General features: G+C 43.5%; 4 protein-coding genes and 1 non-coding gene across 7 annotated transcripts; 4 read left to right on the top strand and 1 right to left on the bottom strand.

Moving 5' to 3' along the window:
• The first annotated feature begins 32279 nt into the window (after window positions 1–32279).
• RPS10 (ribosomal protein S10) lies at window positions 32280–38503 on the top strand. Its single transcript, XM_041724003.1, has 6 exons — window positions 32280–32430; window positions 33254–33403; window positions 33631–33802; window positions 35581–35658; window positions 37571–37626; window positions 38412–38503. The coding sequence occupies exons 2-6, from the start codon at window positions 33254–33256 to the stop codon at window positions 38451–38453; spliced, it is 498 nt and encodes a 165-aa protein (XP_041579937.1). The 5' UTR covers window positions 32280–32430; the 3' UTR covers window positions 38454–38503.
• Window positions 38504–61557: 23054 nt separating this feature from the next.
• On the top strand, window positions 61558–188081 carry NUDT3 (nudix hydrolase 3). Its single transcript, XM_041723994.1, has 5 exons — window positions 61558–61939; window positions 125013–125123; window positions 171199–171243; window positions 176039–176123; window positions 179687–188081. Exons 1-5 carry the CDS (start codon window positions 61841–61843, stop codon window positions 179863–179865), a joined length of 519 nt encoding a protein of 172 aa, XP_041579928.1. The 5' UTR covers window positions 61558–61840; the 3' UTR covers window positions 179866–188081.
• A 10419-nt stretch (window positions 188082–198500) lies between these two features.
• Window positions 198501–198602, top strand: LOC121474771. The gene has a single exon (XR_005983521.1). It is a non-coding gene; the product is annotated as a U6 spliceosomal RNA (small nuclear RNA).
• A 9367-nt stretch (window positions 198603–207969) lies between these two features.
• SMIM29 (small integral membrane protein 29) lies at window positions 207970–210575 on the top strand. 2 transcript variants are annotated; one of them, XM_041724023.1, is made up of 5 exons: window positions 207970–208049; window positions 209129–209312; window positions 209511–209536; window positions 209874–209979; window positions 210136–210575. In XM_041724023.1, exons 2-5 carry the CDS (start codon window positions 209202–209204, stop codon window positions 210199–210201), a joined length of 309 nt encoding a protein of 102 aa, XP_041579957.1. In that variant the 5' UTR covers window positions 207970–208049; window positions 209129–209201; the 3' UTR covers window positions 210202–210575. The 2 variants fall into 2 exon arrangements, with proteins under 2 accessions (XP_041579957.1, XP_041579947.1); XM_041724013.1 differs by lacking the exon at window positions 207970–208049 and adding an exon at window positions 208056–208325.
• Window positions 210576–210750: 175 nt separating this feature from the next.
• Window positions 210751–220226, bottom strand: HMGA1 (high mobility group AT-hook 1). Of its 2 annotated transcripts, none has more exons than XM_041725303.1 (6): window positions 220068–220226; window positions 219709–219822; window positions 215962–216140; window positions 214171–214254; window positions 213517–213567; window positions 210751–212134 (listed from the first exon to the last, which is right to left on the bottom strand). In XM_041725303.1, exons 3-6 carry the CDS (start codon window positions 216094–216096, stop codon window positions 212081–212083), a joined length of 324 nt encoding a protein of 107 aa, XP_041581237.1. In that variant the 5' UTR covers window positions 216097–216140; window positions 219709–219822; window positions 220068–220226; the 3' UTR covers window positions 210751–212080. The 2 variants fall into 2 exon arrangements, with proteins under 2 accessions (XP_041581237.1, XP_041581244.1); XM_041725310.1 differs by having other exon boundaries at window positions 215995–216140; window positions 220068–220225.
• Window positions 220227–226498: the final 6272 nt, after the last annotated feature.

Genomic DNA, 226498 nt, shown 5'->3' on the forward strand with positions numbered 1-226498 from the left:
TAGCTGTGTGACAACTTACTACAGTGATCTATGCCTCAATTCCCTCATTTGGAAAAAGAGACAACCACAGCACCTGTCCCACAGGTCATGTGAATGTTACACAAGACAATAAAGATGAATTGCTTAGCACTTAAGTACTCAGAGAATTTTGTTGTTTTTATCATCATGATAATGACACTTGCTCCACAGAGTTTTTGGAATTAGACAAAGGGTTTAAGGCACCTAGCCTACTGCCTGGAACATAATAGGTATGTAATAAATCATATATATTATTATCATTAACTATACATACCCCCACATCTCTCCCCTTTGGGTCTCCATGGCGCTGCAAAATTCCCGTTAGAATTTTCTCAGTGTGTGGGCAGCCCGGGTGGCTCAGTGGTTTAGCACTAACTTCAGCCCAGGGCCTGATCCTGGAGACCTGGGATCGGGTCTCATGTCAGGCTCCCTCATGGAGCCTGCTTCTCCCTCTGCCTGTGTCTCTGCCTCTCTCTCTCTCTCTCTCTCTCTCTCTCTCTGTATGTGAGTACAGTGTGTGTCTTGTGAATAAATAAATAAAATCTTAAAAAAAAAGAAAAGAATTTTCTCAATGTGAAGAGGCTAATTCCCCATGAGCTGTTTAAGCACACTCTAGGATGGCTAGACTACAATACCTGCCCCTCCCCTACATCCGCCTACCCAGTGCATCATCAGAGCCTTGGTGTAGATGCCCAGGACTGGCATGTTATGAAAACGTAGCGAAGGGCAGCCCCGGTGGCTCAGCGGTTTAGCGCCGCTTTCAGCCCAGGGCCTGATCCAGGAGACCCAGGATCAAGTCCCACGTCAGGCTCCCTGCATGGAGCCTGCTTCTCCCTCTGCCTGTGTCTCTGACTCTCTCTTGCTCTCTCTGTGTCTCTCATGAATAAATAAATAAATAAATAAATAAATAAATAAATAAATAATCTTTAAAAAAAAATGAAAACGTAGTGAAGTCCAGAGCACAGGACACTGGCTAATCAAAGATGCTCAGTTTCCCTTGGCAGCCTTGGTGGAGGATGGCAAGAATGGGAAGAGTACAGGCACCCCCAGGGGGTGGGGGTCATAATACAGAGGATAAGAAAGGCTGGGGGGCTGGAGGTTGATAGAAACTGGACCCAGTTAGGGCAGTTGTGGGAGAAGAATAGGGAAACAGACCTGATTAGGCAGGTGATGGAGGGAAGTGAGGAAGTTGACAGGCTGGGCTTACTCCCTTTGGAGTAGAGGTGTGCCCAGGATAGAATTAAGACCCTGGCAAGCCCCAGCTCTGGAAAAAAAAAAAAAAAAAGAGTAGAAAACACACACACATGCACATGCACACACACCTGTCCATGTGTAAACCCAAATAAAATGTTATTTTTGAAATTGACACAGAACTTCTTTAAGTTGAACTAGTTTCCTTCTCAATTTTCTAATTGCAAAACTTACGCTCACCAAAGCTGACCACCCCATCTCTCCCTCTCTCTCGTATTCTGTGCCCCATCCAGAGAGTAAGTTTATCTGTTTTACTCCTCAAGGCACTTTTAACATCTCTTCTTTCCCCAACAATTCACTTTTCTCAGTCCCATTAAGTTCCAACCTATCTGGGATTCAATGGGACTGTCCTCCCTCCCACTGAGAGCCCCAAGCCATGCCTTGGTCATACTACAACTCCTCTGCTGGAATCTACATGCCAGTCAGAGCAAGGAGACCCTCCTCAGATGAGTTTTCAATGCAGACAAGACAAAAAGGACACGTAGATAGGAGGACAGACCAGCACTGAGAAGCCTGTGGCATCAACCGGTGAGCAAAATTGATTAGTGATCAATATCACCTTTCTCCTGGGAGAGGTGGGGGGGATGGGAATGACTCAGAGTCCCTTTTGCTCCATTTAGTATGGAAGCCTTCAAGGGGGAGGTGAAGTTTTGAGGAGTTTCTCTACACTCACCACATCTCTAGTTGGAAAGGAAGAACAGGGAGTGTGTCCCAATTTTGGCAGAGCAGGACTCTGAAGCCCAGAGAGGAAAAGTGACTCGTCAAGGTCACACAGCACATTGGTAACAGAGCTGGGCTAAAAACAGATCTCTTGACTCCTGGTCAGGTGCTGTCATCACCAGATGCCTCTGCCTCCCCCGCAAGGTTGCATGGAGATGGGGCAGGACCTGACGGGGAAAGCCATTGGCCCAGTAGCCCATGGTGTTTCATTTTCTGAGCTGCCTCCCAACAGCATGCATGGAGGTGAGCAAGAAAGCCCAGAGGGACAAAAGTACTTTAAAAACAGCCTCACAGCCCCCTTCTGCCCAATCCTTATCTTCTCACCAGCTGGCTTCACACTTGCAAATTGGTTTCCGTCACCTGCCTGGTGGACAGAGGCTGTTTGTTGCCAGCTGCGCCCTAAATCCAGAGACCAGGGTGTCGGGAGTTTTGGAATTGTAGCTTTCTCTGTCCATGACTCATGCCTTGAAGACCTTTTGTCTTGACAAGGTACTCAATCTTGGGAGGTGCCCAAATTGAAGACCTAGACTATGCATGAGAGAGGGTTCTCCCTAGGACATATGTAGACAGTGGCAAACTCAGAGCACTCTTCTTGGACCAGGCGCTTTCTAAGCATTTTAAGCATATGAACTATGGATATGACTACTAGCCCCATTTACAGACAGGGAAAATGAAGGCCCAGAGAGGTTAGGTAACTTGCCCAAGGCCACACAGCTGGTAAGTAACAGAGCTGGGATTCAAACCCAGGCAGTCTGGTTCTAAAAGCCGGGTTCATGTCACTTAGCTAGGAAAGAAGCAAACACTTACTGAAGGTCTTTCTGTGCACAGGAGGATTTTACGTGAACTCATCTAGTGCTAGTATCCCCATTATACAGATGAGGAAACAGGCCGAGCCCGGTCCTTCAGTGAGACCTCTCTAACTTTTTTTTTTTTTTTTTTTTTTTTTTTTTTTTTTTTTTGAGACCTCTCTAACTTTAAAAAAGAACTTCCCAGATGGTCCGTGGGGTTTGTGCTCAGAGCACACCGCAGTGGTCTGGACACCATCGCCACCTAGTGGCACTATACCTTCAATGCAGGTAGACTGTCTAAGCAGATGCTGGGTATCAAGTTCAACACCCCACAAAGATTTTGTGTTGTGGTTTTTATTTATTTATTTTTAAAGATTTTGTTTATTTATTTGAGAGAGAGAAAGTGAACACAAGCAGGAGGAGCAGCAGGCAGAGGGAGAGGAAGAAGCAGGCTCCCCGTAGAACAGAGAGCCCGACATGGGCCTTGATCTAAGAACCCTGGGATCATGGCCCTAGCCGAAGGCACTTAACCAACTGAGCCACCCAGGTGCCCCTTGGCTATGATTTTTAATTTCTGTGTCCTGAACAACAGAGAGATGTGGCTCACTAATAATCTTTTACATTGAAGATGTGGTAATGGGCAGAGTTCACCTTTTTTTTTTTTTTTTTTTTTTTTATTCATGAGAGACACAGAGAGAGAGAGGCAGAGACACAGGCAGAGGGAGAAGCAGGCTCCCCTCAGGGATCCTGACGTGAGACTCGATCCCGAGTCTCCAGGACCACACCCTGGGCTGAAGGTGGCGCTAAATCGCTGAGCCACCCCCCCACCCCCCCACCCCCGGCTGCCCGAGTTCACCATTTCTAATACTAGCCTCAAAATGAATACCTAGGGGAGAGGAATTTAAGCAGTGTGTTGATTTTTTAATTTTCCAAGAGCTGTCATATAGATTATCTCATTCGACTCTTACCACATCTGGTAATTTTAATGAGGGAATGAGACCAGTCAAAGGTGCCTTGACTGAGCCTCCAACACTGAGTTGGTGTTGGAACCTATTCCCAGTGGCTCCAGAACCTGGATCTTGTTACTGGAGAGGTCCCAATAGGTCAAGCTCCCAACTCCCAGGCCCAGGGAGGCTAGGTGACTGGCCCAAGGATCCCATGAGTCAGTGACAGGCCTGGGTCTTGATCCCAGGTCGCCTGAATTATAGGACTGGGTTCCTCTCCACCAGGGGACTGTGTTCCAGCTTCTACTTCCTCCAAAGCAAACCCTACCTGAAGGAACAACAAGGCGCATGTAAGGGCTCTGCCATGAGGCTCGCTGCTGCAACACACCCCCTGCAGCCCATGATCTCTGCTTGGCTGCTTTCCACTCTGAGGTCTGGGGTTTTCCATCCAACTGGTTCTCTTTCAGCATGCAGCCAGTGTTAGGCCAAGGAAGAGAAAAAGACCACACTGATGGATTTGCCTATGCACCACCCCCATGCTCCAGCCACCTGTCCCCTTCTATGCTGCCCACCGCCTTTTCCTCCCACCCCGATCCCAGAACCAGGAGGCCCAAGCCAAGATGAGATGAGAGTGCAGAGCCAGGGGACTGGAAGCTGATCTGGTTCTGCCACCACCTGGCCTTGGGGCCTTGGCAGGGGACGTGCATTTTGCCTCTCAAACCTTGGTCTCCTCACCAACACAAGGAATATGGATTACAGCACAGTGCGTTAGAGCTAACTACTGCAAACCAGCAAAGTGCCCTTCTGCAAGGAGTGTATTAGAAGCACCATTGTACAACCACACAATGAAATGGATTTTTTCTTTTTTTTTTTAAGTAGGCTTCATGTCCAACGTGGGGCTTGAACTCACGACCCCGAGATCAAGACTTGCGTGCTTGGGAACCTGGGTAGCTCAGTCAGTGAGCTTCCAACTCTTGGGTTTCACTCAGGTCATGATCTCAGGGTCGTGAGATTGGGGACTGCGATGGGCCTCAGGTCAGCTCCACGCTCAGCATGGAGTCCGCTTGTAATTCTTTCCCCCTCCCTTTCCATCCCCCTTTGCTCCTACGCCTGCTCTCTCTCTCGCTCTCTCTCTAAAAGAATTTTTAAAAAGAAAAAAAATGGTGGTGGAAGACTATATACCCATGTTTGCTTATAAAATGCAGAGGGTATTTTGGTAGGACACAGGACCTGGAAAGAGTGGCTGCCTCCTTGAGAAGAAAAGCAGGTGGCTGGATACCAGGCAGGGAGACTCGGCTCTGTGGACTCACATATTCCTTTTTGATGTATGAACTATTTCAGCATATCACCTATTTAAAAAATAAATTGCAGGGATACCTGCAGTTGGGCATCTGCCTTCGGCTCAGGGCGTGATCCCAGGATGCCTGGATCAAGTCCCACATCAGGCTCTCTGCATGGACCCTGCTTCTCCTCCCTCTTCCTATGTCTCCACCTCTCTCTGTGTCTCTCATGAATAAGTAAATAAAAATCTAAAAAAAAAATCCTTAAAAAATAAATAATTAAATTACATATCTTAAAGATAGAAATAAATACAGTGGGGGAGTAATAATCATCATCCCACTCACGTGGGCTTGCTTTCTCTTTGGCACTATTCCAAGTGCCCACAGCTAATACCTCTCTTATTTCTCACAATGAAGCTATGAAGCGAGGCATCCTTATTACCCATTTTGCAGATGAGGAAACCAAGGCTTAGAGAGGTGAAAGAGTTTTCCTAAGTCATCTTGGAAGAGCAGTGCTCTGGCCTTCGCTGCTGTACTGTCTCCCATGCGCTGTGGTCCACATCCCCCACAGAAATCGTGATGGGCGTGGCCACGCAAGCTCTTTGAAGAGTAGAGAGTGCTCTGCTAAAGTGGGAAACTTCTGTTTATCTTGGCAGAGCCCCACCTCAATGCTTTCCGAGGCTGTGACAGAGTGTATTTCCCAAAGATGGCCCCAATGGCACTTCCCACCCACGTGCCCTTCCGCATGTCTCTCCAGGAAGAGATGGGGTCTGTTTCTCCACCAGCCTTCAATCCAGGTGCCCAGTGACTACTTGGACCAATATAATGTGGCAGGAGTGATGCTGTGTTAGTTCCCAGCATAGCCCTTCACCGACCTGCATCTTCTGATCCCTGCTACATGAAGGTGTTCCAGCCAACAGCGTTGGCTGACAGCCAGCACCACCCAGCAGCTGTGAGAGAGAAAGCCATCCTGGACTTCCAGATCAGTCAGGCCTTCAGATGACTCCAACCCTAGAGCAATCTGACTGCAAACACCCAAAAGATCTCAAGTGAGTAAACCACCCAGCTGAGCTGAGTCAACCCACACACAGAGTCGGGAGAGAGAATAACACACTGTCGTTTGAAGCCACTAAGGCTTGGGAAGTGGTGGTTCATTACACAGCAATGAATAACCAGAATGGAGGCCCTAAGGGGAGCCTACTCGTTGTGGAGCCCAGTTCTTGACTGTGGTTCGGTTGCCCCATAGTGTTCAGTTGGCAGAATGGAGGAAGAGAGGCAAAGACCCTGGCCAGGCTCCTCGGTGACAACCTCCAGTGACAATAGCCATCACAAGATGTAGGCTCAGCTGCTGTCAAAGCTGCTGTCAAAGCTCCACCTCCTTGTCTCTCCTTTTGCCCTGATGGTCTGGCTAGCATGAGGGCAAAAGAGGGGGAAAGCACCATTTCCAGTCGTGCTGACACATGCCTTGCTGCCCCTAAGCCATAAGTCACCACTTGTAGTAACAGTAAATCAAACAGTGGAGCAGAGACTGCTTTGTTGGTTATCTGTCTCCCTAGCAAAATTGGAAGCTCCTTGGAACTTAGCTCATCCTCAGTAGAGTAGGATGGCTTGGCCGCATCACTGGGGCCTGGGTCCCTTCTCAGTCCTGCATTGTTTCTCTCTTACCCTCTGCCTCTTTGTCTCCAAAGGTTCCCCATGGTTTTACTCATGGGTTATGAGACAAATACAGACCAGCAGTGTTCTGTCCAAGCCATACTTCATTACTTCATTCATTCCAAGTATTGAGGGCCCTCTGTGTCCCAGGCACTGTTCTGTGTGCTGGGAATATAGCCGTGAACAAGTCGGGCAAAATCCTTGCCCTCATGAGGCTTGCAGCCCTGTGGGGAGAGAGATAATAAGCAGATAAATAAGTATACAATCATGTCAGGTGGTGATAATGCTACGAAGAATAACGAGACTCAAGAGAGTAACAGGGGATAGGGATAGTCTTTACGAGGGAGATCAATGAACATTCCCAAGAAGTCATCAAAATAACATAAAAATGACTCAAAGAAAGAAGCAGAACTTCTTGACAAAACTCATATCTGTAAAATCTGATCAGGGAAGTAATACTTGATAGAAATATGAGCACAAAGAAAACTCACAATCTTAGGAGCTCTAGACAGTAAAACTTGATATGTACTTTCCCTCCACAAGTCAATAAATCACATGGGATTTTTTAAAATTATTAGTGAAGAATTGATCCCAGTGACAAAAATCTCAATAAGGTAAAAACTAAAATGGGCAAAATTTTACCATATATTTTAGAAAATTGGTCAAGGAATTATCTTCATATCATTCACTCCAGAAAACATTTTCTCAGTGAAAATTGATAATGGGAAAAATATGATTTAAATGTTATATTAAACATTGGAGTCCATAAGCGAATTCATGCAGACAAAAATTAGATTAGTGGTTGCCATAGGATGAGGAGAGAGATGAATGGAGAATGACAGCTAATGAGTGCTGGACTTCTTTTTGGGGTGTTGGAGATGTTCTGGAACTAGATAGTGTGATGGTTGCACAACATTCTGAATATACACAATGCTACTGAATTGTGTGCTTTAAAATAGTGAATTTTATGTTCTGTAAATTATTTCATATCATTCATTATATCATGTGAATTACATATCAGTAACAAAATTTAAAAAACAGAATGAGACTTTTCACTGGTCTCTTGATAAAGTCCTTTGATGTACACAATCTTTAATTTTTATGAAGTCCAATTTGTCCATTTTTTCTTTTGTTGTCTGTGTTCTAGGTGTTATGTCCAAGAGATCTTGCCAAATCCAATGTTGTGAAGTTTCCCCAATATTTTCTTCTAAGAGTTTTCTAGTTTTAGTTCTTATGTTTAGATATTTGATCCATTTTGAGCTAATTTGTGTACATGGTGTGAGGTAGGGATCCAGCTTCATATGTTTGCATGTGGCTGTCCAGTTTTCCCAACACCATTTATTGAAGAGAGTGTCCTTTCTCCATTGAGTAGTCTTAGTACCCTTGTCAAAACTCATTTAGCCATACGCATAAGGATTTATTTCTAGGCTCTCTATTCTGTTGTATTGATCTGTCTTTTTGCCATTACCACACCATCTTGATTACTGTTTCTTTGCAGTATGCTTTATTTTTTAAGATTTTATTTATTTATTAGAGAGAGAGAGAGAAAGAAAGCAGGGGGAGCATCAGAGGGAGAGAGAGAAGCAGGCTCCCCGCTGAGCAGGGAGCCTGATGTGGGGCTCAATCCCAGGACCCTGGGATCATAACCCAAGCCAAAGGCAGACTGAGCCATCTAGGTGCCTCGCTTTGCAGTAAGTTTTTTTAAAATATTTTATTTATTTATTCATGAGAGACACAGGGAGAGAGAGGTAGAGACACAGGCAGAGAGAGAAGCAGGCTCCATGCAGGGAGCCCGATGTGGGACTTGATCCCAAGACCCCAGGATCACGCCCTGGGCCAAATGCAGATGCTCTACCACTGAGACACCCAGGCGTCCCTGCAGTATGTTTTAAAATCAGAAAATGTGAGATCTCCAACTGTGTTCTTTTTAAATTTTTTTAAGATTTTATTTTTAATTAATCTCTACACCCAACATGGGGCTTGAACTTAAAACCCCAAGACCAAGAATCACATGCTGTACTAACTGAGCCAGCCCAGCACTCCCAACTTTGTTCTTTTTTAAAGAGTGCTTTATCTAACAAGTGACCCTATCTATTTAGGGTCATTTGAATTTGATGATGAGTTTTTCTATTTCTGTAAAAAAAAGGCTATTGGGCTCCTCATAGGAATTGCCCTGAATCTGTTCATTACTTTTCTTACTTCTGAGGCCACCTGGCCTGCCCAGGGAAAGCCTGCAGAGCCTTGGGCCCAGGCATTCTAGAGGCCTGACCCAGGCTCTGCCACTTGCTGGCTATGTAAGAGTGAGGCTGGGCCCAGGCTGAACCCTTGGGCTCACCTTTCCCATCTACAACATGGAGCAAACAGTGATCACTTTGGAATTGTTGTCAGAGAGACTACCAATAATGTGAGGACGTGGTGGTGCTCCATGAAGGGATTGGGGAGACTACTCCACTAATGGCATAGCGTGTCCACTTCTTGAAGGGAAGGATTTTTTCTCCTGGAAAATCTGGATCTTGACTGAGAAAAAGAGTTTGGCACTTTTTCCAGAAAGGAGACCCTTCATTCTTCTCCTGCTCCTCTTTGGCTCTGGGTCCCCGTCCCAGAGAACTGAATCTGCATTTGTCCTGACAGGAGAAAGCTGCGCAGGCCACATCAGCTCTGAGCCCCCTCTATCCCCACCACCCCACTCTGTCCCCTTCGCTCTGCCGGCAGTGGAGCAGGCCAAGGCAGGAGCTGAGGACCAGGGCTGCCTGTGAGCACACCCTGCCCCTGCCCACACGCCATGAACTCCATGAAGGAAGAAGGAAGAAGAGAGGCATGGTGACTGCGAGATGCTCATCCATGAGCAGAATCTCTGTCCCATCCCCCAAAGCTGCAACCTTTACTCAAATTACAATACATCCCAACACCCCAAGCCTCCCAAGCCCTGCCACAGAGCCTAGCTAGCATCCGGCCGCAGAGACAACACAGGGCCATGGACTGAGCCCCACACCCACCAGACCCCAGAGACCAAGCATGCCTCTGTGCCTTTCCACTTCCTTCATTCTGGAATTGGGCCTCCTCATTCCTCACCCTGCACCAGGCTCCCTGGAGGGACCTCAGTGTATGCACATCCTTCAGCAAACTCATGCAACAGACACTGCCTGGCATCTTCACTGAATGCAGCCCCCTTGTTTTATAGTCTCTGTCATTATGCCCATTTCACACATGAGGACACTGGGACTGAGACAGTAGAACACCTTGTCCAGAATCACACAGCTAGTTGGTAACGACCTGAGATCAGAAGATAATAATGATCACCCACCTCACCCCTCCTTTCTGCTGATCTCTGTGCAGTAGGCAGAAAGGTGGCCACTTCTCCCAAAGAAGTCTACATCTAAATCCTCAGAACCTGTGAATACGTTACCTTTTGTGGCAAAAGGGACTTTCCAGAAGTTACTAAATTAAGGCTGTTGAGATGGAGAGATTATTCTAGATTATTTGGGTGGACACAATGTAATCACAAGGGTCTTTCTAAGAGGGAGAGACTTCTGACTACAGAAGAGAGGAAGGCAGTGGGATGACAGAAGTAGAGGCTGGGGTGAGGTGGCCTGTGGCCAAGGAACGCAGGCAGCCTCTAGAAGCTACAAGAGATAAAAAATAGATTCTTTCTGGGGCACCTGGGTGGATCAGTCAGGTATCTGCCTTCTGCTCAGGTCATGACCCTGGGATCCTGGGATGGAGCCCCTCATTGGGCTCCCTGCTCAGTGGGGAGTCTAGTCTGCTTCTCCCTCTCCCACTACCCCTCGCCCCACTCATGCATGCACTATCTCTCAAATAAATAAGTAATTTTATTTACTTAAAAATCTTAAAAAAAAAAAAAAAAAGAATAGATTCTCTCCTGGAGCCTCCAGAAGAAATCAGCAGTGCAGTCATGTCTTTAGCTCCATAAGATTCATTTTGGATTTCTAAGCCACTAAATTTGTGTTAATGGCAGCCACAAGAAATGAACACGCTCCACTTGGCCCTCACTCTTATATCAGCCTTACAGGATAAAGATCGTTATTGCCATCTGACAGATGGAGAAACTGAGTCTCAGAGAAACTAGGACGTTCCTAAGGCCATGCAGCCAATAAGAAACATAGCTGGGACTTGGACATGGTCTACTTCAACAGACCCCACTGGCCCACTTCATGGAGCGAAGTGGGACCCAGACCCAGGGCTCTGTAACCACCCAGGCTACTTCCACTTTAACTGTGTATCTCGGGATGAGTTAGGTAAACGCTTGTATGTCTGTTTCATCATCTATAAACTGGGATCATAATCATAACAGAGCTAGGCACACAGTAAACAGGCAACCCATTTTCTCTGTCATCGTTTTTAGTGTTCTTTTTAAAAAAGGTTTTATTTATTTATTTGAGAGATGGAGTGAGAGCATGAGCAGGGTGGAGAGGGAGAAGCAGACTCCCTGCTGAGCAGGGAGCCCAATGCATGGGACTTGACCCCAGGATCTGGATATCAATACCTGAGCCAAAGGCAGACATTTAACCAACTGAGCCCCTTAGGGACCCTCACTGTTCTTACTGTTCTACCAAGCGGCCATTAAGTTGCATTTGCTGGTGTGGTCACATAAGACCAGGAACCCTCCCAAGATGCTGTGCTGTCCCATCCCCTGAAGCCAGGGAGTCAGACACAGAAAGCCCAGACATTGATAATAGGGGCCCACTGCTTCATGCCAGCCCACCCACAGCACGCCAACCATGTGTCCATGCTTGTCTAAAACAAGCTCTCACTCTATCTGCCAGGGACATGGAACAGTGTGGGCTCACCTTGGAGGCATTCTGGGGAAACACAGTGGTGTTCGAGAAAGGGCTGAGTTCCTCTCTAGTCTGAGTGTAGTGATCAATCTAGTCTCCTGGCCAAGCCCTCAGGGACTGAGATACAGGACAGCACATCTGGCAGGTGAACGTGTTCGGTGACTTGAGAGCTGGCCCTACGTTGAGGACTAAGCTCAGACAAGGCCTCTTCCTTCTCTAGACCTCACATCCACTTGGACAAAAGGAGGTGCTTGGCAGTCATATGTCCATGTCAAATGCTTTGTGACGGTTAACTAATTTAATTCTTACAGCACTCCTATCTGTGAGTAGGTGTCATTATCATTCCCATCATACAGATGAGAAAACTAAGGCACTGAGAACACAAGTTTTTTTTCTAGGGTCACTTTAGTTGCCAGGCAGTTTAGTTTCAGCACCTGTTTTCCTAATCATGTTATCTAAGACAAGAAAAGGTACTGGGTTTAAAAATTACCTGAGGACTGGGGCGCCTGGTTGGCTCAGTCAGTTAAGCGTCTGACTCTTGGTTTGGGCTCAGGTCATGATCTCAGGGCTGTGAGGTGGAACCCCACGTTTGGCTCTACTCTCAAAGCAAAATCTGCTTGAAATTCTCTCGCCCTCTACCTCTCCTCTGCTTTTGCATGTGTGCATATGTGTGTGTGTTTGGGCACTTGCACACTCTCTCTCTCTCTCTCTCGATAAATAAAATAAGATCTTAAAAAAAAAAAAAAAAAAAAAGAATTACCTGAGGGCTGCTTAAAAAGCAGCTTCCCGGGCGGCCCTAGTGGCACATGGACAGCCCCGGTGGCACAGCGGTTTAGCGCCACCTGCAGCCCAGGGTGTGATCTGGAGACCCTGGATCGAGTCCCACGTCAGGCTTTCTTCATGGAGCCTGCTTCTCCCTCTGCCTGTGTCTCTGCCTCTCTCTCTCTCTGCATCTCTATGAATAAATAAATAAAATCTTTAAAAAAAAAAGCAGCTTCCCACAAAAAAGGAGGCAAAAAGAAAGGCAACTTTCTTTTTTTATTATTTATTTATTCATGAGAGACACAGGGAGAGAGAGAGAGAGAGAGGCGCAGAGGCACAGGCAGAGGGAGAAGCAGGCTCCATGCAGGGAGCCTAATGTGGGACTTGATCCCAGGATTCCAGAATCACGCCCTGGGCCGAAGGCAGGCGCTCAACCGCTGAGCCACCCAGGGATCCCTGAAAGGCAGTTTTCTGAGCTTCTTCTGTAAGCATTCTGATTCCAGAGGTCTGGCAAAGCCCAGGAAACTGCATTTTAAAAAATTGTTTGCATTTGCAAATGAAAATGAGTCCATTTTTTTTTTTTAATTGTTGTTTAAAAAGAAAACATGTAGGAGTGCCTGACTGGATCAGTTGGTTGAGTGTCCAACTCTTGATTTTGGCTCAGGTCATGATCTCAGGGTCATGGGAACAAGACCCGACATGGGTTCCATGCTTCATGGAAGTCTACTTGGGATACTTTCTCTCCTTCTTCCCAAGTCTACTTGGGATACTTTCTCTCCTTCTCCCTCTACCCACCCCCACAACCTTGGTTCCCAAGAGTTTTCTCTCTCTCTCTCTCTCTCTCTCAAATAAATGAACAAAACTTTTTTAAAAAAACACACAAAATGTTACATTTTCTACCTTAATTGGGGCACCTGGCTGGCTCAATCAGTGAAGTATGCAACTACTGATCTCAGGGTGGTAAGTTCAAGCCCACATTGGGTGTAGAGATTGCTTAAAAACAAAATCTTAGAAGAAAATTCCATCTTAACTACTTTTAAGTGCACAGTTCACTAGTGTTAAGTATATATATATATATATTTTTTTTAAGATTTATTGATTTATCTTTAGAGAGAGGCGGAGAGAGAGTATGGGGGGTTACAGTGCAGAGGAAGAGGGAGAGAGAGAATCTCAAGCAGACTCTCCACCCAGCATGGAGTCTGACCTGGGTCTCGATCTCATAACCCAGAGATCATAACCTGAGCCAAAATCAAGAGTTAGATGCTTAACCAACTAAGCCACTCAGGTGCCCCAAGTATATTTAAATTATTGTACCATAGATGTCTAGAACTTTTTCACCTTGTAAAACTCTATATCTATTAAACACTAATTTTCCCTTCCCCTTCTCACAACCCTTGGCAACCATCTATTTCCTGTATAATATTTTTTAAAGATTTTATTTATTTATTCACGAGAGACACAACAGGGAGAGGCAGAGACACAGGCAGAGGGAGAAACAGGCTCCCCTCAGGGAACCCTATGCGTGATTCAATCCCAGGACCCCAGAATCAGGACCCTAGTCAAGGGCAGACGCTCAACCGCTGAGCCACCCAGGCGTCCTTGTTTCTATAATTTTGACTACTTCAGGTACTTCATACCAGTGCAATCATAAAATATTTGTCCTCTTTTGACTGTTTTATTTAGCTTGGCATAATGTCCTTGAGTTTCATCCATGTTGTAGTGTGGGACAGGATTGCCTTCTTCTTTCAGGCCATGTACTATCCCTTGTGTGTGCATATGCCACATCTTCTCCACCTCTTCATCGAGCCATGGACATTTGAGTCACTTCTGCCTCTTGGCCACTGTGAACAATGCCTACAATGAACACAGCATGCGCAAATGTCTCTTGGAGACTTGGCTTTCAGTTCTTTTGGTTTTATACCCGGAAGCGGGATTGCTGAACCTGCTTAGTTTAACAATTCTTTGAATTTTTTGAGGAAACTCCATAGCACCATTTTCCATTTCTGCCAACAGTGCACAGGGTTCCAATTTACCCATGTCCTTGCCAAGATATGTTGTTCTCTGGGGCTTTTGATAGTAGCCATTCTAATGTCTGTAAGGCTTTATTTCATTCCCCTTTGATTTGGATCCTGACATTTTCTAAAGCTCCTCAAGAGACTCCCACGTGGAACCCGGGCTACACTTTGAGAATCAGAGCACTGAGATGTTTCCTGATGACACCAAATACGGGGCGGGGGCGGGGGGTGCAACCTACACCAGGACATGACAGTAGCAGGGGGCTCCACACCCAGCCTGGCTCATTTTGGCCCCCTCTGGTCCTCCTGACACCAGAGCTCACCGTTAGCCCCACAGCAAAGATAAGTGGGGCGTTCTGGTGGGTAAGACTCCCTGTCTCTGATTCTTAAGGAAGAAAGGGTCAGTCTGTAGAATCTGATGTGAGGCAGAAAGTCAAATCTTCCCCTGAAAGGGAAGAGCCAGGCACGGGAAGCAGCTGGAACATGGCTCGGGGCCTGCTCTCCAATTTGCAAAAACCTACTCGTATTGCTGAGGAAGTGGAACTGCCATATGGCATCAGCCTTGCTGGCACTCCCAGGCAGCCCCAGAACAAAAGTTGAAGCATCAGAGAGTAAAATGCCCTGCCCTCTCCTCCCTCAGAATGCCAGGGCTCCCGGCGGTGGCTTGTCTTCACGTTCAGCCAGGAGGCTCAGTCCCACGCACAGAGGAGCAGCAAGGCAGGAACAAAATGATGACTTTGGGGGGGTGGCCCTGACCTGTAACATTATCCGCCCTCCCCTTCAGCTGTCCTCGCCCTGCAGGCTGCAAGGAGCTATTGTGCCAGGCTTCTCCACATGCAGTCTGAGGCCAGAGGTGCTTCCAGGATACTGCAGAACCGCGCAATGGGCCTGCAGAGCAGCCACGACGCCCAGGACTGTTATTTATGGTGCTGGCCATGCTGGCTGGTCGATGCCTTCCTCCCGTTCCATCTGGTCCTTCCTGGCAGGGCTCCCAGCTTAACTTACTACCGGCAGGGCCATATGTCCTGCCAGCCCTCAGAGGGCCTATGAGTGCCAGGGGCGGGGAGGAGAGATGAGAGCTAATTTCTTCGCTTCTCACAGTGCTGGTCCCTGGAGACGGAGGGCTCACCCATCCTGGTACCTCCCCAGAGCCCCGGGTGGAAACTCCAAACTAGTTGGAGTATGGTGGAGTTAGGTGGGACACCAAGATTCCCTTCTGGAACTGGAGGCCAGGAGCCCCCTTGCCCCAACCCTTCCCTTCTTGCCTTACCCTTTAGTGACAGTGACTGGCACAGGCTTCTGTGGGCCCCAGGGTTGGGGATGGTGCTTGCTTGGGCTCAGGGTCAGACAAGCTAGAATTGGGATCTCCAAAGATGGCCCAGTCCATCCCCTTCAGGGTAAACCTGCTGCTCCTCCTTTCAGAAGGTGGCATCTGTTTCCCTCTCCTTGCATCTGAGCGGGACTTGTGACCCACAGAATGCAGTTGGGGTGACCTTGAGGAGACCTAGCAGCTTTTTGCTTATGCCGATTGAGGGTTTTTTGGACCTTCCAACCTAACCCAGCCACCAGCTGAGTGAGTGACCCTAAGCTGTCACCAAAAGCCACAGACAAGGTTTACAACACAAGTGGTGACAAGCTGTCTCCACGGAGCCTAAAATGCAAGTGGATGAGGACAAATTGCAGACGGCTGCAAGACTCGCATCTGTGGGGGAAGAAGCAGAGTGAAGCAATCGGGGTAGCATCTGGTGACCTGAAAACAGGAGAACCCCAAAATAAGCAACAGATATTCATGGAAAGCACAGCATCCAATTTGAGAAGAGCAGCTGACATTAGAGTGTGACCAGATGCAAGGTGCTTGAAGGGGCTGGGAGGTGCAACTCCCATAAACTCTTGGAGAGATTAGCCAAGGCTCCCTACCCACGGGACGGGACCCCCACACTAGCGAGACACTGCTGGTCATGAAATTAAATTGAGCCACGGGACAGGGACATAGAAATGAAGGAAAGAGAAGGGCCAGGAAAAAGAATGAGTGTGCCTATTATTAATTTATTTGCCTCCCAGCAACAATACCATCCTTCTTCTCCATATCAGATGAGATCCCAAGGGATTATATAGATTTTTCTAGTCCATCCACCAAAAAGACTAGAAGCAGTGACCAACTCAACAGCAATGAACTTCCTGAAAGCCCAGATTGTGGTCCTGAAATATCATTTCCCAAGAACATAAATCAAGCTTCTTGGAGAAATGCCTGGTTTCGAGTCTGGAGCAGGAAGGTACTAGATGCAAGGTACACAACAAGCCTTGATGCAGCAGCTAGTAGGAAGCTCTCGAAGACTAACAGGATCATGTCAAAAAGACTCAGGAGCCAGTCTGAAGAGGCTCCCACTGGATCCTGAGAGCTTCAATAAGGATAAGAAATGCAATGGATTCAAATCAATCAAATATGCTTAAATCTACGGGCTCACAAATAATTGGCCATGCCCCAAATCTTGGAACGACCTGACCTTGCAGATCTCCAGCCAGTTTGGGAAACTCCAAAACTATGCTGTTCCATTTCTCTTGAAAGTTCACGCCAAAGAGGGGTTGGGTTTTTGCCATTTACAGGGTTGGGACACAAAATAACTGAGTGGCAACAGCTCTGGGAATAAAAATGGAGTGCCCCCCCCTAAAAAAATAATTGGCCACCTGGATAGGGAATCAATTTATTGTCTTGGAAATTGGTAAATAAAAGAAATGACTCAACCATTTATACTGCCTTCCCTATATGAACTATGCCACTGGATAACCAAGTAATAGATGAAGGAAAGAATCTCTTTATAAAAGTGTTGCAACCAATAAGTTCAATAGTAAAAATAGAACATCATCTTTTCACCACACCCTGTGAATTAACTGATGTAGGCATCGTCAATGACTGCTAACATCACAAAGAGAGACAGCCAGACATCATGTGCCTCCTGAGGGAATATCACATTGCCACCAAATGTTGCCAAAGGGATCTGACCTGAGTCTGGTCAATCCTCTGAGTCCAGTTACCAGTTTGCCAGAAATACAGGAGACAGAAGAATATGTTGAACTGCACTGTGTGTGAAATCAGAATATCTAGACCGAAGTGAGCCTGGGTGGCTCAGTCGGTTGAAGGTCTAACTCTTGGTTTTGGCTCAGATCATGATCTCAGATCGAGCCCCGCCATCAGGCTTCATGCTCAGCAGAGTCTGTTTGAAATTCTCTCCCTCTGCTCCTCCCCCTACTCATGCACACTCTGTTTCAAATAAATAAATAAATAAATAAATAAATAAATAAATAAATAATTTTGTGAAAAGAAGGAAAATCTAGACTAGGAAACTCTACAGTAACAGCCCAGTACCTTAACAAATTAACTCAAGAAAAAAGTGGGTGCAGGGATGCCTGGGTGGCTCAGGGGTTGAGTGTCTGCCTTCAGCTCAGGGTGTGATCCCAGGTCCAGGGATCGAGTCCCACATTGGACTCCCTGTGAGGAGCCTGGTTCTTCCTCTGTCTATGTCTCTGCCTCTTTTTCTGTGTCTCTCATGAATAAATAAATAAAATCTTTAAAAAAAGAAAAGAAAAAAGTGGGTGGAGAGTGTGATGCACATATCCTAAGTGACTCCCCTACAAGTCATGTCCTTGAACAATCCCTTCCTTGTGAGTGCAAATGTGACCTGTGACTTGCCCCAAGCCAAGAGAATATGGCAAAGATGATGGGCTGTCACTACCATGGCTGTTTTGTTATGTAAGACTCCATCTACACAAGAAGTAGAAATTCTCTTATTCATTTGGAATAAGAAAACAGCCATGTTATGAACAGCCTATCGAGAGGGTCACATGCCAAGAAATTTGGGGCAGCTCTTAGAACCTAAAGGCAGCCTCACTCAATAGGCAGCAAACAGCTGGGGCTCTCAGTTATGCAACCGGAAGGAAATGAGTTCTGTCAACAACCTGAATGAGCTTAAACATGGATTCTTCCCTAATTGGACAACCAGACAAGAATGCAGCCTGGCCAACACATTAATTGCAGCCTATGAGACCCTGAGCAGAGGACCCAATGCAGTCATGCCCAGACCTTTGACCCACGAAAGCTGTAAGATAATAAACGTGTGTTCAAATTAAAATCACAATGGGAGGCTGCCTGGGTGGCTCAGAGCATGATCTTGGGGTCCTGAGATCGAGACCCACATTGGGCTTCCTGCTCAGCGGGGAGCCTGATTCTCCCTCTGCCCCTCCCCCCACTTGTGCGCTATGCTCTCTCCCGCTCTCTTTCTCTCTCTCACACGCTCTCACTCTCTTTCTCAAATAAATAAATAAAATTTTAAAAAGAAAGAAAGAAAAACACAATGAGATTTCACACCTGTCAGAATGGCTAAAATCAAAAACACAAGACATAACAAGTGTTGGCAAGCATGTGGAGAAAAAGAAAGCCTCTTGCACTGTTGGTGGGAATGCAAATTGGTGCAGCCATTCTGGAAGACAATATGGAGGTTCCTCAAAAAATGAGAAATAGGGGCAGCCCGGGTGGCTCAGCAGTTTGGCGCCTACCTTCGGCCCAGGGTGTGATCCTGGAGACCCAGGATCGAGTCCCACATCGGGCTCCCTGCATGGAGCCTGCTTCTCCCTCTGCCTGTGTCTCTGCCTCTCTGTGAATCTCTCATGAATAAATAAAGAAAATCTTTTAAAAAATGAGAAATAGAAATATCATATGATGCAGTAATCAGACTACTGGTATTTACCCAAAGAAAACAAAAACAGTAATTTGAAAAGATTTATGCACCCCTATGTTTATTGCAGGATTATTTACAATAGCCAAGATATGGGGGCAACCCAAGTATCCTTCCATAATGAATAGATAAAGACTTGGTATCTATATATGATGGAATATTATGCAGCCACCAAAATAATGAAATCTTGACATTAGCAACAACATGGATGGACCTAAATAGTATAACGCTGGGGATCCCTGGATGGCTCAGAGATTTAGCGCCTGCTTTCAGCCTAATGTGGTCCTGGAGGCCTGGGATCAAATCCCATATCAGGCTCCCTGCGTGGAGCCTGCTTCTCCCTCTGCCTGTGTCTCTGCTTCTCTCTCTCTCTCTGTCTCTCATGAATAAATAAATAAAATCTTTTTTTTTTAATAAATAAAATCTTAAAAAAAAAAAAGAGTATAACGCTAAGTGAAATAAGTCCATCAGAGAAAGCCAAATACCATATGATATCACTTCTACATGGAATTTAAGAAATAAAACAATTGAGCAAAGGAAGAAAAAACAGAGAGACAAACCAAGACACAAACTGATGTTACTAGAGTCAGTGGGGGAATGAGGGAAATAGGGGATGGGGCCTACGGAGCGCACTTGTGATAAAAAACAGTACGCTTGTCCTGATGAGCACTGAAAAATGCGCAGAATTGTTGAATCATTGTATTGTACACCTGAAAGTAATTCAACGCTGTATATTAATTATGTGTCAATTAAAAACATCTTTTTTATGATTTACTTATTTATTTGAGAGAGGGTGTACATGAGTGAGTAGGAGGGGCAAAGGGAAGGATGTCTGGGTGGCTGGATGTCTGGGTGGCTCAGGTTTAATGCCTGCCTTCAGCCCAGGGTGTGATCTTGGGGACCCAGGATTGAGTCCCAAATCGGGCTCCCTGCATGAAGCCTACTTCTCCCTCTGCCTGTGTCTCTGCCTCTCTCTCTGTGTCTCTCATGAATAAATAAATAAAATCTTTAAAAAAAAAGAAAAGAAGGGGCAAACGGAGAGAAGATCTCAAGCAGTCTCCCTGCAGACTGTGGAACCTGATATGGGACTCAATCCCACAATCCTGAGATCATGACCTGAGTTGAAATTGAGAGTCAGACATTTAACCAACTGAGCCACCTAGGTGCCCCCAAAACACAGTCTAAAATAATAGTAATTTTTAAAAAATGTACACTGTTTTAACCCACTAAATTTGTGATAATTCATTATACAGCATAGAAAAATGAATACACTGGGAAAACCTATAGATTAAAAGACAGTTTAGGGGCTCCTGGGTGGCTTAGTCGCTTAAGCAACTGCCTTTGGCTCAGGTCATGATCCCAGGGTCCTGGGATTGGGGCCTGAGTTGGGGGGTCCCTGCTCAGCAGGAAGCCTGCTTCTCTTTTCTCCCTCTGTCCTCTCCCCCCATGCTCTCTCTCTCGAGTGCTCCATTTCAAAGAAATAAATAAAGCTCTAAAGATAAAATAAAATAAAAGAGAGCTAAAAGACATCAATTTTTTTCTTTCTCATTCTTTTTATTTGTGTCTGTTGTGTGTGTGTGCTACAACACAGATAAATATTGAGGACATTATGCTAAGTGAAATAAACCAGTCACAGGAAGACAAATACGGTGATTCCACTTATTTTAGATACTTAGAGTAGTCAAAACATAGAGACAGAAAATGAATGGTTGTTGCCAGAGGCTTGATGGAGGGGGCAATGGGAAATTATTGTTTAACGGGTATAGAGTTTCAGTTTTGCAAGATGAGAAGAGTTTTGGAGACGGATGGTGGAGATGGTTGCACAACAATGTGAATGTACTTAATGCCATTGAACTGTACACTTCAAAATGGTGAGGATGATAAATTTTATGTTATCTGTATTATACCACAACAAAAAAGTTGGGAGAAAAACATCTACCCCCAAAAGTCATATCCGGTTTTTTTCCTATCTCATCCTTTTTTATTTGCACCTTTTTCTCTTTTTTCAAAGATTGTATTTATTCATTTGAGACAAAGAGATACAGAGAGAGCATGAGCAGGGAGAGAGACAGAGGCAGAGGAAGAAGCAGGCTCCCCACTGAGCTGGGAGCCCAATGTGGGACTCCAGGATCATGACCCTCATGAACTGAAGGCAGATGCTTAACCATCTGAGCCACCCGGGCACTCCTCTTTTTTTCTTTTTTAATAGACCTTATTTTTTAGAGCAGTTTTTTTTTTTTAAGATGTTATTTTTAAATAATCTCTACACCCAACCTGGGGCTCGAACTCACAATCCCGAAATCAGGAGTCACACGTTCCTTTGACTGAGCCAGTCAGGCGCCCCAGAGCCGTTTTAGATTTACAGCAAAATCGCACAGAAAGTATAGTCCTCATGTAGCCCCTGCCCCTCCCCAGCCAGATTGGTACAGCTGTTACAATCAGTGTCCGTACATTTAAACAATCTTTTTTTAAAAAATATTTTATCTATTTATTCATGAGACACAGAAAGAGGCAGAGACATAGGCAGGAGGAGAAGCAGGCTCCTTGCAGGAAGCCCAATGTGGGACTCGATCCTGGGACCCCAGTATCAGGCCCTAAGCCAAAGGCAGATGCTCAACCACTGAGCCACCCAGGGGTCCCTAAAAATCCTTTTATTCTGAGCTAATTTGAGACCTGGAGAAAAGTTGTAAGAGTAGTACCAAGAGTTGTCCTATAGCCTCCACTTTCTTCTCTTGGTGTTAATACCTTATCACCAAGGATAGGAAGGTAACACAGGTACAACACAAATTAAACCACAGATCCGACTTTAATTTCATGAATTTTGTACTAATATCCCTTTTTGTTTCCAGAGTCTGATCCAGGATCCCACACCGCATTTAGTTGTTATTTCTCCTTATTCTCCTTCAATCTTTACATTTTTCCTTTTCTTTATGATGCTTATCAAAAAAACTTTTTTTTAATGAGCAAACCAAAACAAATTAAAAAAAAAAAAAGAACAAAGTTAGAAATCTTGAAGTATCTGATTTCAAGACTTTCTGTAAAGCAACAGCATCGAGGAAGTATGGTGCTGGTGTCAGGAAGAACCACAAAACAGTGGAAAAGAAAAGAGTCCAGAAGCAGATCCACAAATTTATGGTCTATTGATTTTCGACAAAGGTGCCAAAATTGTTCAATATAGAAAGAATAGTCTTTTTAACAAATACACTGGAAGAACTAGATGTCCATTGGAAACAAAAAGAATCTCAATCCTTATACCACACACAAAATTCAATTTGAAATGGATCATAGATATAAGCATAAAAGTTAAAACGATGTATAAAAGTAAGATTTTATTTATTTATTCATGAGAGACACACACACAGAGGCAGAGACACAGGGAGAGGGAGAAGCAGGCTTCATGTAGGGAGCCGGATGTGGGACTCGATTCCGGGTCTCCAGGATCACGCCCTGGGCGGAAGGTGGCGCTAAACCGCTGAACCACCCGGGCTGCCCCTTTTCTTTCTTTCTTTCTTTCTTTCTTTGAAAGAGAGAAAGCAAGAACAAGGAGAGGATCAGATGGAGAGGGAGAAACAGACTCCCAGATGAGCAGGAAGCCTGACTCAGGCTCCATCCCAGGACCCTGAGATCATGACCTGAGCTGAAAGTAGATGCTAACTAACCTGAGTCACCCAGGTGCCCCCACGACAAAACTTCTAAAGGAAAACATAGAAGGCTATCCTTGTGCCCTTCAGGTGGACAAAGATTTCTTAGATGGGAAACAAAAAGCATAGCTGTTAAAAAATTAATAAATTAGGGACGCCTGGGTGGCTCAGTGGTTGAGAGTCTGCCTTTGGCTCAGGATGTGATCCCAGGTCTGGGGATCAAGTCCCACAACAGGCTCCCTGCGAGGAGCCTGTTTCTCCCTCTGCCTACATCTCTGCCTCTCACTCTGTGTCTTTCATGAATAAATAAATAATATCTTTTTAAAAATTAATAAATCAGACTATTAATAATTGATTAATTAATTTAAAACTTCTGGTCTTCAAAAGACATTGTTGTTTTTTTGTTGTTTAAAGATTTATTTATTTATTCAGAGAGAGCGAAAGAGAGGCAGAGACAGAGAGAAAGAAGCAGGCTCCACGCAGGGGAGCCCGACGCGGGACTGGATTCCGGGTCTCCAGGATCACACCCCGGGGCTGCAGGCGGCGCTAAACCGCTGCGCCACCGGGGCTACCTTTCAAAAGACATTGTTAAGAAAATGAAAAGACGGGATCCCTGGGTGGCTCAGTGGTTTGGCGCCTGCCTTTGGCCTGGGGCTGATCCTGGAGTCATGGGATTGAGTCCCGCGTCGGGCTCCTGCATGGAGCCTGCTTTTCCCTCTGCCTCTCTCCCTTTGGGTCTCTCATGAATAAATAAATAAATAAAATCTTAAAAAAAAAAAAAAAAGAAAGAAAATGAAAAGACATGCCATAGAGTAGCAGAAAAATATTCATAATACATATATCTGAAAAAAGTACTGCCATCCAGATTATATAAATAACTCCTACAATTCAATAATAAGAGGAAAAGTGATCCAGGTTTAGAAATAGGTAAAAGACTGCCCATATACTTAAAAAGTAGTTAAAATAGTAAGGTTTTTTTTGTATAAATTTTATTTATTTATTGGAGAGAGATGCACAGAGAGAGAGGCAGACACACAGGCAGAGAGAGAAACAGGCTCCACGCAGGGAGCCCGACATGGGACTCGATCCTAGGTATCCAGGATCATGCCCTGGGCTGAAGGCGGCGCTAAACCGCTGAGCCACCGGGGCTGCCCCTAAAATAGTAAGTTTTATGGGATATGCATCCCATAAAGTATGCATCCATAAAGTATGCACTTTACTGCAAAAAGAAGGGGTTAAAAAAACCAAATGATTTTATATTTTTAAAGATTTTATTAATTAATTAATTGATTGATTGATTTGAAAAGAGAAACAGAGTGAGTGTACCAGCCTGAGGGTGGGGGGCAGGGGAGAGAGAGGCAGAGGGAGAGGGAGAAGCAGGCTCCCCACTGAGCAGAGAGCCCACAACACTGGGCTCCCAGGACCCGGGGATCATGACCTGAGCTGAAGGCAGCTGCTTGAGCAACTGAGACACCCAGGCGCCCTTCATATAAATTTTAACACAGCTCTTTTATTTATGTAACCTACCAATCCCACTCCTGGGTGTTTACCCAAGAGAACAAAGGCATATATCCATACAAAAACCTGTATACTAATGTTCACAGCAGCTTTATTCATGATAGCCAAAAATTGCTAACAACCCAGATTTCCATCAAAAGCGGAGTGTAGGGGCAGCCCCGGTGGCCCAATGGTTTAGCATGGCCTTCGGCCCTGGGGTGTGATCCTAGAGACCCTGGATCGAGTCCCACCTCGGGGTCCCTGTGTGGAGCCTGCTTCTCCCTCTGCCTGTGTCTCTGCCTCTCTCTCTGTGTCTGTCATGAATAAATAAATAAAATCTTTAAAAAAAAGGAAACACAAAAGCGGAGTGTATAAACATCCAATATATTTGTTCAATGGAATACTACATAGCAGCAATAGGAATAAAATACTGAAACAGGCTAGAGTGTGAATAAATTTTAAAACCATTATGCTGAGTGAAAGAAGCTATTCATTAAAAAAGAATATACCATATGATTTCATTTATACAGAAGTTTAGAAAAGGGAAATTTAATCTGTAGTGACAAACCAGAGCAGTAGGGACTCCTGGGTGGCTCAGCGCTTGAGCACCTGCCTTTGGCCCAAGGGCCTGAATCCTGGAGTCCTGGGATCGAGTCCCACATCGGGCTCCCTGCATGGAGTCTGCTTCTCCCTCTGCCTATGTCTCTGCCTCTCTCTGTGTGTTTCTCATGAATGAATAAATAAATAAAATCTTAAAACAAAAGCAAAGCAGAGCAGTAGTTGCCTGGACTCAGGAGTAAGGGAGGAGGGTGGAGTGTAAAGGAACACAAGGGAATTTTTTTAGGTGATACAAATGTTCTTATATCATGATTGGTGGTTACATGACTGTATATATTCAGTCAAAACTCATCAAACTGTACACTTAAAATTGGTGAACATTCTTGCATATAAATTATACCCCCATAAAGTTAATTTTTAACCTGGGCGAGACTGAACTACAGTGTCTAGAGATGCACACGTAGGTGATAAAACTCCATGGAAGTGAATACTATGAGCCAGGCTGGTGGTCACTGTGGGAGAAAGCCAGGAGCTGTACCTGGGATGGGGTGGTGAGGAGGGGCTGCTGGTTACAACAAAGTTCTGATTCTTGACATGGATGGTGGTTACAAGTGCATTTGCCTTATAAAAATTCACGAAGCTATACTTTTATTTTCTGTAATAATAAACAATTAAAATAATGATAAATATTAAATAATAAATAAGTACAGTTAATAAAAATAAAATATAAATTTTTAATTTAAGTTTTTTAAAAGATTTTATTTATTTATTTACGAGAGAGAGAGAGACAGAGACACAGGCAGAGGGAGAAGCAGGTTCCGTGCAGGGAGCCCGATATGGGACTGGATCCTAGAACTCTGGGATCATGCCCTGGACTGAAGGCCAACACTCAACTGCTGAGCCATCCAGGCATCCCAAAATACGATTTTTTTAAAAAGATTTTATTTCTTTGAGAGAGAATTTGCACAAGCAGGGGGAGGGGTAGAGAGAGAGGGAGAAGCAGACCCCTGCTGAGCAGAGAGCCCCACTCAGAGCTCCATCCCAGGACCCTGAGGTCACAACCCAAGCTGAAGGCAGATGCTTAACCAACTGAGCCACCCAGATGCCCCTGTTTGATTTTATTTTATAATGAAATAGTAAAATATAAATTGAAAACTTTTAAAATGACACTAACATTTCTTGAGTGCTTCTCATGTGCAAGGCACTGCTCCAAATGCATCTCTTGTATGAACTCTTAGAATCCTTCCCACAATTCCACAAGGTTGGTACTATTATTATTTCCAGAAGACAAATAAGGAAACTGAGGCATAGAGAAGCTAAGAGATAGGACCAAGGCGCCACAGTGATAATGGGAGCACTGGGATTTGCAACAGGCTGAGTAGGAGTCTGTGCTCTCAATTGCAGAGGTAGAGAGAGGCTCCAATGGGGGCCAGAGAGGAACTCTCCAGATAGGGGCATGGCTATCTTGCTTGTCCTGGTGGCCTGTGCTGAGGAAGGAAGCTCATTAGGGAGAGGATATAGAGCTGGGAGTTTCAAAACCAAGATGCATCACCAGCTTCATTTGTTAAGAAATCTTTACCGAGCCCCTCATGTGTGCCAGGCACTGTCCCCGGCTGCTGGGATACGCGCTCACCAGCTTCACTTACCGCTGGCAGAAATCCCTGCCCTCGCAAGCGTCAGTTTGTCCACCTGTAAACAGGTACCCAAAGATGTAATTAGTCAGCTAAAAAGAAAAGGAAGTATGAAAAGTGCTCAGAGGTTTATGGGTGATGGGGGATGAATCAGACCTTGACAGCAAGGTAAGATCATCTCTGCAGCAGCAACAAGAGCAGGGATGCAAGGCAACAGATCCAACAGGCTGAAAAGTGGCAATCCTTGAACTCTGTCTACTGTTTTCGCCTCAACACTGATCATTATCAAATAAATTGGGGAGGGGCGCCTAGGTGGCTCAGTCAGTTAAGCTTCTGCCTTTAGCTCAGGTAATGGTTCCTGAGATCAAGCCCCACATCGGGCTCCCTGCTCAGTGGGGAGCCTGCTTCTCCCTCTCCCTGTGCCCCTTTCTCTCTCTTTGTCAAATAAGTAAAATCTTTTTAAAAAAATTTTTAGGGTTGCCTGGGTGGCTCAATGGTTGGGTGCCTTCGGCCCAGGGCATGATGCTGGAGTCCCAGGATCAAGTCCTACACTGGGCTCCCTGCATGGAGCCTGTTTCTCCCGCTGCCTGTGTCTCTGTGTCTCTCTCTCTCTCTGTGTGTGTCTCTCATGAATAAATAAATAAAATCTTTAAAAAAAAAACCTAAAACTAAAAAGAATTTTTTTAAATGAAACAAATAATTTGGAGAAATAATCATGGCCGCTCCAGGCAGGTGAGGTCCGTGGAGCTGCTCCAAACAATGACAGGCAATAAGGTGATAGTCACTGAGGGAGAGGTTTCCATAATACAGTTCGCCCATGTGGAGGAGATGGTCAGGTTCCACTTAGAGGAGAAATTCCACCGTCAGCCCCATGGCACCAAATGTGGGTGACTCGTGCATGCATGCATGCATGCATGCATGTATGCATGCGTGTGTGTGTGTGTGCACGAATGTATGTGTGCATGCATGTGTGTGTGTGTGTCCAGGAATGTATCAGCAGCCATTTACCTACATATCACAAACTCACATATGTTGTGGGAGCTATAAATGAAAAGTCACAGCACAGATGGCTCTTTTGAGGAGGTTTCTTCAGGAGTGGGAGGAAGTAACAGGCTACAGGATTAGAAAGCTATTCTAGACGTGGTAAAGGGAGATGTGGGGAAATGGTGAGGCCCACGGTGTCTGCTGGGGAGGTGTGATTCTCTGCTGTTACAGCCAGTGCCTCACCCTACCTGGGCCATGAAAGGGCATGTCTGCCCTGTTCCCCTATACTCAGAAATAGAGGCCACCATGCTGGCCATAGAGGGCACTGCTCCCCAATCTCCCTCCATCCTTAGAGCGACACAGATTCTGCTAAAAACTCCAGCACCTCAAAAGGAAAGGAACTGCAACTAGATAATCTTTACAAGCCATAGTTTACTTATTTCCAACGTGCAGCTCCCAGGGGGCCCCAAGGCCCCAACCCTGACTTCTGCAAGAGTACTCAGGAGTTTAGAGATTCCTCAAAGTTGGCGGTTCTCAAGGCTGGCTGCTTCAGAAACTGCTGCTGCCCCACACCCATGTCCACCAGAACATTCTCGGCAGTTTTACTTACAGTGGCCAAACACTGGAAACAACTTAGATGTCCATCAACTGATAAGTGAGTAGGCAAATTGTCATATAACTATACAGTGGAACATCACTCAGTAACAAAAAGGAACAAACTGCTGATGCCTGTGATATGGCTTCTCACAGACTTAATGAGTCACAAGAGGAGGGGTAGCCAGACACAAGCAGATACATCGTTGTGCTATCAGGTCAGAATAGGTGGCCCTGGGAGTGGACATGGTAAGTTGACTGGAAACTTCTGGGGTCTGGTCACATTCCATCTCTTGATCTGGATGGTAGTTCATGTGGATATATCTACATTTATCTACATTTATCTTCGCACACACATTGAAATACATTGAGCTGGAAGCTTGAGAGTTGTGCATTTTACATCTATTACACATCAAGAAAAATGGAAAAATAAAATACTGACCCCTGGGTTCCACCCCCGGGGCAACTGACTAAATTGGTCTAGGGTGAAGCCTGGGTGAATGGATTTTTTAAAACCTGCCAAGGGATTCTAACAGGCCACAGGGGTGAGCCCCAATCCCAGGAAGGCCAGAGTCCTTCCTCTCACTGCGCTGAGTTCTCCACTCCCTGCCTCTGCCCTTGGCCCCAGCAAAAAGTCCCCATTGCAGAGAGGCAGCCTAAGGCAGCAGTCAGACTCCAGTTCTATCACCTCTTACCTCTGTAACCTAGCAAGAAATATCTATTTCTCTAAGCCTCAGATTCAGGTTTTTGGTTCTTTAGGGTTTCTGCATCTTTAGCATGTGGCAAGAGATAAGCTTATACCTTATGCACAAAATTGCATGGGAGTAGTCAAAACGGTATAGATCTTTATAAAGTTAATCTCCTTAAAACATACATCTGATCCTGTCACTACTTTTTAAGATTTTATTTTTATTTTTAAGTCATCTCTACCCTCAATGTGGAGCTTGAACTTAAAACCTTGAGATTGAGAGTCACATGCTCTACTGTCACAACTGTCACAACTTCTTGAAACCTGTGGCTTTTTCATTACACTTTAAATAAACTGCAAACTCCTTTCTGAGGCCACTTTAGCCTGTCGGGGTGTGCCTTGTTCACCATGTCCTAGCCACGCTGGCTGCCTTTCAATTCAAGCACTTCTCTGCAGTACAGCCTTTCATAGGAGGAGCCTGTCCCCAGCCTGTTCTCAACTCAAGCTCAACTCCTCCACAGGTTTCAACCTCCTCACTCCCCATTACCTTCTGTCATCACACCCTGGTCATTTTCTTCATAGCTCCCAGCACATAATAGAGGTTGTGTTGCTTGGTGTGGGACTCGTGTGTGCTCTTGCCCCCAGTGCTTCCCTACCATCTGGCCCAGCACCAGGTGCTCCGTGCCTAACTGCTGAATGGAATTCAAGTGAACCCAAAGATGTACTGTCATCAGAGAAGTCTTCTGTGAAGTCAGAGAGTATTACTGTTCGTCCTCCTTCCCTACTCTAATCTCTAACCTCTAATCTCTTCTGCTCCCCATGAGGTTGCTGTTTATTCTGGAAACATTTATTAAGTATACCTAACATGTGAGACATTGTGCTCACTGCTATAGAGGACAGAGAGAGAAAAGCATGGTCCCCGCCCATCAGCAGGCCCTATCCAGGGAAGGAGACACCCACAGGAATACCGTCTACCGGTATTCCCAGCTCATCAAAGGGTGAGCTGGGAAGTTCTGTAAGGTCCCTCCTCACCCTCTTCTCATTCCACACCCTCTCTAGATGTTCTCATATCCTTACACGTTCAGTTGATTCCCTCACCTAATCTAACCCAGCTCTGTCCCACAGGACAAATTCTGAACTCTTTATCTAAAATTATACTGGGGTTGGATCACTATACTGCACATCTGAAACTAATATAATACTGTAGATTGGGGATCCCTGGGTGGCTCAGCAGTTTAGTGCCTGCCTTCAGCCCAGGGAGTGATTCTGGAGTCCCAGGATCGAGTCCGCATCAGGCTCTGGGCATGGAGCCTGCTTCTCCCTCTGCCTGTGCCTCTACCGCTCTCTCTCTCTGTGTCTCTCATGAATAAATGAATAAATAAAATCTTTTTAAAAAGTTAACTATAGGTTAACTAACTGGAAATAAAATTTTAACTTTAAAAATAAAAAAAATAATACTGGTATTTTCACCAGTGTGTCTCATAGGCACTAATGCAACAAATTCTAAAACTGAATTCATCTCTCATAAACAATTTACTGGTATTTTATAGAAATAGAAGCTTAGGGCAGCCCGGGTGGCTCAGCGGTTTAGCCCGGCCTCCGGCCCAGGGTGTGATCCTGGGGATCCCCGATTGAGTCCCGCATCAGGCTCCCTGCATGGAGCCTGTTTCTCCCTCTGCCTGTGTCTCTGCCTCTCTATGCGTCTCTCATGAATAAATAAAAAATCTTAAAAAAAAAAAAAAAGAAATAGAAGCTTAGCTTATTGAGGAAATGATGTTGAGATAGCAGTTAACATTCAGAGGGAAAAAATTTTACATCAGAAAACACTCTAGGAAGATAAAAGATCTAAACATAATTAAGTCACAAAAAAGACTATTTTTGAAAGTGAACAAGGGAGTCATTGGAGGTTTTAAGCAGGGGAATGACATGGTCTGATATTGTAGAGGGATCACTCTAGCTATTATAAGGGAAGAGACTTGAGAGATTCAATTTCAATCGAGGGCATTCCATTATTGCTGCTAGGAAGAAAGAAATCCTGTCTTTTGCTTTTTAGATCTTCTCTTTATTTTATTGCTGTTTTTCGATATGCTGCAATTTCATTATGATGTTTAGGCATAAAGTTATATATATATTATTTTTATGTTATTTGGCAGTTTTTTCTTTGTGGGGATGGATATGTTTTTATGTAATCCAACTTGGATTTGGTGAGCTCAGTGAATCTGAAATGTGCTGTTTTCCAGTAATTCTGGAAAATATTCTGAGGGTCTCTCTTACATTCTATATTACTTACATTCTCTATTATTTCACTATGAGACTTCACTTAGACATACAGGAGACTTTCTCTATCATTCGTATCTCTTACCCTTTCTTTCAGATATTCTATCTCTTTTCTTTTTAAAGATATTATTTATTTACTTGACAGAGAGAGAACCCATAAGCAGGAGGAGCAGCAGGCAGAGGGAGAAGCAGGCTCTCAGCTGAGCAGGGAGCCTCACATGAACTGGATCCCATGACCCTGGGAATCTGACCTGCCCTGGAGGCAGACGCCCAACCATCTGAGGCACCCAGGAACCCCCAAATATTTATTTCTATATAGTAAGACCACAAGAATATTCGAAGAAACTAGGTTAATATTTACATAATCTTGAGATGGGTTAAGTGACTTTTTAAGCATTGTACCAAAGTCTGAAGCCATAAAGATTTGGATATGAAGGAATGTGAAACTTCTACTTCAAAATACCATGAAAATCAAGACAAATGAAAAAATAGGGGAAATTTTTGGAAAAGTATGTGACAAAGGATTAATAGCTTTCATATGTAAAGAGTGATTTCAAATCAACAGGAAAAAACTTTCAATAGGAAAACTGATCGTGGAAATGAACGATTTATTAAAGAAGGAAAACAAATGCCTAAAAAGAAAAATGTTGAGCCACAGATGTAATCAAAACAAGTAAATTAAAAGAGCAATGAAATTAGTATTTCTTATTTATCAGACTGGCAAATATGAATAAGAACATTATCCAATCCCAGCAGGGTTAAAAGGGAAGTGAGCCTTGTTAATAACTGCTGACTAGAATGAAATGGATGATGCCTTCTTGGAAGTCAATGCGGAGTGTGTAAAAAATGTAAAAATGTGTGCTTTGTTACTCAACAATTACAGCTTGCAGGAATGCATCCTAAGGAAAATATACTGGGACAGTTGTGCAAATATGTGTGTAGTATTGTCACCTATGATAGTGAAGGGTTTTAAAATATGTATCCAGTCATAGTGTTGATTAAACTATCCACCAGTGGACTCCTGTCATTACAACCGTAGGTATTAACACGAAAAGAGATTCCTGAGGTATCGGGAAGCGGAAAAGCAAAGGTCACCAACCACACCTTACAGAACGTACGCGCGGAACAGCCCGGCTTTGTTAAATACGCACAGGTTTTTGCGCGGGTGCATTTGCGTTTGGAAGAGCAGATACCAAAATGTTAAGAGCCATTACATTTGGCCCATAGGATTCTGTTTTCATTCTTTTATTATTGTTATTGTTTTGTCTGTCCTGTCTCCGTTCAAAGAACATCTATCACTTCCATAATAATAGGTTATCGGCGGGAGGTAAAGGAGCCGCGCGTTTCCGAGGCGCCAGGCCCAGCACGAAGGTAACCGCCTTCCGCCCGGCCCCAGGCTCACAGGTGCCAGCGTCCGCTCCACGTACGCGTGCCGCGGGAGCGCTCAGGTGCGCGGCGGCCTGTCAGGCACCGCCGAGGCCACCCCAGGCAGCCCGCGGGTCCTCGCGGGGGGGCGGGGCACGCCAGCCCGGAAGAGACGCCGCGCCGCGCCGCGCATGCCCCTTCCTTTCCAGCCCCGGTCCGGGACGTAGCGGCCGCCAAGGTGAGTTTCTCCGTGGTCCGGCTCCCATCGGCGTCCATCCTGGCTCTCCGGCCGTCGCAGTCGCTGCTCCTCCCCGGGGACGGGGCGGGGGGCCGCTCTCCCGCTCCTAGCACGCCCGTTTTTGAGTCGTGAGGGGGCCGGGGGTGCCCGTCGAGGGGGTAGTGGGGCTCTCGTAGGAGAGGATTGGCGTCCCGTCGGCGGAGGCCGAGGAGGGGAGGTGTGAAGCCCTTGTGTCGCGTCCAGCCTCAGGCGAGGTGAGGGGAACTGCGCCTCTTTTGCCCGCTCGCCGCGGGCCGCCTCCTTGCCCGGCCCTGGAGCTCTAGTTTGAGGGAAGAATGGAAGGGGGTGAAGGTGCGGAGGCCTCGGCTCTTTGCTTTTGGGTCCGCGGCCTGCCACGGACGGAGGGCCCTCCAGACCCTCCCTGCGTCCCCGAAACGTGCTGCGCGCCGCGTACAGTTGCTGTTCCTCCCCAAGTGCCCCGGGGTGCGGGGTTTGCGCCCGCGCCCCCCTGGCCCGTTACTCTTCCGTGGGTCTGGAGTTACCGCTCCGAGGTCTGGAGCGGACGGGAGCCCTGCCCCTGTTTCTGCTCCAGTGTCACGGCAACTGTCTTCTCAGCGTCTCTGGGGAGTGGAGGAGGGTCACCGGCGGCGTTCCGTTCTGCAGGGTTTCAAGATCTCCCTGCAAGTTTTCTGTGGTGTGGTTTGACGTCTCAGCCCGTTGGACGGGGTTCGGGGTGGTCGTGCTGGGGTCTGGCACTTAGTTCACCCCGCTGGCCCCTAGCTGCACTGCTTAGAAACGCTCCGGATGATTTGCTTCATTCCAGATGTTGATGCCCAAGAAGAACCGAATCGCCATTTATGAACTCCTTTTCAAGGAGGGGGTGATGGTGGCAAAGAAGGACGTCCACATGCCCAAACACCCTGAACTGGCCGACAAGAATGTGCCCAACCTTCACGTCATGAAGGCCATGCAGGTAGCCTGGGGGCTGCTGGAGTGGGGTGCAGATGGAGGGATTTTCCACTAAACTAGAGGCAGATTCCAAGGAGAGGTCAGGACAGCCAAGCAGCTTGCTGCCTCCAAGGGCACTGAGGTAGATACACCGTGAAAACTTGTCTATGCAACGTAGCTTCCTTTTGCACTGAGTTGCTAGATTGAAGTCTCTGCTTGTGTCTTGACGGTGGTTTTCTTTCTGTCTTAAAGTCTCTCAAATCCCGAGGCTACGTAAAGGAACAGTTTGCCTGGAGACATTTCTACTGGTACCTTACCAACGAGGGTATCCAGTATCTCCGTGATTACCTCCACCTACCCCCTGAGATTGTGCCTGCCACTCTGCGCCGCAGCAGACCTGAGACTGGCAGGCCACGGCCCAAAGGTATGTTGCCCGAATAAAGACCTGCTCTGCAACTGCTCTTTCTCAGGAAGGGTATATGTGGAACTGTGGAGGGCAAAGGAGGCCTTAGGATACACCATTGGGGTCGGCGTTAGAGGAGCCCTGCATGCAGGACCTAGGCCTCGTCCTGGAGCCTCTGTCCCCCTGACATGGGACTTAGACTTGTAATGGAACTGCAGTCAGGTCAGGTCTTCAAACCATCCCAGGAGATCCCATTAAACACAGAATATAGTCTGTGTCCAGGCACATGTGATAGAGTATTGAGTAACTGGCAGGACGGAGCAAAGCTGTTTGCCACATGTGAGAGAAATGGAATGGAGAATTTTCTAGAATTTCTTGGCGATGGGAGCAAAAATAATCAGAAGTCAAATAGGGGAAAACGGATGTGTGTATGATAGTGTGAAAGGATGTGCTTGTGGGGGGGTGGTGGATTACTTTCTGGCTCAAGACCATTGCTGGCTCACAATTGTGTTTTCTCAAGGTTATGGTTCTCTTTCCCTAGGTTCTGAAAGAACTTGTTACAGGAGCTTGGTAGGAGGAGGAGTATGTGGGCTTGGGTGATGAGGTGCAGAGATTCCTAAAAACAGATGATCACCAAGACTGTCTGGGTCCCGTAGGGAGAAGCTTGGTAGCTCAGGAATCTGTATTTTTTTATGAATTCTCCTTAGGGGATTCAGTTGGTTAGGTGGTGGGGTTATGTATCTATCTGTAGAGCAGAGGTTCTCTGCTGCATCTTGGAGTCTCTAGGGCAGTGGGATACCATTGTCTGTGCCCCTACAGATTCTGATTTTGTTGGCATAGATGGAACCTGGCATTTATTTTATGTTCAATCTTAACTTCTTGGGCTGAAAAATAATAACATAATTGACCTTTGAAACAGCTCAGGGCCTGGGACACCTGTGTCGTCGTCCGTCTCCCCCAACCCTACCCTCATAGTCCAAAATCCATGTATAACTTGATTCTCTGAAAACTACTAACAACTTGCTATTGACCAGAAGTCAGTCTGATAACAAATAGTGGATTAGCGTACAGTTTGTACATCTGTTACATACCCTATCCTTATAATAGAGAAGATAACATTATTAAGAAGATCATGAGGAAAATAGATTCATTGTACTACTATAATCTTGTTGATCAAAAAGATCATGAACCCATGCATTTCAAACCTGTCTTGTTCAAGATCGACTACAGTTTATGTTCTAATCATGTGGACTCGAAAGTAAAGTTGGCAAGTTTGCAGGGTAACTAGGAAAAATACCAGATTAAATGTCTGACTTCATATATATCCACACCCTAGTGAGGTGTGTGGAGAAGCCCAGGGCAACTGGAGGATTCTTGGTGGCCTCTGTATTTATACACTGACTACTGGAGTTGGGGCTTTGCTGTTTGCACAAGAGATTTTCCACTTCAGAGTTGAGTCAGGTTCAAAATTTGGGCTATTTAGATGTTTGTGGAAGTGGTTGGATTGCTTAATTTGCCAAGTAATTGGAAAGGGTGTGTATGGTGAGAAACAGTAGAAAAAAGACAGTCCTTTTGCAGATGGATGGCATTTTCATTATGAATGTCCTCGACCTTTGAGGAGCTAGGGACAGTGATTGACATTTCTAGCAGACAGCTCAGGATCTAAGAGTTGTGTCCCTTTAACCCATCATAACTAAGTTGCTGCCAGTGAGCATAAGGAGAGCAATTCCACTTTTCTTGGCCTGAAGGCAACAGAGTTCCCACATCGCCTTACATTCACAGTGTGGTTTAATTTATAGGTCTGGAGGGAGAGCGACCTGCAAGACTGACACGAGGGGAAGCTGACAGAGACACCTACAGACGAAGCGCTGTGCCCCGTGAGTAAAGCATCTCTCTCGGGGGCTTTGGGGGAGAATCTCTGGGTTCTCGGTCACCCTGGCTGGGGTTCAGCCCTTGGAAATGCCAAGGTGACCAGGAAGGATTCGTAGTCTCCAGGCCATCTTCAGCTGGAGTCCTCTATGTCTCTTACCTGGTGCAGGTATTTGATGGATGGGATTAAGAGACAAGCCCCTCACTGGGGATACCAAAGGCTTGAGTTAAAGACCTTTAACTAGAGCAGCACTGAAAACTCAGGAGAACAACATGCTTTTCTTTGTTTTCTGGTTGTAATCCTGTGTCCCAAGCTCGTTGAGGGCAGGGCCCCTTTACGTTACCTTTGTTGTTTTCTTTCTTTCTTTCTTTCTTTCTTTCTTTCTTTCTTTCTTTCTTTCTTTCTTTCTCCTTCCTTCCTTCCTTCCTTCCTTCCTTCCTTCCTTCCTTCCTTCTTTTCTTTTCTTTTCTTTTCTTTTCTTTTCTTTTCTTTTCTTTTCTTTTCTTTTCTTTTCTTTTCTTTTTTCCTTTTCATTTATTTATTTATTTATCAATCACAAGAGACACAGAGAGGCAGGCAGAGGGAGAAGCAGGCACCTCGCAGGAAACCCGATGTGGGACTCGATCCCGGAACTCCAAGATCACACCCTGGGCTGAAGGCAGGTGCCAAACCGCTGAGCCACCCAGGCATCCCTATCTTTGTTTTCTTAATGCGAAAATAGTTAAAAATCTTGTTCTTAAGTAGCACGTGTTTGTATTGACTTGGAATAACAGATGTTTGTTCTTCAGTCAATACCTACTCTCTGACTTTCCAGGTTGTGTTCTAGGGGCTGGAAAGGCAGTAGTGTGCATAACAGACAAAAGACCTTTCTCGTTGAAATTGTAATTTAGTGGTAGGAAACTGGTAAGCAAAAATGAGTATATACTATGTCCATGGTGTGGGTGCTCCAGGGAAAAATTCAAGTGCAGATGGTGCAATTTTCAGTGGGGTTTTCAGGGAAAGCCACAGAAATGTGATTTAACCACCTGAAGGAAGGAGTCAGCCAGTGGCACCTGGCTTGTTAAACCAGAAGGCAGCAGGAGAGCAGATGGAGATACAGGTCCCTAGCTCCGTGGGCAGACTTGGGATTTTAGAGTCTGTGTCTTTGTTGAGAAGCAGTTAACTGTGTTAAGAAAGCAAGGTGTAAAATAAAAGTGAGCACTTGACTATGTTACTGGGTAGTGAGAACAAATTTCTCCAACGATCAGACTAACTTGAGAGAAGGTTAACGGTGGCTCTTACTAGAAGTCCCACATGGGAGTTAGAGAGTGGTTCTCCAGAGAATGTAAGATTGGACCTGAGCCTCAAAGTTCTAAAATGTTATTTCAGTATGTAATCTGTAAATACTAAGATACTTCCCATCCTCTGAAGTCTTGAAATGTTAGATTTATTTTTCACACACCTCAGTTTGGACTCTTGCCTGCCATACAGGTCAGGGCAGCACTGGGTCTTTTCATCTTACTTGTTCTCTGCTGTGGTCACCACAGGGTTGCTTTTGGCTTCTGTGGGCCTTTTTGTCCTTTATCTCTTCCCCTGTCAGCTAGATGCTTATCTGAAGCATGTAAGCATGGAAGTGAGGGTCTTCTTGGGCCACATAGAAGGGCATATAATCTAGGCTTTGTGGTCTGGGCAGCCTTCCTGGAGGTGAAGGTTTACGGGTGAGTCTTGAAGGATGACTTAAGGGAAGCTGCCGGGGGGTGGGGGGGTGGGGCAGAAGTGGTTCATGGGGTGTTTCCCACCCCTGGGTGTAAGTTACTTGTACTTCATGCAGTGTATTTGCTGACATGGCTTTTTCTGCAGAATTAGGCCAGAGGCTTATCTTCGCTTGGTCTGTAATAGATGATATCATATGATGACTGAATTGGTATTTCTCCTTCCAGCTGGTGCCGACAAGAAAGCTGAGGCTGGGGCTGGGTCAGCAACTGAGTTCCAGTTTGTGAGTATCCCTATTTGCTCTCCATAGGTGGTCACTGTTCTGGTCTCAGCCCTGGGGTCTGCAAGTTCTAGGGGCATGGTACGGTGTGTGGATCCCACCCCTCCCCCAAAAAACCCCATGTTTCAAGAGCTTTTACATTAAGATACAGTATGCAAACTTTTATAAATACATAAGTTACTAAAATGAGTCCCCCACATCAATACTACACGTGGCATAGTGGTAGCTGCTTCATTAATGAGCATCATAATTGTAACTCTTAATTTCATGAACTAAAAATTAGGGTTATGCACGATAAGCTGGAAATTGAGTGAGCTCTAGGTCCAGGATGGTGTGGGGCCAGGTCCTTCATCTTCTTCAGGGCTCAGCCCCTTCGTGCTGCAGTTTCCTCATCCTGATCGTGGTAGCTCTCTTGAGAACTTGTGAGATTAATTATATAGGGTGAGGCATATCACTGTTGCAGCAACACCTGTCCTATGGCAGGTTTCAGAGCACACCAGTGTTGTCTGAGGCCTCATTTGTGAAAAGATGTGTGTGGCAGACGGGGTCTCGTCCTGTGCTGGGGGTACGTGAGTGTGTATATAAACACTCTTGAGTGGGTATCTATATTCCCATTTTACAAATGTGGAAACCGGCCTAGAAAGTGAATGTAGCCTCGTAGCCAGTAAGAGGCAGGACTAGGATTTATGGCCTGAACTCATGAGCCCCTATATTCAGGGCCATGTCCTGTGAGAGAGAGGCCTGCTGCCTGGCATGCTGCTAATGTTGATGTATGTTTTCTCTTGCAGAGAGGCGGATTTGGTCGTGGACGTGGTCAGCCACCTCAGTAAAATTGGAGATTGTTTTGTGTTGAATAAATCTATAGCCAGAAAAACATTAATCTTGTGTGTCCTGTTTGGTTTGCATTTTGTGGCCTGAACAGGAGTAAGGATCAGAATGTAAATGGGGCAAGATTGGATCCATTTAAGGAGTTGCCTTCATCCAGGGTGGCATCACTTGGCCACTGTGAGAGCTGCAGGACTTGGCTCAGACGCGGGCCCTCTGTTCCAGCACATGCTGCCCTGTTGAGTCTGATCCAGTGTGCTTACCATCTGGGGGGGTGATTGGGGAGAGCAGGGCATCCTCCACTAGGCAGACCTCACTTGTCCAGTGTTCCTGGAGGCTTTTTAAGTGGGAGCCCTGCATGTGACATTAAATGGATGAGCAGTGACATTCCCCAGGGGGGGCCAAGTGCTCCCAAGGGCTTTGCTGGGACTGTGCTGGCCCTGCACCACAACAAGCCTGACATGGTGTCTGGAAGTGGCCCTATGGGTGTAGCCCTTGAGAATTTCAGGGACACCATCCCACAGGTTTCCTGGGTCAGATGATGGCTTTGGCTTGCAGATCAAACCACAGTTGGTGATGGTTACAGTAAATACACAGGACAGGGTCAGCATATGAGGCAGTGGCTCTAGGCCAACTAGTAATGGGGCATTTCTGCCAAGTAAGGTTTTTTTTTTTCAGCAAAACTGGTAACTGGATATTAAGGGGATGCAGGGCTTGGGAGTCCTATTTATGGGTTACTTCAGTCCAAGCATTGTGCAGATAAGTAGCCAAGTGAGGTTCATAACATTAGAATAGCAACAGGTGGTTTTGTGCTGGTAGCAACCATGATCCTAGAGTCCTGGGTTTGATAGTTGTGATTTGGACCACAAGGTGGCAGCCGACAGCAACTCCCAAGTGTGCACTTCATACTTCGTTTTGGGAGATGAGCTTTGTATTCTGAGCCACCAGTAAGTAGAAGCTTGCTTTGGCAGAAAGGTGGTGTTTGGGGAAGCTGTTTCAGTGCGGCCTTGGCTGCCTTGTCAAAGATTGCTTTTTATCCAATTTTTCTGCTGGCTCAAGTGATGTCAAGTGGTTTGCCCGTGTTCACACGCCTTGTGATTGTTTAACCTGGATTCCACTGTGAAATGTTAGTAGCTTCTGGCCTTTCTGTTTCCCACCGAAGCCAGCAAGCAAGCAGATGGGTTTCCTCTGTAGCCTTGCTGATTTTTCTGGCCCGTAAATGTCACTTTTTTGGCTAAGGCTTCCTTGCCAGCCCTTTCCTTCGTGATTTAAGTTAGTTCCAGGAGGTATTCTCCAAAATCCCATGGACTCTGGGAAAACCCAAGGAATATACAAGGTAGAGTCATCGCCTGTGGATGCAAGCCAATGGAGGCTGCTCTTCTGCCCACCAGTCCCCTGTCCTACCTGGGCAGATTGAAAGGCCACTGCCAATCAATAACCATGGATTAGTTGTTCAGGGATCAGTGCTAATATGTGCTCTGGGAAACTGAAGCCTCAAGATCTGCCTTAAAAGACTTCACAGTCTAAGGAAAAAAAAAATAATGCTACACAGTAAAGTTCTTGCCAGGAGCACAGGCTGGTTCAGTCTAGAGCATGTGACTATCTTGGGTCATGAGTTAAAGCCCCATGTTGGGTGTAGAGCTTTTTAAAATTCATATGCCAAATACTATATAAGTGATAAATATGTCCAAAATTAATTTTTTTTAAGATAGTTACTTGAGAGGGGTGCCTGGGTGGCTCAGTTAAGCATCTGCCTTCAGCTTGGATCATGATCCTAGAGTCCTGGGTTTGAGCCCCAGATTGTGCTCCCTGCTCAGCGGTGATTCTGCTTCTCTCTCTCCATCTGCTGTTGCTCCCCCTGCCTGTGCTCCCTCGCTCTCAAATAAAACTATTATTATTATTAAAAGATTTTATTCATGAGAGACAGCGAGACAGGCAGAGACAGGCAGAGGGAGAAGCAGGCTCCATGCAGGGAGCCTGATGTGGGACTCGATCCCTGGTCTCCAGGATCAGGCCCTGGGCTGAAGGTGGTGCTAAACCGCTGAGTCAGCCAGGCTGCCCAAAATTAATTATTTTAGAGAATGAGTAGGGGGAAGGGGCAAAATGAGAAAAATTAAGGGTTTGGGGGATGAAGGTGGATGTTGACTATTATAAGCACCCGGGAATGTTACCCAGTGGCTGGCTACAAGGGGCAGTGAGAGGCCTGCATGAGCACAGCCATCAATGGGTGAAAACTTTGGGACAGTTCATCTCTGATTCCCTAAAAGTCCCAACTGTAGATCTTTAAGAAGCTGCTACCATATGCCTATGTTAGGTGCTGGGAGACAATGTTGAGAAGGATGCATCCTCTAGCCCTGAACACGAGGGCCCCCTGGAACACTGCTTACATGGTGCCTGGCATGGGCCTCCAGCAGGGCAGCATGGGCTCATCTGGCTAGAATCCCCCATCTCTTGTTTCCAGAAGCCAGGCCAGTTGAGAACTAAAATGCCCACTATGCTCAAACTGTTCTCCAAGGTTTGGGAATACAGCCAGTAGCAGCCCCATAGCATTACTGGGGTCATGAGCTCCTACTGCTGCTGTATTGCTGAACCCTTAGAATAGATTTATCCTTTTCCTTCCTAGACCTTGGAGAAAGATGGGGAAAAGGAGTCGTATTGATAGCACTAATTAGGACATTCGTTTCAAAGCCCACGGGGTGAGGGAGATCCTGATTTGATCACTGTCTTGGGGACAAGGTTTATCTATTTCCAATGAGTGTGAAGCACTCTTGGCTCTCAGAGGAAGTATCAATGACTGGTGAGAGCCTTTTTTGGTTAAGCTTTCAGGACAAGGACTTGGTCTTAGGATGCTGTGGAAGGAAGCTGATGGTCTACTGGCCAGTAGGTGGCTGGGCCCAAGTTGAGAGCAGAAGTGTAACAGATCCTCCAGTTTCAAGAACTTCCCTCCCTGCCCTTGCCTCAGGCAGCTGATAACTTCCCCAGAACCACTGCAATCCTTTCCTAAGAGGTTTCCTGTCCCCCGCTTTGCCCTGTCATTTTTTAGAAACACAAATGTGACCAAGATATTCCCCAGCTTAAAATCTTTCAAAAGTTCTATGTTGCCTTCTAGAGTCTTCTAGAATCTAAACTAATGCCGAACTCCTTGTGTGGCCAGTCAGGTCCCTCACAACTTCTCATCTGCCTACCAGAACAAGGCTCCAAATTTCAGAATCCAGCTAACGCAGTTCACTCTCTTGGCTCTTTGCATGCTGTGGTCCATTTATACCTGGAAGCTCTCCCACCCCAACCCACTCAGGGCTCTTCTTCATTCTTCATTCTTCAGATTAAATGTCACCTCTGGGAAGCTGTTCCTGACAGAACTCACTCCTACTTCAAGTTAGGATCTCCTTGTTAGAGCCTGCAGTATCTCTGGCTTGCGCAGGCTGTGCTGGAATGCTTGAACAATTGCTCATTTCCTCTCTGATGCTGAGCCTTGCTCTAGGGGCCTCGTTTAGTGCCTTGTATGCAGTGGCTCCTTTTTAATTGTCAGCTGCGTGAATGATGTCCTTAAGGAGTCATCTCTGAGATGCTGTCCCCTTCTGTGGAAAAGAACACTTGTAAAATTAAAAGAAAAAAAAATCCCTTCAAACCTACATTGGGCCTATGAAAGTAACCGAAACACATCCTTACTACCGAAGCTAAGCTCTGCCAGCGTAAGGGCAGGCAGACCTGGAAATACATACTAGATGGTAAGTGGCCTAGTGGTTATGGGTAGTTGTCTTGGTGGCTTTCTTCAGGGAGGAGGGAGCAATCAGCTCTCCAAGAGAAGGCTAGTGGATCTTTGTGACCAGTGGCTCACCATGACCATCTGCACTAAACCTTCAAGTCTGGACTTGTTTTAGTCCAAACTCAAAACAGCATGAGGCAATAATGTGCCTGGCCCAGGCGGTCCCCGTATCAGAGTATCAGAGAGTATCTCAGAAGGCTGGGGCTTCCTTGGCCAAGTCTAGGAATTGTCTTATTTTCCATTCTTTTCTTTTTCAGCTTTATTGAGGTGTCATTGACATAGACTAAGGTGCATGTATTTAGACATACAATCTGATCAATTTTTACATATGTATGTGCTCATGAAATCAAGACACTAAACATATCCATCACCCCAAAAGTCTCCTGTTAGTTTGTAATCCCTCACCCTCCTCCACGCTCATCTCCAGGCAAACAGCAATCTGCTTTTTGTGATACAGAAAAGTTTGCGTTTTCTAGAGTTTTCTAAAAATGGCATAAGAAATCCATTCTTTTGTAGTCTGGGTTCTCTTACTTAACATCACTGTTTTGAGATTCCTTGGTGTTATTCCTTGCCTCAGGAGTTCTTTATTGCTGCGTGTATTCTGCTGTGTGGATATACCACACATTTTTAAGGAATGAAGGTGCTGGGTCATGTGGTAATTCTGCGACTAACATTTTGAGGACTCGCCAAACCGTTTTTCCAGGGTGGCCGCACCATCATCTCACCTTTCCCATCAGCAGTGGACTACTTTTCAGTTGCTTCTCATTTTTACCAGTACTGGGTCTGCTCAGTCTTTTTATTGTAGCCATTCTAGTAGTAAATGCGAAGAGCTTGGTTTTTATCCCGGGAGTGCTGATTAACAATATAAAGGTGAGGATTGATGCGACCAGGAGTGCTGGCTGCTTGGGAAATACTTGAACCCCCGCAGCAGGAAATAGTAGGCTGAATCTGGGTCTGCACAGTGACCACACTGGGGCACTGAGTGGTCATGGGTAAATCACTCAGTCAATAGTGACCACAATACACATTCAGCCTGCTAACGGGAAAAGGAGGGGGCAAATCCATCATTTAATTGCTCAGTTTTAGAAAGGGAAACTAGGACAGAATGAGGGCATTAAGGGGGAGAAATGAAAGGAATTGTTTAAAAAGTTACAGCCCATAGAAAGCCTGGAGCCTATTTCTTTTTAAAAGTGCTTTATTGGTAGCCCGTGATAAATGCATGGCACAAATCCAAAAGAACAGCCACTTGAAAAATAAGCCCTGCATGGTTTACTGACCTATCAAAGAGGCCATTGTGAGGGAAAGGGCATCTTTAAAAATAAATAAATATTAAGTGGGAGAAGATACCCAAGCGCAGGGAATAAGGAGAACTTGGGAAAAAAAATAATTGTAGAACCTAAGAATCAAATGGCATTAAAATTTTTTGAGGCATACCAGCAAAAAATGTCAAAGCAAATAGCTCTAGCTTATTTAAGTGCATGAAAAGGAGGAAGTCAGTTTGAGACTCCAGGGGCATTGGTTCATTAATGTGCAAAAAGCATCCTGGGGGAATGAGCAGTCAACTGACTCTGTGACATCTCTGCCTCCATCACACAATTTCCCTTTCTATCCAAATTAACAACAACTTTTTATTATGGAAAATTTCAAACACATATAAACGTAAGAGAACAGACCACCATATACCAACCACCAAGTTTCAGCGGTCCCCAGCATTCTGCCTCTCTTGTCATATCCAACCATACACCCACTCCCCACTCATCCCTAACTCAGTTATGTTTTTTTTTTAAGACTTTATTTATTCATTCATGAGAGACAGAGAGAGGCACAGACACAGGGAGAGGGAGAAGCAGGCTCCATGCAGGGAGCCCAATGCGGGACTCGATCCCAAGACCCCAGGATCCCACCCTGGGCTGAAGGCAGGCGCTAAACCGCTGAGCCACCCAGGCATCCCTCAGTTATGTTTTTAAAGTCAGGCTTATTGAGAGGTGCCTGGGTGGCGCAGTCGGTTAAGCATCTGACTCTTGATTTCAGCTCAGGTCAATGATCTCAGGGTCATGAGATGGAGCACTGTGTCAGGCTCCGTGCTCACCACAGAGTCTGCTTGAGATTCTCTCTCCTTCTGCCTGACCCCACCCCACCAAATAAGTAAAAAAATTTTTTAAATGAAAAATAAAGTCAGACCTATTGAGGTATAATTTACATGCAATAAAATTCATCCTTTATATGGATACAGTTTTGAGTTTTGATAAACAAGCATAGTTGTATATCCTACACAGTTGTGCTATCCTGTATTGGGGGGGGGGGGCAGTGCAATCGCAAGGGTCCTTATAAGGAAGGAGGGAGACGGGAGAGTTAGAGATGTGATGGCAGAAGCAGAGAGCAGAGAGAGAGAAGTGGCCAGGAGTGCTGGTGACGTGGTAAATACATGAACCCCTGCAGGAAATAATAGACTGAATTTAGATCTGCACGGTGACCACACTGCCACAGTGTGGAAGACTTGCCATCACCTTAAAGAGATCCCCTGTGCTGCCTCACTGTGGTCCACACCTTGGCAACCACTGTTTTCATCTCTATTATTTTGCCTTTTCCAGAATACTAGATAAATAAATGGAACTATTTATAGTTTTCTGTCTGGCTTCCTTTGCTCAGCATCATGTTTTGAGATTCATCCATAATGTTGCATGTATCAGTAGTTTGTTTTATTTTTGAGTATTCCATTGAGTGGATATATTGCAGTTGGTTTAGTCATTGTGGTGTTTGTTTGTTTGTTTGTTTGTTTTTTTAAGTAAACTCTATGCCCAATGTGGGGCTTGAACTCATGACACTGAGATCAGAAGTCACATGCTCTGCTGACCGAGCCGGCCAGCTGCCCCAGTCATCTTAATTTTCTTTTTTATGCAGGCATGTTTAGGTAAAGTTGAAACATACAAATTTTAACTCCATCCTTTTTTTCTTTTTCTTTTTTTTTTTTAAGAGAGAGAGAGAGCGCAAGTGGGGGTAGGGGCAGAGGGAGAGAGAATTTCTTTTTTTTTTTTTTAAGATTTTATTTATTTATTCATGAGAGACACACAGAGAGAGAGAGAGAGAGAGAGGCAGAGACACAGGCAGAGGGAGAAGCAGGCTCCATGCAGGGGGCCCGACGTGGGACTCAATCCCGGGACTCCAGGATCAAACCCTCGGCCAAAGGCGGCGCTAAACTGCTGAGCCACCTGGGCTGCCCAGGAGAGAGAATTTCAAGCAGATACTCCACTGTGTGCAGAGCCTGATAGGGGCTCAATCCCACAACCTGAGATCATGACCAGAACTAAAATCAAGAGCCAGATTCCCAATTTAATGAGCCACTCAGACACCTTCCCATTCTTTTTTTTTTTTTTTTAAATTCATGAGAGACACAGAGAGAGAGAGAGAGGCAGAGACACAGGCAGAGGGAGAAGCAGTCTCCATGCAGGGAGCCCAGCGGGGACTCGATCCCGGGTCTCCAGGATCATGCCCCGGGTTGCAGGCAGCGCTAAACTGCTGAGCCACCCGGGCTGCCCTGTTTTTTTTTGTTTTTTTTAAGATTTTATTTATTTATTCATGAGACACAGAGAGAGAAATGGAGACATAGGCAGAGGGAGAAGCAGGCTCCCTGCAGGGAGCCCAATGTGCGACTTGGTCCCAGGACTCCAGGATTATACCCTGAGTCAAAGGCAGACGCTCAACTGCTGAGCCACCCAGGCATCCCACACCTCCCCATTCTTTTGATAAATGGGTATAACCATATAACTCACACCCCTAAGAAAGAGAAAAACAGCCCCTGACATCCAGGAACTGACCTCACCCTTACAGGTAGGTCTTAGTGTGTTTGAAATTGGCCTGGGAGATACCTGGGTGACTCAGCAGTTGAGTGCCTGCCTTTGGCCCAGGGAGTGATCCCATGGTCCTCGGATTGAGTCCTGCATCGGGCTACCTGCATGGAGCCTGCTTCTCTCTCTGCTTGTGTCTCTGCTTCTCTCTGTGTGTGTCTTTCATGTATAAATAAATAAAATCTTTTAAAAAAAAAGAAGAAGAAGAAGAAGAAGAAGAAGAAGAAGAAGGAGAAGAAGAAGAAGAAGAAGAAGAAGAAGAAGAAGAAGAAGAAGAAGAAGAAGAAGAAGAAGAAGAAGAAGAAGAAGAAGAAGAAGAAGAAGAAGAAGAAGAAGAAGAAGAAGAAAAGAAGAAGAAAAGAAGAAGAAGAAGAAGAAGAAGAAGAAGAAGAAGAAGAAGAAGAAGAAGAAGAAGAAGAAGAAGAAGAAGAAGAAGAAGAAGAAGAAGAAGAAGAAGAAAGAAAGAAAGAAAGAAAGAAAGAAAGAAAGAAAGAAAGAAAGAAAAGAAAGAAAGGAAAGAAAGAAAGAAAGAAAGAAAGAAAGAAAGAAAGAAAGAAAGAAAGAAAGAAAGGAAAGAAAGAAAGAAAGAAAGAAAAGAAAGAAATTGGCCTGGCACTCATAGTGAGGCCTCGCCATTTTCCTCTTGGACATAAACAATGCCATCAAACAATAACACCAGACAAGGTCACTTTATGACTCTGATGATGTATACAAAAAAATCAAGACTTATTTTTTTAAGATTTGAGAGAGAGCACACATACGGAGGGGTCAGAGGGAAAGAGAGAACCCTCAAGCAGTCTCCATGCTGAGCACAGAGCCCAACACAGGGCTCGATCCCAGGACCCTGAGATCATGACCTGAGCCAAAATCAAGAGTTGGTCACTTAACTGACTGAGCCACCCAGGTGCCCCAAGACTATTTTATAATCTTATCTAAGAACATAAAAACAAGTTCATTGTGAAAACCACCAAAATACCAAAGATCCTCTCTCCCAGCTCATAGGAATAGACTGCTTCTTCTCTACCAGTTATAAGTTAAACCATGTTCATTCCAGACTCCTTCTAGGTAAGATTTTTTTTTAAAGATTTTATTTATTTATTCATGAGATACAGAGAGAGAGAGAGAGAGAGAGAGAGAGAGAGAGAGAGGCAGAGAGGCAGAGACACAGGCAGAGGGAGAAGCAGGCTCCATGCAGGGAGCCCGATGTGGGACTGGATCCCAGGACACCGGGATCATGCCCTGGGCCAAAGGCAGGCACTAAACCGCTGAGCCACCCAGGGATCCCCATGGCCATTCTAATAGACATGTATAAGATGAGAAATTACTCAGAATCAAGACATAATTATACAAATTCAAAATAGACATACTAAGGAGTGCCTGGGTGGCTCAGTCAGTTGAACATCTGCCTTCCTCTCAGGTCATGATCCTGTGGTTCTGGGATTGAGCCCAGCGTTGGATTCCTTGCTCAGCGGGGAACCCAACTTCTCCCTCTCCCTCTGCCTGCCTCTCCCCTTGCTTGTGCATTCTTGTTCTCATTCTGTCTCTGTCAAACAAACAAATAAAATGGCAGGAATTCTTCACATATGCTAGATACAAGCTCTTTGTCAGTAATATTTTTGTTAATATTGTTACTATCGATAATAAAATGTGAATATTTTCTCATATCTGTGGCTTGGCTATTTTCTTTCTTTCTTTCTTTCTTTCTTTCTTTCTTTCTTTCTTTCTTTCTTTCTTTCTTTCTTTCTTTCTTTCTTTCTTTCTTTCTTTCTTTCTTTCTTTCTTTCTTTCTATTTCTTTCATAAACTGTACCCTCAACATGGGGCTTGCACTCATAACCCTGAAATCAAGAGTTGTATTCTCTACCGATTGGGCCAGCCAGGCAACCCACGGCTATCCATTTTCTGATTAGCAGAACATTAAAATTTTGATGAAGTCTAATTTATCATATTTTTTTATTGTTATTGCTTTCTGGGTCCTACTCAGAAATCTTCATTTAACCTCAGCCCCTGAAAATATTCCCTATGATGTCTTCTGAAAGTTTTAGGGTTTTAACTTTTACATTTAGCTTTATGATCTACCCCTTTTTTTTTTGATCCACCTTTTTTTTTTTATTTTTTAAAGATTTTATTTATTTATTAGAGAGGGACAGAGGGGGAGGAAGAGGGAGAAGCAGACTCCTCATGGAGCAGGGAGCCCAACACGAGGCTTGATCCCAGGACCCTGAGATCATGACCTGAGCTGAAGGCAGATGCTTAACCAACTGAGCCACTCAGGTGCCCCCTTTATGATCCATCTTGAATTAATTGTTGTGGATAGTGTCAGGTAGGTATCATTATTTTTCATGCAAATATCCAGTTATTCTAGGACTATTAGTTGAAATATTTCCCATTTCATTGAAATCAGTTGATTGTATAAGTGTGAGTCGATTTCTGGACTCTATTCTATAAAATTTCATGTCTATCCTCATCAAAATCACAGTCTTGATTACTATGGCTTCAGGGTGTTAGATAAGTCCCCCATCATTTTTCTTTTTCAAGATTGTACTGACATTTTATTTTATTTTTTAAAGATTTTATTTATTTATTCATGAGAGACACACACAGAGAGAGAGGCAGAGACATAGGCAGAGGGAGAAGCAGAGGAATTCAATCCTGGGACTCCCGGGATCACGCCCTGAGCCAAAGGAGCCTGCGTCTTGGGCAGGCTGAGTGGGCAGCCTGGCTTGGGGCTTGATTCCAGGACCCAGGGATCATGACTCCAGCAGAAAGCAGATGCTCAACCGATTGAGCCATCCAGGCTCCCTGAGAAGTGACTTCTTAACATTGTCAAGCCTCTTAATCCATTCACATGGCATATCTCTGCATTTATTTAGATCTTCAATCTCAACAAAATTTTATAATTTTTAAAAAAGATTTAATTAATTTATCTGAGAGAGAGTGAGCATGAACAGGGGAAGAAGCAGAGGAAGAAAGAATCTTAGACTCCACACTGAGTGCAGAGTCCCAGTGTGGGGCTCGATTTCACAACCCTGGGAACATGACCTGAACCGAAACCAAGAGTCGGATGCTTAACTGACTGAGCCACACAGGCGCCGCCCCCCCAATTTTGTAATTTTTAGGGCAAAGTCTTTTGCTAAATTTATTCCTGAGTCTCTTTGTGATATCTTAAATGGAATTGTTTTATTTTATTTTCCAATTGTTTTTTGCTAGGATAGTAAAAGTGATTGACTTTTAGATCTTTTAATTAAGATGTAATAAACATACAATAAAATGTACAGATCTTAGATATTCAGTACAATGAGTCTGACAATTGCTCACACCTGTTGAAATACTTCATAAAATGAGAGATACATTTTCAACCCCCTGGAATGTTTTCTTTTGTCTTTTTCCAGCCAATTCCTTCTCCAACCACCCTACAACTCCTATCAGATTTCTTTTTTTTTTTTTTTAAGATTTTATTTATTTATTCATGAGAGACACACACACCCAGAGACGCAGAGACACAGGCCGAGGGAGAAGCAGGCTCCGTGCAGGGAGCCAGATGTGGGACTCCATCCTGGGTCTCCAGGACGACGCCCTGGGCTGAAGGCGATGCTAAACTGCTGAGCCACCCGGGCTGCCCTCAGATTTCTTTTACCACTTATTAGTTTGATCTGGATTTAGATTTTATACAAATGGAATTATGTAGTATATATATTTTTTAAATGGTTGGCTTCTTTCAGTTAATGTAGTATTTGGGGAATTCATCTGTATTGTTGCACGTATTCATATTTATTTGTTTATATTGAAGTATAGTCGACATACAATATTATATTAGTTTCGGGGGTACAACACAGTGATTTGACATTTATATACATTGTCAAATGATCACCACAGTAAATCTAGTTACTATCTGTCACCAGACAAAATTATTACAATATTATCGACTATATTCTCTATGCTGTATCTTACATCCTCATGACTCATTTTAAAATTGGAAGTCTGGGGTGGCAGGATGGGGTAACTGAATGATGGGATTAAGGACACATGATGTGATGAGCACTGGGTGTTATATACAACTGATGAGTTACTGAACTCTACATCTGAACCTAATGATGTCCTATATCTCTATATCTTGGCTAATTGAATTTAAATTTAAAAAAAAATTGGAAGTCCGTACCTCTTAATCCCATCCCCTTCACCTATTTCTTTTCCCTCTCTCTCTTCTTCTGAGATCCCTATAATTCAATTATTGGTACTCTTGATGTTTATTGTCCCCGAGGTCCCTTCTAATATCCTCATGTTTTAAAATTCTTTTTTTCTTTTTGCTCTTCAACTTGAGTGATTTCTTCTACCCTGCCTTCCAGATCCCTGATCCATTCTTCTCCACCCTATAATCCTCTGTTGATCTCCCACTCTATCAGATGGATTGCTTATCTTTTTTTTTTTTTTTTTTGGATTGCTTATCTTCATTTCATTTAGTTCTGAGATTTTTGCCTTGTTCTTCTATTTGGAGTGTTTTGTTTTTTTTTTTAATATTTTATTTATTTATTCATGAGAGACACAGAGAGGCAGAGACACAGGCAGAGGGAGAAGCAGGCTCCCTCTAGGGAGCCTGATGTGGGACTCAATCCCAGGACCCGGGGATCACAGCCTGAGCTGAAGGCAGACGCTCAACCACTGAGCCACCCAGGCGCCCTCTGTGTTTGTTTCTATATATTAGGTAAATCAGCTATGTCTCTTGATCTTGAAGAAGTGGCCTTATATAGAAGATTTCCTGTGGGGCTCAGAAGTTCAGTCCTTCCTGGTTACCAGAACCTGGTACCCCTAATAAATAGTCAATCCCTTGTTGTGGCTGGGCTGCAACTGCTGCGGGTGCTCTGGTTTGTGAGACTGGCCCCCAGCTGGCTGGCTGTGATGCTTGGATGCAGGTGTTAGAGTGCACTGGTGGGAGACTGGCCCCCCATCCCTTCATGGGAGCCAGTCCAGGCTGAGGCTGTCCTCTGGCTGCAGCAGAGTGGAAGCCATTTTGAAGGGGCATCTGCTGGGGTGGGCAGGTTGGGTAGGACAGGTCTGCAGTGGAATACCTGGCAGGGTGCTAGCAAGGTAGATGGAGAGTGTCAAAAATTATGCCCACCAATGCCAAGCCTGCTAGGTAGAAAGAGGATGAGATTAACAGTGCCTGCTAATGCTTTTATTCCCACAGAAAGTTCCTACAGATCCTTGCCCCTCTGGCACATACCCTAAAATTAGTGAATAAATTTCCTTCTTATATGGCCCAGATGCTTTTTAAATGGCTGTCTCTGTGCTGGATTCAGAGCAAGTAAGTTTGTGCAAGTGCCCTTTAAGAGCAGAGTCTTGGCTTCTTATGGCCCTCTGCTTTCCCAGAGTCAAGCCCTGCTGTTATTTCTGAATCAGGTATTTTGTGGCCTCATCTTTCTGGTGGAGATCTTCAGGGCAGAGGTGCCTGATGTGGGACATGAACTCTTCACTCTTCAGGGAGGCCCTCTGCATTTGTGATGATATCACTCCTGTTTGTGGGTCACTGCGCTGAGGCTGTGGGTCTCGACCAGACCACATCTCTGCCCCTCCTCCCTTTCCATGTGTCTTTTTCTTTGTATCTTTAGCTGTGGAAGAGTTGTTCTGCTAGTCTTTGGGTCATTCTCAGAAAGAGTTGCTCTACATGTAGCTGTAGGCTTTATCCTGTCTGTGGGAGGATGTGAGCTCAGTACTCCATCATCCTGCTCCTTCTCCTCTCTAGTTCATTTTATTTTATTGTTGAGTAGAATTCCATTGAATAAATACACCTCAATTTTTCCATTCTCCTACTGATGCACAGTTGGGCTATTTCCAGTTTGAGGCTGTTACAAATAGGGCTGCTACAAGCATCCCTACTCAAGTTTTTTAATAAGCATTTGTCTTCATTCTGTTGGGTAAATACCTAGGACTAAGCATGTTTTTAACTTGCTTAGAATGTTCTAAATAGTTCTTCACAGGACACCTGGGTGGCTCAGTAGTTGAGCGTCTGCCTTCGGCTCAAGTCCTGATCCTGGAGACCCGGGATCGAGTCCCACATCGGGCTCTCTGCATGGAGCCCGCTTCTCCCTCTGCCTGTGTCTCTGCCTCTCTGTGTGTATGTCTCATGAATAAATAAGGTCTTTAAAAAAAATAGTTCTTCAGTGTGGTTGCTTCATTGTACAACCACTATGCAACAATAGTGTGACTGTCTTAGTTGCTCCATATCCTAGCTAGTCAGTATTTGCTGTTGTCTTTTTTATTTTACTCGTTCTAGTGTGAACTTGTGTTTTATTGTAGTTTTAGTTTACAGTTACCCAATAACTAATGATCTTAAGCACTTTTTTTTTTTTTTTTTTTTTTGATCTTAAGCACTTTTTAAAAAAAGATTTTTATTAGGGTGCCTGGGTGGCTCAGTGGTTGAGCGTCTGCCTTTGGCTCAGGATGTGGTCCTGGAGTTATGGGACCGAGTCCCACATCAGGCTCCCTGCATGGAGCCTGCTTCTCCCTCTGCCTATGTCTCTGCCTCTATTTATAAATAAATAAATAAATAAATAAATAAATAAATAAATAAATAAATAAATCTTTAAAAAATTTTATGTACAGGTTTTCAAGAAAACATAAATCTTCATTTCTCTAGGATAAGTCCTAGGAGTATAATTGCTGGGTTGTATGATTGTTGCATGTTTAGTTTTTTTAAGAAACTGTCAGGTTGTTTTCCAGAGAATTTGGTAAAATGTATAAAATTACATTTCCAGGGGATCCCTGGGTGGCGCAGCAGTTTGGCGCCTGCCTTTGGCCCAGGGGGCGATCCTGGAGACCTGGGATCGAATCCCACATCGGGCTCCTGGTGCATGGAGCCTGCTTCTCCCTCTGCCTGTGTCTCTGCCTCTCTCTCTCTCTCCCTGTGACTATCATAAATAAATAAAAATTAAAAAAAAATTAAAACAAAAAAACAAAAAAAACAAATTACATTTCCATCAGCAGCATATGAGTGTTTCAGTTTCTTTGCATCTTTGCCAGCATTTACTATTAATCCCTATTTTTAATTTTAGCCATTCTCAGAGGGATGGAGTGAGATTTCATATGGTTTTAATATACATTTCCCTAATGGCTAATGATGCTGAACATCTTTTCATGCACTTATTTGCCATTTGTATATTCTCTTTGGTGAAATGCCTATTCATGTCTTTTCCCCATTTTCTAATCAAAGTGTGTGTGTTTTTTAACCAGTGTGTTTTGAGAACTCTATTATAAATACTAGTTCTCTGTCATATATGTGATTTGTAAATATTTTCTTCCAGTCTGTAGCTTGTCTTTTCATTCTCTTCCAGGGTCTTTCACAAAGAAAAGTATCTAAATTTTAATGAAGTCTGACTTATTATTTTTTTTAATTTTATAGAGCATTTTTAAATATTTTATTTATTCATGAGAGATACAGAGAGAGAGAGACAGAGAGACAGAGACACAGGCAGAGGGAGAAGCAGGCTCCATGCAGGGAGCCCGACATGGGACTTGATCCTGGGACTCTAGGACCACGCCTGGAGCCAAAGGCAGATGGTCAACCCCTGAGCCACCCAGATGTCCCTAAAATTAAAAAGTATTAAAATTAAAATATGAATCCCCTAATTCTGTTCTTAAAGACTTTTTTGGCTGTTCTATACCCTTTTCATTTCCATGTATATTTTAGAATCACTGTGCCTACTTCTTCCAAATAATCTGATGACTTTTTTTAAATAGAAATTTCATTGAATATGTGTATGAACCTAGGGAGGATGGATTCTTTTCAATACTGAGGTTCTTCATCCACAAACATGGTATATGTTTACATTTATTTAGGTCTTCTTTAATTTCTCTCAGCAATATTTGTTTTCAGTATACAAGTCTTGTGCAATTTTTCTTAGGTTTGTTCCTAGATATTTGACATTTTTTGATATTATCATAAATTATATTTTGTTTAAATTTCATTTTCCAATTATTCATTGATGGTTATACAAATATACCTGATTTTTATGTATTGACCTTGATTCCTTTCACCTTGCTAATTTCATTTATTAGTTCTAGTATGTATTAGTATTTGGGTGTAGCCTTTTTTTGGATTTTTTTACATATACAATCATGTTGTCTACGAGTAGTGATGGTTTTACTTCCTTCCCAATCTTATGCCTTGTATTTATTTTTCATGTTTTATTTCACTAAGTTCTCTAATATAATATTTACTAGTAGTGGTGGTGAGATAGTCTTGCCCTGTTTCTGATCTTAGTGGAGAAGCATTTATTCTTTTACCTTTAGGTATAATGTCAGCTGTTGTTCAGAGATATCCTTTATCAAGCTGAAAAAATTCATTTTTCAAAAAGATTTCACTTATTTATTTGAGAGTGAGAGAGAGTACAAGTAAACGGTAGGGCAGAGGGAGAGGGAGATATAGGCTTCCCTGCTGAGAAGAGAGCCAACATGGGTCTTAATCCCAGGACTCTGGGATCATGACTGAGGCAAAGGGAGATGCTTAACTGACTGAGCCACCCAGGTGCCCCTTACTTTTTTTTTGAGATTTTTTTTTTTAAGTAATCTCTATACCCAATATGGGGCTTGAACTCATGACTCCAAGGTCAAGAGTCACATGCTCCACTGACTGAGCCAGCCAGGTACCCCAAAAATGTTCACTTTTATTCCCAGTTTGCTAATAGTTTTTATTATGAAATAATAATTTATTAAACATTTTTCATCAAATCCTTTTCCTGGATCAAGACGATCATACAGTTGTTTTCTTGTATTATGTTCAGGAGGTTCATGTTATTGTTTGATTTTTGTAAAGTTAAACTCACCTTACATTCTTTTTTTTTTTTTCCCAAAGATTTTATTTATTTATTCATGCTAGACATAGAGAGAGAGAGAGAGGCAGAGACACAGGCAGAGGGAGAAGCAGGCTCTATGCCGGCAGCCTGACATGGGACTCCATCCCGGGACCCCAGGATCGCGCCCTGGGCCAAAGGCAGGCGCTAAACAGCTGAGCTACCCAGAGATCCCCTAACCTTACATTCCTGTATTAAACTTCTTTGGTCATGATATATTTCACTGTATATGTAGATGGATTCTATTTACTGATTTTTTGTTCAGGAGCTTTTTTGTATGTATCTATATTATGAGGAATATAGGTTTGTAATTCTTTTCTTGTAATGTCTTTATCAGATTTTGTAATCAGGGTTATTTTTGCCTTATAATGCAAGTTGGGAAGTAGTCTTTTCTCTTCTATGTCCTGGAAGTTTGTGTAGGATTGGTATTACTTCTTCTTTGGATATTTAATGGATTTCACCAAAAATACCCCAGACACTAGAGTTTTCATTGTAGGAAGGCTTTTAATTTTTTATTAATTTATTATTTTTAATAGACTTTTTATTTTATTTTATTTTATTTTTTATTTTTTATTTTTTTATTTTATTTTATGATAGTCACGGAGAGAGAGAGAGAGACAGAGACGGAGACAGAGACATAGGCAGAGGGAGAAGCAGGCTCCATGCACCGGGAGCCCGACGTGGGATTCGATCCCGGGTCTCCAGGATCGCGCCCTGGACCAAAGGCAGGCGCCAAACCGCTGCGCCACCCAGGGATCCCGACTTTTTATTTTAGAATAGTTTTAAAGGTGCATGGGTGGCTCAGTCAGTTAAGTCCAACTCTTGATTTCAGCTCAGGTCATGATCTCAGGGTCCTGGGACTGGACCTACACTGGGCTCCTCAATGGGCTGGGCATGAAGCCTGCTTGTGATTCTCTCTCTCTCCCTCTCCCTTTACCCTTCACCTCATTCTCTTTCTTTTTTATCAAAAAATAAAATAGTATAAAAAATTTAAAAAAGAATAGTTTTAGATCTACAGAAAAGTTGTAGGGGTAACAGTCACTATGTAAACCCACTGTTTCTCTTATTGTTGGCATCTTACATTAATATGGTACTCTTGTTGGGTCACCTGGATGGCTCAGTTGGGTGTCTGCCTTCAGCTCTGGTCATGATCCCAGGGTCCTGGGATTGAGCCCCATGTTGGGCTCTCTGCTCGGAGGAGAGCCTACTTCTTCCTCTTCCCCCTGCTCCTGCTATCTCTCTCTCTTAAATCAATAATATTAAATATATATATGGTACCCTTGTCACAACCAATATCAATACATTGTTATTAACTAAAGTTGTGAGAAGGCTTTAAGCACATTCAATTTGTTACATAGATAAGGATGTTCCAACTTTCTATTTGGTTATTTTTGGTAAACTGTTTTTCTAGGAATTTGTCTAATTCCCCTGAAATTGTTGAATTTGTTAAAGTTTTTCATGATATTCTCTTATTACTCTTTTGATGTCTATAAGATCTGTAATGGCATCTCTTTTTTCATTGCTAATATTGGTAATTTGTTTTTCCTCTTTTCCTTTGTATCAGTCTTCCTTATGATACGAACTTTATCAGTATTTTCAAAGAACTAACTTGGTGTTGTTAATTTTCTCTTTTGTTTCTTTTTTATTTCATTGATTGAATCTCTATATCTTCTAATTAAATTGAGTTTAATTTACTTGGTTTTTTTCTAGCTTCTTAAAGTGGGAACTTCGATAATTGATTTTTGTCTTCTTTTCTAATATATGTGTTTAAAGGTATATATTTACTTTTAAGCACTGCTCTAGTTGAACTCCACAAATTTTGATATCATTCAGTAATCTCTACCCCCCAATGTGGAAGTCAAACTCATGAGGTCAAGACTGGCACACTCCACCAAATGAGCCAGGTAGGTGCCCCAGTATCATTCATTTAGAGATACCTTATAATTTTTTCCTGTGATTTCCTCTTTGTTTTATGGGTTATTTAGGAATAGAATGTTTAATTTACAAATATTTGGAGTTTTAAAGATATCTTAGTTATTCTTCAAGTCTTTTTTTCCAAAAAAACATATTCTGTAAGATTTTGACGTTTTTCCCAAAGATTTTATTTATCTATTTGACACAGAGACAGAGATAGCACAGAGAGAGAGAGAAGCAGGCTCCTGGCTGAGCCTGAGCAGGGAGCCTGATGGAGGGCTCCATCCCAGGACTGTAGAATCATGACCTCAGCTAAAGGCAGACACTTAACCAACTGAGGCACCCAGGCACCTCAGATTTTGATGTTTCAAAATTTATTGAGTATTGTTTTACACCAAGCATGTGGTCCATCTTGGTGCATGTTCTATGTATACTTCAGTTTTTTATTTTATTTTATTCTTTTAAATTTATTTATTTATTTATTTTTTATTTATTTTAAAGATTTTATTTATTTACTCATGAGGCACAGAGAGAGAGAGAGAGAGAGAGGCAGAGACGCAGGCAGAGGGAGAAGCAGGCCCCATGCAGGGAGCCCGACGTGGGACTCGATCCCGGGTCTCCAGGATCACACCCTGGGCAGAAGGCGGCGCTAAACCGCTGAGCCACCCAGGCTGCCCGAGCCACCCAGGCTGCCCTGCTGTTTGTTTTTTAAGTAATCTATACTTGATGTGGGGCTTGAACTCACAACCCTGAGATCAAGAGTTGCACTCCATCAACTGAGCCACCCAGGCACCCCAGTTCATGTATTTTGAAGCTGTTTCATATATATAACTGTTAGATTTTCCTTAAATGTTTCTCTTTATCTCTGATGGTATTCTACTTTTGAATCAGACAGGGAAAAAAGCTTGGTCAGGTGAGATGAGCTACAATCATATAGTGATAAATATAGTGGCATCAAAATAGATGGAAAGCATGGGCCAAAATTTGACTGTCCCTATGGAAAGGATGAGTAAATATGGTCAATTTTGTAATCCTATTAAAAATTTTCCCTAGACTTGCCCTGGGACTTGAAATGTTATTTACTAGATCTTTACCTACAAGACTTTTGGAAAATTGAACATTTTTAGAATTATGTATTTGTTAATTTATTTGAGGGGTGCCTGGCTGGCTCAGTTGGTGGAGCATGTGACTCTTGGTCTCAGGGTTGTGGATTTAGGCCCTACATTGGGTGTAGAGATTGCTTAAAAATAAAATCCTTTCTAAAAAAAGATTATTTAAATCTATTACCACCACCATCCTTGGAAGGGTAGCCTATTCTCAAGAATTATCTCTTATCTCCTTCTCCTCTGTTAGGTACACTGCCTGGGATATATGGGCAATGAATGAATGAATGAACTAGAGACCAGGTAAATTTTATGTGAGGTGTGACAGGCAGCTTTAACTATGGACCGCAGTGATCTTTTTTTCTTTCTTTCTTTTTTTGAAGATTTTATTTATTCATGAGAGAGAGAGAGGCAGAGACATAGGCAGAGGGAGAAGCAGGCTCCCTGCAAGGAGCCCAATGCGGGACTCGATCCCAGATCCTGGGATGAGGACCTGAGCTGAAAGCAGACACTCAACCACTGAGCCATCCAGGTGTCCCGACCCCAGTGATCCTTGCCTTCTGGTATAAGGTATAATCTTCTCCCACACTAAGTCAGGCTGACTAATGTGGTCAATAGAAAGCTGTGGTACTAACAAAGTGTGACTTTCAAGGCCAGGTCATAAAAGGCATTGCAATTCATTCAGTTTTGGAGTCTTGTATTGTTTGCTTTTAGAGGAATCTGAACACCATGTTGTGAGGATGCTCAGGTAGCCCTACGAAGAAGTTCACATTAAAGGGCACAGAGCCTCTTCTACCTGCCAGCCATGTGAGAGAGCCCCCCTGGACGCGGGTCCTGCAGCTCGTCAAGTCTTCAGATGACAGTGGGACCAGCCAACACCAGCTTGCTCACCTTATAAGGGACACAGAGCAGGACTGCTCAGTCAAGCCACTCCAGGATTCTTAACCCACAGAAATCGTGAGAAATAATAACTGATTCATGTTCTAAGCCATTAAGCTTTGAGGAGATGTGTTATGCATTAATAGGTAACTTGTACAAGAGCAAAGATCAGACCCAGTAGGTGCTCCTGGGGGACTTGATGGGATGGACAAGGTAGTCCTGGGAGGGAGGAGAGAAAGGCATGTTAAAGGAACAAGACAGAGTAAGGCACCTGTGAAAACCAATTTTCTGTATTTTGTTTAACATTTTACCTTAGATCACACTAAAAGTCATTACAGATGATTTCTGACATGTTGGGCCAGGATAATGTTATGTGATCTTCATTCAGAGGACCAGATTTTAGGTGTGTCGTGTGGGGTGTTCCTGTGGACAAGTGATTAAGCTTTATACTCAAGATCAGGTTCTGGAAGGGCAGTAGTTGTTCTTTCACTAATAAAATGTTTTCAAGGTTGATTCTGTTAGGTCCTGGGAAAATTGCTGAATGAAATAAGCAAGGATGAGTGAGACACAGACTCTGACTTCAATACATTTGAAATATGAGATTGGCAAAAAAGAAACAGTGACAATGCCATGTGACAACGTGATAAAGCAGGACAAACTCAGGCCAGTAGGAAGCATAGAGGCAGTTATGCAGTCAGGAGGAGGGAACTTTTGAGTTTTATTTATTTATTTTTTTAAAGATTTATTTATTTATTTATTTATTTATTTATTTATTTATTTATTTATTATAGACATAGAGAGAGAGAGAGAGAGAGAGAGAGAGAGAGGCAGAGACACAGGAGGAGGGAGAAGCAGGCTCCATGCCGGGAGCCCGACGCAGGACTCGATCCCGAGACTCCAGGATCGCGCCTTGGGCCAAAGGCAGGCGCTAAACCGCTGAGCCACCCGGGGATCCCCAACTTTTGAGTTTTAAAGGATAAATATAATTTGGCTTCTTCTCTGGGTACGTGGAGAGGGATTATGGAATAGGTGAGGGTATTGGAAGAAGAGCCTAGAGCCTTCTGGACACCAGGGAAGCATGTTCAAAGGCTTACTCTGGTATACTGAGACCTGGAATACCATTTGCAGTTCTGCTCTCAACCCTAAGAAAGTGGCAGATAGTACCATGTAGCTGTCTAGCTGCTGGAATGATTGTACTCAGACAACTTTTCTGGGAAGGCTTTGGCAAGAGGTAGCAAGAGCCATAAATATGTTCCTACCCCCTTGATCTGCCTCCAGGAATTCATCTTAAGGAATATCTGAAATAGGGACAAGGATTTATATACAGGGACATTCATTACTGTTCTAATGAAACAGAGGACACCATCTAAATTTCTAACAATGAGGATAATATAAAATAATTGATGGTCATCCCTATGATGGGCTATCAGATAGTAATTAGAAAGGTTTTTTTTTTTTAAAAAAAAGATAGCATACGGGGAAAGACGGGGTGGGGGCGGCGGCAGGCTACAGATCTCTACAGAATGTGCTCAAAGATACATGATTTAGTTTTTTATGTCCTCTGTATTTTTCAAATTTTTGACAATGATCATGTTACAGGATTTCTACAGCCAGAACTTTTTTTTTCTTTCCTTTCAGAGACCTAATGGCAGAAGAGAAAGTTAGAAAAGCAACCAAAATGACCAAGATTTTGGGAATTCTATTGCATGAAGATTGACCCAAATTAACTGAACTTCCACATTTTATGTGGCTAGGATTAGGTGAAATGCCATTGATATTATTTGCAATGTATTAAGTGACTAATTGCCAGACAAAAAATAGAAGCAAATAAAACATGTAACTGAGATTCCAACAAAGGTTTGGTTTCAAAACCTGATTTTTATGTGCTAAATACAAGCAAATTAAAGAAGGGCAATAAGCAACTCACAGACAAATCCCGCACAGGTTTTACACCACGTTCAAGGAATGGGCATGGTATTATGTTTGGTCTGGGCTGCTGGGAATATTCACAGGTTATATTTCATTTTTCCTTGCTCCTGCGTCTTGCTATATATTTTCTCTGGAGAATCTGACGTCCACACTATAAAGTCCTCGTTTATTGCCAGAAACAAGGATGTTTTACAATTTGCATTGTGTGTGTAGAGCACATACATATGTATCTTCCTTGTCTGGCCCTCCTGTTTACCTTAACAGGAAGCATCTGTCTTTGCACCCGTCAAGGGCTGCGGGATAAATATGTGGGTGCCCCGTCCTCAAGACTCCCAGAGCTCCGGAGGTCCATGCACTGCGCACGACGCCCCTCCCTCCAGCCTCCTCTCGCCCGGGGCCGCGCAGTGCCGGATCCTGGCTAAATCAGGTGGCGCGCTCCACAGCGTTTAACCGCATCCGGCTTTCTCCTCCAAACCTTCCCCTTCCCCGCTCCCAGAGAACCGGCGAGGCCAAGCGGGCGGCCTGACCTTGGGCAAGTCCCCGCTTCCCCCTCCGCGACCCCGTGGCTAGGCAGGCACCTCTCGGCGGCCCCGGGCGACCCCGCGCCCGCACCCCGCCCTCCCCCGACTTCCTCCGCGCGCGCCCCGCCTTCCCCGCCCCTCCGCTCCCGGCGTGGCGGCCGCCTCCATCCGCACGGCCCTTTCATTCCAGACGCTCGTTTACGCCGCGCGGACTGGGAGGGTGCGATTCCCGGACGCCGCCTGCGCCGCGAGCGCGCGGCCGTCCCGCAGGCCCGCGCGGCCTTACGCTGCTGACGCAGCGCGCCCAAGATGGCGGCGCGGTCGTCGTCGGGGGTGGCGGCGGCAGAGGGGGCGGCGGCCGTGGCGGTAGCAGCGACGGCAGCCGTGACGGCGGCGGCGGCGCGGGGCCTGGGCCGGGGGGAATGAGGCAGCCGTGGCGGGCCAGCGGCCGAGCCGTGTAGCGGAGAAGCGGCTCCCCCTCCCTGCTTCCCTCGGCCGAGCCGGGGACGCGCGCGCGCGCCGCCGTCCGGAGCGGGCTCCCCACCCTCGACTCCCGCGACCCGCACCGCACCCCCACCCGGGCCCGGAGGATGATGAAGCTCAAGTCGAACCAGACCCGCACCTATGACGGCGACGGCTACAAGAAGCGGGCCGCGTGCCTGTGTTTCCGTAGCGAGAGCGAGGAGGAGGTGAGGCTCCGGCCGGGAGGGCCGGGGGTCGCGGGAGTCGGCCGAGGTGCGGGGGGCGCGGCCGCGGGCCGGGGGTGTGCCGGGCCCCGGGCAGGGCTGCCCGCCCCCGGCCCGAAGGAAGTGCCGCCGGAATTCCTTGAGCCAGAGCGGAGGAGGGAGGAAAAGGACGGACGGTGGGCGGAGGGGCAGCGGGTCCGAGCGTGGCCCCGCGCGGCACGGGTCAGGCCGGGGGAGCGCGAGAGCCGACCGCCTGTCACAGGGGCCGGGGGCCGCCGAGAGAAGGCGGTGGGTGCGGGACAGCGCGTGGCCTCGGGGCCAGGCCTCCAGCGTCGGCTCCAGGAAGGGCGGCCCCGCACTTGTCAGCCCGCACATGTGTGCAGAGGCCGCCGTGCACGAGGCGCAGGCCGGCCCTTTGTGCCAGAGAAATAGTCCACTACCGAGGCAGGTTTGGGGGTTGCCGAGGGATTACGTGTGTCCGTGAGCCCATGGGGGGTGGTTGGGGAGACTTAGGGCGTTGTACAGACGCCAGAGCCAGTTGTTTATTTTACGATGCGCTGGGTAGCCTTTCTGGTGTAGCTGAGAAGAAAGGACGTTCGATACGAGAATCTTTATGACCTGAAACCACTTCATTTTAATTGGGAAGCCCAAAAGCCGTGTTTAAGATCTGTGCCCTGACATTGCCCTATCGGAAACGCTTAAGGATTGAATTTGCTAGCAAAATGGACATGCTTAGAATCAGTTTCTTTTTTGCATGGAGTACCTAAAAAAAAAAAGAAAGAAAGAAAGAAAGAAAGAAAGAAAGAAAGAAAGAAAGAAAAGAAAAAATCTCAGCTTGCCAGAGCCGTTTTTCTGGTGATAAAGGGAATTTAGAGAAGGCAAACGTTTTTGTAAATCCACAAAGAGTAGCTGCTTTGGAAATTCATAAGATGCCTGTGGGAAAGCGTTTCTCTCCTGTGCATGGTGGTAAAATGGCAGTTAAACTGGAAACAATGAAGGACAGTGAAATTCAATATGCTATATTCTGGCATTCAGCAGCGGGCTATAGTGGCAGGGCTGCAAGTACAGTGCATCGTGTTGAAATGGGGGGAAAGGAACTTGACCCGTTAGTTATGAAAAGAAGCTGTGATGAAAGAGACAGATGGATTGCCAAGAGTTGCTGTCCAGAGATGTTTAGGAGGAAGTGGGACTTTAAATTATTGCCTGAAAAAAAATTAGTAAAGCAGTAATTGTGCTGTTGAGGGACTATGTGTGTGTGTGTTCCCTTTCAGCAAAACAGAAGGAAAGGGAATTTGGAAATGTATACTTTGTGTTCTATCATATATTGTAAAAGTCCCCAAAACGGATGCATTGTAATGGGGTGCTAAGCAGGGCCATGCTGTGAATGATGCAGTTTTGGAATATATACTTGAGTAAAGTAAAATTTTTGGTGGTGTTTACTGCTCCAGAGGCTTTGTTCTTTTCATTATCATATCATATTACAGGAAATCAGATGGGATCACAGTCTGTTTTAACTGGAGGGAAAATTAATTAGCATAATAACATGTCTTACTACAGTACTGTGGTTAAGTCTGTGAGCACCCCAATTATAAGTAGAAGGGTGTATAATTTAGTTGTATGAATGATGCAAGACTATTTGTTTAAAAAAATCATTCTGAAATTGAGAACATGTGAGTATTTTGGATAAATTGGAAACTTCATAGATCATAAGCAAACTAAGACTTGATTTTCTATTTTTTCTTAGTTTTGTTATTTACTAACATTAACAGACTTAATGTTAAGACATTTGGCTGATTGTGGAGTTTTCTCTGTTGAACTTCTTTTTGAACATTGGTTAATGAGCAGAAGATTCATGCAAATTTTTAAATTTATTTTTATTTATTATTTATTTTTTTCATGCAAATTTTTAAAAAATAATCTGAATTTTATTTTTTTATTTTTTATGATAGTCACACACAGAGAGAGAGAGGCAGAGAAATAGGCAGAAGGAGAAGCAGGCTCCATGCACTGGGAGCCCGACGTGGGACTCGATTCCTGGTCCTCAGGATCGTGCCCTGGGCCAAAGGCAGGCGCCAAACCGCTGCGCCACCCAGGGATGCCTCATGCAAATTTTTAATTACAGATTCGGTGGATGTTACAGCTAAAGCCCAGAAAGGACAAGAAAATTAATGAAATGCACCCATTTTAGACTTGTTCAGTTCAATTAAACAAGTATGTGTTAAGAGCCTACTATGGGTGCAGCACTCTATAATGTGAGATTTAAAGATAAATATCCCTTTCTGCCCAAAAAAGTTGAGTACTTTTTGATGGGATCCCTTAATTGAGAGGGATTTTGGACCACAAAATAATCTCTAGGGTGCCGTTCAGCTCTCAGATTACATAATTGTGTTAGAAGGGAAGTAATTTGTTAGTTCCGGGAGAACTTTTATGTTCTCAATAGAAGTGCCAGAAACTGGAAGTATTAGCTGCCACACATTGTGGGAATGTGAAATTCAAATTCAATAGGACATTCAACCCAATTTTATTTTTTAATGGGAAGCAATGGCTTTAATCAAGATAGAATAGCTTACAGAATACTGTTAGCATGAATACAATAGTAATGTAAGAATAAAGAGACCCTGGTTAATAAACTTAACCAGTGTCAGGAAACATACATACAATGTAAAGAGAAAGAGATAGAAAATATTAGAATCAAACCTTCGAACATTCTGTTTTTTCAGCCCCAGAAGATTTTATATGCCAGCAGTGACAGTTGAAACATTGATCCAGGTTAGGATGTGTGAACATATTTGGCAAGTTGGCAAGTTTACAGAGCAAGTTTATTGAGATACTGTTACATATAGGGAGTTTAGAGTCTAGAGGGAGCGACAGAAGAACAGGCCCAACAGCATGAACAGAGTGTGTTTCCTTTCCGTCAGACCTTGGACTGCTTTTCCTGTGAGTAAACAAGAATCCATAGCAGGAAACTCCCCCCACTTCAAAGTTTTACTAATTGTTATCAACATTTTGATAAATTAAAACCTTTAGGTTTAGGGCATTCATGATAACATATTTATTACTGTACTTTGAACCTACTGATACACAGTAGACAGTCTCTTACCCAACCTCCATTTAAACCAGCTCGGTATACTGAATACTCTTGTTATTCTGTGAGCCACTGGGTCTCATATACACCCCCAACCCAATCAGTCCTGTGCTTACATAGAATCAGTTGTATTTACTCCTGTATTTGTGTATGTTCATCTTACTTGTTATTGTAATTATGTAGTGTAATTAAATATATAAGCATGTGAGATTTGAGTTCAAAAATAATGGTTTTGTGAGTATTCTAAATTCTTTGGAATGACTCAATAATTTCAAGTCATTAAAAGAAATTACTGCTCAATTATATGGATAAGCAAACTGAGAAGGATGGAGAAGAGTCTTAAAAGTCTAAAAGGACTCTGCACATAGATCATTTCATGAATGTTTTCAGGTTTTCGTTTTTCTTTATGGAAACCTGGACCAGAGGGGCACCTGGGTGGTTCATTCAGTTGAGCGTTTGATTCTTGGTTTTGGCTCAGGTCATCTCAGGGTTGTGGGATCAAGCCCCATGTCTGGCTGAGCAGGGTGTCTGCTGGAGATTTGCCCCCCTCCCCCCATGTCCCCCCCATCCCCTGCATGTGTGCATGTACACGCTCTTGCTCTCTCTCATATAAATGAATAAATCTTAAAAAAAAAAAACAAAAAAAACCCTAAAAACCTGAACTGGAAAACAGGTCATGCATGATGGGTGTGGTATATGAAAGACAACTCAGCCGTCCAATGATAGATTCAAGACAAGATCTTAGACCTACAAAGATTAGCAAGAAAGTATACATTTGTATTTTTAATCTGCCTTATCTTCCCAGTTAATGTTTTATCATAAGCAGTATACAAGACTGAAACTGGCTTCTTGAGTAAGATTTTATTGTTCTGGACTGGGTGACAATAACACTCAACTTTGTCATATTGTTTGTCTTTGGTTCTCTGAAAGCACTTCCGGTTGAGATTTTTCCCTTATCCCTCTTTTTTTGAGGCTCTGTGATGACAGGAAGTGAGGGACACTAGAGGTGGGCTTGCTTGTGTTCTTGTACCCTCCCCAGAGTGGAGTGGGGGAGTGAAACAGGCATTTTAGACAGTTGAAATATCTAGCAGTGTGAAATACCCTCCTAGAAAGGCCAGTGACACAGTCTGGACACCAGATGATGTCACAGTGCTTGGGAAAGTTAAAGCTGCGCCTAAGGGTCTATTTTTACTCAAGGTAAAACACGAGTACTGATAGGATCATCTTAGATTTCTCTGTGTATTAAAACTGCTTTTAAAAGGAAAGGACAGATATGCCAGGGTAGCTCAGCTGTTGAGCATCTGCCTTTAGGCTCAGGGTGTGATTCCGGGTCTGGGCTCACACTGGGCTCTCTGTGAGGAGCCTGCTTCTCTGTCTTTCTGTGTCTCTGCCTCTTTCTGTATGTGTCTCATGAATAAATAAATAAATACATCTTTAAAAAATAAAAAATAATAGGTCAGAACTGTCCTTAAGGGTCTTAGGTTTGCTTGTTGAACTTTTCCATCTCTTGGCAAGGGACTGCTGCTTCGCACTTTCTCTGAGCTCACGAGGGTGGGTGGGGAGATGACTGACATTGAAGATCCTCAGTGGGCAGGGACTCTGGTGGCCTGAGTGTTTGTTAGTAAGAATGTCCCAGAGGAGCAGGTGGACGTCATGGCAGACCACACCTTCTCCTGGGCTCTAGAGAGGGGAGTAAAGCACAGGCAGCAATCCCAGAGGCAATAACCATGACAAAGCTTTCAGTAGATCCCAGGCTGGTTGGAGAGTCTTTTTGTAATATATCTCTGGTCATTGTCCAGTTACATTGTTCTAGGATCATGATGAGTGCATTGATCCAGTCATCTGATTGGACATTACTGATGCTCATTTCTCTCATTCTTTTCCTGGAGGCTTCTTGTGTGTGGGCTCTCTCGTGCTTACGTAGTAATACTGATTAGTCAGTTAAACATTTTTCCCATTACCTCCTTTTCTACTTCCTGAGTTGTGAATTCTGGCCTGAAATCATACTGTAATCTCCATTCTTCTTTTCTATTCTTTGCCTTAACCTTTTTTGCTCCTGAGTGATTCTCATTTCTCAGTAAATATCAGGTTGCATATCTACTTTGTATGAAGCAATCTCTCATTTTCTTCATAGCCTAGTCCAAAAAGGAAGGGCCCTTGTTCAAGAATACATTAGTTTACTCATTTTTTGAGGGCCCTATTGTGGACTAGTCTCTGTGCAAGATCCTGCAGTGTATCTTTACACTGGTAAATAAGTCTATGGTCCCTCATAAAGTCAGCTTTTCTGTCTGCTATGTATTTGTGCCCATCCCCTCCTGCCAGCCCAGCAGCCTCACTCCTATGGGTGTCCTGTCTTTCCTGCTTCATTACCAAATTCTTCTCTACTTTATCATTCCCAGCTGAGTAGGGTAAAGTATTTTCCATCTTAAAAGAAATGCTCCCTTACGCCATGCCATGTTCCCTCCAGCTACCATCCCATTTCCTTCTTCCAGTTCCCAGCAAAACTTTTTTGTATTCCCTGTCTCCACTTTCCGACTTCCCATTTCTCTTGAACTCATTCCAGTCAGGCACTCTTTTTTATGATTCTGCTGGAATCAGTCTTCAAGATAACAAGTTAACAAAACCAGTGGCCAGTTCTGAATCCTTGCTACCTCATCATTCCTTTCTTCTTGAAATACTTTCTTTACCTTGCTTCTAGGGCATCTTTCTAGTTCTTCCCCTTCTTATTGGTTGTTCCTTCTTAGTGTATTCCTTCTCATTTTCCTGAATTCTTTTATTGTAGTGCACAAGGACACAATCTTTGAACCGGTTCCACTCCCCATACTTCCTACACATGCTCATATAGTAGGTGATCTCATCCAGTCCCATCTTTAACTACTGTATTTATACTGATAACTTTCAACTGTATTTTTAGTCAAGACTTTTGACTATCCTGCAAGCTATTTGGTGTTTCCATTTGGATATCTTCTCAGCATCTCAAACTTAGAATACCCAAACTGAATTCTTGATTCCATCCACCAAAAACCAAACAGCAACAGAAACCTGCTTCTTCTAATTAGTTGTGCCTCTTTCAGTAAAGGAAATATCCATGCTCCAGGTTAGAAACCTTAGAGCCATCCTTGACTTCTCCCTTTCTCCTAAACTATATCTAATCTTACAGCAGATCCTGCCTAACCTTCTCTCTTCCACCTCCACTGTGCTATTCTAGTCTAACCCATTATTGCCTCTTGCCTGGACTACAGCTGAATCTTCTTAACTGGTTTTCCTGCTTCTCTCTCACTCTTCTAGTCTCGTCTACCATAGCTGCTGTAGTGATTCTTCCAACATAGATGTCAGATCATGTCACTTCTCTGCCCCAGTGGTATTCTGCTCAGTGAATCCAGTGTCTTAATCATGACCTCTAAGGTTCTGGATGTTTGGGTCCCCTGCCATGTCTCTGACCTCATCTCTTATTACTCTCCCTCTTACTCATCCCATTCTTGCAACCACATTGGCCACTGTGCTGTTTCTCTGTCATATTATCGGTCCCCTTTCTTTGCTTGGTTTTCACCTCATCAGACAAGTCTTTAATGATCATGTTATAGAAAATAATACCAGTCCATTGTCACTGTATCTCCTAGGCTTCTTTCTTTCTGTGCAGCACATATCATGAAGACATATTCCCATTTGTTTGTTCTCTTGTTTTCTCTCACTAGAATACAAGTTAGTTTATGAGGATAGAGATTTTTGTCTCTTATGCACTCCTGTATCCTTGGTGATGAGAACATAGTATATGCTTAATATTATTTCTTGACTATGTGAATGAATGAATGAACACATTGTCCCTGAAGAAGTTTATAGTCTAGGGATACCTGGATGGCTCATTGGTTGAGCGTCTACCTTGAGCTCAGGGCATGATCTCAGGGTTGTGGGGTCTTTACAGCTAGTAGAGGAATTGAAAATACCCCCAATACACTGAATGCTAGTGCCTACCAGTAATGTGTTTCAGGGAAGTCTTCTAGCTCTTATTTCCAGTGTCTTAGTGACAGGGTGTTTGATAATAATGTTGAGTATCAGCCCAGTGGGAGTGTATGTGTATTCAGTTGTAAATCTTTTGAGTCTCAATGGATCCTTTTTCATAATAGGACACTTAGGATTTCTTTTACATGTTGAACTTGTGAGCCTGTGCCATCTTGCAGGATTTGTGTTGGGTAGTTGATAAAATGTACTGATCCTTAACCGTTAGTGATGCAATATCTGAGGATAAAGGATTTTCATTTTGCTGATAGCCTTTTACTAGTAGATAAGTAAATACATCAACAAACTACCATCAAGTAGTAGATACTGTTTTAATGACTTGTCAGTAGTGGTTGTAGCCAACCAACAATGTATATCAAATCTGGATTCCAAAGTTTAGTTAGTAGTAATCAATTTGCAAATGAAGGTTGATAAGGATGGTCATAAAAATGTTTTCGTCATCATTTTATTCTTTATCTAGGTCAAAGTGAAAGAGACACGATGTCAAGTTTGTGAGTATGGAGTCTTGAAGCATTTGATTTATGGTGGTTAATGTATGAAATGGAACAAATGATCCATCATAGGCGAAGAAGATAATATATAAATAAAAGAAGAATAAGGAATTGAATTTAGAAAAAAAGTCCCCAAACTTAAAGTTTAGTAATAAAACATATGCATCCAAAGTCAACTTGCTGAATAACACCTTCCGAATATCCAAGAAAACTTCTTGAATCTAGTTTGAGAATTTCTGTCCTAAAATAACATGGAAGCTCAAGGATGTCAACAGTTTTTTTCCAGTCTTCTTGAAATCTTTGCTTCCTAGCTTACTAAGCCTTTGAGTGAGGAAAACTCTTCATTTTTTTTTTTTTAATTTTTATTTATTTATGATAGTCACAGAGAGAGAGAGAGAGAGAGAGAGGCAGAGATACAGGCAGAGGGAGAAGCAGGCTCCATGCACCGGGAGCCTGACGTGGGATTCGATCCCGGGTCTCCAGGATCGCGCCCTGGGCCAAAGGCAGGCGCCAAACCGCTGCGCCACCCAGGGATCCCCAAACTCTTCATTTTTTAAAAGGTTTTATTTATTGTGAGAGAGAGCATGTGTGCACATGTACAAACAATGGGAGGGGCAGAGGCAGAGGGAGAGAGAATCTTAAGCAGGCTCCATGTAGGGCTAGACCCCATGACCCTGAGATCATGACCTGAGCCAAAATCAAGAGTTGGATGCTTAACTGATTGAGATACCCAGGTGCTCTGAAAAATGTTCATTCTTATAGTCATTCATTCATTTACTCATTGGTTGTACAAACTTTTATCGAGTACCTGCTTCTAGGCCACATGCTGTTTTCGGAATGCAGTGGTGAACAAGACAGGATGGAAGCTCTTGCTCTTGTGAAGCTTCTGATATCAGATGCAGGGAGATGGTAAATGAGCAAAAATATTAGTGAACTTGATTTTAGGCAGTGGTGATACTGGGCAGGAAACAAATATGTGATGGGACTGAGACTGGGGGTGGGGGTGTTGGCAAATTGGGGTCCAGTAGTCTCTGAAAAGCAAGGCAGAGGGAAGAGGCCCCTAGTGGGAATGAATTTGGCAAGGAGGAAAAGCAGGAAGCTGGCCAGAGTGGCTGAAGGCCAAGTGGAGGAGAGTGGTGGGAGATGTTGCAGAGGTAGGAGGCTACCATTTCCTGTGGAGGTTTGTTACTCTTCTAGTTTTCCTGGTTCTCCTTTACTCTGCCACCTACAGCAACCCAGCAAACAAACCAGTAATACCCATGAAACCACCTTCTTTCCCTTGTATGTGAGGAATAGAAGTGATGGTGACAGGATGGCAATAGAATAGTAAGAGTTGATTAGAAAAAAACTTGTGCTTAAGAAATGTACAAGTGGAGATAAAAGTATTGTTCTGTAATATTTTAAAGAAATAAATCTGAAAGGACCCAAAGAAAAATCCCTAAAGTTTCTTTACACTTTATTAGGGTAGTTAGTCAGAAAGGCTACTTTGAATAGGTAGTATATGCACACAGTACAAAATTCAAAAGGTACAAAGGATATGGAACAAAAGATTCAGGTAGTTGTTAGCTTATAAAAGATATATTGCAGGGCATTACAAGTGAAAGATTGGGTGTTATTTTTGTTTAATAGAGATTTTTGCCAGTTTTTCCTAGAAATATATATATTTTTAATGGCAAATTTTTAACTATCATCTTTATTAGAAATATATTTTTTTAAAGATTTTATTTATTTATTCATGAGAGAGAGAGAGAGAGAGGCAGGCAGAAACATAGGCAGAGGGAGAAGCAGGCTCCCCACAAGGAGCTTGATGCAGGACTTGATCCTGGATCCCGCCCTGAGCTGAAGGCAGATGCTCAACTGCTGAGACATCCAGGCATCCCTAGAAATGTGTTTGAACCCAGGCCATTTAAGCACTATAGTTTTTGAGCACTTACCTAATTTTATTGAAGTTTTCTTCCCCTAAGTGCTGGGGATCCTTCTGGAATGCAGAACTGCTAGGAATGGAGTGGTCTGCATGTGTGCATTAGAATCAGTGTTGGCAGTGGCCTGTGTGTATCAGGAAAGTGCTATGATGTGGAAGCTACTTGTCTGACTGGCCTTCAAGTCCCTGAAAAGCAGCTTAGCAGTTGTCTGGGTCAAACTGGGCTTGCTGATTTCTAAACTCTTGCTGTTTACACTACGCAGAGTCGACCTTTCTTTTCTTTCTTTTTTTTTTTTTTTTTTAAGAAGTTTATTTTTTTTAAATTTTTCTTTATTTATTATAGGCACACAGTGAGAGAGAGAGAGAGAGAGAGGCAGAGACATAGGCAGAGGGAGAAGCAGGCTCCAAGCACCGGGAGCCCGACGTGGGATTCGATCCCGGGTCTCCAGGATCGCGCCCTGGGCCAAAGGCAGGCGCCAAACCGCTGCGCCACCCAAGGATCCCTAGAGTCGACCTTTCAAGCCAAAGTACCTTCCTAGTAGTAGTAGGAAACAGTTCACTTTTAGCCATATGCTTTTGTCCCAGCTGTGGAATGAGAAGGAGGTAGAATTCTGAGTGGAATGGTGACTTTTCAGCTCTTCCTGAGAGTCTGTGAGGTTATAGAAGGCATGTATTGGTCTCTGCCCCTGGTTCCTGGCACAGAGCTCCTAATATTCTCACTATGTCAGAAGTGATAAGAACACGAGAGCATCTCTTGTTCTAATATTGGTCTTTGACCTCTATTCCTGACACAGGGCTCCTGATGTAATTTCCTGGATGATAGGAGTGTCTTTTGTTCCAGTGAGGCAACTCTGGGTGGGTTCCTGGATGGCTCCCGGATGAAGGCCAGTCACTAGAAAGGCCAAGCCATGATTAGCAGCTTGGAATTTTGAGCCCTGCCCCCCATTGCCTTGAGAAGGGAGAAGGGCTGAAAATGGAGTTAATGACCCATCATGCCTACGTGATGAATCCTCCATAAAAATCCCAATAGTACAGGGTTTGGAGAATTTCCAAGTTGGTGAACACATTCATACTGGGAGGATGACACACTTCACCTCCATGGAGCCAGAAGTTCCTTGCCCTATGTAGCTCTTGATCTGGCTGTTCATCTGTATCCTTTATCATATTATTTAATAAATTGGCAAACATGAAGTGTTTCTTTCAGTTTTGTAAGCCACTGGCAAATTCATTGAGCCCACAGAGGGGGCTGTTGGAACCTCTCATTTGTAGCCAATTAGTCAGAAGCATTGGTAGTAATGGGGGCTTGGGACTGGCATTGGGAAGGGTGGTGGTGGACTTGTGGGACTGAGCTCTTAACCTGTGTGATCTGATTCTATCTCTGAGTAGAGAGATGGCACCCAGAGATAGCATCAGGATGGAGTAAAATTGTAGGACACCCAGCTGGTTTTGCAGAGACCTGTTTGGTGTAGGGGGAACCCCACACATTCCATGACCAGAAGTATCAAAAGTGATGTGTGCTTTGTGAGTAGTGATGGAGGCTCTCAAGAAGGAAGAAAACGAAGATTTTTCCTTCTCCCAGCCTGTGCCTTAACCTTCTTTTCTATCTCCTTGCATCAGTCCCCCAAAATGCCATCCCAGAGCTGGGTATGGGAAACTTGATTGAAGAAGATCATCACAGTGCAACCTCCTTATTTATGAAATAGAAAAGAATTACTAGAATGATACAACCATATTCAAATGTGAGCACGAAAAGTATTTGCAAAGCAAACATGAGTGGGTTGTTTTTTTTCTGCTTCTTGACATTTTATCATGCATGTTGTGTGTGCTGCTGCCTGCTGCTTTCTTAGTGCAGTTAACCAGAAGTGGGCTGTGTGCAAATCTGGTTACATATCTGAGGCAGGTAAGATCATATCTTTTGTGTGCTTTATCCAAATATACTTTTAAAAATTCCTAGGCAGTTTAGGACAGTTTTTAATTCTTTTTCAAAACGGGAAATTAGTAACTTGAGTAGCATAAAACATTATCTTACGTCTGTGTTTTGTGAGCATTTCCGAAAGGAGATAAAGCAGGTGAATTTCAACTCCATGTAAAGAAAATTATTATAAGGGACGCCTGGGTGGGCTCAGTGGTTGAGCATCTGCCTTCAGCTCAGGTCGAGATCCTGGGGTGCTGAGATCGAGTGCCCTATCAAGCTCCCCACGGGAAGCCTCCTTCTCCTCCACCTATGTCTCTCTCTCTCCCTCTCTCTCTCTGTCTCTTATGAAAAAAGAAAATCTTTTTTTAAAAAAAGAAAATTATTACAAAAACAACAAAAACTTAAATCTAAAGCAAGCGGAAACAAATCTGTACAGAAAAGACTAAAAAGAAATGGTCCTTTAAATAGACTTTCTTTGTGTACACTTAGTTGTTCTCTTTGTTCATAGAACAGTAAAGTCTTTTTTTTTTTTTTAATTTTTTTTTATTTATTTATGATAGTCACAGAGAGAGAGAGAGAGAGGCAGAGACACAGGCAGAGGGAGAAGCAGGCTCCATGCACCGGGAGCCTGACGTTTGATTCGATCCTGGGTCTCCAGGATTGCGCCCTGGGCCAGAGGCAGGCGCCAAACCGCTGCGCCACCCAGGGATCCCAAGTCTTTTTTTTTTTAATTTATTTTTAGGGGATCCCTGGGTGGCGCAGCGGTTTGGCGCCTGCCTTTGGCCCAGGGCACGATCCTGAGGACCCGGGATCGAGTCCCACGTCAGGCTCCCGGTGCATGGAGCCTGCTTCTCCGAACTCTGCCTGTGTCTCTGCCTCTCTCTCTCTCTCTGTGTGTGACTATCATAAATAAATAAAAATTAAAAAAAAAATAGTGAAAAATGAACCCATCTAAAAAAAGTTAAGAAATAATTGGCTAAATACGTCAAGATGTGTCTAATTAATATGATATATAACCATTAAATCATATTTAAAAAATAAAATTTATTTTTATTTTTAAAAGATTTTATTTATTTGTGAGAGACATACAGGCAGAGACATAGGCAGAAGGAGATGCAGACTCCCCACAAGGAGCTTGATGTGGGACTTGATCCTAGGACTCTGGGACCATGCCCTGAGCCGAAGGCAGAGGCTCAATCACTGAGCTACCCAGGCACCCCACAGTAAAATCCTTTTAAAGAACTGCCTGAAGGGGTACCTGGCTGGCTCAGCAGTAGAACATTCTACTCCTGATCTTGGGGTCGTGAGCTTAAGCCCCCCATTAGGTGTAGAGATAACTTAAAAAAAAAAAAAAGAAAGAGTAATGAAAGGATAATGATTTTTCTTCAAATATTCAGGAATTCTAGTGAACTTCTTTAAGCAAAATACCTGCTTTTATAAAACACTTTGTAAATGTGAGTAGCTTGAATTAATATGTTTTGAATAATTGGAATTTTAATTAATGTTTCATTTTCTTCCTCTTTCGAATGACTTGGTTGTTAGACTTAAAACAATTTAGTAAGTTAGTGCTTACTAAATGTGCTGCGCCCTGATTCAGGGCTTTTGCACCTCTCACTGCAGTGCTGATTTTTTTCCCGGGAGGTTTTGCAGTTTAGGTAGACTGCTTTTAATAATAATGAGATGAAACTTTTAGATTTTATTGGTAAAATGAGTCAGAAAAAATAATCCAGAGAGTTTCTGGATTAATTATTAATTATACTTCTATGGTGTTTTCAAAGGTTCAACAACTATTTAATAAGGACATAGTTTGGGGTCATCCTTCTGCCAGATACTAGAGTGATTTTTTTTTTCAAAAAGGAATTTTTAAAAAAAATTACAGAAGTAGTGTGTCTCTAAAGAATACTCCAAACTGAGGAGGTTAAGATGTATGGAATAGGATGTGAGCTCCTGAGGAGCTGTGAGCTGTTGGCAGGATACAGTGTAGAATGTAAAATGCAAGCTAATTAAAGAGGCGATGGAGAGGAGTGTTTAGGAGTATTTGGAGGAGTCTGTGAAAATGAACTGGAGTGTCGGAATCGTTTTAGGGAGTTTGTAGGGCCACACCTAGATGTCTTGGTTAGATTTGGGTAGCTGACAAAACTGTATTCTAGATGGAGGACTTTGGGCCAGGTAGGTGACCTCATGGAAAGTCAGAGGCCTTTGGAACCCTGTTTGCCTTGAAGTTTTGTGTGAGGACCACATGCTGATGGCTCATGGCTGTGTTTGGGATGAAAGATGATAAAAAGCAATTTAAAAAAAATTAGTTGCCAGCATTTAAAATTTTTTTTTTTTTATTTTTTTATTTATGAGAGTCATACAGAAAGAGAGAGAGAGAGAGGCAGAGACATAGGTAGAGGGAGAAGCAGGCTCCATGCACTGGGAGCCTGACGTGGGATTCGATCCCGGGTCTCCAGGATCGCGCCCTGGGCCAAAGGCAGGCGCCAAACCGCTGCGCCACCCAGGGATCCCAGTTGCCAGCATTTTAATTTGAAAATTTTTGAATAAGGAATCTGGTCTTTAGTGTTTTTCTTGAAAAACCAGAGGATCTGGCCTCATTACACCAGCTTCCCTATGTGAGGACTGAGGCCAGAGCTGATTGGTGGCCATCCTTATGGACTGCCCACCCCTCTTCAGTGGGCCACAGTCCTTACCATTCCCTGTGGTCCCCTAGATAGAGAGGCCCAGTGACCGCTAACATTTATTGGGGTGGCTGAGGTGTTACCGCCTTCTCAAGGTAGAGTTAAGAGTAAGGTCAGAGATTTCTTGTACCCATGTAAATTTCAAGAAAAATGGGGAGAGTGCATATTTCTTTGTGGAGATGGAAATGTTCCTACCTCTTTAGACGAGTCAGTGTCAGAGATTCCGACTGATTTCACACTCTTCTGCACCCTGCCCAGGTCCCATAAAGTGGCGTTCGAGTCTCCATGTCTGTAGTGTTGAAGAGCTTAGGCCCTAGAGTCAGACATACCTGGATTGGATCCCTGGCTGTCACACTCACTAGTCTTGTGATCTTGAGCAAATTACTTTACATCTCTTTGCCTCATTTTCTCACTTTTAACAATAATAGTACCTCTCTATTTTATTGTTGTTGGAGGACAAGTGAAATCACTTAATTATAGAACATTTAGTCCAGTGCCTGGCACAAGTTAACATTCGGTGTCAGCTATGTAAATATAAAGCTAAGGAAAAGACAATTTCTAACTTCATTACAACCTGGGCTTGTAGCAAATTGTGGTAGGAAGAAAGTTATGGGAATTTGTTTGTTAATTAAATCAGTTTGTATCTCTTGAGCAGTGGGTTCTGTGCTGCATTACAGTGAATGAGGTGAACACAGCCCCTGCTTTCACGTTACTTACGATCTGTGGTGGAGACAGATAACTAAGCCAGCAGTTGCAGTACAGTGTGATATTTGAAGTAGAAGGCCTTAGAGGACTTAAGTCATTCTCTGTTTTCATCTTTTATGACAATTATAGTGTTAGGAGGGGTGCCAGACAGGGCAGAGTACTTGGTGATGGTGGGCCCTGTTTGTAAGAGCATGGCACTGTTAAGTGGTCCACCATCTTTCCTTCCCCTTTCTTCAGATCATCATTTATGGAGCATCTACCATGATTTGGGCAAATGTCCAAGCCTGACAGAGAAAACAGAAAGAGAAGCCTTTCTCTGGATAAAGAAAGCTCTTATCCTCAGCTTGCCTCCCCCTCACACTGCCCCAGATCTGTACTTGGAGAAAGAGAAATTAAGAGGGTCCAACCCACCCAGTGTCTGGGAGAGGAATAAAGACACTTCTCATCCTCAAAGACTTGAAAACAAGAGGCTCAACAGAGAACCCTACCAGTTTGAAACCTTGGAGCTGCCACTGGAACCAGGAAAATCCTTCAGAATTGAACTTACTTTTTATTTCATGATATTAATACTTTGTACCATTAAAAAGTCGTACTTTATAGCATGTCTAAGAATTTTTTTTTTTTTTTTAAGATTTTATTTGTTCATGAGAGACACAGAGAGGCCGAGACACACGCAGAGGGAGAAGCAGGCTCCATGCAGGGAGCCAGATGTGGGACTCGATCTGGGGACTCCAGGATCATGACCTGAGCCAAAGGCAGACGCTCAAAAAAAAAAAAAAAAAAAAAAAAAGGCAGACGCTCAACTGCTGAGCCACCCAGGCATCCCTAAGAAAATATTTTAAATGCATAAAAGAAAAGTGATTTATTTTAACACCTTGAATTTTACTTAAAATAATCCCTGTAGCTTGATTTTGTAATAAAACTTAAAAATTTTTTAAACTAGAAATATAGTGCTGTGGGATAAAGAAGTGGGGAGATGAATTCTTTGGCTTAGTAAGGTGCATGTCTGGGAAGGACTTGGCATAGGACCTGGTCAAGGGACCTGGGGGAGGATCTGCTGTGGTCAGATGGGATAGAAGATGGGCAGCTGAGGCAGTGGCATACACATTAGAGTCTCTGGAGAACAGTTTGTGGGCTATGGTGTAGGGATGTAGAGTCTACCAAATGATTGATTTTTCTGGCAGAAAATCAGGGCATAGAATGTTTGTGGAGTCATTCTGTGAGTGACTTTGCAAGTGGGTGCATATCTGTGCGAGGGATAACTGCTTTTGATTTCTAGGGTCTCTGGTCAGCACCTCTCCTCAGAGCATTCTTCTTCTATTTTTGGAGAAATCCTCCTTTGGAGAGGAGGAAGGGCCCACCCTAGCATCCCAAGAACTGAATGGGCCAATTCTCTGGTGTGCCAGTGTGGATGCAGGACTCAGGCTCCATTAGTTGGTGGCTCAGTGCTTCGAGTCTGGGTCCTGAGGACACTGAAGGGAGAACAGGGGAAAGACAGCGGCTGTATGCTAACCAGATGTTTGTGTCTTAGTTTCAGGCTGTGGCTTTTGTTGCCAGCCCTGGCTTGCCATGATGTGGGCCCATCTTCCAACCCTGGCCTTCCTGTCCCTGCCACTCCAATTCTCTGAGCCTTTGATGTTTCTTTCAGTACATCCCCTTTGGCTACACATGGCCAGTCTTGGTTTCTTTTGCTTGTAGTCCAAGAACCCTGTCTACTGCACCCCCTAGGTAGTTTTTAAGGTAACCTCCTCACTAATGCACTGTGCTAGAAGGAATGTATATGTGTGGAGTCCCAAATTTTTTTTTTTAAGATTTTATTTATTTATTCATGAGAGACACAGAGAGAGAGAGAGAGAGAGGCATAGGCAGAGGGAGAAGCAGGCTCCATGCAGGGAGCCCGATGTGGGACTCCATCTTGGGACTCCAGGATCATGCCCTGAGCCAATGTCAGGCGCTAAACTGCTGAGCCACCCAGGGATCCCTGTATTTAAAAAATTTTTAAGTAATCTCTGCGCCCAACATGGGGCTTAAACTCCTGACCCCTAGATCAAGAGTTGCATACTACAGCGACTGAGCAGCCATTATCCCCCAAAATGTTTTTTTTTTTTTTTAATTTTTATTTATTTATGATAGTCACAGAGAGAGAGAGAGAGAGAGAGGCAGAGACACAGGCAGAGGGAGAAGCAGGCTCCATGCACCGGGAGCCCGATGTGGGATTCGATCCCGGGTCTCCAGGATCGCGCCCTGGGCCAAAGGCAAGCGCCAAACCACTGCGCCACCCAGGGATCCCCCCAAAATGTTTTTTAATGATGCAAGTTTATGAAAACCGCAGGATGCTTCTTGAAATACACATTATAGTCTCCTATAAGAATTTATTGAGTCCTTACCTATATAAAGTACTATTCTAGGTGCAGTGGTGATTTTTAAAATGGGATGTGTTCCCTGGTCTCCAGGAAGAATGCTTTTCTAAATTGCTTAATTTGGGATCCCTGGATGGCGCAGCGGTTTGGCGCCTGCCTGTGGCCCAGGGCGCGATCCTGGAGACCTGGGATCGAGTCCCACATCGGGCTCCCGGTGCATGGAGCCTGCTTCTCCCTCTGCCTGTGTCTCTGCCTCTCTCTCTCTCTCTCTCTGTGACTATCATAAATAAATCTAAAAAATAAATAAATAAATAAATAAATAAATTGCTTAATTTAATTTCCTTTAGCCATTTCAGTGCAGTTGAACAAGCAACTCTTATGTGTCTTATGTGGGGGCAGATAGAAAAATGGAAGAAACAGGACTTGAAGTACATGGAGCAATTAGAGAAAGTGTAGAGAGACTGTACTTTGGAGGGACTTCGTGTTGGAGACAAAACACTGAAGTAGTCAGTCTTGGGTTTTAGGAAAGGATAGGATTTAGGTAGGTGGGAAGGAGGGGAATGGGTATGTGTAGAAGGGGATCCAGCATGGATTTGGGTTGATTAGGATAGGTTTTTAGGAAAGAAGTACATTTTCATCTGAGATTAGAGTGTGGATAAAATAAAAAAACGTAGAGCTTGAGTTATATTGATGTGAATTTGAGAAAACTTCTAGGTGGCACCATCTTTCTGAGAAGTAAAATGTATATACTGACTGGTCATAGGAGTTTCAGAGGCAAGAAAAAGTCTGGCAGACTGGTGGGGTTGGGATCAAAAGGATAGTTTTATAATGTTGGAGGTCGAATGGTGTGTATCCTCACAGACAGTTGTGGGCCTGCTTGTGTGTAGAGCCCTACAGAGGATATACTCTAAGCAGGAAAGTGTTTTATTTTTTTTTAATATTTTAATTTATATTTTATTAGCAAGATAAACTCAAAGCAATTCATAAATCATCTAAGTTTCTTTCCTTTTTTTTTAAAGATTATTTATTTATTTATTTATTTATTCATGAGATACACACACAGAGAGAGAGAGAGAGGCAGAGACACAGGCAGAGGGAGAAGCAGACTCCAGGGAGCCCGACGTGGGACTCGATCCCGGGTCTCCAGGATCAGGCCCTGGGCTGAAGGCGGCTCTAAACCGCTGAGCACCCAGGCTGCCAGGAAAGTGTTTTAGAATTCTGGAAACTTAAATTCCATCTTCAAGAGAGAGGATAGAATTTATAGTGTTTACATTTTCTGTATTTCCCTATTGCTTTGCATGTAGGAGCTGGAGAGGAAACGAAACAGGAATGTTTCAAGGTTGGGGACTGATTCAGGAGCTATAATGCTTATATGATTATAAGGTCAGGGGAGTAGGAAATTGACCAAGAGTCCGTTTTTTCAGCTGTAAAGTGGGAATAAATGGTACCTAATTTATGAAATTCTGTGAAACTTGTATGAGGAAAGATAGCCCTTCCCAGGTACATATTGAGTACTCAAGAATTGTTAGCCATTGTTACTAAGACGGGAACCACTGAAGGAATCCCAGTGGTCAACAGCTAATTACGATGCAGTGAGAGAAGTGTTATAAAAGAACCTGGTACAGAATGCTTAATGAACGAGGTGACTAATGCTGAATCGGAAAGTTGGAAATAGTGGGAAAGGAGTAAATCTGGGTGTTGATGCATGAGTAGAAGTTTACTAGCCACTGCATTAATACAGATTGTGCAAACCTTAAAAAAAAAATCAAATCCTGCTCATAAGGGCCTATTACAGCTGCACAAAGATAGACTTCAGTGTGGCATGTGATCCAAAAACCTAGGAAGTGGGAAAGAAAGAATTTAATGGAATAAACTTTAAAAAGGATTTAAATGCAGTAAATGGACCTGTGTGAGTGTACTTTGAAAGGGCGTTATGGAGGGAGGTAAGACCTAAGGTTATAGAATCTTGAAATTTGTAAACCTGGAAGTAACCTTAGGCAGAACCTATCCAACCACTTCAATGAGATAAGGGAACTGAAACCAAAAGGGCATCCAAATCTGACTACTGTGCTATTTCTGGTGAAATGCGTACAAAGGTAGAAAAGAACACAGGTTTTTTTTTTTGTTGTTGTTTTTTTTGGGTTTTTTTTCCCTGGCAGATCTATAAGAAGGAGTTAAATAAGTGGAAAGGAAGAAATTTGAATAAAAATACATTTCTAAAGCTGACTCCCCGCACCAGCATTCAAAACAAAATAAAACAAAGGTGGATTGAGAGGCTGTGATACAATTATAGAAACATAATCTATACTGACTTTAGCAGCATCCATTGCTTATTGTCACCGTTGGCTGCAGCTGATCACGCATCACAGAGCCAGCACATATGTGTTGTGGGAAGAAAACTGAATTTATCAGAAACATGGATATTTTTGGCAAATTTTGAATGCCAGAGACATTTTTTTGAAGGCAGTTTTATTAGTCTTCTTTTCATTATAAAGATAGTTCATGCTCACAGTAGTGAATTTGGAAAACATTCCCTCTTTTGCTCCCAGTAGGTTGTAAGTTATCAGAGTTCTAATGTGTCTGTCCTGCTCATAGTTCATCTTCCCTGGTGCCTAGATGGTGCTTTATACATAGCAGGTTCATGATTGTTGGGAGGTTAAATACCTCCAAATAATTTCTAAAACATAGGGAGTAAATTCTTTAATCGTTATGGTTTTCGGTTCTTAACAAAAATGGTGATTGACTTAAGTATAGTTTTATAAACTGTTTTTTCACGTATTTTTAAAGATATTCATTCATTCATTCATTCATTCATTCATTCATTCATTCGAGACACAGAGAGAAGGCAGAGACATAGGCAGAGGGAGAAGCAGGCCCCTCACAAGGAGTCTGATGTGGGACTCGATCCCAGAACTCCAGAATCACTCCCTGAGCCAAAGGCAGATGCTCAACCGCTGAGCCACCCAGGCGTCCTGTTTTTCACATTATTATAAACAAATTTTTTTCTTAATCTGAATTTAGCGTAAACATTTTAATGACTATGTGCCCATTGAATGGATGAAAGCATTTACTTAGTGTTCTCTGTTGTAAATGATATTGTTAAATCACAGAAGAAGGTAATATTGGCAAACACAGTAATTACTGTTTTATCTTCTCTGGTTTCAAAAAGTACACATTTTTAAAAATATGACCGCCAACCATCTTAAAGAATTACTGCCCTCCATTTGCTACTCTCTTCCCCCAGTGCTCATTAATCAAGTATTTAGTGAAAAGAGTGAAAGAGTGGTGGTATTTTACCTTTTTACAAATCTCCTAAATTTACAAATCTCCAAATACCCTTAGATAATTGATAGCTTAGTTTTCATATATGCTATTCAGTACAGATTCTGTGTCTTTTGATAAGTTGTTTTGAGGTATCTGAAGAAAATTGAGTCCCATAGAGAATATGTAGTGAAGTATTTCGTAGAATGTTCCTTAATTTGGGTCTCATGGTTTCTCATGATTAGATTGAGGTCATGCATTTTTGGCAGTAATATCACAGAAGTGCTATGTCCTTGTCAATGCATCATAGCATCATACCAAAAGGTACCTGATATCAGTCTATCTTATTACTGGCGATGTTAACCTTGATTGGTTAAGGTGAGGTCTGTCTTGTTTCTCTGCTGTAACATAATTACAAATCTTTTTTTCTGATATTGAGAACTTTTAAAATTTACTTTCTTAGCAACTTTAAAATAACTGTATACAATAAAATACTGTTAACTGTAGTCACCACACTGTACATTACATCCCCAGAACTTATTTATATTATAATATAATTATAATATATTATAATTATAAAGTTTGTAGCTTTTGACCTTGTTCACCTTCCCACAACCACCTCTGCCAACAACTATCAATCTGTTCTCTGTTTTTCTTTTTTAGGTTCCACATGTGAGATCATACAGTATTTGTTTTTGACTTATTTCACTAAGCACCGTGCCTTTAAGGTCTGTCCACGTCGCAAGCGGCAGGTTTTCCCTTTTCTTTGGCTGAATAATATTCCTCTTTGTGTGTGTCACGTTTTCTTTATTCATTCATCCATCTGGTGAACACTTAGGTTATTCTCATGTCTTGGCTGTTGTAAATAATGCTGTAGTGAATGTGGGCATGCAGATATCTCTTTGAGGTAGTGATTTTGTTTCCTTGGGATATATACCTAGAAGTGCGATTGCTAGATCTTATGGTAGTTCTATTTTCATTATTTGAGGAACTTCTGTACTACTTTTCATAGTGGCTGAATCAACTTACATTCTTAGCAGCAGCACACAAAGTTTCCCTTTTCTCCACATCCAACACTTTTAATGTCTTGTCATTTAACAGCCATTCCAACAGTTGTGAGGTGATACCTCATTTTGATTTTTTTGCCCATTTTTCTTTTTAGATTATTTATTTATCTGAGAGAGAAGGAGCAAGCACAAGCCAAGGTGGGGGAGCTGGGCAGAGGAGAGGGAGAAGCAGACTCCCGTTGAGGAGGGAGCCTGATGCAGGGCTGGATCCCAGGACCCCATTATCATGATCCAAACTGAAAGCAGATGCCCAACTGACTGAGCCACCCAGGCACCCTCTTCTACCCATTTTTAAATCCTATCTTTTATTCTCCCCCCCCCCTTTTTTTTGTTTTTGTGTTATTGAATTGTATGAGTTCCTTGTATATCTAGGGTATTACCCTTATCAGATATCCAATTTGCAAATATTTTCTCCCATTTGGTAGGTTCCCTTCTCATTTTGTTGATAGTTTCCATTGCTCTGCAGGAGCTTTTTTTTAGTTTGATGTAGTCACATTTATTTATTTTTGCTTTTTTTTTTTTCTAAATAAGCTGTACACCCAATACAGAGCTTGAAGTCATGACTCCAAGATCAAGAGTCTCATGCTCTGCTAGCTGAGCCCACCAGGTGCCCCTGTTGCCTTTGCTGTAGTGTCAAATTAAAAAATCATTTCTGGACTGACCCCCTGTGCTTTCTTCTAGGAGTTTTCTGATTTCAGGTCTCACGTTAAAGTCTTTAATTCATTTTGAGTTGATTTTTGTGTATAAGGTAGTGGGGCAGTTTCATTCTTTTGCATGTGGCTGTACAAGTTTTTCCAGCACCATTTATTGAAGAGACTGTCGTTTCCTGTTACAGATTTTTGGCTCCTTTGTCATAAATTAATTGATCATAAACACAAGGGTTCATTTCTGGGCTCCCTATAATGTCCTATTGATTTTTTTATCTGCCAACAGATTGTATTCTGTCCTATTGATCTTTGTATCTGCCAACAGTTGATGGTAATATCATACTGTTTTGATTAGTATAGCTTGGTAATATAGTTTGGAATTGGAACATGATTTGTTCTTCCTAAGATTGCTTTGGCTATTCAGGCTCATGTGAATTTTAGGAGTATTGTCTTATTCTGTGAAAAGTGTCATTTGGAATATTGGTAGGAATTGCATTGAATTTGTAGATTGCTTTTGGTAGTAGGGAACATTTTAACAATATTCTTCCATCCATAAGCATGGAATAACTGTCCATTTATTGTGTCTTCACTTTCTTTCATGAATGTCTTACAATTTTTAGTGTACATATCTTTCACCTCCTTGGTTAAATTTATTCCTAGGTATTTTATTCTTTTTGATGCAGTTGGAAATGGGATTTTTCTTTCACAATTTCTTTTTCTGATAGTTCATTGTTAGCGTATAGAAATGCAGCTGATTTTTTTTTTTTTTTTTTTTTGTATATGGTGTTTGTATCCTGTAGTTTCACCAGATTTATTAGTTCTAACTTTGGTGTGGAGTCTTTAGGGTTTTCTTTTAAGATTTTATTTATTTATTCATAGAGATGCAGAGAGAGAGAGGCAGAGACACAGGCAGAGGGAGAAGCAGGCTCCATGCAGAGAGCCTGACATGGGACTCGATCCAGGGTCTCCAGGATCATGCCCTGGGCTGCAGGTGGTGCTAAACTGCTGCGCCACTGGGGCTGCCAGGGTTTTCTTATATATAAGATCATGTTATTGGCAAATAGTGCAGGTTTTACTTTTTCCTTTCCAAATTGGATCCCTTTTATTTCTTTTTCTTGTCTAAGTGCTTTGGCTAGGACTTCCAGTACTATGTTGAATAAAAGTGGTGAGAGTGAGCGTCTTTGTTCTGTTCCTAATTTTGGAGGAAGAGCTTTCATTTTTTACCTTTGAGTATAATGTTAGTTGTGGGCTTGTCATATATGGCCTTCATTATGTTGAGGTATGTACTTTTTTTACCCACTCTGTTTAGAGTTTTATAATGAAATGTTTAATTTTGTCAAGTACTTTTTCTGTATCTATTGAAATGATCATATAACTCTTATTTTGTTAATGTGTATATTACATTGATATGTGGAACTATCTTTGCATCCCTGAAATAAATCCCACTTGATTGTGACATATAAAATATTCAATTCTTTTTTTTAAACTTTGATTAGTCTCAGAATGATATCTTTTTTTAAAATTTTTTTTTAATTTTCTTATTTATTTATTTATGATAGTCACACACACACACACAGAGAGAGAGGCAGAGACACAGGCAGAGGGAGAAGCAGGCTCCATGCACCGGGAGCCTGACGTGGGATTCGATCCCAGGTCTCCAGGATCGCGCCCTGGGCCAAAGGCAGGCGCCAAACCGCTGCGCCACCCAGGGATCCCGTCAGAACGATATCTTAGTAATAATATTAGAAAATATCTTCATTGTGTGGAGCCATCTGGCTGGCTCATTCAGTAGAGCGTGCTACTCAATCTCAGGCTCTTGTGTTCAAGCACATGTTGGGTGTAGAGGTTACTTAAGGAAATTAAAAAAAAAAAAAATGAAGCTCAAGAAAAAAAAATACCTTGTTGGGGCACCTGTCTGGCTCACTCAGAGAATGCTGCTCTTGATCTTGGGGTTGTGAGTTTGAGTCCCACATTGTGTGCAGAGATTACTTAAAAATAAAAAATCTTTAGAAGAATACCTTGTTGCATAAGATATAATAAGGTAAATTACTAACATCTATAAAGCTAAAGGTAGGATGGCTTCCATCATATTTTTGTTTCTTATTTACAGTTTCATCCAGTTTCCTTGGAGTAGACTCCTCCCTTTCATGAATTCGATAACTCACTGATGTGGTCAGTTTCATCATTTTCAGCATCTTTAGACACGGATGGTGCAACTGTGGGTTGAGAAATCAAATCTCCTAGTCTTTCCTTTTTAAAGAAATGATCCATTCTTAAATATAAAAAAATTATACATTTTCTTTTATTTGAGAATAAAATATTGTTAAAGTCATGTTTATTATTAAAGGCTGTTTACGTTTTAGATACAATTTAAAAATTTAGAAAAATTTGAAAAGTTGTATTATAAAACAAGACCACAAAAGGTACTGCTTGTGTTTTTGTGTAGGCATAAGCAAAGCTTCAGAATTTGTAAGTAATGATATATAGGGCAATATTCAGGTTACAGAAATTTAAAGCAGGTGTAAATGGTAATGACTGGTAAAAGCACAGAATGGAGATCAATCTGAGTTAATCTCTGAAAGACATATTTATACCCTAAAGCATCATTATCTTAGAAAATCTGGATAACGCAAGACTATACAAGCACACATTCCATTAGTGGTTGGAGTGATGGCTTTGTTACCAGTCACGTAGCCTCTGGAAAAATCCACTGTACGCATATGAGAGAATAGGAGTGGAAAGGGCAGATAACATCTTAGTTTTTTTTTTTTTTAATATCTTAGTATTAAGATGACAATAGTGTTGGCCCCTCTGGGGCCTGTGATCCCCCAGGAATCTTTGAGAACTGCTGTTTCTAAGTGATTCTGACTACAGCCTGATGTGAAACTGGTGGAAGGAAAGGCATTAGTCAAGTGCTTTTTGTGCCAGGCACTGTGTTAGGATCTTCACAAGATACAATCTCATTTAGTCAAGGTCTTTGTAATGGTGGCGATGGAAGTGATATGAGGTCACAGTTGGGTTATATATGAAGATGGGATTTTGTTGAGTGTAAGATGCAAGTCAGGTCAGGGGTGGCCTTAAGGGTTTTTTTTTTTTTTTTTTTTTTTTGCCTTAAGGGTTTTGACCAGAGTAACTGGAAGGGTAGAGCTGCCATTTCCTTGGCATGAAGAAAAGTACTGAAGGAGCAGGTTTGGGATGGGGAAGAGACCCACTATATACAGAAAATAGTGTTTAGGGGAGAGGAATGGGCTGGAGGTATAAATTTGGAAGTTGTCAGCCTATCAGTAGTATTTTAAGCCACAGTCTCGGACAGAGTCACAAAGAGAATAAGTAGCTATAGAAGAGAAGACACCTTAAGGACTAAGGCCTCCAACACTGCATGATTTAGAGGGTGAGGAGATAGCAAAGAGTAGCAAGCAAGGGAGCAAGAAAATCAGAAGAGTATGTATTCTGGAAGCCAAGGAAAGGTTGATTCAATGCAGAGTGAATGTTACTATGACAAGGGCTAGTGGGTCAAGTGGATGAAGACTGAGTTGACTATGAGATGGGGCAACAAGAAGGTAATTGGTGACTTTGATAGGGGGCAAAATTCCGTTTGCAGTGGGTTCAGGACTGAGTGGGAAAAGAATGTATATTAGTATAGACAATTTTACTGAATAATTTAGCTATAAAGAACAGTAGATAGAAGGAGGATATGGAGTCACGAGAGGGTTTTGTTTTTCTTAAGGGAGAAATACAGCATGTTTTATGCTAATGGAAATGATCTGATTTGGTAAAGAGGTGAAATGTTAAGATTCAGAAGAGAATTGCTGGAGCAGTGTCTTTAAGTAGGACAGAGAGAAGATCTTGTGCACAAATGGAGGGGTTGGTTTTCACTTGGAGCACAGATAGTGTCTTTGTAGGACTGGGAGGAAAGGCAGGGTTTATGGACATGGATGCAGATAAGTAGCTAAGTTGTAGGATGGAAACATGGATATTCTTTTTAGATTGTGTCTATTCTCAGCAAAACAAAAACCAAGAGAGTGAGGGTGGGGCAGTTAAGGGTAATGTGCCACATCAAATATAGCTGTGAAATGGCAAAGCAGCCATAAAAGGACCGTCTGGGGTATAACAAGAAATAGGCTAAGTGTGAATTTCACATCTGATTATCTCAAGTGAATTCTAGGATTAATTGTTACAGAGCTTCCATTTTGGTTCCATAGTCTCACTAAATGAGATATATTTACATTTCTTTAAGTTTCTAATGTGTTACCTTTCTTATCAAGGAATATTTTTAAAGTACTGCCTGATTAGTGTATGATATTTTATTTGTACTCAAAGGATTAGCTTTTGCAGTCAGGTTGCCTTAGAATTATCCTTGTTTTAATGGTTATATTATACTTCACAGTTCTTGTAAATATATACAAAGATGTTAGAAAAACTTAATATTGGGAAAGCAAAAGGACAAAAACAGTTGATTGCATCAAATCTATTTTATATGCTAATAACACTAGTGAAATAACATCCATTGGTTATGTAAAATGTGTTTTGAACTTTGATACATGATACAGATCTATGAAACCAATGGCCAGTTGCTTTCTAGTGAAGGAAGAAAACAAATCCAAAAAAACAAATCATATTTTTTCAAGTCGTCCATTCCTAGAACTCTTAAGGACTTTGCCTAATCAGAGTGATTTATTATACATTTGAAAGTATATTGCTTAATAGTTACTCTTTTGTGTGAAACCTAGATTCATTTTCATTATTAAAGTATATAATGGAAGCTGTTAAACAGTTAACTTTAGGAGAAGCAACAAAACAAAAACCAACCATACATCATTAATGCTTTTGTAATTCTTTCTTTGTTCTTGATCCTTAGCGTGTCATATGTATATCGTCATGTTTTTTGTATTTTCAAATGATGCTGTAAACTGGTGTCGTCTTGTGTGTAAGTTTGAAAAGACAATACATAGGTGAGTAGCCATTTTCTCACTCTTATGTGGATAGACTTTGTTGCTATGTGACTGAGTCCAGGATTTGTGGAATCATCTCTTATTGGTAGCATAGTCCTTCTGAAGTGGTCAGGCTGATCAGCTGTCGTGTTTCTTTCCCTGCCTGCCACAACTCTTAACATTGCTATAGGTTGAGTTTCAGTGCCCTTAACATGTTTCTTTTGCATCCTGGATTAATGGTGCAGGAGTTTCTTGAGAATGATGATTGCCTTGGTTGTGTATAGGAAGATGACAGCCCATAGTACAGAATTAACACTATATTGTGGACTGACAATAATCCTGAAGATTGCTAGCTGAGACTTACCCGGAAGAATTATGTGTACAGGCAAAACTTTTCATTGAGAGTATGGAATATCTCAAAGCTGTCCACCTAATTCCACTTGTAGGCAATAAGCTGAAAGATAAAGAAGTAGAAGACTGAACAAAAAATCTATACACAGGGTGCCTGGCTGGCCCAGGAGTGTGCAACTCTTGATCTCAGGGTCGTGAGTTCAAGCCCCACATTGGACATGGAGCCTACTTTATTTTTTTAAGATTTATTGATTTATTTTAGAGAGAAGTGAGGGAGAGGCAAGCAGGGGAGGGGTAGAGGGAGAGAGAGAGGGAGAAAAGCAGACTCCCTGTTGACTACAGAGCCCAGTACAGGGCTCGATCTCACAACCCTGAGATTGTGAACTGAGCCGAAATCAAGAGTCGACATAACCAACTGAGCCACCTAGGTACCCCTAAAACATAGCTTTTATATACATTGGGAAACCAAAAAACTCATTTGACTCATTTTATGGAAACATTTGCTTTATTTCATGGTCTGGAAACCACACCCTTGATACCTTGGAGATGTTCCTGTGTTATGGAGCTTTCTTGATGCATAGATAGATACATAGCATTTGAGTATTCCTAGTGAATGAAGGCCCTCACTATCTAGCTGCAATTGGCAAGAATGATTAGTAGTTAACATGTATTATTTTCATATGAACAAGTGCTTAAGGGTGTTTAAATTTTTTTGGACCTTACTGTTGATTTACTTAGCAGGTCATGTGAATAAAAGTTAAATTTGTAATCAGCTCCTCAGTTATAAATTTGGATTAACGTTGTCTGAGTTAATTGGTGAAGTCTGTTCTACATGCTTCATGGGGTTTTTGTTTAAAAGATACTTTGATGGGGCACCTGGGTGGCTCAGTGGTTGAGTGTCTGCCTTCAGCACAGGGCGTGATCCCCGGGTCTTGCGATTGAGTCCCTCTCAATCTGGCTATGTCTCCCTCTGCCTGTGTATCTGCCTTTCTCTCTGTGTCTCTCATGAATAAATACATAAAATCTTTTTTTTTTTTTTAAGATTTTTGAGGGCAGCCCTGGTGGCTCAGCGGTTTAGCGCCGCCTTCAGCCCAGGGCGTGATCCTGGAGATCCGGGATCGAGTCCCACATCAGGCTCCCTGCATGGAGCCTGCTTCTCCTTCTGCCTGAGTCTCTGCCTCTCTCTCTCTCTCTGTGTCTCTCATGAATAAATAAATAAAGTCTTTAAAAAAATAAAAAATAAAAAGATTTTTGATAATTTAGTCTCTTGGCCATTTATTTCTTAGGGTCCTAATAGCACTGTAGTTCTAAGAAGTATTGAAATTAATGTTCAAGATGTCACTGTCTAATTATATGAATTGTTACATTAAATGTTAACATGTTCTAATAGAATTATTTAAATCTGATTTAATTTCTAGTTTCTTCTGCTTTCTGCCTATCACCCAGGAGTTTTAATAAAATAAAAACATAAACCATATCATTTAATGTCAGTTTACCACAGAGTGCAAATGAAATGACACTGTGATGATGGTTGGATTATACTGCAGAAGGAATGTTAGTGGTGATCACAAGGGAAGCAGAATGGAGTGAAGTCCTGGGGCCTCTGCTGAAGCATTCCTAATAGAAATATGCTTGTCAGCCATCTGGAGCAGAACATGAAGGGAAGTTCCTGGGGTCTGAGAGGGAATTTATCCTCGCGTGTCCTCCAGTCCTTTGATCTTGATTTTGGGGAGGGAGGAGAAGCAACTATACAGAAGAGTGAAAAAGAGACCAGGCTGTTATTTATGTGGTTATTTTTGGTGGGTAATCATGATACTTCCATCACAGGAATGTTAAGGACTCCAATATCTCAAAGGAAAGACTCTGCAAAGGGAATAAATCAGAATGATTTCTCTGTTGCCACTTGAGGGAAACTGAGACCAAAATAGCAAATAATTTTTAAAAACTTTAGAATGTGTTTTGTTATGGGAAGTTTGAAAGCAGTTCCCTTGATAGTCTTAGGTGGTAAAATAGATCATTCACCAACTACCGTTAAAGCATTGGCTGTTCTGTCTGCCAAGTCCTGTACTAGATGCTTGGTATTCAACGATAAGCAAAAATATGGACTCTGCTCTTTGAACTTTAGAGTTAATCACACTCAGAAACGTTTGATCACAAACTGAAGTGGCATTGTCTAGGAAAAGAACATCATTAGTCAAGTGAACCCATTTGACAGAAAACCTTGATATGGACATGGTGGGCAGGGGTGTATTAGGGAGGGCTGCCCTGATCTCTAAAGAATGAGTAAAAAAAAAAAAAAAATTAAAAAATTAAAAAAGGGGGATTCCTGGGTGGCGCAGCGGTTTAGCCCCTGCCTTTGGCCCAGGGCACGGTCCTGGAGACCCGGAATTGAGTCCCACATCGGGCTCTCGGTGCATGGAGCCTGCTTCTCCCTCTGCCTGTGTCTCTGCCTCTCTCTCTCTCTCTCTCTCTCTCTCTCTCTCTCTCTGTGTGTGACTATCATAAATAAATAAAAAATAAATAAAAAAATAAAAAAAGAATGAGTAAGAGTTAACTAGGCATTGGGCAGGGCATTTCAGATTGAGGGAACAACGTGTGCAAACACTCTGTATCAAGAGGGAGTGGAGTGTTTAAAGAATTGAAAGTAGGCCAGTGGTACAGAGGTGCAGAGTACAAGCATGAAGTGAAGTCAGTGGGGCCAGACCGTAGAGGTCCTTGTTAGCCTTGGTCTTTGGTATTGGGTCTTTGTTTATTTGCTTCTTGGTGGATATTTACTTTTTAACTTTTTTACTGTGGAAAATTATGAACATACACAGAAGAGTGACAAATATACACTACTTAGTGTAGTTATCTAGCTTTAATCAGTACTTGACCAATCTTGTTTAATTTATATTTTCACCTGATTACAGTTGTGATTCTTAAAGTAATGGGAGGCATTAGAAGAGGTTTTTTTTGTTGTTGTTTTGTTTTGTTTTAAAGATTTTATTTATTTATCCATGAGAGGTATACAGAGAGAGAGAGAAGCAGAGACACAGCAGAGGGAGAAGCAGACTCCATGCAGAGAGCCCGATGCTGGACTTGAATCCGGGACTCCAGGATTACGCCCCAGGCTGAAGGCAGGCGGCAAACCACTGAGCCATCCAGGGATCCCCACATTTGAAGAGTTTTAATAAAAGCAGGAGTGAGTAAAAAACTGGACCAGATTTTTGTTTTGAAAGATAATTCAGGCTGTGGGGTGGGAAGAAATTAGAGGGGGAAGAGCACATATACTGGCAGATAGGTAGACAGTTTACTGTAGTGGTCCTGTCATGTAAATACCTTGAATCAAATTGGCTGTTGTGGAGCTGAGAAAAGTGGACAGATTTCAAAAATGTCAATGGGAAGATCCTCTGGATTTGGATTTGGTAGGAGGTTGGATATAAGGGATAAAGGAGAGGGAGAAGGTGGCCCTGGTAACCCCTTGGTTGCTGACTTGAACTTGGGATGGATGAAAGATCCTGAACTTAAAGGATGGTTGGTGGCACTGCAGTGTGAAGACCAAGTACAGGAAGAAAGCAGGCACCTAGTTTTGCCATCTTATCCCCTCCTCAAACCTCCAATGCTCTTTCTCCAGATTACATGGCAGTTTGACCTTTCATACTGAGGCCAAAGAGCTAAGATGAATTTGAGCTGTGCACTCTTTTTTTTTTTGTAAGATTTTATTTATTGGGCACCTGAGTGGCTCAGATGGTTAAGCGCCTGCCTTTGGCCCACGTCATGATCCCCGGGTCCTGGAATCTGGCCCCATGTCGGGCTCCCAGCTTGGTGGTGAACCTGCTTCTGCCTCTGCCTCTGCTCCTCCCCCTGCTCATACTCGAGAGCATGTGTGCTCTCTCTCTCTCAATTGGATAAATAAAATCTTTTTAAAAAGGTGTAATTCATTCATTCATTCTTTCATTCATTCATTTATAGAGCAAGCACAAGCAGGGGGAGAGGCAGAGGCAGAAGGAGAGGGAGAGGCAAGCTCACTCCTGAGCAGGGAGCCCAATGTGGAGCTTCATCCCAGGTCCCCAGGAGATCTGAGCCGAAGGCAGATGCTTAACCATCTGAGCCACCCAGGTGCTCTTTTAATAGTTCTCTGGAGCAAAGGGTATGGTCATGTTTGGGTTCAAAGGACATCCTGGAAATGCTTTGTGGATTGGTGCTAAGAAGGCAGCAAAACCAACTTTATCTACCAGGGCAGATACAAACTATTAGAAATAGTCCATAAATAATCCACTTGGATTTTTTTTTTCTACTTGGATTTTGAGTAATATTTGCACTATTTTTTTCAGGAATCGCCAATTCTTTTTTATTTATTTATTTATTTATTTATTTATTTATTTATTTATTTATTTATTTATTTATTTATTTATTTATTTATTTATGATAGTCACAGAGAGAGAGAGAGAGGCAGAGACACAGGCGGAGGGAGAAGCAGGCTCCATGCACCGGGAGCCTGATGTGGGATTCGATCCCGGGTCTCCAGGATCGCGCCCTGGGCCAAAGGCAGGCGCCAAACCGCTGCGCCACCCAGGGATCCCAGGAATCGCCAATTCTTAAAAATAAACCAGACTGGGCAGCCCGGGTGGCTCAGCGATTTGGTGCTGCCTTCAGCCTAGGGTGTGATCCCAGAGACCCCGGATCAAGTCCCACGTCGGGCTCCCTGCATGGAGCCTGCTTCTCTCTCTGCCTGTGTCTCTGCCTTTCTCTCTCTCTCTCTCTCTCTCTCTCTCTCTCATGAATAAATAAATAAATAAAATCTTAAAAAAAAAATAAACCAGACCAAAAAATGTAACACTTTCTAAATAATATGTTTCAGGCCCTTATGCAGGTAATTAATTTATGATAAACTGCCTCTAGGAAGTCTCAGATTTGTCTCCCAAGATTCTTTTTTTTTTTTTTTTTTTTTGTCTCCAAGATTCTGAATAATATGTATTTTAACACAGGTGCCTGTGTTAGTCCTTCCAGGAAGAGGATGGGGTTAGTCTCCCCGCTTTGGAGTTGCACCAGCTAGCTGCTCAGTAACTCTGTGAGGTTCCTGAGAAGACCATCTGGGCACCTGTTCAAGTCATGGCTAGCTGTAAACCTCTGTAGGAATTCTTTTTTTTTTTTATTTTTTGTAGGAATTCTTAAAAATCTTTTCACCATGCTGAGGTGGGATGTGATGAATAAATCATTTTAAGTAAAAGATGAATCTCTTTATATCAGTCTCTTGGTTTTTCTGAGAGGTCTTGCCTGGGTCTCTTTCATGTAGCTCTCCAAGTCACACACTGTCACATCATGCTCTTTTTCTTAATGGCGCTTATCACTGAAGTCACCTTGTTTACGTGTTTTGTGACTCCCTGCCTTAACAGTGACTCCAGAGCTGCAGTCTCCTATTGGGTTCATCAGTGTAGCTCTTGTGCCTAGACAAGAGCCCAATGTGTGCACATTCTCAAGAGATAGTTTTTGAATGAATAAATGAATGTTAATATATAAATATATTTCTGTCTTTTCTTCATTTGCTAGATAATTCACATTGTTTAGTTTAATCATTATAAATAGTGTGATTTCTCAACAAATAAATTATTTGGTACCTAATTCATATTGAAATGTACATAGAGATGTAATTGTGCATTATGGTTTACAAAATAGACAAAAGTTGCTTATATGATGTGATGTCTGGAGTTTTTACCTTTGATTTTTCAAAAGCTACTGGTTTATTTTATATTTTTAGAATAATTTTATTTCTTTTTTTTTTTTTTTTTAAGATTTTATTTATAAATGAGAGACAGGGAGAGAGGCAGAGACACAGGCAGAGGGAGAAGCAGGCTCCATGCAGGGAGTCCGACGTGGGACTCGATCCCGGGACTCCAGGATCATGCTCTGGGCCGAACGCGGCGCTAAATCGCTGAGCCACCTGGGCTGCCCAGTAATTTTATTTCTAAATGATGAGAGAAAAGAGATTTCAGGATGCTTTTTGCAAGTATCTTTCAGTAACATGAAAGTATGAATAACCCTTAATTCCCACTAAGAAAAAGTCCAGATGGACTATTTATCATTCTGTTTCTTCTTTTGCTGTTAGCTTTTAAAGTGTGAGAACCTAGTCCAGTTATATATAATGATTTTGATCAATTGAGTGCAACTTGCACATCTGATAAGAAATTGTTGTGAAAGAATGTTGCAGACTTATCTGCCTTAGAAACTTACATTTTTATGCTAGTGCTCCTTCTGTCTTCTGTATTCAAATGAATATTGGTTGTGACACTTGTGACACTATTATTGGTTGTGACACTTGTGTTGAATCTTAAAGGATGGATAGAATTTATATAATGATTTCTCTTATTTAGAAACTGTCCTTAGCAGTTCATTTAGAAATTATTAGTAAAAACAGGGACGCCTGAGTGGCTCAGCAGTTGAGTGTCTGCCTTAGGCCCAGGGCGTGATCCTGGAGTCCCAGGATCGAGTCCCACGTTGGGCTCCCTGCAGGGAGCCTGCTTCTCCTTCTGCTTATGTCTCTGCCTCTCTGTCTGTGTCTCTCATGAATAAATAAATAAAATCTTTTAAAAAAATAATAAATTGGGGGTCCCTGGGTGGCCCAGTGGTTCAGCGCCTGCCTTTGGCCCAGGGCATGATCCTGGAGTCCCGGGATCGAGTCCCGTGTCAGGCTCCTGGCATAGAGCCCTTCTCCCTCTGCCTGTGTTTCTGCCTCTCTCTCTCTCTGTGTCTCTTATTAATAAGTAAAATCTTTAAAAAAATTATTAGTAAAAACACAAGTATTTTAAAATACAATGTACTGATTTTTTATTATTTAACAATTTTTATATTCAAGTGTAATTTATATAGTGTTACATTAGTTTCAGGTGTACAGTATATTGATTCAACAATTCTCTACATTACTCAGTGCTCATCATAATAGTTATACTCTTAATTTCCTTTGTGTATTTTATCCACCCACCGCCCCCCCCCCGGTAACCATCAGTTCTCTGTATTTCAGAGTCTGTTCTTTTGTCTTTTTTCCTTTGTTCATTTGTATTGATTGTTAAATTCCATATGCGAATGAAATCATATAGTATTTGTCTTTCTCTGACTTACTCCTCTTGGTATTATACCCTCTAGATCCATCCATGTTGTAAATGGCAAGATTTCATTCATTTTTATGGCTGAGTAACATCCATCGTGTGTATACGTAACACACACGCCAGGTCTTCTTTATCCATTCATAATGCCACACTAAACATAGGGGTGCAGATACCTTTTCAAATTAATGTTTTCATTTTCTTTCGGTAAATACCTGGTAGTGGAAATTCTGGATCATATGATAATTCTATTTTTAATTTTTTAGGAGCCTCCATACTCTTTTTCCACAGTGGCTGTACCAGCTTACATTCCCACCAACAGTGCACATTGAAAAAGGGTTCCTTTTTCTCCACATCCTTGCCAACACTTGTTTCCTGTGTTATTTATTTTAGCCTTTCTGACAGGTGTGAGGTGCTAATCTCTTTGTGGTTTTGATTTGCATTTTCCTGATGTTGGGTGATATTGAGTATCTTTTCATGTGTCTTTTGGCCATCTGGATATACTTTGGAAAAATGTCTCTTCAAGCCCTCTGCCCATTTTTTCTTTGGATTATTTGGTGTTGAATTCTATAAATTCTTTATATATTTTGAATATTAACCCCTTATTGGACATATCATTTGTAAATATCTTCTCAGTAGATTGCTTTTTTTGTTGATTTCCTTCCCTATTCAAACAAATACTTGTTTGTTTGTTTTTTAAGCTTCTATAGAAGAGATGCACAGGTTGAGCTGCTATTGGAAATAACACAGGAGCTTTTTCAGTGCTAAAGAACAGACTGAGCTTTTTAAATGAGAGCATTTAAATAGAGTTGTATTTGCAATGACAGTAAGGGCAACTTAAGAACTATTTCTGTTTCCTATGCCAGTCTTGTTTTCTGACTTTTTAAAATCTTCTAAAATATGTCTGTTGTTTCTTGATGTCCAGCAGAGGTAGATAAAAACAGCCATTGTGATATAATAATTTGACAGCGACAGAAAATACCAGCTGAGAAATGTGTGACCTAAGACAATGTATGGTCAAGTTGGGTCTTACTTGAGAGCTTGACTCAATCTGGTTCGTTAGCAAATAGCTTCCTTGTTCAGCCTCCCGAGGATGAAGTCAGGAACAGATGCCTGTTCTAGGTGGCTGACACCTAGAAGTCTCTGCCACATTTCTTTTCCTTTCCTTCCTGCTTTCCTTTGGCTGCCCCCCATCATGCCCACCCACAAATCAGATGTGGAGCATAGAGTAAGTTCTGTTGGACTGGAGGCAGGGGTGTAGGGTAAGTGAAGAGGAATGGTGGGAGTGAATGCTGTACCTGTCAGGGTGGCTTTACAAGGTCACAGGGCAATGGCAGAATCAGTGTTGTGTTTCTGTTTTGTTTTGTTTTTAAGATTTTATTTATTTTTTTGAGAGAGAGCACAAGCTGGGGGAATGGCAGAGGGAGAGGGAGAAGCAGACTCCCCATGAGTAGGGAGCCCAATGCAGAGCTCCATCCCAGGATCCTGGGATCATGATCAAAGCCAAAGGCAAGTCACTTAACCAAATTGAGCCACCCAGGTGCCCCAGTGCTGGGCTTTGGTCTTGTAGTTATTTCCATTGTGAAGATGATTGTGGGGGTAGGAATAATTTTTCTGGCATTTTAGAAGACTGCTAGCTAAACTAATTTTGAACTGGACATGTGAATGTTGTAAATGTGCAATTACTAAAAATATGTGCTGATCAGAACTCTCACCTTGCCATGTTTAATACATCTATTTTGGGCCATCTTTTCCCACTGCCAAGACTCCCTAATCTCCCACGACTGCTGAGTTTGCTTCTTACCCTTAAATGACAAGCCTGCTTCCCTCACTCCTCTTAATGGGCAAGGATAAAAACTGAGTTATTTTTCGGGGCTGAGGGTGGATAAGGAGTTCAGTCTGCTCTTTGTGTTTTACTTTTTCTGGTTATTTGCAACTTTGGCTGTCTGTCTTTGGTAGCTCCCTTCCTCTAGTGGAAGTGATGAAATGTCAGTACTTGTTAGCTTGCAAAGGAACCCAAATAACCCTTTATCCTTGCTGAGGTGAGTCTGTGGATCTGGAGGACTCCCAGGCTCCACTGGCTTAGAACAGAATGAGTCTTGGTCTGGCTGTTAACATGTAATGCAGCCACATAGCTCATAAACCAGCTATGAACATGTCAGCTATTGGTTACTCAGAAAAGTGGAGAGCAAGAGGACACTCGTACTGGTATTTTTTGAGTATCGTGATTAATCATTATGATATACTGAGCATGTTTTGCAAATTGAGACCATGTGCTATGGAACCAAAGTTCCAAGTGTAATTTGCTCTTTCTACAGACACAGACACCCAGGATTCTCATTATGAGTGTTAGCTCATGGTGGGTAGTGCTATAGCATTCAGCCAGAGTCCATGTGGTGGAAAGAACATGGTGTCAGAGTCAGGTCTGTAGTTCAGGTCTGAGTTACTCTTCTTAAACCACAGTTTCTTCAAGTGTAAAATAGAAGTACATCCACTAACAACATCTAATTCCTAGGATTATTATGAGAATTAAGTTAGATTATATTAAAAGCACAGCATATAAATAGATATATAAATAAATATGAATATATTTAAGACATTTTAAATTGCTATACTAATAATTCTGTAAGCTTAGATTGAACCTTTACCGTTCCTTTAAAGTAATCCAGCAGTTGTGTTTTAAAATATACCAGTACCTTTAAAAAATATTTGAAAGCTTTTTTAAATAGACTTTATTTACCAGAGCAGTTTTAGGTTCACAACAAAATCGAGTGATAAGTACAGAAAGTGCCTGTATGCCCTCTGCACCCACACACTTAAAACCTACCCCATTGTCAGCATCCCCCACCAGAGTGGTACATTGGTACCACTCAGTGGTACAGTGGTACAAGGCACCGATCCTACCTTGCCACATCATTATCACCCCAAATCCATACTTTATATGAGTGTTTGCTCTTGGTGTTGTATATTCTGTGGATTTTGACATGTGTAATAATGTATATCACCATTGGAGTGTCATACAGAATAGTTTTACTGCCCTAAAAATCCTCTGTTCTCTTTCTGTTTCATCCTTCCCTGCCCCCAACCTTTAGCAACTATTCATCCTTTTTTTTTTTTTTTAAAAGATTTTATTTATTTGACAGTGAGAAAGCACAAGCAGGGGGAGTGGCAGAGGGAGAGGGAGAAGCAGACTCCTCACTGAACAGGGAGCCCGATGTAGGGCTTTATCCCAGGATCCTGAGATGACCCAAGCCGAAGGCAGATGCGCAACAGACAGAGCCACCCAGGTGCCCCAAAAAAACTAGTTTTAAAAAGTATTCTCTTAAATGTTTTTCTTATAGAATGTTCTGTTATTAAATGGCAACTTATAATTCATTATGATTTCATGGATAAAAAGGCTTTGTTTTCTACATACTTCATCAGGTGGGTGTTGTGAGGATATTTCATTCTCCAGATGCTTTGAAGTACAATTGAGAGACAAATTTAGGATCAAATTGTTAAAGTAAAAGTTTTAGAGGAATTACAAAAATGTGGCCAAATTAATTGTTCAGGAATAGTGCTTTTCTCAGGGTAGGACAGAGTAATTTTTAGTTTGGTCTCCTAATGGCTGAATAAAGGAATGTCAAGAATATAATTTCAGTTTTCTTTATTTTAAGAAAATAATTTATGAGAGTTTGCATTAAAAATATATGAAACAGGGGCTCCTGAGTGCCTCAGTCAGTTAAGCATCCAGCTCTTGATTTTGGCTCAGGTCATGACCTTGGGGTTATGAGATCAAGCCCTGCATTGGGCTCCGTGCTCTTTGTGGAGTCCACTTGAGATTTTCTTTCTCCCCTTTCTTTTGCCCCTCCCCTTGCTCACATGTGTGTTCTCGCTGTCTCTCTCTCTCTCAAACAAACAAACAAACAAATAAATCTTTAAAAAAATATATGAAACAGAACAAGTAAAAAATTTAAAAAGATCTATAGAAGAGATATTCCCAGAATGGGCAATCATCCACTAAATCTAGATCCCTTATGGGTTAGCTAAAAAGAAAGGAAAATGTGATAGGACTAATGGCTTTTTAGAGACTGACAAAGAACAAATATAAGTTAGTCTAGAAATAGACTTTTCCTGACATTACATTTTAAGATGTATTTATAGAGTAATTCTCATGTATAGGGAATTTGAATGTTAGAGTGGCGGTATCTTTGAATGTGTTTTTTTTTTGTTTTTTTTTTTTAAGATTTTATTTGTTTATTTATTCATGAGAGACACAGAGAGAAGCAGAGACATAGGCAGAGGGAGAAACAGGCTTCATGCAGGGAGCCCGATGTGGGACTCGATCCTGGGACTCCAGGATCATGCTCTGGGCCAAAGGCAGGCACCAAACCACTGAGCCACCCAGGCGCCCCTGAGTGTGGTTTATAGAAGATTCAGAATTGTTCTTCATTTGGTCATTTTATGGCATTTAATGGGCTCTTAAAATTTTTTAAATTTTCTAAAGATTTATTAGAGAGAGAGAGTGAACAGGGGGAGGGGCAGAGGAAGAGAGAGAATGCTAGTCCAATGCAGGGCTTAATCCCACGACCCTGAAATGACCTTGAGCTGAAACCAAAAGTTGGATGCCCAACCAACTGAGCGACCCAGGTACCCCAAAATTAAGTTTTTAAAAAAGTTTTTATTTAAGTAATCTCTATACCCAACGTGGGGCTAAAACTCATGACCCTGAGATCTAGTCACATGCTTTTCTGACTAAGCCAACCAGGTGCCCCAAAATTAAATTTATCTTTGAATAGGCAATACATTTCTATGGTTTATTTAATTTTTTAAAGATTTATTTATTTATTCATGAGAGAGAGAGAGGCAGAGACATAGGCAGAGGGAGAAGCAGGCTCCCTGAAGAGCCTGATGTGGGACTCGATCTGGGGACTCCAGGATCATGCCCCAAGCGAAAGGCAGACGCTCAACCACTGAACCACTCAGGCGTCTCTTTTTATATGGTTTAAAATTCAAAAGGTGCAGGGTGCCTGGGTGGCTCAGTTGGTTAAGTGTCTGCCTTCAGCTCAGGTCATGATCCCAGGGTCCTGGGGTGGAGCCTTACATCCAGGTCCCTGCTCAGCCTGGGAATCTGCTTCTCCCTCTGCCCCTTTCCCTGCTTGTACACGCACATGCATTCTCTCTCTCTCTCTCTCTCTCTCTATCTGCCTCTCTCTCTCTCTCTTTCTCCCCTAAAATAAACAAAATCTTAAAAAAAAATAAAATTCAAAAGGTACAATTGGGATACAGTGAAAATTCCCCTTCCCATACTTGTCCTCCCAGTTACCCAGTTTCCTTCCTTGCAGTCAACCAGTCTTAGCAGTTTCTTATGATTCCTATAATAGATGTTTGATTATATAAGATTCATTTATATTAATTTTTTAAAGGTTTTATTTATTTGACAGAGAGAGCACAATTTTAAAGCAGTTGCTACCCAATTTTTTCTGATTTCTAGTGACACTCTCCATCTTCCTAAATAGAGTAAATGAAGTATAATTTGTGGTAGAATAAAATAGTTCGACAGCTTGATTATGTTAGAAACAGAAATTTGTGAAATACAGTATTTGAAATGACATAAAATCTTTTCATCTTAATTTTCTCATATATAGTTTAAATATTTGGTTTATTCCTGGAGCACCATATATGTTTGACCCCTTTTGTGTTTTCATTTTCATAAGAATGATAAGCTGGAGTTCACACATACGCGGTCAGAGTTGCAAAAGAATAGTTATTTGTGACCTGCCTGCCCCCTACTTACTGCTCATCTGACACCACCATAAAGTGTGGCTTTCCGGTACATCTGCTCGTGACTATAACTGGGCAGGCTGTAGCCATGGTGTAAACCATTAGGTTTATAATACATTGGTGTAAAGTTAAAAATTGCTTTTTTTACTAAAAATAATTTCCTTTTAATCATTTGATGTGCTTATGTGTGGATTTAATATTATTTTAATAGTAATCTGGAAAATTTTGGTGTGATTTCTTTGAAATAATAAGCAGCAGAATAGTTAGGAGCCCATTATAACAGTGACAAAAAATAATAAACTGAAGAAATAGGTAAGATGTGTGCAAAGAAAACTTCTAAAATGTCACTGAGAGGATGGAAGAATGTACCGTTTTCCTAGGTAGGAAGGTTCAGCATCACAAGATGTCAGTTCTTGCTAAATTAATCTACAAATTAAACTTGTTTCTTGTAAAAATTAGAAATGTCTTAAACAGCTCAAGCAATTTCTGAGGGTCAAATCGATCAATAAACATGGAAGAATAGCCAGTAAAATTTGGAAACAGAAGAATGAAGGGTGGTAGTGGTGATATCTAGTCCAATTAAACCATGTTGCAAAGCTATGTTACATAATATAGAATGCTTGGAAATTGGATCAGGAGTAGGCAAATGAATCAGTGCAACAGAATAGGTAGTCCAGAAATAAATTGGCAAGTCATCTAAAAATATAAAGTTGGATTTTTATGTTTATAGCGGAATAGCTTCCATTGTAAATAGGAAATATAAATATTTAAGAAACTAAAACCATAAATTTCTGTAAGAAGACATAAAGTCGGGATCCCTGGGTGGCGCAGCGGTTTGGCGCCTGCCTTTGGCCCAGGGCGCGATCCTGGAGACCTGGGATCGAATCCCACGTCGGGCTCCCGGTGCATGGAGCCTGCTTCTCCCTCTGCCTGTGTCTCTGCCTCTCTCTCTCTCACTGTGTGCCTATCATAAATAAAAAAAAAAAAAAAAAAAAAAAAAAAAAAAAAAAAAAGAAGACATAAAGTCGTTTTGTTACAGTCTTGGACTGGGGCAGGACCTTCTAATTATGCCATTTAATTCCCAAATATATATGGAAGTACATGGCTAAGAATAACCAAGACATTAAAAGAATGTTACTGAAAATTTCAAATCTTGACTCTTAATTTCCCCTAATTTCAGGGTAGTGAGATCCAGCTCTGAGTGGGGCTCTGAATTCAGTAGGGTATCTGCATCTCTCCTTCTCCCTCTTTTTCTCTGCCTCTCATGTGCCCACCCATGTGTGCTCATGTATGTGTGTTCACTCTCTCTCAAAAATAAATCTTCTTAAAAAAAAAATTTCAAATCTGTACAAAAGTACACTAGATAGTATAATGAACCCATATGTATCTCTCTGTCAGTTTCAGCTGTTAGCACCTCATGGCCGGTTTTGCTTCATGTGTATTCCTAACCACTTCTCTCCTCCTCTGTTATCTGATCAAATCTTAAACATCATATAATTTTGTCCATAAATTTTTAGTAGGTACTTTTTTTTTTTTTAAGATTTTATTTATTCGTGAGAGACACACAGAGAGAGGCAGAGACATAGGCAGAGGAAGAAGCAGGCTCCCTGCAGGACCCCGGGATCATGACCTGAGCCAAAGGCAGACACTCAACCACTGAGCCACCCAGGTGCCCCTCGTAAATACTTCTGAAATAGAACTCTTTTAGAACCCCTCCACAATATCATAATCATACAGTAAAAAGTTCATACAGGAAAGATAGGTTTTCCCCTTAGTGTAGCATTATTCCCCAAATTAATGAGTACATCACCTATGGTTCAATCCATGAGTTCATCATATTGATTTTTGACTAGTAGGAGTCTCTTCAAGTTAACTCCTGAGTCCCATTTGTATTTATTTAACTACATCTTAGCAACTTGAGTCCACCAATATACAAAAAGAGTAATAGATGATGACAATCTAACCACATGAATTCCAGAAATGCAAGGCTGATTTAACATTTGAAAAATCAGTCAGTGGGAATGCCTGGGTGGCTCAGGGGTTGAGCATCTGCCTTCAGCCTGGGGCGTGATCCTGGAGTCCCAGGATCAAGTCCCAAGTTGGGTTCCCTGCGTGGAGCCTGCTTCTCCCTCTGCCTCTGCCTCTCTGTCTCTGTCTCTGTCTCTCATTAATAAATAAATAAAATCTAAAAAAAAAGAAAAGAAAAATCAATCAGTGAAATCCACTACATTAACAGACTAAAAAAAAGAAAAACCATATCAATATCAGCAGATTTAGAAAAAATCTTAGACAAAATTCAATATCCATTTATGATAAAAAGCCTCAGCAAACTAGGAAAAGGTAGGAACTTCCTCAACATGATAATAGCTAGTCAAAACAACTACCATTATGCTTTACTATATCTATATATTTAATATTTTATTTATTTTTAAGAGGATGAGCCAGGGGAGGAGCAGAGGTGGAGAGAGGTAGAGAAGGAGGGAGAGAATCCCAAGCAGACTGCCCTGAGCACGGAGCCTAACTTGGGGCTCAGTCTCATGACCCTGAGATCACAACTTAAGCCAAAATCAAGAGTCAGACACAACCAACTGAGCTGCCCAGGCGCTGTATACTTTAGTATTGAAAAAAATACATACATTCTCCTTAAGATGGTGAACCAGACAAGGATGTCTGTTCTTACCACTTCTGTTAATTGTTCTGAAAGTCCTGTCTAGTACAGTAAGGCAAAAATAAATGAATGAATGATATGAGAGGAAGAAGTAAAACTGTCTTTTTTTTTTGCAGCTTACTTCATCATCTATGTAGAAAATCCTAAGGAATCTATCAAAAAGTTACCAGAACTATTTTTTTTAAAAAAGATTTTATTTATTCATGAGAGACCGAGAGAGAGAGGGAGAGAGAGAGAGAGAGAGAGAGGCGGAGACATAGGCAGAGGGAGAAGCAGGCTCTTTGCAGGGAGCCCGATGTGGGACTTGATCCCAGGACTCTGGGATCACGCCCTGAGCTGAAGGCAGATGCTCAATCGCTGAGCCACCCAGGCGTCCCAGTTACCAGAACTATTAAGTGATTTTAGTGTGGAAAAAGGATAAGATCAGTATGCAGAAATCAGTATTTTGTGTATACTAGCAATTAACAGAAATTGAAATTTTAGGAATATCATTTAAAAGAGCATCAAGGGCAGCCCAGGTGGCTCAGCGGTTTAGCCCTGTTTTAGCCAACAGCCCTCCGTTTGTTTCCTAGAGTTAAGAGTCTCTTAACGGTTTGTCTCCCTCTCTGATTTCATCTGGGAGGGAGAGGATCTTAAGCAGGCTCCCTGCCCCATTCGTGAGCCCAGCATGGAACTCAGTTCCATGGCTCTGAGATCATGACCTGAGCCAAAATCGAGAGTTGGATGTTTGACTGAGCCACCCAGGCACCACTGTAAATAAAGTTTTCAAGAATCATAGCCACATTCATTTATGTATTGTCTCTCACAGCGTCTGTGCTGCAATGGTAGAGCTGATAGTTGCAACAGAATATACAGCCCACAAAAAAAAAAAAAAGAAAAGAAAAAAAATATACAGCCCACAGAGCTGAAAATATTTACTACCTGGCCTTTTATTGAAAAAGTTTGCCAACCCCTGATGTAGAAGAGCTTTATGATCTCAAGGAAGGGGCGGATTTCTTAGCCAAGAAACAGAAAATACTAACCATAAAGGGGAAAACAAATGTATTCATCAAAGTTAATAACTTGTGTTCATCAAAAGATACGAAAGAATGAAGAGAGTCCTCAAGAATGGGAGAAAATATTTGAACCTATAACAAAATCTGTAAAGAACTCCTACCAACCAGAAAAGAACACAGTAGAAAAATGGACCCTAAACTTGATCAAGCCCGTGATAAAAGTGGAAACCCAGATGGCCTGAGAACATTTTTTAAAGTACTCAGCCTCATTAGTAATCAAAGAAATGCAAAACCCCCCACAATGACATACTGTTAAACTATTAACCAACATACTAACTAAACTAACATACTATTAAACGCTCTTACCAAAGAGAATGTAAGTAAATTGGTACAGCCATTATGGAGACCAGTTTGGAGGTTCCTCCAATAATTGAACCACCCTATGATCCAAGCAGTCCTATTTCTGAGTGCCTCTGAAGGAAATGAAGTGAGTATCTCAGATAACTGCACCCCTTTGTTCCTTGTGGCATTAATTCACAGTAGTCAAGACATGGAAACAACCTTAGTGTCTGTTGATGGATGAATGCATAAGGAAAATGTGGTGTATCTGCACTCACACATAGATATTATTCAGCTATAAAAAGAAGGAAATCCTACCTTTTTAAGATTTTATTTATTTATTAATGAGAGACACAAACAGAGAGACACAGGGGAGGGAGAACCAGGCTCCATACAGGGAGTCTGACGTGGGACTCGATCCCGGGTCTCCAGGATCAGGCCAGGCCCTAGGGCTGAAGGTGGTGCTAAACTGCTGAGCCACCTGGGCTGCCCAAAATCCTACCATTTGTAACAACTATGGGTAAATCTTGAGGGCATAACACTAAGTAAAGTAAGTCCAACATAGGAAGACAAATGCTCTAACGATCTCACTTATACGTAGAATCTAAAAGAATTGAACTCAGAAACAGGGTAGAATGGTGGTTACCAGAGTCTGGGGCATGGGGAAAATGAGGAGATGTTGATCTAAGGGTATAAACTTCAAGTTTTTTTTTTTTTTTTAAAGTAACTTTTATCCCCAACTTGGGGCTCAAAATTCACAAACCCAGAGAGCAAGAGTCCCATGCCCTACTGACTGAGCCAGCCAGGTACCCGAACTTGAAGTTATAAAATGTAGTTCTGGAGAGCAAATGTATACAGTGGTGACTGTAGTTAGTAAATACAGTGTTGCATACTTAAAATTGGATATTCTAAAAATATATATATATATTTGTTGGATATTCTCACCAGGCACACAAAATGGCAACTATATGAAGTAATGGATGTATTAACTAACTTTATTGCAGTAATCCTTTTACAGCATGTTATGAGTATCAAGTCATTATGTCACACCCTGTAAATTTATAGTTTTATTTTTTAATAAATAGTAAACAAACAATACCTCGTTAAAGCTGGGAGGGGGAACACATCTGACTGGCAAAAAATATATATATATACAATTACAGAAAAATAGAAAGCTTCTCCATGGCAAAGTCACCATAAAGTCAAATTGACAATCACCAGGCTAATTAACTTAATATTATATGAAGAGCTTCTCCAAATCAGTGAGGAAAAGACCAATAACCCAATAGAAAAATTGGCAGAGGGTATGAAAAGGAAATACAAGTGACTCTCAAATATGTGAAAGATGCAACACCTCTCTTGTAATAAGAGAAATGCAAATTGAAACTAAAAGGAGATGGCCATGTTTTACCTGTGAGATCGACCAGTGTCAAAACATAGGATAATACCACATGTGATAAGAACGTGAGGGAACAGTGAGCTTCATACACTACTGGCAGGCATATATAAACCGATAAAACCTCTGTGGGAGGCAAAGTATCAGCATTTATTAAAATTACAAATGTGTCTTATCTTTATAGCAGTTCTTAGATTGTATAAAGAAAATACCTTTATCTTGATCCAAATGACCTCTATGTTATCAAATCAAATGCTCCATTCTTATTAGTCTTCATCTTTCTTGACCTCTTAGTGGCATTTAACTCGGTTGTACCTTCCTCTTTCAAACACTTTTCTTGGTTTCTTGCATGCCTCTTTGCTTGATTTTCTTTCGCACTCACTATTTGTTCCTTCTTAGACTCCTTTGTTGAATCCTGCAAAACATTGAAGAGCCCCAGGGCAGAGGCTAGGAGAGCTCCAGATTTTCTCTCTAAATAATCTCGTCCAGCTCCAAATTCTGCACACTGCTAGATGTTAATCTCTGTCTCTCACCTCTTTGTTGAACAGCAGACTCATCTCTCCAAGTGCCTTCTCAGCAGCTCCATCTGTGTGTTTGATAGGCAGCTCAGATTCAACATGCGCAAAGCTGAATTCCTGGTATTACCTGCCAGACCTGCTCCTCCCATTGTTTTCCCATTTTGTCCATTGGCTCAGGTCCAGGAACTGAAGTCATCTTTGACTTCCTTCTTTTTCTCATAGCCCATATCAAGACTTCTCTTGGCTCTACCTTTAGAAGAAGAGTCAGAATGTTACCACTTCTTTCTCCCTGTTGTCCCTTTAGTCTGAAACCATCTTCACTTCTCTCCTTGGACTAGCATAGATCCATCCTCCTGTTTTATCCCACCCTTGTTCAACCTTGCAATCTATTCTCCAGTAACTGTTCCAGATGTTTGCTTAGAACCCCTCAGGGGCATTCTTCTTCACTTGGGATAAGATCCCAAGTCCTTACCTCCTTAACTTGTTCTGTGATTCCCTCTGTGACCTGTTCCCCTCCTCCTGCTTTTTCCCTTGCTTATTCTGCTCTAGCCATGCTGGCTTTCTTACCTGCACCTTGTGGCCTCAGGGCAGGAACTTTGTTTCTGAAGGTACCTTTCCCTAGAGAGCCAAAGGCTTGTTTTCTTCACTTCAGTCAGATCTGTGCTCAAACATCCCCTTTTATGAGAGACTTTCCCTGACCTCTCTGTCTAAAAGAGTACTCTGTTAATTTCTGCTTCCTTTTTTGGTCTTTTTTTTTTTTTTTGAGATTTTATTTATTTATTCATGAGGGGCACAGGGAGAGATGCAGAGACACAGGCAGAGGAAGAAGCAGGCTCCATGGAGGGAGGCTGATATGGGACTTGATCCTGGGACTCCAGGATCACCCCCTGGGCCAAAGGCAGGTGCTAAACCGCTGAGCCACCCAGGTGTCCCTGGTCTTTTTTTTCTTATTAGTACTTCTGATCACCTGACTTTATTTTAGTTTATTGTCTGTCATCTTCCATTAGATTGTACATTCCAAAAGAACAGGGCTTTTGTTATGCTTATTGCTGTCTCCACAGTGCTTAGATAGTGATTGGCCCTGAGTAGATATTCAGTGGCTGTTAGTTTAATGAGGGAATGAATTTATGAATTCTACCAGTATATTCATATTTGGAAAGTGATTTGTGTATAGGGCTGTTTATTGTAGCATTGTTTTAATAGCAGAAATTGGAAATACCCAAAATGTCCATCAAGACGTGTGATTAAATAAATTGTGGTACAACCATATCATAAAGTCCCCAGTGGAGATATGTATGATTTCATTTATATGAAGACCCAGAACAGGCAAAACTAATCTATGATGGTATAAATCACAATGGCGATTGTTTCTGAGTTGGGGGCATTGACAGGAAAGAGTCACAGGGAACTTTCTGGGAAGATGGAAACATGTATCCTTATAGGAATGTATATGGGATCAGGTGCATGCATTAGTTAGACTCATTGAACTGTGCACTGACAGTCTATAAATTCCAGTGAGTGTGAATAATTATTCAGTTACAACAAAATATATTTCCTATAAATGAAAAAATGAATTTGTGTATCAAGTTAGTGGCATAATTGTACAGAAGGTAAATCTTTCATGTGACTTTAAAACAGAGTTTTGATTGAACATCTCTAGTGGGATCTATCCTTAGGCTAAGAAGAACTACAAAGAACCTTGAACTGTAGTTAGTGGTTTTATAGCTAATAGTGCTATTAATTTGAAACTATTATATTACAGGACAACTCAGATAATTATATTAATGTTATCTTTTAGGATAAAAAATATATGTAAGCATAAAATCCAATTAGTTAAAAGCTCAGTAAACTTTTTAAAAGATTTTAAGTAATCTCTACACCCACCACGGGCTCAAACTCAACCCCTGATCAAGAGTTGCATGCTCCATCATCTGAGCCAGCTAGATGCCCCAAAAGCTCAGTAACTCTAAATCTGAAATGGAAATATCAGCATAGCCCATAATTCATTTTTCTCTTCAATTATCCTATTTTCATTTTTTTTGTAAAAAGTATTTATTATTTGAGAGAAAAAGAGTGAAAGCACCAGCCAAGGGAGAGGCAGAGGGAGAGAGAGAGAAGTAGACTCCTGGCTGAGTCGGGAGCCCAAAATGGGGCTCAACCCCAAGACCCTGGGATTATGACCTGAGCTAAAGGCAGACACTTAACCGACTGAGTCACCCAGGTGTCCCTATTGTTTTCGTTCTAATAATACATATTTCCTATCTGCCATTGAAAGTGAAAGGCTTTAGAAACAATGACAACACAACAGTGCCAGTACCTAAATTGAGGCCTCATTTATCATTTATCATTTCCCACTAAGAACCAGCTAAATTCAGATTTGGGGCAGGCAGTGCTTACAATGACCCTGAGATGTGACAGTGACAAAAAAGCAAGACAGCCATACAAGATTAAAGACTTATGTCAAAAATATGTGAGATAAACAAGATTTGTAAAACATTACTGTTAGGATATATGTGGTAAGCCTATGGGTGGTTACCATATGGTTCTTTCTTTCTTTTTTTTTTTTTTTTTAAAGATTTTATTTATTTATTCATAGAGACACAGCTAGAGAGAGAGAGAGAGGCACAGACACAGGCGAGGCAGAGACACAGGCGGAGGGAGAAGCAGGCACCATGCAGGGAGCCTGATGTGGGACTCGATCCCAGGTCTCCAGGATCACACCCTGGGCTGCAGGCGGCGCTAAACCGCTGCGCCACCGGGGCTGCCCCCCATATGGTTCTTTCAGCTTAACTGTATATTTGAAAATTGTTATAATTAAGTGCTAGTTGAAAAAGACGGAATCCAACCTGAAGCAGCTCTTGCTAGACTAGCTAGAACTAGCTCTTGCTGGTTAAAGGTGGGAGAACCAAAAAAACTAATGACTACAGGGCAGCCCCGGTAGCTCAGCAGTTTAGCGCCGCCTTCAGCCCAGGGCTGGATCCTGGAGACCCAAGATTTGAGTCTGCGTCTGGGCTCCCTGCGTGGAACCTGCTTCTCCCTCTCCCTGTGTCTGCCTCTCTCTCCCTCTCTGTGTGTCTGTCATAAATAAATAAATAAAATCTTAAAAAAAAAAAAAAACTAATGACTACAATCGATTGAAACATAAGAAGTATTAACACAGTAACAAGAGTAACAACAGAATATTTGGAGGTAGCTTGGACACTCTCATTTTTCTAAAAATTAGTAAATTAGGAGGAGGAAAAAAGCATTTATCTTACCTTTCCTGTGTTAGGATAATCAGTCAGTGAAGAAGTTTCTTTGTGGAAGTTTCAGTTAATATAAAAGGGATGATAGAATTAGAAAATTATCATTTGTATTCCCCAATGCAGTTATGGCTATAGAATGGGTATCATTAATAGATGCTACAACTAGTCAAAGAAAGGCTGACGGTGAGCTCTGTCATGGATAGATCGCATGGGAGCTCTTGACACCAGTTTCATCTCATCATTAAAGCTGATGTCAGATCTTATTGTCTGACGGTGCAGTACTATAGCAAGTATGTGGCACTGGCAGTGAAGTTTTCTTGCCAAAATAAATCCAAACTTGATTAGGCTTCAAGATCTTCCCACCTGAGTACAGGAACTGTGGGAGAGAGATCACCAAGTTGAATATTACCACAGAGGGAAGGCACTAGAAAAAGCAGGAAGGTGGGAAATCCTACAAGATGTTTTCTACAACAAATAAACGGTTTGAAAACCATGGGCCAGGAGGGGCTTTAGACTAAGGCTTATGAGTCATATCAACCAAATGCAATGATTGGACTTCGTTGGGATCTTTATCTAAATAAATCAGTTGAGGGCAGCCCCAGTGGCGCATCGGTAAATCAGTTGTAAAATAACATTTTTTAAACGATTGGAAAGATTTGAATATGGCCTGTTTATTAGATGATTATAAGCAATTACTCATTTGCTAGGTATAATAATGACATTGTGGTTATATATTTTTTTAAAGATTTATTTGAGAGAGAGAAAGAGAACAGAATGCACACATGCAAGAGTCGGGGAAGGGACAGGGAAGAGGAGAAAATGTCAAGCAGACTCTTTGCTGACCTGAGGAGATAGGGTGCATGATGCGGGGCTTGATCTCCCCACCATGATATCATGAGTTGGATGCTTAATCAACTGAGCCATCCAGGCGCCCCATGATCATATTTTTTAAAAGTCCTTATCCGTTAGTGATAATGTAACTGAAGTATTTAGTGATGAAATATATTGATGTCTGGGATTTGCTTTAAGCTACTCTGGGAATGGGGTTTAGGCAAATAAAACATGATAGGCAAAATGTTAATAATTACTAAAGCTGGGTAATGAATATGTGGAGATTCATTATATTTTTCCTCTACTTTTGTGTATGTTTGGAATTTTCTAAAATAAAGCAGTTTTTAAAATTACCGCATGGTCATGAAGAGAAAAAAAAACAGGAGGGGTACCTAGGTGGCTTAGTGGTTGAGCGGCTGCCTTTGGCTCAGGTCATGATCCTGGGGTCTTGGGACTCCCTGTGGGGAGCCTGCTTCTCCCTCTGCCTATGTCTCTGCCTCTTTCTGTGTGTCTCTCATAACTAAATAAAAAAAAAAAAAAAGGAGTTTCTTTGGTATGTAATGATAAGATGATTTCTGCGATTAAAGTGAAAAACTAAGGACAGTGTATGTGATGGCTTACTATTTGAGATAACAAAGAAAAAAATAATATGTATCGGGATCCCTGGGTGGCGCAGCGGTTTAGCGCCTGCCTTTGGCCCAGGGCGCGATCCTGGAGACCCGGGATCAAATCCCACATCGGGCTCCCGGTGCATGGAGCCTGCTTCTCTCTCTGCCTGTGTCTCTGCCTCTCCCTCTCTCTCTGTGTGTGACTATCATAAATAAATAAAAATTTTAAAAAAATAATGTGTATCTATTTATACTCATATATGCTAAGATATCTCAAGAAGTCTTCATAAGAAGTGCCTCTGGGGTCAGATGTAGGAAAGAAGGGTTACTTTTCACGGAATGTCCTTTTGTACTTTTTTAACAAGTGTAGTGTGTACCACTAAAAAAAATAGATTATAAAAAATAAAAAGAATTAGGAACCACTCTTCCAGGCACACACACCTGTGTAAATTTAGAACAATGGAATGTCAGTGCTGGTGAGGATTTTGAGATTATTTGAACAACCTCATTTTAAAACTGAGAAAGTTGAAGTCTGTGGGTTTTTTTTTTTTTTTCAGTCGTGTGGCGAATTGGTGTGAGGCCGATTTAGAAGCCAAGTCTCTGCCCTCCTCTATAAAGTAGACAGCATACAAGTATGGTTTTAAACTTTGCCATCTCAAGTTAGATTGAAATGTGATTGATACATTTCCTGCTACTCTGGGGACAAGATACATACCTGCCTTTGAATCTGCAGGAGCATTGTTTTTTATGAACCTGCATTTGGAAGACTTCATTTGTGTATGGCTCAGCAAAATCAGTGTATTGATAAACAGTGATTTTACAGTGTATTCCTACAGTTCTAAGATCGTGTGTGGGAAAATAATGCAGCTTATGGATGTCAGGAATGTTGTTGCTGTGGCTTTGTTTGTTTTAATGACCTCAGGAAACTTGAACGTTCTAAATATTTCATTCACTCTTATTTGGTTTTCAGAAATTTCCTAGGGAATAATGCTTGGCATTCTTCTTGGCCAATTATAAAAATCTTAAATGCTTGTTCTAAAATATTCAAGCTGTACATGAGATTTTAAAGAAATGCCTTTAAAGAAAATGCCTTCTCCTCCTTAGTGCCACCAATTGTACTATACAGAGGCAGTCATTGTTTCTGGGGTCAATGCTTTCAAATGGAAAATTTTTAAAATTTTTTTAAAGATTTTATTCATTTATTCATGAGAGAGACAGAGAGAGGCAGAGACACAGGCAGAGGGAGAAGCAGGCTCCATGCAGGGAGTCCGACGCGTGGGACTTGATCCCGGGACTCCAGGATCATGCCCTGAGCAGAAGACAGACACTTAATCACTGAGCCACCCAGGCATCCCTCAAATGGAAATTTAAATTGAGGTTGTGAAGTTCTTATCACATGGAGTACAGGAAACTTCTCCTAGTGCCTCAAAATTTTTTTCTTTTCCCATCTGCTCCCCTCCTGTGTTTCTGTCTCTTGAAAAATGGGTATCTCTGTCTGCCTGTTGACTCCAGTAAAAAGCCTTAGCCTCCACATCCCTTTCACAGCACCCATATTTCTGATTAGTTAACAGCCCCTGCCGTCACTCACCCCTAAATATGACTTAGCCACTTGTTCCCTTCTTCAAGGATGCTGATTACCAGACCTCTCTGTTTCGAATAGCCCATCACTCATTACTTTTCAGATTCAGTAGGCTTCTCAAACAAATGAAATTGCCATTTTCTTCTTCAAAAACCAAGGAGGATTCCCAGTTGCCTTCAGTTGCTATAACTCTTTGGTAATGCAAAAATGGAGTTTTTTATATGGTTCCAGTCTAATTTATCAGTCTCCTCCATTCCTCTCTTTTTCTTTCCCATCATGCACCCTATACCATTATCAAACTACTCGGATTTCTCAGCATTCCTGGGATATAACACACTGTTTCCACAACTGTGCCTTGGCAGTTGCAGTCCCCTTTCTGGAGCACCTCTCCTTCCTGGGCTCAGGAAAGTCCTCTTGGCTCAGTTCACAGGTTCCTTTTGGAGAAGTGTTCTGGGACCCTCTCAGAGTCTTCTCTCCTCTCTCATAAGCCTTATCAACATGATGTTGTAGCTATTGGGCCCTTCATTAGATCAAGGCTTGGCAGAATTTTTCTGTAAAGGACCAGATAGAAAATATCTGTGCTTTGTGCACACCTGATTTTTACCAGGACTACTCAGCTTTTCCCTTGTAGCCTGAAAGCAGCCATAGACTGTGGGTAAATGAATGATCATGGCTATGCTCCAATAAACTTTATTTATGGACACTGTGGTTTGAATTTCATATAAATGCACATGTTCCCAAATATTCTTCTTTAGACTTTTTCAAACATTTGAAAACCATTTTTAGGTAAAGACAATTCGTAGGTCCTGGGCCATACAAAAACCATCAGTAGGCTGGATTTGGTCCATGGGCCACAGTTTGCCAATCCTTGCATGAGAGTGGGCTGTTCAGGGGTAGGCTTTCTATATTTTTATACATCTCTGCCTCCCACTCAACCCCACTTTCTCCGTGCCTCACTTCCTTTATAAGCAAGTGATAACTGGACAATAGTTTGTTTTTGTTTTTGTTTTTGTTTTAAGGTTTTATTTATTTGATAGAGCATGAGCGGAGCAGAGGGAGGGCAGAAAGATAGGGAGAAGCAGACTCCATGCTGAGCAGGGAGCCTGAGGGGATGCAGAGCTTGATTGCAGGACCCTGAGATCATGACCTGAGCCGAAGGCAGCCGCTTAACCGACTGAGCCACCCAGGCGCCACTGGACAAAGTTGTTTATATAGTGTATGTGCTGCACAACAGTTGTTTATAGAATAAATGCTTCAGTGAGGAATTACTTGGATTATGGTGGTATCTAAACATGTGAAAAAATACAGAGCATCATATTGTGAATTAGCCATTTTTTTTGTATTTATTAATAAACATTTTCAGAAAAGAAAGTGTACAGAAGTTGCATAATTAGAGGAATTCACAGGTCTCCTCTATGTAGAAGACAGCTCTGACCTCCAGAAAAGATATAATAAACAAGCAAATAGTCTCTGCTCATAAAACTGGTCCAAATCCTTGTTTTGTGGGTTTTTTTTTTTTTTTTTTTTTTTTTTTTAGATTTTATTTATTCATGAGAGAGAGAGAGAGAGAGAGAGAGAGTCAGAGCCACAGGCAGAGGGAGAAGCAGGTTCCATGCAGGGAGCCTGACATGGGACTCGATCCCGGGTCTCCAGGATCACACCCTGGGCTGAAGACAGGCGCTAAACTGCTGCACCACCTGGGCTGCCCCAAATCCTTGTTTTGAATTCAAGATTAGATCAGGATGCCTTCTTCATCTTTTCCTTTTATCTGATGGCATTTTTCAGAGGGTTTTTCTTACAGGGCTAGCTAGCTATATCGTGGGGATAACAGGCTCTAAGTGGCCTGGTGGTCAGAGTCAGACATGTAGACTGTGTTTTGAATCCTGGCTCAGCACTGACCTTTTTTTTCTGTGCCCTTTGCCACATCACCAAATCATCTAAGTTTTGGCTTCCTCATTGCTATAATGGCAGGTACTGAAGAATACCCAGCTTGTATGGTTGTTTGAAATTTAGGAAGAGTATATTAAAAATAGAATATGTAAAATGCCAGCACCTGGCACAAAATTGGCACTGAATAAATACTACCTGCTGTTGTTATTATTTATTTCCCCCCAGGATTAGTCTGTTTTCGTTCAGCATAGATAAGGCCTGTGGGAGTGGGTGAGATTTACAGAAATACCCCGGTTATGTTGAAACATTGTAATCCAACAATGTTTAGTCTCTGTTTTTTCATATAACCTGCCAATACAGCCAAGCTTATTGGTTTCTTTAGTCTTCTTTTTAAAAATCAAGTCGTTGACTACCAGGCAATATAAAGCTTTGGTATTTTAACATCAACAGTAACTGAGGAAGATCGTGCAGACCACTGTCTCACTTAGAAGACCAGAGTACGCTCTGTACCCTGGGACTCAATACTTAAGAATGCCGAACAGGAGAGTTTGTGTCTCTGACTACCTTTTCATATTCTTAAAATACCTCTTTGTTTCCAAGGTAAAACTGTCAAAATATCTGTTCACAGCACAGTATGATGTTTCTTTGTACTAGACAGAGAATTTCCTTTCATTAAATAAGCAGTCTGATTAGCTAGATAAAGAGAAGAAATGTTTATAAGGCATTTTGTAAACTGACTGTTTATGTCCCCTTGACCAGTATTTTGAGCTCCTGTGTTGGAAAAAAAGAGTCAGAGGGTAAAACGGTTTCAAAACTCTAGGAACTGATACTACTAATACTTGGCCCTGTGATTATTTATTGATTTAACTTGAACAAGTTATTTGACTTCTTGCTGAGAGCTTAACTCATCTTTTTGATATTTTTATAGGGTCCTTCTACACAAGAACTTGTAGCAGCTGTTCTCTAAAATATTGTGTTATAGGGCACCTGGGTGGCTCAGTCGGTTAAGTGTCCCAACTTTTCATCTCAGCTCAGATCTTGGTCTCAGGGTGGTGAGTTCAAGCCCTATGTCGAACTCCATACTGGGTGTGGAGCCTACTTTTTAAAAATCTCAAATATTTACACACATACATAATACATTCTGTAAAAAATAGTAACATTTCTGTTTATCTGGAATCCAAGCAAGTGCAGATAATTATTCACTATTATTTTGGTCTTATTACAAGAAGGAGCACAGAAATGATTAGAAAAAAATGATTAGAAACTACTCTGTAAAGTAGTTTGCAGAGCATATCACAGATTTGGTAGGGTGCAGCCCTTGTGTCATCTAGGATACCAGCAAAGTTCTCTGGCAGTAATGGTTGTGCTGAGGGACTGTCAAATGTCAGGGGCATTGCATTGTTGGAAATGAGATCATGTTGGGTGTATTACTGAATGTAGTTTTCTGGAAATTAGTAGTATATCTAAGATCTATAGCTTGTTAATCAGGATTTCCTGTGATGTAGATTATCAGCATAGATAATCTTTTTTTTTTTTTTTTTTTAAGATTCATTTATTTATGAGAGACAGAGAGGCAGAGACACAGGCAGAGAGAGAAGCAGACTCCATGCAGGGAGCCCGATGCGGGACTCAATCCCTTGTCTCCAGGATTACACCCCTAACTGAAGGCAGAGATGCACAACCGCTGAGCAACCAAGGCATCCCTTAAAAAAAAAAAAAAAAAAAAAAAAAAAAAAGGAAAACATTTCCAGAACTTTAACCTAGGATATGTGGAATATATTTACCCCCACTATGGTCTTGGTGATGGGAATAGAAACTTTTCTGACACCAAGAAGGGTGAACAATAGGTAGAGCTTTGCAAATATGTAAATTCTCTCTTGTGCTAGTCTCATCCTGGCTCAAAGAATCTAAGACCATTTTTTTCCCCAAATCTCTTCTTCTCTCTTACCTCCAGTCCCACATTTATATGTTTGCCCACTAGAAAATATTCACTAGAGGGACGCCTGGGTGGCTCAGTGGTTGAGCGTCTGCCTTTGGCTCAGGTCATGATCCCAGGTCCTGGGATCGAGTCCCACATCGGGCTCCCTGCATGGAGCCTGCTTCTCCCCCTGCCTGTGTCTCTGCCTCTTTCTCTCTCTCATGAATAAATAAATAAATCTTTAAAAGAAATATTCACTAGACATCTCATTATATTTTCAATTCATATGTTCAGAGGATATCCTCCTTGTGGTTTGCTCCTCCACTGACCTTTCACATTTTCCTTGGAGGGCAGCTCTACCATTGACCTATCCCGTAATCTGTCAATCATTTGGTCCTATGGAAGCTTCTTTCTGTTTATCTGAGAACTTGTAATTTCCCTCCCACTCCCACTTCTGTCCTCCTCCTTTCTCAACCCGAATTAAATGTGTGAACCTATTCTGCTTACCAAGCTTGCCCACATCCAGCTCAAGTCAAAGTGACCTTTCTAAAACCCAAATTGGGAAGAGTGCTCCTAGCCACTTCTAGTTTGGTGCTGCCCAGAAGGCTTTAGTTTTTGTTTAAATAAACTCTTAAAATTAAAAACAAAAACAAATTGGGTTATGTTATTTCTTTGCTTAAACAACTTGCTTGATTTACCCATTGCCTTCAGGTTTCAATCCAAACTCTTGATAATTAGACCCCTGCCTTTTGTTCAGCCTCCCTGAGTAACCCCTTCTATTTGCTTTCTGCACTCCTTTTTTAAAGCACTTGTTTGTTCATTCAGTCATTGGACCATTCTTTGATTTGCTCATTAAACTTTTATTGGCCACTAATAATGGGTAAAGCTCTGTGCTTAAGGTTTGGGTATGAGGCAGCCAACAGAAGAGATCCTTAGACATTTCACTGACCTCTCACACTGTTAATCAGGATAAACTAGGTTATGCTGTAATGACAGATTAACCCCCAAATTTCATTGTTTTAACACAACACAGTTGTATTGCTTGTTTCAAGTCACTTTTCAGAGGCTGTGCTCTACACAGGGTCTCTTCCAGTCAGAGGCCCCATCTTACAGCTACACCAACTGGAACTCACTATGTCCTTGGGCACTGTGACAGAGGAAGAGAAAAGAGGCTGGGTGGGTTTCTCCCTGCCTTAGCCCAGAAGTAAAGTGTGTGTCCCTTCTGTTCACATTTCCTTAGTCAGAAACAGTCAGGTGGCCCCACCTAATAGCAGAGGGGCTTCAAATACCATAAACAAGCACATAAAATATCTGATGAACATTATGATCTCTGCCACAGTTACTGAAATAGAAACAGTTCCTGACTTCTTGTCTGTCTTATCCACTGGACTTTAAATTTCTTGAGAACTGAGATTGTATCTACCTTGCTTTTGTGTCCTAATAAGCACATGGGCACACAGTAAGCTTCTGATTTTTGTTGAATAAATGTCGTTCTTGAGCTTGGATTTACCTCAAGTCACTCCCTTTAAGAAACCTCTTATTCCTCTACTGCCTTCCCCTCCCCCTGCCCCAAGCCTGGGATAGGTGTCTCTTTTCAGTCTTTGTAGTATCCCGTGCCTACCTCAACCAAAGCATTCCTCACCCTGTATTATTACTTTTTTTTCCTTCCTCTCTCCACTAGATACTCATTTCCTTTGGGGCAGGGGCTATGGCTTTCTTTTATGTATATATATTTTAAGATTGTATTTATTAATTTGGGAGAGATTGAGAGAGAGAGAGAGCATGCATGAGGAGGAGCCGAGGGAGAGGGACAAGCTGACTCTGTGCAGACCCTGGAGCCTGATGTGGGGCTTAATCCCAGGACCCTGAGATCATGACCTGAACCAAAACCAAGAGCCAGAGGCTTAACTGAGACACCCAGGCACCCTCTTTTATATTCTTTTGAAAATTTGGGGACGCCTGGGTGGCTCAGCAGCTCAGCATCTGCCTTCGGCCCAGGGCGTGATCCCAGGATCCAGGATCCAGTCCCACATCGGGCGCCTTGCATGGAGCCTGCTTCTCCCTCTGCCTCTGTCTCCCCCTCTGCCCTCTCTCTCTGTGTGTGTCTCTTATGAATAAATAAATAAAATCTTTAAAAAAAGAAAAAGGAAAATTTGTATTAAGCATTTTTAAAGCAATTTAAAAAACCTTAAGAAATAAAACATTACTATTCCAAGCTTAAGTAAGCCTTTATGTAACTCTTCCCCCATTAGGTTTATCATTCCCATAGATTTCTTTAGTCTTTCATTGTATATTTGTGTCCCTAATCAATATAAGGATTTTCCTTTGTGTCCATGTGGATAACAACCTATCCCCCAGCCCTACCTGTTGATCTCTCCCTGCTCTATAGGACCACCTGTACCATAAATCCAGGAGTTGGATATGGTGTGTTCTCTAGGTACATTTATCCATCTCTGCACTGATAATCACCTGTCTTGGTGATAAGAGTTTCATGAAAGGTCTGATACCTGGTTGTCCAGTCCCCTACTTTGAACTGCCTTAAAATTGCAGAGGTTTTAAGCTGCAACTGCCATTCCTGGTTTATAATGATGCTTAATGAATGTTTGTTGAATAAATAACAAATTGTTTTTTTTTTCTCCCTTAGTATGTCATTTTTAGGTTTAATTTTTTTGTCATTTAATTTCTTTTCAGGTAATTCTGTACTTAAAAATCAAGCTTCAGAATCAGAATTTACTGACCAGAAACACCATTTAGTGTTTTCTAAGATAGGAAGGAGTAAAGCCTGTAGCTAAAGTAAAGAATGTTTTGGTTTTTTTGCAGTAAATTTTCAGTGGGTTGTCAAGGAAACTAAGCCAGGAGAACTGTTTACTGGTAATGGTGTTTGCTTTGAAGAGTGACTACAAAGTAATGAGGCTTGTTTTTCCCAGTGTCACTATTATATGTAGTTATTACCTCACATAGCCATGCTTTGAATATGCAAGGCAATAACACTTTCTAGATTTACTAATTAATATTTCACACTGATTGAAATTTAGAAATTAAATTATACTTTATGTTAGAGGTTTTCTTTGCTTTGGCTTGGAATTGTCCCTTTCATTTGGACTATAACCTAATTGGATGGCCCTAGTCAGCTTTTCAAGCAAACACTTAGGTTTAGAATGGCTGTGTAACACTCTGCCAAGTGGGAAAACTCTAGGAAGAAAGACTGTGTTGTTTATATAACAAATCAACGAATGATTAACCCATTTTTCTACTCTTTCTTCTTGAGTTTTCTTTGCAGATTGGATTGATAGGACTTAAATGCCATTATCTAGAAAGTCTTTGGAGGACTTTTTTTAAAAAGCTGCTTAGGAGCACTTCGGTGGCTCACTCGTTAAGTGTCTGCCTTTCTCTCAGGTCGTCATTCTGGAATCCTGGAGTTCTGCATCCAGACCTCTGCTCATCGGGGAGCCTGCTTCTCCCTCTCCCACTGCCTGCCGCTCTGCCTATTTGTGTGTGCTCTCTTTCTCTCTCTCTGTCAAATAAATGTCTTTTTTTTTTTTAAAAAAAAGCTGTTTAACTGAGACACCTGGGTAGCTCAGTTGTTGAACGTCTGCCTTTGGCTCAAGGCGTGATCCTAGTTTCCCAGGATCGAGTCCTGCATCGGGCTTCTTGCATGGAGCTTGCTTCTCCTCCCTCTCCTGTGTCTCTGCCTCTCTCTGTGTCTCTCATGAATAAATAAATAAAATATTTAAAAATAAATAAAGCTGTTTAACGTAAATTAACAAACATGATTATGTTTGGATTTTATTTGTATATTAAGATTTTATTTATTTGGGGGAGTGAGCGAGAGAGCATAAACAGGGGGAGGGGCAGGTGCCCCTGTTTTTATTTTGATAAGAAAGTTTTTCTGCTTCTCCCTCTGCCTGTGTCTCGGTCTCTCTTTCTGTGTCTCTCATAAATAAATAAATAAAATCTAAAAAAAAAAAAACTTTTAAAAAATTTTTATTAAATTCTAGTTAGCATATAGTATAACATTGGTTTCAGGAATAGAACTTAGTGATTCATCACACATATAACACCCAGTGTTCATCACAATAAGTGTACTTGATAAGGAATTTTTTAAAATTTAGCCACAATTATAAGATGGGAGGAGTATGGCAATGATCTCCCTCTTTATGGAAATAGTATATTATTTCAGCTTTATGATTTAATATTATATGAAACTAAGGATAACTTTTGGGAAGGCCACTCCCTTGGAGTGTAAGCTCTGAGATAGAAAGTAATAGCACTGATTCCTAAATTTAGCTTTTAAAAATTTACTATGATTTTAAAACCAGTTTTATTTTATTGGAAGGAAGTACACATAACATGACATTAACCACATTTAAAAGTGAACAAGTCAGTGGCATTTAGTTCCACTAATTCAGTGGCATTTAGCAACCTTTAGGTAGTTTCAGAACACTTGGATCACTCCCAAACAAAATCCTATACTCATTAAGCAGTTACTCTCTGTTCTTCCCTTCACCCCAACCCCTGGCAACTACCAGTTTGCTTTCTGTCTCTGTGCATTGACCCATTCTGCCTATTGAACATAATTGGGATCTTACAATATGTGATTTTTTTGAGTCTGGCTTTCACTTAACATGATGTTTTCAAAGTTCATCAGCTGTGTGGTGTGTATCAGGGCTTCATTCTTTTTATGGCTAAATACTCTTCCTGTGCATATGTATGCCACATTTTGTTATCCATTCATTCATTGATAGACATTTGTTTCTACACTTTGGCTACAGTGAATAATGTACATTTGTGTGTAAGTATTTAAGCACCTCTTTTCAGTTCTTTTGGGCATATACCTAGGAGTGGGATTGCTAAGTCATATGGTTTTTGTTTGTTTGTTTGTTTTTTTGAGAGCAGGGATGGGGGTGCAGAGTGAGAGGGAGAGAATCTCAAGCAGATTCCCCACTGAGCATAGAGCCTAACACAGGACTCATTCTCACAACCCCGAGATTATGACCTGAGCCAACATCAAGGGTTGAATGCTTAGCTGACTGACACCCAGGTACCCCTTATGGTAGTTTTTATTTAGTTCTTGAGGAACCACAAACTTTCCATACTGCCTGAACTATTTGACATTCTTTTCTTGTGTTTAAGGGTTCCAATTTTTCTACATCCTTGCCAGTTCTTGTTATTTTTAAAAATATAGCCATTCTTGTGGGTGTAAAGTCACATCTCATGCTGGTTTTACTTTGTACTTTCCTAGTGACTAATGAGGTTGAGCATCTTTTCATGTGCTCCTTGGCTATTTGTAGATCTTCTTTGGAGAAATGTTGCTTGTCTTTTTGTTGTCATTGTACGTATTTTTATGTATTCATATTTTGGACAGCAGGCCCTTGTCAGATGATTTGCAAATATTTCCTCCCATTCTGTAAGTCATTTTTTCATATTCTTAATGCTCAGAAGATTCTAATTTTAATGAAGTCCAACTTATCTAATTTTTGTTGTTCATGGTTTTGGTGTCATGTCTAAGAATTCAGCATGTCTTACCAAATTCAAGGTCATAAGGATTTATTGCTGTTTTATTTATTTTTGTTTTTTAAATTATTTTTTAAAGTAAACTCTACCCCCAGAGTGAGCTCAAACTCGTGACCCCAAGATCAAGAGTCACATGCTCTACCGACTGAGCCAGCCAGGTATAGACTGTATATTGGTGACTGTATGTGGATTCACAGATTTCCTTCCTCCATGGTCCCCTGAGTCAGCAGATCACAGGCTTTATAGAGGAACATCAAGAGAATCTATCATGACATGAAGAAAAGGGATTAAGGATGAGAAAAAGGTAGAATTTCCAAGGGCTCATGTAGTTGCAGAAGCCTCAAGGGATAGATTATGGAAGATGACCAGAAGGAAGGTCACCAGAAGTCAGTAATGGAATCTACAAGCACTACAGAATACATAGCATTTTCTTTCAGGCAACAAGGATGACTGCGAGTAGAAGTGAAGTGCACAGGTGGAATAGGGATGGAGGGTCAAAAGACTTTGTCAGAAAGGGATGGTGTAGGGAACTATAGAGGATTCCTTTCGTTTTGGAAGTAATGCCCACCCAATTCTACCTCCAAAGGAGAAGTCTAGCTAACTGTTTAGCATCTGTCCTAGAGAGGGGTAAGGAAAAGGAACTGAGACCTTCCAGGATTTTATTTCATCCATAACTAGGATGCTGGTTAATTTTGCATTAGTAAACCATAGTCTCTATCAGGATTTTATATGTGTGCTTGGTCTTCTCTCCTTTCTTAATAAAATTCCCTAGTAAGAAGAGTTCTAGTTTTATCTCAGCTGAAAGCATGATGAAGATTTTGACTTCATGTAGGTGAGGGAGTTGGGTTCTCAGTGCACTTAGAACTTAGGGGTGGTGTGTGGTTTTGGCCTGTGGCCATCTGATGGACCAGGAGTGAGGATCTGGGAGAGAAGGTATTGGGACGATGGTACCAATTAGGGCTAAGGACTTCTTTCCTTCTGGCCAGCCGTCACAGCGCTCATGGGCTTTTTTCCCCCCAGTCCTTGTCAACTCTGTGTTCAAAGGGCTTTAGAGAAAGGAACAAAGGAGAGGATAGATGGGACAAGTGACTGAGAGCCTGAGGGAAGGGAGAGGTACTGGACACTAGGTCAGATGCCCTTCTGCTTTTACCAGGTGGACTGTCTTACTTTTTCCAATAGAAGCAAAAGCTACTCTACAAGAAGTGACCTGGAGAGGTATAAACAAAAAATGGGTCTCAGGTCCTGAGTTTGTACAAATTGTGTCTTTTATTTTTAACTACCCACGTGACCCCTGTGACTTTCAGGTGCTGCTTGTGAGCAGTAGTCGCCATCCAGACCGATGGATTGTTCCTGGGGGAGGCATGGAGCCTGAGGAGGAGCCAAGCGTGGCAGCAGTCCGTGAAGTCTGTGAGGAGGTACGCACTGAGGAGGAAAAGCATGGCTGTACCTCGTAATCGTGAGTCTGTCATGTCTGTGTAGTTCCTTATCACCACTCACTGAGTAAGCATACTTGTGATCACAGAAAGGAGTTTACCAGTTACCTTGTGCTTCCTTGATTAAAGGGATGGTCAGGTTGTGACCTGATAGTGTTTGTTGGGTACTCTGTGTAGGGCGAGGGCTCTGGTAATGACCATATCTAACCATACCAGATAGTCTTTTGTGATTTCCCCATGGAGCTCTTTCAGCATTGCCTCTCTTACCTGTAGCAGAAGATCAAGAACAAGTAGTTCATCAGCCCTAAGAAATAAGAGGGACAGGCAGTATTGATATATGGCTTGTTCTCATTAATGAGATGGAGGAAGAGGCTGTTGTTCTCCTCCTCTGCTTCCTGGATCCTGGCGCTAAAACAGTGGCTAAAGCAGCAATTCTGTTAGCCAGAAAGTGTTACTAATAATGCCATTAAAGAGATAATAGAAAAAAAAGAGAGAGATAATAGTTTGTTCTTTGTTATTTAGTCACAAGTCATTCAGCATATATGTCCTGAATTCCTGGACCACACCCAGTATATTTTACTAGATAATCTAGAGTAAGTAGTCAAAAGAAGTACCTTAGTTCCCTTACTTCTGGAGCTTACAGTTTGGGCAAACTGAGATACAGATTGCAGTTCGAAGCCAGGAGGAAGGAACTAACATTCCTCCATAGCCTGCAGTGGTGATGCCATGCTGTTCCTTGCTTTGCTTATGTTATTTCACTTAAGACTCCTAACTTGGTGATGTAAGTTTTATCACACCCATTAACTTGCCCTGGCCATATGGCTAGTGCTTTTTAGATCCATTTCTTTGTTCCATAGGGAACTGAAAACTGATGCTAAGGACATCTAAAATAGCACTAAGAACAAGTCTCCTATATTTCTTTTGGGTTCAGCCCTTGCTGAAGTGCCCTGAGACTAATCTTACCCATGGAATATGTAAGGAATTCTTTCCTCGCTCTGAACTCCTACAGGCTTGTGTTGACTTGCAACTCTGTCATTTTATCATTTATCTGGAGTCCATAACTAGACTATAATCTCTGAGAGCATAATGTATGTTTTGTGGTTTAAATCCTCCTTGCATGTGCCCAGTACACAACTAGGTGAGCAGAAATTTTTTTTTTAAGATTTTATTTATTTACTCATGAGACAGAGACCGGGCGGGGGCGGGCAGAGACACAGGCAGAGGGAAAAGCAGGCTCCATGCAGGGAGCCTGATGTGGGACTCGATCCCAGGTCTCCAGGATCATGCCCTGGGCCGAAGGCAGGCACTAAACCACTGAGCCACCCGGGCTGCCCGGTGAACAGAAATTAACGAATACATGCTTCTGTGACAGGTGGAGCAAGGGATGCAACAGTAAAAGTCCTGAAGGGTTACCCCAAATGGAAATGATCAGAGTGTAGGGGAGTGATAGATACTGTCCGAGAGGATGTGAGAAGGCCTTCTCACAGTAGTAAGAATTGGTGTCCCCCGTTCTTATCAGACCTGGGATAATGGGGAATGCATAGGGGTAGGGTGGCCTGGATGGACAGATGTGATTCTGTACTCTGCCTTTCTAGGCCTGAGGGCACCAGAATCTTTTTGCCTTTTGGCTGCTGTAGGTTCCACAGTACCTAAAGCAAAAGTGATGTTTGACAGAGCTTCTATGGCAGTTGTAGATTCAGAAATGTGGTTGGTAAACCTGAAATGGAGTGATGGTTTTAGAATACAGAGAAAGGGAAAAAGTTCAGAGACTGCGCAAAACTTGCTAATTGGTTTTAGGAGTTGTGGGGGCACATCTGACCACTATACCTTTGTGGAGCATGTTTGGATTTGGCATCTGTCTTAGGAGAGCATATATCAGTTGCCATTACTGTTGTTGGATTCTGAGTGTTATAGTTGAGTCATCTGTGGGTTATACACATGCAGTGAAGATGGAGAGAACTAGGTAGGTGATGAGTAGAAATGTAGTGAGGGGCAAGTAAGGGTGTAGGGTGCCCTGCTCACTCTTTTGTTTCCTGGAAATGCCATTCCACAGGTAGTGAGAATGAGTGGGGATGGGGCAGAGTGCTTGGATCCTGTCCTCAGATATTCAGGATCTGCACTCCCTCCTGTCTGCACAGGGTCCTGAGCTTGAAATTAAACCCTGCCTGACTCTGAGCAAGTCAGAGGAGAGTCATACCACACCCTGTACTTTGTTCTAGCATTATTGAGAGGATAAATGTCTGTGAACTCTAGAATACAATACAGAATAAATCAAATGTTTGCACAAACAATAAAAATTGGTGAAATGTCATAGTGAAAACAAACATTCCAGTATTTCTGTCAAAATAAAATAGAGGGGATGGTTCTTCCAATTCCACATCCATCAACAGAGCATAAGACTTGGAATCAGAGAGGATATAGAAAGATTTTTTTTTTTTGAAGGGTAGCTTTTGTGAGCAGAAATCACTATTCAGGGGTTTGTTTAGGTTTCAAAATGATACAACTTGGGCAGCCCGGGTGGCTCATCGGTTGAGTATCTGCCCTCGGCCCAGGGTGTGATCCTGGAGACCCAGGATCAAGTCCCACGTTGGGCTTCCCGCATGGAGCCTGCTTCTCCCTCTGCCTGTGTCTCTGCCTCTCTCTCTCTCTGTCTCTTCCTGTGTCTCTCATGAATAAATAAAATCTTTAAAAAAAACAAAAAACAAAATGGTACGACTTTTGTAAAGTACACATTCAAAAACTTAATTTTTTTCTTAATGCTTACAGCTCTGATTGTTCTCTATATGAACGTAGGAGATTTTACTGGTCACTTTTGGACGTCGTGCGCCTGACTGGCTCAGCCAGTGGAACATGTGACTCTTGATCTCAGGGTCTTGAGTTTTGAGCACTACATTGGGTGTGGAGATTACTTAAGTAAATAAATATTTAAAAAATTTTTTTACAAATGAGGTGAGTCTTAGAATCTTAGATACTTAAAATATTCCCATAACATATGTAAACTGAGATTTTCAACTTAAAAAGACAAATCAGAAAGAAATTATTCAGTTATATTTTGAAAACCAAGGTTATTCTCTAATAGGCCAAGTTCTTTTTTTTTTTTTTTTTTAAAGTAATCTCTGTGCCCAACATGGAGCGCAAACTCATGACCTTGAGATCAAGAGTCACATGCTCTGCCGACTGAGCCAGCCAGGTACCCTAGGCCAAATTCTTTTACGCATTACAAAATTATAAAATATCTCTGGTCTCATTCTTAACATAGAAATATATTACAATTTTGATTCTCTTCAATATTTCTGTATTTCATTCTCAGTGTTTCCAGGATTGAAAGATACCCACCCACCAAAGAAACCAAGCCCTCCCTGTTAAGTGAGGCCAAGACTCTTAGGTAGCCTGGTTGGAAATGCTGACCTAGTCCACTTTTGCTCTATCAAGATTCTAACTTCAGAAGGCTAATGGTTGTAAATTCTGCACTGGGCAGGAATGTGTACTGAGTGAACACTGCAGTATCTGGCATGCCTGGCTAACTTTATCCTTCAACCTGAAGGCTCCTTCCTCCATAAAGTCTTTGTGATGACTCCCTGTAGACTCACTGCTCTTTCTGTGTGTTTCCCTTGCAGTCTACACTTCTAGCATCATGGTATCTGTCATCTTTGTTTAATTGTCTGTCTCTGTGTATTTGGGCACCATTCCTTTTTGCTCACTATTCAGTCCTCAGTGCTTAACACACAGCAAGTACTTAACTCACAGCAAGTACTTAACAAAACAAGTGTTTCAGTTATTGACAGGACTACTTAGAGCAGCCCCATAAATACAAGGTAGGCCCTTTTGGGTTGTCAGGAGTAAACATACCGGTAGGTCTCTCAGTTAAACGAAGAAGAATAGTTCAATGTCACAGTAGCTGTCCAGCCAGGCACGCAGGACTGGAAACTTGGGTCACAGGGTGCAGACAGGCCTCGCTCACAGTGGCTGGAACGGCAGTGGGAATGCAGTATGGCTCCTGGAACCTAGTCGCTGTGCTGGTGATTCAGCTTCTGTCTTCTGTAGATGAGCTGCTTCTCTAATCTCTTCTCAGCCTCCTGGTTTCTGCTCACCTGCATGTCACATTCAGCTTTCCCAGCAGAGATGACCTGACCCGTGGGTGCAGCTGCCAGGTGACATTATCAGCTCCTGGACATTTTGAAGACATTTGTCTTAACTTTGCTTTGATTGCTGATTTCTTATTTCTCTTGCTGTGTTCAGAGTGTCAGGATATCATGTACTATAAAAGTATGGCCGCTCATGCTTCAGAACATCTGCAGCAGCTTTACTGGGAGGATCCTGTGTATGTGGGGAAAAAAATATTTACTAACACAGGAACATGTTTGCAGCACATTCCTAAGTGGTCAAAGCAGACTATGAAACAGTATTTATGATATAAAACCATTTAGTGGAAAAGAAATGTGTGTGTCTATTTGTGCGGAAAAAATAACATTGCTTGCACATCTACTATGTGTCAAGCTCTGTTCTAAGCATTTTGCAAATATTGCCTCATTAAATCCTCTCCAGACCCTATGAGATAGTGGAACTGTCACAGTCTACATTCTGCGGGTGAGAAAAAAACAGGTTTGAGCCAGCCAGACGCACAAGATTAAGTAATTTGTCCAAACAAATTGTGCCCAACCAAGTGTGCTCAAGGTAAGATTTCAATCCAGAATATCTAGCCTCAGCACCCACATGCTTCTATGCTGTGCTCATTGAAAGAATGTCTGCCAAGATGTTCGTGCAGGTTATCTTTGGATTAGCTCAGAGATTATCATCTTCTGCATTGAACATATATTTATTACTAGAAAAATATTCTGTATAAACATGAATGGAATAGAATACTAAGTAGCTGTTATGGCCTTGTTGTTGGGCCAAGATACCATTAAACTCAGTCTGTTTGGGGTGCCTGGGTGGCTCAGTTAGGTAAGTGTCTACCTTCAGCTCAGGTTATAATCTTAGAGTCCTGGGATTGAGCTTGGAATTGGGCTCCCTGCTCAGCTGGGAGTCTGTTTCTCCCTCTCCCCCTGCCTGCTGCTCCTCCTGTTTGTGCGTGCTTGTGTGCGGTCGCACGCACGCGTGCTCTCGCTCTCTCTCTCTCTCTCTCATAAATACATGCATACATACATAAAATCTTTTTTAAAAAAGCAAAGGACAACTGAATCTATTCAGAAGCTTTGTTTAACCCAGCTTAAAAATTTCAGCATGTTGGCTGAATTTCAGAAACCAATAAATCTGTAGCACTTGAAACATTAGAAGTCACATTTCAAGGGCTAAAATACTCCCTTTTGGAAACTGGCCTCTGTTTTTTTAGCTGCTTATGGTCAGAATCCTATTAAAGTGACCCCCATTGAGTGAGAGGGCTGGGGCTCTCTCCCCAGGCCCCCCAGGGGCTTTGGTAACAGTGCATCTCCAGCCCAGGGCAGCAAAGGCTCGTGTGAGCCAACCATGAGACACCCTCTGTAATCAAAAAGAAAAGCACCTCTTTCTGTAGTTTTCAGAGCTATTCTTTCTTGCTAATTCAATAGGAAAGGTAAAACTGTTGGCTAACAGAGAAAAAAAGAGAAACTGGATCTGAAACTGTTGTGTCTTCTGTTGATGTTTCATCTCTCTTCTCACCTTGAGCGAGCCAAAGAGCGTTATCACAAAAATAAAAAACATCTGAAAACAGAATTGGGAGAAAGATACGTGCATACCTTCAACTGTGACCTCTTCAAGGATGTTAAAGATGGGGATCCCTGGGTGGTGCAGCGGTTTGGCGCCTGCCTTTGGCCCAGGACGCGATCCTGGAGACCCGGGATCGAGTCCCACGTCGGGCTCCTGGTGCATGGAGCCTGCTTCTCCCTCTGCCTATGTCTCTGCCTCTCTCTCTCTCTCTCTCTCTCTCTCTCTGTGTGACTATCATAAATAAATAAAAATAAAAAAATAATAAAATTTTTAAAAGATGTTAAAGATGGGTACCTTCTGCTTTTATAGAAGTGTAGTCTGTGGTGACAATTGAAAATCTGTGGCCAAATGCCAGTTCCTTTTGTCTGCTGCTTCATGTCTGGACAAGGCCTATGTCCATGGAGCCATTTCCAGCATACCCAACTATAAAGTATTTGTAGGCAGCTTGATCATTAATCTATGACATAGGTACAGCTTGAAAAAAAAAGGTGTAGCTTGTTCTCTGACTTCCTCACTTGTCTCATGATACCACATTTTTCTGCTACTCCTCTGACTCTTAACCACCTGTTGCTTTGCCATATAAACTCACAATCTTAGAAATTTCTTTAGTGAGGTCTTCTTATACTTCCCTGTACTTTTTGTACAGGGAAAAATCTCAAGTTTTTAATACACTATACAAAACGTAAAAGTGTCACAGAATGTTTGATTTAATTCACCTTCATTTAGGAGTTTTTTGAGCGTCTAGGTGCCTTAATATAATATCAAGGGTCACAGTTGCCTTAGGAGTGGAGAGGTGCTTTGTTGTTATCTCTAGCTTTCCTAATCTTGCATCATCCCATCAGGAATCTATTATAACCCTTCTTGATCTCATTTTCAGATAGTAGCGTGGAAGATAATATAGTGGACTTTATTTTCAAAATCTGTATCATCATCATCATCATCGTCTTTTTTTGAGAAAGCATATGCATGAGCCAGGGGGCAGAGGTGTGGGGAGGGCGGAAGAAGAGAATCATAAGCAGGCTCCACACGCAGCAGGGAGCCCAGTGCAGGGCTAGTCTCACAACCCTGAGATCCTGACCTGAGCTGAAATTGAGAGTCTGACTCTTAACTGACTGAGCCACCCAGAGGCCCCATTTTTATCTGGGGGCCTCTGGGTGGTTCAGTCAGTTAAACCTCTGACTTCAGCTCAGGTCATGATCTCGGGGTCCTGAGATTGAGCTCCACATTGGGCTCCCTGGTCAGGGAGTCTGTTTCTCCCGCTCTCTCTGTCTCCCTCCTTGCTCTTTCTCTCCCTCTCTCTCTCAAATAAATAAAGCCTTTTTTAAAAATCTATATCTTCTTATCGAATTCTTGTACTCTGGGTTCCCTGTCTCTGCCAAAAAAAGAAAAAAATAGTTGTACTCTAATATATATGTCCTAGCGACTAGAAAGCTCCATATGGAATCTCAGAACTGTCTATAACAAAGAAGCAGTCTTTCACAGCTCTTGTTATACACAAGTAGAACATTTAAAAAGCCTGTAACTATTTGGGAATAATTTAAGATACTACTTTGTCACCCTTTCTTTTTAGGTCATAAGTATTTGACTCTATTTGAAGTGGAGAAAAACGTAACGGCTCTGTGTGACTACATTGTATTTTCATCTTTATTTTTTGGCCTCAGCCTGAACAGTTGTGTCCAAAAGGTGGGGATAGGGAATCACAGAATTTGTTAGAGAAATAAGATGATTCTTTTAAAATCCCAAAGTTTAATCACAAAATATGTATCAGAATATATCACAAATATTTTTAATCAGATTAATATGATGGGGAAAAGGTGGGAAGTAATGTCATGGCCAGGGGTCCTCCAGCTTATAAGCTTGTATGTAGGGAAGTGGACAAGCAGTTGATAGTGGATGTAGTTCTAACCATATGGGGAGAGCCTGCCCTGGTCACAAGGCAATTCCTACTCAGGCCTAGCCGTTAGTTGTCATGTGGCAATCAAGACCCGACATGGTTCTGATGTTTCAAGAGAATCTTGAAAGCTAGAGTCTCATGTGAGATCTGGTCTTTTAATATAGGCAGCTAATATTTTTTAGAGAAAAAGAGGCACACAAGGTTGGGAGGTGGGGGAGGGGTGGAGGGAGAGCAAGAGAATCTTAAGGAGGCTCCAGATCCAGTGTGGAGCCTGAAGTGGGGCTCAGTCTCACAACCCTGAGATCATGACCTGAGCCACCTAGGTACCCCTAGATAACTAATTTTTAAAATTGTCTTTTTTTTTTTCAAAAATTTTTTTCAAAAATGTTAAAATAATATATGCATATGGGTTTAAACAACAATAGTAATACTAAAAGGTCCATATGAAAAACAACCAGGGGTGCCTGGGTGGCTCAGTCGATTGAGTGTCTGACTCTTGGTTTTGGCTCAGGCTCAGGTCATGATCTCAGGGTCGTGGAATTGAGCACCACATTGGGCTCTGTGCTCAGCAGGGAGTCTGCTGGAGATTGTCTCCCTCTCCCTCTCTCTAAAATAAATCTTTTTTTAAAAGTAAAAAATAAAACAAACAAAAAAAACAACCAAAATGTGTTCTTAGTGAGGTCGATGAGCTGTGTTTCACATTTTTACTTTATTTTTAGCTGTAAAGTGATGAGCTCCAGCCTCTTTGAAGAAGACAGTTTTTTATTTTTCAGTCTCCTAAATGATACGTGAAAGCAAATAAAGGTTTTTAATATTGGCAGCATTTCACTGTTTAATGGAAATGTTAATATGAGAAAATATATCCATATGTAAATTATTGTAAATCAAGAGAGACCATAAATCAACCTAAGATGTTGAAAAGCAGTTTTCATTTAAAGACTATTCTCTGAGGGATCCCTGGGTGGCACAGCGGTTTAGCGCCTGCCTTTGGCCCAGGGCGCGATCCTGGAGACCTGGGATCGAATCCCACGTCGGGCTCCCGGTGCATGGAGCCTGCTTCTCCCTCTGCCGGTGTCTCTGCCTCTCTCTCTCTCTCTGTGACTATCATAAATAAATAAATTAAAAAAAAAAAAAAAAAGACTATTTTCTGAATTTCCAGGATTTAATTTTTAAGAAACTTTAAATTACATGAATTTGAGTTATTAATAATAAGGTATATGCATGGCTATGTGCACCTACAGATTTATCTTAAAAATAGGGACAAAAATAGGCAAAGAATTTTTCTGTATATTTGAACCTTTTCAAAATAAAAAGTTGGTCAGAAAATAACCGTAAATGCTTATTATGCACCAGCTATATTCAGATCTTGAGGAGGAAACTATGAAGTAAAATGATATGCTGGATTCTACTTTCCTTAAGACAGATTGTGTTTTGTTAAGTACTACCGACTCCTTATTTTTACTTGGGGAAGGAGGTATTTTTAGCTCATTTGGTCACAGCATTATAGAATGCAAGAAGCATCATGTCTCTTAAAATATCTTATTCTGATAGTTAATTCCTTTTAAAGAATTTGTTTTAGAGTCAGAGGCGAGGGAGAGGGAGACAGAGAATCCTAAGCAAGCTCCACACTCAGCACAGGAGCCTGATGCAGGCTGCTATCTCATGACCCTGAGATGATGACCTGAGCTGGAATCAAGAGTTGGATGCTTAATCAACTAAGCCACCCAGATGCCACCCCATCTCCCTTTAAAGAACTTAATAGGAAATGTGGTTCAGTGATGAAAAAATATCAGGAAATTTTTGTTTACCTAACATGGACATATTTTTGCGTGTGGAAACATCTTTATTCTGACCTCCTAAGAAAGCTTACATGCAAAAATATCAAGAGAAAAGAAGACATAGCAAGAGAAGAGCTTTTTCCTTAGAAACAAATAACTTCAAATCTGTAAGATGAACAGAGAAAGCATACCACGTTTTAGTGTGGAAATGTGTGTGAGGCTGTTTTCTGTTAGTGGGTGGAATGAGTCCTGCAGATCGCTGGCAGAGGCCCGTAAGTAAATCCGTATTGAATCTCCTGTTTCTGGCAGCTGAGAACTTGCAAAGGGCCTTTCCTCCCAGTTACAGTTCAGGGATGAAAGGAGACCTTGGCATAGACACCACCTCCAGTGAAGGGCCTGGCTGAGGCGTATGGTGCTAATCCTCGTGCTCAGCTTTTGCTCTACACTCACGTGGCCAAGAGTGTAATTCAACTCTGGCCCTAGAGCAAGGAGGCCTCTCTTTCCTTTCAGAGGAAGGCACCTCTCCTCTGTTACGAAATGGGAGATGGCTACTCCTGGATTACTTCCATGGTTACTTCTGGAGTCCACCTTAAAATGATTGACAATTTGTAGGACTATCATTTTGACTTTTGCAAAATTACTGAGTAAATAAATACTCTCAGCTTTGTGAATTTGACATATTCAAAATGTTGTTACTACATATTTGTGTTAGCATTTTAGTTTAAATGTATAGGTACTTTAGACTATAAATCTCCATGAGTGGTTTGTAAGATTTTTAAATTTAAAAATGGAAACAGTATAATCTGAGCAGTGCCCAGGGGGCACCTGGCTAGCCTAGTCTGTGGAACGTGTGGCCCTTGATCTTGAGGCTGTGAGTTAGAGCCCCATGTTGAGTGTAAGTATTACTGAACAGTACTCTTAATCTGAGGGCTTTTGTGTGCTCCTTGCAGCACTTACTGATGTTGTTAGCAGAGCAGTTTGATTACTTGATTAAATCGGTGACTACTATAGCTCACCATTTTTGCTGATTATAAAAATACTTTATGGGATGCCTGGGTGGTTCAGCGGTTGAGCATCTACCTTTGGCTCGGGGTGTGGTCCCAGAGTCCTGGGATCAAGTCCTACATCAGACTTCCTGCATGGAGCCTGCTTCTACCTCTGCTATGTCTCTGCCTCTCTCTCTCTCTCATGAATAAATAAAATCTTTTTTAAAAAAAATTATTTAAAAAAATTTATGTTCCTAGCAGAATGAAAATCCAGAAAGCACAAAGAAGACAGTATATTACCATAATTCCATGGCTGGCTCTATTTTCCTCAGTGTTTTAATCATTTCAAACATATAAGAAAAAAATTTTAATAGTGAAACAAATACTATATTCTTCTAGATATATCTGTTGGCTTTTTGCTCTATCTCTATACATACTTTCTTTTTTTTTTTTTTGCCAAGCCATTTGAAAAGAAGTCATACATATGACATATCACCTCTAAATTCTGTCCTTTATGGCAGCCCCGGTGGCTTTAGCGCCACCTTCAGCCTGGGTGTGATCCTGGAGACCTGGGATTGAGTATGACGTCAGGCTCCCTGCATGGAGCCTGCTTCTCCCTCTGCCTGTCTCTGTCTCTCTCTCTTCTGTGCCTCTCATGAGTAAATAAATAAAATCTTAAAAAAAAATTCTGTCCTTTAGCATGCATCTTTTTAGAATAAAGCCAGTTCCCTACATTACCACATGCCATTGTCACACCTAAGAAAATTCATAATTCTATAATCTCTTATCCCCACCTAAAAAGTCCAGGATCCTTTTCTAATAGAATATCTCACATTCTGATTTTCTTTGATTATTTCTTCTTTGTGTCCTTTAACTTGTTTCCTTATCCCGTATTTCTAACAACTTCTTTTAGAGCAGCACTGTCCAGTGTAGTAGCCACTAGCTATCTATGGCTCTTTAAGTTAATTAAGATCAAAATTTTAAATTCATTTCCTCAGTTATGATAGCTGCATTTTAAGTGCTCTTTAGCTGCTTGTGGATAATGGCCATCATATTAAATAAATAGCACAGGGCTAGAGGCTTGATTAGATTTAGGATAGACATTGTTGATAGATTGCTGCATCAGTGATGCTGCATCCTTCCTAATATTTAACATTAGGAGATGCATAATGTCAGGTTGCCTAGCCATTACTGATAAAATGTTTGATCATGTTGTTACTGACTGATCTCTCCATTGTAGCAGTGCATGTTTGCCTATGCAGCAGAATACCTAAATAATCTATTGAGTAATGCTTCTACACTGTATGAATATACTGTCTCCCAGCAATCTTTCAACCAGTATTAGCATCTTCTGATGATCCTTACCAAATAGATCCTTACAGTAGAGACTGAAATACAATGATTTTCTGATTTTTTTTTAATTAGCTGAAATTCTTCTTTAAGAGAAAGCTCTTTTCCTTGTTCCTCTTTCATGCTCCTTGCCTTCCCATGTTTTTCTTATTTTGTTTTTAAAGTAAGCTCCATGCCCAGTGCAGAGCCCAGCATGGGGCTTAAACTCACCACCCTGAGATCAAGACCTGAGCTGAGATCAAGAGTTGGACACTTAACCCACTGAGCCACCCAGGTGCCTCTTTTCTTCTTATTTTAAATAACCTCCTGGGTTCATAGATCTTAATTTTTTTTCATTGTGTCATAGTCAGTTACAGTCGTTATTCTCTTTAATTATCTCAGATTTGGTCAGCGTGTACCCTTTCAGGCAGCCTTCTGTATACTTTTGAGTCCTTCCTTGCCCTGTAATGCGGTAAAATTATGCATGGAGCCTGCTTCTCCCTCTGCCTAAGTCTCTGCGCCTCTCTCTGTGTGTCTCTGTCTCCTTCTGTGTCTCTCATGAATAAATAAATAAAATCTTTTTAAAAAAGAAAAATCATGATTTCACGTTAATATTTCCACTTCAAATTTAACATTACAAGGTTTTTTTCCCTTTTTTTGTATCTCTTTTACTCTTAAGATACTGGTTTTTAATAATATTCTGATACTGTTATTAGTTTCTAATAATGTTATTTGCTTTTTCATATTATAAGATAGTATGAATGAATTTGCATCATTGATACTTTCACATCAATGGTACTTTCATTGTTAATACTTTGAGGAGCCTGACAATGTGTTCCAAGCTGGTTAGTGTGAACCTGTTGATTTTAGGGAGGAGTACTCTAAGGGGTAGAATTAGCCCTTGGTGCTAATTTGGATTATTTAGGTATTGGATCTGGGTTGTTTTGAATTGGTAGTAAATGACAAGACAATATTTATTTAAAGAGGAAGTAATTGGCATCAGCAAGGAGGTAATCACTTTCCTTTGTAAACCTGGGTTATAGTTTCCTTTACTTAGGAACAGTATACCTAATATAACCCTTCTTTACCCTATCTGGGGGCCGCTTTCAGGCATAGAAATAGTAAGATGGGTTACGAAATATAACCTAAGAACTGAGTAGGAGGGTTTGTATTGCTTTTGTGTAGTAGATTTTTGGTCTGTAGATGTCCTTCATTGTGTGTGTTGATGAGGTTATAGGCATGATGTAGGGCCTACACTTGTACCATTCTCTACCTGACCTCCTACATTTGCAAATGATTGTTTAGATTGGAGTAGTTCTCAACCTTGTCATTTGGATTCTAGGCTCAGAGAGTTAAAAGCGGGATTCCCACCCGACATAAATGTATGGTAGGAGTTTGAAAATTCACACAGGATAGTTCTTGAGTGAGACCATCTTTCTTATGGCAGTTTGTCCAGCATTTCTGGTCCCATCTTACTAAGTACCAGTTGTGCCCTCCAGTCATCATGACAAGAAACATACATTATCTCCACAATGCCCTTGGAGACAGTCGCACTTGTAGAAAACCTCTATGTTGAATGTTCTAGGGAATTCCTTTTGTCCTCCAGATCTCAGTTGCTTAATTACTCATGCTTAGTTGGTAACTATTTGTCAGACTCCTGCTGTAGGCTCAGTTAGGGTTAGGACTAGTGTCCTGAACATGGCAGATGATGTAGAAGCAAAGAACAGGTTATGAGTGCAGCATGGTGGAGGGCCTTGACATCCTGGCAGAGGGATTCACATTTGAGAAGGTTCTAAGACTTGGATACCTTGGTGAAAGTGTAGTACTGTTCATTGACCTGCAAACTCAGAATAGAGAGAGAAAGATAATGATTGAAGAAAAGTAGTTCTTCCTTGGGTATTCCCACTTTTTAGTGGAGAGGTAATGATAAATGATAAAAATATATATTCCATCTCACTAGTCATCAGATAAATGCCAGCTAAAAAAAAGCTGGTATCTTGGCTTCTACCAAATTAGCCAAGGTTTAAAAAACTATTTCTACCCAAGATGATGAAGGAGGCAACATGTACTAAGAGCCTTAAAAATGTCTATACTGGGGGTGCCTGGGTGGCTCACATGGTTAATCATCCGACTCTTGATTTTGACTCAGGTCATGATCTCAGGGTCGTGGGATCAAGCCCGACATTGGGCTCTGTACTCAACGTGGAGTTTGCCTTGTCCTTCTCCATCTGCTCCTCCTCCCACTGTCTTGTGCTCTCTCTCTCTCTCATAAAAATTAAAAAAAAAAAAAAAAGTCTACTGTTTTCAGGGTGCCTGGCTGTCTCAATCGGAAGAGCATGTGACTCTTGATCCCCGGGTTGTGAATTCTAGCCCCATGTAGGGTATAGAGATCACTTAAATGTCTAAACTGCTTTTGGACACTGTACACCAGTCATTGCAAGTGCTCTCCATTTCAGGACATACCACACACGTGACATCATGTGACTCCCTCCAACTAGAAAGCTTGCCCTGTTCCCTTGCCACCTAGCACACTTCTTTGAGTTTTCAGTGCAGTCATTTCGTTTTATGGAAGCTTTCATGACTTTCAAGGCTGATACATAGGTTCTTCCCCCACCATCCCATTGTAATTGTTACTTATTCATGAGAGAGAGACAGGCAGAGGGAGAAGCAGGCTCCCTGTGGGAACCCGACATGGGACACGATCCCTGAGATCTTGGGATCACGCTCTGTGAGCTGAAGGTAGATGCTCAACCACTGAGCCACCCAGGAGTCCCAAAAGGGACAAATTTAAATTTCTCATACTCCCCACTAGGAACGTTTTTTTGTATTTCAATTTCCGTGTGTTTTTGCCCATCAGCCATCATCCAACTTGACTGTAAGTTTCTCAATGGTAACCTCATACATGGGACATGAAAAAGCACTGGGAGCTCATAACAAATATAAAATAAAAAGGAGGCAGGGGTTTTCTGACTTTAATCTTTGCTCTCATTTTCTGTTTTCCTACCTCTCCTCCCCTCTCTCTTACCGTAGGCTTGGAGACCTTGACCAAATCTTGTGACTTTTTGTGCTTTTTGGTTCATATTTGAGCCCAGCATTTTCACTTCTGAGTATCTGTAGAGAAATGCTTATTCACAGGCAGAAAGAAACATGTACAAGAGGTTCGTGCCAGCTTCAATGTGTAGTAGCAAAAACTGGAAATAATCCGAGTGCCCCTCAGTAGGAGAATGATTACCTCAGTTGTGAAATATTCATATTACATATTATCCAGCAGTTTAAAAATAATAAAGGAAATGTATATATCCTAACACATAGAACTATCAGAAGCATTTAGTGAAATGAAATGGCAAGTATGATTGATTTGTGTAAAATAAAATGTCCTAAAACATATTTATGTATGTGCATATATATGCAAATACTTAGAATGGAGGCTGGAAAGAAAACCACTAAACTGATTAGAGTGATTACCTTTGGGGAGGGAAGAGGGACTAGGAAGCCTGTGGGAAATCTTATAACTCCATCACTTTTTCCAGAATCTGGGTAGAAATGTGAAGCCATCAAGCAGTTGTAAAAGTCAGTACTTAAAATGTTTTACAGTATAGCCAGAATCCTCCACGGAATTCTAAAGGCAATATATTTAAGCTCAGAAAGGTTAAAACTAGACTTGCTGAAATTCTGTACTGTATTGTCTTCTGCAAGAAAGTGCCCTCTCTGGTGGTAGTCAGCAAAGCTTCAGTTAGGTTTTTGTTTTAGTCTTTGATGCAAGCTTATTTTTAGCTTTGCAACCTGATCTTGCTATGCTATTCTTTGCTTTTTTTTTTTTTTTTTGTCTTCTAGATTTGAATTAAATGATTACTGAAGATAAGATAGTTGAGAAAGGGATGATTCACATGGAGTTTGCTGTTTCCAGATGACTAGATTAATCTTTAATGGAGTATGAGTAGAAGTGATCCATGAAAAAACATCAGTTTTGCTCATCAGCCTGAGAACTAAGAATATTGCTGTTGGATATATTTATGTGAACTCTTTTTGTTGGTTATGCAGACAATTATGACTTTAGAAACTGTTACATAGAAAGGAAAGAAAGAGAAAGGAAGGAAGGAAGGAAGGAAGGAAAAGAAAAAGAAAGGAAAGAAGAAAGAAAGAAAGAAAAGAAAGAAAGAAAGAAAGAGTTATTTACTGCTGTCTCACAAAACCTAAAACAAGACTAATAACCATGTTATCTCAGTTTCTCTGAGACATGAATTCAGACAAGGCGCTGCAGAGACGGCTTATCCACAATGACTAGGGCCTTAGCAGGAAGAATCAAAGGCTAGGAGCAGAACACTGTTGGAATAGAAATCTTGAATGACTTTTTCTCCTGCATCTGAGTGTCTTTGCTGTTTTGGTTGGAATATCCTAGAGTTGTCCTTTTTCATTTCTTTCCTTGTCTGTCTTCCATCTCCGCCTTGGTGATCCGGCTCAGTCTCAAGGTTTTGAATATGGGGGATGGTTAGTCGGTAGGTAGGTAGATGCACTTTCATCCTCAACCAGAGCTTTCCTTAACCTGCCTACTTGGTATTTCTATTTGGTTCTCAGACTGGCAGCTGAAACTTAATATATATAAAGCTAAACCTGTGATTCCAGTACCTTCTCCCAGACTTGCTCCCCCAGCAGTCTTCCCCAGCTCCGTAAGTGTAACTCCTTCCTTTTAGGTGCTTAACCCAAAAAACTAGGAGTCATCTTTAATTTCTTTCATTTCTCACACCCAGTATTTAGTTTACCAGCCAATCCTGTTGACTTTACCTTCAGAATGCATTTATATTAAAAAAAAAAAAAAAAGAATGCATTTATATCCAGAAGCCAACCACTTCTTACCAATCTCTGTTATTACCACCTTGGTCCATGTCACTGTCATCTCTCCCCCAGTTCTTACCTCTTCGGTCTGTTTTCAACACAGCAGGTGAAATGATCCTGTTAAAAGAAGCCAGGTTGCAGTACATCATGTCACTCTGTAAGCTGAAGCCCTTAGAATGGCCTATGATCTGGCTTCCTCTGGGACCTCACTTCTCTCTTTTGCTCACTTTGCTCCACCCGTCCTAGTAGCCCCCTTGCTGTTTCTCCTGCTTCATCATCATGGTATTGACACAGCCCCTAGAGACTGAATCTGGAGGAAAGAGACCATCCTGCTGGTTTTTCCTAATGGCTTTTATGTATGGCGATTGCCTTTTATTGGTGATGAAATGTCATGGTATTGAGGATGGGAAATTAACAGTTTCAAAAAAACAGATGTAATCTATACTGTAAGTAGCAGGCCCATGCATTTACATCTATGCCGAACGAAATGCTGTTTTTCATCCATCTACCTGCTGTTCTTGCTCAGCTAGATCTTGCCACACTGAACAGTCCTATCCTGCCGGTGGGTTGAGGAGTGACTTAAGGGCCTCCATGGGCAGTCTAGAATGCCATCTGAACAGCCTGTCCCGTCCATTGAGAGAGCTGATGGGGCTCCATGTCAGGCCTCAGAACAGATACGGTTTTGGTTTCACACTATGCCATAAAAACACACAAAAGGGCTTTTTAGTATGAAGAGTGAGGCACTTAAAGTAGGGAAGAGTATCATTTTCAACCAAGAGTTCCTCTGTGACATGCTTTCACTGAGATTTATGAGAGCCAAAGGAAAGACGATCAGCTATTTATGGCTGTGTGAGCTGCAGAGGTCTGGGTGCAAAACTGAATGAGGACATCTCCGAGAAGATGCACAGGCTTGAGAAACCCGAGGGAGTGTGCCTGTCTATATGGGGACTATGATGTGAGGTAGAAATTATTTTTATAGGCCCAGACAATCACGTTGTTGAAAAGGACATCAGGAAGTTATCTGGTTTAAACCTGCACTTTTGGGACACCTGGGTGGCTCAGCGGTTGAGCGTCTGCCTTCAGTTCATGGCGTGATTCCAGGTCAGGGATCAAGTCCCACATCGGCCTCCCCGCGGAGAACCTGCTTCTCCTTGTGTCTGTCTCTGCCTCTCTCTGTGTGTCTCTCGTGAATAAATAAGTAAAATTAAAAAAAAAAAATTTAAAAATAAATAAATAAACCTGCACTTTTGGTCAAGCAGAGCTAAACATCTATACCATTCAAGCCATTGGGTTTTTCTCTTTCTTTTGAATATATATTTATAAAAGCTACTAACTTTTATGTTATTTAAGTGAGTAATTTCTTAATGTCTAGTTTTTAAAAATTACTTTTAATGCCATCCAACAATGAGATAACCACTGCATATACCTATCAGTATAGCTAAAATAAAAACTGCATGGTACCAGTTAGCAGCAGATTGAGGGTCAGAAATGTAATTGTAGTTGCTCGGTGCTTTCAAATAAACTGTTTATATCTGCTAGGCCACTTGAGAACATGAAATAGTAAATATTCAGAGCAAGATTGCCTTTATGGTGATATTTAACAATATTGAATTTTTTTGTCATCTCAAACTGAAATTGCCACTTCTGCTTTTTTTTTTTTTTTTTTTTTTTTTTTTTTTTTTTTACCACTTCTGCTTTTAAAATGAAGGTTAGAGGGCAGCCCCGGTGGCGCAGTGGTTTGGCGCCGCCTGCAGCCGTGTGATCCTGGAGACCCAGGATCGAGTCCCATGTCGGGCTCCCTGCATGGAGCCTGCTTCTCCCTCTGCCTGTGTCTCTGCCTCTCTCTCTCTGAATAAATAAATAAATCTTTAAAAAAATACAAAATAAAAAAAATAAAATGAAGGTTAGATTATTGTTAAGAAAACCTTTTTACACTTATTTTCCAGAATTTTCAGTCTAGAATGCAGATTTATGTAATACCCCTTCAGTAATTATAAATTCAAAAAACAATTGAAGGTTCCATTTATATAAGCTTGCCTGCCCTCCAGAAGGTGTCTTAATTTATTTTCTCAGCAGCAGAGATGAGGAGGGCATTAATACATTTGGTACGTTGGTACGTGTGCTGGCTTTAGAATTAGTCATCTACATTCAAATCCTGGTGCTGCTGCTTAACAGAACAGCATGGTATTGGCAAATTATTTATCATCTCTAAGCATTGTTTTTCTTATCTGGAACATAAGAACCATGATAATACTTGCTTTGTAGGTAGACATTTTAGTAAGAGCTCAAATACTAGCCATTATCGTTGTTGTTGTTGTTATTAGAAAAGAGGAGTAATTTGCCCTGAAATCACACAGTAGATCATGACCTGACCACACAACACTGTTTCCAAAAGCCCTCGGCTCTTGTATCTCTCCACTCCTACTCCATCCTATTATCTTCATCCAGAGGATGCTAGTCAGGTTAATGAACTGTATGAGCCTTTTAGGTTACTTTTTTTTTTTTTTTTTTTTTTGGATATACCACATTTTGTTCATCTGTCAATGGACAGTCTCACTGTCTTTATTTATTTATTTATTTACACAGGAAAGAAACTGGATTTATATTTTTGGCACTGGGTCCCTTTAATTTTTTGTTGCTTTTTTAAAAAAAATGCTCACATAATTAAAAAATGCTACTCCTCCCATCTTGCAGTGTATTCTGTAGCATATTTTGTGAAGCTCAGAAAAATTGATATGGAAATGAGAGTACCTTATTTTTAGATTTTTTTTTTAAGATTTTATTTATTCATGAGAGACACATAGAGAGAAGCACAGGCAAAGAGAGAAGAGGTTCCCTGTAGTGAGCCTGATGTGGGACTCCATCCAAGACCCCTGGATCACAACCTGAGCCAAAGGCAGATGCTCAACTACTGAGCCACTCAGGAGTCTCTCATTTTTAGATTCTAAAATAGTTTTTTTTTCTGCAAATTTTCAGGATTGAAATTTTTTCCCACATTATAAAAATTTTCAAACTCTAACTTATTAACAGAATTATATTGTAAATACCCCACATACGCCTGCCACGTACATTCTGCCATTAGCACTTTTCTATATTTGTGTTATCGCAGGATCTGTATCTGGTACTGAAACCTTAAGAAATAACCAATACTCAACAACAAAATTCATTTATATTGCCATCACCTAAAGATAACCTTTGTTAACATTTTGGTAATTTCATGCCTGTTTACACATCCATAAATATGTGTGTATATATATATATATTTAAAATAATATAGGAATTTAGCCATTTCATTGGCTTATTATATTGCGGAAAGACATCCTTTTGTGATGCCTTTTATAGGCATGTATGTGAGTGATTATTTTGAAAGACCTCGAGTCCGGTATAAATATGCCATGCTTGTGACTATTTTTTTTTAAGATTTTATTTATTCATGAGAGAGACACAGAGAGAGAGGCAGAGACACAGGCAGAGGGAGAAGCAGGCTCCATGCAGGGAGCCCGACATGGGACTCCATCCCAGGTCTCTAGGATCGCACCCTGGGCTGAAGGTGGTGCTAAACCGCTGAGCCACCCAGGATGCCATTGTGACTATTTTTTGTTGAAGATTTAGTTCGATGCTAATTTTTCATTATTCCAGGCAACATTGAGAAGGATATCTCTGTTGTTTTTTATTTTTTGGTATTTGCCCAGTTATTTCTTAGTGTATGTGCTGCCGAAGTGAGCACTGCCCAGTTATTCCTTAAGGATCAATTTCTTGAGGCAGAATTGTTGGTAATATGTTTAAGTTTTGTTTTTAATTATCCAGTTGCTCTCTAGGAAGAGTACCTGTCTACAGCCCAGCACCATGAAAATGCAAATTTCTTCTACATATTTGCAAGGTATTTTTGTTTTTTATCATAGCCACTTTGAGAGATGAAAATTGTATCTTATTCTGCTGATTTCCAAATTTAATTTGGTAAACATTAAACACCTTTTAATAGGGCAGCCCCGGTGGCGCAGCAGTTTAGTGCTGCCTGCAGCCCAGGGCGTGATCCTGGAGACCCTGGATTGAGTCCCACGTCGGGCTCTCTGCATGGAGCCTGCTTCTCCCTCTGCCTGTGTCTCTGCCTCTCATTCTCTCTCTGTGTCTCTATGAATAAATAAATAAAATCTTTAAAAAATAAAAACACCTTGAAATAACTCCTGAATCCAAAAGAAATCAAAACTGCAGTCTCAGATGATTGAGTAATTATGATGAAAGTGATGGAAGAAGTAGCCTATAAGATTCTCTCAGGGAATTCATTAAGAAAATCTTTTTTGCCAAGTGTATTTAAGTTTGTATAAATGTTTCATTTTATACACAAAGATTATATATAGTCTTTGTTCATACATACAGACTCTTTATTCTATAGGTTTAAGTTTTGAAATTCTGAGATGTTATATTGTAATTGTGATTTTTGTTTGTTTCTCCTTATATTTTGCTTTGTATTTTTCTTTATCTGTTTATGTAATTCAGCATATAAAGAATGATTGTTCGGTCGCCTGAACAGTTAAGCTTCTGCCTTCAACTTGGGTCGTAATCTCAGGATCCTGGAATCGAGCCCCACGTCGGGCTTCCTGCTCAGCAGGGAGTCTGCTTCTCCCTCTCCCTCTGCCCATGTTCACACACTCTCTCTCTCACTTGCTCTATCTCTCAAATAAAATCTTTTAAAAAAAGAATGATGATAGTTTTATTTCCATAATGGATCATACCATATCATCATAAAATTACCTTCTTTGTCACGTTTATTCTTTTTACTCTGAATTTTAGCCTTTTCTGCTTTTTAAGTGGTGATGCAGGTAACCATTTTGCTGGTATCACTTAAGATTCTATTTTTAAGTAATCTGTACACCCAACATAGGGCCGAGGTCAGGAGTGGCATGCTATACCAACTGAACCAGCCAGGCATCCCTAATTATGATAATTTTTAAGAAGTGTATTCCTGTCATCTTTTATGCTGTGTTATTCTTATCTGCTTTTCTTATGACTAGTCTACATTTTACTATATTGATTGTTCTTCCTTTTTTTCTCTAGCGACTTGGAAATTACATATACTGTCTCTTTAATGCAGTGGTTACTTTCTTTTTAAAATAGATTTAATTTTTCCCCTTTATTTATTCATCTCTTTGTTTGAGAGAGAACCGGGGAGACAGGTGGTCAAGAGGGAGAAGGAGAGAGAGAATGTCAAGCATACTGCATTCAGGAGCCCAACGCAGGGCTCGATCTCATGAGCTTCGGATCACGACCTGAGCCGAAACCAAGCTGTGCCACCCAGGTGCCCCTAAGATTTGATTTTTTTTTTCAGATTTTATTTATTTATTTATTCATGAGAGACAGAGAAAGAGGGGCAGAGACACAGGTAGACGGAAAAGCAGGCTCCATGCAGGGACCCCGATGTGGGACTCAATCCCAGGACCCCAGGACCACGCCCTGGGCCGAAGGCAGGCGCCAAACCACCAGCCACCTAGGGATCCCCTAAGATTTAATTTTTGTAGAGCAGTTTTAGGTTCACAGCAAAATTGAGTAGAAAGTACAGAGTTCCATATAACCCATATCTCTGCACACGTGCGATATCCCCAACCATCAGCACCCTACACCTGAATGGTTCATTTGTTAAATTGCTGGTCCTATATTGACACATCATTATCACCCCAAATCCATAGATCATATCAGGGTTCACTCTTATATATTCTGTGGATTTCAACAAATGTATAATGACATGTGTCTACTATTACAATATCATACAAAATGGTTTCACTCTACTAAAAATCCTTTGTGTGGTGCCTGTTCATCCTTTCTTCTCCCCTAATCCTCTGGCAACCACTGATCTTTTTCCTGTCTCCATCGTTTTGCCTTTTCGAGAATGTCATATAGTTGGAACCATACAGTATGTGGCTTTTTCAGATTGGCTTCTTTCACTTAGTAGTATGTGTTTCAGATTCCCTCATGTCTTTTCAAGGCTTGATAACTCATTTCTTTTTAGCACTGAATGATCTATTGTCTAGATGTACGATAATTTATCCATTCACCTATTGAAGGACACCTTACTTCTAGTTTGGGTAATTATGAGTAAAGCTGCTATAAATGTTGTATGCAGGGGATCCCTGGGTGGCTCAGCGGTTTGGTGCCTGCCTTTGGCCCAGGGCACGATCCTGGAGTCCTGGGATCAAGTCCCGCATTGGGCTCCCGGCATGGAGCCTGCTTCTCCCTCCTCCTGTGTCTCTGCCTCTCTCTCTCTATGTCTATCATAAATAAATAAATCTTCAAAAAAGAATAAATAAATATTTAAATAAATATTAAAAAAAATAAATGTTGTATGCAGGTTTTGTGTGGACATTAGTTTTAGACTCCTTTGGGTAAATACGAAGGAGTGTGATTGATGGATTGTATGGTAGAGTATGTTTAGCTTTGTAAGAAACCCCCAAAATATCTTCCAAAGTGTCTGTCAACAGTGAATGAGAAGTCCTCTTGCTCCACCACCTCCTCAGCATTTGATGTTGTCAGTGTTCTGCATTTTCACCATTTAATAGGGGTATAATAATATTTCCTTGTTTTAATTTGAAATTCCATAATAACACATGAAGTTGATCATCTTTTCATATGCTAATTGGCCTTCTGTATATCTTCATTGGTGAGGTGTTGGTTCAGATCTTTTACCCATTTTTTAAATCAGGGTATTCATATTCTCATTGTTGAGTCTTGAGAGTTCTTTGTTATTTGGATAATGGTCTTTTATCAGATATGTGTTTCTCAGTCTATGGCTTGTGTTCTGATTCTCTTAACACTGTCTTTCACAGAGCAGAAGTTTTTAATTTTAATAAATTCCAGCTTATCAGTTCTTTATGGATTATGCCTTTGCAATTTGTTGAAAATACTCTTCTTACCATTGTATTGCCTTGGTCATTGTCAAAAATAGATGACCATATTTATGGAGGTCTATTTCTGGGCTCTGTATTCTGTCCCTTTAATATATTTGTCTCTTCTTTTGTCAAAACCACACCATCTTGTTCACTATAGTTTTATCATAAGTTTTAAGGTTAGGTAGTGACAGCCTTTTGTTATTTGACTTCAGTATACAGTTTGGCTATTCTGAATCTTTTGCCTCTCATTATGAACTTTGGAATCCATTTGTTGATATCCACAAAAGCTTGTGGGATTTTGATTGGGATTGCATTGAATCTACAGATCAAATTGGGAAGAACTGACATCTCGACAACATTGAGTTTTCCTACTCATGAATATTGAGTATCTGTCTCCCCATTTATTTAGTTCTTTGAGTTCTTTCATAGAGCTTTATAGTTTTCTTTTAGATATTATATTTTGTTAGATTTATGCATAAGTATTTCATTCTTGGGAGTGCTAATATAAATAGTATAGTGTTTTTTATTTCAAATTTTCATTGCTGATACCTAGGGAAACAGTTGGCTTTTGTACCTTGTATCCTGTATTGTTGCTATCTATAATCACTTACTAATTCCACAAGTACTTTTTTTTTTTTGCCTTTTCTTTCAAAATTTCTACACTCATGTCATCTGCAAACAAAGGGTTTTATTTCTTCCTTCAATCTGTATACCTTTTATTTCCTTTTCTTGTCTTACTGCATTTGCTAGAACTTCCAGTATGATGTTTAAAAGAAGTGGTAAGAGGCACTTTGCCTTGTACTTGACCTTAGTGGGAAAACTTGAAAGTTTCTCATCATTAAGTATGAAGTTGGCTGTAGGATTTTTATAGATATTCTTTATTAAGTTTGAGGAAGTTCCCCTCTATTCTGATTTTACTGAGCATTGTTTCATCAATAATATGTCAGATCTGGTCAAATGCTTTTTATGCATCTATTGATAGAATCTTGATTTTTTGTTTTTAGCCTGTTGATGTGGTAGATTACATTAATGGATTTTCAAATGATGAACTAGTTTTGCATATCTGAGAAAATCACATTTTGTCCTGATTTACAATTCTTTTTTTACATATTGTTGGATTTGGTTTGCTAATATTCTGTTGAGGTTTTTGCATCTGTGTTCGTGAGAGATGTTATCTGTAGCTTTCTTGTAAGTCTGTCTGGTTTTGGTATTGGGGTAATGCTGACCTCCTAGAATAAGAATAGTTGCCTCTGCTTCTGTCTTCTGGAAGGGACTGTAGAGAATTGGTATGATTTCTTCTTAAATGTTTGGTAGAATTCACCAGTTAACACATTTGGACCTGGTGCTGTTTTGGAAGATTATTAATTATTGATTCAATTTCTGTAATAGACATAGTCGTCTTTAGATTGTGTATTTTTGAGTTTTAGCAGATTGTGTTTTTCAAGGAATTGGTCCATTTCATCTAGGTTATTGAATTGGTAAACATAGTAATCATTGATTCATAGTGTTCCTTTATTATCCTTTTGATGTTCGTGGGATCTGTAGTGATGACCTCTCTTTCATTTCTGATATTAGTAATTTGTGTCTGCATTTTTTTCCTTAACCTGGAAGAAACATTTTATTTATCTTTTCAAAGAACCATCGTTTAGTTTTGTTGATTTTTCTGTTTTGAAATTCATTGATTTTTGTGGGGTTTTTAAAAGATTTTATTTATTTATTTGAGAGAGAGAAAGCAAACATGAGCAGGGGTGAGGGGAGGGAGAAGGGGAAGCAGACTGCCTACTGAGCCCAATGCAGGCTCCATCCCACTGACCCTGAGATCATGACCTGAGCTGAAGGCAGATACTTAACTGACTGAGCCCTCCAGGCACCCCTGATTTCTGTCCTAGTTTTATTATTTCTTTTCTTCTAATTTCTTTGGATTTAATTTGCTCTTTTTCTAGTTTCCTAGGTTGGAAGCTTAGACGATTGATTTTAGATCTTTCTTCTTACCTAATATTTGTATTCAGTGTTATAAATTTCTGTTGAAGCACTATTCTCACTGCATTTCACAAATTTTGGTAAGTAGTGTTTTTATGTTTATTTAGTTCAGGGTATTTTTAAATTTCTCTTGAGATTTCTTTTTTGACCTATGTGTTATTTACAAGTATGTTGTTTAATCTCCCAAGTATGTTGGATTTTCTATCTTTTCCTGATTGATTTCTAGTTGTGTTTCATTGTGATCTGAGAACATATGTTATATGATTTCTATATTTTTTCTGTATTTTTAAATAGGTATGTTTTATGGTGCAGAATGTAGTCTGAATGTACCATGTGAGTTGGAGAAAAATGTGTATTCTGTTGTTGGATGAAGTAACCTATAGATATCATTTAGATCTGATTTCTTTTCTGCCTGCTGGAACTGTCCATTTCCAATAAAAGTTGTTGAATTCTTCAACAGTAATGGATTTATTTGTTTCTTGTAGTCCTATCAGATTTTGCCTCACATATTTGGATACAATTTGGATACATTTTTGTTTGGTGCATACACATTAGGATTATTATGTCTTCTTGGAGTATTGATCATTTTATCATTATGTAATGCTCTGATGTAGCACTATGTAATATCCTTTCTCTCGGATAATTTTATTTGCTCTGAAATCTGTTTATTCTGAAGTTAATATAGCTATTTATGCTTTCTTTTGGTTTGTGTTGGCATGGAATGTCTTTCTCCATCCCTTTCTTTTCCGTCTGTATGTGTTTTTATATTTAAAGTGAGTTTCCTTGGAGACAACGTATTAGTTGGCTCTCATTTTCTGATCCACTCTGACAGTCTTTTATTTGGTATATGTAGACCATTGATGTTCAAAGTGATTTTTTTTTTTTTAAGATTTTATTTATTCATTCATGAGAGACACAGAGAGGCAGAGACAGAGGGAGAAGCAGGCCTCTCGCAGGGAGCCCGATGTGGGACTCGATCCTGGGACTCCAGGATCACGCCCTGAGCCAAAGGCAGACGCTCAACCACTGAGCCACCCAGGCGTCCCTCAAAGTGATTATTGATATACTTGAATTAATAGCTACCATGGTGGGAGCCCTACACACATTGGGCTCCCTGCATGGAGCCAGCTTCTCCCTCTGCCTGTGTCTTCTCCCTCTCTCTCTGTGTGTGTCTCTTGTGAATAATAAATAGATAAAATCTTTTTTTAAAAAATCGCTTCCGGGATCCCTGGGTGGCGCAGCGGTTTGGCGCCTGCCTTTGGCCCAGGGCGCGATCCTGGAGACCCGGGATCGAATCCCACGTCGGGCTCCTGGTTCATGGAGCCTGCTTCTCCCTCTGCCTGTGTCTCTGCCTCTCTCTATCTCTCTCTGTGACTATCATAAATAAATAAAAATTTAAAAAAAAATAAAAAAAAAATAAAAAATCGCTTCCATGTTTGATACCATTTTCTATTTTGGTGTGCTCTTGTTCTTTGTTCGTATTTTTGTCTTCCACTCTTTTTTCTGCCTTTTGTGCTTTTAGTTGAGTACTTTATATGATTCCATTTCTCTGCTTTCCTAACACATCATTTTTTCCTTTTTTTTTTTTTTTTGGAAGTGATTTTTTTGTAAGATTGCAATATATATATATGTACAACTAATGTAAGTACCTTTTAATAACAAAATAGTCCTTATTCCTCCATCCCTTCTATCATTTCTATCATTCATTTCATTTATACATAAGTTTATGTACATATAAGTTGAATATAGAGTTGCTATTATTTTTTAAACTATTATCTGTTAGATCAATTAAGAAGAAGAATAAAAGTTTTTATTTTTCCTTATTCTTTCTCTAGCACTCTTTTTTACATAAACCTGTCTTTCTGACCTATTCTCATTTTCCTTTTCCCTAAAGAACTTATTTTAACATTTTTTTTTCAAGCCAAGTCTACTGGCAACAAATTCCATCAATTTTTTTTTTTTAAGAAAGTCTTTCTCCTTCACTTTTAAAGGATAATTTTGGGGCAGCCCAGGGGCTCAGCAGTTTAGCGCTACCTTCAGCCCAGGGCCTAATCCTGGAGACCTGGATCAAGTCCCGCATGGAGCCCGCTTCTCCCTCTGCCTGTCTCTCTGCCTGTCTCTCTGCCTCTCTCTCTCTGTCTCTCTCATGAATAAATAAATAAAATCTTAAAAAAAAAAAAAAGGATAATTTTGCAGGCTGCAGAAATCTAGGTTGATTGTTTTTATTCTCAACACATTGTTTCCTTATCTTTAATTTTCTACACTTTGAATATGACATGTCTGCATGTAGTTTTTTTGTGTATTTATCCTGCTTGGTGTTGTTTAAGCTTCCTGGATCTAAGCTTTGTATCTGACATTAATTTGGAGGAAAATCTTAGTTGTTACTGCTTTAGATATTGCTTCTATTTCTTTGTCTTTCTTTCCAATATTGCCATTATGCAATGTTACACCTTTTATAGTTGTCACAGTTGTTGGATATTTTGTTTTTGTTTTTTTCAGGTTATTTTTTAATTTCTTTTCAATTTTGGAAGATTCTGTTGATGTATCCTCAAGTTCAAGGACTCTCCTCAGTTGAGGAATGAGCCGATCAAAGGCATTCTTCATTTCTGTTAACTGTAGCTTTTTTTTTTTTTTTTTTTAGATTTTATGTATTTATTCATGAGAGACTCAGAGAGCTAGGGAGGCAGAGGTTAGAAGCAGGCTCCATGCAGGGATCCCAATGTGGGACTTGATCCCAAGACTCCAGAATCTTGCCCTGAACCAAAGGCAGACACTTAACCACTGAGCCACCCAGGCTCTAGCATTACTTTTTGATTCATTCTTAGAATTTCCGTGTTTCTCTTCACAGTATCCATTGGTTGCTTTTCCATTAGAACCCTTAACATACTAATCATAGTTGTTTTATATTCATGGCTTATTAATTCCAGCATTCCTGCCATATTTCAGACTGGTTCTAATGCTTGTTTTGTCTTTTCCTTTTAGTATGCCTTGAAATTTTTTGTTGAAAACTGAACATTGATGTACTAGATGAAAGGAAGTCTGATAAACAGGACTTTAGTAATACAGTGATAAGGTGTGCAAAGAAGGGAAGCAGTGTATAGTCCTATGATTAGGTCTGTGTCTTTTAGTGATCTGTGCCTCTGGGCTGTAAACTTCACAAGTGGCTTTTCTGTCATTCCAGCTCTTCTTCACATCTCCTCTCCACCCTTACCTTAGGTGGGAGAGGATGGCTAGAAAGTGCTAGAATTGGTTATTACCCTTCCTCCCCATTGGCTAGGCTCTGACAAAACCCCAGTAGGTTAGGCTCTCGTAAAATACTTTCTCTTGGGGCAGTCCTGGTGGCCCAGTGGTTTAGCACCACCTTCAGCCCAGGGCGTGATCCTGGAGACCCAGGATGGAGTCCCAGGTCAGGCTCCCTGCATGGAGCCAACTTCTCCCTCTGCCTGTGTCTCTGTCTCTCTGTCTCTGTCTCTCTCTCTGTGCCTCTCATGAATAAATAAAATCTTAAAAAAAAAAAAAAAAACTTTCTCTTGAAGGCAAGCTTTGTTAGAGCAGAATGCTCTAGAGTATTTGATAATGGCTCTTTTTTTCCTTTCCCCAGAAGCAGGACAGGGGAGGTACCTGGAGGTAAAAACACAGAAATGTGGTGTGTCCACCACCCCACCAAAGTTTTGATTCTTAGACTTGTCCACTAAGCCTCTAGCAAGACAGTTTAGGTTTTCTTACCCCATTCCCTCCCACCTCCACTGGTTCCCTTGATTTCTGCTCCATTAAGTTGTGACTTTCTGTATTTGCCTGTCTCTCCAATTTTGGGTGCACTGGTTTGCCCTATTCACTTTTGCACAAAATCTAAGAAGAGGAGCACCTAGATGGCTCACCCAGTCATTTAAGCATCCAACTCTTGATTTCAGCTCAGATCATGAGATCGAGCCCTGTGTCAGGCTCCACACTCCAGACACTCTGCTTGGGATTCTCACTCTTTCTCTTTCTCTCCCGCTCCTTCTGCCCCTCCCCCTGCTCATTGCATGTGCACTCTCTCTCAAATAAATAAATAAATTCGGGGCAGCCCTGGTGGCTCAGCAATTTGGCACCGCCTGCAGCCTGGGGTGTTGTGATCCTGGAGACTGGTCTTACTAAAGGATCGAGTCCCACTCGGGCTTCCTGTAGGGAGCCTGCTTCTCCCTCTGCCTGTGTCTCTGCCTCTCTCTCTCTCTCTCTCTGTGTCTCTATGAATAAATAAAATCTTTTAAAAAATAAAATAAAAATAAAAAAATAAATATTTGTCTCCCTATAAATAAATAAATACTTTTTAAAAAAAATCTGAGAAGAGTTGTTAATTTTTCGGTTCAGATTCTTTGTTGCTGTTAAGACAGAGTAGCAACTTCTAAGCTCCCTATATACTAGACCAGAAACTAGAAGTCCCTTTTAAATAGCATATTTGAATAGGTATTTATTTGTCCAAGCAAACAAAATAGTCTACATGCACACAGTGTAAAAAATAAAAACAATATCCCCTATTGCACAACTCTCACTGTGTTTAAATTTGTAACTATGTAGGTATAGATTATCATTATTATTAAGATACCATTCTTCAAAATACAAAAAGTTACCATGTATGATACTGAAAACAGTATCAGGGCGCCTGGGTGGCTCAGTAGGTAAGCATCTACCTTTAGCTCAGGTCATTGTCTGGGATCCTGGAATCAAGTCCCACCCACATCAGGCTCCCTGCTCAACAGGGAATCTGCTGCTCCCTCTCCCTCTGCCCTTTCCCCTGTTTATGTATGTGTGTGCCTGCTTTCTCTCTCTCTCTCAACCTCTCTCAAATAAATAAGTAAAATCTTTTTAAAAGAAAAGCAGAAAAAAAAGAAAATACTGCTTTAAAAAATAATTATTTCAATTTTAAGACAGTGAATTTTTCTCCCTTCATGTATTCCCTTTCTTCTGTTTTTCATCATTTATTACTGGTTGACTATATTGGGTAATTACTTTTAAGTAAAGTATGTGTTATTACATGTTTTGAAAAAATGTTTCACACACAACTGGTTTGGCTGATTATAGACTTCTTGAATAGTAATCTTTGTCCTTAGAACTGTTGACTTCAAGCATTTGGTGTTATTGAGGAAAAGTCTGGTATCAAATTATTTTTCCCTTGTGTAAATGCATGAAAATTTTTATCTGTGTTAAAACTCAGGAATCACTGGAGTCTGCCTCATGCTTGGTGAGCTCTTCTGATAGGAAGGCCCATAGTTTAGCTTCAGAAACTTTCCTTCTTTCTTTCTTCAATTTTCCCACCTTCGTCAGTTTTATTTTCTTCTGCTGAAACTTTTACGTAATATTGTATTTCTTAATCCTTTCTTATAATTTTGATCTCCACATTTTTACTTTGTGTGCTCGGAGAATTCTTCAAGTTTTGGCCTCTAAAATCTCTACTTTTCTGCCGTATTCAATTAGCTATTCATTTGCCTTCTCTGGAGTTACTGGTTTGTAGTAGTAGTAGTAGTAGTAATAATAATAATAATAATGGTAATGCTATTTAGGAATTCTTTTCTGTTTTCACATTGCTCCGTATTTGTGACAGCCTGCCGCTATTTTAGAACTGTAACGTCTTCTTTGGTCTTACTAAATAAGAATTCAGTTGTTCTTGTAATGACTTGCTTGAATTATCAGATTGGTTCCCTTGTTTTGAACTGTATCTTTTCATGTATTTGACTTCCTCTGAGTGCTCATTCTTAGACTGAAGTCTGAGTTTGCTTAGTAATTGCAACTAAAATAAACACTTCTAGTGATTAATCTTTTCTTCAGGGACAGTCTTTTTTTTTTTTTTAAGATTTTATTTATTTATTCATGAGAGACACAGAGAGAGGCAGAGACACACAGGCAGAGGGAGAAGTAGGCTCCATGCAAGGAGCCCTATGTGGGACTCGATCCCGGGTCTCCAGGGTCACGCCCTGGGCTGAGGGTGGCGCTAAACGCTGAGGCGCTAAACCGCTGAACCACCCAGGCTGCCCCGACAGTCTTTTCTTTACACCTCTCTGTTTCTCCACAGCTCATCTGCCTCAGCGCTCATCCCTACTCCACTAGCTTGCCAACCTTACTCCTTATAAACTGATCAGTCTTGCAGGGCCTTCATTCCCATACACCACAGAATTAGAGTTCTCCTGACTATTCAGTCCCTGCTCCGTGCATGCAGTTTAGTAGAACTATTTTTTGTGTGTGAGTCAGGGGCAATTGCAGGGAGTATCAGAGCCTAAGGTAAAAGATTCCTTTACTTTCTTCATAGGTTTCCCGTGTTCTTGATGCTTTTCTCTTCATTCCATTCTTACTGGCCCAGTCATCTGCCAAGATTTTAAGTTCCATGTGTGTTGGTTGTTATGGAAGGAATTTAAGACAGTGAGTCAAATATATGGGCATAGACCTGTCCATCTAAGAATGTTTCTTTTTTAAGATAACCTTTTCCCCTGAGTTCTAAAACTGTATCAAGATAATATTTTTGTGTGGTCCATGGTTTAAAAATAAAAAGGACTGGAAGACTTAGAAGAGAAACATTCCTTAAGTAATTCCCTAAGAAAAACCACACAATAAGTAATGTCTTATTTCTTGCCTTACACTTTCATTATCTCATTCTCCAGAATCTGCCCTGTTACAGAGTATAGTACTGTATTTGAGCTGGTTTGTGTTGGAACCCTGAATAGAAGCTGAATTGCTGGGATAGGAGCCAGTAGCCTTCAGCAAATATTAAATGCAATTTTTGCTTCTGGAGATTCTATAATCCTTAAACCACCCAACAACCACTGGACCCAGGTAGATCTAACTGACCCGGCTAAGGTAGCACTTAACCAGCTCCCTCTTAATTCAGTGAACTTAAAAGTGCCAACTGCCTATCATAGAGCTTGTCACACAGAAAGTGTCTAATGAATGTATTATATCAGCAGTCACATTTCTAAGTTTACAATTCTATTTTCATTCTTGGTTGCGTTTACATACATTTTCTTTTTTTAGGATGCTATAGCCTCTCAAATTTCCTTAAGGGTAATAATCTTCCTTAAGTTTTCTTCTGTTCCTTTTTTTTTTTTTTTTTTTAATCAGAGCTAGTTTTCATTTGTTTGTTTTGATCTTTCCTTCTTTTTGGTGATACCCTTTGGATGTCAGGTGATCCCATGGTCATTCTGTGCCAGTTAGACTGAGGCAGTAGCAGCACTGAATGGGAGCCCTATGTTAAGTGGGTGGGGTAAAGAGTGATGTGGAGGGAAGTGGGGCTGTTTTTCCAGGAACCAGCTAAAAGAATGCCACAATAGGTGGACTTTACTGGGGCGGGGGGCGGGGGGGGAGTACTTATATACACTACAGTAGTTCTTCCCAGTGTTTCTATTTTTCTGTTTGGGATTAGAGCCCTCAGAGTTGTCTAGATATATGCTTGGCTCCAGGCCATTCTCCATGTGTGGGGATAGCTATTTGGTATGTACACATTCAACTTTCTGGACCCCTTCTCGCTTCTACTCCATGTTCCTGCCATATGCTATCCGGGAACCTCTCCAGAGTCTGGAAGTTGAGCTGACTTTTTTTGCTTTTCTTTGTCTTTCAACCCTCATTTATCACTTTGCATCTTCCTGGAAATTTTTTTTTCTGAGGTCTCCTTTCTTCTGATAGCCCCTTTCTATTTTTACTTTCATTTTGATGGGGGTCTCAGGAAGAGGAGATAATGCTTAATCTACTACTAAGTTTTTTTAGTTAAATTTTTTTTTTTTTTTTTTTTTTTTTACTTTTTAGAATTAGGTCTTTTTTTCTTTCACTCTTAAGTAATGTTATAAATATTTTTTTCTTCAGTAATCTCTCTGCCAGGAGTGGGCTCAAACTCACAACCCCAAGATCAAGAGTCACATTCTTCTGACTAGCCAGGCGCCCCTAAATATTTTTGTTTCTCTAAGATACTAAAGACGGATTTCTTGCTTTCAGTGGATAAAAAAATTCCAAGTAGGTCATGATTTTGTAAATTGAGCCATCTTTATATATAATTTACCTTAAACACTAGCAGCTTTTTAAAAGAACCCATTCTTTAGTCACAACTGAAATTTTATTTATTATTTATTTTAAACTCACTAGGAGAACCTAAAAGTAAAGTTAGCTCTTTTACCTGCAAATAATTACTGAATTATTTTCAACCACTTTTAAAAACTAGAATAAGAGAAATCTCTTTATCTGTTTATATTATGAGATATAATTGAATGCTACCCATTGATGAATAGCTAATTCTTGGTTTAGTGTAGAGATTAGAATCTGCCCTGTTACAGAGTATAGTACTGTATTTGAGCTGGTTTGTGTTGGAACCCTGAATAGAAGCTGAATTGCTGGGATGGGAGCCAATAGCCTTCTGCTAAATGAATTGAGTCCAGATGACTCTTCCAAACCAGTTGTACTTGCTTTCCTATCCAGCTCCACATTCCAGGAAAGAATTTTTGGTCATTGGGAAGTACATCTACAGTGTACTTTCCATTGACTCCGATACAGTTCACCCTGGCTTCAGCAAATATTAAATGCAATTTTTGCTTCTGGAGACTATAATCCTTAAACCACCCAACAACCACTAGACCCAGGTAGATCTAACTGACCCAGCTAAGGTGGCACTTAACCAGCTTCCTTTTAATTCAGTGAACTTAAAAGTGCCAACTGCCTATCACAGAGCTTATTACACAGGAAGTAAATTTAAGGACTCTGATTCTAATTCACCTTGAAGAGACACCATGTGGCTCAGAAAAAGCTATGTTTCCAGGTTAAATGTCACAGTAAATGTAACTTGGTTACACTTTACACTTACTAATAGATACAAACTTGTATTAAAAAGAAAGTAAAAAAAAAAAAAAAAAAAAAAGAAAGTAAAGCTTGTCATATGTTTTCAAGCACAGTAAGTAGTACTGAATGACTAAAAATGAAAGGATGGTATATCAAGCAAATACTAACCAAAAGATACTTGGATAATAATTACAATATTAAACAAAGTAGAATGTAAATGAGGGACATTTAAAAGGGACAGTCTACCAAGACATACAGCGGTCATGAACTTATATACACCTAGCAAACTTCTATATAAAGCAAAATTGATAGAGTTTGGGGGAAAGTTGACCAATCTGTAGCCACATTGGAGACTTTTTTTTTTTTTTTTCACATTGGAGACTTTAAAACATCTCATTAAGAAACTGATAGAAAAAGTGACAGACGGGAGGAAAAAAATAGATTGAATGATACCATTAGCAAGGTTGATCAAATAGCTATATTGAGAGAAAAAACCTTGTATTCAACCAAGAATATGTAATTTTTTCAAGCACTCATGGGAGTATTATAAAAACCAACCATATATTAAGCCATAAAGTATTAGAAATTCCAGAGCATCAGTAACACAAACTACAGATCTTCCTCAGCCTATCATGGGGTTATATCCTGATAAACTCTCATAAATCGAAAATGCACTTAAAATGTTGAATATCTCGTAATTTACTAAATACGATATTGAAAGTGAAAAACAGAATTGTTGAACAGGTACAGAATGGTGTGATTGGTCATTTGCCCTTGTTACCAAATAGCCAACTATAGTCATAACCACTGTCCAGCATCACAAAAGAGTATCCTATCACATTTCACTAGACCAGAAAAGATGAAAATTTAAAGTACAGGTTCTGCAGAATGCGTATTGCTTTTGTACAATCATAAAGTCAAAAAAATAGTAAGTCAGGGATCATCTGTGTATATACTTTTGACATATGCAGTAAAATTAGAAATCAACAATAAAGCCAGTTTGAGGGACGCCTGGGTGGCTCAGCGAGCGGTTCAGTGTCTACCTTTGGCTCAGGGCGTGATACTGGATTCCCAGGTTTGAGTCCTGCCTCAGGCTCCTTGCTTGGAGCCTGCTTCTCTCTCTGCCTGTGTGTCTGCCTGTGTGCCTGTGTCTCTGTGTCTCTCATGAATAAATAAATAAAATCCTTTTTAAAAAGCCAGCTTGACAGAGAAATATATATTTAGAAACAAAAAAGTGTACTAGGGGGTGGCTCAGCGGTTTAGCGCCGCCTTGGCTCAGAGCCTGATCCTGGAGACCCTGGATCGAGTCCCGCGTCGGGCTCCCTGCATGGAGCCTGCTTCTCCCTCTGCCTGTGTCTCTGCCTCTCTCTCTCTTTCTCATGAATAAATAAGAGACTAGTAAAAACAAGACACACTGAACATAAAAGGATGGAAATAACAGGGCAGCCCCGGTGGCGCAGCAGTTTAGCGCTGCCTGCAGCCCAGGGAATGATCCCAGAGACCCAGGATCGAGTCCCACGTCGGGCTCCCTGCATGGAACCTGCTTCTCCCTCTGCCTCTCTCTCTCTCTCTCTGTCTATGAATAAATAAATAAAATCTTTAAAAAAAATGGAAATAACAAGGAAAGGGGCAGAAATTAATAGAGGAAAATAGAAGTGATCAATAAAACCCAAAGTGGGTTACTTTTATTTTTCTAATAAAATAAACAAGCCTCTTGCAGGACTGATAAAGAAAATGAGAAAAGGCAACAAATAAATAAAATAAGAGATAACCACAGAATATAATACAATCTTTTAAATTACAAGAATGCTGCTATGTAGAGCTATAAACACAAAAATTAGAAAACTTTGATTAAAAAAACTTTCTAGATAAAGCTACCCAAATTTACATACAAATTGGAAAACCCTGGGGCACCTGGGTGACTCAGTCAGTTAAGCATCCAACTCCTGATTTCTGCTATGGTTATGATCTCAGAGTTGTGAGATTCACCCTCTCATCCAGCTAGCTCCAAGATCAGCGTGGAGTCTACTTGAGATTCTTTATCTCCCTCTGCCCCTCCCCCTACTCACACATGCTCACTCTCTGAATAAATGAATGAATGAAATCTTAAAAAATTAGAAAACCTATGTACAGATTATTAACCCTTGTCAAAATTGTTAATCACTTGCTGACAAATTTATTCAGACTAATTGAACTTTGTCAAAATTTCCAAAAATATATTTTTACCTTAAAGAACTATTTCAGGGACACCTGGGTGGCTGAGCAGTTGAGCTCCTGCCTTTGGCTCAGGGTGTGATCCTGGAGTCCCAGGATTGAGTCCCACATTGGGCTCGCTGCATGGAGCCTGCCTCTCCCTCTGCCTGTGTCTCTGCCTCTCTCTGTGTGTCTCTCATGAATAAATAAATAAAATCTTAGAAAAAGAACTATTTCAGAAAAGAATAACTACACCTGTAAGGCTGGTGTAATCTCAGATCGGTGATCAGCAAACTTTCATGTAAAGGGCCAGATAATAAATACTTAGACTTTAGAAGCCATATGGTATCTGTCACAGATACTCAGTTCTGCTGTCATAACATGAATAAACCCATACAGAGTACTTCAGTGAATGAGCATGGCTATGGTCCAGTGCAAGTTTATTTATAAAAATTGATGGCAAGACAGATTTGGCCCTTGGGTTTTTTGACCCTGATAATTAAAAGTAGAAAGGAACAATAAATTCTCACTTATGAACACAGATATAAATCCCAAGTAAAATAAGAGCAAATACACTAAATTATCCCAAGAATACAAGTCTTAGAAAATGTTTACATGATTTACTTCATTAAGAGATTAAAATTATCATCTCAGTAAATAAGGAAAAATTATTTATTAAAGTTCAGTATCCAGGGTAGAGCATGAGACTGTTGATCATGATGTGATTCATGGGTTGTGAGTTTGAGCCCCCATGTTGGAGGTATATTGTACTTAAAATTTTTAAATCTTTTAAAAAAAAAAAAAATTAAATCTTTAAAAAAAATAGATAAATATCTTTATTTTTTTTAAAGATTTATTTATTTATTTATTTATGATAGAGAGAGAGAGAGAGAGAGGCAGAGACACAGGAGGAGGGAGAAGCAGGCTCCATGCCAGGATCCTGACGTGGGGCTTGATCCCGGGACTCCAGGATCGCGCCCTGGGCCAAAGGCAGGCGCTAAACCGCTGAGCCACCCAGGGATCCCAGATAAATATCTTTAAAAAGAAAATAAAATTCAGTATCTGTTCATCTTGAAAGTTATTAGGAAGCTAAAAATAAAAATTCCTTAACCTGATAGTGTATCTGGTAAAACTTACAGTGAGCATCATATTTTTAAAATCTTCTAGGTATTCCTAACAGGAAAAAGGCAGTTATGTTTGCTATCATGCTACCATTTAATATTAAGCTGGGGGGTCCTAAAAAAATAAACTGGGGGTCCTAAACAGACAAACAAACAAACTGGGGTCCTAGCCACTGCAATAAGACAAAAATAAGTACAAATTATAAATATTCAAAAGGAAGAAACAAAATTGTCATTATTTGCAGATGATTCAATTACTAACTTAAGAAAACCAAAGGAGGGGATCCCTGGGTGGCCCAGTGGTTTAGCGCCTGCCTTTGGCCCAGGGCGCAATCCTGGAGACCCGGGATCAAATCCCATGTCGGGCTCCCGGTGCATGGAGCCTGCTTCTCCCTCTGCCTGTGTCTCTGCCTCTCTCTCTCTCTCTCTCTCTGTGTGTGTGTGTGACTATCATAAATAAATAAGAATTAAAAAAAAAAAAAAAGGAACACAACAGAAACTGGTAGAACTAGTAAAAGCACTTAGAAAGGTTGGAAACATAAGATTAATATGCAGAAACCATGGGGCGCCTGGGTGGCTCAGTCGGTTCAGCGTCTGACTTCAGCTTAGATCATGATCTTGGGGTTCCAGGACTGAGCTCCATGTTGGACTCCCTAATCAATGGGAAGCCTGCTTCTCCCTCTCCCTCTGCCTCTGTCCCCACTTGTGCTGTCTCTCAAATAAATAAAATGGTTTTTAAAAATATGCAGAAACTAGCAGTTTCTTTAAAAGCAGTAATGGATTAGAAAATACATAACCTTTTAAGATCTAGACCATTCAGGGACGCCTGGGTGGCTCAGTGGTTGAGCGTCTGCCTTCAGCTCAGGGCATGATCCTGGGGTGCCAGGATCAAGTCCCAAGTCCCACATCGGGCTCCCTGCATGGAGCCTGCTTCTCCCTCTGCCTGTGTCTCTGCTTCTCTTGTGTCTCTCATGAATAAGAGAAAGTACAAGGCCTCTTGAGGCCTACCTAGTCTTGGAAATACCATCCTTCTGCATTCTGTTGGCCAAAGTAAGTCACTAGGCCAGCCTCGTAAAGAAGTGGGTAAATAGATGTCTTGATAGGAAGAGCTATAAAATCACATTTCAAAAGACATGGATACAGGAAGAGGTAGAGGACTATAGTCATTTCTGCCTTTGATGTATGCATAGAAGAACTTGATAATATGTGGGAAAATTGAAGCTTTTATCCTGTGATTCAGAAATTTTTTTTTTTTTGATTCAGAAATTTAATCTTAAACTTGTACACATTGTAGGTTGTAACAAGGATATCTGCAAGAGAAGTTTGGGGTTTTGTTTTTGTTTTTTGCAGTGTTTTTTAATAATAGCAGAACTAAATGTCTACCAACAAGTAAATGGATTAATTGTGGTAAATAAATTCCTAAAGTAGGGCGGCCCGGGTGGCTCAGCGGTTTAGTGCCTGCCTTCAGCTCAGGTTGTGATCCTGGGAACCCGGCACTGAGTCCTGCGTCGGACTCCCTGCATGGAGTCTGCTTCTCCCTCTGCCTGTCTTTCTCTCTCTGTCTCTCAAGAATAAATAAATAAAATTTAAAAAAATAATAATAAATAAATAAATTCCTAAAGTAGAATTCTGTTCAACAAATAAAATGAATTAATTTGAACTACATGTTGCAATATATCTAAAATTTAGAATCATGATAATTGAGAGGACAGGGTTTCAGAGGTATAATCCTGTTTTTAATCAAATAGAGAAACATTTAGAAAATACTATTTACCATGAATAGTGGGTAGATAACTAAGTAGTACAGGTATAAAGCCATGCAAGAGAATGATAAACACCAAATTTGGTTGAGTAGTTAGTTAGTTCTGGCAGAGCTGGGGAATACACAAAGGGTCTTCAGTAGTATGAGTAGTTTTATTTCTTTTTTTAAAAATGCATAGTCTTTAATTAATTGATTAGCTAATTAATTAAAATAAAAATTAAACATATTTTTAAAAAAATACACAGGGGTTGCCTGGATGACTCAGTTGGTTAAGCATCTCTTCTGCTTAGGTCATGACTTGAGTCCTGGGATTGAGCCCCATTTCGGGCTCCCTGCTCAGTGAGGAGCCTGCTTCTCCCTCTGCCCTGTCCTCTCCCCTTGTGCTCACTTGCTCTCTTTCTCTCTTGAGTAAATAAATAAAATATTTTTTAAAAGTAAATAATAAAAAAATATACAAAATGGTACATTACTATTTGACAGAGCTGGCTGGTTACTACTTGAATGTTTATTTTCTTTACTTTTTTGATATTTGAAAGATTTCATTTAAAAAACAAAAAACTGGGCAACCCCGGTGGCTTAGCAGTTTAGCACTGCCTTCAGCCCAGGCGTGATCCTGGAGACCTGGGATCGAGTCCCACGTCGGGCTCCTGGCATGGAGCCTGCTGCTCTTCTGCGTGTGTCTCTGCCTGTGTCTCTGCCTCTCTTCTCTCTCTCTTTCTGTGTCTCTAATAAATAAATAAAATCTTTAAAAAACAAAAACAAAAAACTCTGCGATGGGATTTCACTGGACTTAACTACAATTACTTCCCAAATCTCCTTTCATCTGTCTTCACTGTGACTCTTTCCTGCTGTTACTTAAGTTTGTCCGGTACCAGGAAGGTATGTGAATTGAAGACCATATATTTTTATTCCTGGCTTTCCTCATAAGATACTTGCATGAGAGTTGCTCCCCTGAGCTCCTTTGGGGTCTGGGCTTATTGCTTTAATAGAGCAAGCTTTAATACTACAGTTCCCTTGGATGTTCAGAATTTTTGTTTTGGGATATTCGTCTTCCTATGAGAGCTACCATTTATTTATTTTATTTTTTTATTTTTATTTTTTTGAGAGATACCATTTAAATCAAAGGAAGTAGCAGGAAGTATTCTGATACAGTACCAGAATACCTGACTAAAAGGGGCTTCAACCGTACCAGTTATTTTTTTCACGTAGGAAGTCCAGAGGTTTGGGGATCCCTGAGTGGCTCAGCGGTTTAGCCCCTGCCTTTGGCCCAGGGCATGATCCTGGGGACCCGGGATCGAGTCCCATGTCGGGATCCCTGCATGGAGCCTGCTTCCCCCTCTGCCTGTGTCTCTGCGCCTCTCTCTCCCTCTCTCTCTCTCTGTCTATCATGAATAAATAAATAAAATCTTAAAAAAAAAAAAAAAGGAAGTCTAGAGGTTGGACATTACCACATTGTTTCAACAGCTTCCATTCAGCTTCTCAGTGATTCTCTTGCCCTTCCCCGTATGATCACAAGGTGACTGTAGCAGCTCCAAGTTTCAGGTCCCCACTTGACAAGCAAGGTGTAGGATTTCTTTTTATCATGGTGGGAAATCTTTCCCATAAGCCCACAAGAGACACCATCTCAGAAGCCATTGATCCAGAACTGGGTCACAGCACACCTGAATCTGTCACTGCAGAGGGGAACAGAATTCCCAGTGCCATTCCTGGTGTGCCATAGCTCTTACCTGAACAGAATCCAGATCTTCCTGGTAGCAAAGTGGAAGGAGGAATACCTGTGGGCTAGGCATCCATCATGTCTACCAAAATGTCTACCTTAGAGTAAAAAATAAGTTTTAGAAGGTGATGACCCATTTTGTACCCATCCAAACTAAAACAAAGCCAGGGTTCTTTGTGGCAGCAGATCATTCTAGGGGCATTCTCAAAGACCCATCCATATTAGTGCCTTTGCCCAAGTCTCATGTACATAGTGTGAGAGCTTTTTATAAGAGGGAAGGATGGGATCACTGGAGTCTCAGTGACTGCTACTTCCAATCTCAGCAAAACATCCCAAAGGAAAAAAAAAAAAAAAAAGACATTTGTGGAGAGATTTTTCTTTTAAAAAGTAGACAGTTGCTCAAATTATTTTTGTTAACTAGTCCACTCGTGCTAGAATTGGTGTATATTACACCTTGAAGTTCAAGGAAGCACTCACCTGCATATTATTGAATAATGAAGTGCAATAGATCCTCTATTTAGAATTCTTACCACTACCTAAGATGAGCTTTTAAATTAAGACTCCACCAGATTAGGGGTTTTGAACATATAGATTGAAATTGTAACTGCTTTTATGTGATTTGTAGAACAGGTCATACCAGCACCCTGACTAGACCAAACTTACATATACCCTGAATCAAATCTTATCCCCAAACTGAGTCAGCTGTCTGATGTGACCCTGACACTACCTCGACCCACATGCAAGAATCATGTGAGAGATAAAAATAACTCTCTCCTGTTGCTTGTGGCAGCAGTTGAAAGGGAGCTAGCTCAAAGCTAATTGGACTGTGGGGAAGCATGAAAATGTAAAATGGTTGCAGTGAACTCTGTCTTAGAGGACCTTTACCTCTGAGGATTCTTCCTCCTGATCACCACTATGCCTTAAAAGAACTGAAATCCTCTTGCTTCCTAAAGAGGCACCTCCTCCTAAGAAAACTGCTAAATCTCAATTTAGCAACTGGTAAATATAAGAATATTTCTTTGCTTTTCCACAATAGAATCATTGGCAGGGTCACCTTAGATAGAATTCTGCAAAGTAGATCCCATAAATATTGATAAAAAAGTTGAAATGTTGAAGGATGCCTGGGTGGTTCAGTGGTTAAGCGTCTGCCAGTGGCTTAGGTCGTGATCCTGGGGTCCTGGGATCAAATTCTGCATCAGGCTCCCTGCAGGGAGCCTGCTTCTCCCTCTGCCTGTGTTTCTGCCTCTCTCTCCCTGTATCTCTCATGAATAAATAAATAAAATCTTTTAAAAAAAATTGAAACTTTGAGACAAAGCTATTGTTAATTTCTACAACTTATTTTTTTCTATTGAAGATTAATTAGAAGTGAAAATATATGCTACTGAAATTCTTTGTACAGATGGCAATGTTATGTAATTTACACTAGACTTTATAAGAATGTATCTGTTTTATAAAGAAAATGATTTTATGCTTTCTTCCAACTGCCTTTGTTACAGTAAATCATAGATATATGTTGGTGTTGAATGCAGAAAACACCATTATTAAACAAAAGTTTAATAAAATTATATTGAGGGGGATCCCTGGGTAGCTCAGCGGTTTGGCGCCTGCCTTCGGTCCAGGGCGTGATCCTGGAGTCCCGGGATCAAGTCCCACGTCAGGCTTCCTGCATGGAGCCTGCTTCTCCCTCTGCCTGTGTCTCTGCCTCTCTCTCTCTCTCTCTCTCTCTCTCTCTCTGTGTCATGAATAAATAAATAAAAATCTTAAAAATAATAAAATAAAATAAAATTATATTGAGCTGTCATGATATTATGTTAATTGCACCCTTAAAAATTGGAGATTGAGGTGCTGGGTGGCTCAGGTCGTTAAGTGTCCAACTCTTGACTTGGGCTCCAGTCATGATCCTCAGGGTCATGAGATCAAGCCCCGCATCAGGCTCTGAATTCAGCTTGTAGCCTGCTTGTCCTTTGTCCCTCTCTCTCTCTGCTCCTCCACCCACCTCTCTACTGCCCTGTGTGTGCACACTCTCTCTCAAATAAAATATTTTTTAAAAAAGCTGGAGATCATTTTCTTTTCTAAACTTTTGGGTTCTTTAAGAAAAAAAATTGAACAGTTAGAACTGCAAAAGAGAACTCTTTCTTTACTTTGCAGAAGTGAAATATGAATGATGGCCTCTATGAATCTCCTTACTTCCCTTCCCCCACAACCAATCTGACAGCCCTGCTCATAGGCCCTGTCAGTGGGGACCACAGGCAGGAGCACAGATACCACATCTCAAAGGAGTTGATCTGAGTGTTCAGGCTGCCTATGATTGGGGTACAAAATTGGTTTTCTAGTATAAGCTGGCCTGCCAGCTCCCACTTGTTCAGGCAGCTACATTGGTTAATTCTCGAAATACAATCTAGTCTTAGCTAGCCATGGAGTGCAATTATCTCTAAAAATGTAGAGAATCAGTTTAGGGCACCTGGCTGGCTCAGTCAGTGGAGCAAGTGGTTCTTGTTCTTGGGGTCAAGAGTTTTTGCCCCACATTGGGTGTAGAAAGATAACTTTTAAAAAATTCAAAAAAATGATTTAATGTAGAGAATTGTTTTAAGGAAAGAACATTTCCATTTGAGTAGGCCCAAAAGCCACATGGGGAAAGAATGGATGGGAAATGAACAGGCATGTTGGCAAGAGAAAGGAAAAGAATTCTTTGATAGATGAGTATAAAAAAAAAAAAATTCAAAATATAGCTCACCTAGGAGTCTAGGCCTATAAATTTGCTCTTATTTTAAATATCTCTAAAGAGGGGATCCCTGGGTGGCTCAGCGGTTTGGCGTCTGCCTTTGGCCCAGGGTGCAATCCTGGAGTCCCAGGGATCGAGTTCTGCGTCGGGCTCCCGGCGTAGAGCCTGCTTCTCCCTCTGCCTGTGTCTCTGCCTCTCTCTCTATCTCTCTCTCTCTCCCTATGTCTATCATGAATAAATTTTTAAAAAATCTAAATATCTCTAAAGAGTTTTTAGAGTACTTTTTTTTTAATTTTGCTCATTCTGTACAAACTTTTTTTTTTTTTTAAAGATTTTATTTATTAGAGAGGAAGTGAGAGAGCATGAGCTGGGGGAGAGACAGACTCTCTGCTGAGCAGGGACCCTGATGCAGGTCTGGATCCCAGGACCTTGGGATCATGAGCTGAGCTGAAGGCAGACACTTAACTGACTACTAAGCCACCCAGGTGCCCCCATTCTGTACAAACTTAATGAGTACCTACTGTCTTTAGAAAGTATTTTTGCCTTAATTTTTAGTTTATTATACAAATAACATGGCAGTGGTAATAGAAAACAAGTTACAGCATTTCCCAGGCATTTCCAGGGATTCATCCTTCCCTTACCTCTCTCCACTTCTAGCAGAGACAGATACAAAATATAAAAAGCTAAAAAGACATAGCTTAGTTCAAAAGCAAGGTGGGTACCATCTCCATAGATCAGAAACAAGTTAGAACTGCTGAATGTCATTGGAAACCTGCAACCTGCCCAGCCTTGAGTGGCTAGTGTTCAGACCCCTTGGAGTAGGGGGAGCCCAGATTCCCGGTGGAAAGGACACCAGGAGCTGAGACTTTTAGAAAGATATAGGCCTAGGTAGGGAGAGGACACAGATGCGGTGTGCAGTAAAAGATGGAGCCAAACCATACCATGGCTCTGCCTGCAATATTCGCTGCATCACCTTGGAGCAGGAGTCCTAAATGGTCACTTTAAGAGCAGGCTTTGGAGAGCTTGGTGGAAGAAGCCTCACAAGTAAGCCCTTTACCAGTTGGAACATGAGTTTACTTTTCAGATGAAGCGAATTTTATAGCATGGTCTGACAAACAACTTAAATATGTTTAGGATGTTCAAAAGTAAATTAAGGAATAACTTTTTAATTTAAAAAATAAAGGCAACTGGGTGGCTCAGTTGGTTAAGCATCTGCCTTCGGCTCAGGTCATGATCCCGGGGTCCTGAAATTGAGCCCTGCATTGGGCTCCCTGTTAAGCAGGAGCCTGCTTCTCCCTCTGCCTGTTCACTCATACTTGTTCTTTCTCTCAAATAAAGAAGTAAAATCTTTTTAAAGTAAATAAAAGAGGGATCCCTGGGTGGCGCAGCAGTTTAGCGCCTGCCTTTGGCCCAGGGCGCGATCCTGGAGACCCGGAATTGAATCCCACATCGGGCTCCCGGTGCATGGAGCCTGCTTCTCCCTCTGCCTGTGTCTTTGCCTCTCTCTCTCTCTCTGTGACTATCATACATAAATAAATAAAAATTAAAAAAATAAAATAAAGTAAATAAAAGATTGTAAAAATCATGGAAACAAATGCCTACATAATGGAAATGGGATATCTAAAGAACAGGTAGAAATGAAAAATAATCAAATATCAAATGACTAGAGGTGGAATAACCTTAGTTTTCATACAGCTGAAAAGAAAATCAATTGGAATAAACTGAGAAATTTGCATGATGCATCAGAAAGATCCAAAAAAAATTACCAAAGGGCCGATGGGAGATACAGAGTATATGCACAAAGGCCTAAGCATTGTATGATCCCATCCCCCTCTCTCTGTCCATCGCATCATTTGTGCATCTCTGTCACTAGCAGAATCACCTGGTTTATTTACTTGCTGACTTAAGCCTTCCTGAGCTGCTTCTACAACATGCTGAGCTCTGTTGTGGGCATACTGTATACAGACAGCCAAGAACAAGTCAGATGAGGATCTTGCTCTTGTGGATCTTGTATTCTAGCCTATTCATCACTATACCTCTGACATTTATCAGGCAGTCGGTGTATTTATTGAATGAATGAATGAAGGAAGGAAGGAAGGAAGGAAGGAAGTTAACACCTCAGAATATCTTCTTTGTGGCTTCATGGCCTTGATTATCTGTTATGTTTGGGCAGCTTTGCAGTGGGGAGAGAGACGGAGAGGAGATGAGAGGAATCCTTCCTCCTCAGAGCACACCCTGCTGTCACTGGTCTGTGATACTCGAGAAATACTGGTGTGACCTCCAGAGACCTGGATTCCACTAAGGTGTTCCTCTTGGGCTTTGATTCAGAATGAGACCAGCAATGTAAACAATATTAATGTGTTGATTTTTCTTCTTTACTTTTCAGGCTGGAGTAAAAGGGACATTGGGAAGATTAGTTGGAATTTTTGAGGTAAGTCTTAAAATCTTTGGTGCATTTGGTATCATATAAGTCACCATGTTATGTATACATGTATATCTTTGTCTCAGTCCATTTGGCTGCTATAACAAAACTGAGTGGCTTAGAAACAATAGAAATGGATTTCTAGTTCTAGAGGCTAAGAAGTCCAAGATCAAGGCACCAGCAGTTTCAGTGTCTGGTGAGGACCCACTTCCTGGTTCATAGTTAAAGGTTTCTCCTGCTGTCCAAAAGTAGAGTGTTCGTATGAAACCTTTTTAAGTTGAAATGGGAGAAAGTGAAGAAGCAATTAATTTATATGGAAAATGTTTTTTAGCATTTCCATTAACCAAAAAATAACCTCTCTCAGGTTTTTCTGGTACCTCAGGATACATCTTGTTAACAGATGCATAAAATAAATCATAAAATAAATCAAGGTAAAGCACAGATGTTCACAGCCACAGTTCAGAGCTTTGGCTGCTTGATGAGGAAGTGCTGAGTGTAGTTCCCAGGGAAGGAGTTCAGTCCTGCCACTCTTGCTGCTCCAGGTGTGTACTGCCTCTTTAATGGCTTACTGCAGCATAAATGCTGAATGCTGGTTTAGTCTTCCACCTTTTTTTTATAAAAGCAAAATCCTTTTCGGATTTCTTTCAGTTACCAAAAACAGGTACTAATCTAGATCTTTCATTAAAGTGAAGTGGCTTACCTAGAACTTTGGAAAAGCAGGGGATATCTGTAGCTGTTTCTTTCTGTGTTCTCACACAGCAAAAGGGGGATGGTTGCTCACTGGGGTCTCTTCTATCAGGTCACCAGTCCTGTCCTATTCATGAGAATCAGCCCTTATCACCTAATCCCCTGCCAGAGGCCCCATCTCTTATACTGTCCCATTAGGAATTAGGATTTCAACATCTGCATTGTGGGGAGCATAAACATTCAGTCCACTGCAGTCCTAATCTAGGATAGACACCATCTTTGTTTCACTAAGGTTTCCAAACAAAGCAGCACCAGCAGAGGATAACTTACTTTCTTTTTTAAAATCCCATAGTCCCAGGCAGCCGGGTGGCTCAGGGGTTTAGTACCACCTTCAGCCCAGATAGAGACCCAGGATCGAGTCCCACGTCAGACTCCCTGTGTGGAGCCTGCTTCTCCCTCTGCCAGTGTCTCTGCCCCTCTCTCTCTTTCTGTCTCTCTCTGAGTCTCTCACGAATAAATAAAATCTTAAAAAAAAAAAAAAAGAATAAAAAAAGCAAATCAAATGTTTCTTTGATTTTTGTCAGTGCGTGTGAAACATATTTATATTATATTGTAGTCTGTGAAGTGTATACATACACTTAAGTGTCTGTATTAATGTATATGCCATAATTTAAAAGTACTTTATTGCTAAAAAATGTTTAACTGTCATGAGCTTTTAGCATGGCATTTTTTTGCTGGTGGAGGATATTACCTCCATGTTAATGGCTACTTGACTGATCAGGGTTATGGCTGCTGAGAATTAGGGTGGCTGTGGCAATTTCTTAAAATAAGAAGTTTGCTGCATCAGTTGACCCCGTTTCATGAACAATTCTTCTGTAGTAGATGAAGCTATTTGATAGCATTTTACGCACAAACGTCTTTTAAAATTGGGACTCTGGGACCACCTGGGTGGCTCAGTAGTTGAGCATCTCCTTTGGCTCAAGACAAGATCCCAGTCCCAGGATCAGGTCCTGTGTCGGGCTCCCTGCATGGAGCCTGCTTCTTGCTCTGCCTGTGTCTCTGCTTCTCTCTGTGTGTCTCTCATGAATAAATAAATGAAATCTTTTAAAAAAACAACAACAAAAAATTGGGACTCCGTTCTCAAACCCAGCTGCTGCTTTATCAATTACATTTGTGGAATATTCTAAATCTTCTGTTGTCACTTCAACAATCATTATAGCATCTTCACCAGGGGTAGATTCCATCTCAAGAAACTACTTTCTATGCTCATCCATAAGAAGCAGATCCTCATCTCTTCAGGTTTGATCATGAGATTGCAGCAGCAGTTCAGTCCCATCTTCAGGCTAGACTTCTCTTTCTTTCTTTCTTTCTTTTTTTTTTTTTTTTTTAGAGCAAGATAGTGAGCAGGGGGGCAGATGGAGAGAATTTTAAGCAGACTCAGTGCTAAGCACAGAGCTGGATGGGGGACTCAATCTCATGACACTGAGATAATGACATGAATCAGGTCTTGAATCCCTCAAAGTCCCTCATGAGAGTTGGGTCAACTTCTTTCAAACTCCTATTTGTATTGATATTTTTTACTTTTTTCCATGAATCACCACTGTTTTTAATGGCATTTGGAGTGGTGAATCCTTTCCAGAAGGTTTCCAGTTTGCTTTGCCCAGATCCATCAGAGGAATCACAATCTATGGTAGCTGTAGTCTTATGAAATGTATTTCTTAAATAATCAGACTTGCAAGTTGAAATGACTCCATGATCCATAGTCTGTGAAATGGATGTTGTGTTAGCAAGCATGAAAATATGAATTTCATTGTCCCTCTTCATCAGAGCTCCTAGGTGACCAGGCAGACTGTCAATGAGCAGTAGTATTTTGAAAGAAATCTTTTTCTGAGCAGGAGGTCTCAAAAGTAGGCTTTAAATATTCAGTAAACCATGTTGGAAACAGATGTGCTATTATCCAGACTTTGTTCCATTTATAGAGCACAAGCAGAGTCAATTTAGCATAATTCTTGAGGACACTAGGACTTTCATTGAGCATTGGCTTCAACTTTAAATCACCAGCTGCCTCTAACCAGAGTCACTGTCCTTTGAAGCTTTGAAGCCAGGCACTGACCAATCTGTGAAAGTCTTAGGTGGCACTTTTTTCCAATATAAGGTTCTTTTGTCTACACTGAAAATCTGTTGTTTAATATAGCCACTTCATGGATTATTTGAGCTGAATCTTCTGGAAGCTACAGCTTCTCCACCAGCACTTGCCACTTCCCCTTGAACTTTTTTGTGTTACAGAGATGGCTTCTTTCCTTAAACCTCATGAACCAACCTCTGTTAGCTTCAGACTTTTCTCTTGCAGCGTCCTCACCTCTTGCAGCCTTCACAGAATTGATGAGAATGAGGGCCTTGCTCTGGACCAGGCTTTGCCTTAGGGGAATGTTGTGGCTGGTTTGATCTTCTATCCAGACCACTCAAACTATCTCTATATCAGCAGTGAGCCTGTTTCGCTTTCTTGTCATGCATGTGTTCACTGGAGTAGAACTTTTCATTTCCTTCAAGAACTCTTCCTTTGCATTTTCATCTTGGCTAACTGGCACAAGCAGCCTAGCTTTCAGCCTATCTTGGCTTTCAGCATGCTTTCCTCGCTAAGCTTAATCATTGCTAGCTTTTGATTTAAAGTAAGAGTAGGAGACATGCAACTCTTCCTCTCACTTGAACATTTAGAGGCCACTGTAGGGTTATTAATTGGTCTAATCCTTTTTTAATAATTTTTTAAAGATTTTATTTATTTAGGACACCTGGGTGGCTCACTGGTTGAGCACCTACCTTTGGCTCAGGTCGTGATCCTGGGGTCCTAGGATCGAGTCCTACATCAGGCTCCCTAAGGGAGCCTACTTCTCCCTCTGCCTATGTTTCTGCCTCTCTCTCTCTCTCTCTCTCTCTCTCTCTCTCTCTGTGCCTCTCGTGAATAATTAAATAAAATCTTTTTTAAAAAAAGATTTATTTATTTGAGAGTGCACAAGCAGGGGAGAGGTAGAGAGAGCTGGAGAAGCACACTTCCCACTTAGCAGGGAGCCCCATGCTCAGGGCAGGGCTCCATCCTAGGACCCTGAGACCATGCCCTGAGCCAAAGGCAGATGCTTAGCTGACTGGGCCACTCAGGCACCCCTAATTGACCTAATCTTAATTTTGTTGTCTCTCAGTGAATAGGGAGAATGACAGGGAGAGATGGGTCAGTGGAATTTATTTATTAATTTCACTGTCTTATATAGTTGTCCTTTGTGGCGCTGGGAAACAGTTATATTAGTAACATCAAAAATGATTGATCACAGATCACCATAACAAATATAATAATGACAAAGTTTGAAATACTGTGAGAATTACCAAAATGACAGACACGAAGTAAACAAATGCTGTTGAGAAGATTGCACCAGTAGATTTGCTTGACACAGCACTGCCACAGACCTTTAATTTACAGCAAAGGCGGTGGCTATGAAGCACAAACAAGATATCCCTGGATGGTTTATCCCATCCCCACCTCTCTTCCTCTTCTCCCAAGATTTGAGGAGGGGAGATGAAGTGTAGAGAAGATTGAAGGAAAAGAAGATCAAGTAACTATCATGAAAGGCGGAAGAAACAATGAAGTGAAGTAGGCTGGGATAGAAATTTGGAGGAAAGTGGAAGGTAGTGAGAAATGGGGAAATAAAGATGAGCAAGGTTAGTAGAAGGGGAGATGCATGAGATAATGAGCTTGCTTGCATTACTGGAACCCCCACCCACCCACAGCCTCCTCTCCTTCTTGTGTTTTAGCGAGTTACATTTACTGAGTGCCTTTTTCTTGAGTGGTCGCAAACTTCCTTCTCACAGCCTTCCTGTGAGGGGAAAGAAAAAAGAGATTAAAGCTTGGGCTTTAGAAGGCCAGCCAAAGAGCGCAACCTGAAATGCAAGTGCAGCATGTTTCAGATAGGTCATCTGGTGCTCTTCCCTGTGTGACTATAGGACGACTCAGAGTAAATGGAATGCCTGTGTCTGAGCTCTCTGGACATATGGCTAAAAGTGTGTTTCACTTAAGTAATCTCAGCTCTCTAAGGGAAAGCTCTTCCTCTGTCCTCTCTTTGCCCTTCAGAACCAGGAGAGGAAGCACAGAACGTATGTCTATGTGCTCATTGTCACAGAAGTGCTGGAAGACTGGGAAGATTCAGTTAACATTGGTAAGTTGTCCCCAGATCCCCAGATAGCCTCCACAATGCTCCTCACCACAGGGCCCTTGCCACACAATAGGTCATGACCCAGAACCAGAAATGAGCCAGATAAAAGAAGTCATAGAAGGACATGTTTAATGAAAGAAACATGTCCATTTTGAACTTAATGAAAATGTTTTGCAGTGTCCTAAAGGAAGCTGAAGGTGGGTACATGGTCAACAAATAGAAACGTGTCATGTAAAAATAAAAACAGTTGTTTCCCAAGTCAAATTGGACCCTCCTCAGCAGATACTGACCGTCTTCCACCATGCTAGGGCTGCTGCTGGCCACGAAACCCCAGCTGAGAGCAGGATCTTAGTTGTTCCTTGTGGTGTTTATTCATATTGTTGGAGAAAGCTGCTGACCTGGTGGGGTGAGCTGTTCCCTCCAGAGCCCTTTCGTAGATACAGAGTAGTGGGAGCAGTTTCCAGTTCAGCCGTGTTCCCCTTCGGGTGCCCCTCCCTTTCTCCTAAGGAGCCACTCTCTTTGCTCTCTCAGATTACTACGAAGTTGTGTCTTTAGAACTAAAAAGCTAAAAAAAAAAAAAAAAAAGAACTAAAAACCTCAATGATTTAATGTTTAATCTTTTACCTCTGTAGGAAATTATATTCTAGAAGTTTAATAATAATTTAAAAACTGGTTATGAATTGGCAAATGGGATAAAATCCATTTGCTAAAACCTTTTCCTTTATTGTGTGTATGTGCTTTGCCACCATGCCCCTCACACTGCTGATCTGGGCATTTTGTGGCCCTTCAGCTTTTAACAGCTTTGTATCTGGTAAGAATGCAATATGCTTAAGTAAATAAATTCAGTAGGGGTTTGAGTAGACTCCTTGACAGCTAGTGCTAAAACTTAAAAAGGAGACAGAGATGAATGTGGCATGGCCCTGTCCTCAGAGCACTCTGTCAGGCGGGAGTCACACACTTGTGATATGAATTTTCAAGGTACCATTGCTCTATTAATATCTAGCAAGCCTTTCACCTTATACTACTTCCAAGAATTGAAATATTGAAATAATCTAAAATATGGAGAATAAGCCTATGAGCCTTCCTGCAGATGAGCCTTTTTCAGGTAGAAATTGGGTCTCAAACATTTGATGCCTCAGTGAAGGATAAGTGTTCTGGAGTACATTCATCTGATGGACTGTTACACAACTGTTAAACACATACGAAAACTGATCTACCATGGCAAAGTGCTTATGAGTCAGTGTTGGTGAATGAAGAAAGCAGGGTACAGATATATATATATATATATATACACGCACACACACACACATATGTATATATACACACTGATTAAAGCTACACGAAAATAAGAAATTTGAAATGAAAATTTAAAAAGTACTCGGTTTCACCTAAAGAATTGGCAATGACAAAAGAAAAGGTAGTAAAAATGACATTCCAGCACACACAAGCAGGACTGTGCATTGGGATGGCCTCTCTGGAAAGCATTTTGGCATTATATAACACGAGGCCTTCCGAGTTCAGTGTTTTATTCCTAATACCTCAGTTCTAGGCATCTTCTGGGAGGTTAAAAGAAAGAAAAACAGGGACGCCTCGGTGGCTCAGCAGTTGAGAGTCTGCCTTCGACTCAGGACATGATCCTGGAGTTCTAGGTTCAAGTCCCACATTGGGCTCCTGCATGGAGCCTGCTTCTCTTCCCTCTGCCTATGTCTCTGCCTCTTTCTAGTGTCTCATGAATAAATAAATAAAATCTTTAGAAAAAAAGAAAAGAAAAAACACATAAAGCTTTTTTATTTTATTTTTTTAAGAGAGAGTGTGTATGCTGGGGGAGTGGGGGGATGGGGGAGGGAGAGGGGGAGAGAGAATCCTAAGCAGGCCCCATCTGCCCAGTGCAGAGCCCCATCTCACAATCCTGAGATCAGGACCTGAGCCAAAATCAAGATTCAGATGCTCAACTGACTGACTGATCCATCCAGGCGCCCCTCATATTTTTTATAACTTAGAAGAGCACTTAAGAAACAGTGTGAAATAGGAATCCCTGGGTGGCACAGCGGTTTGGCGCCTGCCTTTGGCCCAGGGCACCATCCTGGAGACCCAGGATCGAGTCCCACATCGGGCTCCCAGTGCATGGAGCCTGCTTCTCCCTCTGCCTGTGTCTCTGCCTCTCTCTCTCTCTCTCTCTGTGTGACTATCATGAATAAATAAATTTAAAAAAAAAAAAAAAAAGAGGGACCCCTGGGTGGCGCAGCGGTTTGGCGCCTGCCTTTGGCCCAGGGCGCGATCCTGGAGACCCGGGATCGAATCCCACGTCAGGCTCCCGGTGCATGGAGCCTGCTTCTCCCTCTGCCTGTGTCTCTGCCTCTCTCTCTCTCTCTCTCTATCATGAATAAATAAATAAAATCTTTAAAAAAAAAGAAAAAGAAAATAAAAAAAAAAGAAGAAACAGTGTGAAATAAAAAGAAAGAAGGAATAATAATAAGCAGACTCATAGCATGTACTATGGGCCACATATGGTTCAAATGTCTTACATATTAATTAATCCTCACAACAGACTTGTGAGATAGATACTATTTATTATCTCTATAGATGAGGAAGGTGGGGCACAGCTCAGTACCTAGTTCAGTAACTTGCCCCAAACTGACCATTCATAAGAGCCAGTAATATGATTGGAGCCCAGGATATTAGCTCCAGCATCCAGGATTCTAACCACAATACTCTTATTAGAGCTTCTCGGGATTTAAAGCATCTGAAAGCATGATCCCAGTTATAGCTGTTCAGTGCAGTGTTTTTTTCAAATGTGATGAAAGAAAAAGGCACAAAGCTATTGAGAGTAGTCATTTCTGGTTTCTAATGTTGTGCTAATCATATTCTTTACACTTTCTTCCATTTTCCCAGTATTAAGCAATGATCTTTTATTAAAAGAGAAAAAAATAAAGGATCTTAAACACGAAAAGGAAAGAAAACAGACTGAAAGGGCACCTGGGTGGCTCAGTGGTTGAGCATCTGCCTTCAGCTCAGGGCATGATCACCAGGTCCAGGGATCGAGTCCCGAGTCCGGCTCCCCACATGGAGCTTGCTTCTCCCTCTGCCTGTGTCTCTGAGTCTCTCTATGTCTCTCATGAATAAATAAATAAAATCTTTAAAAATATAAAATAAAATAAAATAGGTAACTGATTATAAAGCAGCCATCCTAGTAATTCTAGAAGCTGACGCTTGTGTTGATTTATGCAGAAGATGGCGGGTGCTGGCTGGGCTTGTATGTTGCCATACAAGCCGGGCAAGGCTCAGAGGCGCAGGAACTCAAGAGGAAACCAGGAGCAGTGGTTCTCCCTGGAGGGCAGGTTTCACACAGTTCACTTCTCAGATGTCTTCCTTTCTTGGGCATTGGCAGCTGTATGGTATTTGAAACATATACTCTTGTGAGGAAAAATACCTTTATAATGCACGGTTTTAAAGTCTTGATGATGTTGCCTTCTTGTTTTCATCGACACTTTCTCCCAAGTTGTAAGATCAGAAACATGCCACTGCTTCCCTTTTGCACTCATTTCTTTTTCTCTCTGCCCCCACAGGAAGGAAGAGGGAATGGTTTAAAATAGAAGATGCCATAAAAGTGCTGCAGTATCACAAACCAGTGCAGGCGTCGTATTTTGAAACATTGAGGCAAGGCTACTCAGCCAACAATGGCACCCCGGTCGTGGCCACCACGTACTCGGTTTCTTCCCAGAGCTCCATGCCAGGCATCAGATGACTGAAGACTTCGCGTAAGAGGAATGGAAATTGGAAACTAGACTGGAGTGCAGATCTTCCCTCCCTTGCTCTTTTCACCTCTCCTCACAGGCCTCCTCTCCAAATAAGGCATGATGGGCAGCAGAGAAAGGGGTTCTTGATGGTGTTGCTATTTGGTGTTAAGTGGGCTTTTTCTTCTCTTTTTATGGAGGGGGTGGGGGGTGGGTATGTAATTTGTAAGTACTTTTGTGCATGATTGCTCCCTTCCTTTTCACACCCCTACAATTGTCTAAAGAGACAAACAGCCTTCCCTCTGCCTTGGATTCTGAAGTGTTCCTGTTTGTCTCACCCCAGCCCTGGCCAGACATTTTTTCTTTGATTTTTAATTTTTTTTATTAAAAGATACCAATATGAGATGAAACCTTTCAAGAATTTGTCCTGTAATGCTCTATTGAGTCCAGTAGGTTGGTCATTTCCACCATAGGATACATTTATCTACACATTATATACTGGGCATATAATATGTAAATAAATGACTTTTAGAAGAGGAATTTAGCTGTTTAATTTTTCAAGGTTTTGTTTTTTAAATTCGGGTGTTTCTAAAATGGAGAGCCTCACAGTTAACTTCCCTTTTTCTTTTTGATGCTAGTGTTTAAGTAAGCTTTCCTGTCCTCCCTTTTCACAGTCACTGACTGTAGTTACATAGGGTACAGAAAGAGTGTAGCTACCTTCGTAGCAGTCCCAGGACTCATGGCCTTCTCTTCTGAAAGCTGTGTTTCCATGCCAAGAAAGAAACAGGAAGAAACCTATTTCCTTTTTTATTACCAAGCCAGGAGCAAATGGCCTCAGCTCAGACCTGGAGAAACAGTGGTAGAAATTGAATTCCTTCCCTACGTGTTGACAGTAGGGATTTGAACTGGATTCTTGGGATTACTATCTAAAAAACTGGAGCATCAAGTACTGTTTCTGTCCTGCTGGTGGGAATTTTTTCCATAATACTCCTTGTCACCGACAATGGCCTCTCCTTGTGCATACATGCCTTACACCGTGCTGAACTGGATATTGTCCTTGTGCTGAAGCATCCAGCTTGTACTTGGCAAGTGTGTGTGTACAGTCCTTTCCCCATCCTGGGTAACCATGTTAAGTTCCTGAAAAGTACACAGGAGGAAAATTCAGGTGTTTGCTTATCTTTGTAATGCTACAGCACTTGGAATTGCACCATGGAGCATGCTCAGAAATACTTAGTCTGTCTCCTGCTGGGATGCAGAAGGTCTCGATGTCTCCTGAGAAGTGTTATGGGAAAATGCTCAGTCGTTTACTAGAGTAGCAACATAAGCATTGGTCACTAGCAACTGTCGTGTTGTTTTTTGATACAGGCTTCATGCTGGCTTCATTTGCCAGTCATGTTGTTTAGTTGGGAAGTAAACAGGAAAGGGTCTTGAGATGGAGGACTGGGGCCAGTTGGTTTGACACTGATCAGTCCCTGGCTAGGGCAGGAGTTTGTTGCTGTACTCTGAGTGGCATCTCCTTTGTCAAAACATAGCCAAGATGTGAAATTAAGATTGTGGTTCTCTTTATTTAAAAATTCTAATAAATACTCAAATTTTGACAAGCTTTTGCTCTTCCCTCCCAGTAGAAAATGTATGTGTATATATACATATGTAGATATGATGTAGGCCTGTGTCATTCAGTGTTTAACATTTTGGGGGAATCTTGCGGTGAACTTTAAATCTTGCTGTCTGCTGTGTTTCATCTTCTCTCCCAGTCTTGAGACACAGAACCAACAAGTAGTGCCCACAGCTTCCTTAGGTTACTGTCCTACCTCTGGGAAAGGAATTCTGTTCCAAGTAGGGTCTCAGTGGACAGGAACAGCACCATTCAGACTGGAGTCTGAATACCAGCCCGCTGTTTGCATGTCCTGCTCAGAAACAAACATCCTGCTGCTTGTTGCCCAGTTGAGAGCATTTGGAGTTTCTGTCCATATGAGTAAAGGAGAAAACGTAATAAATTCAACCAAGCACTAAGTATCCAAAAAAACACATCCTTCCAGCTCAATTCTACCTTTACGATCTGTTTCAAAAGTACTTTGCAGGAAAACAGGCAGTGCTCCTAAAAAGAGAAGTGCAGTGTTAATAGTAATTTGTGCATTTTTTCATGATCTAAAGATGTTTTTACTGGGCTGGTGTCACAACACATTCCCCACCGAGTCCAGTTTGGATTGATGTTGGCGTCTTGGGTCAGGAAAGTGAACTGTGCCAAGAAGTATTTTTCAGTGACATGAATGGATCCTATTAATGCAGTTAACTGGGGAGATTGTGCGGATGCTTTCTTAACTGACAAAAAGAGGCTTTGTCCAATGCCAGAATTGTTGAAACTGGTGCTATTTTCTGTTGCACTGGGATCCTGATGAGTGGGGACTGGTGTTTTTCCCTCCCTGGCACCATAACACCATGGCTATCTTCACTGATGTGTAGTCATCGCCCTTTTGTGATGGATTACTTAGACCACGGTTGCAGTAGCCATTATATGCTTCCCCAAAGAAAGCAAGGAGAAACAGAAGAAAGCACAAAAATGATCCCACTTGCGGAGTATTTCTTTGACACCGATTTACCATGAATTCTGCAAGTACTCACCTTTTTCAGGCTTGACACAAACAGCTTCTGGGGTACAGGGCAGATATAAAGTTTCTTTTTTTTTTTTAATTATCCATGTGCAACACAGAGAGAGACAGAGACACAGGCAGAGGGAGAAGCAGGCTCCACGCAGGGAGCCCGACGTGGGACTCGATCCCGTGTCCCCAGGATCACGCCCCAGGCTGCAGGTGGCGCCAAACCGCTGCGCCACCGGGGCTGCCCATAAAGTTTCTTTCTCAGTGAATTTGCCTGTCCTGGATTCTGTTTATTTCTAGGGTGTCCATCACAGTCCAACATGCTCAGAATAGAGAAAGATAGCATTGGATATTTTTAAATGAAACTTTGTTTTTAGTTTATCAATTTGCAGCCACTGGGAATGCATCAGTGAGGTCATGCCGTCTTTTGGGACCAGGACTGTGTGTGTGTGTGTGTGTGTGTGTGTGTGTGTGTGTGTGTGTGTGAGAGAGAGAGAGAGAGAGAGAGAGAAGAAAGAGGACTACCAGGAGTCAGCTCTACTCGACCTTTTGTAGCCTTCCAGAATGGTGTAGCCCATGAAATAGGAATCTTGATCTTTCTCGTAGCTAAACTAGCAGGATGGAAAGTTAACGAATTGACAGTTTTGTTTTGTTTTTACAAGTGTCTGCTGCCCCATCTGCCCTGCATAGAAAAGGCACTGCTGAGTCTGAGCTGAGGCCATCTGGAGGGATCAAAGAGTATGGGAGTAACACCCCCTGTGAGGCCACAGAAGGCCTGGAAGGTGGCTTCACTGCAGGATTTCCACCCTCTGCGTGGCCGGATGCAGTGCACTCTAGCTCTAGGCCTTGCCTCTCGCAGGCTCTAGGGAGGAAAGCAGGCTACTGCCCTCTGGGAGTCCTGCAACAGTTTTGTAAACACGTTGCTATACAGTCAAGTTCCTTTGTGACACATATTTTCTGTTGTGATGTTAGGAGTCAGTCCACATAAGGTCCCTTGACTAGCTTAGAAAAAAAAAATCACCTTTTGTTTTGAAAAGAAGAAAAAAATGTCCACACAGGACCATTCTTCCTCTTCCTTCCCCTTTCTCTTGCCCACATGCAGTGCTTATTGGAGCAGCCCCCCAACTCCAAACCTCTCTTCCAAGGAGTAATGTGTCTTCTGCTAGATCTGGATGTGCAGCTCACACATCATGCTGGATGTGCTTGTCATTTCCACCTAGTGCTGGAGTAATGCCTCTGCTGGTCTCCCCACCTGATCTTTTTTTAAAACAGCATAGCCCGAGCTACATTTCTTTTGGTTCCCAAAAAGGATTTAATAATCACAGCGGGATCTTTGCCACAACTGTGTGAATTTGAGTATTCCTGAATTATTCTCGAAGTTCAGACTAGTTGAGAGAAAATTTAGAATAAGAAGAACTACCTGGAAAAGTCACAGAGGGCCAAATTTTTGCTTTAAGGGAAATGGAGATTAGCTGTAACTGATGATCAAGCCTCGTCCTGGTTCCATCTGCATTTCAGAAAATACCACACAGGTTTATAACAAATAGGAGGCATGTTTGCTCAAGAGGCAAACATTGGGTGAGATTATCTAATGGTGATGAAATAATGCAACAGCCCCTGTGGTTCTTATTCTTGAAGCTCTAAGAGGTCAGACCTAAAGCTACATAGGTCATACTGCCTAGTTGAGGTGACAGTCTTTCCTTCTCAGCCCTGCTGGAGAGGAACCCATTTCCTCAAGGCCGAGGGGTAGGGGGTAGGGGGTAGGGGGTAGGGGGTGGGGGTGGGGGGCTTCCAGGCTGTGCAGTTATCCATGTTAGTGACCTCATCCCTGGTCCATCCGGGCACCCATTTCACTTGGAATAGGCTGGAAAGCAGCCCAGGCCAGCCTCTGTCCTCTTGGGGGTGAGCCTTGCAACAGAGACCTCGCCATCCTGGAAGAGCTGTTTTTTCCATGTCACTTTAGATGTCACCTAAAGCAGTGAGACACTTGAGATGTTCAGGTGGTAAATTGGGAAGCATTGGCTGCAGTCCATAAAAGCTACTGTTGTCTGTTGATTAGGTGGCTTGAGATCACCACAGTCCCTGGCAACCTGAAGATTTTAGGCTCTCCTTTAAAGGCCAGAAGCCTTCTACTTCTGCCCCTACAAAGGCAGCTGCACATTTTGGCCATAGCTGATGACCTTTCGGGGATGTGAGAAGCCTAATCAGAACATTTGAGAAAATGATACCTCTCACCTTCAGATTCATCAAATAGTTTGTCCTCTTAGTCCCCTTAAAAAATTAACAAAGAAAGAAAGAATGCCATTTGGTTGGATTTGGACATTCTCCTTGAGCTGAGGCTACAGTCACATGATTATGAGTCTGCAATATGAAGCTTTCTAAGTGGAAAAGGCATGCCTCTCCCCTGAAGCTTTGTTTATAGTGAAGATTTATGGAGCTTTAGTTGTCTGAAAAAATGAGACGGTCCACTTGAAAGGGGAGCTCAGAGGGATGCTACATTAACTCAGAATTCACACCAGGAGGGATTCTGCTGGAGAAGAAAGTGCCTTTCGACAAAAAAGCAAGATTAATATCTAAAAGGTAGACAGGCATTGCTTCTGTTCCTCCACCAATCAGTTGTTTAATAATTAATTCTAGGTTTCCTTTGGTTTACAGTCTCCGTTCTTAATCCCACAAAGAGGTCCCTAGAACACCAAAAGCGTCTAAAACCCTGGAGGTTGGCTTTAAAAGATACAAAATCGGTAGCATCGTTACTTTCCAAGTTCACCATTTTGATGTGCTGCCCATCCTTCCACACGCTTTGCAGCCAGGCCAGATGTGAAGACTGTATTCATTGACTTAAGGAACATAAATTCTGTTTCTGAAACAATTACCTGCTAAATTGCCTACTGCCTGTGGAAGTTATCTTTGGGGTATACCTTTCAGAGAACATTTTGACAATTTAGTAAAATTGTTGTGGGCTTGAGGGCCCAATCAGGCATTTAGATCAAAATTGGAAGTCTTTGGACCTCCTTAGGGAAATAGCAAGATGGCTAAATCCCAGTGCTCAGCCTTGAGACTGTATGTCACCGCCCCCACCCCCAGTATGGGGTGAAGTGGCACCTTCAGGAAACCACTTTTCCAGTGAGATTGCCTATAAATCCCAACTTGAAAATGGTAGCCTCTGTCACGTTCTTTATTGTCCCGTTGTGGGGGAGAGAAAAAAAGCTTTTCAGGGTTAAACCTTGGCCTCTAACTTCTTTGTTGGGGAAATGTATCACTAACAAATTATTTAAAGATCCAGCGGTGTAACAGATAATGACTTGTGCCTAGGAAGGTAGAGGCTGATAAGACACCCACAAACCAGAAGGGTCTGTCCCACATACAGCCTCCACAGGGAACAGATCTGAAGTTAGGTTTTGGAGAACTTCCAAGGCATTGAAATGAAGGGAGGACTTCAAGGGCCTTTGCTCAGGCAAGTGGGCGGCTTGTATCCCTCCCAAGAACGTGAAGCTCCAAAGGGAATGGCAGCCATTGAAGCCAAAGCATGCAGACAGACCTTCCCTTTTGCTTCTTCTCACATAGCTTATGCATTTTTTGCTCAGAATCCAAGGGGACCTTCCTCTTCAAAACCTCATTTGCTTCAGGTGTTTTGTTTAGCCCCTGAGAACCTCCCCCTGTCACTCCCACCTACGAATGGACATAGATGTGTTGCTCGGGACACAGATGCACGAGTGAGTCCAGGGCCCAGCAGCACACTGTTGTGTTTAGTGGTTAGTAAAACACTTGGTCCACTCTATAACAGTATGTGGTGCAGTTTTTTCACATCAGGTCTGTTTTTATTATTTTGTGGTCTGAAAACTTTCAAACTAGTTTATCCAAGAAAAGGCAGATGGTTAGAATAAGTAAAATTTAGTTAGTTCCTAAGAAGGAAAGATAGCTGCCAGTTTGCCATGTGCTTAAGGAAGTCAGGAGCATTTGAGGATGTTGGGAGCTGTTGTAAAAATAAAGCAAGTGGCTCTAGCCTACCCAAGTGTATCAGAGAGAGTATGGAAGCCGGTTCATAGCGTGTTTAAATTTGCTCTGGCCAACCCCACCTTAATTTCAAGGACCTTACCTCCCCTCCTCTACAATGACATTGGTAGAAGATGATCTCTGAGGAGGCACTGAGGCCCCAGCTCCGTTTGCTGGGCTGTAGGACGTGGCCTCTAAACAGTCTGAGGGTTTTTTTTTTTTTTAAGGGATTTCCTCACTGTGATTCCCCCCAAGTCACTCATCTACCATCAGCATCCGAAAGGTGAAAATCCCTGGGACCATTCCAATTCTGAAACAGATGAACTAGATGTGCTTCCTCCCCTTTTGCAAGTGTATTATCCAGATGCAGTCTCCCTTTGGCTGAGTTCAACTGGTATTTCCAGAGAACCCCCTAAATTGAGGCATGTAGCTAAAATGTTTTGACTTTTTTCAAAAAGTCAAACATAGTCTTTGTCCCTTCCCCCTAGTGCTCATACATTTTAGCTGAGTCTTAAAACATCAAGTCTGATAATGTCTCCAGAAGTGAGATAAGAGCTGGGGGCCCATGCCCCCAGGGACCAGTCCCCTGGGGGAACCCACATGCTCTAACCAGACTTTTTTGATCCTACCAGAAGTCTGCTGTTGTCCCCTTCCATCAGGGCTGCCTAGAAAAGCAGACGACTTACCCTTCCCGTCATTAGGTCAACGGAGTCCTTTGGTGACCATTCTACAGAGTTGAGTGTATGTGTATCACCTGCGTAGGCGGTGTGCCTCCTGTTTGTTAGAAAGGGTAGAAAGTGGAACACCCAATGGGCTGAGTATTCATATACTTGGCATATACAACCTTGGAAAGAGTTGGTTATGGTCCTTTTACCTCTTGGGACCTGATGCTGCAGCTTGAAACTGGGGTTTGGAATAATATCACCCTTAGCCCAATCCAAATGCACTCCAGGACTTTGAAGCTTCCAACCCATGGCTGTAGGGACTTATTTTCCATTTTTTGTTTCCAAAACAGCCTTGCTTGGTATTGCATGGAAAGTTCCAGTTTTCCTTCCCACCCACTTGGGGCCACCTGCCCAGGCCTGGCCTCTTCCCCAGTATCTTCTCGTAGGAAGACCCGCATAGTGCCATTTTGAGTTAAGGGCAGTGGAATTTGGTCCAGAGAAGGCAGCCAAAACTGAATTTTCTTGTTTCCTCTTCTCAAGGCGGGTGTTTTTAGGCTTCCTTCATGCCTCGCTTTCCTGTGGGGACAATCAGGGCTGTGGAGGAAGGGCTGAAAAGAAAAGGAAACAGTCCAGCCAGGAGCACAGCTGATGGGAGTCCACTTTCCCCTCCATAGCAGGCCAGTCGTATGTAGCAATTCTCCTGAACTAAGGTGTCTGCTTCTGTGGTGCCAGCAACAGAGGACAGACAGACCCCTCTGTAGTCTGGATAGAGCTTTGGTATTTTCCCTAAGGTTCCACCATTCCCATATCCCACTCCTTTTTGTAAAAACAAATGCTTAATCCTGTGAGCGTGCTGTTCCTTTCTATGTGTTCATCAGTTTCCTTCCATTTGAACTGTGTGGGAGGGAAGGGCATTGGAATTGTAGGTTGTAATCTTGTGCCAACCAATAAAAACCAGTATTTCACACACAACTTTGCTTAGTGTCTCTTCTTTCCTGAGGTTTTCCTTGAGCCTTTCACATCAGTCTGGTTTTGATTTTACCACCACCCCCCCCCCCCACACACACACACACACACACACACTTTCTGCCCAGGTCTTGAGAGTTGCCCTGGAAGTCAGAGGTGCCTGCGGAAGATGTGCTGTTTGGGGACTTCAAGTGAGAAGTGAATTGGAGAAGCCCGTGGCAGGCAGTGAAACTCCGCGTTTTGTCTCCACTTGCCAGTACTGCTGAAGGTGCCCGGGGAGATTTCTTGGGTGGACTGCCAGTGCCCAGTGCTGAGAGGGCCTCTCCCCCTAAGCCAGCGAGGCTTTCCTAAGAGCCCAAAGGGACAGAGGTGAGCCACATACAAGACAATACAAGAGCACAGCAGGGTGTTGCTTTCCTGTGTGGGAGCAAGAGGTGGACGTGGTAGGGTCAGGAAACCTTTATTTCAAGAACCTTGTCTCCCATCCTTTCCAATGACTTTGGTGGGGGATGCTGATGGGCAGGGACCGTGTTTTGAAGATGTGTAGTGATAGGACTTGCAGGCAGAGAACAGGCAGGGTACCATCGGTAAGAGAGCGACACTGAGTGACCTGGAGACAGACGAGCATTTTGAGCTGTCATGAAAAAGAAAGCATGATGAGGCTAAATTATGGAAGACAGCAAAAGCCAGGCCAGGGAATTTGGCTTCATACACGTGAAGCATTCTTGAACAAGATAAAAATAGTCCTGTAATAACAACCATGTTTGAGGAGGAGGCAGAAGGAAAGGTTGGAGAGAAGTGGTTTGGAAGCTTATGATATCCCATACATGAGGTGATTTGGACTGGGGGTGAATGAACCTGGGAACGAAGAGAGGGATAGAGAAGCAGGAGTAAACAGTGTATCACAATCACGTAAGCCTGTCCATCCACTGAGGCAGGCTGGCCTCCCTGGGAATCTGGCGGTATCAGCACCGGCCAAGTTTTGGTAAGCCAACGAGCCTGATATGGTCCGTGTACCCAAAGGAACACTACCAGAATGAGACTCTCATGAACCGAACTCATAAAAAGACCGAGATGGATGTTCCTGGACGGCAGTTGGCTCTTTTGTATGATGATAAATGTCAAACCAAGTTAACCTGGCTAGTGCACATGGGCTATCTACATGAGTAGCCAAAAATAGGAAGTTGGTTGCTGAACAATAGTAACCCGATGATTTCATTCCACCACAGGGCAGATGCCCTACCAGCTGGTCAGGGTGCCCTTTCTCCCTAAACTCTGATTCTGTAGGCCTCCTTTGTCCATCCTGTGATGATTACCCCTCCTTTATCAAAGGATTCTTTCTTTTGCCAGATTTAGTGTGCATAATGAGGCCATGAGCTTATAAACGCTGACACAAGTGATGTGCTATACTTAGGAAACTACCAGATGGCAATCTCTAATTGGGATCTGGGGTTCCCGGAACTCTCCACTCGCCCATGTCCAATTATGATGGGCCATTGTGCAGGTGTCCCATCACCATCACATTTACTACACGTTGATCGCTCTGCATTGAAATCAGAGGGTAAATGCAAGCTTTAGTATTATCTTGCTGCAGCCCAGTCTTCCAATAGCCTGTAGGACTTGTGGCTACTGAGAGGTCTAAAGAGTCCCCAAAAGTTTGAGTATGGGTGAGCAGAGGAAATTAGCTCAAAGGACACCAGTGCAACTCTGACACTGCTGGAACCAGCACCACGAACAGTGTGCCACAACATGCATTGCAATTCCTCTGCGCTTTGTTAGGCAGAGTGGCAGCTCTGAGCATCCAAGCCAGACTAAGCTGACACAATTCTTGCTCATCCCTCAGTCAGGCTGGTTCCACCATCCTCTCTAGAGACCTGGTAGTTGTGCCCAAGAAAGCCTGGCATTATAAACCATGGCCTTGTTCGCTTTCTGATCTCAGACAACATTTGGAGTGTGAAAGGGGTGTATCTTATCTCCTACGTCTTGTGACACCCTGCTAACATCTCCGCATCTGAAGATGCTGTCATGTGGCTCCATGTTCTATGTCCTGAATACCAGCAATGTACTAAACCCAGGACATGCAGTCCTCACAGAGGCACCTGCTTAGGTGACAGATGGCATGAAATAGGAGAGATGACAGCCTGGGGAGGTAAAAACACTAGGGGCGGGTTTGAGAGGGGACGCTGGGGAGAGCTCAAGAGGGGGACCATAGGAGTGTGGGAAAGAGTAAGGGAGGAAGGACTGTCCTATGTCGAAAGGTCGAAAGGCTCGAAAGATCGAAGGGCTCGAAAGGTCGAAAGACGGCCTGCTGGAATAGCAGGTGTGAGCATCACAGTTAGACCCCGGTTCAGGTTTCAGCTCAGCTTCTTGCCATGCTCTGGGATCCTGGACAAGTCACCATCCCTGTTCCCTCCTACTCAGTGGGGGAGAAGTCTACTTTTCATGCTTGTTGTAAGCGTCAAATAAGTGAAGGAATGTGTGTGACGTCAAAGTTGCCATGGGATCACTCAGTGGTAGCTGTGAGCAGACACCTGCTTGGAGATGGCCGAGGGCTGTGCTGAGTTCACGAAGTCACAGCAGATAACAAATAATCACCATGCAGAGTGACAAGTGATCAAAAGGAGGCTGAGGGAGGGACTGTCTCCTTCCCAGAGGAGCCAACATCATAAGGGATGCAGAGGGATGAAGGGGACAGCAAGTGGGGCTAGAACATGACATCAAGAGTGGGCGGGGATGAGAAAGGCAGGAGATGCCACAGGAAAGGTCAGCCGGGGTCAGGTGGCTTTGCAGGCTGTTTGAACTTTACTCCGCATGACTGGGAAGCCAACAAAGGTTTTAAACAGAGCAGTGACTGCATTGGGTTGGACAGTTGAGGAAGATGATGCTACTGTGTACCGAGTGGCCTTCGTGCTCCAGACCTTAGCACCAAGCAGCATGTCCACGGCTTTACGTCTAGTCTCTGCATCCCCACGGTGCATAGAACCTGTGATCATTACCATTGTCTGATAACCAGAACAGAGCCTTAGGGAAGTAGACTACTTTTGGAGGGAATTGAACAAACTAATTTGAAAAAATCATAGGGGGGGAACCCTGGGTGGCGCAACGGTTTAGCGCCTGCCTTTGGCCCAGGGCGCGATCCTGGAGACCCGGGATCGAATCCCACGTCGGGCTCCCGGTGCATGGAGCCTGCTTCTCTCTGCCTATGTCTCTGCCTCTCTCTCTGTCTGTGTGTGTGACTATCATAAATAAATAAAAATTAAAAAAAAAAGGAAAAAAGAAAAAAAGAAAAAATCATAGGGTAGGGCACCGTAGACTGAGCATCTGCCTTCGGCTCAGGTCATGAACCCAGGGTCCTGGGATCAGGTCCCATGTCAGGCTCCTTGCTCAGTGGAGAGCCTGCTTCGCCCTCTCCCTCTGCCCCTCACCTCCTACTCATGCTCTCTCTCACTCTTTCAAATGAATAAAATCTTAAAAAAAAAAAAAAAATCATAGGGTAAAGTACCAAGGATGTCTAAAGATAATGTTGAAAAACTACAAGGGGGCAGCCCTGGTGGCTCAGTGGTTTAGCACCACCTTCGGCCCAGGGCATGATCCTAGAGTCCCGGGATCAAGTCCCATGTCAGGATCCCTGCATGGAGCCTGCTTCTCCCTCTGCCTGTGTCTCTGCCTCTCTCTCTCTCTCTCTCTCTGTGTGTCTCTCATGAATAAATAAAATCTTAAAAAAAAGAAAAGAAAAAAAACTACAAGGGAAAATACAGGAGGACTACAAGGGAAGGCCTATGTTCTATCAACACTGAGACAAGATAGGGGGAGCCTGACTGGCTCCGTCTGAAGAGCATGCGACTCTTGATCTCAGGGTTGTGAGTTCGAGCTCCATGTTGGGTGCAGAGATTACTTAAGTTAAATAAACCTAAAAAAAGGAAGGAAGGAAGGAAGGAAGGAAGGAAGGAAGGAAGGAAGGAAGGAAGGAAGGAAGGAAGGGAAAGAAATCAGGTGCCATAAAAAAAAAAAAGACTTCATATAGAGTCATAGCAACTAAAACGATGTGATAGAGAAATAAAAGAGAAAACAAAACAGGAGACCAAGAAGCCATGCACATGAGGGAATACAGTAAAAGCCAAAGGAGCTATGCAGTGGAGTGGGGAAAGACCGGGTTCTTCGGTACATGGTGTGAGAACAACTGCCTAGCCAAATGGAAAAAAATAAAATTAGCTCCTTACAACATATGTAAAAATAAGTTCACAAATGTGGAAAATGAGTCCTAAAACTTTTAAAGATAGATTGATTGATTGATGGATGGATTGATTGATTGATTTTTGAGAGAGAGCAAGGGAACCCACTTGCATGAATGGGGGAGGAGCAGAGGGAGGGGGAGAAGCAGACTCCCTGCTGAGCAGGAAGCCTGACAAAGGGCTCCATCCCAGGACCCCAGGATCATGAACTGAGCCAAAGGCAGATGCTTACCCCACTGAGCCCCCCAGGTGCCCCAAGTCCTAAAACTTTTAGAATAGAATATAGAAGTAATGTAATATATCTGAGGTTAGGCAGGTAATAAATGGAGAAACTGCCTGTAGTGGAACCTAAGGAGCCTGGTGCCAGAGCCTGTCCTCTCACCCACTCAGTAGTACTCTGTCCTGGTCACTTCAGAGTGTAAGGTGGACCAGTGCAAGCAGACACTGAAGGTAGGTGAATGAAGGCTGGATTTGTGTCTGGTCCACAGGTACCCCGTGAAGGATCACTGGGGAGGCAGAGGGAGAGTGTCTCATGATACCAGTGTCACTCAGTCAATAGGTTGGGCACTGATGGTGTGCCAAGACCCTGCCAGGTGTCCATGTGAGAGATGCCATCAGGAACTTAACGTTGGGCACCTAGGTGGCTCAGCGGTTGAGCCTTTGGCTCAGGTCAAGATCCCAGGATCAAGTCCCGCATTGGGCTCCCTGCAGGGAGCCTGCTTCTCCCTCTGCCTCTGTCTCTGCCTCTGTCTCTCATGAATAAATAAGCTCTTAAAAAAAAAAAAAAAAGGAACTCAACATCCATTGAGGGTGTAGAGGTGGTCATGACACTGGGCAGGTGTGAAGAGGATAAAACTAAGGCAACAGCAATGAATCATCACATGTAGGGCTAGGGAGGATTTTTGAGATCATCTGTCCAGGCCTCTCGTTTTACAGATTGGGAAATAGGCACAGTGAGAAAGGCCTTTCCTCTTTTTTCACCAGTGTTCTAGTCTGGAACTCTGAGCAGAGAATATACCTCCCTGGCCGTGTCCAGTTCCTCTTGTCTCTGTTGACATGATGACATCTTTTTTTAAAAATATTTTATTTAGGGATCCCTGGGTGGCGCAGTGGTTTGGCGCCTGCCTTTGGTCCAGGGTGCGATCCTGGAGACCCGGGATCAAATCCCACGTCGGGCTACCGGTGCATGGAGCCTGCTTCTCCCTCTGCCTGTGTCTCTGCCTCTCTCTCTCTCTCTCTCACTGTGTGCCTATCATAAATAAATAAAATAAAAAGTTTAAAAATATATTTTATTTAAAGATTTATGTATTTATTTGAGAGAGAGAGCAAATGCAAGCGAGCAGGGGGAGGGGCAGAGGCCGAAGGAGAGAGAGAATCCTGAAACAGACTCCATGGCGAGTGCTGAGCCCTACCTGGGGCTCCAGCCCAGAACCCTGAGACCATGACCCGAGTCAAGTCAAGCATTGGCCTCTTAACTGACTGCTCCACCTAGGCGGCCCGTTTTATTTTTAAGTAATCTCTACACGCAACACAGGGTTTGAACTCATAACCCCGAGGTCAAAAGTCACATGCTTTACTGACTGAGTCAGCCAGGGGCCCCTGAAAATATCTTTTTTAAAAAAATGGTTATCCTGCTCTGGCCACAAATCACTGTCCAGCCAGTGGCAGTCTAACCCCTGCTCATCACTTTGTTACTTACTCATCCACCATCATCTACTCCCATCCTCCTCGTCCTCCTGTTCTTCCCCTGCAGCCTCGCTGTAGAACTGCATCCCTGAATTAATCCATTCATTCCTACCCGCCACCATGCAAGAGCTATGCCTGCCCAGGGAATGTACATGGTTATGTACGGTGGGCTCATGTCTCCACTGAGCCTCCAGTACCACCCATCAATGGTCAGTGACTGCCACACTGACAAGTCCAAAGGCTACTTTTCTTCTCATCTGACGTCACTGGCCCCTCCCTTCTCCCACTGGTGTGCCCAGCAACACTTCTGATTCTCCTACCCATAGCTTTCAGAGTAGAGTTCCAACTCCTTAGATGAGCACCCAATATCTTTTGTGATTTGGCCCCTGCCCACCTTCACAGACCCTTTTTCTGCCACCAATCTTGCACTGCTTCTCCTCAGATCTCATTGAACGGCTTGCGGTTCTCCAAATGCATCATACACCATTGCACTGCTTCACAGCTCACACGTGCCCTCCTTTGGGAAGGATCTCTGAGATCCTCTTCCCTAGGCGGAGCTGTGGAAATCCTGTACACGCCCTGACCCTGAAGGCACCCTCTAAGGCAGGGCGCTATCTCTCTGTTCTTGGTATCCAGCTGAGTGGCTCAGAGCAGGTACCTAAGAAATGTAGGTTGGAGGAAGCAAAGAGCCAAATGATGTTTTGGGAATGTCCACAACACAAGGAAATGCATCCCTAATGTCACCCTGTACTCTGGACAGCTATAGCAGCCACACACACCCCGACTGGGAAGGAAGTCCCTGCCGCCTGCCCTCCGGGATCTCGGGAGGGGGAGTTTGGGGCAGGGAGAGGAGGAGCTCCATAGCAGTCTCTTCCCTTAGGATAAGGGTGATGTTCTAGCGGCACAGCACCCACCGAGGCCTCTTCCGCACCCCTGAGTTTGTGGGTTAGAGGAGGGGAAAGGGGAAGGTGCTTCCTCACAGAGAGGGAACCCCCATTCCTGCTACTCCCCTTTTGTCTGAGCTCAGGACCCTGGGAACTTTCCAGCCCCGGGGCAGGACCTACCAGAAGGCTGGTCCCTCCGGTGGGGCCTGTGTCTGAGACCAGCAAGGGGAGCCACGCTGGAATTAAGGCCCGAGAAGGGCAGGGCATTGTGGGGATTTGCAGATCGAGGGGAGGCGTCAAGGGTAACTTTACCGGTGGGAGCTCGACCTGAGACAGGTACCGTCCGAGCCGCTTCCGAAGCGCTCCCCCACCAGTTCCAACCACCCCTGGGCCGCCTCCCCGCCGGGCCCGAGCCGTGGGCTCTTCGGGCTCCACGTGGTCCCTGAGGGAGCTGATGCCTGGGGCCCTGGAGGGCCCGGGCCAGGAGCCCGGGTGGGGGCCAGCCGGAGGGAGCAGGGACCCGGCCAGCCGCGCCTGCGCGCTGCGGGCGGGGCGGGCGGACGGCCCCGGGCTGCGCCCCGCCCCCGGCCCCGCCCGCGCCCCGCCCCGGCCCCGCCCCCGGCCGCGCCCCGCCCCGTCTCCGGCCGCGCGCGTGCGCCTCGCGGGGCCGGCCCGGCGCGGGCCTCGGTCCGCACCTGCGCTCGGGTGCGGCTGCCTTTGGCGGGCCCTGCGGCGGGAGCTTCCGGCGGCACCTGCGAGGCGGGGGAGCCCCAGCGGGGCAGGAGCCCGCCCTGCTCTGAGTCCCCGCGCCTCAGCCCGCGCGGCACGAGCCCCCAGGCCCACTGGCCTCTACCCAGAGCGGGCGGCCCGGGCCGCTCCACCGGCCGAGGGCCGCCCGGGCTCCCCCGCCCCCCGGGCCGAGCGCCCGGCCGCGCAGCAGCAGCGTGGGGGGCGGGGCGGGGTTCAGCTCGGGCGGAGCTCGCGTCCTGGGACCCCGCCCGCGTCGGGCCGCCCGGCGGCCTCTCCCCTCCCTCTCCCCCGGCCCCTCCCCTCCTCATGCTCACTCGCTCCCTCGCGCTCTCAAATGAATAAAATCTTAAAAAAAAAAAAAGTGGGGGACGCCTGGGTGGCTCAGACCTGCCTTTGGCTCAGGGCCTGGGATCGCGCCCCGCACCGGGCCCGGCTCAGCGTGGAGCCCGCTTCTCCCTCTCGCGCCGCCCGCCGCCCTGCCCACTTGCGCCCCCACACTCTCTTTCGCCCTGTGTCAAATAGATGAATCTTTAAGAAAAGAAAAGATAAAAGAACTACTTAAAAAAGCCGTGGAGCTGGGAACGCACAGGAGCTGCAGGCGGAACACCAAGTAACTTAACACAAGTGAGCCCATGTGAGTAAAAGCCTAGAAGGAAACACCCTCTGAAGCTGGGATTAGGAGTAATTTTACTTCCTTTTTTGTTATGTCGTATATTCTCCAACTCTTGAGAGTAACTTTTTTTTTGCAATCAGGAAAAAAAAATCAGGAAGGAAATGGGGTGCCTCGGTGGCGCAGCGGGTTGAGAGTCTGACTCTAGGTTTCAGCTCAGGTCATGATCTAGGGGTCTTGGGATCAGGATGAGACCCGAGTTGGGTCCCACACTCAGCAGGGAGTCTGGGATTCCCCGTCCTCTCTCTCTGCCCCTTCCCATGTTCACATGCACACGCTGTCTCAAATAAATAAATAAGTCTTTAAAAAACATAGGGGTCAGGACGCCTGGGTGGCTCAGTGGTTGAGCGCCTGCCTTTGGCGCAGGCCGTGATCCCGGGGTCCTGGGATCCAGTCCCACATCGGGCTCCCTGCATGGAGCCTGCTTCTCCCTCTGCCTGTGTCTCTGTCTCTCTGTCTCTCATGAATAAATTTAAAAATATTAGAAAAAAAAAGATTTTTTTTTTGTGGCCTAACACGGTCTGTGCTGGAGAATGTTTTATGAATACTTGAGAACAGCATATTTCTGTCGTTGGGAGTGTTCTGTATGTCTTTTAGGTCTAGTTGGTTTCTAGTGTTTTTTACATACTCTATTTCCTTATTGACATTCTGTATAGGATATTTAGTCCATTATTGAAGGTAGGGTACTGATATCTCCAGCTCTTCTTGTAGATTTGTCTGTTTTCCCTTTCATTTCTGTTGTTTGCATCCTACAGCTCCTTCATGACTGACCCTTTTATCAGTATACAATGTCCTCCTTTGTCTCTTGTAACAGTTTTTTTTTTTAATATTTTTTTTTATTTATTCATGAGAGGCACAGAGAGCGAGAGAAGCAGAGACACAGGCAGAGGGAGAAGCCGGCCCCATGCAGGGAGTCCGACGTGAGACTCTATCCAGGGTCTCCAGGATCACACCTAGGCCTGAAGGTGGCGCTAAACCGCTGAGCCACTGGGGCTGCCCTCTTGCAACTGTTTTTGATTCAACATCTATTTTGTCTAGGGGTGTCTGGCTTGCCCAGTCAGTAGAGCATGAGACTTGATCTGGGGGTTGTGAGTTCAAGCCCCATATTTGGGGTAGAGATTACATAAATAGGGGTGCCAGCGTGGCTCAGTCGTTGAGCAACTGCCTTTGGCTCAGGTCCTGGGGTCCTGGGATGGAGCCCTGAGTCAGACTCCCTGATTCTCCCTCTCCCTCTGCCTCTCCCCCGGCTCATGCTCGTGTGCTCTCTCTCTCTCTCTCTCTTTCTCTCTCTCATAAATAAAATGTTTAAAAATAGGGCAGCCCCGGTGGCCCAGTGGTTTAGCGCTGACTTTGGCCCAGGGCGCGATCCTGGAGACCCGGGATCGAATCCCACGTCGGGCTCCCGGTGCATGGAGCCTGCTTCTCCCTCTGCCTGTGTCTCTGCCTCTCTCTCTCTGTGTGTGTCTCTCATGAATAAATAAATAAAATCTTTAAAAAAAATCATAATCGTAATAAAGTGATTACTGATATTAAAGGATTTACTTTTGCAATAGTGTTCTATTTTTAAAAATTTTTTTTAATATTTTATTTATTTATTCATGGAGACACACACAGAGAGAGAGAAGCAGAGACACAGGCAGAGGGAGAAACAGGCTCCACGCAGGGAGCCCAACGTGGCACTCGATCCCAGGTCTCCAGGATCATGCCCTGAACTGAAGGCAGCGCTAAACTGCTGCAGCGCTAAACCACTGAGCCACTGGTGCTGCCCTGCAATAGTGATCTAGATGTCATCTTTTTTGTTCCTCAATCCTCCCAATACTGACTTCTCTTGTGTTTAATTTTTTTTTTTCTAGTGTACCATTTTGATTTCCTTTTCTGTATATTTCCTACTTGTTTTCTTAGTGGTTACCATAAGGATGACAAATAATACCCTAAGATTAGTAGCTAATTTTTCATCAGACACCATGAAGGTCAGAAACAAGTAGATGATATAAAGTACTGATAGGGGGCAGCCCTGGTAGCTCAGTGGCTTAGCGCTGCCTTCAGTCCAGGGTGTGATCCTGGAGACCCGGGATCGAGCTCGGGCTCCCTGCATGGAGCCTGCTTCTCCCTCTGCTTGTGTCTCTGCCTCTGTGTGTGTGTGTGTCTCTCATGAATAAATAAATAAAATCTTTAAAAAAAAAATAAAGTACTGATAGGGAGCTTGCTTCAGCAACAGATATATGAAAATTGGAATGATACAGAGAAGATTAGCATGGCCCTGCACAAGGATGACATGCAAACTCATGAAGCATTCCATATTTTTAAAGTTACACTTACTAAAAAATAAATAGCTAAAATAAAGTACTGTAAGAAGGGGGGAAAACTGTCAACCAAGAATTCTATATCCAGAAAAACTATCCTTCAAAATTAAGAAGACATCCTCAGATAAACAAAAATTTATGGGATTTATTGCTAGTAACCTGCCCTCCAAGAAATGTTAAAGTGAGTCCATCAGAGTGAAACAAAAAGGCACTAGATGATAACTCAAAGCCACATAAAGAAATAAAGATCACTGGTAAAGGTAACTACATGGTAAATATTTAAAACTAATATTGTTGTATTTTTGGTATGTAAATCCTCCTTTTTGTTTCTTACATGATTTATAAGACAGATGCATAAAACAATAATCATAAATCTTTTTTAAAATATTTTTATTTATTTATTCATGATAGACAGAGAGAGAGAGACAGACAGAGAGGCAGAGACACAGGCAGAGGGAGAAGCAGGCTCCATGCCGGGAGCCTGACATGGGACTCCATCCCGGGTCTCCAGGATTGCGCCCTGGGCCAAAGGCAGGCACTAAACCACTGAGCCATCCAGGGATCCCCCCAATAATCATAAATCTATGTTCACATGTACACAATACATAAAGATGAATTTGTAACAATAACAACATAAATGGGGTGTGGAATTGGATAGGAGGCATTAATGTATGCTATTAAAGCTAAGATGGTATCAATTCAACCTAAACTGTTATAAATTTATCTATTTATTCCTAAGTGCACCTAGGTAATTTGTGTCTTTCCATGTGTTCTCTATTTCACCTAAGTTATTGAATTTATTGGCATAAAGTTGTCCCTAATATCTCTTTATTATTCCTTAATTATCTGTAAAAATCTGTTGTGATATCACCTCTCTCATTACTGATATTGGTGGTTTGTATTTTTTTTTTCCTGATCATTCTGGCTTGAGGTTTATCTATTTTGTTGATTTTTTTTTTATTTTGTTGATTTTTTAAAAAGATTTTATTTATTTACTTGAGAGAGAGAGAGAGAGAAAACAAGGGGTGGGGAGGGACAGAAGGAGAAAGAGAGAGAGAGAGAGAGAGAGAGAGAGAGAGAGAGAAGCAGACTTCCTGCTGAGCAGGAAGTCCCATGCAGGGACTGGAGATCATGACCTGAGCTGAAGGCAGACACTTAACTCACTGAGCCTCCCCAGGGGGCCCTATTTTGTTGATCTTAAGCAGCTTTTGGTTTTATTGATTTTTCTTTATTTTTCTGTTTTCTCTTTCAAAGATTTTTGCATCGGGGCACCCGAGTGGCTCAGTGGTTGAGCATCTGCCTTTGCCTCAGGGTGTGATCCTGGGGTCCTGGGATCGAGTCCCACACCGGGCTTCTCACCGGGAGCCTGCTTCTCCCTCTGCTTGTGTCTCTGCCTCTCTCTGTGTCTCTCATGAATCAATAATTTTTTTAAATCTTTAAAAATGTTTTAAACAAAAATCAAAGATTTCTGCATTGATCTTTGTTCTTTTCTTCCGCATCTTTTGGTTTCAGATGGAAGCTGACGTCATTAACATGAGATTTTTTTTTTTAAGGCATTTAGCGCCATAAATCTCTCTAATACAAGTGCCTCCACAGATTCTTTTCTTTTTTTTTTTAATTTTATTTACTTATGATAGTCATACAGAGAGAGAGAGAGAGGCAGAGACATAGGCAGAGGGAGAAGCAGCCTCCATGCACCGGGAGCCCCATGTGGGATTTGATCCTAGGTCTGGAGGATCACGCCCTGGGCCAAAGGCAGGCGCCAAACCGCTGCACCACCCAGGGATCCCGCCTCCACAGATTCTATGTTGTGTTTTCATTTTCATTCAGTTCCAAATATGCTCTAATTATTTTTTTTAATACTTTAAATTTTAAGTTTAAAAAAAATTTTTTTAAATGATTTTATTTATTTATTCATGAGAGACACAGAGAGGCAGAGACAGGCTCCATGAAAGGAGCCTGATACAGGACTCCATGCTGGGACTCTGGGATCATGCCCTGGGCAGAGGGCAGCCACTCAAACACAGAGCTACCCAGGCGTCCCATAAAATATTTTAAAAATATTTTTAAGTAATCTCTGCACCCAACACGGTGCTCAAACTTACAACCCTGAGATCAAGAGTCACACACCTACCGACTGAGGAGCCAGGCACCCGCCTAATTATTTTTTGATCCAGAGGTATATTATTCATTTTCCAAACATTTTGAGGATTTTCCAAGGATCTTTCTGTTTTGATTGTTTTTTTTTTTTTCTTTCTTTCTTTTTTTAAAGAGAGAGAGAGAGTGAGAGTGATGAGGGCTGCAGAGGGGCAGAGAGAGAGTCTTAAACAGGCTCCATGTTCAGTGCAAACCCAACACAGGGTTCGGTCTCATGGCCCTGAGATCATGACCTGAGCCAAAAATCAAGAGTCGAACACTTAACTGACTGAGCCACCCAGGTGCCCCTGATTGCTAATATAATTCTACTATGATCAGAGAACATACTTTGTATGACTTGAATCCCTTTTAATTTATTGAGATTTATTTTATGGCCCAGAATATAATGTCTTGGTAAATGTTCTGTGTGTCAAGTTGGTTGATAGTACTGTTCAAGTCTACTATATCCTGGCTTAGTGTTTGTCTACTTGTTTTATCAATTACTAAAAGAGTATTGTTGAAATCTCTGACTTGTGACCACTTTTTCTTGTAGTTCTATCCGTTTTGGTGACATATTGTTTGAAGGTCTCTTACTGGGCACCTGAACATTTAGAATTATTATGTCCTCAGTTAATTAACCCCTTTGTCATTACGAATTGAACTTCTTTATCCTTGGCAATATTCTCTGCCCTGAAATCAACTTTGTGTTATATTATTATAGCCCTCCCAGCCTTCTTTTGACTAGCAAAAGCTATTTTTTCCATCTTTTTGTTTTTACCCTATTTGAGTCTTTATACTCAAAGTACATTTCTCATGGGCAGCACATAATTGGGTCTTGCTTTTTTATCCACTCTGACAATCTCTGCCTTTTAATTAGATTGTTTAGACAATTCACCTTTAATGTGATGAGTGATATACAGTTGACTCCTGACCAGCATTAGTTTGAACTGTGCAGATTTTTAAAAATAAATATAGTACTGTAAATGTATTTTCTCTTCCTTATGACTTTCTTAATATTTTCTTTACTCTATTTACTTTATTGTAAGAATATAATATAGGGACGCCTGGCTGGCTTAGTTGGTAAAGCAGGCAACTCTTGATTTTGGGGTCATGAGTTTGAGCCCCACACTGGGCATAAAGAAACTTTCAAAAAAAGAATACAGTATATAATACATATACAAAAAAATGTGTTAATCAACTGTTTATGTTATTGGTAAGGTTTCTGGTCAATAGCAGGCTATTAGTAGTTCAGTTCTGGGGGAGTCAAAAATTCTACATAGATATTTGGCTGCTCCTAATTGCCAGGCTGTTTAAGGATCAAGGGTAGTTAGGCTTTAGTTTATCATCCTACTTGTTTTCTAGTTGTCTCATCTGTTTTTTGCTCCCCGTTTCCTCTTTTTCTGTTTTCGTTTGGATTACTTCAGTATTTTTTATTCCATCTTCTCTCCTTTGCTGCCTTATTAGCTATAACTGTGTTGTTTTATTAGTTGCTTTAAGGTTTACAGCATACATCTTTAACTTACCACAGTTCGCCTTTAACTACTATTATAAAATCTCATATATATCTGAATTTTTTTTCAAGATTTTATTTATTAACTTATTTGAGAGGAGTAGAGGAACAAGCAGGCTCCCCCCTGGCCACAGACCCCAACATGGGGCTTGATCCCACAACCCTGAAATCATGACCTGAGCCGAAATCAAGAGTCTGATGCTTAACCAACTGAGCCACCCAAGCACCCCAGAATCTTACAATATATTTCCATTTCCTGTCCAGCCTTTATGCTATTGATTGGACATTTTACTTTTACATGTTTTACTTTTACATATGTTAACTTGAATCATTTTCTTTAAAAAAAAAAAAAAGAATTTATTTATTTATTTATTCATAGAGGCAGAGAGAGAGAGAGAGAGGGACATAGAGACATAGGCAGAGGGAGAAGCAGGCTCCATGCAGGGAGCCCACTGTGGGACTCGATCCCGGGTCTGCAGGATCACACCTTGGGCTGCAGGCGACGCCAAACTGCTGCGCCACTGGGGCTGCCCAACTTGAATCCTTTTCAATTTGAGACTTTTTTATGGCCCCAAATATGGTCTGTTTGTTAAATGTTCTCGAGGCACAAACCCTACAGTACATTATCATTTTTTTTTTTAAGATTTTATTTATTTATCCATAGAGACACACAGAGAGAGAGAGAGAGACAGAGGCACAGGCAGAGGGAGAAGCAGGCTCCATGTAGGGAGCCCAACGTGGGACTCGATCCAGGGTCCCCAGGATCAAACCCCGGGCTGCAGGCGGCGCTAAACCGCTGCGCCACAGGGGCTGCCCACATTATCATTTTTTAAACACAATTATCTTTTTTAAAGACTTAAGTGATAAGAGAAAAAGATGATATACTCAAGTAATTACCATTGCCAGAGCTCTCCATTCCTTTGGGAAGGTTCACATTTTTACATTTTCTTTTTGCCTGAAGAATTTCCTTTAACTTTTTTTGAAGTGCAGGTCTGCTAGTGATGAATTCTCTAAGTTTTTATATATCTGAAGATATCTTTATTTCACCTTTGTTTTTGAAAGATATTTTTTATGAAGTTTTAATTTGAATTCCAGTATAGTTAACATACAGTGTTATATTAGTCTCATGTATACCATATAGTGATTCAACAGTTCTATACATTACTCAGTGCTCAACACAACAAATCACTTCTCAATCCCCATCACCTGTTTCACCCATCCCCCTGCCCACCTCCCCTCTGGTCACCATCAGTTTGTTCTCTAGAGTTAAGAGTCTATTTCTTGGTTTCTCTCTCTCTCTCTCTTTTTTCCCTTTGCTCACAATTTTTTTGTTTCTTACATTCCACATGAGTGAAATATTATATTTGTCTTTCTCTGACTTACTTTGCTTAGCATTATACTACTTCCCTCCACATTGTTGAAAATGGCAAGATTTTATTCTTTTTTGTGGCTGAAAAATACTCCATTGTATATTTATACCATATCTTCTTTATCCATTCATCTATCCACAGACCCCTGGATAGATGGTCTATCTATAGGTTCTTCCATCATTTGGCTACTGTATATTTTTGAAAGATATTTTTGCCTAATGTTCTACATTGGGAGGTTTCCTTTTGATGTTTTAAAGATATTGCTTCACTGTCTTCTTACATGAATTATTCTGGGTGGAACTCAAATGTCATACTTTGTTTCTCTGTATATTACATCTTTTAAGATTTTCTCTTTATTACTCATTTTAAGCAATTTGACTATAATATGCCTTCGTATAGTTTTCTTCATGTTTCTTGTGCTTGGGGTTTACTGTGTTTCCTGGATCTATGGGTTTATAATCTTCATTTCTTTTGGAAACCTTTCAGTCATTAGTTCTTCAAATATTTTTGTCACCTCACCCTCTCTTCTTCTGGGCCTCTCTACTTACTCATCTATTAGGCCACTTGAAATTGAATCCCACAATTCACTGATGCTCTTGTAATTTTATTCTAGATTCTTTTTTCTCTTTTTCATTTTGGATGATTTCTATTCTAATGCCTTCATGTACACGTATATTTTCTTCTGCAATCTAATCTGCCACTAATCTCATTTGGTGTATTTTTCATCTTGGACATTGAAGTTTTCTTTTAAGATTTTTTTTACATTTATTCATTCATGAGAGACACAGAGAGAGAGAGAGAGTGAGGCAGAGACAGAGGCAGAGAGAGAGAAGCAGGCTCCCCACAGGGAACCCGATATGGGACTCGGTGCCAGGACTCCAGGATCACGCCCTGGACCCAAGGCAGACGCTCAACCACTGAGACACTCAGTTGTCCCAGACATTGAAGTTTTCATGTTTAGAAATTCAATTTGGAGGGACTCCTGGGTGGCTCAGTGCTTGGGCATCTGCCTTTGGCTCAGGGCGTGATCCTGGCGTCCCGGGATCGAGTCCTGCATCAGGCTCCCTGCGGGGAGCCTGCTTCTCCCTCTGCCTATGTCTCTGCCTCTCTAACACTCCGTGTCTCTGATGAGTAAACAAAACCTGAAAGAAAGAAAGAAAGAAAGAAAGAAAGAAAGAAAGAAAGAAAGAAAGAAAGAAAGAAAGAAGAAAGAAAGAAAGAAAGAAGAAAGAAAGAAAGAAAGAAGAAAGAAAGAAAGAAAGAAGAAAGAAAGAAAGAAAGAAAGAAAGAAAGAAAGAAAGAAAGAAAGAAAGAAGAAAGAAGAAGAAAGAAGAAGAAGAAAGAAGAAAGAAAGAAGAAAGAAAGAAAGAAAGAAAGAAAGAAAGAAAGAAAGAAAGAAAGAAAGAAAGAAAGAAACTCAATTTGGGACTTGTATTTTATTATTTTTTTAATTTTTTATTTATTTATTCATGAGAGATACAGAGAGAGGGGAAGAGACACAGGCAGAGGGAGAAGCAGGCTCCATGCACTGGGAGCCTGACGTGGGATTCGATCCCAGGTCTCCAGGATCGCACCCTGGGCCAAGGGCAGGCGCCAAACCGCTGCACCACCCAGGGATCCCCTATTTGGGACTTTTAAATATCCTTCTTGTCTCTCCTTAACTTGTTAAGCATAAGGAATATAGTTATAACTGTTTTAGTGTTCTCCTTAGGTCTAACATCTTTCAGTTCTGGGTCAGTTTCAGTTGATTATAGATTGTGTTTTCCTGCCTCTTTGCATGTCTATTTATGAATCCATTTTTTTAGTGGATGCAACACATTAGGAATGTTACCTTATTGGGGGCTGGATAGCTGCATTCCTATACATCTTCTTGAGCTTTGTTCCGGAATGAATTTACATTACTTGTCAACAATTTGATCTTCTCAAGTGTTGCTTTTATGATTTGTTAGATAGGTCCAGAGCAGGGGAGGCAAGGATGAGTAAGGCATTAGTGAAAGGGGATACATAAGGCCACGCACTAACCATAGAAACATGGGTGAGGGAACAGTTCAAACTTTATCAGGGTGGCATGGTACAACCTCAGCTCTGCCCTATCTCTCCCTTTCCTTCATGCAACAGCATGATGAGAACAAGGAGGGCTGGAGTATTCCCTGGCCAGGCTTGGGGGGTGCCCTCTTGGGGTTTGAAGCCTTATCACAGGAACAAACCAGGCTTCAAATACAGACATGGAGCAGCCACTGGCACAAAGCTGACCAGGAAGAGGGACCCACCTGTCCTTCCATTCCGCTTCACCCTTGCTGATCACAAGGGCCTTGGGAAGTCATCACACTGCTCAGGGCTTCAGCTTACTCATTTGTAAATTGGGGTTTACTGAGTGACGCTGAGACCCCAGTCCTTTCTACACACTGGCTTAGCCAGTTGACCTCTAAGCCCACCCCTAGAGGGCCCTCAAGATATGTGGTCAGAAACTGTGGGGATGAGGACAGAGGTCATGTGTGTGGGCAGCCAGGGGGTTCTAAAACCCGTCTTTTGATCCTAACCTCTTGCGAGGTGAGGCAGGCCCTGCCTGGGGATGTGGCCTCCTCCCTCTGCCCTCAGCTCTGATAGAAGCCTGCGATCAGTGGTCTTCTTACTCTTCAGACTCAAAAGCCGGAGAACACCAAGGAATCCACCTGGAGCCTCCAGACCCAAGCATTTCTGTCATTCCTTTCCCCTTATCTCTGATTTCCTACCAGTCAGATGATGGTGTCTGAAGGCAAGAGGCCAGAGTTCCCAACTGCCCTCTGGTTCTAGATTGGGTCATCTCTGCATCAGACTTGCCCTGATCAACCTTCTTTGGAAAGGCCTGAGGAAACAGGCCAGACCAGACCAAATGGCTCAACCATGTCCGTGCCACTGGGTGTCTCTGGCAAGAATAAGGGGATCCAGGTAATCCCTTCATCTCCAGTAGCATCCAAGGACCCTGGAGGGCCTCAGCCTGGCTCAGCTCCCACAACTTTTTTTTTTTTTTTAATATTTTTTATTTATTTACGACAGACACAGAGAGAGAAAGAGAGAGGCAGAGACACAGACAGAGGGAGAAGCAGGCTCTGTGCAGGGAGCCCGACATGGGACTCAATCCCCGGTCTCCAGGATCATGACCCAGGCTGAAAGCGACGCTAAACCGCTGGGCCACCGGGGCTGCCCAGCTCCCACAACTTTTATGTGGCTTTCATCCACTGCCAGCTGGAGTTTTGGTCTAGTACAAACCTACACACGTACTTGAGGTAACATACGAGTGTAAGAAACAAGAGAGATGGGAAGCCTGGGTGGCTCAGCGGTTAGTGTCTGTCTTCGGCTGAGGTCGTGATCCTGGGGTCCCAGGATCGAGTCCCGCATGGGGCTCCCTGCGTGGAGCCTGCTTCTCCCTCTGCTGTGTCTCTGCCTGTCTCTAATGAATAAATAAATAAAATCTAAAAAAAAAAAAAAAAAGAAAGAAAGAAAGAAAGAAAAAAAGAAAGAAAGAAAGAAACAAGAGAGATCCCTTGTATCCTTTGCCTAGCTTCCCTTTGCACAACTATAGCAGAATATCACAACCAGGGTGCTGACATTGGTAAAAATCCATCAATCCATCTCCAGTGTGTGGCATTAATGATCGCGCCAGTCAAGCTAACGAATTTACCCACTTCTCAAGGTGCTGATGACCCCGGGCGGGGCGGGGGGGGGGGGCTGCACCCTGCTGCTGCACGTGCGCCGTCAAGACCGACGGAGGTTAGCGGGGGACCTGACAGGGCACGGTATGCGCCAGACTGCTTATCCAGGCGTCGTGTGATCCTCACAAGGGCCTGTGTTGCAGACGTTAGGACCCAGGCGCAGAAAAGGGTGGAGGCCAAGTGCGGGCCAGGTCCCATGGCCAGGCAGGGGCGAACCCGGGCTGCCTGTTCCATGTGCCTCCGAGCACAGCGCAGAGGGCACCGGCCCCAGGACCACTCGCGGAGTCCTTGCGGGCCCCGGGCAGCGGAGAGCAGCCCGCGCCTGACCTAAGCTCCGGGAGCCGCTTGGCGGGACACCTGGGCTGCACCCAGAAGGACGAGGAAGCCCGACGCAGGGACCACGGCCGCCTCCGGGGCCGCGCGCGCCGGGCTCCGCCCCGGGGGCCGCCGGGAAGCCGCCCTGGCCCCGGCCCCGCCCCCACCCCGCGCGCTCTCCTCCCCCCGCTGCGCGGCGCTCGGCTGCCCCCTGCCGCCGGGGGGTGGGCCCTGCAGCCTGGGCCCTCGCCTCCGATTGGCCGCTCCAGAAGCCTTCGGGCCGTCCGCCTTCCGCCACCGGATTGGCTGCGTCCCGGCGCTGAGGCCCCGCCCATTTCCCCGGGTCCTTTGATCACGCGCCTGCCGGCTCTTCCGGGGCCTGGGAGCAAGGCGAGGGCGTTCCTGTCCGGGCTGCAGCGGCGGGAGGTAAGGCACGGTCGGGTGGGCCGGGCTGCGGAGCGCCGGCGCGGGGCCGCATCCCGGGGGGCCGGATTCAGGGAGGCCCGGGCCCTCAGCGCAACCCCCAAACCTCCCTCCCTCGGCCGAGTCGCCCAGCGCCGTGGGAACGACCTCCCACTCGCCGATGCTGGTCCGCATCCTCGGAGCGGCCCGACACCCGCCCCACCTCGGCATGTCCCCTCGACCATGGGACGGTGTGCATGCGACTGTGCAAGCTCGCTGCCCCCACGGACACCGGGACAGGTAGTTCATACCTTGCCGTCCAGTGGAGACCCAGGCGAAGCGGGGTCGGGGACCTTGGGGTCTGCGTGAGGAGCCCACGGACCATCTCCTTGCATCTCTCGACGGGAACTGACCCTCTCACCTCCGCCTGGCAGCCCAGGCTAAGAGGGGAGGGACCTGGGCGGAGCCCCGGGTGGGGACCAGAGGGAGGTGACATCACCTCGCAGATACAATCCAGCCCTGCCCACCCGTGTCCACCCTGGCACGAGACCAGTAGGGGAGAGGCTGTCCCGGCTGTGTGTCTGCAGGAACGCCAAGGACCAGCCCGGCTTAGGGAGGGCCGGGCCTATTGCCTAAAGTGTGGGGATTGGGCGAGACTGAGGCAGGCTCCTCCAGATGCTCCTGCCTCACCCCGCGGCCCCCCAGTGTAGGACCCTCATGTTTTTTGTCAGATCTCTCCTTTTGCTCCAGTGGATAGGTGCTGGCAGCCCAGTGTCCGGAGGGGTTGCCACAGAAGCCCGGATCGTGTATCTAAGCTTTTCTTGGTTCAGATGTGCAGATGTCTGGCCAGCACCTGACTGGGGCCTCACCCTGATTTGGGGGGATAGGGGCTGGGCAGGACTCTGGGCCTCCCCTTGGTGTCTTCTACATTCAGGGTATCCAGTGAGTCACTCACTGTAAGGTTAAACCCAGCACACTGACTTGGAGGATACCTCGTCCCAGTGCCCGACCCAAGTTTTGATACATCACCAGCTCCTGGGGAGGGATCCAGAGCTTGGCTGTCACTCTGGGTGAAATTGATAACCTCCCTTCCTCCTCCCCAGGGAGCCCAGTGGAGGCGCCCTCCCGAGGCTCAACTGCCCATGCTGACTACCCAGCCCTCCGGCTGCCGAGGTCATGAGTAACACTACAGTGCCCAATGCCCCTCAGGCCAACAGTGACTCCATGGTGGGCTACGTGCTGGGGCCTTTCTTCCTCATCACCCTGGTCGGGGTGGTGGTGGCTGTGGTAAGGAGTCCCCTCATAGGCACATAAACACCCACACCTCTGCTGAGGCAGGAAGGGGGCGGGGCTGGTCCAGCCTGCACACATGGTCTCAGCTGTCCTGCTCTTACGCAAGTGGAGGGGTACAGGTGGGTGTCTCACTTGTGGGCTGTGCTCACTTGTGGGCTCAGCAGCCTCCGCAGCTGTGTGTCTCTGTTACAGGTAATGTATGTCCAGAAGAAAAAGCGGTGAGTGTCTCTGCCCCTAATGTTACCTCCCCTGCATTCTGCTTACACTTCTTCCTGTAGGATCAGGTTCTCTACATACACGGTTAAGATGCCCCTCGGCTATCCTTATACAAGCCTGAAATTCTCCGCACCCCATTGTTAGGATTTCCTGCCCACCCTGGGCTTACCCACATGAGAGGCCCCTTATAAAATTGGGCTCCTATTCTTAGAACCCTAGTGTGCCCCTGAAGGCACCCACTGGAGGTCCCACCGCATTGGGGAGTAGACACAGGGCTGTCAGGTGTTTGAAGGGAGTGGACACCCACCCTGGGCTGAGCTCCCCTCCCCTGCTCCCCAGAGTGGACCGGCTTCGCCATCACCTGCTCCCCATGTACAGCTACGACCCTGCCGAGGAGCTACATGAGGCTGAGCAGGAGCTATTGTCTGATGTGGGGGACCCCAAGGTGAGCACTCGGGGGCTCCAGGAATTAGCAGAGGTCCAGCTGCTGCGTTCCCATCCATACTCCCCTCCCCCACATGGGCCGGGCTAGTGGGGGCATCCCCATGGTTGTGCTGAGGCCCAGGTGAACTCCACCCTATGGCCCCATCTCTCCCCACAGGTGGTCCATGGCTGGCAGAGTGGCTACCAGCACAAGCGGATGCCCTTACTGGATGTCAAGACCTAACCAGACCCCTCTCCCTGCTCTCCAGAACCATGGGGTCTGGGGCGTGCCCAGGGCCTGCAGTCTGCTGCCTCCCTGTCCGCTAGCACTCACCCAGCTCCCCCTGCTGGGAACTGTGTCTCCTCTCCTTCCATCCCCAGCGGCACCTCACTCCCCCACCCTCCACAGGGCCCTCAGCCCTGTGTGACAGGGTGCAGCCTACCACCCGCTCCCCCTAATAGAAAAAAAAGGCTTTCCAGCTGGGGTGGAAGGGAAGGTTAGGCACCACCTTTCTCTTGAGCCCTCCCCCACCTGGCTTTGAACGTGTTTCCACGGTGACAGGGCCCAATGTATAGTATTCAGTATATATATTTTGTAAATAAAATGTTTTGTGGCTAGGGGTATGTTTTTTTTTTTTTTTTCAAGAAAGGCTTAAATTACCTTCCCTGGAGCTTCTCTTCCCCTCTCCTGAGCTTAACAGAGCCCTTGGGTAAGCCACCCCTGTCAACTAGATCTTTGGCTTCCACACACCTTTCACACCTACCCCAGGTGCCCACCAGAGGAAGACTCCAGTCCAGAAAAGGATATTTTTTTTATTCAAGTAACTGCAAATAGGAAACCAGATGGGGGGGCCCCAGGCTGGGACAAATAATGACTACCTCCTCCCCAGCAGAACAGGGGGAGAAGGTGGCCCCTACACCCTTGACGGTCTATACAGGCCCCCCCCTCACTCTGCTGCAGCATCCTAGGGGCAGAGCCCCACCTTCCCTGGGACTGGGGTAATCGGTAACCCAGCCTGCTCTGCCCTGGGGCCCTTCCCCTAAGAGTCTCAGAAGAGGGGATGTGGGCAGGACAGGAGGAGGCAATGAGGATGAACATTTGGCGCTGGTCACAGCAGCAATGACAGATGTCTAAGAATGGAAACATTGAACAAAAACAACACAACTGTCCAGAGGTAGTTTGTGAACAGAGGAAAAGATGGAACCAGAACCTTGGGGGGTGGGGAGGAGCAGAAGGGTGGGAGTGGGCAAGGCTAGCTCCTTGTTATCAGTGCCCCGTGTAAGGAAAGGGATACTGAGGCCGAGGGGGAAGCGCATGGGGTTGGGCAGGTGCTCTAGCCCACCTCAGGTGGCTGCCACAGGGAACGTGGACCTCCTGAGCCTCACCTGGATAAAGGGGGGGAATGCATTTCCCTCACTGCAACAGATTCCAGGAAGGAAGGTGGGCTGGAGCCCATTTAGAGAGTAGGGGGGCTCAAACCCCTCCTGCCTTCCTTCCTGTGCCCAAAGGGGGCTGTCTGACCCAGAGCAGGGACCAGGCAAAGTGGGAAGGAAGAGAAGTGGGTGTGAACCGCACCTAGTGAAACACAGGTCAGTCGGGGGGCATCTTGGGGCCGAGTGCCCCTCCCTACCGGCCATACCTGCTGCTGCCAGTGCTGTGGAGTGGGGCAGATCAGAATGAGATGGGCGCTTGGGCCCCTTTTAAGGCCAGGGGAGCCCTCCCAGGCCCCTTAGTGGGTAGCCAGAGGAAGAATGGGGAAGCAGAAGGGACCCCCGCCCAGAGCCAAGAGCCCGGTCAGCAATGTCCCCACCACTGAGCAGGATGATGCGGCAGGGGCAGGGCATACAGTGCAGTGGGAAGTCAGCCTTGTCTGGAAGGGCAAGTGTGCGTGTGGGTGGAGGGGTCACTGGAAACCAAGACCAAAGGAAACGGCTCCCCACTCGGGCCTTGGGGCCCCGCAGCGGCTGGTGTGCTGTGTAGTGTGGTGGTGAAGGCGCAGGGGGGTGGCGGGGAGGCGTGGGTCTGGGGGAAGGGGCGGGGGCGGTGGGAGCGGAGCGGAGCAGAGCTGTCCAGTCCCAGAAGGAAACTGCCCCTTGGTGAAGGAGCGGGCGGCACGGCGCGGTCACTGCTCCTCTTCGGAGGACTCCTGCGAGATGCCCTCTTCTTCCTCCTTCTCCTGTGAGGTGGACAGGGCAGTCAGTGGGAGGGCCAGGCCTGCCCCCCCCCAACCTGGGGGAAGGGGGCAGGCACAGGCCAGGATCGCTCCCACCCCTCCCCGGGCTCCCTGGCTCTCCAGAAGGGGGATGAGTCAAGGCTGAGTGTGTGAGTGACTCAGCAACCTCCACGGCCCAGTTTCATTCATAAAAAAGGAAGAATTTAGAGGGAGGGAAAAAAAAACCCCACACACATGCTGCTCTTGCACCAGGCCAGGCCCCCTTGGCCCCCGTGCCTGTGGTAGACATGGGGGGACCCACAGAGCCCTGTGTGGCACTGAGCTGCAGCCCGAGGAAGTGAGTGGCTCTCTGTAGGAAGGGAAGGGAGAGGTGGCCAGAAAGAGGAAGCGGGAAGGGGCGGCTGCGGGGTGTGCTGGGTGCAGTGCCGGGGAACCAGGTGGCCTTGGCCCGCAGAGGCAGCTGATGGGCCATGGACTGACCCCGGGCCAGGGCGGGGAGGAAGGGGAAGTGTGTGCCGCCGGGGCTCACTCACTGGGCGGGAATGTCGGGACACCACATGGGCCTGCGGCCCCCGTGCCAGGCACAAACTCCAAAACAACTTGTTTCCTGTTACTCACTCCTGGGGCCGGGCCAGCACCCCCTAACTCCCCTCCTCACCCTGGTGGTGGCTCAGCTCGAGGAATGAAGGCCTTGAGATCAGATTGGGGGGTGGGGTAGGTAGTAAAAGGCCAGAAAGAGCAGACTAGGGTTGCCTTAACTTCAGTATAGGCCCTAGAAGCAGCCTCCTGGACTTCGCCTACCTTCTTTCATTAACAGGTGTTGGGGTGGGGGGGCTCAGAAACGGATGGTGGGTCCCAGTTGAGGTGCTGAGTGGGATCTGCTCCCACAGAGCACTACCCACCTGCCCCAGGGCTGAGCTCCTTTGCTGCTACTTCCTTCGCTACCCAAGAGCGTGGGGAGGACAGACCTCACCCTATGCTCATAGTCTTCTTTCCTCATTTCTGTAATGGGGCCCGGGGGTGGGAGACTAGATGGCCTCCAAGTTCCCCCTAGAAATGGAGTCTGTTCTAGGAGTAGAGGAAAGAGAAGTAGCCCCAACCCCCCCACCCAGGCAGGGCAGGGGTCAGAGTCTGGTTTGTCCCCAGGACCCTTCACTTCTCAGGGACACAGCCCTTTAAAAGCCGTGGGCTGGGTGCCAGGACGCTGGGCCACACGCACATCCTCTCCCTCTCCCGGCCTGGGTAGAAAGAATGATGTCCCACTAGGATTCCTGGCTCAGGTTGGGCAGAGCCATCTTCCCAGGCAGAGCACGCAGGACCAATCTGTCACCCATTCTTAAACACCCTCCCAGGAAATAAGAAACGGCCGCCATCCCTTCACCTACCAGTTTTTTGGGTCTGCCCCTCGGTTTCCTCCCTGGAGTTGTGGTAGTTTTCTAGATGGTCAGAGAAAAAGATCCACTAAGTTGAAAAACATCCCTACCACTGCTCACCGGATGCCCGGTGCCCCACCAGGATGGGGAGGGGCCGAACCACCTACCTCTGCTCAGGGCAGCCTGGGACTCCCTCAGCCTGCGGGCCCACCCCTCAGCCTTTGGGCCCACCCGAAGCCAGCTGGTGATGACTGGCTAGCCACACTGCACCCCCCCCCAATATACACACACGCCCCCCACTCCCTCCTCCACCCATGACTCAGAGGATATGAGTCGTGTCTCAGAAAAAATAAAATAAAAAACAAAACAACTTCTCTGAGAGACTGATGCCACTGTAAATCTGGCCTTCCCTGCTTGGCCCCATTTCTCTGGGGATCCAGGGGACCCCGGAATGGAAGGGAACATGGTCAGCCTAAGGAGTGATGGAACTACCCCTTCACTCTTCCCCATTCGCCTTTCTCCAGACAAGGAGAGCTATGGGGCTTCTAACTGGATTTCCCCATCGTCCCGTGCAGGCCTGAGTGCCCACCAGTGAGGAGTCAGTCATTGCCCTGCTGTCCCCAGTGAGCCAAGACCCACTGCCACCCGTGCCTCCTTCATCCTTACCCGGGTCTTGGCAGCACCCTTGTTTTTGCTCCCCTTTGGTCGGCCCCGAGGTCTCTTAGGTGTTGGCACTTCACTGGGTTCCTTCTGCAAAGGCAGGTAGGATAATCAGACACAGATGCCATCTGCCCCACCCCTTTCGAGACACAGCTCTCCCCTCCACCCAAGTCAGCCAGCTATCACCCTGACCCAGAAATCCACAGGCACCACAGCAGGCAAGCCCTCCAGACCCAGGTTCTCGCTCTATTTTGCAAAGCCCCTCCCGTGCTTCCCTGTGACAACAAAATGACAAGAAACCAGAAAAGTTTCGGAAAGGGGTCATAGGGCAGAAAAACCCCATCCGGCAGCTCTGCCACCAATGGGCCCTAAGCTCTCAGGCAAGACCCAGAATGCTTGGGACTCAGTCTCCTCAACTGCAAATGGTGAGAAGACTTCCCTCACAGCATCAGAGCCTCATGGAAGGGTGCGGAAGTGTCCCCCACTGGGCCAAAACCACGCCCCAGCCCCTGGGGGGATGCAGAAGAGGATAAACACCCCCCCCAACCAGAGGGAGCCTCCAGCCACTACCTGCAAACCAAACTCCCTCCAGGCTTTGTCCCAGGGAGGGAAATCAGGCCCGGATGTCAGAGACCAAGAGATCCCTGCCGGAGTCGCCGGTGAAATTTACTAAGCCTGACTAAGCCTGACGGAATAAAAAGCTGCTGCATAATGCACAGAAGCTGGGCAGTAAAGGCAGGTCAGCTACGGTTTCGGGGTAGCTGCCCACAGGCTGTTTGGAACTACGGTCCAGTAACCCAAAACACCCCCCACCACCACACAGACACCCGGCTGCAGACCCCAGCTACCTGGCAAGAGGTGGAGGCCGAGGGAACGAGACAAAAAGACCAACTCCCTCCACACTGTGGGCTGTGCCAGGGGCAGCTGAAGCCCTCCACTCTGACTTCTCAGGGCTCACGTCTCCCCGCAGTCAGTACCTCCCGTGCCCTCCATCCTACAGGTAGGAGAAGCCTGAGGCCCACGGAGCAAAGAGCAAGGGTTGGCCTGGACCCCTGGCCTCTGGCCCTCGCCCCAGCAGCCCCTCCGAGAGAATCCAAGATCTCCACCAAGTGACAGATGCTCCCTAGAGTGCCCCAAGGGGCCAGGCTGGCCTTCTAACCCTGTGGAACCTCAGTGGTGGCCAGCACCAGGGTTCCCAGAGTCCCACCCCTATGACAACTTCCCCACATTTTCTGTTCTCGGGCTTCCGTTTCCTTTTACGGAGCCAGAGTAGTGCCTGGGCCCAGGGCCGCTTGAAGCCAGGCCTGTGGACAGGTGCAGCCCACAAGCTTTGTTATAGGTCTGGGATAAGGAAGTACGGAGTTGACAGTTAAGTATTTAGTAACTTTTATGGCTAATGGACAGACTAGTATGTGCAGTGAGCCTAAGGATTAGAAACACAGGACTTAGACGTGTATGTAAACTCCTCTTTACCGTGTTTTTGTAAACGTGTTGGTCTATCCACAACAGCCTGGACATAAAGGGTGGGTAGTTTACCAGGATGTGAGCATGGGGTCACTTCTGGCTTGGATTATCTGGCATGGGCTCAGGGGTCACTCAAATTTCTCAGCCCCCACTTCTCTCCTGGGGTCTCAGGAGCGGACCAGGGTTGACATGTGTGGGGTGCATGTTTGGAGTGAGCACACATGGACACGCAGCATGGATTCTGCAGCCCTCTACTCCAGCTGTCACTTGCTCAGACACGTGGCACCTCCCTAACCCAAAGGGGGTAAACTGAGCAAAGGTTTGGACACCCACCTGACTCCCTACCAGCGCCGTCCCGGGACTCACCGGAGGCTGCTTGCGCGGCCGGCCCCGCCCTCGCTTCTCAGTGCCGTCCTTTTCCTGCTTGGAGGCCAAAGGCTGGCTGGACTTCGAGCTCGACTCGCTCATCTTCCCTTCTCTCTGGAGCAGGTGGAGGAGCGACGGCTGGGATACTAGGGAGCAGAAGAAGTTGTTTTAAACACGACATCTTGTTTCAGCCACCTCCAAACTCCTTCACCACTTCCACCCTCCAAATGCACTGTAGGACCCTGCCTACTCCTAGGGCTACCCAGGATTCCTGACATCATGAGGATGGGGTGAGGGGGAATCCCTGGATGGCTCAGTGGTTTAGCGCCACCTTCAGCCCAGGGTGTGATCCTGGAGTCCTGGGATCAGGTCCTGCATTGAGCTCCCTGCATGGAGCCTGCTTCTCCCTCTGCCTGTGGTCCCTGCCTCTCGCTGTGTGTGTCTCTCATGAATAAATAAATAAAATCTTAAAAAAAAAAAAAAAGCCTTTTAAAAAAAAAAAAGAAAAAAAAAAAAGGATGGGGAGTTGGGGGGGGTGTCCACCCAGCCCCGGCAGGCTGCTACAGGGTGGGGCTGGGCCGTTGGCCCTAATCAACTCCTTATCTCCTGCTCAGAAGGGTGCTTTGTTGTCCTGCCACCCCCACGGGGCCCAGGCCCAAGAGGCACAGCCAAGCTCAGATGTATTTCTGCAGGTGAGGCCACCTAGACGGAGGTGTAGGTTGGGGGGGTCCTCACATTGCCCAGGGTCCCTCTGTCTAGCCAGCTGCCCTTTCTCTTAGAGAAAAGCAAGCCTGAATGGCTCACAGGCAACAGGGGAGGAAAGGGAAGCAGAATCAATCAGCCCCAGACAGCCAGGGCCATCAGTACCCCCCCACCTGGCCAACAGAGTTGCCTATCTGCCACGGCCCAAGCCTCAGGACCAACTGCGACACTCCACATCAATCACCTGGCCAGGGGTCGTGCCCACCCCACCACTTCCGTCTCCTCTCCGCTCTCCCTGGGCTAGAGCCTTGGGGATTCAAGGCTGGGAACAATTTGGGAAGGGGGAAGATGGCCAAAATTGTAATAGGGGAGGAAAATCCCAAAGCACTTTCCCCTTGTCCCCACCCCACCCACCTGGAGTCAAATAAAATCTTCCCCTTCGATGCCTGCTTTCAGGAGGGGCAGTATTTCTCCACTGAGATGGATCATTCTAGCAGATGCTGGCTGCCCTCCCTCCCTCCCACCCCCCCAGCCCTGGCAGAGCTGGTCCTCAAAGCTTCTTTTCTAGCATTTTCCCTCTTCTTAGAGGCCGTTTTGGGTTTAATCAGCCCCACTAATTTTGAGTTTACATAAAACCTCCCACTGCAAGGAGCACCTGCACCCCGGATTAGGGAGGCTCTTCCAGAGGCTTAAAACACAGTGAGGGTCCTCCCCTCCCCCATCCCATTTCCCCTCTTGTCTTTCCAGTTGCAGAGACAGGAGACCCGGGAGACCCAGGACTCTGTCTGTACCTCCCTGGTAACAGATCCCTGGTTGCCCTTGGGAAAGGGCGGGCCCACGCAGCTACACTTCCAAAAGACCTCCATCTGTAAAATGGGGTAATGGGAAGACATCTACCCCAGCTCCCTCTCTAAACTGATGCCAAAGATTAAACCAGATCATAGTTAAATGATCATAGTCAAGATCATAGTTAAATGCGTCAACATAAAGTCCTCACTCCAATCAAAATGAGAACTAGGATATTCGAAAATGACTTTTCTTTCCCCTATTTCAGATTTTCAAACACATTTCCAATTTTAACTTAGCCAAGAGAAAAGAAAGTTTTTTGCAAACTTGTGATTTTTGGAGGGCTTGAGGCCCCCATCCTCAAGCATCACGATTCTCCAGACGGTGAGACTTTGGTAATTATTCTATTTTATAATATTTCAGACTTGAAGACCCTTTTAAACAAGGTGGTTGGTGATTTATCCTGCGCCGTCATTAGTGGCTTGGCCTGCTCTGTAATTACAGGCAGTGATTAGAATCTTATATTACACCACAGGTTCCCCTTCAAGCTAAACATCAAAATTAATCAGTCTAAATGAGCGCTGACCTCACATGAGGTCTGCAGAAGGCCCCCTCACGGAGGGGGTTCCAGTTGGGCCAAGCCAGCCCCTAATCCCAGAAAGCCTGGGCCCAGCATGCCTGGGAATCCTGGTGGGTCTCCGGGAAAGTTCCTGCATCATCTGGAGATCCCCACCACCACCTCATACTCCTGGGGACCCCTTTAATCCACTCTCCAACTCCCTCCCCTTCCAGGCCTCCAGGAACTGAATGAAGGCCTGAAGCCCTCTCTCGTGAAACCAACAAATGCTGGTCTCTTCTTCCACCTGTTTCTGAATATCAGAAGCCTGGCTGGCGAAGCCATGTTTAGGGCCCAACCTGAATCCTTCTGTATAATGAGCCTTTTTGGGCCTCAAGCTTGCCCCTCCACACACCGTGCATGCAATGGGTCTTCCACAAATGCACACGAGTCTACGAGCACAACCCTAGGAAATCATCATGGGGCTCCCTTGTTTTCCGGAAAAAAAGTAGCCCAGAGAGGCCTGAGGAGTTGCCCAAGGTCACACAGCAAGTTGGTGAGCGAAAGAGAGGTTGTTACCGGCGACCCCTCTAGCCCGGGACTTTCTTTCCTTACCCTCCTGGAGACTGATTAAAGTCTCTGTCGCCCCCTGCTCCAGGGTGACTCTGCAAGTGTCTGGGCCGGGCCGTTGCAGGTCAGCCAACGAAACTAGGGGCCCGAGCGCGCGGGGGGAGGGGCACGGGCTGCTCTCGCAGGCGCGGGAAACTGGTGCACCCCGACCGCATGCACCGCCACGCGGGTGCACCCGGCCCCACTTCCTGCCAGAGGGGGCACCCAAGCCCGCCTTGGGGCAGGAAACCTGGCGCGCGCGGGCGCGGGGTAGAGGAAGAAAGCCACCTCCCTCCGCGCCCTCCCCGCAAAATAAAGCTCCAGAAAAAAAAAAAAATTGAAACGGGGAGTCAGAGGGACTAGTTCCAACAGAGCCCTGCAAAGCAGAGAAACCTGTTTGTGGGGGCGGAGGGCAGGCCCGGCCCCGGGGGCTGAAGACGCGCGGGCCGGGCCAGAGGTGGGGTCGGGGTGAAGCCCCAAACCCAGGGCCGCGCGGTTCGGCCTCCTCTGCGTAGGGGGGGGGGCACCAAGAGGAAGGCCGAGCGGGAGCAGAGCTGAATTGCGGGGCTCCCGCCCATCCCCCTCACTTCTAGAACTTCCCCGGGCTGCGGGGGGCGCCCGGCCCCCCTCTCGCCCGCCTCGCCGCAGCCCGCTCCTCTCCCCACCCCCCACAGCCCGGGCCCCGGCTCGGGCTCGGGCTCCAGCGGGAGCGGCGGCCGCGCGAGGTGCACCGGGCTCCGCCGGGTGCACAACTCGCGCTCGCCGCAGCCGCGCGCCCCCTCCCCCACCGCGCGCCTTTCCCGGGTCCCCGCCCCCCGCAGGGCACCCGCGGCGCGGGGGAAGGGGTGCGGGCGCCCTACCCGCGCCGCGGGGCCCCGCCGCCCGCCCCCGCGCCGCGCGGCCCTCCCCCGCCGCCGGCTCGCGCAGCCCCGGCCTGGGAATAAAGCCGGAGGCGCGCGCTGCAGCCCCGGGCGGCTCGCAGGAGGGGCGGCGTGCGGGCGGGGGCGCGGGCGCCCCCTCCTCCTCCGCCGCCGCCGCCGCGGGCCCCGGGGACGACTCACCGCGAGCTCGGCCGCCGGCCTGCGGTGCGCGCTCCGGGCTGCCGGGAGCGACGGTGCTGGGCGCTGAGGACCGGCCTGGCTCCGCCGCCGCCGCCGCTGGTAGCAAATGCGGATCTGAAACCGGGAGAGAGAGCAGAGGCGCTCAGAGACCGCCGCCGCCGCGTGCTCGCCGCCCAGGCCCCCGCGGGGTATTTATCTGTCACATTCAGGCGGGGGGACAAAAATATTCGCCCTCCCCCGAAGGATGGCGAGGGGCAGGAAGCTAGGCACGGCCCGTGCGCGGCCTCAATAAATAAATAATTTAATTAAATGATAGATATATAAAAAAAAAGAAGCCACCGGAGGGGCCGCGAACTCACGCCTTCTTGGAGCCGCGCCAGCGCCAGAAATAGCCCGGGCTCGGAGTCCCAATTAGAGGAGCGCAGCCCCGGCTCAGGGGAGCTTAAAAAGAGCGACCCAGGGGCAGGGGGGACGGGCCCGCCCGCGCCAGCCGTGTCACTGTGGGGGGCGGGGCCATGCAAATGAGCCCGGGGATTTAAAAGGGCGGCCGCCCGCCAGCCGCCGCCGCCGCGCGGGTGGGTGCTGACGACGGGGAGGGGTGCGCGGGAGGCCTGGGCTGGGAACCCGAGGCCACGATCCCCTCTCTACTGTCCCGGGCCGGGAGCCCGGGGAGGGTGCATGGAGTGGGAACGCCAAGGGGCTTTTCGCGGGGGGAGAGGGGAGGGCGTCCTCACAGCCTGGAACGGGGCGGGGGGGCGGTCCTGGGAGGATCACCTCCGGGGACCTTCCGGGCGCGTGGGCCCGGCGCCCGCGGGGCGCGCTGGGTGTGGGCGGGCGTTAGTGCCCGCGGGATCCGCGCGGGCGGGCGGGGGCGGGGAGGAACGCGCCCGGGAGAATTCCGCGGCCTACCCGCCGCCCCAGCGCCCAGATTCGCGGCTCGCAGATTCCCCTGGGCGGACAGGTGTCAGCATGTGCATTTCAGTGCCAACCTGCGTGTGGCTGACTGGTGAAATACAAGTCTTGTGAAATCCAAACGTGAAACTTGTGAAATCCCGAGTTCTCGCTTATTAATGGCCGCGAGTGAGCCGTCATCCAGGTGCAGCCTCCAAGCGAAGCCAACGATTGGCTCGCTTGCAGGTAAACCCGAGGGTGGACTCGTCCCTCTAGGGGACTCGCATGGTGTTTTGGAGATACGCCTCCCCACCGGTGCCCTAGCCTTCTCCGCTGCGAAGGAAAACGAGAAGGCGTGAGCCCACGGTCGCCTGGAAGCACTTTGAGGGCAGGGCCTGGGTCGACGCGAGCCGTCCCCGCCACGCCTGGCCCGCCCGGCGCCACAGAGACTTGTTGCACGAACGAGGAGGAAGCCAAAGTCGAAAGATGGCGGGGAGGGCGGTGGGAGAAGAAAGGGCGCTGTCGAGAGCGGCGCGCCCTGCAGGCCGGGTCCGGGCCTCCTCGGGCGCACCTCCCGCCTCTGGTCCCGCGGCTGCCCTCCACACCTCCCGTGATGCAGGGAAATGCAATGCGGCCCAGTGACACACGGCTGTGACTCATGTTTTTCTTTGCTCCCCTCCTTCCTCCCCGGCCGGCCGAGGCCCCAGCCCAGCCCCCTCCTCAGGGGGCGAGCCGGCGATGGAGGGGGCCGCCTGGAAAACCCTGCGCCCGGAGTGGAGGCGGGGTGGGGAGCCGGAGGGGCCGGGCCTCCTACTTTCAGGAATGTTTCAGGAATGTTTCCGGTGGGGGTGGGGAGCGGCGCGGGATGGGCCCAGCCCCCACCCGGGGCGGCGGGCCGGCGCTCGGGGCCGGGGGCAGCACGTGCTCGGCCGGGTGGGGGCGGGAGCGCCCGGGCGGGAAGGCGCCGGGGGCCCCGGGCGCGGGTTCAGCCAGGAGGGCGCGCGGGCCTGGGGCCGGCCAGGGCTCGGGGTGGGCCCGGAGGCCGCCCAGCGCGCGCCGGCTCCCCGCCCCGCGCCCAGGTGAAACGGAGTTCCTGCGAAGTGCCCAGGCCGCCCCTGGAGGGGAAAGGAAGTCACCGGAGGGGAGAGGAGGGTGGAGGGGAAGGCCTGGGAGAGGCTGGGGGAGGGGCGGCCTGCCCCTTTGTTTGGAGCCGGGGTGGGGGCGGGGCGGGGTGGAAGGCGCGCGGCTCCCTCCATCTTTGTGCCCTGCGTGCCGAGCGCGCTTAGTAGGCCGCGACTTGGGTCGGCTGGACGCCTTGAGGTAGCTCGAGAACCTCTGCAGCGTTGAGTGGAAGAACGAGCCTTCAGTTCTTGCCCCACTACCGTCAGGTCACGGTTCCCCGCCGGCGACGCGGGCCCCTAGACGCCGGGGCGCGAGGCCGAGCTCCGGGGCTCACGGCCTGGGAGGCCCCTTCCCGGGACGCAGCTTACCTGGGGCAGCCCTGCCTTCCGCGCGTGGCCGGTGTCCTGCGGCCTTCCCTGAGGGACCTGGGGAAGGGAGAGGGACTTCTGCCTCCAGGGGCTGTGGGAAAACTTGGCCAACTTTTTGGCCCACTTCTAACTAGCCGACTTGATCTTATTTTTCCTACTCTTATTTTTCCCCTCGTCCTGATTTTCTCACCGACTTGGTTTTTTACCTTGTCCTGCGGGTATTCTTGTCAGCCACCTCAAACCCTCCCTGGAAGGAGGCAGGTATAAATACACTTGGGGGCAAATACCATAGCTTGCTCCTCTTCAGGATTCCCCTCGCCCCTGTAATCCACGGAACTACCCACTGACCTCCATGCCTTCTGGATTAAAGATGCCCTGAATTCCCTTCCTTTTCTGTCCTTCCTTTTTCAGTAAGAAGCAGAAGGGTGAGTGGTCGTTAGAAAAAGATAAATAAGATATGGTTCTTGCTCCAGCAAGTTTCATATTTAGAGGAATCAGAACCAAGAACACACCAGAGAAAGCTGAGGAGCAACCCAGGAGATGCCATGAGGCCAAGTGCACTCATTGATTCAGTCAATATTTATTGAAAGCCTACTAGGTACTAAGAGCTGGTCCAAACTCTTGGGGTACAAGCAGTGAACAAAGTAAAATTCCCTGTGCTCTTGAAGCTTATGTCTAGGGAGTCAGGCCTTTAAACAGAGACTCATGCTACAGAGGGAGGGAAGATGGGAGCTCAGAATAGTCAGGGAAGTAAGTTGGCTGGAGGAGCTGGGCTGGAGTAGGCCTTGAGCTGGTCTTGATGGCATTTGGATAACTAGGGAATTATGAGGAGCAGCAAGAAAGAGCTATTCTAAGCCTGGGGCATCAACCTGGTTGGTCAAGGCCTGAGGAGTCCCAGGGGAATCCGTCATGTCAGAACTGGTCTTCCCCATAGGAAACATTTTCTTACTGTCAGAGTTGGGTTATGCAGTTTCCACAAGGACAACCAGCCAACTTCAGGAACCCAACAGGAATGTCCACGGAGTGAGGAGTTCCAATCAACTCTGTAATTCAGGACAGCTGCAGGTTAAGTTCATTTTCACCTGAGCTGTTGTAATTCCTCCTGATGGATGCCAGTTCTTCCCCTGCCTTGCCAAGTGGTGTAGCGGGAGACTGACACTCCCAGTCGAAGTTTGGAAATGCAGAGGTTGTAGTGGGTTGGGGTGTCTCTTAGCTTTCCCTGGGGATTCATGTCTCAGTACATTTCTCCAGTCAGCATATGCGCTTCTCAATACCTCTTCTGAATCATCTACGGCTAGCTCTTGGAAGAGTAGAGGGGAAGACCACTGTCAATGGTTCCACGTAGTGTTTGGGTTAGTTGAGGTTTTCTAGAAGCCCGGGGGATGAGGTTTGATTAACATTGTATGTCCAGCCCAACATAAAAGGTAGTGGGAGGAGGCAGGAAGAAGAGAAACCAGAATAGTTTAACCTATTGCCCAAACTGGGATACTTTTTAAAGTTAACATTTTACTGATGAAAACTGTATGTGCAGAAAATGCACAACCCTGTATCAGCTCAATGCATTTTTGTAGAAGGAACACCCTGTGTCACCAGCACCCAGATCCAGAAACCATCTCCAGCCCCACGTCACCACCATTGCCACTTCTAATAGCCTCCTGTACTTTCCCCTTTTGCATGCATCGCATGGATGGAATCATAGGTGATACACTCCTGGGTTTGTTCAACATTATATCTGAGTTTCATCCATGTGGTAGCATGCGGCTAATATTCATTCTTCTTGCTGCATAGTTATATGGTGTGAATGTGCCACAGTTTATGTATCTGTTCTGTTGAAGGGCATTTGGATGGACTCTGGTTTGGGTTATTACAAATAGTACTACTGTGGGTGTTCCAGAATATGTCTTCGTGATTAGATGTGCAAATTTCTGCTAAGTAGTGCCTAGGAAAGGAATTCTTGGATTGTAGGATAGGTTTGTCCAGCTATTACAAGCAAGTAGGCCACTTAAGAGTAAAAGGGGGGACTTAGCGGTAGTTTTGACCAGACAGCATAAAACTGGGATTGATCCCCGGCTGTATCAACCAGGATTGACCCACGCATGTCACATATAGGGGTGCCCTGGTGTACAGTGTTTGACCACTCCTGGAGAGTCACCCAGCTACTAGTACATCTGGTCATCTGGCAGGATCAGGTCTCCAGGCCCTGCTGACCACAAGCTCTGCTGCCAGGAGGCCTGGCAGGCCTAGAATGGGAGGAGAGCCTCTTCTGCTTCCAACTTTCGAGGGAAAATCTCTTCAACGAATTGGAAGACCCAGGAGACAGGCACCCCTGTGCCCTGAGCCAACTACCCATGCTGCATGGCTGCAGGGCACCATGGACTTTGTCAGCTTTCTTCAAGGCTGAAACCCAGGTAAGCCCCACTCCTCAGCAGCCTCAGAAAAAAAAAAAAATGAGGAAAAGGAGTTTATGAGCATGGACTAAATGCAAATGTGTTCTCAGATCCTTCAACACTCCTACCAGATCAGTGATGCTGTTGCCGCCATTATACAGGTGCTAAAACTGAGGCTCAGGAAGATTAAACAGCTTGACATTCTGCTTCTATGCCCAGGCTGGGTGGCATTGCTGCCTTCTCCCAGCCTGGCCAGATGGGTCTCTCTAGGCACCAAGAGAGGCATAAGGGATGTGGCCTTGAACCAGGTAGCTACATTCCCTGTCTTTAAGTGGTGTACTTTGGGTGGGATGGGGGGCAGACAAGTACATGGCAAATATACTTTGAACAGTGTGGTACCTGCTGGAATGGGGGCCCGAGGAAGCACAAGGCAGGGGCCCAGTGTATGGGTGGAGCATCACAGGAAGGCCTGGGAGTGGGCAGGTGAGGCAGCAGGGCATCTGATGTGAGGACGGGCTCCGGGCTGTGACACACATGGGAGCTGGACTCAGCACCATTCCCCACACAGTTTAGGATGTGAATTAGATCCCACCAAAGAAAGAGGAATATTTGAAGGAAGCAGGGAGAGGGAAATACCACTGTGTGGGCTGTGGAAACTTGGGCTTTTCTGTAGCACATATAACGTCCAGTTACCAGCTTTATGGGGATCAAGAGGCAGGTATGGGGGGAAGGGCAGAAGGGCCTCCTATTCCTGGATGGCAGCTCAGCTGCTCAGATGGGAGGGCCTCTTGATTCCCACCCCCATCAGAGCAGAGGGAGGCAGTTCAGTTGTGTTTTCCCAGGAGGCCCAGCCTAGAGCTGGCTCCTCCAGTTCTTCCAAAGGTTTTAAGAGCACCTAATTCCTGGTATTAAATCTCTTTCCAAATAAATAAATAAATAAATAAATAAATAAATAAATAAATCTCTTTCTACCTAAAACATAAGGCATGTCCCACCTCTGTTCAGAATCTTTCATAGATTCTCGGGATCCCTGGGTGGCGCAGCGGTTTGGCGCCTGCCTTTGGCCCAGGGCGCGATCCTGGAGACCCGGGATCGAATCCCACATCAGGCTCCCGGTGCATGGAGTCTGCTTCTCCCTCCGCCTGTGTCTCTGCCTCTCTCTCTCTCTCTGTGACTATCATAAATAAATAAAAATTAAAAAAAAAAATCAGAATCTTTCATAGATTCTCATCTCACAGGGTAAAAATGAAGTCTTCACCCAAACCCCAAAGCTCAGCAATCTCCCCACCCCTAACCCCATCACCTACCTGCCATTCTACTTCAGCTGCACCAGCTTCCTCCATGGTCCCCACACCTGCCAGGTGAGAGCTCACCTCAGGGCCTTTGTTGCACTTGCCATTACCTCTGCTTGACTTGCTATTCCTATAAATATTCTCAGGGCTCACCCTGTCACCACCTTCAGGTCTCTGTTCAATATTACTGTCCATGCTATGTAAAATTGCACATTTGCCCTGCAATTCTTCATCTGCTTTACCACGCTTCTCCCCCCATAACACTTAAGGTACTATATAACTAACTTTGTACTTAATTGTAATCAGTAAAAGTGGTACATTTTTTTCCTGTCCAACAGTGTCCATTGGAAGGCCAGAGGATTTGATGTGTGGTATTGACAGGGGGATTCCCAGGGTCTCACACAGTGTTCAAATCTAAAACAACTGTTGAATGAAGAATGTTTAGCAGAAGTGATTTCCGTTATCACAAAGGCCAACCCACAGGGCATTGGGTTGGGCAATGGCCATCTGTCCCCAAACCTCAAGGCAGACAAAAGGGTGAGGAACCCAGCATATCATCATGGGAGTCACAAGATGGTCTAGCCCAAGATGCGGCTTCTACACCCTACAGAAACACCTGCTTTCTGTTTATGTTAAAATCACTGTACCATTGTCATCTGCAGACTGGTTTCTAGCACGCACTACTTCTAGATCTTACAGTTTGCCCGCAATCAGGAAATTTTTTTCCTTT

The sequence above is a fragment of the Vulpes lagopus genome, chromosome 1, assembly GCF_018345385.1.
Source record: "Vulpes lagopus strain Blue_001 chromosome 1, ASM1834538v1, whole genome shotgun sequence".
Lineage (NCBI taxonomy): Eukaryota > Metazoa > Chordata > Mammalia > Carnivora > Canidae > Vulpes > Vulpes lagopus.

Bases quoted from the DNA above. Each gene is read 5' to 3' on its own strand.
- HMGA1 (XM_041725303.1), bottom strand. From the start codon at position 216,096: ATGAGCGAGTCGAGCTCGAAGTCCAGCCAGCCTTTGGCCTCCAAGCAG. The intron at 214,255-215,961 runs GTGGGTGTCCAA...CTGCCTTTGCAG, and splicing joins CGGCGCTGGTAGGGAGTCAG to AAGGAACCCAGTGAAGTGCC. The intron at 212,135-213,516 runs GTAGGTGAAGGG...TCCACCTCACAG, and splicing joins GGGGCAGACCCAAAAAACTG to GAGAAGGAGGAAGAAGAGGG.
- NUDT3 (XM_041723994.1), top strand. From the start codon at position 61,841: ATGATGAAGCTCAAGTCGAACCAGACCCGCACCTATGACGGCGACGGC. The intron at 171,244-176,038 runs GTAAGTCTTAAA...TTTGCCCTTCAG, and splicing joins GATTAGTTGGAATTTTTGAG to AACCAGGAGAGGAAGCACAG. The intron at 176,124-179,686 runs GTAAGTTGTCCC...CTGCCCCCACAG, and splicing joins GGAAGATTCAGTTAACATTG to GAAGGAAGAGGGAATGGTTT.
- RPS10 (XM_041724003.1), top strand. From the start codon at position 33,254: ATGTTGATGCCCAAGAAGAACCGAATCGCCATTTATGAACTCCTTTTC. The intron at 33,404-33,630 runs GTAGCCTGGGGG...TCTGTCTTAAAG, and splicing joins ACGTCATGAAGGCCATGCAG to TCTCTCAAATCCCGAGGCTA. The intron at 37,627-38,411 runs GTGAGTATCCCT...TTTCTCTTGCAG, and splicing joins CAGCAACTGAGTTCCAGTTT to AGAGGCGGATTTGGTCGTGG.
- SMIM29 (XM_041724023.1), top strand. From the start codon at position 209,202: ATGAGTAACACTACAGTGCCCAATGCCCCTCAGGCCAACAGTGACTCC. The intron at 209,537-209,873 runs GTGAGTGTCTCT...CCTGCTCCCCAG, and splicing joins TATGTCCAGAAGAAAAAGCG to AGTGGACCGGCTTCGCCATC. The intron at 209,980-210,135 runs GTGAGCACTCGG...CTCTCCCCACAG, and splicing joins CTGATGTGGGGGACCCCAAG to GTGGTCCATGGCTGGCAGAG.